This window comes from Anabas testudineus, chromosome 11 (genome assembly GCF_900324465.2).
Source record: "Anabas testudineus chromosome 11, fAnaTes1.2, whole genome shotgun sequence".
Classification (NCBI taxonomy): domain Eukaryota; kingdom Metazoa; phylum Chordata; class Actinopteri; order Anabantiformes; family Anabantidae; genus Anabas; species Anabas testudineus.
Window position 1 is genome coordinate 7932467 of NC_046620.1, and position 275280 is coordinate 8207746.

The 275280-nt window shown below is 41.1% G+C and overlaps 1 protein-coding gene across 4 annotated transcripts; it reads right to left on the reverse strand.

The window, feature by feature from the left end:
• Positions 1-3803: 3803 nt before the first annotated feature.
• rbms3 (RNA binding motif, single stranded interacting protein) lies at positions 3804-230596 on the reverse strand. 4 transcript variants are annotated; one of them, XM_026347586.1, is made up of 16 exons: positions 230336-230596; positions 228979-229167; positions 179199-179420; positions 128681-128835; positions 115056-115114; positions 101101-101192; positions 58334-58491; positions 54540-54619; positions 33697-33803; positions 28340-28383; positions 26462-26558; positions 23050-23100; positions 11909-12019; positions 5722-5811; positions 4375-4499; positions 3804-3912 (listed from the first exon to the last, which is right to left on the reverse strand). In XM_026347586.1, exons 2-16 carry the CDS (start codon positions 229150-229152, stop codon positions 3909-3911), a joined length of 1569 nt encoding a protein of 522 aa, XP_026203371.1. In that variant the 5' UTR covers positions 229153-229167; positions 230336-230596; the 3' UTR covers positions 3804-3908. The 4 variants fall into 4 exon arrangements, with proteins under 4 accessions (XP_026203371.1, XP_026203370.1, XP_026203373.1 ...); XM_026347585.1 differs by having other exon boundaries at positions 128681-128838; XM_026347588.1 differs by lacking the exons at positions 179199-179420; positions 228979-229167; positions 230336-230596 and adding an exon at positions 160061-161450.
• Positions 230597-275280: the final 44684 nt, after the last annotated feature.

The window sequence follows — 275280 nt, forward strand, 5'->3', positions numbered from 1 at the left end:
TTACGGTGTGACAGAAATGGCCTTAAACGTGTCGTCAGCCTCAGGAACCCGTGCGCCTGCATCTTTTGTGTAGCGTCAAGTGGGCAGGTGGCCTGTTAGGAGCGAGTTCATGGGCAAATGATCCACAGCGGTGAGCTCATCATGGAGATCAGTCAACACAATGAAAGCACAAGGCCGAGACAGCTTCTTCTTTAGCACCATAGATCAGCTTTGATATCGTGAAGCATTCCTTCATCACAGCTTCTTAAAAACTGTCCCGCGTGCTTTGCTTTTTTTTTTTTTAACTATCACTTTGATAATTTGGAATCATTTGGGAGCTTTGTTTAAAGGCACTCGATGTACAATCTGAATGTTACGAACATTGCCACGCATGATGACACAGCTTGATTGTAATGTGCGCAACATGCCATCGTTTCCCAAAATGCACTGCTGGACTTAGATTTGAATGAGTCACATGAACTGCAATTGTCACCAAACAAAAAGCTCCCTCTCTGTCTGGAAGAAAGGGGTCTTTTGAGGGACACTGGAGTGGATCCTATTGCCCCAGAGGGAGACAAATTGGGCCCGTCAAGCCTCATTGCGAGAGTGACTGAAATTGGTTTGTGGTTCTGCTTCTGCACCATCCAATAAAGACAAGAAACCTCAGAGAGAGACAGAGAGAGAGAGAGAGGGGGAACAGGGAGAGAACGACAGTGAGGGAAAATGAGAGCAAAGGAGCCTGGCTTGGCCATGGCACATTAATGGTGCCAGTGAAGCAGGGAGAAAACGGGGTCTTTTTAGTGCAGCAGCACCACAGTTGGGGCAGAGCGGGCAGGCATGAGCGAACAGAGCAGACACACAGTGCTCCTGACACACACAGGCTGCTGTAATAGGGGTAGAAATGGCTGTTGTCCCACAGGCAATTTCTTTGGGGACAATCCTCTGAGATGAAGTCATTGAAAACCTCACACACAGCTCTGGGATGGAAAGACGGGATGAGATGAGATGGGGTTGTTTGTGCAACAAATTGGGACAACCAGGGGTGTAACTGACACTCAGTGGAGGGGTCAAGGAAGAAGCTGCCATCATCTTGTTACGACTGGCGAGTAGCCTAGTTAGTTCCTACAGGTGTGCTCACCCCTTGGTCCTTTTCTAAACTTGAAACAGTTCTTGCACGTCTTGTTAGTGTCACAGAGCGATGGCAGTCTTACAATGCAGACAGGACCTTACCAAGCTAAATTCCCTGGTTTACAGACGGCACCTCAATGAGTAAGAGTCATTTTTGTCTGTATAATAACTTTGTGGAGTCTCTGCTCGCCTCCCAAAGACGGCAAGGAAGTAACCAGCACACGGCCCCTTGTAAAAGCACAAAGAGTCATTTTTACACTATTTTTGTATGATCTAAATCTAAATCATATACAAACACACATCAAACAAACGAGTGAACCTGGGATGTACTGGAAGCAATTTTTTCACCTACAGTAGTTTTTGTTTCCCCATTTTCATTTGTTGTGCTAAGTCCAGTTAACCAGCTGCTGCGTGTAAATTCATATTTACAGCAATATCCCTTCATCACGTTGATATTGATCTTCTCCTGTAACTCTGAGGAAGAAAGTGAGTGTATTTCCAAAAATGTTCAAGTGTTTTTAAATAGCTGTTTAAAGATGCTTCGCTGCCAGATACATTAGACCAGTTCAATTAAGTTCCATAAAGTTTATGCAATCTTTGCTTTCAAGACTTCAAAGTCAGTTTTTTGTGACTAAAAGCTTACCTCATGTACAATATGCAGCAAACACCACTCACCTGCTAATCTGTACAGATAAACACACACAGTGACCTAGGTTTGTCTAGATGACAGGTTAAAATGAAACCAAACAGCAGCAGGGAGACCGCGCTGAAGCGCAGCCTGCCGAGAAATAGTTGAGTTAGTTATGGTTGAATCAAAGAGATAAAGAGACTGTGGACAGAAATAACTAAGGAGCTGGAAGCAGTGCAGTAATGACCACAGAGCATAACAACAACATTCCCCAGTCTGTTTCCTAAAGCTTTCCCTGCAGGATCCGAGAGGGAGAATAAGACTGAGAGAGAGGTGGAACAATGAAACACAGAAAGAAGAAAAGACAAGAAGAAGAGGTGAGGTGAGGAGAAAAGGGCTTTTGTTAGGGCTGCCACCGGTTGCATCACACATTTAAATACTGTTTGATGTTTGGTGTTTGATGTGTGTGTTGGTGAGTTTGCAAATGTGTGCACATTTAGATATGCGTACATACACACACATACATATATATCTATATCTATATATATATATATATATATTTACGTATATATATGTATGGGTGTGTGTGTTTGTGTGTGTGACAGCTTGAGCAACTGTGGAAAATTAGCTTAAACCCGGTGAAAAGAAGATATTGAGAAGGATAGTAAGGACTGGTCCGGCCATCAAGGTCAAATAAAAAAAAAAAACAAAAAAAAAACCAAAACAACGACAACAGCAACAACAACAACATCAACATTAACATCAAGAACAACATCAACATCAAGAACAACTAAATCAAACTGAAAAATGAAAAGGAAAAAACAAAACAAAACTCTTGTTCAGAGTGTCTCTTCATCTTTGGTATAAAAATGGCCATCCATGGGCTGCATTTGATCCACAACTAGGAAAGACTACAGAAATTGTCAACAATTTCTTCTATTGCTTTTGCACTGATTGGTTTAAACCGTAAGCTCCTACTGAATCTACTGTTTTTATTTCACTGCCAGAATTTTTTTCTGTAGTTTTTATTTTTTTTTGTAAGTTTTTATAATTTTTTTTTTCGTCTTCTTTTTCTTCTTTTTGCAGTGTGACAAGCAAAGCGGGCTAAAAACATCTTAAAGCTCATAAAAAAGGTAAAATGTGGCAGATTAAAAAGCACTAATGTCATCGACAGCAATTTTGCCATGTAAAATAATAATTATGATAATAAAAAACAAGTTCAGCATTTGCAACAGACTGCATCCACAATGCAGCATGTTTTCTTATGTTTTCTTTTTTCCTCAATGTGAAAAAATCTCTTCAAAGCTTCTTCCCCCCTCAAGTCTTTTTCCCCAACAGACATTTTGTTTTCTTCTGACACTTAGTTACCTCTGACATAATAATTATCAAAGTTTTCTTCTAATGAAGAAAAGAAAAAAAGCTCTTCTCTATTAAATCTGTACAGCTTATGTGATAGATTCTTTTTTCTCCTTTAGAACAACTCCTCCAGTGTCTTGCACCCTCCACGTGGTCCAAGAGACTGATATCGTTTGCTCGCCCTCCCCCATATAACCAGACGACAGACTTTAACTCTGTAAAAAGTTTCTGGCGCCCTTCAAATTAAGGCCATGAAGATTCAAAAAAGAAAAAACAAAACAAAACAAAAAACACTTTGTTTCTGAATATATCTAGAAAACTAAAATTTAACACTAGAACATAAAAAAAGAGTGAAAAGAAATTGTAGCTTAATATCTGAGGAAGACAATCTCTGTGTGTATCTCAAACTTGACTTCTCTCTTCTAATTACAAAATAAACTTACCTACCTGCACATTCAACCTTTTTTTTGTGTTTTTTAATCAGTTTTTTTCCATTTTTTTTTTTTAAGTGGTTGAGAATTTTCTTTGAGAAACTTTTCAAGCTTCAGCCCAGCCCTTCAGGCAGGTTTCCAGACTAAACAATTTCACTTCTTTGCACTGTGCCCAGCAATTTCCCCATCCCCTTCCTCAGCACTCTTTGCCGTCTTCTTGTGTTTTTTTTTCTCATAGGCCAGGTAGGAAATGAAAAAAGTGTCTTTTTTTGGTGCCTGGGCAATCTGGAAGCAATCTCTTTCTTTTCTGTTTTCCTCACATTCACAGTGCAGCCACCTTCTGTCTCAAGGCAACGCTGTCACAGGAACATTCGCTCAGGCCATTGCTATCTGATGAAAGAGGGGAAAACAGAGAGAGAAAGAGAAGTGGGTGTGGGAGCGGGTGCAGTTGTAATCAAAGCACAATATTACAAAAACAGAAGAGCAATAGAGCTGACAGCTGACAGCCTAGTCGGGAGACTGAAACAAAATGAAGCACGTTAAAGAGTTCTGATCGGGTCAGAGAAGCAAAAAAAAAAAAGATGAGCGAATGACAACAGCTGTCAGGAGTAATCGGAGTGATTTTATAACGGCACTGCTTTCATTTTATTTTAACATCACCAGTAAGTACTATACTGCTTAACAAAGCACACTGGGTAAAGAGCAGTATTTTTTTCATAAATTATATCCTTTACATAAAGTAACCAGACAGGAGTGTCTCTTTGTGGCTACTTCATCACATTAATGCAAAAATAATAATAAAACTGATTCATGAGGCTGAAGGAGAATTAAAAGGTTAACACTGTGACTTACTTGGACTGGTATGAGTAAGCAGAAACATGGTCAGCAGCACTGTCCACCTGGATCTGTTGCTGCTGGCCGGCCACCTCCTGTGACGAGGGAGCCACTGTCTGGGGGGAGGCGTCCGTCACCACTCCCTGAGGACACACGCACGGGAGGAAACGTGTCAGCTCCAAACTTTAACAAGCAAGTGCAGTGTTGGCACTTCCTGCTGAATGTGCTGTATGTGACTGTGTAATTCTGCTTTTGTTTTTTGCATCTTTTTATGTCGGACACTCTTTCTATTTTTCTTTAGATTTAATTAGCACAAAATGTTGAGAGTAAAAGGGACTGTAACTGCAGAAGAGGTATGACGGTACGGCTGTGTATTGAATTTACCACAACAACCTTTTAGCCCTTTTGTGTGTCCACTATTAGTCATAGTCCCCTCGCTGAGTCATCTCAATCACCTTTAACAAGCTCTCAAGGATACTGCGTCCTGCCCATTCATCATCCGTCCAGACACTAGCAGATACGCATCCCGCTGCTGACGGCGGCGTTGACAGGACGACAGTGAGGATGAAACCGGTAAAAGGCGCCGTGGGCTACACTACAACTACATCTCTTTCCTCCACCCCACTCCTTCATGAGTAAGCTGGCAACTTTGTGAGGTGGGGGAGCATGGGAGGAGGCGAGGAAGCGACTAATGAGTCTGTCAGGGGAAACTGTCACTGTCTGTGGCTGCTGGGCTAACCAGAGCTCCGTGGCTGACGGATGCATGTGTTCCAGGTACCTAGCATCCTAAACTGGCTGCGGGGAGAAAGAGAGAGGGAGAGACAGCACCGCTGGCACTGTGTCTCACTTCAGTTCCTGTCATCTGATACACGACTGATAGTCCATCTGAATACGACCACACTGTCAGCTGCCAGACAGCCGGCCTGCTCTCCTCGCAGACTGGCCTGCCCGCCCGCTCTCCATGCTCATCATTTCTCAGGCTGGAATGCTCAAACCTGCCAGGAGCCCCGACAGCCACTGAAGAAGTGACAAAGTCTGCGCTGCACTTCAAATGTCTTTCCCAAATACTGTAAAACTTCTGACTCATCTTGCTTTGCTTGCAGTTTTCACCCTTGTTATTTGCTGGTGGTACAAGGCCATTAGTTTAGAGAGAATAGGAGCAATTTACAGCGTGCTTCAAACGTAATCTGTCTATTTAATGACTGTTTTGGCCCGTTGATGTGGTGAGCAGGTTTCGAAATGGTGGAGCGATTGCTTGTAGGTGTAAGTGAGTGGGCTGTCGGGAGCACTGATGTTCTCCTTTGGGTTAACATCAACAGATTTCTGATGACTGCTAAGTAGCGTGTACATGCATGTGGGTCTTACTTCGACAGGGACGGCTGTTGGAGGCACAGGAGTGTACTGGGGAATGTAGGTCCCTTGCATAGGTGCTGCGGCAGCTGCAGCAGTCATGTACTGGAATGCAAGCAAAACACACACATATCAAAAACCTTGCACATGAAAATTCCTGCTACGCACATTATTTTTTATAACCCCACTCCCAAAAGAAATTATTTTAAGATATCACATTTTCCTGGAAGTCTCATTTAGTACGATATATACGCTTGCTGTCCTCGCAGGATCCTTCGGAGGGCGCTAAAAGAATATGTGTGCGCGCTCGACAGAGCAGAGCAGAAGTGAGCAGATAAGAAGAATATGTGAGGTTGACAGAGGAGGAGGAGGAGGAGGAAGAGATGTCCTGCTGTTCCACCAAGACTTCACAGGCAAGCAAATGCACCAGGCCACAGCTGAGAAGAAGATGAAAAATAAAAAAAATAAGCTAAAGGGAATGAAAAAGAGTGAAGAAGAGAGAGGAAAGAGCAAGCGGGAGGTTGCCTGTGGCCTATATTTCTTTAGTCATGCCTGCCCCGGCTTTTAACAGGGTGCTAGCTCACTCCATGATGGCCATTTTACAGATCTGACACAGGTTCTGTTACATGACAGCCACAGGGCTTTCACATGCAATATGAATGAGGACACGGCACTTTGTGCAAGTCTCTGGGACTTGCTGCGAATGCATGGTGTGTACGTGTGTAGCGGTGAACATGTGTGCCAGTGGAGGCCTGATTTACCAGTGTGTGTATGTGTGTGTGCTTCTTTTTAATTAGCACATGCCTGTGCAGAAAGGATGACTTTATTTGTCTGTCCAACTGTGCATGTGTTTCTATGTGGTCTCCTGTGTGCAGCTGTACAACATAGAAGCATGTCTGTGTCTGTGTGAGACAAAGACTAAGAGACCGGGGATGATAATACGGCAGTACAGCACCAACAGATGTGATCTCAGATAAAAGCCACCAGACTGCCCCTCCTTGTCTTCCTGCTGCTTTTCCGGACCAAGGAAAAAAACGGAAGTACAATCCCCCTTTCTTTCTGTCTTTTTTCTTTGCCTCTCAGTTCCCCTGCTAGTGCTAAAAAGCGTGGCAGCAGTATGCAGTAGGAGGCAGTAATGGAGGAGCTGTGCTGGGCTGTGGAGCCTTTTCTTGGCTGTGGGCCCGGCGGTGCTGGTGAAGTGTCATTACCGGCAGCGTTGCTAATGGATCGGGTACGGCTCCACCGCTCACCGCTAATGAGAGCAGCTAAAGGCCATGGACATGGGTGATTAACTCCCCCACCATCACTACACATGGCCAGGAGGATGCCCCGGGATGGATGTTGGTGTGCGTCCGTATACGAGTGTGACTATGTGGGTCTGTGCATGTGAGTTTAAGGTTATCACACCTTCAGAGCTGTCACACTCCGGATGGGGTGAGGCAGTATATCCAGACTCTGTGACACATTACCACATTACCTCTCCGTGTCATCCCTTCTTCCCTCTCACCTTCCTGTCACTTCCCCCACTTCTCCCCAACCCCCAACCAGCTATTGTCTAAAAGGGCCTATCAGATTGTTGAAGTGACCTTCTCCCTGGTGAATTGAAACCGTGCATACCAATGTTTCTCAGGACTTTTTGTCTTCAGAACTACTTCCCATTAACTTATTCAGCCAACTCACCTGTGAGGGCTGCATGAAAGCAAATGAAGGGAAGCAGGAGATAATTAGCAATATCAAAATCTCTCTGTCAAAGGGAGAATGTCCATTTGAAATGCTATATTTCTCTGCAGGACTGCACAAGGAATTTAAATTAGATTTAACAAGAGAATTTAATAAGATAAGATTTTTTCTTCTACCATAACCATTAGTTAACCTATTTAATGTGGCAGGTTGAGCCGGGCATATTTCTGCAGTTGCTGCTGTGGCAAGTCAGAGGGATGTCAAGTCTAGCTACAGTGAATAGGGTTGCTATGGTGATAAAGATGATTTTTGTCCAATTTCAACTCTTAATACTTCCCTGTCCATAGTCAGGGGACAGGTTTGGGTAATATAAAGCATCCCTAATTGGCAATAAATGGTGTTTTACTCTTGCAGTCACACACACAGCCACACATATACATCTGTGCACACATACACACACACACACCGAGGCCCGAAGCAGATGGCGTGTGCGTATGTTTGATGAACGGGAGGCCTGAATAGCTCCTTAATGAGGGTGGTGTGAGTAGACTGCTTAAGTCTCTTCTCTACCATCACTCTCCATGACATACACCTATAGTAACTACAGTATAAAGTCAGACCGCAATGCAGCAATGCCCTGACGAAAGTCCAAAGCATAGACAGAACCACTCTGTTACCAGAGTGATTTGGGCCTGTGGGTATAAAAGTGATGGTGCAGTATACTTCATGCAATCAGTTTTTCAACTCAACATGAATTTCTCACAGTAGTTCTTGCAGTGGTGGAATGTAGCACAGACCATTAGCATATTTAATGCTCAAATAAATCATCCACCGCTGTGTCTGTCACTCAGTCATGCCCTCCTTGGTGACACGCTGTTCTGTTGCACCGTATGCGAGGTAGAGGATAACAGTTGGTCAAGGCAAGAACATCCAGCTACTCAGTGCAAGTTATTAATGGCAGCGCAGCATCGAGATGGGCTCTGATGACTATTGATCTCTGGTGTGGGGCTCCAACACAATGGGAACTATTGGCGCCTCACACCAGCCACTATGAATCACAGTGCTGTACCACTTTACCATGAAAAGTCCTCCATATCTCAGCCCCTCAGTTTTGTTAACACAGTACCTGAGGAGACTTATGTGGGCAAGAGCAGTATAATCCGGTAAATCACTTCTTTAAACACATCCTTATCGGCAGGGTTACTATATCTAATTTTAATATTTTAATATTTACTATTTCAGTATTAAAGGTTCCCTGTGGCATTTTAGACTATTAGTAAAACTAAGGAGCAGTTCTTTTTAAGTGTGAATCCCCCTAAAACAACTTTGCATATGCATATGCATAAAGATGTACACGGCTTACACAATACCCAGTTCCACTGATGGTTTCACATTATTTACTGAAACACAGGTGGTGACAAACCACAAAAAGTGATGATATCTAGTAATTCTCTGTAAGTCTATTACTCAGTATTCCTTTTGTATTATGTTCTGGCCTTTTAGGGGCAAAGGAACAAGCTGCACGCACAACACCGACATGTGATCACCTTATAAAGTTAGAAAATGTGTTAGCAAACAGTTGTCCAATTACGTTCACAAGAATTGCATTTATTTCTAATTACCCACTTGACTACTGTAAGTTTAACATCCACCCTGGTTTTAGTTCTGTCTGTGGTCTCCTTATCCATGTATGGATCTATCTGGAATGAAGCATGAATTATATTACAATATTCCTGTTCTTTATTTTGAAAATCCACAGTTTCAGGCTTGTGCATACAGACTGGGAAATATACAGTCTGAATTCAGAATTACGTACTTTACAGGACAATTTTTACATTTAAAGCCCAAATTTCAGTGTCAGAGGAGTGAAACAAAAGAGTGGCCATTATTGCACCACTTAAAATGCTATAAATGATTGTCCCTCCCTTACTAACTGCTCAGTGGTACTGGAAATCACCCTCGTGTCAACATGTGTTACTGTTTGAAGGTGAAGCTCAGTAAACTTCCACGGGTGAGTAAAGGTTAAATATAGACTGCACGGTAATGGAAATGCAGAATAACACGCTCTACTTAGACTTCCCCAAAGAAAACGAAGGGAAAAAGCTCAGATAATAGAGGAAAGCGTTTCACACAAATCTGTCTTGCAGGGACACTGAAGCTGCCAATCATCACTGTCACCATGACAACAGAGACCTGGCTTCTACATGCCATGACAGCAATAGGATGGGGAACACAGAGGGAAGGTCACCTTTTGTCATGTCAAACACTATGTCACTCACACACAAAGTGCAGACACTGACATGCCTGCAAACACACACAAGTACTAAAATGACAAATGACATCGACACATGCACAGTAACTAACAGGCGCGAGCAAACGCAAGGCGTGACAGATAGACTCCTGTTAAGCTGTGAGAGCTGTAAGATGGTAAATAAATCAGTAACACCGCAATATGCACCAAACACGGTAAAATAAATCAGTGCAGAGCATGGATGGCATGTTTATGTGTGCCATCCATAAACAGTGAGCTTGAGGTTCTTCAGCATTCTGTAATAAAGTTCTTCAACGTAGACAGACAGACACCAAACGGAGCTGCCTGACTACAGACGTTGTTCATAAGTGAACATTTCTGGTGAAGCAGCCAAATTCCAAAGCAATGAGAGTCACATAGCACTGATGCATGTTTCCTCATTATGAGGTGAGGCTTTTCTTGACACTCGTTTTTAAGTGGCCCAACCTTCCGTGCCGATCCACACTCTCCGTAGTGCAAAATAATACAGTTTTCTCGGAAAGCTACGGTCACCGCACCAGAGTCGCAGCTTGGGCGGACCGGGAACATTTGGTTCCCCTTTTGGACAGAAGAAGAAAGCCACAGCCATACACAAACAGCCGCAGAGAGTCTTGGAACAGCCAAGAGTATTCTGAGGTGTGGCTTCTCCTTCAGCAGCCAGAGCCAGACGTAATAAGTTGTTGACTTTGGAGACGCTACTCGTGGCAGGTGCTCTTCTGTGGTGTGACCGGTGGGGGCAAACAAAACAACTTCACCACATGTGCGTACACACGAGGAATGTGCACTCAGAATATGTCGTGTCAACTCCAGTTTACTACACATACAGTTACAAATCCTGGTTCCTAACTCTTCCTTCAACAGGCTGGTTCAACCGTATGAAAGGGCTTTCACATGTGGCTTAAGATTCTGCTTTATAGGAAACATGTCTCAATTCCCATAGATGATCAAGTGTGGCGTGTCATGTGCAGCTCAGCCATGGAGAGGTCATGCTACACGGAACATCGCCTCAGGAAAGCTAAGCAGGCAGAAAGGGGAGACGCAGTGAGAGTAAACCCGAATTGAAAAAAGGCGAGTGCCTTAACCCACTTTCTCCTATAATACAACCCATCAAGCATCAGAGGCCATCATCATAGATTAGCCTTCCTCTAATCCTGGCTGTTAGCACAGCTGGGGCAGATTAGGGAGAGGGCATTTCTGACAGAACCAACATGGCGACACAGTCGCTGACAGCTCACCTGGAAACACATGGGTATCTGTACAATACAGGACTGTTACAGTCATATGAACACACACACACACACACACACACACACACACACACACACACACACACACACACACACACACACACACACACACACACACACACACACACACGCAGATCAAACACGGTGTTGGAGCAAAGCTGACTGCTGGCCTGCCCCGGGCAGCGGGGTTAGGGCAGGAAGTCGGGCTTCAGAACTGTGTGACACCTCTAAGTCGACTTGATCCTGAAAACAGGGGGGAGTTCCTGGTTTAGGGGATGGTGACTGTGAGCGTGTGTGAAGAATAGGGAAAACTGATAGAGTGATAGATGTGAAGTCTGATTTATAGAGTGAGGGAGACAGAAAGTGTGAGACAGAAAGAAAAAATAGAGGGTGAAAAAGAAAAGGAAGGTGGAGAACAGAGAGTCTTGTCACACTGTAAAGCTTTGCAGGAAATCTGTTTAATGTGGAAGATCAGGGAGGAAAAAAGCTCCCTCAATGTCTGGCAGTGAATGCATGCAGTGTAAAACAAATGATACGGCAGATCTGTGGCAGAGCACATGTGGTGACAGCCTAAGAAAGTTAGGCTCTTACACAATTTCTACTCTGTTTTTGAACTAAATGAACATCGTTCGCCAAAGATAAAAGACTTCCACCACACGGCCTGTACCTATGGTGCAGAAGACACTCTTTTTCTAACATTTACTTTTCTTTTTCAACACACAAGAGCTGCTGCAGACTTTTGTGTGTTATGCATTGTTAAACAGGTATGAAGAACAGAAATAGCAGCATGCAGTTAGTCTCATACACGGAAGATGAAAGGATTTGAGAAGAGTCATTTAATCTTCTGACTTCAACACTGGAAGTCAATTTAAATAATGTAAAAGACATAAACAAATGAACTTGAATGTTTTCTCATCTGGATTATGGAAACTACACAAACTTATGCGGAGATGTTTGTGTAACGTACAGAGCGTAGGGTACTCACACTTCCTGTAGTGCCCAGGGACAGATGGTTCATCTGCTGGGTGAGAGGGCCCATCATGCTGGCAGGCTGCATGGACATAGTGTGGTCCATGGCTGGCGTGATCACTGCACCCTGGTGGAACGAGAGAAGAGAAAAGGAGATGGTGAGGTGTAATGAGGAACAAAAGCCGGTCCTCCTGGTGAGAATGCAAAATATTAAATAATAATAATAACAATAATAAAAAATAAAAAAGCAAAGCAAACATAAATATAATCAAATAAGAGAATATTGACAGGAGGACAGGGTATGAGAGAGGCTTATGAAAGGAGAGACAGGAAGTTTGGGTTAGAAAGGACAACAAAAAAAGAGAAAGTGAGCAGGAGGCCAGGAATAAGAAAAGTTAGGGAAGAGACTGAATCATCAAAAACCAAAAAGTAATATAAAGAGAGAGACATGGGGAAGGATGGTCAGGTAAAGGTGACACAAGAATGACCCAGCAAGAGAAGAAGAAGACATCTGTGACAAAACAGAGGGACGTTTTCATGATCAATATAAGACTTTGGTCCATCAAACTGGTCAACATCTGATGCTGATGCATCACTAATATGGGTTTGTGCAGCTTATCGATTGCTGCCTGCATCTCACTCGCTCACTCACTCACTCACTCACTCACTCACTCGCTCTTTCTCTAACCTCCCCTCTCGGTATAATGCGCGGCATGTTTTCCCTAACGGGAGGAGAAGAACGCTAGAAGCTTCTTTTTCACAGTGCGGTGGAACATGAGGGAAAGCGATGAAACCATTGTTTCTCTTTCATCCCTTGTCATGATAGCTCCATTTCCCCAGCACTGAAGCCTCGGGAGGAACGCGCTCAGAACCAGGCAGTTTTCCTCAGCTCGGTTTGCTTCTCTTCTCACTTACTGTGTGTATGTGTGTGTGTGTGTTTGTGGTTAAGCCTGCATCACACTGTGTGTAAGAGGTGTGTATGTGTGGGTATATGAGCGTGAGCCTCTGTTAGTGTGTGTTTACAAGTGTGTGCATGCATGTGCGCACCCCACTGGTGCCTCTGTGTGGGCCTATTGGAGAACAAACTGTGCAGACACAGCCTGTCAGAATCGCTCTGCTTGTCTACTCCCTGCATTCACAACACAGTCAGCTAACTCGCTCTCTCTCTCTCTCTCTCTCTCCTCCCTGCTCCCCTCCCCGCTCCTCCCTCTCCCACTCGGTATGCAAACTTCATGTGATCTTTCCAAAGTTGCACCTCAATGCAAAAAGAAAGACACTGGGTGGAAGGCTGAGATTAGTGGAATAGGTATTCCAGTCGCACCAGGTCATTGAATACTTTGTTCAAACATAGCACCCAAGTATTTACTAAGTGGATATTTCTGCATGATTAAAACACAGATTAAGCGTTACTAAATATTTACACTCAGTAAAGGCGATGCGTAACTATTGTGTATTTACCTGTATCACATTGACAAAACTAACGTCAGCTTGCTAATACAAAGTATCATCTGTTTACAGTGACGACCAGAAGAGATCAACATATCTGACCAAAATCCAGTTTAATAATCATATAAACTTCAAATTGTTGAGCTAAGTATGTAAATAAAAACCTTGTTAACAGGTCAGAATACCGAGACTCACCTCTAATTTCTAACATTACATATAACAGAACTATAAACTACAACTAACTGATGACACATTACTGTAATTAAATGTTTTAATGGTGAAACCTATTTTAACCACTAGCTACTTACAGTCAGATATAATATAGCAAGTTACAGTATACTTACTTGAAGTACTGTTAAATACTGTATGAGCTCTATATTACATGTACTTCTCATACTACAACCACAGGACACAAAGTTGAAAATCATACTAGTGTAAAAACAAAAAGGACCACAGTCAGCAAAATGTACAGTACTCCAAGTAAATATACTGCAAATGCTTCATTTGCAGGCGGAGTGACTCTTGTTATTACTACATCTTTATTAGTTATTGAATTTTTATTACTGATGGGTTAATGTGCAAGAAGTACTTTGTAGTTTTAGCTACTAGTGGGGAAAACTGTAACTACTTTATATGCGGTTGGGTAGTTATTTATATATCTTCTAAACAGGCTTCGCCTGTAAATGCTGAAATGGCTAAGTAACTATTAAATATAGCTGTCAAATAAATGTAGTGGAGGAAAAAGTCCCTGTGAAATGTAGTGAAGCAGATTTATAAACCAACGCAAAATGGAAATACTCCCGTTCTGCTACTGGCTGTGACAGAGGAAAAACAGAAAAGGTGAGACCAGAAGAGTCCGTGAGGACAGGAGAGAAATGATTATGGAGAGAGCTGATGGAGGTCATGAGGAAGACGGGAGCAAAGAGAGATGGACCGGGGGAGGGTGGAGAGAGAGAGTGGCTGAGGCACATAGAGAGGAAGAGGAAGAAGACAAAGAACGATGGGGAAAAAAGGGAAAGACAGAGGAAGAGGGAAGGAAAGAGAAAGAGAGGAGTGAGAGTGAAGCAGCAGGAGCTGTGGGCTACCTGTTACAGATTCAGCCTCTGACAATGCCTTTATAATGGGAAAGGGAGAGCAACGGAAAGGCTTAATTCACAGACGTGTCAGGGAGAGTTAAGCCGATTTGTGATTTCGATTTTCTGTGTTTGTGAGACTGAGTGTCTGTGAGAGAGAGGTTTTACAGTGTGTGTGTGTCTGGTTGTGTGTCTGTCCATCTTCAGTCTACGGAAAGAAAATGAGAAAGTGACTGCAACAAGTAGACAATATATGTTTTTGATTTGTCCTCTACGGGTAAAAGAAAGCATAATAATGGATGCTGGAGATGTATCTGTTACAAATGTATGCACATTTTTTGCTGTGTGTGCGCATTTACGTGTGCATTTCTGTGAAAAACCCATTTTGCTTAAGATGCTATTGATCTCGCCCCAGACAGGAGACAGATGATATCAGGCCACTGGTTGTTAAATATGTTGATATACACTCAATGACCTGAGACAATTTACAGTAAATAAGAAATCTTGTAAACCTCTCGCAGCCAGCAGTGGTTTTTAATGACTACTCATTACAAGTAAATAGTGATCCTCCAACTGATGGAGTGCTGATTGCTATCAGCTGATATTCATTACTCGGGCATGCACATTTGCCCATCAGAAATAACAAATAGCTGAGACAAATCCTCGTGTCGTGTAGATAGCGAGTGTTTTTAACACCTGATCCATTCAAGAAGCGGCAGGGTGGAGCCCTACATGGACTAAAGATGCAGTGATGGAGTTAAGTTTCTTCACTTAACAAGCTAAAATCTGTTTAAAAAGTATTAAAAAAGATTCAATCTTTAACTAGATATGTGCTAGTAGAAGACTTATTATCACCAAATATCAAAATTAAAGTAGTTAGTGCACGACAATGGTTCTTTGTATATATTATTATCAGCTCATATTCAAATTTCCCTCCCATATACAGTGATGCGTCAACTTGGTGCTGACCTACACTTCCTTCAGGTGGTCTCACTCTGAGTATCACAGTCCACACAGTTCACATGCTGATCCTCACCTCACAGGACGGTTTCATCAGTGCACATGTGTCTGCATTTGCACTCATAATCATTAATAGTCCGAAGTGAATTAACAGAAAAGCGAGAATGATGAAATGTTTTCACGTTACGAGTGTACTTTCTGAAAGCTGCGGGAACACAGCACATTAAAAACCTCAAGAACGTCAAACAATGACCACGGCTGTAGTCCTGAGTCTTCCATGCAAACAAAGCACTGCTTGTGTTGCCCACATGAAAGAAGACCAGCTCTTGACTCAACACATTCCTCTCTGTGTTTGACAGTTGGTTTCTCCCTGTGAACTCGTGTGGATTTGGATAGCGATGCTGGCGTGTGTACGGTTTGTGTGGAGTTAATACGCTTTGCAGGATACTTGCAGAGGTGTTCCAGCTCCACGCCACAGGGTTTGAAAAATTCTGCGAAAGCCTTAGTACTGCAAAGACGTTTCTCCATCTCCAGTGACACACACACAAAGACTAAGCTTGTTCAGTCAGTTGTTATTGGTCTGGAAAGCCTGGTGTTATAGAACATCTGCAGATGATTGACTGGTAACTATATACAGCACACAATGCCAGGGTCCCTTAATACTAGAGGCTTGTCCACCTCAAGGGTATGTACTCTATTAAACTACATCCATAGAAACCACAAAACAAGTTTCTGGTTATGCTAGTGAGTGTAGACAGTATGTGTATACGTCTTTGTCTTCATTTATATTATTCTTGGGTTATGTGTGTTTGTGTGCTCTTATTTATCTTGTTCTGTTGTGCTCTATCAAGATTTACAACAGCCACCCATAACTCTATTGTCACCTACTCTGACACTTTCCAGATGCTGTTAACTCAGAAAACAGAGCAAGGAGTCTGGGTATTTCACTGTAATCTGAATCAATCCTTCCTTGGGGCAAGCACTACCAAGGCTGCCCTACTCTTACGAACACAGTCTGTCTACATGACACAGCGTCCCATACACTGAGACACAAAACTGCTCATTTTACCCAAAGCAGCAGCAGAGAATGGTCGTTCCCACCGAAGATTAGCAATCAATCAAGCCCCACAAGTTGACAGTGATGCATTCAGCAGCTCATCTTGGCCTAAAACCTCGTTTTATTTTACTGTTTTGAAAAGCCTAATGACAAACACGAGACAGACCTATAGGGAAAAGAGAATAATTAATGTGAAAATGAAGCAGCTAAGGGGCCACAACGATGAATGTTAACAGATTAACACAAGGGGGCTAAAACTGATGCAGGATTTCTCACCTCAGATGTTTATCTACTGTGTATCTATTTGTCTTCCACAATGAAATGAAAATGAGAGGGATGATGGATCAGCCTCCTTCCACCTATTGATTCATTTGAAACGTCTCGGAGGATGTGGATTGAATTGCAATAAAATGTTTTGCCACTGAAATTAGCATTTTTAAAATTACACCAGCCGGAACGTGAAGTGCTGAAGGCAACAATTACAAGTAAAAATGGGGACGTGTGTTAGTAATTGGCCATGATTGAGATTACTTATGGCAATGCTATTACGTATTAGCGTGTCCTTAAGTAAGAGCAATCCAGACTATTAATTCCAACACTATCAAGACTGACTATAAAATGCCTAGGTTCAAATGAAAAATAAGGACACGATAGTTGGATGGATTTGTCGAGTGTGTTGTTGTTGTGTGTGTGTGTGTGTATACACTGTCTGAGAGGATAAAGGTGCTCGATGAAGCATGTAACAGTATTTGTCATGTCTTCATGGGAGGTCCATTCCTCTGAACACTCGAACTGTGCTCGTTTATCAGCTGTTCTCTGACTGCCTTTTGTAGAATAATGGATCATTTCTCACACAAGCATCTCTCCAGAATATTTACTCTATTTACAAAAGCACAAAAAAAAAAAAGAGATTAGGAATCCAATTAAAAGAAACACAGTGAGCTAATAAAGTCTGTCCTCCAAAGCCTTTCAACATTTGTCTCAAGATGTATTTTTGCAACTACTGCAAATTTTTTTTCAGGTACTATCTAAAAGCTTAGTAAAAAAGCAGCTGCTCAATCTCTCTGTCAGTCACCCTGCTACAATATCTCTCTTATACGAATGAAACTTTAACCCCGAAAAGATGATTTTTCGCTGGCACCGGCACAGTAGCTGCAGTTGTTTTCTAAAAAAAAAAAGGTAGTGGAAAAGAGAGAGAAAGAGAAGGAGGAGAGATGGAGTGAGAAGAAACAGAGAGGTATAAAGAAGTAAAAAGGTGACGGAGAGAGAGGGATGAAAAGGTAGAGAAAAAGAGCAGAGAGAGCAACTCAAGGACGACTGTAGCCCTGTCTCAAATTCTGCCTCGCCAGTCAAATCCATGAGACCAACATAATGTTCCCCCTCTGAATCCACGGAACGTTTTTAATGTCAGGCAGGGAGATGGGTATCACACAGTGCACCAATTCACCCCCATTCGATGAGGGCAGATAGTTATGGTTCAATTCTAAGGGGCCCGGTGAGCATCTATTCAAAGTCGGAGCCAGGGAAAACTGAAGGGGGTGCAATGGAGAGGAATTCGATAATTCACCTCCAGTATGTTAGGGCCAATGCACTCCAACAAATACACGCTGGAAGTGCGTACAGTTCAGACTGAGGGAAATAGGAAAGACTTCGCTTCTCTGGTACTGCAGCTACTGTTTGTAAATGAGATTTACCATTAAAATGTGTTTTTGCACTCAGACAATATGTGTGTTTAGGCTGTTGTGCGCCCGTGTGTGAGCTATGTGTGTGTTTGTCTTATGGGGCCTTTAGTACTTTAGTTTTCTCTTCTTCTGCAGGGTCTGCCTGCCTTGTGCAGCACTGACCAAGGAACACATCACAAAAGGAAAGCCATCACGCTGTTCTGACATCCCACGCCTGAGTGCCAAACAAAGCACAGCATTAGAAGATCTGAGAGACAGTGTGAGAAAGAGGGAAGACAAACGATAAACAGAGAGGAAAAAAGAAAGAAGGAGAATGCCCCGAAGAACAAACTGCAACCTCATTTAGCTGTCCACTTTAAAAAAACACTTTCTATCAAGCTCCATGCTGAGAGCATCTCACCCATTAATTGGGGATAAACAAATTTTGAAAACCTTCCTCTCCTCACTCTGTCTCTCTTACGGCTAACAAAGTGCCGGCTCCTCTGTGAGATGAAGTCCAGATTTGTATGGATGAACTTGTCAAACCTCATCTAGTCAGATAAAAACAAAACACCTTTTCCAAAGCGCCACAAGCTGCACTGTTCTTGGATCCTAAACAACAAGCAAACTCTTCTCAGCATCAACACAGATTCATTTACTGACATTCATCATTTATTATTTCTACCAAATTAGTGTTTGAATGTATTTTTAATGGACTTGAATGTTACAAAGGCAACTGAAGGACTGAAAAACAACAAAATAAATGAACAATCAATGCAGTAACACGGCCTCAGCTGTAGCCATTTAAGGTTTTTGACATTATACAGCTCTACTGACTCTTAATATTTTTTACACAGTGGTGGAACATAACCAACTACTCAAGTACTGTGCTATTATACTATTATTTTAAGATACTGGTATTTTACTGGAGTATTTTCCATTTTATGTTGTATATCCAGTTTTAGTTACTTCGCAATCTGCTCATATATGGATGGTCTGTGTTATCTGACAGAGTAGGATGCAAATAAGAAATTAATAAATGCATCCAAAAAGCCTGTTAATTTAAAAATACAAACTTATTGTCCCCCAAATGAGTTTCTGTGCCCTCTCAACCACTGGCCAAATATTTGGTGCTGAACCTTTATTAATTACAGCACATCATCACACTGTAATGAATTCTTTGCTCAGACAAACATACTTTCAGGCCACAGACGTGTAATTCTCCACAAAAGTCCTATTTCGATCGGCTAGTTGTTGGGAAGGACTTAATCCAAAAACCAACACAGAGTTGAGTTTAAGGACACGGTATCACCTGCATCCCTTGTAAAAGTCACGTTTAACTCACTCGATGCAGTGTGTGTTTACACCTGTGTTATACCCTCAATATTATTTGCTGACTCTGGTTTCTGTGTACCCAGGACACCGAATGTATGCGACTTCTGTGTGGTTGCTGGTTTCCCAAGAGCTACAGGAGTGATCTTTCTATAAAGCCTTTCTTCCTGTAATACTGATATTTCATTGCTTTACTCAGTCACAGTGATTTTCAGCCTCTCCCACTAACAGCTTTAATTCCTCTGGTTTCAATTTTGCTGATTTTCTAAACTCTACAAACTGACAAACACCAGTGAAACACGCAAAATCCTCTTTTAAATTTGGTCTCCAACTTTATCTAAGATTAGACTAAATTATGTGCACAATTATGTGCCAAGTACATTTACTACTGTGTAGTATTTCTTCCAGAGACTTAATAATCATCTTTTGATGGTAATACTTTATTTCCTCTTGGATTAAGGAATAATTTCACAGCTCTATTCTATTCAGTCTGACTCTTAGTAGCGACCTCTTCCCCTTCCATGCTCGGCCACCTCCATATTGCCAGGACACCAGGAGAACCATTGCACAACGCTCCACTGATTTAACACGCAACATGTGGCAGGAGCTGCCAAATTGCGGCACAATCAATTGGTTTTTAATGCTTTGAGTAGCCCCCAAGCTCTTGAAGCTAGCACGCTTGGCTAATTTGATGTGATTCACTGAGTTGGTGGCAGACTGTGTGTGTGTAAGGGGTGGTCTGCTGTGTATGTAGCTGGTACCAGATACGAACGTGGGTCATAAAGCAAGACAGATTTGTTAGCTATGATCCACTGACGGCTGTGACAGCTGGGGTTAGTACTTAGCAGCCATTTGGTGATAGACAGAGCTACCAGAACACAATGAGGACTGGGCTATGGGGACAAATATGGCTACACGGCTGCGGCTGGCACGAAGGCGTGATGAAATGTACACTACTGTACAATGTGGCTACTGACTAGTGGCTACTGCCAATGGCTCCAAGAGGCCTCATGACATATGGCTGGAAGATGGATGACCATCAGGCAGTCGTACAAGCTGGTTGGGAATAATGAATATGGACGGCACATATGGCAATACACAAAACATGAAGTACACACAAACATGTATCAGACACAAAGGAACAGTTACACCAACTGTGTATGTTCTCCCTGTGTGCTGACAGACCAACCATAACAACACATGACTAGAGATCCTGAGAAGATGCCAGAAGTTGTGGAAAATGGTATGCATAGTTAAATGAAGTCATGCATTGGTGTAGTTTAGATGCACACACATACACACTTGCTCACAGCCAGACAGTACAGCAGATGCTGAGCAGTTACACGATTACAGATCTCCGTCATTCTTGTCATTAACCTCGTAATGCTGTCTGTCATCCATGACATCTTCACTTTACTAAGTGAAGATGTCACGGCATCTGACTACAGATGAATATAACAGGAAAAAGGAAGCTGGGTGAAATAAGATGCTTTAAAAAAAACAGGAGGCCACGTGGCTGAAAGGCAAACTGAGCGTCTTAAAGGGCAGCTGCAGCTGGGTGTGGTGTATGCGTGTGTCTGCCGGGCTGGTGGCCTGCTGCGACCAGATTACATGTTCACTGTCCCACAGCGGGAGTGGAAGTGAGATGGGTAGGACTGAGTGGTAAACGGCCGCAGCAGGGAACCACGCGGCTGGTTGAGCACTCCTCCAGTGAGTGAGAGTTGGACCATCAGCTGTAGAGTCCAGTGTTTCCCAATTTGTTTACTTGCAGCGACTCACTAGCAGCTGTCTCCTTGACTCAAGATAATATCAGTACTGTCACTTTCAAGAATAGCTAGAGACAAACATAACTTTTCAATAACAGCTTATAGATTTCCAGGAAGCCCATTAACATCTGCACCAGATAAAACTTTGGCTTCTTGTTTTCTTTCACTGATAATCAATTAAAAAATAAAAAAAGAAACAAACTACTTAAGGAAACACAACTCATCATTTTGCTGGGTGACATTTGCTAGTTATTCAGTGTATAACACTTGTGGTTTTGTAGTTTCAATAGTTTTTTATTGCACCATATTTGTTAATTGCACAACACTGCCTTCCAAAAAAAACTCCTAAATGTGTCCGTCATAAATCCTGATCTTAAGCCACTACATATTCACCTGCATGTATATTCATTACCCTGAACATGCAACTTTCATAGTAAGATTTAAAATAAGCTGCAGTGTGATCAATTACAGATAGCGTTATTTCACTGTTACCCTCAGGGTGGTATTTTTTCAGTGAAAACAAACTTACAGAATCAGTAATGTACTGTAACACACTGCACAGCTCAGTTAAATACAGTATATACTCAAGTGCACTCTTTTTGCTATACTCTATCAGGCTTTAAATAGGAGCTTTATTGTGCAAATTCCTGTCTGTGATACAGTGAAACTGGTTCATGATTAAAAAAACCAAATATGCCCTTGACTGGTTCCCAGTCTCACTGACTGAATAAACTGGGAGTAAAAGAGAACAAATACACTGCATGTGCTTGAGGGGCCAGAAAAAGCCTCAAGCAAAAAGCCTCTGGCAGAAAGATTTAACACGTCTCGGCTACAAAATGGGAACACTTATGGTGCTAAGATCAATTAAAGCTCAACCTTAAAACAATTTACTTAACTAATGCTCTCTGTTGCTTTAACATTACAGAGGCAATTCTGGGATATATTCCAGACATTGCTGTAGGTACATTATGGAAAATATGGATCTAAAACTTAATATAAAAGCTATTTCAGACTCTAAAAACATAATAGTCTTCAATGATTGCAATCATTGAATGTTAAACATCAATCAAATCACATCTAAAGTAAATTTACTTTTCACTAATAGATGGAAAATTAGATTTAGCCTCTAATTAAAAAATTAAGTAACTAATTTACAGACAGAATGACCTAGAAAAACAAGACTTCGGCCTCAGAAAACTAATGTTCTGTACTGTTCCACTACTACTAAATACTGCTGGATGCAATTGACTACTGTTGTGTTATTGGTGAGCGAAATCTAATTAATATTTATTTTTCTCGGTCCGCTGTCTGGCTCGGTAACCCAGAGCAACAGTCTACAGCCTGTCTGTGCTGTGGTCTGGTAAATGACGCCAAATTGTTTCCTGGCAAAACGAACACGTATAAACTCCCAACCGAAAAAATAAAACTAAATATGTTTGTATGCTTAAGTAAGATGGAAACACAGTTATCAGGATGGTAAAATATATTTTTATGGAGCTCAATATAGAAGCTACAAGGCAAAAGTGGTGTAATCATTTGGCTATTAGACGTTTTCAAGTGATACTGTAATGTCATGTGCATGGATGCAATTTAGCTGGTTTAACATTTGACCTGCAATAGAAAAAGAATATTTCTTAAACGGTTATCCAGACAGGGAATATTTCTCTGATCAGTTATATTACTCTAAATATATAAGAAAGCGTCCATGTTGTAGCACCAAAGTAAAATAAGCCTCTTTTATCAACTCCCCTCCTAAAACCGAAAACAGAAACTAGAGACAAACTGCAGATTTTCAACTAAAGGGGGGTCCTACTGGGAGTCAAGGGAGGGCAACTTCTGCAGGTGAATGGGAAAATACTTACTGTAGGTTGCATAACATATTGTTGATGAGGCATCCATGACGTACTCTGGACCTGAGGGGAAACACATGAAATGTAAAACGATGGTCACAATATAAATGTCCCTCAATCTTATTCAAACTCAAGTAGTATCCCACATAAAGCAATAAATGCTGTTCAAACATTCACAATATGTTCAAATACTCTCGAGTCTGGAGGTTTTAAAATGATTGCATTGGTTTTAATGCACCAAAATGGCCGAACTTTACACAGATTAAAATGTGCCAAAGAATTACAAAATGAATTCGAAAGTCTGGAAGCAGCAAATCCTCCTCCTGCCTTCTCATTATTGCCAACAGTATGACTTGTGCATAGAGCCCATAAATTAGGTTCCTTCCCTATTATTGTAATAATATTAATGCCATACCAAGTGCTGTTGCAAAAAGAGGTGATAGGTTTTGAAAATTCTAGGGACAGACCACTGGAGAGGACCCACAAAACCCCAGTAGGATTATTTTATGTCTAAAAATAAAAGGAATCTGAGTTTGGTGCTCAGAGTTTCCCTTTTTGTATAGGCCAGAATTCAGAGGCATGCCAAGCTATCGCCAGAGGAAAATACATACAGACATGTATATTTACAAATGTGGATGAGAACGTTGAAGAGACGGTGAAACAGTGACAGAGACAATGATCAAGAGACTGGAGGACTGGAGGAACAAACATAGCTTTTAGATGTTCTGGAGAGAGGAATTAGACAGCTTGCAGCAGACAAACACGCAGGCTGGCCACTGATCCTCGTAAAATGATTAGATTAAACAAAGACAAACATGGAATAATCTGCTGTAAGAGCAATCATTCCTCCGAGCCAACCCAAATGCGTGATTTGGATCCGCACCTAAACAAGCTTCACGTTCTATAACATGAAGCCAAGTCTGTTTGTATAAACATGGTAATATTTTTTTTCCCCAGCTGAGGAGAACAGCAGATAGACACAGAAAAAGCTTATCTTTAATCACTTATCTTGAGCATTTTCTAACTAAGGGACTGCATGACCACCGTCTGATTTATTTTACAGAGTAGGGCTGCAGTCAGTCAGTCTTCAGGCTTAAGCTACGTTCACATTAATGCTCGATTTTTTTTTGTCAGATGTTATTTTTTAATGTTAATTGTTTGTAAGTGACATGTGTCCAACACTGTTGCAGTCCTAGACAGACATGCATACGTAAATCTGACCTGAAATATGAGCCACCAACAACAAAAACATCATCTATGCAACAGTGTCTTTGGCTTGAACTCCATACATTTCCAACAAATCAGCAACTTCTGCTTGTCTCTATTCACTAGTGTCTCTGTTGTTGTTCCACTTTCTGTTGATTTTTACCAGACTGTGAGATATCGACTCTGGTTCTCTGATGATGACAGATAGAAGTCAGACATCCTTCCAAAAAAAAAACAATAACAAAAAAACAACAAACAAACTGTTCCGACAGCTGCATTATAGGAGCTCTGCAGTCCATTGGAGCTAGGTCCATAAAAACTTGACTTACCTGACCTGACTTTTAGATCCAGAGTCTGATCTGAGTCAGTTGGCGACAAAGGAGATCAGATTTGGACCACTTCACTGTGTAATGTGAACATGGTAATATGATATATTTACCTCAGGTACAGGTATTCTACAGCTAGGTTCGTTGTGAGTGAGGAGCATAATGACCTACAGTTCCCTACCTCTGGCTGAACTTCACAGCTTCTGTTACTATTGAAAACAGGCCGTCAGACAAAGAAGCCAAAAAAACAGTGACTCAGTCGTTCAGGCACACGGTCAGCCAGTTGGCCCCGCATCCAACCAGTCACACGCAAAGCCAAACAGCCAGCCAGTCGGCTAGTTAGTAAGTCAGCCAGCCACGCCGCCAACCAGCCAGACACATATTTACTCAGTCAGTCGGTGAGCCAGCCTGTAGAGCCAGTGATGTAAACCAGGCTACGGATGGCTGGCGGCACTAGCTGAGATCTTGGTAGTGATCTGGCCGGGACTGGCTCCTGTCATATGGATCATCAAAGCAGTTTTTCCAGGAAACAAAGCCAATTATTGTTCAAGCTCACCAGAGCCAGGCATAAAAGAACACCAGAGCACCGCTATTGGTAAGGGTCATTTGCTGATTTGATAAATCATTGCCCTCAAAATAGTAGCTCAAAGAAAAATCCACTTAACATAAATATAAAAGGAGAAATGACATATACAGTTATTTCTGTGCACCTTGAGATTTTCATTACAAAGGCAATAGTTTCCATCATAAAAGGAGGTGATTTCTTTTTGTCAGGCATATATGGCTGCTGTGCTTGTCTTCTCTTTTCCTTTTTCTGTCTCTTTGTACTTGAACAGAAGATGAAGGACTCACCTTCCTGCCGTGACTGGCTGAAGGGCAATATTACAGGAAGCGGCGGCAGAGCTGCCCGATATTGAAACTGTGAGGATTAATATTCCTCAAAAGCACGGCCATTGTTTTTGATAAATCAATTTGGGAAGCCTTCCGAGAGCGGATTAGAGACACGCCCTGGCCCAGTTTTCTCCCTCCTCCTCTTTCTCTTACCCCTCCACTGCAGGTACTGGACCAGAGTTTTAATCAAGTGCACCTCAAAGACGGGCACAGCAACCTTCAGCACCACCACCCGAGCCATCGCTATCATCGCTCGTACTATGCTTCCTTCTCTCCCTAGTTGTCTCTCTCTCCATCTGTCCCTTTTATTTTCTCATCTATCCCTCATCTCCTTTCTCTTACTCACTGTCCTCGTCTGTCTGTGTCTGCATACCAAAGAGAGCTGATGTTAAACGATAGTGTCTGAGCGAGAGGGCACAGTGACAGAGCCTCTTGATGTTTAGATTCGGCAAGGGCTGCCGCGTGAAATGTGCAGCGACGGAAAACGGTTAACGCTCCTGACATCTCACACAGCCAATTTTCACGTTCCTGTTCTGTTGTGTTTCATTACTCCACAGATCACAGCCGTGAGGAATGTGGAAATTCACTTTGGAAAAGGAAGCGATTGTATCGAAGTTAGTAAAAAATAAAATGAAGAAAAAACTTTATTGCTTTAGCAGATGAAGGAGCACAAAAGAGGTCAGAAAACTAGGAGGGAAGAAAGTGGTTGTCTTTCCTAGACACTTTCATTCTTGATGGGCGATTTTCTTTTTTCTACCCTGTCAGCCTGTTTTAATCCTTTTTTTGTTGCTTGTTTTCTGATGCCTGTTGTGTTTGCCGCCTACGAAACAGATGCCATCGAGCACAGCTGGAGCAGCAAAGAAATGATGAGAGAAGAAGAGAGAACCTCACGCTGTGTTGCAGCCTGCCCCATCTCTTCCGACCCCCACACAAAGCAAACCCACCTATTACACATACACACATACAGCAATTTCCCCATATTGCAGGGCATTACGGCCTACCTGATATGTGGAAACTGGGGAAGCAGCGATGAAGGGCGTGATGGAGGTCTGTGCGATCATGCGGTTGGTGGCGATGCTGTAAGGCGAGGAGTAGAACCTAAGAAAGGAAAGAGAAAGGGGGACGGGAGGAAGAGAAAAGAGATGGTTTAAAGATGTAAATACAAGTAAAAAGAGAAGGAATAATTCACATGAGGTATAAAGTACATAATATAAGTAAGATATTATTCTACCTTAATACAAAAATGGGCTCATGACTGATTTATCTATGTCTATATGAAGGTTTCTACATCAATATAATAAAGAAAGCCACTTTCGAACTAGGACACACACAAACACACACATACACGCTGTGAATTTTACCCCGTGGATTCTTCTATATTATATTGTGAGCGCTACATAAAAGTGTCAATTGGAAAAATCTGGTATTTGTCATCGTATAAGGTAGGGGAATGACAGATTCTGCGCTGTGCTGACTGGGTGGCTTAGGTAGTACGCTGAGCTCGGAGAGAACTCGGTGCATTTTAAGAAGTTAAGGTTTGGAAAGTGGGCTGGTCGGCTACTTCATGTGATTTCTGGATGTTTTTAGAGATCCCCTGGGAGGCTAATTGGAACATCCCCTACTCTCTGGTACTTGAGCTGAAGATCATATTCCTGGCTGATGATACTAGATAAATGATCCACCATGCCTGACAACGCCAGCATCAGCTGTTTATGTTGTGTACTACATTACATTTATACACCTGAGTTTTAATACGGTCAGAAAAATGATGCATTAAGAAACAAGGTTGAGTTTGTTGTTATACTTTTTTCCACATAAAAAACAGAGGTGTCTCTAAAATCTATATAAATGAAACACCTCTTCTATGATATTTTAAAGATGCAGGAAACCCTAGACTGTAATTTGTAGGTTGAATAGTGTCCCTTTGTTGTATCCTATGAAGGTAGCCAATTAAATTCAGATTCAAATATAATATTGCAAACTGGACAGTATAGGTTATGCTGTAGATGCATTATATAAGAGTAATTTACATTATAATTACATTTCAAATTCACTAATCCAATCTGCACTTGAATTTTGATATAATTTTCTACTTGAAGACGATAACTTGAATTAAATTGGCTACACACTCGACCATATCTATTTTCTTAGCTGGCTGATTCATTATATTTTTAATGCATGAATAAAGTTGACTACTTTTACATTCTTAACTGCTTACTTTACCCTAGTTACCGTTTTTTCTGGGAAATGATCGGGCTACATTTCAAGTGGAATATATTAAGAGTGAATCTAATTCCTTTCCTAGCAGGTCTGTTGCTTAACACAAATATAAGTGGGATTATTATTTGGAAGATTTGCAGCAAAGCAGGCATTTCTGTGGCAGGCTGCGTGTAACGAGCAAAGCTATTCATCCAGTTATTTGGTTGGGCTTGACTCAGAGTCACTGGGGGATAAGTGGTTTAGGAAGTGGGGAGTGAGGAGCTTCCTGTGAATGACTGAGGCCAGAGGGAGATAGAGAGAAGCCTCTGCACTATCCTTCCTGTCTCAGTGCTGCAGGGAAAAATAAAACATGTTCCCGAGTCATTTATTTCCACAGCACCATTAGGTCATGACATACAGATGCAGAAAAACAAGAGCACACACATATAAAGACCCAACAGATGTACAGTAAACACTCACTCAGCCACCCTTTGCCATTCCTCTTCCAGCCACAACAATGAAAAATGATATTTGAAGTCTATAGAGATTTACTTAATCAAACAGTAACAAAGTGCAGACACTGCATTAATCTTTATGTATGACAGTGGTATTGACTACACTTCTATGAGCCAAGAGGTGAGTTTACTCGATGGTGCCAAGTCCTGGAGTAAAGCGCTTACCCATTTTGCATTGCAGCAGGATCATATGTTAACGCCATGCCAGTCTGAAAGACAAAAAACACATCAACATGTATGATTAATGGCTAATTAACAGAGTTGTATAAACATTTTCAATAACAAACTGGGCAGGATAGTATTAGTGGTAACATTGCTACCTTCCATGCTGGAGACTGGGGTTCAAATCCCAGCTGTGGCCTACCTCCAGTAGAGGTCCTTACCTCCTTATGCTTAACCTGCCTGCCTTTATACCTTGGAAGTCGCTTTGGATAAAAGCATCTGTCAAATGAATAACTATAAATGTAGTTAAAAACTATTCCTGTATGTTTTAATGCAAAAGGAGCAAACTGATAAATAAATTATAGTATTTGTCACTTTATTCAGTCAAAACATTTCATTAGCTACACTTGTCTAATAAGTGAAATGACATACAGTAGATAAACTGTACATACAGGTCTGGATTCTGTATCTGTCGACTGTCACTGTGTGTTGCTACATGTTCTCAATGTGTCTGGGAAATCTGTCAATATGTTTCTGTAACAACGTTACCAAGATAATTCGCTGTACCTTTATTGTACTTGGGGAATAACATGATTTAGACCCTGATTCTTTTTGTTCAAAATAAATTAAATCAAATCAAAATCAACTCATTTCAAATTGGAAAAACTGACAATTGACAAAGCCAATGTGGGAGAAAGCTTAGTCAATAGGACAAAGTGCATTACTATTGAGGATGCCTCTTTTTCCATTTCAATCACGTACAATCATGTTTTTATGAATGAGAGGAAATGAAGAAATGCCCTTTGGAGAGAAAAGGAGCCAGCTGAAAACGAAGTTCTTTGTCTGGTGATGGTGTGTGTGTGGTTGTAAGTGTGTCTGAGTGTGTGTGTGTGTGTGTGTGTGTGTGTGTGAAGCCCTCTCAGAGTCCAGGAGAGAAACCTGTGCGCCGCAATCCGTCATCTGCATTCCTGAAGGTTCTCTCCCGGAGGAGAGCTAATCCGATTTCTTTTAACGGGAGGCTGCTGAGGACGGCAGATTTCATCAGCATACATACACACACACGCACGCACACACACACACACACACACACACACACACACACCCTTTTCTTGCCCTTCTTCTCTCTCACTTCTCTCTTTTCTTTCCTCATCAGCTTGTGCTCTTATCCTTTCTCCCCTTACCTTTCTCCTTTCATCCCTCACCTTCCTCATCTCTTAATCTACCCCCCACCCATCTTTTTGTACCTCTCTTTTGCCCTTGTTCCTCCAGAGGGCTACCTACCCTGAGCAATACTTTAAGGGAATAGTGGCTTAGAGGAGCAGGGGGGGATCAGTGAGCCTGGTCCAAACCTCCGAGTGAGCAAAAACAGAGAATCTCTGCAGAGTGAATAAGTCCTCGCTGGCACTGGGGATATGTGCATGTGTGTGTGCAGGGTTAGTAGAACCCTTTCGTTCAATTTGCGTGGAAGGGCATTTGCAGAACTGGTTTAAGAGAAATTTAAAGCTGTGAAAGCTAAATGAAAGGTATCGTCTTCATTTTCGTTCCATATTCAGTCTCTCTAAATGTCCCTTTCTGTGAGACCAATGTGAGATCAAGAGCGTCTGTCCTCCTGTTTGTGTGTACTAATAGCAGTGGCAGACATGGACAGCTGTCTGGTGAGGCTGATAACTCCCCCTGAGTGTTGCCCTTGGTTCTTCCATGTGCTGATGAATTACACAGCAGAGAAGCTCCTGACCGCGAACCCTGCATGGCCAGTGACTTATTACTGATGAAGTCAGCTTTTGGCTCTGCTGCATGGCAGAGGAAGGAAAAAACAAAGAAAGTTTGTGTATGCTTTTGTCTGAACTTGATCCGAGGCTGAAAAAACTTGTACTATGTGCTGTGCAGGTGCCTGTGACCACAGCTTGGTCCTAAGAGAAGCAGCCACGGACAGATCTGGCTTTCGAAGAGGGAGTAGCTACATATGGTAATTTTGCAAGATAAGACAGACTTGAACTTTCCTACACCATGTAGGAAAAATTATGATTTAACAGAAAATACCACTATGAATTTAAGAATTTTGCATATTTATACCCAAATATTGCCAGCCTCTGGTATAACGGCTGTTGGACAGCAGAGAATGACACAGCTGCTGCATCTTACAGTAAATCAATAATTAAAGTTCAGCTAGTGGTGAAAAATGATTTTGCATTATTGTCTTTGCATCCATGCTCCTTTATTGTAAAGTGCATTTTTTGATATACTGTCAATGCAAATTGAAATGTATAAAGCAGCTTTTTGTATAGTGTACAGTATATTTAACTCTACATCCATACTATATATTTAACACTCACATCTGTAAGGACACCTGTGCTTTACTGCTCAGAGCCATTGTCTTACACATTCACTCTTCTTGCCTAGTGGCCACACACACACACACACACACACACACACACACACACACACACACACACACACACACACGCACGGACATCTGTCAGGTTTTCACACAGAGTGGAAAGCCGGATGTTTTTTTTTTTTCATCTACACTCATTCCCCTAGAGTAGGTGCTTGAGAAGTGTGACTTTGAAAGTTTTTTTGTGTGTAGGAGTGTGCGTTGGTGCAAGACAGCGAGGAAGTGGAGAGAGAGGGTTGTGGTGGTGGTGGTGGTGGTGGTGGGGGATAAAGGGAGAGAGAGAAGAATGAGCACCCATGGCGCTTGTGTCTGTGTGTGCATGAGTGTGTGTTGCAGAAAAAAAATGTAGTGACTAATATGTTTGTCAGCATGAGACGATGAGAGACAGCACTTTCTAGACTCCCACTTTGGGTAGTTTACAAGAAAATCTGTCATATATTTCTCAATCCTCACCACCAGCCACCCTGCAGCACTCAACCCCTTGTAACTCCTGACTGATCATGCAATGTGTTCCCTGTCTTTCGCTCGCGCTCTCTCTCTCTCCATATGTTGCTGCGGGAAGACTTCAAACACAGGGAAGAAGAGACAGCGATACAAAGTGGGAGAGAAGGAGATGGCAAGAAGGAGGGAGCGCAGAGAAAAACAGAGAGAGCAGAGGAGATTGAGAGAAAGCGATACAGGCTGGGTGAGATATACTGTAGAGATACACAGAGGGAAAAGTGGAGAGAAAGGCAGAAAGAGAGCGAGAGAGTAAAAAGAGAGTAATAGATTATGTGGGCTGTTGCTCCCCTTCCACAGGGCGCAAGGTGAGGAATGGCCTTAGGTCTGATAAACAGAGTAACATGCATATATCCAGTCCCTGTGATTTTACGGCTGATTGATGACCGCATATCTGCATATTTAACATTATAGAGCTTCGCAGACTTACTGTAGGTCAAATCCGTGCATAAAATGTAATACCTAATCTTACATTAGACTTTTATCCAGTCTATACTGACACGTTTGCTGTTTTAATACCAGCACACAGATGAAATACAGCTCACACAGGAAAAGAATGAACCAATACAGAGAAAGGTGTGAGAGGAACCCCGTCTGTTAAGACGTGTTTACTTACAGATGATCCTAAATAATGTTTTGAATATTAGAAAAAGCTTTCTTATTAAATTTACTGAAAACACTGCTGTATGAAACTGTTCATTAACATCAATGTAATATGTTCAATTTTAGGTTTGTTGTTGTTTATTGTTAATTAGAGATTGTGTATGTACTTTGTAATATCCAAATTAATTTACAGTAAATAGATTTTACAAGGAGCACATTGACTGTTAAGTATTTTTTAGCCCGAGTCAAAGAATTTGTGTGTTAATAATAACTAAATCAGTCAGTGTAAATACAGCAAAAGGACAAAAAGGGGCCGTTTGCTCCATTTGTGGCAGTAAATGATTTTCTCCTTTCCCCTGTTAATGTATGTAACACTCACACACAGCATATAGTCATCTTACTTGCTCTCAACACAACTGAGCTGACCCTGTCACTGTGTGGGCCTGAGAAGAAGGTAGTGATGTGATTTAGGGTTCAACACGCTCCACTGGCTTATAGGTGTTAGGGCTGCTGAACATGTGATGGACAGACACAAACACACAAACACACACAGCTATCGTAGTACTCCATCAACCCTTTCTCATCACTAGCGCACACACACACAAACAGCACCTCCGCCACCCACGTGGACACACAGACAGCATGTGTATTCTGAAGGACAAACATTTCATCTCTTCTGCTCTCCCCGTTAACTTGCCGTTTCAGCACAACTGTCAGCCACAGTGAATGTGTGTGTGTGTATTTACTCTCCTCTATATAGTCCAGACTGAGGCCCTAGTCTACCCACATCCTCTGTGTGTCCTTCCCAGTATAGCTGTTTGGTAGCATATGAAGAGACTTTAACCTTGTTTCCACGTGTTGCTGATGAATAGGTTACCATAGTACTGGATCCAATTTCAGGTTTCCCAGCATTCTGATGTATGGCGGGAATATACGTGTTCAGTGAGGCGCTTGGCTTGAGATGTAATTTACATGACAGCACCTATACATCCGAGGGCAGTTTGATCGATATCAGCGGTATTTTTCTTTTCTTTTTTTTTTTAAACGGCGTCATACATGAGAGTAAATACAAATGACAGGCAGTACTAGTTTACATGAAGCCAGATGTTGTAGCCAGGTCCTCTAGGGTACCTTGTGAACAGCGTGAGCCCTGTTCTTTAAAAAAAAAAACCCACTTACATCAGAGGAAAATGTCTCACTGGTGTTTTGGTCATATGAGTCCCAGTGTTATCAATTCTTACATTTAATCATCACTTCTATCCAGCCCCATGAGAGGAAATAACAGTTCTGGACAAAATCCATGTACAGGATATTTTTTGGGAAGTTTTAAGTCGCTTGCTGAACGCGAAAGTTGAGGTAATGTAGCTTGGTCACTATGCCTGTCTGCTAGTACATACTCTACCTGTAGTAGTTGTCTTTATATGGTTTTAACAGTAATCTAACTTTATTTAATATTTTAAAGGTATTTTTATATATAATATGTATATTATTACATTAGTTTGTGGTACTCATTATCTGTGGCATTATATTTTAAATGGGTTCATGTCAATGTCAATCATGTATTTTTTTCTGACCAAAGTACTAGATTAGCCAGGTCCAGGTTAGCACTGTTGGAAGTGTATTTATGAGGGACTGGGAAGATGATTCAGGGGCATAAAAAGTGTGTAGCACAGCCATCTAATAAAGGACAATTATAGGTAACATAATTCCTCCTTGTCTTTTTTCATTAACAGGAAAAATTAATTTTTTGGATTAAACTTTTGGACTTTACTAAACTCTCTATTTGTTTTACTAAATACTATAAAGATTTAGTTACAGTTAAAACTTTTGGCTTGTCTTCTTCATGAGGTTGCCACCATCTTACCTCGCCTTCTCTGTGCCACGGCCTCCCGTTCTGAGGGTACTTGCTCTGGCTCTGGCGTTTCTTCTGCCCTCCATCGGCAAATTTACACAGCAAAGGCTCCGTGGGAGCTGTAGAGAGAGGGTGAGAAGAAGACAATGTCTTGTTAGGAGGACTGCATCATGTAACCCCACAGAAGGACAGAAGCCCTTTTGAACTCTGTCGCATTTCTCATCCACCATCTCATTTCAGTCTTTCCCTCCTCTGTTGTTTCCACCCTCCTATGGAGCTGCTAGACAAATTCCCAGACTGACGATGTTGGCAGGCCCTCCCTACCCCAGCCCAGGCTGGCAGCCTATAAAAGAGCATTGCAGGGTATTGTTGAAATAATAATCACAGTAATCGCTCTTGTAAATACCTCTGAGATGGTAATGTAGGACCACTCTGTCAGCCAAAGCTTATTTCTAGAAGGCGTTCCTGTTCCTGACGCATAATACCTCTGTGTTTTACTTTAACAGCCATCTTGTCTTTTATTTGAAATTTTATGCCTTTTTCCACTCTGCAACCATCAGTACAAGCGTCTCACTGAGCTGTGTTTGAATAAAGGCTGTCTTACATTTCATACGGCTGTTCTAAGAGTGAACACTGGGGGCGGTCTAACTATTTCATGTGTAAGAACAAAAGTAAGAGACGATTGACATGTGTCCTCACTTCAGAGCTGTGTCAACCATCAAACAGAACTTGACACGAAATGGATATTAATGAAATAAAACAAACAAATAAAAGTACAACAATAAAAAACAGCTGTGCTGCAACCTCATCTTGCTTCCTGTAAGTGGGCCCAGTATCAACAGCGCCTTGTATGCATAATTGCCAATAAAAGGCTGATGAAGTGTTGTGATGACCTATGTCACTATAAAGATAAGTTCTCAAAGGGCACTTTCTCACACTTGAGCTGCAGGTGAGCTCTAACACAGACAAATGAACTCAGGTAGAGGACTTTCCTGATGAGAAACTGAGACAGAGAGTACAAATGTGTAGAGAGAGAGGCTCAAAGAAGGGAGATAGTGAAGGGAAAAAGTTCTTTTCTCGTGAGAAATGGGTGGCTCTCTTGGCCGGGAATCTGAGGGTCTTAACAGTGTCTGCCCCACATTTCAGTGTGCGTCAGCGAGATTGGAATCTCTTTGGAAGCAGACTGTGGAGAAAGGGGAAGGGAGACGATTGGATGAACTGAGAAACACAGGAGCACAGAGAGAGAAAAAAAACCGAGACACAAAAAATGAGAGTGAAAGAGACGAGGTCTGAGTGACCAAAGGAGAAACAACGGGAAAACAGAGGGATAGTGAGAATCTACACCGGGATCAAACGCTCGTTCTCTGGGCTTGATCTACAATTCAGCAACAGTCCAAAAGACACTGAGCCAGGGAGTTTGTCCAAACACTAAACCGCTGCTGCCCTGCACCTGGTGGCTTAGAAGGGACCTGACGGCTCTCCTGTCATCGCATTCGCATTACAGGCCTGGCAGCTCGTGACACGGCCGCTCTGTGACGACGCAGGTCAATGACGGGGGCTGTCAGCAGGAGGTGAGCAATGGGACCTTTCATCACTGCGTGCCAGAGACGACACTCACCAAGAGAATTGTTGATGCTTTAATCTCCACTCCCAGATGTTAGAGGTGCTCGGGCCTTGATAATAATCCAGCATCACAAGACAGGAGAGAAAAAAAATGCTACGACAGCAAAAAGTAATCTGAAGTCATATGAACTTGTGACAAGAGAGGTCTACTAGCCTTGTTGAATGGCTTGTTGTATCGCTTTCCAACATGTCATTATTGTAAATGCCACCAGATGCAAAAGATGGCTGAGTGTTTTTTTTGTAGAGTGCTCCTACAGGGTTAAACACATGCAAACTCCTGTTAAATAACATTATATATGAATGTGTTTATGTGGCTTTAGGGGCTACTATGGGACCAAACTTTTCAGAGTCAGCCCAGGAGTTTGAAGCTGAGAAAGGGAGAGTGAGAGAAACGCAGGAAAAGAAAAACAACAAAAGTGCTTCCAAACCTCTCCTCTGGCACTCTGGGAGATAATTAGCTATCTGAGAAATTTGGAGAATCTGACACAGAGCATGCTGATGTTGCCCCCAGTGGCTAAATCCCCAGTTCCCACAGCGAACTAGCCAATTTGTATAAGACTTGAGCCCAAGATCAACAGCCTCACACCACCCCACCCACCCTGTGAACACACTAACCCCCCTGTAGCCTTGATACACACACCCTCTTTCTGCCCTTAAAGTCTCTCTGCTATAACCCTCAAAACAAACAGCACTACCCACAGACGCATATACGCACACAATACAGCCTAAAAACCCTTGTTAGACCTTTTACCACACACCGTGATCTGTGACGCAACCCAGAATAAACTCGGCCATGCTGAAACGTCATCTTCAGGTCACGGGCTTGAGGTACAACACATTAAACACTGTTCCAGTACGAGTATGTGTTACTGCTTACAGCTTTAAAAAAATGTAATGAACTAATTTGATCCTCTTTAATAATCCTAAATCATGGGAAAAGGACATAAAGTGTTTTTGGTCAGAGGTCAACAACTGCCGTTAACAAGGTGCTTCATGGGAACTCCTAATAGTTTTTATGTGGGTTGCCGTAGGAACCAGTAAACACGATAATGAGAGCGACCGCAGACATACTGTATGTGCACACATTTGTGCGCTGGAGTGTGCACACCGAGCCCAACCATACTCATGTGCAAACATAAAGACAGGGTCAAGAAGAGCAGTGCTAGACACAGTTTAATGAGAGTAAGATGTCTGTGCTACTAGCCTCATTTGATCACAGCCTCTGCTCAATCATATTCCACACTGTGCATTTGGCTGTGAAGAGATAGTCATGGCTTTCTGCTCATCAATAGACACATTACCACCCAGTAAAATGAACCAGTAAGTGCATGCAGATGTACTTCTGTACGAGACAGTACAATTACAATAGTCATTTAAACTGAAGCTTGTTGCAAGTTTCACTTATTAGCGCTGCATGCATAAGTAATTATTGCTATTACTGTTGTTTCCTATGGGCAGGCATCTGGGGAAAATCAACCCTTTGTCTGCAAAATAACAGGCAGCACAGTGAGAACATCAGATCTCACCATTGCTTTTCTTTCCAGTATAAGTAGACAAAGAGGACTTCCGTGCTCTGGATGGTCTTGTAAGACCAGCTGAATAACATCTTTATCCATGAATGCAAATCAGCAGATAATACATCAATACGTCAGAAACAAATCATAAAAAACTGGGCCATACATCTGTTTGGCCTGGATGCAGGGTTGCCCCCAAGCTGTGCAAAGGCTGGGTAAAAGATTTTTCTCAGTGAAGCAGACACCTTTTCATCATCAAGACAGTTACAAAAGAGGCCTCTCACAAGGGCTTGGAGTCAAACTAGGCTGGCCTTGCTTTGCTCTATGAGTGTGCAAAGCCCTGAAGTGGGTGAACAGTGGAAACTCGTTCAGCAAATATGTCATTCTGAAAGGCTTCAATGAAAGGAAGCTTCCCACCTCTCAATAACAAGTTTGGTTAAAGGTACATACGGGTTCTCGACTTGAAGTTCCATGAGTTAAACATCTCTGAAAAGTCGCTTGAAGGGCTCACTGCGTTTTACTGCAAGGACATGTTTGGAAAGAGTAAGGAAAGGCGGAGGACAGTGTTTATTGGAATTCTGCTATACTATGCTGCTGCTTCAGGGGATCTCTAATTGGATCAACAACTGTCTGATTCCCATCAGCCAGCTTGACCTGTCTGGCCAGACTGAGGGGGCTGTGTCTTATGTGAAAGGAAAAGAAAAAGAGCGGAAGGGAGAGCGAATGAAAGACATCAAAAGCCAGGCGGACAGAGAAAAAGAAACAGCAGGGAGAAGGGATCATGTTCTAGAAAGATATAAAGAAGGATAAAAACAGCTGAAAACATAAGACAGGTGAACATGACAAACGAGAAAGGACTTGGATCAAACTAAAGCTGGAGCATATATGTCGCCATTTTCACAGAGAGACGGGCAATCTCAGAATGGCCGCCAACCAAGAAGGCATGCAGCAGCTTCCCTACAGGGAGGACTTTGACAGATCCCAGTCGATAGCTCTCACAACTGCCACACTGGCCTCGCATCCTTCAGCATGGAAATGAAGACAGTCTGCCAGACGTTTTGCTGACAGGGACGACACACATGGCTCAATGACACACAGAACGCAGAGGGTGCGGGAGATAGATGCTAAGACAGATATGGTGCCAAAGAGAGTCGAAAAGACACAAAGAGACTGTAAGAGAGAGAGATAGAGAGCAGAGAGGTTCAGTGAGGGTGGAAGTGACCGACACAGTCCACTTTTCCCCGTTCCAAACCAAACCGCAGAGATGAGTGAGTGAGATGAGTGTAGGGAGAAGGATGTCAACAACACCTTGCTTCTCACTCTGCATCCGCTACACATGCTCTTTGGCTATTGATCAGCCCCTGCTCAGACTTCAGCTCAGAGGGCTCCCGCAGAATAGAAAGCGGTTCAGGCCTGAGATGATATTATGGATTACGGGAATGGAAGTGGAGGGAAGGGCCCGGGATGCAGCAGCAGAAGCCCAATCGATGAGCTATTGCACACTTAACAAGAGTAACGTTATGTATGTGAGTCTCTCTCTGTCGTGGTTATCTCCTATCTATAGCCTCTTATTATAGCCTGCCTATCTATCTATCTATCTATCTATCTATCTATCTATCTATCTATCTATCTATCTATCTATCAATCATGCTGTCTCTTTCTTCATGCACCACAGAGCCGACACAAATCCCAGACCACATTCAGGCAAATACACAAAACTGATGGATGAGATGAGCTCTACTCAGTCTATAACACAGCAGACTACAACTATTGACTACGACCATCTTATGGGAATGGGAATACTTAGAAAAGCACCATGCGCATATTTCTGGGTCTAACAGGTAGTCTGGGAATATGCAGGTATAAATGTGAAATGATCTAAAGAAATGGTGAAGAATATTCAGAATACATAAAGACTTGTAATTATTTTAGCAGAGGGAAATATGGGTGAATGTGATTATGCCTTTGAGCACTGGCTCTGAATTAATCCGCTCTTACAGTAAATGTGAGCACAGCAAGTGCAGCGCCAAGCAGGCGGTGGGGTTTCCAGCTGCTAGCCAACTCCTATGAGACCCGCGCTGTGGTACCAGTTAAACGAGAACTTCATTTCAGCTTAATCAGCTAATTCCACTTGTGAATCTTGGTGCTATGGTTGCCATGGTGAGTAAATATAACTTAAAGCAACAGAGTAGACAGAGGTGTGTGAGTGAGTAGAAGTAACTGTCTGTGTGTTTGCCAACTGTAATGAAGGACTCATAGTTCTACATCCATATATTAAAATAACATTTAGAGAAGCACACAGTTCTCCATACAATTATTCTAAATGGCATGGTTGAGTGTCACTGGTTCCTGTAGTCAGCTGCAATTTTAAAGTGGCGACGGCAGATGTTTCTAATGCTGAAGCCACACAAGCTGCCCCACGTTGCCAACATCTTTACTGCTGCAGCAGGTCTCAGTATTACTGGCTGCATTGCACAGCTGGCCAGGGCGGCAATTACAGTACAAGTGGCTGCATTGTGGTCGATGCAAAATTGTAAGAGTATAGTATGAGATTGAAAACACTATTTGTAGAATGGATTTGAAATGAGATCCCAGCTAAGAAAACACCACAACGTGCCACAGGCAAGCCAATTCATCACAGATGGATGTACGAGTAGCGAGCCAAACAGACTTGTTGTTTGGTCTTGAAGATGTTATAACACTCAACCAAAATCCTGCATCGCGTCTGTACCACAGAACGGTTTAACATGCATTTTTAAGAAGGAAAAAGTTACTTACTACTTCACAATTGACTTCCCAATCACTACTATCCCCTTGGCCTTAACACCATTTAGAGATGAGCTGGTAATTTTGGGGGCATCAACCTTAACATTACGTCTTATTTCTTGTGTTGCATTGTCAGACAATCATGTTAATATTCTACATAAAAGCATGTTTGGCCTTATGGTGTAAAAATGGTACTGGCCTGTGGTGCTCTCTATTCAAGGCAAACAGTTTGGGCTGTGGCAGCGAGACTTAACAGCAGCTATACTTTGCTTGTGGGGGTTGACTTGTGCTGCCACTGTGTGTGTCACTGCCTGTGTGGGCAGACAGTGAAGATAGCTCTGTCCCTGTTAGCAGAGTATTATAACACTGCCAACGCCTCCAGTGACCCATGAAACCTCCCATCTATAGAGATGAATCATAAAGATGGGCGCTTTGTAATTCAACAGAAACCTACAGCAAATATTTCTCAACATAAGTGTAACTGTGTAAGAATGAGAAGACATTAATTTTTGAACTTGCGATGCTATCAAAGCGATTTTTTGCTGAGCAGGCACAGTATTTATCAGCAACACCTTTGCTTGACATTAAGAATTACACAAAACCACAGTCAAGGCGCATTATAAACAGTCCCCTTTCCTTGGGGAGCATGAAACTTAAAATAAAAAAGGGATGTTATGTGTCTTGCTAAATGGTACTGTACTTTCCCAGATGGCCCGAGGATTCAAATGGTTGATTTTCTTGTTATGAGCAGGGTTATCAAACCTTTAGGCTACCACTGCCTGAAAATTAATAATGACATTTGAACAGAAGTGGAAAATATGCTTCAAGCTGCAAATACAAGAAAGCCACATCAGTTAGAGTAGCATGGCAAGGCATACAACAGGCTGTGTCTGTTAACTAGGTTTCCACCGTAGGGGCTTCCAGTAACAACGATATGGACAGGAAAGAAAATGAAATTACAGCACAATAAATGAATTATCAATAAAGAGGCTTCAATACTGTATCTGAGGGGGATCAATATGCCACGGCCGGGTTGCTATGTGGACTGAAGGCTGAGGGCAGGCGTATGTAGCTGAGGGACCAGCCAGATCAATAATGTCACTGGGGCTGATTGACGATCAATGCTGCCAGTGACGTTGATTTATGATCAATGAAAGCAGGACACCCGACTAATAAGGGGGGAAGGGGAGGAGGGGGTGTGCAGTGGGGGTTCCATAGTGTCCCCTTTACTGTAACTGATTGGGGATCGATGAAGAGTGGCACTGTGGGTGATTAGGGATCAGGCGACCCTTTGGCAGAGGAAGGCAGCTATGTGTGAGAGGATTTGGTTGGCTGCGTGGAGACTAGCCTGTCTGAGCCAAGCAGAGCTGCAGAGACTGTAATTAAAGCTGTGCTGAAAGGAGCTTTCCACTGGTTGATAGAAGCTGCAGGTGCAGCTCTCTTTGCTCTTTCACTTTCAAAAGAGCAGCCACACACAGACACACTTACAGATGTATACACACAACCAAAGACAGCACAGGAAGGACTGCACTGTTTTTCCTGACATCCTCCTCTCTCATTGGCATCATCCTTCTCTTTAACCTCGTTTTCTTATTTTCTTCAACTATAAGGAAAGAAATGAGACCAAAATACCACACGAGCCACTCCACTTGAAAATGCTGTTATCATTAATGGTTCACTACTTTGGTGGTGTACGAAATTACATACAGTGGCAAGAAAAAGTATGTGAATAGGAATTTCAGGGTTATTTGCATTAATTTGTCATAAGATTTGATCAGATCTTCATCTAAATCAAGAGTATTAATGAATATAATGTGCCTAAAAAATTCTGATCTTTGATGTTGTTATTGAGAACAACCATAAAATTGTTTTTTATTTATTAATTTTTTTAGAGCTAGCCTTCAAAAGGTTCACATAATTTTTCTTGCCACATAATCTCTTCAATCTTGTGTTTTTCTCCTAATTACTGATGGATGGAGGATGCACAACTGTTTGGTAAGCACAGATTACCATGGTGATGTACAATCCTAGCTTCATAAGAAAAAAAGCCAGAGTTAGGGCCAGATTTAGACGGCTAACCTCTTCTGCGCTTTATCAGAGAGACCCCTCTACTTCTGAACTTCAAACAATGCATCAGACAATCCCAAGGCTCATAATTCATTCATTTCTTAGATATTCTCTTTGTTCTTGAGAAGCGTTGACACTAATTTTCCTTTGTCTTTCTAAAAATGCTGCTGACAACAAAGTGGCATCTTCTTTGTGCTCACTGAATATATCAGCTGCGTTCAGGGTAATAGCAAGATTTTCTGCCTTAATTTCGCAAATCTTACTGTATCACGCAACAATGTTGAAATATATAAAATAGTTTTTAATTGTGATTTTAGGCATAATGCAGAGATAAAGCCATCTTCTATTCCATCTTATTATTTACACACTATTACAAGGTGTCTTCAAAGTTTCTTCTAGTATGTATAAATAATAAACTTTTAAACGGACCAATAGGGTGAATATTGGTTATATAGGAATGCTATAAACGTAATAATTTCAATGGAAATTACAGGTTCAAATCAAAGTCAAAGCACCAACATTTGACCCCACCCCACCACCCCATTTCCTGTGGCAGAGACTCGCTCTTCCTCTCTCAACCTTAACCCGGTTCAAAGAAAAAGAAACAAAAACTAACAGAAAAAGAGTAAGGATAGTTTGATGACACATTCTTCTCTAGGGAAAAATCATTATTTATGTCCCTTCATCCCCTTAAGAAAGCAATATCAGAGAGATAACGAGAGCGAAAGGTTGACCTGTGGAGAACAACTTTGAGTAAGTCCTTGACTAAACATCTCAGATGTGATGAAAGCCTTTGTTTTTCTCAGTCTGTGTTAATGGGCCCCAATCGATGTGGGAGAGCTGTGTTTTTTCTCCACACGTCCTGACCCTTGGGGAAACACAGGGAGGTAATGTGGGAGGGGAGAGATATTGATGCACAACATCGATATCACAAGGATTCACAAGCAGCAGTGTAGCGAAGGGAACGCCTTCTTTCTTGGAGCTCAGGCCGCCTATCAGGGGGACTCATCAATACAGCATCGAGGACAGAAGAAGTACAGTGTAAGTGGGTCTGAGTGAGTGGCAGTGCTGACCATGAACTAGCAGGTACCGGATATAGAAAAACAAACACGGTCCTTACACTGATGATATTCAGCAGCACTTGCAACTCTCCTCAAAAAGGACCTAAATGAGATCCCCTCCACACACACACACACACACACACACACACACACACACACACACACACACACACACACACACACACACACACACACACACACACACACACACACTGTCACAGAGGCCAGCTCATGGCCACGCAGACTCTCATCTGTCACCAACGGCAACCAGCCCGCCAGCCGCCATGATGTGCAGCTTAATTGGGGGAGCTGATGAGGTCTGATGAGGCTGGTACTTATTGAATTCCCCGGCCTGTTATTTAGATAATGCTGGAGAGGAGCAGCCTCCCTCATCTTTCCCATTCTCATCCATTCACTATCCCAGCAGGGGGCCGCTGGTTAATCCACTCTTGTTTGTAATGGCTGTGCGAACTGAGGGGATTTGGACACGCTCTCTCCTCGCTAGCACACATCTAACTCTCTCCAATGTTGATTTTACCCCATAATGGGCTATTTGACGAGTTAACTAGATCCTAATGTTCATCTCAACCCCCTTTCGCTGTCTTTCTTTCTCTTATTTTGGGTGGGTATTGTTGAATAATTAGACTCTGAAGCAATGTTCTTCCTCCTTTCTCAGCTCTTCCAAAAGCAATTACTGTATTTTAAATATGTGGCTGTACAGTGTTCACTGTGTGTGTGTGTGTGTGTGTGTGTGTGTGTATGTGTGAGTTAACAAGAGACAGAGGGGGTGTGAAAGAAAGTGTTATGGAGAGAAAGAAAACAGCAGAGAGAAGCGGAAGTTACAGAACAGATGGCTAAATGGCAGGACAACAAACTTTAATTCTGTGCCTGAGACTGGAGAAGGAAATGGAAACCGTGAAGTCACAGAGGGGTGCCAAGAGTGTTGCTCAGTATGGTATGGCACATCAAAATGCATTAGAACTGATGAAAACAATTGTGATTAATGCCTTTGCTGCACAGAACTGTAAAGATCTGAATTTCAGATGTAAAGTTTGTGTGGAAAAACAATCAACATCTGGGTGGTCAGACAGTCATTAGTACCAGTTGTAGTGTGGAGGAGCTCCAACAAAGCAAATGTGTTGAGATGAGAACTGACAAAATAGCAACAAAAGAGTAAACATCTGTCTTTATGAGCTGATTAACACAATAAGAAACAAGTCTCCGAAAGACTGTAATTAAAAGTGTGTACAGTACTTTTCCTTTTTCAAAGCATAAAAAGAAGCTCATTCTTGTCTTTTAGCAACAACACCAGCTACGCATGCAGTCTAATTCCATAACGACAGATTATACCTTATTCTGAATGAAAAAAAATCCAGTTTTAGAGACAAATACAAAAGGCCATATTTATAAGAGTCAGTTGTTATGGCCTTATAGATCGGAGGAGATACTGACAAGAGGGGTCATTAAAGCAGCAACATTTAAAAGCGTACATGGACAAGGTACAACCTGGAGTTCACCAAGAGCACAGCGAATCAATATCAGCTCAGCTTAGAAATCTGCTGTATAATCCTTGATCTCCAAGGCCATTTACTTTGCAGCCTGAAATTGGATACACCCGGAATGCATCCCCCTCCCTGCTCCTGCTCCAACGAGCCCGCTCTTTGCTCCACAAATAAGACATCCTGAAAAATTGATCTGGATGCATCTGTGGCAAGATTATGGGGCTAAAAAAAATCTATGATTAGCGTAAGTTAAGGGCTACAGGTAAGGGCTATTATAGGTTAAATGTAGAAAAAATATTATTATAAACTTGATACTGTATGTTTGATAAACAAGGACATGATGAAAGCAAATCCTCGTGGTTGGTTTCGACTGTAAGCAACAGCACTTTGTAGTATTACTGAAACAGCATGTCTTTGATGAATGGATGAGTGGAGCATCCAGTAAAGGAATAAAACAGATAAGGGAAAACACATCTGCATTGTTCAACCACATCTGGAAACGAAGCTTTTGCATGTTTTTTCTCCTTTTGCTGTTTTCATTCTGTATTCAACATTTTAATGTTTGGTTATAATGAGGAAACATCCACATTTCATTAATGTATTTGATAATTGTCATGTTTAGTTAGTGTCAGTGTTTCAAGAATTTTTTTTCCATTTATTCTTTTATGCAGTCAGTCATTTTATACAGGGTGGTTCTCTCTGTTTTAATGGCCCCTCTGTGCACAGTCCAACATTTAGTTAACATTTTAATATATTAAACTGCAAAAAAAGGCAATGGAATAAAAAACAAACTGCACCAAATTAGGATTAAACAAAATGCTTTGTAGCAGCTTGTGAGCCCAATGCTTTTCCTGAGCTGATAGACAAATAGCTAATCTTGTCAGTCCCTGGTGACCTGTATTTGACCTTTTTGGATTTAACCTTACCTCAGGATACTCAGGAACAATTCAAGAACAATTTGACAACTGACAGCTTTAATTTCAGGTCAGGATGTCTTATTCTCCACAGCTTTAGAAGCTACGAGATGAGATAATTTGTGTTACAGAAACTACTTCCTTCGCTAATCTATTTTTGGAGCAGTACTGCCAATAACAGCATTACTAATGTATAGAAAACAAGTGAGATTTCTACAGCGGCTACATGTTTAGGTGATTTTCTATTGCTACTCTGGGCTGCCTGATTTTTTTTTATACCCACAGTGATGTGTATTGTTAGAGTGGCAGTTGTTGGACTCTGAGGCCTTTAAGCGCTCTTGTTTTCTCCCTATTACTTGTGCCCGGTGGGGGGACAGACAGTAGTAGCGAGATATGGTGCAGCGCAGCAGGGGTGGTCCCCAGATACCACAGATTCATACTTTCCACCTGACGTGCCGAGTAGAGAGAACAGAGAGCTGGCAATTACCAGACTTCTCTCTATATATACTGCAATCCTGGCCAGCTCTGCTCTGCTGTACTCCACTCTGAAGGCTGTCTCAGGGCCAAGCTGGAGGTAATGAAAGCAACACACTCCTAATGGACTATTGATGTGTGTGTATTTGTGGGTATGTGTGGATGTATGAGGGGAAGACAGAGAAAGAGAGTGGGAGAGGTTCAAAGAACTGAGGAAGGGAGGAGAAACTGTATGAAATCATTGTGTTTTTGTGATGGCAGAAAGTGTGCATCCCCGTCTATAAAGCTACTGTAAATATATATATAAGCTGAGTAAAAGCAGCACAAACAAACAAGTGTGATCCAACAGCCATGCTGTGCCAAGCTGCCAGCCAAGGAAAGACAGATAGAGAGACAGTGTGTCTGAGACATGAGGTCAACCCATAACCAGGTGTGTTTCCATCGTCCTTCAGCTCAAACACCAGCAGGCAGCTCTCTTATAAATACACTCAGACAGAAAGGACACAAATAGCTCCAGGTGACAAAAACCATTGGCAACTTGAACACCATAGCACTAAGTTTCACCAAATGGAACACATCCCACTCCTACTGTTTGCCCATTGGCAGAGCACGTAGGTGTGTATGCATTTTTCTGTGTCTCCGTGTGTATATTTCATCCCGCTGGCAGGCAGTCTGTGGCGAATGACTTGGCGTCCACTCCTGGGGGTCCGATGGCATTACAGAAATAACTCTGCTGACCACAGTGACCCCTGCTTGTTCCCACACAGCCTGCGTCCTGTTCTAATGGAGGTCCGTGCTCTATTTTGGGGGCAGCAGTTAGATTTATCTCACTGCCCTCTGTGTCCTGGGACAGTGACAGTGACGTGGTCGGGTGTAACTGATGCCGGCTTCTTTTTTTTTTTTTTTTACCCTGCTTCCCTGACGCAAGCACACACAGGATACAGTCTGGAGTTCAGTTCTGGTCAGTCAGACAACCTGGCTGTTTCCTGCTTTTTCATTTCATTTTCAAATGTATGTCTTAAAAAGTGCTAGACTGGAAAAATAGGAAGCCGTAGTTTACAGTAAGCCACAAAGACTTGGAACACAGCAAACTTAATTTTCACTTTGGGTGATGGTTGTCCTGGCTGAAAATGGCCGAAATAGTGAGAGGTTGAATATTATTCTTTAAAAAACAAACAAACAAACAAAAAAACCCTTGCCCTAAGGTGCTGTATTAGATTCATTTGACTGATGCCTGAATATAGGGATCTGTGAAGATAATGTGATCATTGCAAGTGACTAGTTAGATCTAGTAAGAAGTATTACAATCAAAACCTGTTGTGACAGTGTGATTCTGCATCTTGCCAGAATAAAAGTGAAAAACTTTAAGTAAAGTAAATAAGAAACCCCTCTAAATTCTTTACTACTTTACCTGTTAACTGTAAAACATCCACCCAACAGTTTGTAACTGGATAGAGTGATAGTTTTTAAGGTAAGATATAAATCTAATCAGCAAAGTTCAACCCCATGGTGGCACTAGAGGAAAAGACAGACAGGGACATTGTTGCTTATTCACTTCGATGGAGAATAAATTCAAGAAGAATTAATAAAAACTGAAATTACAAATGTGTGGACAGCTGTCTTAAATGTCAGCTGTGCACACTGTGAATCCGCAGCATAAAAGAAAAGCAAACACATGTCAAACAAAGGGGAGAAGAATAATGTTCTTCATAAATAAAAGCTGCCTCAGGTGCCTATTTTGCTCACACTAATATTGTGTGCACTCAGCTATATGCGGTAACATAGATGAGAATTACGGAGGGATGAGCAGAAATGTGCATGATGCGTAGAATAGTGAGCAGAGAGGAGGCGAAGACGTGCAGTGAAAGCGGCATCAAAGATAAGAGAGGGAGGGGTGGATGAGCGAGAGTATTGAAGCAAGGACGGCAAAAAGTGCAAGGATGTGAGATGGGATGTGAGATGGGGTGACTGTGAGAAAGACGGAGGGGGATCAACATGGTGGACAGCTGGGCCTGGGTCACCGGGGTCAAGCTCAGGAAGCGGTCGCACGGTCAATGTCATCCTTTTATCTCATCTGCTGCAGATCCAGCATCCTGAACTTTACTCAAATTTAACCTTCCAAAAGCACGGGTTGATCCAACTTTCACTTCTCTCTCTTCTTCTTCCCTACGCCACCCATGACTGCCTTCCCCTCACTGCCCTTTCCCATCTGTTTTATTTTATCTCCCTCTCTTATTCCTGTCACATTTCCTCAGCTCCTAATCTATTTCTTTCCATCTCACTCCTGCTATATTTCTCTCTATTACTCTGCCTCGTTATGTATCTTTTTCTCATGGTAACTCTACTTCATTCTATTTCTCTCTACATTAGTTGTGGTTGAGTGGAGAGCAAAGTCAATCGTTCCTGCCTAAACCCCTCCAGGAGCCAGAGCTCCTCTCCTCTGCCTAAACAAACTTTGAAGCCAATCAAAGAGCTTATATTATTTTCTGTGGAAGGGCACTGCAGCAGGTGAATACTTTATATTTCAGTGACAGATCCACTCAGAGCGTCTCTTCTCTCTCTCTCTCCACTCTCTTCCTCTCTCTGCTAACTGTTGGTTCGGCTCATGATTGATACAGTTCAGTGGCAAAACAAACAAAGCGTGACAAATCCAGATTATTGTCTGTGGGCGAGATAAGGTTATAATGAGAAAGTGCATCAGGGGAAATTGATCCTTTTTCAGGAAGCTGTCTGATATACTGGGGGATGCCAATAATAACTTCCTGTGTGTCCTCCTGCTAATGGGAGGCGGGCAAAGTCAGGGGTGGAGGGTGGAAGGTTCAGGCTAAGAGGACAGATTTCATTACAATGCAATATCCTGAGAAATGTATTTGAAAAGGAGGTTTCGGTGGCTAATTATTATCCGTGGCGGTGTATATTGAAAAGCTGTCTGATTGTCACTGAGGATGACAAACAGAAATTTGGCTAGTTTACACCAGGTGACAGCACAAGTAAATGAATTATCAATACATAATGGATTTGAACTTTTGTTTATGTCAAAAAGAAGAAGGAAAACATTCAACATAAACAATTTATAGATCACCACACACTCGTGACACACAGATGCATCGTGGGAAAAAATGTGTGCTTGGAGAAGCACCCGTGTCTGAGACATGCTGACAGCCAAGCAACCAGGCTACTTGGCTGCACGTTAAAGAAACGACACGACATAGGGAAGAGAAATGGGCCTGCCGACAGGCCAGTTATTAGCCAGGGGAATGTGGGAGGGATTTCAGAAATTAATATTGATTACTCAAGTATGACTGACAGTTTCAGAAGGGCTTTTTGTGACTTACCATTTGGGACTTGCCTTAATTCAGCGAGGGACGTTTTAATACCATAGGCTGTCTCTGCTATCTTGGCACCGTTGCCTTGGTGAGGATGCCAACAGGGAGGGAATCTTTTTCTGCAACAGCACCCTCAGCAACAGCACCCCACCCTCCCTCCCTCCCCACCCCAGCGGTGCAGGTCTTGTGTTCTCCAAATAATGACGGAATATGCTGGAGGGGGAGCACTTAGGATTCGGCGCTGTCTTTTGGTCTTTGCTATGTTATGTTTGAAAGGCGCACCTTGCCAACGAATGGCCCCTGTGAACTATGTCTGGCATAAGCTTGACAGCTGCAGTGGTTCTCTGGATCTTTGACAGAGCATCAGAAGACTGGGAATTTGATTGGGATTTTCAGATACAATTACATTCATATAAGGGGTGGAGCGGTTCACATGAGAAAAGCACTGGTGCTTTCCACAAGTCTCCCTGAAGAACATGGCTTTTAGTGCAGGGCAGGACTAAATGAACATTTTGTGTATACACTAGGACATAATACTCTTCTAGTGTACACATACTAGAGAGACAGAGTGTGAGTGAAGACAGACAGAGACAGTCATTTCAGTTTGAAAAGAAATTGTGAAAACAGATAGGGTTAGAGAGACAAATGCCAGAGTGCTATAAAAAGAGAAGCAGGAAAGCTTGTACATATTGCATGTTTCCGTTTGGTTCCATCTCCCAGGGCCACTGTGGCTGCTTCCTGATGTGGTTTTCATTATTTATCCAGCATCTATTGGACAATATTGGAGCCGACTCTCAGCTCTGCTGCCATATTGGCAGCAGGACAATGAAGCAAGCAACAACAACGGAAGTGAAAAGGAAGAAGCTGCAGTGTTACTGCACATTCAGTCTGGATTGAATCTCTGTGGAGTTAAGCGTTCATGAGCATGCTGGATTCATCAAAGTGCTATCATTTGGCAATGCTTAACACTACCTGTATCTTGCTCTTCTAAAAAAATACACCTTGTTTATTCAGATTTTTTTTGATTGTTGACAATAAAATTAAGTTCAAATGCACAATGAGCAGCGACTCCTGAGCAGCACAGCAAATACAATATGAAATGTTATCAACATCCTTTCTGCCACTGCCAACACACACTATGGGACGAACATGAGATTACTCACCTGCCAAAACCAAACAATGGCTAATGTATCTCCGGTTCGATTACATTTACCATAGGGTGTCATCTCTAAGCTGTTAATACATTGTGGGACGAAGGGCTTTAATCAGCGAGCGCAGTGGAGCCAGCGGATTAAATCACTTTTTATCTGTGCTTTCTTTGACTTTCTCTGTGCTCAGGGTTGCACTGTAAATCATAATGCATCCCTGTTGGGTTCCCTTCAGTATGGTTTATTGCTGTAGTCACATTTCATAAATTCTGTTTATTTTGTGTATTGAGTAAATCCATAGCCAGTGAAAATCAAGGATACCTCTTAACCTTCAACTACAAAATTGATAAGTTCTCAGAAAGGAAACGTCTACATACGAGAGTGCAAATTCTCTGTGACATTACATTTGCACTGTTGCATACAAATATGCAATTCATGTTGATATACAACACACACAGATATATATATATATATATATAGACCTATCCACATGCCTGTATGGACTATGTGCATGAGCTTGCATGTGTTTGAAGATGTATGCATGCTCAGCGACAAGGAGAGCCGCTGCCGCATTGCACAGAATAGCTAAACAGCTGTAGTGCTCCATCAGGGCTATCGATCATGTCCCTCTCTCTGAATCACAATCAGACGTGGGCAGAGCAGAGCGGCAGAGCGGCTGGAGCAGGCCTCTGCAACTGGCTTTCTGGACGACTGCTACGCGCCTCTCATATCAACCAGAGCTCACCAAACAAACCTGACCTGGATAGCTGATTAGATGCATATGTGTGTTGTGTGCTTGTTTCTGTAAAACTTGCTAGAATACACGGACAAGTATTCAATTAAAGTTCCTGGCAAGCATCCCTGTTTTTTTACTGGTTGTGTTTTATTGCTTGTAAAGAAAACTGTGTGTCCATCATATTTAATGCATTTATTATTTGAGTTACAGTTATAAAGGATGTCTGATCGCTACAACTACTCATATAATACCTTGCATACAGTACATACTTATTCTGAGTGACAGTAGCACAAATCAAAAGTGAATTTAACCATATACTAAATCTAAATAACACACATAACCACTATAAAATGATTTAATTACAAACTTAACAGTGAGAACAGGGGAGCTGTTTAAGTATCATTAGTTGCCATCTGCTATCATCTCCCCACACTGTATATCAGCTAAATATCTCGTGTAATCACAAGGAAGTTAGATCTTATTACATCAAAATGTAAACAGGAAGTGTTTGGAAGCTGCCGATGGCGCCATTAGCTGCCATCTGTTAGCATCTCCACAATCCTCTAGTCTGCTCTGTATGTTACTCCTCTTTGTGTCCTTGGCATTATCTGCAACTTAACATTTACTTCCTGGCAACATAGCGACTTCCCTTCCTTTTATTTTCCCATGGTCGGTTGAATTTAACAGATGACCTGGAACCCGACATCCACATATTTACTTCCTGGCATGGGACTGTTAGGTTACAACTCAATAACCTTTTGTATTGCCACTGGACACACCTGAGTCAAGGAGGGCATCTATAACAACACCAACCCCTGCCACACACACGCACACTCATGCACACACACCCACACCTCTTGACACTGTGATTGAGTGGCTAAGCTGTAAATGCAGAGGCTTGTCAGACATGGGCTTGAGAAGATTGGTGAGGGATACAGAGGGTGTACATGTGCACATTATGTGCATGCATGTTAAAAATGTTGTCATATATGTGTGTGTTATATTTTAAATGCTAACTGGTGCAAAAAAGGCTCTCATTAGTATTATATGGATGTTGACATTCCATCCAGGTCAAAGTTGGTGGTGCATGACTATATCTGTGCTCATGTGGTTTGTGTGTGTCAAAGCTCACATAGTGTAGTAGTCATGGCTGTCATAAATATACCCTTGCAAACACACACACACACACGCGCACACACTACCCAGGGGGTGCCGCTTAGCTGTCAAAGCAGGATGGATGAAGAAGCTGCCCTGCATACCAAGGGGACTCTGGGGAAATACCACCACCATGACACACACACACACAGAGATGCTGACTCTGCCAACATACAAATACTGTATTTATGTTTATGCTCACATTAAATGCATATGTTTTAATACGCATGTGTGAATTAGAAACATATAAAATGCATGGAAGGCGGCGGTGTTACCCCTACAGCATGCAGCTGCACAAATACACACACAAACACACATATTTCAAGGGCCCTTTGCTGCTTCTCTGAGTAACCGTACAGGGTCCTCTGCAGACGCCCATCTGAGTTTGATAACAGAGAACTGTCCTGAGATCTCCATTTAGCAGACAGAAAATCAACATGGACAGTGTCAGAGAGGGAAAAAAGCACTCTTTCCCTGCTCTTCTCTTAATTGAAAGCTGTGTGAAAAGTATCAAAGGAACGACAGACTGAGCTTTTGTCTATCAGTATTCAAACATAGGAGTAACATCGAAATCTTTATTTGATGTTACCTTGCAAGTTTTGGAAACCAAGCTAATCTGAAAACAAGGCAACATTGCTAAAAGAAAAGTCAGACAACCAAAGAAACATAAGGAATAAGACTACTGACACTAATTCTCAACAGTTCCCACTAACTCGTCTACAGTTTTCATGTGCTAGAGGGCATTTCATTGACATTTTTGACTTCAACTAAAATGGTTGGGATCTTTATCTAGATAGGCTGTTGGCTTGTTTCCAACTTGAAAAATCTTCTGCTTGTATTTTTTGCTCATACTTCAGCATTTCATCCATCCATTTTCTTAACCACTTATCCACTAAAGGGTCACGGGAGTGCTGGAGCCTATCCCAGCTGTCATTGGGCGAGAGGCAGGGTACACCCCGTACAGGCCGCCAGTCCATCGCAGGGCAGACAACCTTTCACTTTATAATTACCAATTAACCTAAATTACCCTTGAGAAAACCCATGCAAACATGTAAACTCCATACAGAAAGGCACCCTGTCGGCCTGTGGATTCAAACCAGGGTCCTTCATGCTGTGAGGCGAAGTGCTAACCACTACACCACTACACCGCCCACAGCCTTTCTCAAATCTTAGCAATGACTAGAAATTATGGCAGAACAAACGTTGTAATAAACTATTGTTACGCTTTGACAAAACGTATATGTTGTACAACAATGATCTCTTTTGTAAGGTGTCTGTGTATATTCAGGCATTCAGCAAAGGAAAGGAGGGACTTAATGGACCTTCAGGAGGAATGATATGCCCAGACCAGGGCAGATCTTGTAAACCTAACCATTCCTAATTCCACAGAAGGATTTCCTCGATCAGGGCAGTAAATCTCCATGCTTGGCATAAGCTTGAACAATCCATTAACAATAATAAAGCCTGAGCGGCCAGGAGATAGAGCCCTTAAAGGGGAAGGTCAGCCTGATATTACAGCTTTAAAGGTTTCCTATTACGGCTCAACTTCAATATAACCACTCACCTTGCCTTTAATGGCTGCTGGCTATGCGGTGGCTGAGCATATATGGAGATTCTAAATCCAGTCTTTCTGAGATATTACTGGATAGTGGAGAGCAATTTATGGGTTCTGTTTCTGTGCCACTGGTTGGAGGTGTGACTATTGTTAATAAAATTGCCACAGGGGTGAAGGAGATCTCCTCGGTATTGCCCTGTCTGGCCTGAATGTACTGCTGGGAAGCACTGGAGGCTTTGAGCGATGCAGTACCTGGCCCCAAAAGTGCTTAGGCAGCATATTTTTCTTCATGCATGCTCTCCCTTTGACTCTTTCTTTCATATCTTTACTATCTTTACACCTCCCTTTTTTTGCACTCACCTTGTCACCACTGCTCCCTTAGACAGTTGCACTGTTTCCAACATTTCCAATGCTTTGTCTCCTTTTGTTTAAAGCTTTTGGGACAGTGATGCCAATTTGGATGCCAAAAAATAAAAAAGACACAATTCCGTGCTAACACACAATGAGGTTCAATCTTGTTTCTACATCTGACTCCATTTTGCGATTATATTTCTCTCATCCCTAGCTTTTCCTGGCTGTCCTTGGCTGTAGTCCACTGTCTAGGGCGACTGCATAAAAAAGTGACGTGAAGGAGAGAGGACACAGCAAAAGAGAGCAGGAGCCTTAGAGGAAAAAGGGGAGAGTGCAAGTTCTTAAGTAGATTGCAAAGAACAGCACAGAGGCATGAGTGTAAATATTAAGAGGGTTTTCTACTGCCTGAGAAATTCCAGCCTGCAGCAGCAAAACCACCAGAGAAGAGAGCGGGAGAGGAAGGGACCTATACAACCATCAGCTATTCAGCCATAGCTACAACAGCAAGCTTCAGTTGTCAGCAACAGCGGTGTACACAATCTATCAAGCTGTCTGGCAGATCTGAGATGAAAAATTACTATAATTGAATTAGAAAGGAGGTTTCTCATTGGGAAAGAAAGGCGTAAGGCGGCTGTATTGTAAAGCAAAGAAGGGGAGATTCACCTGGAATGCCTGGTGGGGTTTTCAGGTATTTTCCATTGAAATGCTGTATCACGACTTCACACTTCTCTGTGGACTCCATCCTGCAACAAAAATGAATACATATGGTTTAATTTAAGTTTCAAGTCTGTACACTATACGAATGGAGGGTGTTTGTGGTAAATACTGCACTGAACTGCTTTATGGCACAAAAAAGAAAAAATGATAGCAACAGTCAACTGGTAACAGCACCTCTGGTGTGAGCTACAGCTCACAACTCATCTCGATCATGGATAAAATATCTGAGGGTGAGGTAGTTATTTAAACAACTGCACATTGTGTAGTCTGAGGCACTATGGTATAAATATTGCTTTGATGATTGCCATAAGTAGTCTCTTGTTAGATTGTGTTATCACTGAATGTTCTGAGCTTTACTCAAATTCCTGTTCTTTAAATCTATAAAAGTCACAGACAGGTATAGGAAAGCCAAATGGACCCTCATACACACCTGCCGTTTTCTTCTTTGCCTAGTGTATGTGGATTAATGTGCTGGACGTGGTACAAGACACCATCAATTTACTGCCAGACCCACGCCCAATGAAATTAGAACTTAAACTTCTGTCCTTTCAAATCTTATCCTTCCATTAAATGGCTGTTATCAGATGTTATTACAGCCAAAATTATGCTAACTAAGTCTAACAGCAGGCCAGAAGGTGCATATCACTGAACCATGTTATAATTAGGCATTCTCTATGGCTGTGGTAATTATGACAGGAGCAAAAGTAACTATAATTATGACGTATTTCTTCTTTGCTTAAGGAAATGTCTTCATATCAAACAGATGTGGTGCTTCACATGAACATAAAAACGTATTATGTACACATTGGGTACATGTGTTACCAGTCTCTTTAATATAAACACACAAAGACCTTATATGAGCGATTGCTATGCCTTCATGGTAATGTGCTCTAGGAATGTGCACAATTCATTGCTTTCCAGATTTTTATGCTTCTTTTGCTCTCACCTCCTACAATACTCATATCATCCTGTCAACCTCTCACTTCTACGTCCTCTGTCTCCCATTCTTCTCCTATCTCGGTCTTCTTCCTTCCTTTTTTTTTTTTTTTTTTTACCATTGCTTCTTTATCGCTCTCTCCATCCCATCCATCTTACTCCCGGCCCGTCTGCACCTCTACTTTTTGACGTCTCTCTCATTTCTCCCCGTCTTTCAACCTTGGTTATTTCCTCCATCTTTCACTGTTACCCTCACATTCTTCTGCCCCATCTCTCTCACTTTCTGTGCCCTCCTTTCCTTCCCTTTCTCTTTATCCTTTTGTTTCTCCATTACACTCTTTTTAGAATATGTAATCTTTCAAACTTCCGGGTGTCATTCCTCTCAGTATCCACCCTTTGTCCTACCGTCTTTCTCTTTCCTGATTGATAATAATGCGCGTGTTAGCCGATGCCATCGTAGCGACTCAGAAATACATAGAAACACAAACAGGGTGTATATAGTAAGGACTGGACATGGTTTGAGATATTTTACATTAGGGAAAATAAACCATATTCTGAACCATATGTTACATTTCTAACATAAACAGCTGTACATTATCTTATAATAAAGCATATGTTTTTAAATCTTAACTAGTGTTGTAATATACAGTATATAATATCTTGCATGTACCTAGTCTTTTTTTTGCAGATGCTTTGGCAACACATACAGTATAATGTCATACCCATGCATGTTATGCCAATAAAGCCTCATTTAAAACAAATTAATGTAAAGTGTAGTGTATTTATGTTTATATTTAATCTGTATGCATGCCTTCATAATAACAGTCTAATCAAATTCACATACACAACTGCACTTCATCACAGTTACACATTGGAGGCAGGTCAGTGACATGAAACGTAGGTATCCTCTCTATGGTTTTGCTCTCTTTTACTAAATCCTGTACACTGTGCACACTCCTCTAAGTGCCTATAGAAAAAAGGACTTATGTGGTTTTGTATTGAATTATCAAAACAAAAGCTTTTCTGAGAATATTTTATAGGATGTCTTCGCAGTCCATCTTCAAAGGGGCTGAAAATCAGCCTGAATGCCATCAGCCTTTTCCAGACTTTCTCTGACTAGAAACACTTTATTTCTTTTGCTATTCCTACAGTGCTCTTTATCCACCCTCCTCACACCCCCTCTGGCTATTCATTGTTTGCCTCCTCCTCAAAGCCATCTCTCTTTCAGTCTTTTCAGCGGTACGGCAGGTAGGTAGACAGAAAACAGGTGGGCAGACAGGGTTTAAATAGGCAGACAGGCTATTAGGCAGTCACAGCGAAACAAACCGGTCAGCCAGACTGTCTGTCGGTGAGTCAGGCTTTTGGGGTAACCAGTCAGTCACTGAACCAGCCAGGTAGGCAGCGAGGCAGCCTGGCTTTCTCTGTGTTCCCTGTGTGCTGCTGGTTAATGGCATCAGGTGCTGCTGTCTGCAATGATTAGTGCTGGGGCTGGAGTAATGGGCTCTGATAACAGTAATGGATCAGCCCACAAACACTTAGCTCAGTTTACTCTCTCTAATGCCCCTCATGGCCCAACCCTCAGCAGCTGTCTGTCTGTCTGTCGACAAAACGAACAGGAGCTCTACAATTTATAAAACACACAGATTCTTCTATTTTCTGTCTGTCTGGCCTCGTTTTCTAACCTGTACTTAGAAATTACCAACAATTCTGCTTCATTTCTTTATCCATACATAAACAATCAAACCTGCTGTACCATTCAATTTCTTTCTGTTTTCACCTTATCTAACCAAAACACCACTCATTCACTTCTCATAATTTCTCCCACACTCACTCGCTTCACTTTCCATTCCTCAGTCTTTCTCTGTCTCATACTCCCTCGTCCTTCCCATCACCTTCTCTTTCTCTTTATAATAACCTCTATGATTAGTTCTTTTTACCTGCCAATTGTTTCACACTCCTATCCCCCCTCTTTCCTGCCGTCTCACTCTCCCTTTCCATCATTTCTCTCCCTCCTCCTGCTGACGGCTGCTCGAACAGGTGGCCTGTGGCAGGTTGTTGCTGTGCTCTGCTTGTTGGTCTGCAGGAGGCTGCCTACCTGTCTGCGTGCGTACGTGTGAAAGTCTGCTTTCACTGTGTGTCTTGGTATTTGTGCACATGTGTAGTGTATGCTTATGTTTGTGCATAAGCTGGTTTGTGTGTGTGTGTGTCCTATTGTAACCCTTGGTAATAGAGCAGGGAATACGAGAGGAGTTCAGCAAGAGCAGGTGATTAAGAAAAATCCCTGCAAGATGGCAGTTCTGTGGCCGTCAGTGGCCTCCTCTGGGTAAATAAGGGAGGAATGTGTGGAGAGGAATGAGAGCCTGGTCGCTGATGCTGAGGACAAGGACAGAGCGGTTTATGACTTTGGGGGATTAACAAGCTGGAGTGGAAACTTTTCTAAGTAGAAAAAGAAATAAACAGTTCAGTGATAGGCTTGGTGGTGGAAATACAGCAGCCCTGGATATACTGTAAGGGCAACAGGATAATTGCTGATATCCATGGATGTGTGTGCACAAGCACAGGCATCCAATAATAGGCATGTATGCACATACACACAGCCATTTGCAGGCATGAACAGAGACAAACACATCCACTGATATATGCACTGTCAAACTAAGGAACAAATCACCTTTTAAACTTTCAACCTCCTGAAGGCAGGATTTATCGAACAAGTGCTTTTTTAGAGTGAACGTGTGTTTCCCAGTTAACAAAGAAGAATGTGTACTAAGACGAGAGACAGTCACATAAGGATCATCATAGCGTACCTGGCAAAGCCGACTCCTCTGCTGACACCATTGGCATCCCTCAGTATCCTTGTGGAGATGACGTGACCTAGAGGCTTCAGCATGTTCTCCAGCTCCTGCTCGTCCATAGATACTGGCAGGTTGGAGATGTACAGGTTGGTGGGATCTTGCTCTTGTTGCTGATAAGCCAGGAAGTTTGAGAGCAGAGGGGAGAAAAAGGGGAGAGGAAAAGAGAATCAGTATGACAAACAATATATTTCTATCAGCTTTGTGTCATGAGCCATTACATAGCACACAGCAATAATGCCAACAGTGCGACTATGATGACATATTCTATTCATTTTTAGCATGTTTTATATAATAATATAATGATTAATATTTAGAATAGCTTGTATGGCGTCTTCTGTTTTTATTTTAAAGACCAAGAGAAACAGAGATAGAAACGGATAAAGTGGACGTGTGCTGTGCATTGTGTGACAGTGTTTTCTCTGCAGTGCCCAGGGGCTGCTAGGTGAAGCTGCACAGCTGGTGGTGGGTTGAGCCTGAGGTAGCGGATGGCCCAGTGAGATACAGTAGAACAGCTGGAAACAGCAGCCCAGCCCCACCAGTCAATCAGCCACTGAGTCAGTCACTACATATGTCACCCACACATCTAACCATCAAGCCTTCAAGTCAGTCAGTGTCTGCTTCAAGCATGAAAGTACATCTTTATCTCTAATTATGGCTCTTTGTGATGCTCTGTGGATGTGATTTCATGTGTTTTTCTAACACATGAAATTACATTCAATTCAGACTCCCATACAGGTAGTAAGTAAACTATCCATCAGGCTGCCAGCCAGATTCAGATCTGCTACCAACTCTTATTCATCACTTCTCCTTTCTGTAGCGAGCTTCCAGATCTCTAATCCTGCAGCCAGGACCATCCTGCTATACTGAGTTAAATCTATCCGGAGTAAAATCAAGATTACAGAAAGTAATCTGCTGTGTGGTGAGTTCAGCTCATAGATGACAGATGGAAGAAACTATTGTGGGCGTTAACATGCTGAAACAACATTTTTGCTTATATGCAAACAATATATACACACTGTTGCGGCGACAGTAGATTTACTACATAGTAGTATAATATAAGTAAATTCTCTTCTCATTCTTAACAGTATCTCTTACCAACAGTCTTCACAATTTAATCCACTTTAGATTAACAATAAGAGCAGTAGTAGCAGCATTAGAAGGGCCTTCAAAAGGATCATCACCATAAACACTGGCAATGACCTGTGGGATGGTTCAGAATAATAAGCAAGACTCACAGCAATTTAACTAGGCATATATCAATAAAAAAACATGGAATGATAGTAATGTTAAAGAAAATTTGTTCCATTAGTTCAAGAGTGTCTACAGCTAGGCCAAGTGGAGTCTCATAAATTTATGAACTGGCACCAAGACAAGAAAAGCAGAGAAGCAAGGACAAGTAAGAGCCAACAGACTTTCTCTCAACGTGCACATAAATAAACTATAGAATAAAATGTTGAAATCAGTTGATTTTTCAAATGTATTAAATAAATGCTTCAAAAAGAGAAATGTGAATTTTCAGTGATCTGTTCTGTGCATACACGCAGCACAGTAAACAACATCTTCAATGCAGAGGCCTGTCTTCTTCTCAGTTGGAGGTTGTGGAGCTGCTTCAGTTGAAGCTTGCATGTAAACGCTGCCTTTGAGAATCTTTACAAACTCTCTGTGCTTTGCCACAGGCAGCGCGCTCTCTCTCTCTCTGTCTTGTTTTGCTTTCTGTTGACGGCAGAGGAAGAGGTTACGAAGGAGGAGAGGAAGTGCCTCCACCAGCGTCCTGCCTCCATCTCTCCATCTGTCAGAAGAGAACGCTGGTCCCTCCCCTGATTAATTAACCGTCTTATCTGACAGGACATGTTTGATCTGATTAAAGCCTCTGGGAGTAAGCTGGTGCCCAATGTGAAAAAAGAAAAACTGCAGTTTTTTCTCCTTTAACCAGAAACTCAATTACCGAACTTTGGGACAAGCTAAACCCCTGCTTCTCCTGCAGGTTTGTCACATTTATGTACTTCAGAGCAAAGAAAGAGCTCACACGAGTTTATGTAGCATAGTATTTGGCAGTGAATGAAGCTTAATTAAATCTGCCTGTAAAAATCTACTTTACATGTGTCATTCTCCTCTCTTCTGTGGTATATGCAGCCATACAGCTGTGCTTTGCTTTGAGTTTCACTGGTGATGTGAGGCAATATTTTTCTGAATTATGTCAAATAGACTTTATATTCCAATACATACAGAAGGCCTGGATCAAAGAGTTAACTGACTGACTCACTTGCTGGTCTAAGCCAATGACGTGAGATTTACCGTACACGCACGCCTTTGAATGAAAGCACTTTCTCCTATAAGCATGTGACAGCACATGCGGTGAAAGAGAGCGACAGAACGTGAAGCAGTAATTTATGTGCGTGGGCTAATAGCAGAGGCCTCCGTTTGCTGGAGGGATTATCACGGGGAGGCCTTGTCTATGCACGGCCGCCTCTCTAAGTTTTCTCTTTGATGACGTTCCGCGCCACAAAGCCCTAAATACCCAGATGAGAAGGTTACGGGGAGGAGTGGAAATAGGAGCATTTTGACAGGAGGTGATATGGGCTGGCTCATTCCACAAGGAGATTTAATTTCCTTTAATGTCAGCCTTCGCACACGCTGCGCTGTCAAGCTATGAATGAAACTGTAATTGAGGTGTGTGTGGTTGTGCGTACCTGTGTATATCCTGTCCCAGAGTAATTATACGCTTGTGTTAGATATCTATATCATAATGGCGTGCCTATGTATACATCTTCTTTGTTTTATGTGTATGTTTTCACGAGGCATGAAAGCATTGCTGCTTCTTGTGTGTCTGACGGCAGTTATGTCTGTCCCCTCGCCATTGACCAGTGTTGTAGAAGGTTAATGGAAAGGCTCCAGGCTGCGCTGGGCCTTTGATGAGCATAATTCCTTCACCTTGCCACCAGGAGGACAGGAGGAATCCAACTGTGTGTGTGACAGGCGGGGGTGGGTGACATGTCATTTCCCGCTGACGGATGGCCCCCTTGCTAGAACTGACAGCCCCGCAGCAGTTATTTCATTTCGACACCCGGCTCTGTTTACCTCACTGTAATTTCTGGGAACATTACCATGCTGTAGGGGAGGGGGAGTATTAGTAGAGAAAAAAAAAACATGGCAAGAATCTGGGTTAAGAAAAAAAAAAAGAAAGTAGGAGGAGAAAATAGGATCAAGGTGCAAAAGGTGAAAGAGAGAAAAGGTAAGAAAGCTGAAGAGAAATGAAGGCAGCTGACATGACAAGCAGATATAACACATTAAAGGAAGCTCTTGTTGCCTTTTGACAACGCTTGAGGGAAAAGAGACGTCAGCCGTTAGAAGTGTCATGTTCTGCCTATGGGGCTCTCAGGGCTGTATCCATTTAACTGATAAAAGTTAGACAGATAGATATGTGTCTTGACTGGGGGCACTGCATCTAATGCTTTATTGAGGATGGTAGATGCCTTCGCTTTCCTGCCAACACTCACTTTTTTTTCTCTAACTATATTTCCAAGTTTCCTTTACCCCATTCTGTCTTTTCCATCCCTCTTCATACCACTGACCTCTTCATAGCCTCTTTCTCCAACTCTTAATTTCTTCCTCACTTCAGCAGCCTATGGCCTTCTCCTATTCTTTTGTCCTACTGCAGCCCTTCCACTTTACATCTATCCATTCCTGCTTGTCCTTCCTTCCCTCCACTTACAGCAGCTTCCATATCCTCTACTCTTTCTCCTCACTTCGTTCTCCTCTCCTCTCCCTCTCCATTCATTCAACTTGCTCAAGAGATTAGGGTTGTGTCTGTAATTGGCTCTACAGGGCTTCGTGGCTGCTTCTCTAAACACAGATACAGACTCAACAAGGTTGTGTGTGCTTCTGTACGAATGTGTATGTGGATGCCAATCCTTGATGTAACATCACACTATTCATTTCCCTCAGGTATGTCACTCTGGCCTGTTGTGTGACTGTGTAACCAGCAGCCTGGAGGAGTACAATTAAAGGCAAAGACAAAGGAGCCTCGTGTTGTCTAGCTGGAGAAAACTGCAAGAAAGCAGTAGTTGCTGTGCTGTGCTGCTTCTGCGGTGGAGATGTGTTGCTTGACAAGTTTGCAGATGCCAGAGGGAGCGTTCCTGTGCTCTTGTATATAGGCTAAGAAACTGCACTTAGATCTCGTTGTGGGAATCTGAGTCTGCAGAATGCAGTCAAGAGTCAAGCAGGCCAACCAAATGGAAGGAAGGAAAAGAGAGCTGCAGGATTGGGGAGTTGGAAAGCGGAGAGGCACATGTGCACATCAACTCACTTCAAAAGCTTGAGTTTAATTTGCGAGGAGCTTGAGAACTTGGAGAGAAAAAAGGTAACACTACAAAGGAGCTATCATTCTGTCAGCTGGTTAGTCAGCTGGTCAGACAACAGCAGGCGAAGTCAGCTGGGCAGCTTACCGCCCTTTGATGAGCGCTTCCCAACATTTTCTGCTGCCACTGATGAGCGGATGGCAGGATCACTCTGCTTTTCACTTTGTAGAGGCTGTTGTCAAACGCTTCCTCAACACTCCCCCATTCTGTCTGTTATCAAGCTCCTCGGTGACATGCAACTTCAAACCTCGTACACATCCAAGACTTTACATTACAGTGTGTCCCAATCAGAGCCTTTCTCTGCCCAGTGAAGCTATTTACAGCAGATACAAACCACATAGATGTTCACAGAGCCGAGCTGCGGAGGACTTAGAATTAAAGTGTACACAATGTTACATGGTACAGGCCAGAGTTTGGTGGAAATATCCTATTTTGTAAGTTGCTACCCATTAAACCAATAGTAGATCATTTATTGGTCGCACATGAGTTCATTTTACATGCATTCATCAACGTCGGGTTCTCTGTACACTTGTCTCTCTTGGTCTAATACGCATCCTTACGAACACACTGTGATATACACATCACAATCCAACATATCCACAAATGTCTACGACCTGCTGAAGATACGCTCCATCACAAAACAGCATGTTACAGAACAAAGAAAAGACGACGCAGAAGGTCCTTCTGCTGCTCACTGGGGGGCTGACGAAACCCACATTCCCGATTCAAACCTTCTGTTGGAAACAAAAGGGCTGTGAGGCGAAGGATCTGTGCCATCACCGAGGGCAGCCATTTTCACTTCAATTACCATATTACGTCTGAACAAACAGCCTAAATACCTGCCAGTTAAACATGGTTTTAATAGAACTGTGATAAACGGGAATTGGCAAGGGTTTAAGATAAAGACAGCAAAACCATGTAGGCATACTGTACGTTTATCAGTGCTTAAGGAATTGAATTAAACCTACACTATTTTTTGTGTTATACTGTAGATACAATCTTTTCTCTAATTTATAATTTTAATCATGCACTTAATTACTAAGTACTATAATTACTTTACTACATATACCTGTAGGTTTGAGATTGAAGCCTGAACACAAATGTGACATCATTTGATGTAAACATACATGTGATGTAGCCACGTACTCCTTTGTACTACACATGCAGCACTCATCAAAATTATTTATCTTTATGTGTTAGAATTTGATTACCTCCCCTGTTGCATGTATTGACGTAATATTGACACAGTCAGTAGTCAGTCTGCTTTCCCGATCTGCCATCATTCACATTATAAACTACCAAACCCGTCAATCATTATATTTATTCACACTGGATGCACACACGACTTGTCAGTCTTAGTATCTGTGATAAGACTATTCACTTGCCAACAGATGGCAGCTTAGAAAATGTCCATTAATTAACCTCTCAGGATCATTTTCACAGCAGAAAATAATTCAAGGTTTGTCATCAGGCACAAGGTTTTATGAAATGTCTTTCCATAAGATAGGAAAGATAAAAAGAGCAGAGTCGGAGGCTGAGGAGCTAAAGATTACAGGTTCACCTTGCTCACGCAGTGTTCCATTTGGCTGGAATACAATGTTACCTGATTAAATAAAAATCCTACAAATTACCATACGTTGCTGCAGACTACAGCTTAATACATCACATTATTCAGCTGCAGAATTCTTCCCATGAGTACAATCCAAGCCAATGACAACAAAGTGTGTCCTAGCAGCCCAGAGGCACTGAGGTGTTTAGTTTGGTTTTAAGATCTACACTCATTCACTCACATAATTACACATAGCGCTCTCACACAGCTCTGCATTTTATACATGCACACACACACACACACACACACACACACGCACACACACACACACACACACACACACACACACAGGCAAGCACATGTTGTCAATCTTTGTCCTATTACTGCTCATGGAAGATGGCTTTCTTGCTACTCTGTATTATACTGAGATGATAGATGCTGTGTAGGGAACAAAAGTGGGTGATATATTATGGAGCCTTTGAGTATGCTAACACAGTGGTGGGGATTTGTTTTACTTACACTCTCAGCTGAGCCTGCTCAGTGTTGGTGTAGCTGGTAATATATTCTTCAATCTAAGGTACAGGGGGCGCTACGGCACAAAACTGTATTGGGTATTTTACAGCACCAGATTGGTTGATACGGGACTGACTGGAGAATTACCTGCAGTGTCAATTTTTATCCTATAATGAGGTAAAATGTCACCAAATGCACTTTCTAATTATATGTGTTTCTGGAGGTGTTAATCAGAGATATTAGGTTTCTACACAGTCTACACAAACAGTACTTGTAAATAGCAGAACTTCACTGTTGATCGGGGTATCTTCAGGGGAGCCTTGACAACGGTACATTTTCGAGTATCCAGAAAATGTCATCTGTCATTTTCATGCTTTTGCAAATGTCTGATGCAGGGATCACACTTTTAGGTTGCCAAACTGACATAACACCACTAAATTATGCCTGCCATCAATGTCACGGCTCATACATTTTGATGCCGGGTTAATGTGAATTTAAATGGGTCCATATGCGCTTCACCTGCTTAATCACGAACCCCTGATTTGATTGTGTATCTTCCTCGGTGAGCTAATATTCCAGAGATTAAAATTTCATGTGGAGCTCATATCAAAAATTCATTATTAACATGGAAGACGAGCAAGTCTGCCTTAACTCTGTGCCCCAGCAAAAAGAGACAAAACTCATGCATGCATTGTATAAGTGGAAAAACACACATGCATGCAAAGATATTCTCTGCTATGGTCTCTAAGGACTTGAGGTCACAGTCATTGTCCCTTTGTAGAAAATATTGAGGAATTTCCTTATAAGTGGTGGTTATGTCCTCGGTCGTACTCCCTCAGCTCAGGAGTAGACAACATCCACAAATGTCTCCCCCAGTTTCATAATACATTTTCATCACTGTAACCTTCGTATTTTTCCATTACAGGGATTGCAACAACAGCTCATTGTGTTGTCGCCAGGGTAAATGCATTTTTCCATCTTATGCATCATTCATGATATCATTTCTGAGATTGAATTCTTCCTGGCTGACATCATGTGGAGGCGGAGAGTGCTGGTGATGGTTTTGGTTTGGAGAAGATGGAGAGGAAGGGGTGTTAAAAGGAAAGGGTGGTGAGCTGTTTGATTTCCACTACTGACCAACACAAGGACCTCTGTGGTCTGATGCAGGAAACCTACTTTATCTGTAAATTATAGATGACTTTTCATTTAGTAAAAGAGCTTCACTGCTTTTCTCTCTGGCCTCTTTTGTCAGTTTGTCTGTTCACACCAAATCTGAATCGTTGTCTTTTTCAGATCACTACTACAGTAATTATCTTCCTTACACCAGCCAGTCTTGAAATAAAATTTAATTCAACTAAAAACTGGACTTCTAACATTGCAGTACCATTCTGCATGTATTGTTTTATGGTGGTTTGTGGAAATACAAAGTGCTGCATGGTTGGGCTTCCTGGTAGTATCAGGGAGAGATGTGCACAAACTTTCACGCAGCTTTTGCCTTCCTTCTAGTGAGTGCACATGTTGAATTTCTATGATGATTGTCCACTTCACACCTGACAATGCCATTAATGATAGGTTAGGCTTTCTCCAGTCAATTGTGGAGGAGTGGTAATTTTGAATCATGAACTACATTGTGAGTACCTGATTCGACTACTCAAAGATAGAGTTAGTAACTGAATGAGGGAAGCCATGTTTTAATTATTTGTTTCTTAATTGTGAAATTCAAGATAGGCAAACAAAACATCTCATAAATTGAGGAATTATATATGATCAAGGTCACCTATAGGCCTCAAGATAAAGATCACAGCTCCACAGTTACCACCACATTAAGAACTATAAACAAAAAGCCCATGTGTCTCTTCACTCTCACTCTCCACTTCAGACTGTCTCATTGGGTGCATGCTGTTCTCCGAGCTTCACCACATATATGATCCTCAGAACTGCGTGCGACAGGGTTCACTGCATCATAAAATCGTCAAGTTTTCTCCATGATGCATGGGTCATATGAATCATGGCAGTTGATGTAGATGAAGTAACTTCAATAGGCTGAATTTACATGCCCCCTACCCCCTGTCTGTCTCCCCAACATATGTCTGTGCGAGGAATGTGTTCCCCAGACATGACGGGTCGGAGGATTGAATTCAACAAAAAGCAGAGTATCATGTATGCGCTTTAGCATGCAAATAATATTTTTCAAATTCTACCCACAAGCACCTGCAGAGAACAGCGCATATTCACAGCTCTTTTTCAATCTAGTTAAAAAAGTGGACATATACAGTATGTTGACAAGTCAGACTCTGTGTTAAGAGGCAGGATGTGAGAGTCTTTCAATAGACTGGTACAGCATCGTCAGAAACCAGCAGAGTGACAATCTCTTTGTTTCCATCCACACTCCATCACCTGCTCTCCAAATGGAGGCACAATGCAATTTTCACTTATGAATCTACTGCAAAGCAAATAGCATATGCTGTTTGCCTGCTCCACAAACACACCCTGAATAACTACCCTGGGTCATGGACTCATTTGTTATCCCTTGTGCCATGTGCCACTACTCACCGGGGAACACTAAGGCTGACACGTGAAACTACACTGCGATGTGAGCATCATATGTCTAACTGCAGCAAAAATACCTCGCCTTAGTTTTGTCACATCTGTTCAGAGAAACTACAACACGGCGGGGGCGAGAACTGCAGAAATATTGAAATATATATTAAAGAATTATTTCTCAATGGAAAACAGCAACAACGAAAGTAATAAAAAAGCAATAATGGAAGTGCTGTGTAGAGAAAGCCACTCAGAACAAATCAACATTTATGTGACACCAGTCAGGTTCAGTGGTGGAACTGATGCAATGATTTTCAATTACAAAACTGTGATGTGGGGTATTAGTTCCTTTTTCTGCACCAGATGCAGGTCCTTTAGAGCTGGTGGAAATCAGCTTTTGATTTCACGTAAATAGACAGTGAGAAAAACAATTCATAGATGAATGTATGCATAATTTATGCATAGCGCTTTCACTCTGATGTTATTATGTTATTATTTTCAGAATTAATACAACATGTAGATACACATGTTGCATAAATAATGTTTGAGCAGAACAAATGTAGACTACATCCATCTCCCTTTCTGCCCATTAAGTGCATGTACCATATTATTATTAATGTACAGTTTTCAATAAAATGTAAAATATATTTTCTTGAGATCATTAAATCACATTTGCAATAAGTCAAAAATGTCCACAAAATCAACCAAACTCAAACCATATTTTTGTAGAAGCATCATCAGCAGTTTTACCATGTGTTTATGATTATGGTATATATGACAAACCACCACATAATTTTGCATGATCAATGTGCTCTAAACAGAAGTTATTTGTTATTCCTCTGTTGACAGCTGCCTCTGGCATCTACTTAATATGCAAACATTGACATCTGAGCATTTTTTGCAGATGCAGTGGCCATGATACAACGGTCGAGACAAAGTTATTATCAAAATTTTATACCTAAATTAGCTATAATTACCAGTGTGTCAATATGTTTGGCCTTGATGTATTACAGGTAAAAAGTGTAAGAGTGCTCGGGGTTAGAGCTGTCAGTGTGGTCTCTATAGTTTCCAAGTTTTTATTGCTTTTTAATAAAAATCAGGTGGTGCTGAAGCTTTTAGTTATTAGAAAATAACTAGATTTCAAATAAAAACAGAAAGGACAGGATTAATTATGCCAAACCTGCAATCATAAGACAACAAAAAAAGAATTGTGTAGTAACCACCCATTGCTAGGTGATTTCTCCCAAACTGAATAGTTTAAGTTTCCGAATGCAAAACCAGACCTCCTCTGTGTGTATTTCAGTGAAAGCATCATTAGAGGTGGATGACCTATATAAAAGGGACGGCTGCTTGTTACAGTCTAATTATCACCCTAAATGGCCTGGAAGAGGAGTGGTGCAGCAGGAGATAATGTGTTTGTTATGGGCTCTAATAATACAGTAGAAGCAAACTAACGAACCACACTGGGTGTCCCACTGAGTTCAATGGCTTCATCACTCTCATCCTAAGAAAACTTAAGATAACTCTCCTTAACGGCCTCTTCTTTCTGGAGAGGGAGGAAAAACAGGATAAACAGAGGGAGAGAGAAATAGATAAGTGACTGAGACTAGGAGTTGGTGAAGCCAAAAAAAAGAGGGAGGGGAGACAATAGCTATGGCGGCAGTAATAAAAAATTTAGTAATAACAATAACAAGTACCCAAGTGCTTTTATTGATGCACAGGTGGAGGTAAAAAGCCTATTAACCGCAAAATGCTGTGGTGACAAAATGCTGTGAAGCTGTATCAACCAAAAACTCTTATGACTACTGTACCATACAGTACAATTTGGTATATAGCAAATGTGTTGGCTCCTTCAAGCTTTTCAGAAAGTAGAGTCACATTAAAACTGCCTGCACACCCTTACACTCATGAAATATTCAATTTATTACTGTAATACTATATTATTATTATTATTTATATCTGTACCTGATAAGTCTCTTCAATTTATTTGTCAGTTTGAAAGCAGTTTTTCTGATATGAAACTAGATAATGAATTATAATGCAGTACTCAGTACTAGACATAGCTTGGAAACTTGCTTGCATTAACAGTGTTGAGCAGAAACTAATCTACTGTTTTTTCTGCCATCCCTAAACATTACCAATACAATAACTTACCATTTTTACGTTTTATACAATCTGCTGTTCTCAAGAAGGTTATGCTGGTGTAGGCAACTCTTGATATGCTGCCCAGCGGTTATCAGTACTTTTAAATCACCCAGGTGCAGCTACTTGTGTAGTCATATTGTGGTAAAAAGCAAATATATCAAAAGCATATAACTCTGAGCTGCCTCATATGTGCTATTTAACCAGCAGCAGCCACCGCAAAAAAGAAATGTACAGTAAAGAAATGAACAAACTGAGAAACGCTCAATCTGCCTTTACAGAGGTGATTCCAAGCTCCATGAGAATGATTATACAAAGGGAATGACTGCTGGGTAATCAGGAGGGGGAGTCCCTGGTTTATAAGCCAACAGTACAGAAGAGTCTAGACAGATGTCACAGGTCTTGGCAGCAGAGAAAGGGACATCAGCGTCTTATGACAGTGTGACAGAACGGTTGAACTCTAGACTCCGGAAAAACACAGAAAGGAAAACGGGGACTCTTCAAGATGGAAGAGGGTCACCTTACACAGAGGTCACCATAGATTTAACGAGAGAGGAGAGGGGGAAAATTACATTTAGGTTGACTTTGAATAAACATCCGTCATCTGAAGCCAGCACCTTCCTTATGCCTCCAGATAATTAACTGTCACATCATTTATCACTGTCATTCAAGAAGACATTACCGCGGCCACTGTCATTGTCATTTTACGGTCAAGATGTTGTTGCTTGAATGAAGTGTCAAGTTTGGTGTAAAGCCTTTCCACAATCAGTGACTTGATAATAAAACACAACAACAAGCTTTCAGGAATCAATGTTAAGGCCCATTGCACAAGACTGCACAATAAAAACAACAACATAAAACAGGAAACACTAGCCTACTTTATAAATTCTTCAACAAACCGTCTGGGCTCATCAGTGTACTATCTGAACAGAATCTAATGAGCTCTTAATTTGAGTGTCTGCATCATTAACATGGTGCCGTTTGATGCTGCAGACTTTCATCTTAACATGAGGACAGGAAATGTGTGGAATTTGTAAAGAGCCGTTTGTGTATGCATATGTTAAATGAATATTTTCACATTATGTTTGTTATTGCAACAAAGTTGGTGTGAGAAATGCAATCTTAAAAAACAGGGCAGTGCAGGGCCCTGGCATTTCCTCCTGGGCAGTCGGCTGTGAAAACAATCATGATGACCCACAGCACTGGCAGCTTGCTGGTGTATAAATGGCGTCATTCTGTGTAATGACATCAGAGATTGCAATCGGGGGCTGCAGCTGTCAAACATTACTTCAAATCAATGGAGTCAGTGTTCATCACATCATAGTGTGACTAACAACACCCATGTCTTTCAGTAAACCTGGCCTTGTTAAGTGTGTGTGGTGTGATTACAGGGTCTAGGACTATTATGTGCTTTGCCCATTACCGAGTTGGGTGTTGACTAAAATCTTCACAGCTTCACTTACTGTGATGTTGTAAGCTGTTTTTTTTGTTGTTGGTTACTGCTGTTGTTATTGCCATTGGCGTGCCCTTAAGGCAGCCCAGCTACACTCACATTCCTCCACTTTTGCAAGACTTGCCATGTTCTACTCCCTTACTGCTTCTCCGCCTGTTTCTCCCCTCTCTCACTCACATCCCTGGCTGCTATAATTAGAGTAATTGGAATCAGATGATGCTGGCTTAATTGGACAGGAATGCAGACGGGGCTATGGGGCTTTTCCGCACGGGAAAATCAGCTGGAAGAGAGAACACAAGACAGTAGGGAGGAATGGAAGAGTATGAGGTCCACAGTCACGCATTCAGCTGCTCTGGCTTTAATAAAATTGGCAGGATTCTGTCGTAAACACACAAACAAATTACGAGGCCTGATGGAGTCTGAATGCTGTCGTATGCTGGCAGTACTAGAAGTATGATGTCAGGAAAGGCAATACACGTGAACTGAGTTTGGAAAAACATTTAAATTACAGGAGCATGATTAATAAACAGTAATGCGTTAACGTTGAAATTCAATCTTCTCATCCGACTGTAGCTTGGACCTTGGGTAGAGCAACAGAGAAACATTTCATAGTGAGGGTTAGGGGGCCACAGGGTGATAACGATACACATGGCATGATGAAAGTTGGATATACACTTGCCAACAAAGGGCCAGAATATTAAAGGTTAGAATTCATTGGTAAGAGGGCAAGTTTCATTTAAACTGTGCCAGAAGCAAATTCTCCGACCAAGTTGAAAGAGACTATGAGAGAGAGAATGAGAGAGAGAGTAAAAGTGAGTGAGATCAAGGGAGAGACACAGTGAGAGAGAGAAGGAGACGAGGCTGGTTTCATTCTGCTGAAAGTCACAGTTGAAAGTCAGCCTGATTGTTTGCTGTTTGTGCACTGTGGCCACTGATGCGTGGGAAGAGTGTTAGATTCCCTGCAGGCACTGGCAGCTTAATGAAGGGAAGAGACACACACCCACTTCAAGAGCTGGGACTTCCTCATTTATGCTGAACCCTAGGGGATCATGTGCTGCAGATGGCCTCCTTAACAAAGGGGGGCACTATTGCCTATAATGTGCATGCTTTTTTTTCTGAGATACAGCACTTCCTTTGTTATTTTAGTTAAAGAGCTGGAACAACAGAGGTTGATCTAATTACCCCGACAATCTCACCGTCTCTGCTAAACTCATTTTCTATCACTGGAGTTTGTCTCACGTGTCTGGTGAGTCTAACGCAGCAGCTCGTTCGCTAGGATCAACCCTCTATGTCCAGCTCCTCTTATGATGGGGGTGTGAACCAGGGAAGGCTTGGAAAAACCGTCAGCGTGCCTCCATTTCTCTGTCTCTCACACTTTGTCCATGTGGGCTTGAAATGTGTGTATGCAGCTCTTTTGTTTTGCCTGCCGCTTGCTGCCGGACTGCTCAGAGCCTTTGTCTTCCTGTGATGCTCCCAAGATCTCAGATCGTTACAGAGCGTAATTAGCGTGGCGCGAGCGGGCTCCCCAGTCGACACACAAAACTCATTAAATTCCACTAGCCTGCTTTTTGCTGGCACGCTCTCTTCGCCCCATATTAATCTTCCTTCCAACACAAACTTTAATTCTCAGAGAAAATGTTTATGGGAGGAATAACTGCTTCCGCCCTCACATGCAATAACTGTGTGCCTGTTTATTGTGTTTTTTCTCTTAAATTCGATGCTGTTTTATAATCTTGTGATTCAAGGTCAGGTCTAATGAGTGTCTGGCTAATCAGATGCAAGGTGCCAAAGTACCTCCCTGATGAGTGCTGCAAGTTGAAGATGAAACCAGTGCACTTTCTCTCTGTCCCCCTCTTTTTGCCTCTGTCTCTGTGCGCCTGCCTACATCTCCAAACAATGACCAGACTCATTTCCAGGCTGCCTCCTCCAGTCTCCCTCACTACTAACAGGGCCACACAAACAAGGTCATTCAGACTGCTGTAAGAGGAAGATGTATCATTTACTGGGAGATGGATGACATGATGTCTCTGCAAAAAGCTTTTATTTTGACCAGACATATTACTGCAACCCTCAAGCTCTCTTTCCCCCTCCCCTCTAATTGAACAAGGAGGCAAAAGACAACTGCCACTTGAGCTGCAAAGGAAATTGCCTTTTCAGTACGGTGGAAAATACACAAAGCATTGTTGAAAATTGGGTGTAGCCATTCAACAGCCTGGCCTAAGAGGGCTGAAGATAGATTGAGCAAATTGGAGATGGACATTCTTGATAACCTCTCTGACCAGTAAAGCAAAGGGCAGTAAACCTCTCCCCATTATTTTCGTATTTGGCACCATTACACATCAGATTTCTTTTAAAAGGCAGCAGTAAAGATCATTTTACCAGCAGGGTGAACTACTGGTTCTCCTTTTGCATCAGATGATGCATGCTTGTGTAGTGCGTCTGACAGCACAGTGTTATTCAATGTAGTGCCGTATCTTTTATTGTTAATTCATTATTTTCCTATAATTTTAGTCATATAGCTTTGTTTCTCAAGGGATTACAATGTTTGGTTGGTTAGCTTTTTAAAATTTTTGTTTTTACTTTGGTCATATACATATGTGTCCCTGTGTAAAATACATTTAATCAATTAAGCACACACACATCCCACACCTCACCCTGCCCCATCCAGTTTCCAGCAGGTAAGGGGTTCTTGAAAATACCTGCTTATAGCTTGCTTGACATTACAACTTACTGTAAGCTTAAGCTGTATTTTGCATTTACTGCTGATTGACCAATGCTGGACTGCAGCAAAGTAGTGCCCGTAAAATAATTCTAAACGTAAATCATACATCCAAGATCCGGTGTAGTAGTCCAGTATAGTACAGCGCTGTGTGTGGTATGACTTTGAGGTCGACATCAGTGCTGTGGAGGCAGAAAGAGAGGTGATATAGCTGAGTAGACTGACAGCTCCTGCAGGGCTCTCAGGCCAGACGAGTGCAGCCAGAGATCCCGTGGGTTGAACACCTGCCAGATGTGGGATGCGAGAGGGTGACAGTGGGGTATTAAAACCCTTATACCTTCCACAGCCATCCCAGAAAGAGAAAACTCACCAAGGCTGGTGGATAGACAGCTACCACTGGGACTTCCAGACTGCTTCCTAGCATTTAATTTAGCCTACTTGATGGGTGACTGGCTGAATTAACTTGACATTTGCTTCTGCACATCACCTCTGCACATCAGTCGACAGAGGATACCAGCAAATTAGCAGCTCCATCACAGTGTCACAGAGTTTTGAAAGGAGTTTTCATAGTCTGTATATATATATTTTTTATTATTAAATTATCTTTTCATCACCAAGATGATGAGTTTTTAATTAGCCATAGAATGATCTGCATCATGAGTGGTGACCTTGACAAGGCACAAGCTGATAACAGAGTTGAAAGAGTATAATGGAGTACAAAAGTACAGAGAAGCAGAAAGTAAACACTGCTTAATAATGTACTCAGGGTATAGCCTATTCATAAATCTACGTCAACTGAGACATCAAAGCAAATATCTAAGAAAAAAGTCCACACACCAGGAAATGAACGTCCACAGCTCCCATGGCACTTGTTCCCAAGTCAAGTTGATTCAGTCCCATTAGCAATCTGCAGGTTTTGCTAATGTCTAAAGCTATCCAGGCAGGTAGTAGTCCGCAGTTATGGTAATGGTTTCACCCAACTCTTTGAAACCATACTGGCTATAATGGGGTCTGAAGAGAGCAATTGCGGGATACAACCCTCCAGGGACTCATTAGTGAGGACTGGAGTTATTTGAAGAAGGCTGTGTATGGGAGAGTGCAGGAAGAAACTGTTTTTTTTCCTGGACATGTTTCTTCTCACCACCAGTTCCCTCTTCAGAAACACAGGCGTGTGGAGCTGTATAAGGGCAGCCTTGGAAAAAACTGGTTGACTGTGCTCGTTGTGGGCAGCAAAAGTTGGCAAGGATGCCAGAGAGCTGAAGTAGCACCATAAGCCACAGGAGGAAAGCCTGGATATAAAGAATGTGAGTGTGTTGGCAGGGTGCAAAGGAGACCTAGAGTGAAGAGAGCATGAAAGAAAGAGCAGGAGTGTGGGATAACCATAGGATGCCATCTTTTAGCTCTAACAGAAGCTCACAGCAGGAGTCGTAGCAGGGTGTCATCACAGATGCCGTGGGACTGCACATGCTGACAAGTACATTAGACTTTGGCTCGTGTTACGTCAATCTGATCCGTGATGACACCGTAAGCGAGACAGGAGGTTGGTGCCTGACTGAAAAGGGACCTTGAAATATCATGCAGAGAAAGCCATTGAAAAAAGTGGTGAAGGGTCAGTTTTGCTTAAATAGTACTGGGAAATGTATGAAGTACTCCTGTCTCGTACTAGGAAATTCACCATTGATCACATGATGCCATAACCAGGGTGGCATCCTCCAATACCATGCTTCCTATACTAAAGTTCTTTTTCCTTGGCTGATGCCACTCATTCTCAAATATGTCACACAAAAGGGTTTGGTGCTGCGACGGACCAAGTTAGAAAATAGTTCAGCCTGTGTCAAACATCTCACAATAACATTTTTATGCTGTTTTTTTGTCTCACCTCTGTCACAATATTTCATCAACTTCAATTGACCCAAATCCGTACAAATGACAAAAAGAATTTGTGAATGCATTTTTCATCCCCATTTTTTGTCACATGCATAAAAAAAAGAAGAATTCAGCAGTGCAGAAAGTGCCTGAGCGTGAGGTGTTCGTTAACTGGAAGATCTCTTCCTTTAAAAAGACCCCCAGCATTTACATTCCCCTAAACCCTTGCCTTTCATGGCAAGCCTGCTTTCAATATCAAAGCTCCTTTTGAGAGCCTCTGGTGGAATGATAACAGAGAGAAGGGGACTTTTAGTGAAAATGTAAGATCTTGAAAAGAGGGAGAGATGAGGAGAAGAGAGGAAGAGGAACAGAGGGGAGGGTGGGAGCCGGGAAGACAGCATATCAATCGGACCTTTAACTGACACAACCATTCTGAAGTAAGGTGTTTTTTTTTTTTAAATCTTTTTTTAAACATGCAGGGAAATGTGCACACAATGCTGAGAGCGTGATAAAACATCATTAGGCAAGAGGCTCAGAGTTTTTGTGACAATAGGATCCTTCTGTCAGATATGGTGAGGATTACACACAGCGGCAGGGTGAAATTACTTCTAATGGAGAAGAAAGCTTCTTTTTTTGTCACTTGGATGACATGTGTATGCTTGTATGTGGGCATGAGTGTCTGTGTTTGCATTGCAATGCGTAGGAGCGTGTGTTCTTAAAGGAATACGTGCCAGCTGAGCACACCTGGAAGCTGTTTTAGATAAACCGGAGCTATTAGGGATTACTTGAGACAGTACAACTTGCATGCCAATCTGTGTACACATGTATGCATTTGTGTGTGGGCATGTGTGGTCTGTCCAACATCTAAATGTGCATATGTTTAGGTATTAAAGTCAAAACATATACTCAACTGTGTAATATAAAAACAAAGCACATAACTGTGGCCAGAAAACAAGCTAATTGCAGGTTGTAAATAAGGCAAAACGCTGACATCATTTTAGTAAAGACTTTTTATTTTAGATAAGACCCGAGTAGTTTAACATGGGGCAAAAAATAAGAATCCACGTTTACCACCTAGACTGATGAAAGGCAAAGGTTCATATAATAAATACTAATATATATATATATACTAATATGACTTAATTTGTCAGGTCATGCAGATGTTAGAAAAAAAACTACGCAACCATGTGGCTGTGTTTTGTTTTTAGTTCTGTTTTGATCTAATCCACATCATTATACTTGGTCCTGTCCAATCTCATTTTGTTTTTCTTCAGTGCAGCCTGTTCCTCTGCTCACACTCTCTTATTAGTCTGGTTCAAGTGAAATTAGTTTTATATTTATAGCTCCAGTTGCAGAGGACTGTATAACATGTGTATGACGGCCTCGATCTTTACACCCTCGGGTCGTATATGGAAGAAAAAAAATTAAAAAATAAAAAGGGAGAAACATCAGGGAGAGAAACGACACATAGCTCTCCCAGCGCAGACAGGTATGGCAGAAGCAGGAATAGGATTACAACATTAAATAACAGAATTACAATATTAAGCCTGCCATAAGAGATCTTTTGGCAACATGTGGGAGGGTGAGAAAAGTTGTAATTGCAACTGTGACATAAAACATCATCACACCATTTCAAAACCTTTTGAATCATGTAGGCAACTTTTAAGCAAACAGTTACCTACTTAAACATGCAGTTGGATTCCTGTTTTTGGTCAAATGATGAATGCAAGCACAGCAGTCAGTCTTCTGTAAATTGTTCCTGTCTGGCAAATGCTGCACTATGTTAGATGCTACTGTTGTCTATCTGCCTTGAAACATGCTGATACCCTCCACAGAGCTATTACAATCATTTTCTGCAGGCTTGTCATTAAGAACAACCTCTTTTACATATATGTGGCTACAGCAGTTTTTATGCAATAAAATGTGATGTTTGCTATAACTAAGTCGATTCTCCTCTTCCTTATTTACTAAAGTCTAAACACATTTGCATGTGTTGTGTGTGTGTGTGTGTGTGTGTGTGTGTGTGTGTTTGCTTATAACCTCTCTTTTGTACTCTAGGAATCTAGGAGGCACAAAGGAAGAAGTGTTCTTCCTCCCTGTCTCTCTCCCCTCTTCCTGTCATCATTCACTCCCATGCTGTAAACATCAACCTCCAGGTTGTGACACTGATGAGGAGAGCCCCCTACCAACCTGAGGAGGCACACCACAACAGGGGACTGGGGTGTGTGATGGTGTGTGTGATGTATACATAATATATCTACCATACAGTATTTTATATTACTACTTATTTAAATGTTAGGTCGTGCATCCAATAGTTCAATATTTTAAATTCACAGTTTTATCTGCACAAAGGCAGATGAAAGAAATTATGAAAAATAATACAGAAATTAAATTAAATACCCTGTATCTACAGCTTGTTTTAGTTTCCTAAACCAAACATTCAATCCTAGCAATGCTCACTTCCGACCATGCACTCCCCTTGGAGACTTCTAGATAGGACGTCCACACAGATAATGACTTCTCCTGTCTCTTCTTCTGCTCTCTGTGCCAGCAGAGGTAGTTTGACCCAAGCATGGTCTCTAGCCTTTTTGGATATTTTCCTGGAGGATCCTGGATAACCGGGCAGGTCTGAAGGGCTCCAACACCAGTGGGGGACACAGCCCACCATGAACGACTTGGCCTTTCAGATGCTATCTGCTGTTATTTCAGAATCAAATTTGAGAAAAATTCCTCAGCACTTCAAAAGGATTTTTCATCTCTTTCTGTAACTTAACTAGCTTTTTGTAATTCTCTTTCTTCCTGTCTTGCTGTTTTGTTCTCTTATTCTTACCTTTCTCTGTTATTTGAACCATGTGAATGCTTAACCTAATGCTCAGGGACTCAACATCTGATTTTAAGCTCAGACTCAGAGCTTGTGTTTTTCTCCCGTCTGCATCTAATGCCTCTGTGGCACACACACACACACACACACACACACACACACACACACACACACACACACACACACACACACACACACACACACACACACACACACAGTCAGCAGGCAAGAAGTGAAAACTACTACAAGTCTGTCAATTTTCTGCAACCCCCCCACAAACAAACAGTGTATCCGAATCAGAAAACAGTACCTCCTGAAGCTACGCAATGGCAATTTTCTTCTTTTGTGTTTCTGACAAGCTGTATACCCGGGAGGAAAAAAACATGGAGGTTTCCCTTTGGGAGGGAGTTAACGACATGCTGAAGGCTTTTCAAATGGAGGGGAGGCTTGGCATGTGCCACTGTAAACAAGCTGAAATGCTGGGAAGTTCAGTGAGCGAGCAGAGCCTCAAGTAAAGCTGCTCCAACATGACACACTGCTTTTGATGTGCTGGCCAACCACTACGACACTTACCCAGTTGTACACAAACTCACTCACCCAGACAAGCAGACACACAGCCACACAGATGCATGCCATGTAGTCACACTTGTGCAACAGGTGTGGGTTCACTCATATAACACATAGTATAAACATAAACGCACATGGCTCCACCCTGCATAATGACTGCATGGGTACTACTTTGCCTTCAGACCCATCAATCAACATTATTCTCAACCTCAACTGTGTTGCCATCCTTGGCCTGGGAGGCAATGCCGCTGGCAACAAAGTCTTTTTCCATGGTGCCACCAATCCGTGCTGCACATTTTCCATTTAAGAATGAATGGTGGAGTGTTTTAGCAGTGACATATTTCATATAACAGCGCTTGGTGGCAAAACACAAAACGTTGAGGCGTCTAAAATCCTATGAAAGTAATCATAAACCTAACGAATAAATCAGCTGGATGATTCTCATAATGGAGGAATACAGCAAGTATTTCAAAGTGGCTGGCAGGTATCAACCACTCTGGGATTTGTCCAAACTAAACAAGGGGCTAAGAAAACTGCTGGGGGTTGCATTTAATATGTTTTCTCCACCATCTGCACCATCTCCTTCCATCCACATCCAATTCGCCTGCCCTCTGGCAGTGGGTGTATAGAAAACTACCCTCGACCAAAACATGATGAGCCTACAAATCTCCTGCGGCTGACAGAGGGAGATGTCTGGCGTCCTGTGTAGGAGGAGACCAAGATTTGATTACACTCTGTCACAGAGCTCTTGGATGAAAAACACAAACCTCTGCCAGAGCCAAAATGGCGTCTAGGCTGAGAGAACAGGCCTCACACTGTGACTTGGAGCGCAATCTGTAGTAATAGAGACACTTAGGAACATGGCCCTTTCAAAGACCTCAAAAAAATAAAAACTCAAAAGTGCTGTAAATGTATTTTTGCCTCTAGCTGGGAGATCGGTTAACTTATGTTTATGTATTTCTTATTCACAGCAGATGCAGCTATCAATGTACATTTATAAACTAAAAGAGAAACTGTGGGTTTGCATACTTTACATGCCTTAATGCTCACTAAAGCGTGGTTTAGCCACTTTACATCCATAGATAATCATTCTGTCCTGCAATATTTAAGTCTTGCCAGTGTGACCAGGGCTGTTTATGTATGTGCGTGCCTGCACCACAGGTTCTTATAATGTTTACTCTTTAAATAACAAGGTGCATTTGTTGCATGGAAAAGCAATATCTAATAAGAATAATAGTTATAATGAGGAACTATAATAACTGACCTGCAGCAAACATGATGTAAGAAAATCGTAATTAGAATAAACATAAAATTAAAAAACTGCAAAAATGAGCTCTTTGAGAGTTGATGTTCACCAAAAACACCAAAATTGTGGTAAAGGAAAGACAAAAACACCCTAATTCATTTTTGATTCAATTCTGAAAAGTAATAATCCATATACTCTAGGCTCTGGGAAAAATAACTACTAAGCATCGTAAGACACATATTCCAAACCCATGGTTTACAGTACATAGCATCTCAAATTAAAAAAATAAGACAGATAGACATATACAGTATGTTAATCATTTCTGCCTGCTTGTACAGATCATTTTCTAGCTGCCACTGGCAGAGCTGAGAGCAGTGACCATCTGGTTTCCCTGTGTTTACTTCTCTCTGAGTTCAGTTTAAGTAGTGCAGCCAGATTTCACTAGGAGACACCACAGACAGGCTGGCTTTAAATCTCCACATCCGAGCATGTTATGGACACATTTGTGCATTTGTGTGTGTGTATGTTTGTGTCCATCTGTATGTATTAAGATCACAGGATCCAGTGAAAACCCAATTTACATCCTCCTTTCAGGTTCTGCTCTTCATGACTCAAACCCACATCCTATGAGTGAGAATTCTCCTGTATTTTTATTCTGATAGAAGGATTGTGAAATATTTGCTAGAGAAAGTACACACAGTTTGGCAATTGTACAACATGCACATGCACACCCACACACATACACACAAGCACAGAAACACACAAGCTGTAAACCATCACTGCCTTTGGATTGAGTTAGTGGGATTAAAATACATCATTTTGGTAATTAAAATAGCAGATGTTTCGTGGTCAGCCACGATAGGTGGATTAGCTTGGCTGCATTGTGAATCCCAGGAAGTGCAGCACAAGGTCAGTCTGCCAACCTGCCATGCGATGTGATGCCTCTGTGTGACAGTGCATGATGCACACACTTGTGGGTGAGGCTGGGTGAGGTACACAGCAGGGAAGTGGAGAGGGGTGGAAGAGGGGAAGAAAGGGAGGAAAAGAGCGAAGGGGCAGTTAGTAAGAGGCCAGATGAAGATTGGGAAAAGATTATTTAAGGAGTGGAAAAATGATGTAGGCAAGGAGGGATGGAGGAAGAGAGGGCTTTCACTGCAAGTCTGGTAGAGGTAGATTTAAAGGGATTAAAAAAGAAAATGTAAGCGTGAGGCCAAGGTTAAAATATAGTGTTACTGCTGCAGAGGGGTGTGGTGCAGTGACCCTGATAGTAAGAACCTTGATGTGATGATAAAGTGTAAAGAAAATCTAATAAATGAATGCATAAAAATTAACAAACCTATTGAAGCAATGCCTATACAACTTTAAGAAGCATAATGCTCCACAATAATGTTAATGCAAAGAAATGTAAGGGCTTATTCATGAAACAAATATCAATGCAATTCACTACTACCAAAGAAAAGGTACTTCTAGTAAGTGGCGCCCAAAGCATATGTTCACTCACATTATGTTGTGTTTTATGTTTTATGTATGCTACTTGAAGGGCTTCATGTGAAAGCACAGAGTATATATTCCGTCACTTGTATGTGATTTATACCCGTCTACTGATTTCTACTGAAAATTATTTAACAGTAAAGGCAACAATGACCTATATCTCCCTGGCATGTTGTCCATATTTGCTATAGTCATTAATCATGAGTGCTTGGCAAAGAAAAATATTGCTCCCTTCATTCAGGACTTTAATGAGAAGTTGAAGCTTTTCCAACTTTTGGGGAGCACTTCGAAGGAAGCTTTGCGATGAAGGCAAAAAGCCTTGTGATGAAAGCAGTAAGCGGCATTGACACTTTTTGTCAATCAGAAATAATGAATGACACAGAAAACAGAGCCACTAGAGCCGTACCAGAGTGCCTGGTAAGATGGCAATGGGTACTAAGGCCTAATAATTGCTTGGGCATGACGGAAAGTCAAGACCCTGCCAGCCGGCCAGTGATGAGGTCATGGGATTGGGGAGCTAGTGGCTAGCCAGTTAGTCATGATCTTGGCCCATCCATCAAAGTTGTTATGAGAATAAATCTATACTGACAGCCATCATAGCTGAGGTTGAGCAGCATGGGGACAGCCAGTACAGTTCAGGCAATAAGGTGGGCAGTGTGTTTAAAGATTTTCAGGCTGGGAGAGAGAACGAGTCTGGCTATGGATGGTAGTATTTTACACAGAGCAGTAATTCCAGCTATCGGCAACCATTAAGATTCTGTTTATTTACTGAGAAAAATTAGATAAGATTAAGAGGCTGCAGTTCCCTCTTTTTATAGGTCTTTACCATCTGTCTCCTTCTACACTGGTGTGTATGTCACTGTTATTTTTCGTTTTCTTCTAATCTCTCGTTCTCTTGTTGCTTTTTGCTCTAAGTATTAGCCCGTGTGCTGCTACTTTCATATGACCAAAGTAATATAGATGAAGACAGAAATGAACTAATATATAATTGCTATAAAACCAAACTGTGCAAGGTCCTTTGTGAGAGTTCATCAGCTTCTGAGCATTCAAGTGGAGAATGTATCGTTTATAGATGGTGCTTAGGAGGCGTTAAACTCTCCCAAGGTTGTTAAAGTCTAAACAAAGAAGATGAGGTACGGGTGTCCCAAAGGACATATGGCAGTGGGCCCATTTACACCATCATGTCATCCGTACCCAAGTGTTGTCTAAAAAGGTTGAATGCTCTATCAGCACAAAGTGAGCTCAGGGAATTGAACTCTCAACCCCTCTGGTAATTTTGTGAAGTATGCAGCACAATGACTGTATCACGATGCTGACCAAAAATGTCACCTTGCCCTTTCCTCTTGTCAGAAAGAGCCTGTCAGAGTCCTGGGGGCACTAACTAATTACTGTTCCCTTTGCTGGATAGGGGACGTCGAAGGGGTGTGTATGCCCCTGTGTGGGTGTGATGTCTCTTGAATTCTTTGTGCAAGAGAGAGTATGTGTGTGTGTGTGTGTACTTCTAAATGACAAAGCGCTGCTGCTGTAAGGTCAGACTCAACTTGTGTATCGGCGACTTAGATGATAAGCAGATGTGTAACAAACAAGTCGAGCAACAAGCCCTCACGAGCTATGACAACTCGACGAAAGTGTAGTATGTAGCTTATTTTTCCTCAATGACAGAAACTGAAATACAACCATACAAACACACACAATTAATTGCCACCCAGGGAATTAATAAACATAAACTTCACAGAAGAAATGTGCAGTGAATTCTTCATATTTAAAAAAATGTATGCTTTAGGACCATATATACATATATAGACTGTGATGCACTCTTAGAGTAGGTCAGCCAGTAACCATAGGAATACCTGTTTGTGCCCAAGTTCCTCTTCTTCACGTAATGGTGTATCCCTGTGGACAGTACTGCACCTCAAAGTGCACCTAGTGTGTTTAGGTGAGGGAAACATTAAATCCCCTTACTGTTAGTTTCTTTTCAATCATGGCCTGTTTAAAATTATTCTTACCAGAGTTAGATTCTGTATTTCTCAGCAGTTGAGATGGTGAGTAAATCATCACCTTGGTAATAGTTAAATTGGGCAAAGGTATGAGATCAAACCAAAACTGACAACAGATTTAACCTTTGCAAAACTGGATTGAATTACATTTTATTGATTAGTAAAAGAGCAAATTATTGACACTGGGAAAAATAAGATAACCACCGTAGTTTTCATACGAATTACAAGGGAATGTGGCTTGTATTTCTCCTTTCCAATTTTCAAGGTTAAAAAAAAAAAAAAACAGACCAAACATCCTCAGTTAATAATCCACAGCTACCATAGGATACACATACTTCACTGTTCAAACTGTGCTTCAGCTCTCTGGCAGAAGTATGGGATCATCAGCAGGTTATCAGCCTATGTGGACAGAAAGCTTCATTAGCACAAACAGTGCACGCCAGCTAACGAAGCATAATTCTACACCCCCGCTCAGCCCTGTGTGTGCTCCTGTTACTGTGTGAGTCATGGTGCATCCTTTAGTGTGTCTCTAAATGTGTGTGGATAAACTGGGATGACATGGATGAATCTGCTCTCACCCACCTTTACATACAATATGTGACAGAGACAGTTTGAATACTTATTCTTTAAGCCTGAAATAGTTCTTCACAATATTAATTCTAAATACCTTTAAATCTAATCTTTAAAGAATATAATTCTTTATAAGTATTCCTAATTCTTAGATCAATATCTTGTTCTGACATGATAAGTTAAAGGCAGTCATATAATAATTTATGGCATAAGTAACATATTCGGATATGACTCATTTTGTGTCGGTAAGTTTGCATTTGGCCACAGTGTATGTGGTAGTTGAGTTGGCAGGCTAATGTGATTTAAGAGTGTTTGTTTGTGTTTGTGTGTGTGTGTGTGTGTGTGTGTGTGTGTGTGTGTGTGTGTGTGTGTGTGTGTGTGTGTGCGTTACAGGGGTAGAAGCATGCTAGTCAGCAGAACAGGGCTGTGGCTCAGTGTTTGTCCCTGCAATGTGTTTAATGGGCCCTCCACACATAGTGACTCCCTGGTGAGAGTGATGCTAATTACTGTACAGCACCTTGCACACACACACACACACTCACACGGATGTACACATGCACATACACACATTTACATAGAAAGTGATGCGCACCAAAGAAGCCAACAAAGATCCCCAAGAGTAAGCAGGCAGGCTGCAAAAGCAACCACGCGCAAATAAGCTCACACCCAACTATGTATTCGTAAACATGAACAGTTTCAGGTTTCAGGCACATGCACACAACAAAACACACTCCCCCCAAAAAACAAGGACCCGGTACTCAGCACATTCTTACCCTTAGCTAACTCTTTCATTGCTCTCCCATATTATTTCTTGCAGCTTCTTTTTCTTTCTGTCTCTACAGACACAATTCTTGTTCTTCCCAGACATACAATAATTTCCTTATCTCTCAACATCTAACTTTCGATATAACTCCTACAACTTTCTCACTTTTTGCCTCCTGGAGCTAACTTTTTGACCCATCACACAATCGTGCCTCATTACCATAACCCTTGACATGGCTTCTAGGGTAATCTAAGTTCACAGGTCATGGCCGCACATTGATCCAGAAGAAGTGAATCAAGAACTTCAGTCATGTGAACTCAGCTTCTTAGCAATAACTTGTCCTTGAAGTCGAACCAAGCAACCATTAAAAACTTCTTATTCAAATGGATGCAGTGAGGCAGCCCACTATATGTGGGACTGTGTGGATAAAATGTATATGTGTGTGTAAACGGCATAAGCAACTATGTGTGAGTGTACATGCATATCATATGGCTATTTGAGTATTTGAAAGTGTGTGGATCAGAGAGGGACTTGCACATACACACACACACACACACACACACACACACAAACTAATAAGATGCAGAGAAGCAGTATGGGGCTTTAAGAGAGGGTATGGGTGAGTGTGTGCTGTCCACGACTGCAATCAATTACAAAGCGTTGGGGATGCATGTTCTAATCAGAGGCATAAATGTCAGCTCCTTTCCCCCGCACACGCCTCCATTTGCATCCATTAATGCAGAGTGAAAAAGAAAGAGCGTGAGAGCCAGTGAAAGAGAGAGAGCAAAGCTGCCTTGTGTTTTGTATGAAGGAGGTGAGAGCAGACTGGAGTGAACGGGGCAGAAAAAAGGACAGTTAAGCAGCACAACCAGCGATAACGTCCCATGAACCAGATAATTTGGATGTACGATACCAATATGACCAAAGTTGTCATGCTCCATTGGATGCTCATTTCTGTAATCGGAAGGTTTTTTGCTTATGTGATTTGAGAGTCTAAAGACAGATTGTAAAAACCTCTCAAGTCAAATTTGTGATGTTGGGCTGAAATTTATAAATAACATTTGACTTGACCTTTTGTACGTCACTGTAGACAACATGTGAGAGGGAAACGCACAGAGGAATGAATCATTGGTAAGCAAAGGGCAACACAGAATACAGTAAGAAAGAAAAAAGGAATAATGGGCCTGGTGGCAGAGGTCCCTTCTCTGAAGAGGATGAGGAGAGAGATGGAGTACCCACTGCAAAACCCAGTAGCTGCAGCTGTGATAGCAATTAGACTCATATGTATTAAACATACCTTTGTAGAGCGCAGGGATGAGAGAGAAGAGGAAGACAGGCAAATGAAGAGAAAGAACTGGGTGAATAGTAGCCAGCGGAGCATCTGAATCATATCTCTTCCTCTCTTCCTTCCTCTCTCCCTCCTCCCCTGCCTCCCTAAACAGCAAAACAGTGAAAGCTATTCCCCACGCTGCTGTGCAGCGTCTCGAAAGGTTCCGAAGTGATTAAAAGTCTGACAGCGGACACTTGTATACATCCACACTGCATGTAAACAGCTAACTCTCCCTTGTGCTGGCTACTGCTTTAGCTCCCTCTCTATTCCTGCCTCTTCCTGCGCCTACAGCTGGAGAACAGGACCGGGTTCACATGACTCACAGTGCAGCTCCTCTCCATCCTTTTGAAGACTAATCGACCCTTCACTTGAGCCTAATTGATGTTGCATCGGTGAACACTGGCTCTTAGATTATTCAGTCAAACATGTTTAACTGGTTCTCAGGCTACAGGCTGGAAAACATCTTGACTTTATTATACTGCACAGTCAATATGTAGCAGACAATGTTGCTGCATATACTGAAAAAACATCATGTTTTAGCCACTTTATATACAATTGTTCCCCATGTGTAACACACAAACCATGTTGTGTACAATTAATAATAACAATTGAAAAAAGATGGTGAATAAAAACAAATACTGTGAAATATCTTATTGTTCAGACGAAACAAATGTTGATATTCAGGAATATACAAATGCTTTGCCACTATTAGCTCCTTTTTGATTGACACGCTAATTCACATGTGCGGGTTTGTTTGCAGCATGCTTGATGGAAGGGCCATATGTTTTATCAGATGAGGTTATTCATAGGTTGTTGTGCTAACCATGAATGCTGTTGAACCTGTCACTTCCTCTCGAGCAGACAAGCTTTATTAGAGAATGAGAGGATGCTCCTGTTTATTCATGCACGGTCTACAGCACGTGGCATGTGTCAAACTAGATCCACCGTGCATATAAGCTTGTTACATTTGTTCAACTAGTGCCATATTGGTACAATGGCTTTAGTCAGTCAGTTGTGATGGCATCAGATTTGTTCCCAAGAATAAGTGTGTGGGAGAACAGGGACACATGCCACAATATTGTGAGAAGGCAGATTGCCAGCACTCTAAAAAAGGGGTGATTGCTCACTTATGGATACTTGCTGTGGTATCACAACAATAAGCCTTTTTTTTTTTTTTTACGGATGCCTGACTATCACCCACAAATAAGCATATGGCTGAAATGAGAAAATATTTCAGCACTCCCAGAGCACAGTTCCACATAGACACAGACACAGGCGCACACACTTCAAAACCTCATTCTGTTTGGCTGCTGTTTTTGTCAGTTTACGACCTAAACCCCCCATTGTTGAATTAACTGTGGAGAGAGGGGTGGGTGGCTGGAGTCACAGTGCCAGGGCTACGCTGGCCCAGAAAAAAGCCACAACACAAACTAAGTCTTGGCAGGGGATGGAGAGGCAGTATTTTTCCAAAAACTGATTACCTTCCCTCTCCCTAGTGCTCCCTCTCTCTCCCGCTCCCTCTCTCTCTCTGAGACAAGCTGTTCCCTTGGCAGCTGTTTCGACAATGCAGATCCCCAAGCGCAGGGGGGAGGTTGGACTGTATACGTGTGTGTGTGTATGTGTCCACACAATGAGGGGGGGTGGGGTCACTAATTTAGGAACCCTCCACATGCAAATCAGCACAGAAATATGCCAGCCTTTTTCTCTCTGAGGCCATAGGATGCTGAAACAAGGGAGCTCAACTAGCACTCAACACCAGTGTCAGATGATGGAAACGCTGCACTTTCTAAGGGCCTGGCCTTTTGTTGGGGCCCCTTCCGTTCAACAGCGGGCCCCACCATAATGTTTTTCCAGGTGTAAGCTCTCCTGGTGAGGTGCTTTCAGCCACTGGATATACCAGATTTCGCTAGACTCATTGATATTACAGTGAAGAGTAATCGGAAAACCATGCAGACGATCCTGCATAATCCAGGTTTAATGATGTGCAGATTTGGCATTAAACTAATGTGCAATGATGTTTTATATTCATATCATGTATGTTGGAAAAGGCAACGAATGGCAAAAATAAGTACATGCCTCAAACTATGATATCCTGGCAGGACTCATTAGTAGATAGATGATACTTTTCTCCCTAAAACATGAGTCACATGTGGCCAAGGAGCCCATGGGCAAGAAACAAACACATCATAATGGTCCTCTGTAATTGGGCAAATGAGAGATGTTGCCATTGGACAATGGCAGTGAAACAGATGGTAACGAAGAGGTGATGTAAATCTCCCACTAACCCTATCCTGGTTTTCTCTTGTTTACAGTATTGCTCCAAAAGGCAGAGAGGCAGGCATCATTTTGACAAACCCAACAGATTGTCTGGGTCTTTCTGTCTTCTAAACACACACACACACACACACACACACACACACGGACGCACACTTCCACCAAAAGTGAATCTCTCGTTTCCCATCAAAGCACCTTTTCCTCCAAGACCCCCCAGTGAGCGTGCTCACTAAGAGCCCTGCTTTGAGGCCCTAATGCACGGCCAATCAGATTAGGACTGTCGATGTAAGCCTTGAATTACTCACATTATGACTTGATTGGCCAATAATTTGATTGGAGTCACATCTCTACTTCCCCTGGTTCTTCATATCCCATCTTCCCTGTCCCTCCTTCTCATCCCCTCTTCCTCCCCAGTCTCCTTCTCACTTGAAGCACCAAGAACAACAACTATGGCTGTCAGCTTTTGAGGCAGGGTGTGACTGTTTCCATGGGGATTACAAAACTGACTTAACAAGGGAAAATAAGTCTTACTGTAAGTCAGATGCATCTTTTTAAACCACAAAACAAAAACGTGTAATTCTCCTTAGACAACATAGGTCATTTGCTGCTTTTTAACTTTGCCTTTGGTGGCCCGGTTTAACTCCAGGTGTCAACCCAACAGAGATGCCGTGGGATGACCTCAAGAGAGTTGTTTACACCAGACGTCCTAAGAATAAGGCTGAGCTGAAGCAGTTCTGTGAGAAAGGATGGTCTAAAACTCCTCCTGAACGTTGTGCAGGTTTAATTGAGCTTGTCTGAGGTTATTGGTCTCAAACGTGGTTCAACCTGTTATTAAAACACTATTGCCAATAATTCCTCCACCATCTCTCAGTTTGTTTAATAGGTGTGTTAAATAAAGACATATAAGATTTGTTTGTCTTTTATCTGCTTGGAAATACTATGTGTGTTGGTATTTGTGACTTTGGTGAAGATCAAGTCACATTTTATGACCAATTAAAGCAGAAAACCACAGAATTGTGCCATTACTTTCTTTCTTGTGACTGCATACACAGCCAAAGAGGACACCAGAGTACTAACATAAAGTTAAATAATTTTTCATGGTAAATACAAAAGAAAGTCAATTGGAGGAATTTTACTGGCTTCCCTGGGAAAACAATACAATAGCCATGTAATTATACATACAAAAGACACAAAGGAAATGACAAAAGACTCACTGGCTCAATAATTATGTGTGATTGTATGGCATATAGTAAGACCACATGGGGATTAACACAATTGCAGATGGAAGCAGGTAATTTACATTTTCATTCAGTTCACTCAGACCATCTAACAGCTAACAGCGGGTGATGCACAGGCAGAAACAGAGGTATCAATACAGTGGAAATGTGTGGAAATGTATGCAGAGTTGTAAATTTAGTATAGCATACAACATTAAACAAAGCAGACAGCTGATGAAGCTTAGTGAAAGTTGTGAACATGCTATACTATACTGTCCAAAGCCAGCAACAAGGGAGAGAATATGCTCCATGGTGTGGTAACCCTATATATATTACTGTTTAACTGCAAAAAAAATATTGTCTGAAGGTGAAGTTACAGGACCAATCGTTTCTTGTTCTGTGAAAAACTAAACTATACTTCCTTTTGAGTTTGAGCTGTTTCCACAAACAGTCCAAATCATGGGTCAGTCAGTGCAGATTGAGAGTGATGTGATGCATTGAACAAAAGCATCCCTATACGTTAACTTAATCTCACAGAGGGCCCTCAAAGAGAATGATCATTATTCAACATGGCAGTGGCTCCCCACCAGCTAGCTTGTCAAGGCTGCCTCTTCCTTTTTCTGACAGTTATGAGGTGTACATACTCTGCTAATAAGGGAATACTGACTCTGTGATGTGGCTCAGCGGTGGCTACATTGCTATAAAACATATGGTATACAAATCTCAGTTGTTTTTCCTCATGCGAACAAGACCAAGGAGGCTATAGGGTCTTCTATTTAGATATCCGGTGAAGGAACTTAATAAAACACCACAGGAAGACCTAAACTCCACGGTCAAAAAATACCACACATCAGGAGCAAAAGGGAAGGAAAAGAGGCATTAGCAGATCAACTGATGTGCAAACAGCCCCGAGCACATATTTAAGGAGTCTCCGGTCTTATTTCACTACACGGAGAGAAAAGAGCTGATTCTGTTTGACTGCTAACTTCAAAATGAATCTGTGAAGAGTGTATACTGCTCAGCAAATTAGCCTGCGAGACATTTTGTATCTATGTCACAAACCATGCATAGAGGATAGGGATGGATGCTTCCTCTACTGAGCTGATGGTTTGATGGTAATCACATCCCTGGGTTTTCCTCCTGTTTCTATCTTGTCTACCATTTTCAGTTTTAACTTTCCTCAGCTGTCATATTCCTCTGGAAAGCAGCAGCCATCTGCTCTGAATCATATGATGCTCTGAATCAAATGTAACAACACAGACTCGCAGCCATGTAAACACACACATACGCAAACGATGGCAGCAGACAAATCACAGTCGCTGGCAGAAACAAAGACATTCCAGTGAGCTAAACATGTTTGACGCATATGAAAATGTAACCATCCAGGAGAAAGTCGCAGGGAATATACGCAGGCTAAAAGACATGGAAGTAAAACAAACGGAGAAAATCTAATATTTTGACATTAGCCAATCAAAAATAAAACAAAATAAAAATAAATAAATAAATAAAAAGCTAAAATACAACGGCTTTAAAATCACCTTAATCACTGACGGTGGTCAGAAAAACCCTAAAGAATCAGCTAAGACATCCTGGGTGCATTTTAAGAAGCTGACAGAGAGAAAGGTCACCACCTTGATTGTGGCTTATGATAACACAGGGACAGCAGAGCTCAGTTAACCTAAGAGATAATGCAAAGATAAAACCAGAGATAGCAGCGCGATAACCCTCTCACAACGCAGCTGCAACACGGAGGTGGCATGAAAAATCCAGAGATACACACCTCAAAACAATGCCGTGATATCACAAGCAAAGTAAAACAATCCAGCGCTCGGGCCGCACATCAAACATACAGTAATTGAAGCAGACAGAACAACAGCTTTGAAGGGTGGAGTGGAGGAATGAGAAACAGCAAAAGAGCTAACAAAGATAAATGGAGAGAGACAACACAGCAAGCCAGCATGAAGTTGCACAAGAGACATCACAATGCATCCAGACAAAATATTGACACTGTGCAGAGACAAAAAGGCCAGTAGACAATTTAGCAACTTCTAGATAAGAGTTTATAGAAATATGTGTGGAAAAAGCAACATTTTTGTATGACAGACTCTTTTTAAAGGCAACATTACCAAATGCTTGTTTATTTAAACGCACCAGCTGAAACTCTGACGTCCAGAGAAACAGTGACAGTGAGGTAACAATTTAAAAAAATAAATAAAGGCTAGAGACATTGCAAAGTCATCAGTGTGAGATTCTTGGCCTGCTGGAAACACAGGAGTGTGCTGAGAGGAGTTCATGCTAAAAACAAAACAAAAGAGAGAGGCACTGATCTGAAATCACCGCACACATCTACAGTATCCATCACCTCTCACGTTCTCCCTCTGAAATGCTGACCGTGTTTTGTTCCACCCTCTTCAGGATGGAGCTCTCTAAGCTGGACTCTTCTCAAAGTCACAAAGTTACAGGGAAGAGATCCCTCGTCTGACCTACAGTAAAAGATGTGTGTCCCATACATCATTCAGAAAAGGACACGTCCCACAATCAAATGTGATGCTTTTATGCAAATCCTAATTGTCCTTATTTTCTTCTTTAACTGTCTTCAGCCATCTCCTCCGCAGCCGTGTTCATTCACTCACACACAAAGATTCATGGGAGCAGTGTCAGTGAGATGAAAAGGGACCCGTTACTCTGGCTTTCCTCTTCCTCATTAGGCAGAATGAGGGACCGTGTTGGTGTCAGAAAACTGGTTCATCAACCCTCAGCAGGACAGAGCCACAGCCCTGATCTACCCATCTCTGCTCTGCCTGGACTCGCTGCTCCTTCTTTTTACAGATCTCTCACATATGATTGAAGCCACTGGAAATGGAAAGAGTCAGTGTAATTTAACATGGCATGCCCGTAGAATTCCTTAAAGAGGGAGTGGGAGAAAGGAGGGTAGGCAGAAAGGGAAAGTGAGATGAGGTATGATAAGAGGAAGCTGTGAGGACAGCTGGCTAAACAAAAATGAACTGTATGGTGGAATGAATTAATGAGTAATTGCTTTTTCTTTTGCAAATATACTGCATAGGATAGATAATAATAGTCTATCTATAATAGCTAAGCTCCTGTATGTCTGGCAAGACTAGTTTAAAAGTGTTAGAACTGATAGAAGCTCTGAATTGGCTGTGCTGCAGCATCCAAAACTACCATTAAATATGATCTGTGCAGAGTGACTCTCAGTGCAATGAGCATGTGTCTATGTTTTAATATCATATTATCACAAAGTTGGCAAATGTGGAGTTTTTTCCTAAAAGATATAGTTTTCAAACATTAATGACACTTGATTTATATATATTTTTTCCATGTAGATGGTTCACATTCATATCTAAAAGTGACATGTGTGAACACTGATGTCATCCTAAACTGCTACTGTATGCACGTGCTTACAACAAATCGCACATTTTCCACAAATTTCCTTAAAAATGCTGTGTTATGCAATGTTCCTTCAAATTTGGATTGAACACAAGCTTCCACAGGTAAAGGTTTCTAAAATCTGATTTAAGAAAACAACAGCTCCTAATTCAATCCTATTAATTATATAAGTTCTATATACAGTACGTATGTGTAATTTATCATTTGGGGATCCCTTACTTTAAAATTATTCTACCCCTAGTAAACCTGATTCTGTCCAGTTATTCACAAAAGTAACAGGTTTGATGAAGAAAGCTGTTTTTTATACTAGGTCAGAGAAAACGGCCTTATGAGTTCCACTCAAGGCAAAACTACATTTCTCTGGACTAAAGGACAGCAGTAAGTAGCCTTGTAGTAATATTTCTGACACACACAATGACAGAAAAATGCTCAGTGTTCTCCTTTTGTGTAAATCAAGAGCTGTTGATGCTGAAGATCACAACTGTGCAGCGAAACACTGCACAGCAGCAGAAAGCAGGGGTGGACAGAGGCATAGATGGAGAGATGGTGGGATACAGGGAGGGCTGAGGTGGACGGCACTGACGAATCTAATCCCAGAGTTAATTGGTATGACTGATGAAGACAAATTGAAACGGGTCAGCTAAATCAGGAAGAGACGAACGGTGGGAGAGAGGACTTATTGTGTACGATACACACGTAGTCTAGTACAAAAAAGGCCTTGATATGCATTCAGAATTTACAGACACACAGTACATATGTAGAGTGAAATACACTTAATTTGTGGTGAGATATTTGCTGCTGCTGCTGCTTAGTTAGATTAAAATTAAACTCGTACCAGTGGGAAATAAACTCGCACTACATAAAGTCTTGGTGAAAGCTTTCCTTATAATGCTGAAGCACCACTGATTTTCCAATATTCACATGTATTCACAGATTCTCTTTTCAGGGTCATCTGAGTAAATGAATGCAAAGCGTTTCACCTTGTCTATGTGTGTCACTGTGGAGTGTGGCAGCCCAGTCCTTTGAACGTCGTCTCTGCCGGCCCGCTAATTGAGCCAGATCAATTCACAGAGACAGCGAGCAGGTTGGCACAGTTGCCACATCAAAGAGATTCTAATAACTGCACAGTGTGGCCATTACTGAACCTGAAAAAAAAAAAAAACACATTTATGTTTGCTTCAAAGCAAGCGTGGCAGCATTGTATATACCCCGAATACAGGCCTTCACTATTCTTTTTATAAGCCCACAATTTAGACACAAGGCCATTCTGAAGTAATTTGGGAACAGAATAGATGCTATTCACACATACAGTACCTAAACACAACCACTCCAAATTATATTTAGATCCCATTTTCGCTGCCAGAGTAGAAACCAATAAAATGCGTGCATAAAGAACATATTCATAAAAACAGAAATACCCAAATGATTCCTCTGTATCTGTTTCACACCAGCAGAATCAGGGATGCTGATGCTGGTTATTGCATCTCCCTTTTTTAATTAAATGTATTTATGTTTATTTATGCATTTACACATAAGTTATAATTATGAACAAGGTTTCTAACTAATAGACAATTCCCTGTTCATACTAGGTAGGTTTGTCAGTCAGACACTAAGTATATGAAGGTTACACGTTTAATAAGGAGGAGTCATCAAAACTGTCCAATCCGTGAAACATGATGTGGGTTCCAGCTACTTCAGCTTATAAAACCCACCTAAACATCAGTTTGCTATTATCAAGAAGTATCTCCTGTGAGTCATACATCACAAAAATCTCTGTTCAAGTGTCCAGAAACACAATGCACAATGTTCACAAAGGTAAAAAGAAGCCCACAGTAACGACTGGAAGCTCAACATCTGCAGCACAAAATGCTCGCCAAAGACCACCTTCAGGATATTACAGCAGGGTGGACGTTTGGCGATGCAGCAGGTTGGGAACCTTCAACAAATCCTTAATTAAATCCAAGGTTTTGTTACGTTTTCCACATATGGTTTAATGGGTATATTCAATAAAGACCCAAAGTAACATAATTATGTTTTGATAGAGAAATAACACTGTGTTTCTCTATATTTGCTAAAAGTCCAAGGGGTCCACATCCTTTTTCTTATCATGATATCTTTCTCACCCTCCTCTTTCTGCCTGATAAGTGATAAGTTGGTAACTTTGTTCATTAGTGCTGGCCTGTCTCCTGCTGCACAGGCTGTCTGAGACGACATTACGGCTGACAGGCCTCTCACTCCCGCCTTTCAGTGCTCTTTCTATCTGCAGTGATTCTCACTTTATGCCTCCCTCTCAACTCTCAACTTTTTCTCACACTCTTTCCTGCCCCCTCCCCTATTCCCCCTTTTTTTTTTTTGCTTCATCTCTTTTCACTCCATCTCTCACTGATTTCTACTTAGTCTCCATGTCTCTGTTTCTTGGTCTCTCTCACGCCCACAGCTCGGCATGTCTCCGCACTGCTTGGTGAAATAATTTACCGCACGCAGCGCTCCCGCAGATGATTGAAGCGTAATTAGACGGCAAAGACAGTGGAAGCCAACAGAGGTGCTTGGGAGCCTGTGCTCGTCAGATGGTCCATCTCACTCTCACTGGCTTTGCCCTTCAAAACTATCACTCCTGCATGAGGAGCAGGGAGGAGAAGGTGTTCTGAGTCACGCTGCAGCTAACTACACTGCAAAAAAAAAAAAATGTTGGCAAGTGATTATCTCTTTTTTATGAGTTATATTATCTCATTGCACTGCAGATGTGAAGGTAGTATCTGAAGGGTATTAAAACAACTTAGAAACTTGTTTAAACTGGCAAATCTATCTGCTGATTAATTGAAAATATATCATAAACAAAACTTGGAACTTTTAAATTTAAGATAAACCAAGCGTCTAGAGAAGCACCTCGACGTTAGACACATCAGTATACATTCAGTATATGTGAGAAGTGTAAAGAAAGCATGACTAGCTCTGTGCTCTGTGCAGTCTGAAAGCCATACTGTCACTTTGGCAGAGCGTATTAAAACTCAGCTTGGTAAGGGATGAAACTATAAGTGACAACAAAGAAGTGAAGCGTATGCACAACATGCTTATGTGCTGACTAACTTTATTCAGATGCGTACACGCTATATTAAGATGTAATGCCAAAACATATGGAAGGAAATGAGCTGCTGTGAGTGACTATAATCATAAGGATCAAGATGTCCCTGTCAATTGCAGGTTTAGGGGGAAAGTGCTGATCACCACACACTGTGTTTTGACACCGTATGCTTTGCGAACAAACAGTACTGTGGATGTCGAAGTGGAAATGGTATTGCTCTCAGGCTGGGGTACATCGAATAGAGATGTGAGTGATGCTGCTGAGTGAGCACCTGTATCCCTAAAGTATCTCCAATTATCCTGCTGTACGGTATTCACAATATAATGTATTCCCCCTGCATCCCCCCCAGATTTAACCCGTGCTTCAGGGAAGGTAGGCTTTGCTATGCTAGCTTTTGTCAGCAACCAACTATAACAGCAAAGTCAGCCACCCCTTTGATTATCGCCCAGAGGTCACCCTGTGTTGAGCCAAATAGTGGGTTCCTGGGTGTCAGTGGTGCTAATACGTCAGAGGAGTCACCTTTAAAGGATAATAAGAAGGCTGCTGACTGACTACAGACCACCCAGAGGGGGACCTGTGGTTTTCACATGAATATAAATGTGATATTGACAGGAAATATTCCCCAGGAGAGTGCAAGGAAAAGACAGCAGGAGAGACTGAGCAAATGAAAGGGTGGGAGAATAAATGAGAGAAAGAGGGAGCAAGAGGACTTCACACTCCGCTTCGTTTCACACCGTTAAACTATCTGAAGCATCCACTGGTGACTACTGGTTGATGGGCCGGTGCGAGCACTGTGTTATCATAAACATTTGGGATTCACTTCATGGAGGCACTTTAATGATGCTTTTAGCATAATTTCCCCACTGTAATGTGAAGGGAAGGGCAAGCAGCGCCTTTCTGTCTGCCTGTAGCTTATGTGAACCTTATAAATATTGGCTATTGGAATGAGGGTAATGATAGAAGCACACTGCACCACAGGCTTCATCCCCACCGTTTAAACCAGGACATCTGCAAAAACTCTCCAAAATCCATACAGTACCATTACTTAGTTTGACAGGTTTGACACCTTAGTAACAGTAACTATAACTCACTGTATAATATTTTACTGTAAAAAAAACAAAACAAAAATCCCAGACACACATTCATCTTTATGAGTATCACAGGGTTTGTGGTCTGATTCAGGAAAAGCAAGTTCTAGCTCTAAGTTTATATTGGCTTTGAGAATGTATTACTTCAATACACTGTGTAAATTGTCAGACTCTATAGGAAGTTGGAGCGCCTTTGCTAATTACAGGCTGTCCACATTGAGACAAAACAGAAAAGGGTTTAAAAAAAAAAGAAAGTAGAAAAGGACAGCTTTGTTTTCATCTGAGCTGTTATCAGCAAAAGCCGACTGCAGCGAGAATAGGGAGGGATGATTTCCATAAAGACTGGCTGTTGTCTGAAAGCAAGCAGCTGTCAGGCGGAATTACCTCTCCGACACAGACACCACAGTCGAGGGCGCCCTTCCCATAATTCAGTCTGATTGGCTCAAGGGGAAAATGGCAGCCTGTGGAGAGTGAGGCGAGCGGCTGGTTGACAGGTTTGCATTTGCGAAGCTAGACGCTGCGTTTACCTGTTATCATTCTGTCTGCTCAACGTGTCAGTATTCTGAGTTCGAAAAGCTACCTGAATGAAGTGACATAGAGAAGGGAGTCCATGGAGAGCCAAATAGGTGCCTATACGACCTGTCTCTCTCTTACACACACACACACACGCACACACATAAAAAAGGGACAAGTCGTTGATATCCCAATAATAGTTATAGAATAGTAATATTTGGATTGAGTATTTTTATTTATTATAATTTACACTCTGTGAGGGTTGTCGTCTTCTACCCTGTAAGAGTACTGTAAAATAAAAAATTATGACAGCCACTGAGATACGGCACCCAATTGCTATAAAATAACACTAAGACAAATTAATATGCTCTAATACAAACACTTTGTACACATTAGTATATGAAATACAAACAAAATGTGTTCACTAAACTAATAAAATGTGTACACAATCATGTACATGACAACATACAGTGTGCACAAGCACAGGCACACAGATGCACGCTGTCAAACTCACGCACAAACTTCAGCCCACATATAACACACACACACACACACACACACACACACACACACACACACACACACACACACACACACACACACACACACACACACACACACACACACACACACACTCCTCACCTATGCTAAGTGCTCTTATCTGTGACTTGTGTAGAGGTGAGTGACAGGGAGGGAGGCGCAGGGGGGAAGTGTCCTTTAGGTGTCTTAATTATGGTTCCTCTCCTCCCTCTCGCTGTCACCATCCCCAGGGGAGGGCAAGACAAAAGGAAGGCAATGTTTCATCTCTGCTGCCTTGGTATTTCAAATTCCAAGGGGAGTAAGAGGAGAGAGACAGCAGGCTGTTACATTTGAGGGAGAAAAGGAAATCAAGTGACGCTTCCCCTTTTCTCTCTGTTTTCTCTTCTTGCCTCCTTTGCAGCTGTGTTTAAAATAAGGCACCTTAATAAAAGAGTTTTAATGGCGTCAAGGCAGGAAAAAAAGGCGCAACTTGATTACTGTGACGGTTTTATTTAATGAGCTCAAAGCCTCTGGCTCCGACTTCCTATTCGTTTATTACTTTGTTGTGGAGAGATATATGTGACAAAATGGAGCAGAGGGAGCGACAGAATGAGCCTGAATGCTCTTATTGTGGAAATTTGTCTGGCGTTAGCAATCGTCTGAGTGATTTACACCTTCCTCAATGCTCACCTGGGTTTTTCATCTGGTTCCACGGGGGGAATGCTCTTCCACCATGACAGAGCGGAAGGTGTCAGAGACACCTTGGCAGGTAGGCAGACACAAAGACAGCCTGCTGTTAATTATTGATGGGAATAAATTGCACTCATTGGATGTGTGGCAGGGCAGCACATGGTGGATGTGAATACAAATGTGTTTATGAATGTGTGAGTGTGTGCGTGCTGAGAGGAATAAAATATAGCAAGAGAAAACAGCATTAAGTAAAAGTGAAGGGGTAAGAGAGAATGAAGAAGTGGCAGGGAGGAGGAGCCGATGGAAATGATGGTAGTGATACTTGGTAAAGCAACATTAGAGAGATGCAGAGGGAGTCTATAAAAGAAAACTACTCCTTAATGACTCTCACAAGTGTGATAAAAGCACAGAACTTCAACTCAGGTACCAGGCTATTTGTCTGAATGGAACAAATAAATAATTATACACAAAATGCTAATAGAAAATGATTGAAATGAATGGCAGAGGCAAACAAAGATTCTTAAAAAGGTCAGCTCTTGTTCGGGACACAGGATCTCTCTCATGAAAATATTGACTGAGAGAAAGGGAGCAATGCAAAGTGTGGTCTTAAATTGAGATGGGCAAAGAGCTTCTTATCTGTATTCCGACAGCCTGTCCTCTTATAAATATTGGAAGAAGGACACTAGTGGGGAGAGGAAACGGCCAAACGGTGCATTTGAGAAATGGCACACCTGAGCACCGCACGGAATATCATCTCCTCCTGTCAGATCTCATCCCATTTGATCAAAATAATTGCCACCTTCATCGTTATCATCAATTCTGCCATCTTCACTGGCGCCATCACCATTCTCTATCTCATCAGGGCTTCTCTGGCTTCAAGGGGGGGATTTCTGGATTAGATCAAATGCAGACCATCACATCTGAGAAAATCACTCATAGTGTACAGTACCCGCATAGCCATCACCCTATTCATTGCTTTAATGTTGCTGACATTTTCTTCACCTATTTAGATATTCTGACTCCAGCAAATCTCTGGCTGGCACAAAAATAGCCTGATTTATTCACGTGGGCTTGTCTATCATGGGTGTTTGGGGGAGAATCCGGCTGTGGTTTCATGGTCATTCTCTGTACAATCAATCGGGAAAAAATACAAATAAAAAAGGAAAGTATGATCAGTACTAGACTTTAAAAAGGGTCCACATCAATACCAGTGGCATCCTTTTTCTGTTATCTGCTATGCTTGGATGGATCTAATGAGCCAGTTAGTTACCTGAAAATCAACTAAAACTGTAAATTCTAAGGTCAAAGGGAGAATCACTGTTTTGTCTTGTAGGCCACACCTCTCTCTGTGTCTGCCAACCTAGCTCCATCGTGCAATTTATTGTGGCTGCCTATGTAATAACGATACAGCTTATTTCATCTGTTTCCACTTCAGTTCTCTAATAATGCTGCACAACGTCGGACAAGCATCTGGTGAAACCTCAGTTAAATCAGGGCCACCTCACACACTGGCAACTGAGTTGGTTTGCCATGATTTCATGAAACACACACATCGTCTCACACATAACCAAATCCATATAACCACTTGAAACAAGCCACCCACAAATGTACAAGCAGAGTCTTGATACTGGCTCTCGAGACTACAGCTCTGCCCTGTCACAGAGGGTGTCAGTAAGATAAAACAGATCTGCATGCACCACAGTCGCCTCCCAACTTTTCACACAATGACACACAAAGCAGTTAACAGCCCACAACCTAGAGTCTTCTTGTATTAGAGTAAGCAAGTCTGTCATTAAACAGCAAAGCACTGTGGAAAATTACTTTCTATAAAAATGTGTTTATGCACAAAACGTTTGTATGCGAGAGCTTTCAGATCAATCAACATCTATTTAGTGCGATAAAGTGTGCAATGTTAAATCCCTGGAGGGAACTCAATGTGCAACAAAGTGCTAAAGACAATGCAAAAAGGAAGCAGCAACGCTTCCCTGTTTTTTAAACTTACCTTGGCCATTTGGGCCTGCACCCCAGTGGCTTTGAGAGATGACACGGCCTTCTGTGCTGCAGCTGGGCTGTCAAAATCCACAAAGCCATAGCCTGGAGAGAGGAAAGAAAAGAGAGACAGAAACGAAAAAAAAAAAGAAAAAGAGACAGGCATTAGTATATAAAAAAACGCAGGCAGATGACTAACAAGGAGAATGACAGGCACTTGGTAATTGTAGCAGTAATAGGTTGGTAACATGACTACAGAGGCTGCCAGTTCTCATATCTGGTGAGCACTACATTGTTTGATAATTAGCGACACTGACGTTCATAGGGGGATGCTATGCATCTTAATTAGTAGCATGGATGAGCGATTTAGTAATAACAAACCCAGGCACCCTGCCCACCTCTATCTCTGCACACGCACGCACACACACACATACATATAATGACACACATGCATGCAAACACACATACACATACACACAAGCACAGAGTTGGGTGCAAATCAAGAATAAAGGTCACTATTGTTGCAATTCTGTTAAAGAGAAAACCAGATTTATAGTATGTAGTTCAACAAGCAGAATAATTCTCTCTAGTATATAATGAAAAGTCAAAGATTAAAAATCCACGATTGAAGAAATATTAACACATATATACACACAGACAGACGTGTCAATTGATACTTCAGAACATCAATGACTCATTTTCAGTTTTCACTAGTTCGGCCTTTTGATTTCGGGGAAGTGTGAAGCTGGCCGGCCAACGTCTTGTTCCTCAACTCCCGGCATATTAACACAACCCCATTTCACAGCCTCCATAATCCTCTCCCCGGTAACAAATCTCTCAAAGGTTGACAGCGTACCAGAACTGCTGCCATTTCCCTCCCTTTCTTCAACTCTATCTCTCTTACATACACATAAACACACACTTATTTCTCCCAAACATAGCTTTTATCTTCTTACTGTCGTCCTCTCGGTCTCTAACACGCTCTCTCTGTCTCGCTCTCATATTTTCCCTGACATTAACAGGAACCAGCCCCCATCTGGAAATTCATCAGCGGAGGAAAGTGGAGGGAATGAATTCTGTGGGTGTGATTTATGAGTTATTGTGATCCCGACGTTCTCTGGGATGTATCGGAGACGGGGGTCACGTCCGTGTTAATTAAAATTTGGTGGCGGATTAAAAGCAGTCAATGGTGCCCTCTGATCCACTGTTTCAGAAGGAAAGTGTAATTAGAAAAGGATAATGGGTGTGAGATGGGTGGGGGGAGACTTGCTGGTGTGGTTACCCCATCATGGGTCTGGCAATCATATACTCACATACTCACACTCTGCTTTCTCACCTTGTCTGTGTGCAGTTCACTTGACACAATCAACAAGCGTCTCACTTTCTCACATATTTCAGATGTGTGTTTTTGTGGTGGTGTTGTTGGTGAGAGGGTGGATGATGGGGTCACTTTCCTGTGGGATGGCGGTGAAAGAGTGTAGAGTAATGTGAAAACCATAACCTGAAAACCACAACCTGAAGACAAATGGAGCGTGAGGACAGCTTAACGGCCAGCTATTATAGCAGGGCTGGAAGGGGCTGTCTTTAATTGTGGAAATATAAAGAGCCACAGGGAAATGTTCAGATTCACATACAGACAAGAGTCAGAGAAATGGGACCCGTTTCTTTATAAAGCAAATTATATCAAGGATTATTTTCTAATGTGGTTGAAACTACACAGTCAGCACATTTCCATGCACTCAGTTAAGCAGGTTACTTACAAACCAGAGCCCTGATTTACTGAAGGTTTGCGTGTATTAGAGACAAATGGAAGTTATCTGGGAGACATCGACTTTCTCTTTACATGTCAATTAGGACATCAGCTTTCTTTAAAAAAAAAAGAAAAAAAAAAAGCAGACTGTAACTTGAGTACATGGAAACACACTGAGTTTAACAAATCATTTAGGAACCTCAAAACATGATCAGCTAGGAAAGATTTGTTATATCAAAGCAACTTACTAGAATAAAACAAAAACACTCTCTTGTGCTTCCTAGCGAATAGATTGAGATTTGAAAATGTCTGACTCTGTAACGCTTTACTCCAGCTCTAACACAATAATGACAGAAACTGTCGTTGTGGTGAGCATTTATGAAATTCATATAACAATATGTCTCTGTAAAACATTTTGTGTGGGCTAACAAATTAGTGTCCATAAAAGATGAACAACCACAACAAGCATCAATGTGCTTTGGCAAAGAGTACAAGTCTGTGCAACTGTACTTTTTCCATGTTTGGTGTTTTGGCGATGGTGGTGGTGGTGAATACTGTGGTAATGGGCAATTCTGACGGAAAGCATGTTTTCACACTCTTTTCTCTGGTGTCACAGTTTGGAGCTATGTTGTGGTGAGCAGCTCTGCTGAGCAGACTGTGCAGTCCGCTGTGGATGTGTGTTGTGGTTATGTCCCTCTCTTCTTACTATCGCTTGAACACTGAGGTAGCCAGCAGCTTAAAACATGTGAGGGTGTGGCTGAAAAGCTCATACGAAAGATGTTAGAATCCAGAAAGAAATCCAAATACTTCAAATAGTTTATCTAGAAGAGGCAAAGCAACAGAACTGATTCCAGAGCACAGCATTCAGACAGTCACAGGAAGCTGGTCTGACTTTACTTACTGTAGATAATATTAGTTTCTTTGATTAAAATAAATGTGTATATAATTCACTCAAACTTAAACACATTAGGTAATGAATCGTACGAAGGAAGAAAAGTCACTAAACTTAACAATTGTATTTACTGCTGTATTTTTAAATTAGAATTCTAATCTTACACAGTTGGACAATTAGTGGTTTGAGATCATGGAAAATGAGAAATTAAAATCTAATATAATATGTTACTATATAAAATGAAGAACAGTCTTATATGTTGACTTAGTTATACAGTCATTTTGTAACTGCTTTGGTGGAGTTGTGGACTGTACTGTCCTGTGTTTTATTCCACGTTTTAATGTAGGAATCATTGTAGTTAATTAAAAAGCTTTTTAATACAGCATTAATACATGGCCCATATAATCAATTTTATATTCACATCCCACCCGTGTGCATCTCTGGTAGAAATAACTATCAAATGTTCACAGTAACAGTGGTGCTGTTTTTGGGAACACATGCTGCTATTGAATTTTTCAATTTTTTTGTGATGGGTAAACTTTTTACTGCTACTACAAAATCTCAGACAAGCATCTCTCCAATCACGAGCAAGTACAACCAAAACTGTCTAGACATGACCAGAGGTGTTTTTTTGTAATTTCAGTGGATCGGCTCTGTTTACCCTCGGTTTAGATCTAAGAACATGCTAATACCACATTACAAAAAAAAAACAAGCACACAAACTGTTACTCAGCTCCTTTGGGCAATGGCTGATTCTCTTTAATAATGAGAATATTCCAGTGGTGGATACTTGCATAGTGTGGTGAATATTACAAATTTAATATTCACCACACTACCACCTGGAGTGCACTTATCAAACTTTCAGCAGGATGAGGATTTTAGAGAATGCTGACCTATATTCAAACAGCTCTGAATGGAGGAAGAAGTGGAGGAAGGGCCACAAGAAAGGGAGCGAGAGAAAGGGTGTGTAGAAAAGCAGTGATGGTAAAGGTTATGTGGGGTCAGCCGAATGCACTGGAGAAGACTGACGCCAGGAACAGATCCATTATTTTAGCTGATATATGCATAGTGAGGGCTGAAGATGTATCTTCAGCTTGATTTGTTAGAAGTTAAAAATGCAAAGAAATCAATTAATTAGATAGATTGAAATTTACAACTCAAATAGAACATTTGAGTTGGTAATTTGATGATATTTAATCTAGCTAGCTCCTGTACTTTTTTATTTTATCAGTGCCTACACTTCCTGTATAGTTTTAAATGAAAATAAAATGGTCAGCATGGCTAAATGAGATGAGAAAATGTTTCTAATAAATACACACGTGGCCATTTAAGACGAAGTTCTTACTCACTGAGCGGAGGAAAAAAGCAGCAGGGTCAAGAAAAAATGTTACACTCAATTTAAAAGACGACAGTTCACTCACCTAAACAACAAATACACACCTACACACAGATGCTGCTTGAAGAATGTGTTTCTGAAGCCAAGTACATGCTGTACTGTGGCTGTATTCAATGCGGGTACTCTACAGTTACTATCTCAAGTGGGATACAAAGGGCAAGGTGTTGCTTTGAAGCTTCTGCAACAACACAAACATCCAATCAATAGCTGTCACTTAAAAGCAGTTCCAAGTGACTGACTACATGCATGCGTGGCTGCTCATAATACTGTGCAGCTGCACACTAATGTGCCCACACACACACAGACTTGCAGCAGCACACATACTGTATATCCTCACAAGCCCACTGGGAAGACGACATGCACACACTGAATGTACAGACACAGACTGTCTCTCTGAGCGAAATAAAGAGAACATGAGCTGCCATATCATATTTCCTGGTCTGGCTCTAACAGGGAGCCTGTCAAGATTAAAGGACCGTCTTCAATCAGTTACTACAGGATGGTGCTACATTATGCTACCACTACTTCTACTCTACAGTAGCCACATTGACTGGGCCTGTGTGAATGGCTGTGTATGGGTACTCCCTTACATAGTCCCTCTGTGAAGGTCTAAAACTACAGTAGATGCCACCTCGGGCTTCACCCCACACAAAAGTCTTCAGTGGAGAGTGGAGATAAAGGACTCATTACAGTGCATGTATCAACATATCAATCATCCATACATCATTCATGCATTCACCATCAAATTATGCTAATCCTAATTACTTCTGGGGAAATTACCATCCTTTATCTGCTAATAGTCAGGATTGTTTGGGTTTCCTACCCACTATATCCACCATGATTTCCCCAATATTTCCATTTTTCACATTCTCATATTCAGTGCTAATGATCCCATTTTGCACTGCATACAATGGAATAATAATGCCCTAAGTATGAATTATGAATCAACGACAAGTCACTGAGCATTACAATGGTGTACAGGGCAAACAGTGTAATTGTTTACGTCCTTGTGAGTCATCAAGAAGAGTTCTGAAGCTGCTGTTGCACATGGGTAATTAATCACTGTAGTTACACGTATGTTAATAACTCGTACTTTGCATGTATAAAAGTAATTATGGTTAATGGAGGAGATAGATAGGCTACTCCATGGGAAAATATGCATAACAATGCCTGTAATGTGATTCTTATGATTCATGGTACAGCTGTAGTACTGCATTACGTTCCATCCTACCGCATGTGTGCTGTTTTGACCTTGCTCAGCTTTGGAGCTCCAGCTATAGTGGCTTAAGCTGCGATGTAGAGCCCTTCACTTTTGCCAGATTGAAATTCAAATGGATACAATTGCTATTTCATTTTTTTGCCCCAGAAATCTAGATTCAATAACCCCAAACGTGTAAATATATATTTAGAAATGTTTGCAAATATAAAAATTAAAAAACATACCACGGCCACTTGGTCACTGAACTATTGTCTCAGTCTCAGGTCAAGTGGGCCATCGAGCAGGTTTACTTCAAGAACTTCTCTGTATTTGGCTACATTATGACTATTATCTCTTGCTCCAAATGGCTTCAAACAACCGTAAAAGCCTCATAGATGGAGTGGTGCCCTGACCATGGCTCCTACTGCCCTGTTAGTCACTTAGCTGAGCAGCAAACACTTTGCTCCTTAGTCTGAACAAATAGAAGTTCTACTTTTTTGGTTCTGAAAAAACTTAATTACTATTTTTCTATCTTAATTTTCAGAAATGTATTAAATGTATTTTACTTCCCGATTCACGTTGACATGAAAAGACATATGATTTGATAACAAAAGTAACTTCTAACAACACAGTTACTGAGAAATTAGTTTTGTTTGTGCGACTTCTTTAAAGAAAAAAAATGTACATAAAAGCTTGTACATTTATAGACGTCTTTACTCAGTCTGGGGGTTTTGAGCAGTCCTCGTGTTGCAGGGAGGGTAGGTAGTGGTTTTGGGAGGTTGTGGAGAGAAGAGCAAACACTGAGGGAGAGAATGGGGGTTTTAAATAGTGACATGGCATCCATGACTAAATGTGGCCAAGCCAAGACCGCCGTGGTCACACTCCAAACCCAGAGGACAATATCCTCAGTGGGACTGCATTCCTCTATCCTCCTCTATTTATCCTGCCCCACTAGCAGCTGACTGATGGTAAATTTTGTGGCTACCCTCCACTAAACCATGTGGTAGTGTGTGTGCGTGAATGCGTGTCTCTGTGCTTGTGTGTTTGTTGAATACGTGCGTACAAATGCTTGTGTGTGCCCTCTAACTTCCTTGTTTGTGTCTATAATGTGTGGGTTTGTGAGTAAACGGGACGGCCCTTAAATCTATCTTTCAATCTTATCCCACACAGAAACATCTGCAGTGTGTGTTTTTTAAACATCATGTGTTAAAATAGCTTCGGGTTAGGTACCCCTGACCACATCAATAATGCCAGAGCATTAGCACCATAGATGAATGATAAGTCATGGTGCAACACCTCATAATTATAATAACGTTCTTCTGCACATATGAACCTAAAGCCATAACATAGCATAAACACACGCAATACGTTTTTTGAAATAATTTAAATTTTTTATTCAAACACAGAAAAGTGTTGGAACTTCTTCTCTCCTTTTGTGTCCAGTGTCAACATCGCACCTGCCTTATACTTAGAGACATTACCCATTTGTTGTAAAGTAACTTTCACAGAAGGCTCTTTCATATTGGACACAGGCGAGACGATAACAGTACAGGCAATTAACTTATCAACCTTGTAACATGGATTTATAGCTAAGGCATTCGTCTTGGGCTGAAGCCTATTGGCTGTATTGTATTCCTTGTCTTCTGCTCTCACAGGTGTATGAGTGTCCTTGTCAGGGAGCTGCAGTCGGGATCTTCTGAGGGCACCGTGCCAGGGTGCAGGGCCAACAGGGCCACTGGCAGCTTATTGTGCTGAAGACAAACTGAACAGAAGGTGGAAAAAAGGAATTCCTTATCCAATATCTGTGCAGACATTACAGATGGTTTTTATAGCCACAATGCACCTAAAGAATGATGCATCTCCTTGTGTTCTGTAATTCTGTAGAAACGCATTTTATAATTTAGTCAAATTACACTGTAGAAATGGTTAAAGAGCAGTTATTTTATATGAAATGGGAAATACAGTACTATGCTAGATTAGCATTTTTACATTTCAAATATTAAAGTATTTAACATATGGGGTCACAGTAATCTTTCCTCTCTATCTCAGCATTTCTTTCGCCTCCATTCTTCCCTTCATTTTTCTTCTTTTTCTACTCTTTTTCCTTTGTTCCTTAATTAATTCATATCTATTCACACTCATTAACCACTGCATAGCACCATATGGCTTCTACTACATTGGCAGCTCTAAATTCAGCATGACAGTTTAGACACTATTTAAAATATACATCTTTAGTGGAGGAGAGCCCTATAGTGATGTTAGATTAGATTCTTCTAAGACAAATAGAGTTTTGGGTTGATAATTTAATCTAAATGTAAAGAATTATCTACTCATTGCTCCATTTCACTCATTTAAAGTGGCAAAACATTTATTTGAATCTGTAAATCCAGTAGCTCGTAGCTTCATCAGCTTGCTAACTTGATACTAAAACCTGATGTGGTTGGTGCAACATGTAAAGAGCACTAGAGAAAGGTTCGAGACCTGAAAGGTGTTAATCACTTGTCAAGAGGTTGTTAAATTTAGACCCCTGGAAAAAAACTGAATGGCTTTACAGAACACCCAAAGGAATATTAAAAAAAAAAAAAACACATACAGACACATGTATGCGAAACAGCATGCATGGTATATTCATACACATGCACTTACACAGCTATGCGCTAGCACTTAAAAAGTGTACAAGCTTGTAAATGTCAGCAGACACACATGTGGCAGTATTAACAACCACATGGTATCATGATGTATTTCATAGCGATAAATGTGACACACACACAGGTTAGAATGTCAAACAACCTTGAATAGCTGCTCATTATGGTACCTGTTGATGTGAAAGTGCCAAGAGCACAAGCACATTTTTACACAAAGAGCAGGTGCAGTCCTTCTTTTACACTTTTCTTTCAGTTAGCCTATAGAATAAAAAGAAATCCAATCCAATCCTCGCTTTTCACTTCAGCTAAACCTGAAGAACATTCATTTTAGTATTCATGCTGGGTGCCATCTTGTGCACCACCACAATATCCCCATTTGAGCAGTACTTTGTAATAAGCAATGTAATCATGTCAGGTACAAGGCCTGAAAGCACCACCAGTGAGACGAGAAGACAGGCAAAATATTTGTACAAAGCTGGATCAATGAAAATCAACTGCCCTCAGAACATGGAGAAAACCCCAAAGTACAGAAAACATTAAAATCCAGACAAAGATAAAGTGTCCCGTTCTTTCAAACAACCATGCAGCCCATTTCTTTTGTCTCACATCTGTTAGTTAGTCATGATGAACGGCCTGGCCACCCCCAGCTAGCCTTCTTCTTCACTGCAGTTATGATTTATGCCTTCCTTAACTAATCAAGGGTATGATCATTAGTCAAAAGATATTCAAGGGACCAGGGCCTTGGTGGGTCAGTGGAAGGCTACAGTGCATCTCTCAGTGCAGTTCTCCTGCTATCCACAGGTTAGATTTTGGCCAGAGAGATGGCTGGAGGTACACTCCTTTACTGTCGAATAGCGCTCTCTGAGGTATTTGTCAACAGGCAACACAACGAAGGGAGACCCGGGCCCAGTCTAAACACAGAGATGACAAAAATCTGCACTAGAGGTTGTCAGAAACCTTTTTGTTAAAATTGATTACAGATTTTTCTGACTTTGTTTAGATGCAGAAGATAGGCAGTACACAAAAACAAACAAAAACAAACAATAACAGACAAAATCCCCCAAATTTGCAATAAATTTCTATGAATAAACACTCTTGGAAAACCTTTGTCTATTTTGATATGTAATTCTGTGGCTACTGGACCTCACCTCACCACGACCTCCACAGCACAAACACAAGCATTATAAATACACCCACATACATGGAGACGACCACACTGCATGCAAAAACAGAACAGGAAGTGAAGGGGATACAAAAGGTCAGAGCTCAAGGAATGCAGTGCTGATGGCCCGCCTGCTTCTATTTACGTCAGACTTGGCCAATCAAACGCCTGATTGGTAAACAGCCAACTTGGAACTTACTGAAATGGATATTGAGAGGGACATCGGATGAGTGTCGGGGGAATAAAGGAGAGAAAAGGGTTTTTTGTGTGTGTTTCTGCGTGCATGTGATTGGGGAGTGCTAACAAAGGCTGCAAGTGTTATCCAATGAGGTTCTGCATGCTGGATCTGTCCAAATCAATGTGATTATCCCTCAGCTATTGCTAATTAGAGTCATTAATACGCAATGCAAGCAGGAAGCAGCACATACTTTCTCTCTCTCTCTCTCTCCTTCTCTCCGCCAATCTTGCCTCTTTCTGGAATAGCTTTGAGGTAACAGAGGCATTTGGAAAAGGTCCGTTGTTGGCCACACTTCAGTCGAGATTCTCATCTGCACATAATTCACTTTCAAAGGGCAGAGGGGGCGGCAAAGAGAATCCTTAATTGCGCCGGCACTGTGTACAACATAGACAAATGTTTATATCTCGGCCCTCTAATGAGAAACCAATAACGAATGCAAAAAGCACTCTCTGCCATTCCTTTCCCCCCTCCTCCCCAACCCTACGCCGAATACACAGATACACATTCACATGACAATGAAAAACAGGCCTTTTTGTAGAGCGTCACCTCATTCATCAATAGCCCTTATGCTTGAAGTCATGCAATACTCCACTCAGGCACTGATGCAGTAATAAATCTGTTTTTATAGAATGTAACATTGCCTATATTTCCCCATTAGGCTGATCCTGTGGTAAGGGCAAGGGATGCTTCAGATGGTAATGGTCAAGCTCCTGACAGGCTTTTAAATTGCACCATACAGAGCCTGAATGTGCAAGCCTGCAAGGCAAAATTGATTCTGTAATCTGGGTTCAGTGTATCCAGGTTTTAGAAGCTCTATTTAAAGCTGTTCTGCTGCGTTAGGTCAAAAAAGGAAGTTTGCATGTTTTACATCAAGTCACCCACATAATAGAGTAAAGGCAACTGTAATTCTTTCAAGATGCAAGTTTATGTAATGCCCTTGTGAGTTTTTACCATCCTCATACAAAATGGATGGCAAGTTACAGGGCAGGAAAATGAACAACGAACTGCCGAACACACAACCACAGGAGACTATCTCATCTCATCTATCTCCCACAATTCAGTGCGGTGGGCCGTCGCGGCAAAGAGCCAGTCAGGCTGGTGAATCTCGGCACAGCCTTATCTCCCAGCGGCGGAGGAGGAAACGGAGGTCCTTTAAAGGGCTGAGGTCATTTCCTCTGCCTCCGGGCTCTGGCAGGAAAAATAAAATGTCTCCATTCGGTCAGCCCTGCTTTATTTCAAATGCTGCTGCTGCCTTTTAAGAGGCCCTTGTGGGCATGGATGGCAAATTTGCGGTTTTGGGTTCTCGCAATCTATTCCTTTTCTCTCTCCCTCTGCCATTCTCAATCCCCTACTCTGTCTGTGATGCAAACCCCAAATCTCTGCTGTATTTCTACAGTAAATGTGAAAGTGCAGAGACAGATGTACAGATAGAATATGAAAGCAAGAAAAAAAAAAGTGAGAGAGATGTAGAGCTGAATGCCTCCTCTTACCCACAGAGCTTGACAGCCCTAAAGCCCTTTCACAACTTCCTGTTCCCATTTCTCTCTGAACTGGGCTACATCCAAAGCACGCGTGAGTGTATTTATTGGCATGCACAGTTTATATGCATCTGTTGTGAACCCTTGCAAAAGTAGGAATGTGTGTGCCTTGAAGTTTGTTATGTGTGTGTGTGTGTCATAGAGTAAGGTAGGGAGCAAGGGAGTGAATCAGCACTGGGAAGATAGAGAGGCTCCCAGAAAGGCCTGCGTGGTGCGGTGATGGAGGAGAGCAGCAAGAATAGGCAGACAGGCAGGCACACATGCTGTGATGTTAGGAAGAGGATTGATAGATCTGTTGCATGACCACTGCTGCTGCAAGAGCCTAGCACACCTCAGGCAGATGGATGGGGAGTGCATGCGGGGGGATGATTAGACTTTGTGTGTGTGTGAGAGTGTGCCCTTTGTGTTTGAATGTGTGGGTGAGGTGTATTACATGGTCTTAGTGTGTAGTTTTCGTGATGCGGTACTTCAAACTGAGCTTTACAACACTACAGCACACATTTGTCTACCGAGGGCAATCGGTGCACGTTGAAATATAGTCATCAAACAACACTTTCAACAACCTTTCAGCAAAATGTTATCTGAGCTCTACTGGGTGGAAAAAACAAAATCTACATGCCTGTGCCACAATTTTCATTTTACACACATTATTCTCTGCAGTTCTTCGCTGCAATTTAATACGCTGACTTTTTTATACAACAACATAACAAATCATGAGCTTTGAATTTCGCTGTAATGTGCTAGACATAAATAAAATCAGGATTAACCCTATGCCTATGTCTAACCCAAGTGATGCACTACCCATGGACCTGTTACAGACCTGTACAGACTCTGAAGGGACACCATAATGCAAATACTTGGTGTATCCAGGTGGAACCGTCTCAGACATGTTGTAGATTTATTAGATGCACCTGCAGTAGTCTCTCATTTTATTCTGCCACTCTGCACCAGAATCAGCAGCATCATTACTGCTGTATAACACAAACTGATAATGGATGCCAAGAAACATGGAGTGGGCCTAACATGCACTAGAAAGCCGACTGAAATTTCATAAAACAGCAGACACACAATATACTGTGTTTTGACTGAAATGTAACAAATGTCTGTGGTGTAATCTTAATGAATTTGAAATGTGTCTGAGAGAAAGCTGAAGTGCAGCTGTGGGCATACCAGGACTACTAGTTATTGAAAGATAGCTTAATAAATATATTCAAACACTGGTTTTACAAAATTACTCGAACTGATTTGATTATAAAAAGTCAAACAAAACCAATAGATTAAAATTAAGGAAAAAAAACAGAGTAAAACGTTACACTTAATTAATCAGTAAGTGTGTCATATCTTAGCCTCTTTTATTTTCTGCTTTTTCGATCTATTTCGCTCGCCAGCACTCACTCAGAGATGACTGGCTCTGACCTCTTCTCAATCCCATTTTTCTCACGTTGTTTTGGCAGTGAGCTCACTGAGCTGAACTAAACACAAATAACACAAGGGGGAGGAGAGGAGGTGGTGAAGGAGGAGAGACAGAGGAAAGGGATGCTTGCTGTGTGATGGTGGCACAGCAGTGATAAGCTGGCGCTGTGACATTTAAACAAGTGTCAGGGTCAGGGGTTCAGATGACTGGAAACAATGCGTGACTAGATCAGTGCGATGTGCCGATTTGGCTTTGTTACCAGGAGTGAGGACACATGCCAGCCCATCCGGCTTCAATGCACCTGCTTGGCTTGTTTATGTTTTGATACATGCTCACCTTCAAGAAGATAGTGAGACCCATATGGGGAGAGATGTGGTGCTGTTGAGAATAAAATATGTCTTTGTGCAGTTTCTCTTCTCCCCAGATTTCAAACACTGAAGAACTGTAATTTTCTTCTCAAGGTTACTCAGGCCTTGTCCTTCTCTCTGTCCACCTCTTTCTCTCTGAAAGGGTGCAGAGCGGGACCATCCTTTCCACTCATAAAATAAGTCTGCTAATATTTGCTACTTGGCGTCTCGGCAGCACTGCATTCCAGGAGGGTGACTTATGGGAAACAAAGTCTCGCACACAACACCGTGCTAAGCTGAGCTGAATTTTTGTGCTGTGCATAACTCAGGTCAGCTGGACACTGAAAGGGATAACCTGTGATTGAGCACAGTCTATTTTTTTCCGAAACAGAAAATGAAAGAGGTTTGCCACTTTTTCCAATTTCAATCTGCCTAACCTCCCTCGACTCCTTCTCCTCTTTAATCCTCCCTGTGCTGTTTCCTGTGACCTACAGATACATTCTTTCTACTAACATGCATCCAGTGTTGTTTTTAATAGCCTGCAGGACTCACAAGAAATGACCGGTCAAGATTACCACCCTTTTTTCAAACCTCTGAAAGGCTGAAGTTCTTTTCCACAACATTTTGACCCAGTGAATGCCTGGCAGGATAAACTCGGGTGTGAAGCAGGGTTAAGAAGGCGGCTTCACCTTGAAAGGTCACACTTCAGAGCCCGGGAAACCACGAAAAGCAATTAAAAGTATTGATGGAAGTTCAATATCTCTTAAACAGTGCTGCCACACACCTTGACACAAGTAGCACACTATTCTCTTCCTTGCGCTCTCTCTTCACTCACGGCCAAGCTGGATTTGATCACTAGCAGTAATAAATAAAAAAGATAAAAGTATGAAATATATTTACAGCAAATCTATGCAGATGGCTGGTGAAGTTAGCAGGCTCTGAAACGAAAGCTAAGGGAGTGTACCAGTGATAGTAATTAAAGTTCATCTAATCCCAATGAGTTTGTTAGCTGTCTAATTGGTCCAGTGTGCGTGTAAGTTTAATTGTGTAAATGTGTGAACTATTTTAAATAAGCTGAAAATGTCATTGCTGTATGTGCGCAGCCTTCAGTCTTCAGAAAAATTCTTCAGAAATTGAAGAGGTGATGGGGTGGGGCTGAGGCTGAGGCTGTGATTCTGAAACAGGGCGCATTTAAGGTGGGAGCTGTTTTCCTGAAGCATTCCTGCAGTTCTAAGCCAGCCACTCGCTACACCACTGATTTACGGCACAGGGTTTCCTCGGCTGATGTCTAAATTTACAAGGGCACTTGGATTGGTCTTCCTGTGACAGGACACAATCTAAGGAGTGATGGCTGGTGCACTGCTTTTACAAAAAAACGGATGGCTTACCTTTGCACTGGTTGGTGTTCTTATCCAGAATGGCCTTGGTTGACACTATTTTTCCATACCTGTGAAGACAGAAAGAAATTACATTTAGCATTTTTGACTTAGGATGACCTACAGTAGATGGCCTTTGACTGATGGGGCAGTTCAGTCAGACTGCCATTCCGTGGTTAAAGGAGATGTTGTATTTTCCATACTCTCTGCCATTTAGTTGCAACTAGCAATTTGAAAAGTAGCACAAATGTCAAAAGCCACTGGAAAGAGAAATCACTTGAGGTTAATAACATTACGTTTATGGCTGACTTCAAATAAATGTGCAGCCTTCTGACATTTGAGAGAGTCACTGAACATTTTCAAAAGGTCTAAAAGCATACATGCACAGTGGACAATCTTAAAACGGAGGTTGTTATATTAGTATACAGCACTGCTTATTAAATTCAGATTAACTCTTCACCTATAAAAACTACACAATGAACACAACACAGTCTTAGCACTAGTGAGTCAAAATATACGACATGTTGAAAAGTAAGCTCTAGAGGTGAATTTTGTAACCACTAGACAGAACCAGGCTAATGTGGTTATTCCCCCCAATTCCATTTTCCAAGCTAAACTAAACTAAGAGCTTGCTGGCTTTTCGAAAAAAAGAAAACAACTGTATTTCCTTCCTTCCTGCTTTCCTATTCCTTTAACCCAATAACAATACTCACATTTGTTATAAATTTTGTTCATAAGAAGCATACAATGTGTAAGGTGCAGTGTTTGGCCTTGTGAAACCAAATACAAAATTGCCAAGGAAGAAAAATATAAAAGCACAATACCCACATAACCAACATGTTGTCGCCTGCAAAACTGAAATGTATTACCCTCCTTGTTTCCACAGTACTGTATGCACAGTGGGTTGCTATGAATATTTTGAAACTGCAAAACTGACCTTACTGACAGACAGTGAGTTATTCTATTTGCTTGTCTCAGCTAAAACTGCAACATGCTGCATTGTGTGAAGCACTGTATAAACTGTAAGTAAATCTTGGGTGTTAGTGCCAATCTGCATGTGTAGATAGTGAATATGTGTATATTTTGTATATGTCTGAGTGTGTGTGCAGGTGTGCTTTTGCTTGTGCAGCTAAACCTGTGCATGTGATATGTATACATGCCTGTGTATAAATGCTTAAGTGAGTGTCTGTTGAATGCACATCACAATGAGTGAGCAGAGGAAAGACAGCTACAGGCTCACACACACCCACACACACAATAAACACAAATTCTGTAGGGAAGAAGCAGTGGTGCATCCCGGCCCATATTTCACCAGCAGGAGATAATTGTGCCATTTCTCAACGAGTGGCGGAGACTCTATTTACTGCATGCTGCGGTGGGGTGGGTGGTGGATATGAACTGATGAGCTCTGAGAGGAAAACTACCAGCTCGCACACACAAATACAGCTACTGCACGAGTACACACACACACACACATACACACACAAATATGAACACACATAGACAACACTCACCAATCAGCGGATTGTCTCTCTTCAGCAGATAAACAGGCCATTTTAGCTATAGGGATCCATAATCTACTGCAACAGAACAGGACTAACGCGCAATGTTTGATCACACTGAGACACTCTCAAGCATAAGTACACAAGATGAACATGGAACAGTCAGTGATCATTTGATTAAAGAACATGCAGAGCTGGGTTAGCAACAATAGTATTTCAACATTTGTTTAGATATGAACTGCAGAGAAGTTTCTCTGCAGTGAGTAAGATAAAAATATTCAATTGTGGTAAAAAAAGACGTGTGCACTAGGTGATAGTGACTCACTCAAATATGGTGAATATAAACATACACTTAAAAACAAAAAAAAGGAATAAATTATAATGTAGTATTAAACACAAGAAAATATTTAAGATTTAGGTCAGTGACATGGTGAATGAATGGGAGATTATATGGAATCTTATTTCACAGTATTGTTATGATGAATTGCTATGCACCCTCCTGAGAATCGCTATCTTAATATGGTGGACACACATCATGCCAAGATGATGGTGCATCCCATCATCCTGGGATCTATGTTGTCAGAGGCAATAGCCCCCTGGAAAAAGTTAAGTGGTCCCAGTGGAGGAACTAGAGAATTCAAAGAACCCCAGTGGAATGGCTCCTTTAATGCATCATGTCGCCCAAAGTAGGAAAATCATGGCACTCCAGTGGAGCAAGACCTGGGAGCAGAGCTTGGCAGTTAACGTTTGGTGGCTAGCCGTGACCCATGGGCCCAATTGAACACAGCCTGAACCATCTGCAAAGATAGGAATCAGGGTCAGGTGCTTTGCATGCCAGACAACAAGCAAAGCTAGGGACCTGGGCCCACTCATCTGTGGCTTTTTAGGCTGGTTCTAAAGATGACAGAGAAAAGTCACCTGTGGCAGGAGAGTGGGTATGTATGGGAGGTGGAGTATTACCAGGTAGATATAGTCGGATAGTTGGACCTTCACACCTTCAACCAAACTTTCAAAGAGGAGCAGGACTCTATTCTTTTCTGGAGCTGCCCATGTGAGAGGCAAGTGTGGGGATACTAACAAGACCTCGGCTGAGCACTGCTGTGTTGAGGTTCTGCCTGGACAATCAGAGGTTGCATCTATGATGTTGATGAAGTCGCTGGGAGAAGGTTTGTGACTGCAGTTTGTGCTTATGTGCCGAAAGTCGGTTCAGTGTATCCAGCCCACTTCCATTTGCTGAAAAGGGTCCTGGAAAGGGCACTACTTGCAGGTTCCACAATTCTCTTGAGGGGCGTCTAAGCTCATGTGAACGTCTGGTTTGACAACGTCGGAATCACTTCTCTGGTTTTTGCAGATGATGTGGTTATATTGGCTCCATTAGACCATAACCTTAAGTAAGCACTGGGGCGGTTTGCAGCTGAATGTGAAGCAGCTGGGATGAGAGTCAGCACCTCTAAGTCTGAGGCCACAGTTCTCTGTGTATCTCAGGGTATTTTACATGAGTGAGGGCAAAAGTGTGGAGTGGAGTAGCATCAGCAGTAATACAGATGTCGTATCAGACAATTGTGGTGAAGAGGGAACTGAGCTGCAAGGAAAATCTTTCAATTTACCAGTCAGTCTACGTTCCAATCATCACCTATGGCCATGAGCTTTGGGTAGTGATTGAAAGAAAGAGGTCATGAATAGAAGCAGCCGAAAACAGTTTCCTCCAAGGGTCTGGACCACCTTGCTGAACCTGCTGCCACGTGACCCGAGTTTAGAGAAGCAAAAGATGGATGGATAGATAGATGGCTCTATATACAAGCTACTGAGCTAGCTAGTGTTTGTCCCTGTATGTTTGTACACAGGTGTCTGCCCTGCTTTAATACTTAAGTAAAAAAAAAGTAGTCTGGGAAGTCTGGGAAGCAGTTAAAAAGCTCAGTGCTTTGGCACATATTGGGGGAAAGTTCTCATTAAAACTTTGTTTAGACTCTAGGGAAGCAGGAGACAGTAGCTTTCCAATGCCAACTCATCACTGCTGGCCTCATTAAATGTTAAAGATGGCTCATCAATGCATCCTATTCATGGTCCAAATTCACACAACAAAGACACTGCAGCAAGATGAAAAAGGTAAGGTGGAAGGAGCCAGCTCACTGCCCATAATGGAGACATATTGGAGACGAGTGGTGGATGTGATCAGTATGTTCATGTATGTGGGCTGTGTTTGCATGTGTGCGTGTGTGTGTGCATGTGTGTGTTTGCATGTGTGCATGTGTGTGTGTGTGTGTGTGTGTGGAAGTGTGTGTTTGTGTGTGTGTATGTGTCTGTGTATGACCCTGCCGCCGGCTCCTTCGCCTCTCTGCCAGGCAGGCCTGGGGAAGCTTTGATGTGACAGAAGCAGTACCTGTGAAGCGCAGGTTTAACACTGTGATGCTGTGGCTTGGATGCAGAGCCTGTCTCCACTAATCCTATTTCAATCACTCTCACAGCCTCTTATCTCTGACTCCACTGGCCCTCGGCCCTCCCCCCTCCTCACGAATCTCCTCCGTTCTCTTGCTCTCTTTCTTCCCCTTTCCCTGTTAATGTCCCTCTACCATCCTCTCCATCTCTCTTTCCTACACTGTATCCTTCATTTCTTTCCTTTTGTCTCTCTCTTCCTCCTCTCTCCTAATAGAAATCCCATGGCAGTCATTCTGATGCAATATTGGATCAACCCTAAGAAAAGAAGACGCCAGAAATGAAATCGTCTATGAAAAAAAGGCTTTATGAGCTATTTTAGGCTGATGAAAATGTACAAATTGTGGTAGATGTAAAACATGTCATTCATTTGACAGCTGTCTGGGCACTGAAATGTGATAAAATTGAAGCTGAGCCAAAAGCTCAGCTATGTTTTTAAGAGGGCAGCTGCATGCGCACGAGTAACATCCCTGAGCAACATTTGTTTCTTTTCTTGCTCCCTTGCTGGATGAAATGATCGAGGCGTATTCCATTCCTGTCATCAGAGCTGGGAAAGTGAAGTGTCTCTATGCTATACGTGGGCAGAGAGAGCGCTGGCCAGAACCACTTCACGTCACTGTGGTGTTGCTGGTACACAGCACAGGAAGCATAGATGGACCACCCAAGTGTTGTGCTAAGACCTTGCCCGTAGCCTTTGGATGCATTCTCCAAAGCTCTGTGAGTGTGTGTGTGTTTGCCACACTAAATCCCAAAAATACAGTCAAGAATAAAGAGATGAAACATGATGAATTTACCACCACTTTGTCTTATCACCACTACCTAATATTTACAGTGTGCTTGATAAAGTGTATCTGCAGACAAATACTTGAATAAAGTCTATAATATATACCACTAGAGCAAACTGGTTCCCACTCTTTGATGTAAAGAATAAAGATTAGAGAAAAGAAGCATAAAGAACAAAACATATACAGACAGTCTTAGGCCTGACCGTGTTTAGCTGTGAAACTGATTAGCATAAAAACAGAAATGCCTGCTTCAAGCCTGTTCAGCACCTTTGGTGCACCTGTGCAGGAGGATAGAGCAGCTGCAAAAGGCACACTATCGAGAGCAATGACTTGAATTTACTACACCTTGTAGACCTTTAATAAAATAATTAGCAGAATGTAGATACTGTAGCTGAAAGAGAAAATATGCAGCAGTGAGAGTTACTACTACTACTCTCACTCTAAATTTGCTATTTGCTCTTTTTGGAAAACATTACCTAAAGATGCTTTTTCACTTCAAACTGTGCTAGAATTACATTGTTCCTCTTGTAAACAGCACAGAGAAGCATTCAAAGAAATCCACCTTTAGACCAATATTCTTAGCTGCCGATTTTAGTCTGAAGAAAAGCTGCAAGCTGTTCAGTATCTTCATTGAATTACAGATTATATCCTGTGTTTTCTTGCTTTGAATAATGACTTTTTTGGTTTAGGCCCATAAACATTTTCATTTGACTGGGCACAAAATCTTTTTTATATCCCAATCAGTAAAAACTATTTGCACATATATTGAGATAACCTACAACTTTATATGATGTGTTTCAGGATTAGCAAAAGCAATGTGTGGCAACTGCCCTTGACTGTCGTCCCCTGTCTTGTGCGTCTAACTTGTCCCAAAGCTACTGCAGAATATCTCTATGGCTCAGGCACAGGTCAGGTCTCCTGTACACTTGGCACCTTTTTGGATAGAAATATTAAGCAGATGCTTTTGTGAAACGTTGCTGCTGCAGTTGCTATGCGACTACTGAAAATCAGTTTGTGTGTAGCTAATCTTAAAATTAAAATACATCTATACAGTATACTTGTTTTTATTTGTAAGGTTTTCCAGAGAATGGTGAATATAAACTGAACTGACTGCAGTGACAGGGACACAACAGAAAAACTGTATTTTACTTGAAATCTCAAGTTCAGTCCCTTGTGTAACTTGTATTCAAGAACTTTACTGATCTGATCTGGAAATGTCTTCTCGCTGCTTTAGGGTAGTAGGAATAGTAGCCAACCAAATGATGCATTCACTACTTTTAATATAAAAAATGTGGGGCCTATAAGAGAGATACAGAAATGAGCATTTTGACAGTAGGAAGTGGAAAAAGCTAAGGACCACAGGCAGACACAGGGAACAAGGCTTTCATAAATAAAACAAGAAGGATGGGAGCTAAAATAAGAAGCCTGATGAAAATAAAAGATGTAAAAAGAAAGAAGAATGGGACAGAGAAGATAGGTTACAACAGACAGACTACGAAAGATGAATATATAGCATGTGAGAGAAACAAACAGGGACAAAACTGTCCTTGTGGACACACACACACAGAGCAGCTGTTCAGTTCACCACCACTGAGTAGATATCAGTGACTTCTTCTCATGAGCTCTGAGCCTCTGAGCTGACAGTTCGGTGGTAATGGCCTTTATCTATATCCTGGCATGGAACTCAGTGGGGACGGATTTTAGCAAAGTGAGTCCAAAGTCAAACCTAAACTTATTTGTTTTAAGCAGAAACATTTATTCAAAATAAAATAAAATAAGTCTGGATTTGTTGACTATGAACTTTTTAAAATATTACTTTTTTAACAGTCAACATCTTTGTAATAGTGTTCCAATGGTTGTATGATGAGGGTCTAAATTCTTGTATCGCAGTGTAAATATCAAAAAACTGTACTGGCAAGGATAAGCAGTAATAAACCAAAAACCTTCAAACTTCAACAAATTGGATAATTCCATTTTTGGCTTTAGTGTCTTTTTCTTGGCAGCTTGCATTGTGTTTGTTTAGGTGCTGGCATTGCCCCATGTTTTGTTGGCACATTTATAGCAAAATGTTACCTTCAGACTTGAACATCTCTAAACGTGGCAGACATCTTTGAACCAGCCTTTAGAAGTTGTTCTTTCTATTCCTTTCTTTTATCTACTTCAACAATTTGGGCATCATAACATATCACATATAATCTCAAGCAAATAAACATCAAAAAACTATTAACATTAAGCCTGAAATCCATTCATTTCCTACAAAATTAATGTCACTGCACACTCTGTGGTCATTAGCTATCATCAACTATTCTGATTTAAAGTTTACCTTGTTTTAGTATTGATGTAATTTATTTTCAAGAAAAGTAATTTTACCTGGCAAGTGTGAAATGGATGACAAGTTGATTAGAATCATTCAAACCTCCCCACCTTTCTACATAATAGGAATGGATTATAGCTGCAAGCATAGAGCCACCAGACTCTAGTCAGGCAATTTATTAAGGAAAAATATGTGATTTAAAAGTTTTAACGTTAGAGTTCATTTTTAAACAGTTCATCCTCACATTATGGGATTTTCAATAATAGAAAGTTAAAAAATGGAGACATCTATAGATCCTACGTTAGGGAAATAGTTCCCACAATTTAGTCTTTGTCACTCTGGATGTGACTGAATCAGTTTGATGAGTCTGCTTCATTTGTATTCTATGTAGTCCCTTTATGTCTTCCTGCGTAGCGTTCACATGGAAAGTCAATTACCCATTCTTTTTTATTATAACACCAATTTAAGTCAATACAAAAATATTGCCAAAATTACACGTTTCAAGATGAATGGAATCAATTTTACTTCCTCTACCTGATCACACATAGAATACTGAATATTGGCTTTAATGTGAAAGCGATTTTTAGAAGAATTACCTCTCCAACGTTGTGTGGATCAGCATGTAATGTAACATGAGTACAAGCCAATGTTGCCATTAAGCTATCAAGTTTATTTGTTTTGCTATTTTACCGAGCAGCAGACAGAGAGGACAATCTATGTCACAGTTCCACATATGATCATTAACAACTTAATTATTTTCATTATTATTATTTAAATGTTTTCCATTGCGTTTTAAATAGGCTGAACACACAAACAAACATACAGTATTACCTAATTATCTGTGAGCTTTAGAAATGTGGCTAGGTGGATTATCTATACCTTAGGCCAAAGCCAGGCATTAGAAGCTACAGGTAGAGAGAGCTGAGAGGATAAAATGGTTGAAAGGTGGGTGCAGGAAAGATGTTCAGCACACACACGATGCTGAAAGTGTGTTTCAGAGTGAGCCTAGCTAAGTGAACTACAGCCTGGCTGTGTGCATCAAGAAAAGACAAGAAGCAATGGTAAGTGAAAGCAAGAAGCAGTAGCCTGTTGTTCTGAGTATAGATAGTTATAATCTCTTTTTCTCACCAACACTCACTGGTCTTATTCAGAGAAAGCCTTGCTGAATAGCCCCTGTTTGTTTGGAAGTGTCCAACCTGTCAAACTCACAGGGTATGCACTGCTGTCTGACACGCACAAATGAACACATCTCATCTGCGCTTGTGCTGCTTCTGCTTTCTAGATACTGCTTTGAATGAAAGGGAAAGTCAGTAGAGGAAAATGGAGAGAGAGCAGAGAAGAGAGGAAGGGGGGAAGGAGAGACAGTTAAAGCCAAAGAGCCCAGAAATCTCAGGTTTTGTTCCTTCTGTCCATCAATCTTTATACCAGAGACTTTGCTGCTGATTCTGTTGGAGTTTCAGAACTGTCCTCTGTTGTAATCTTTGAGTCAGATAAAATGCAAAGCTCGGCTGGAGGGTGGGAGGTAGGGGGTCACAAAAGACTGTTGCACAGACCAGCATGTAGGAGCAACGATGGATTGGTTGCTATGGTTATTGGTACTCTATTAGTGAGGTGAAATGCAGCAAGCACCCAGAAAACTTGACTGCTTTAGTAAGAAGTGGGTAAGTTGTGGGTAATTTAAGCTCAAATTTAAATAAATAATAGTGTTAGGAACCAAAAATGTTACTGTCATAGTGTTAACTGAGTCAACTTCAATGGGAAAAGTGGAAGAGAAGCTTTTCCAGCCTCAACACAGGTAAACTGTCTACGTGTTATATCACGTCATGTATACAGTAATGGGGGGATAAATAATTTAAAAAAACAGCCTCAGGCCAAATCTGTTTCTCTGCTCACCTTTACCCCAAAATTGATATTTGTGGAAGAAAAGGCGTTGCATTTTAGTCAGTTTGGCTGATTCAATAAAAGTAAGTTGAGTAGAGAGATTAACATGATGAAAGTTGAGGTAGAGGATGGGAGAGAAAAAGAGAGAGAAAGAGAGCAAGGAGAGAAGAAAGTGTAACAGAGGGTAACAGTGCGAAAGAGAGACAGAAGTGAAGGGAGAGGCAAGTGAAAGCGGGGTAGTGAGAAAGAGAGAGAGGCGTTAACGTAGGAAAGCAAGCACGAAGGGTTCTGGTTCCAGGAAAAGCAGATGCTTCTACTCAGCATGAAGCTGTAGCTGTAAGAGTAGTTTAGTTTGGGCATTCCAGCGGCTGTCTTGCTGATTTCCAGAGGGCAGTATCTTTTATGACCTGAGTGATGCACAACTTCACTTCACTAATAGAGTTGGCTGTATTAGGAGTGGTATGTAGGAGAAGGTATGTTTCAGAAGAACGTGTGGAGAGCTAGGTAAAACAAAATAGAGAATTCAGAGAATAAAACTCAATCCTCTGGTATTTTGGATGCACATATATGCTTTTTGTTGTCTGCATACATATTTACAAAGATCCTAATGCATTTGCAAAATAATGTGTACCAATCTGTCTGGCTGGCAGTTGTATTAGGGGTGGAGTGATGGTAATTTTGGTATGCTGACGCTGGAGTAAATCACCTCTGCTTACACGTCCGCTCCACTCTGACACTTTTTGATACATAGCCACAGGACAGCCTGGCTGTGAAAGCTAGGAAGCTAATGTCAACACTAGCCCTCGGAGAGTCATTAGGGATAATGCGGCACTGCTGAGCGCCTGGGCCTTTGCTCCATAAAAACAGGTGGTCCCAGGGTCACCCCTCCTTTCTCTCTCCCTTACCTCCTCTACTTAGCATACTTCATGGCACTCTCCCTCCTCTCCAGCTCCCGCGCCACCCTTCCCTGAGCACACTTGGGAAAGGTTATTTGGACAATTGGTGGTGATTAGCTCTTGATTTGGCTCATTCTGTTTGTTTGATCAGACTGTGGCGTGGAGTATAAAGCCAGTGCGAGTGAGGGCGCAGCTGGGGCTAAGCCATGGCTGAAATTGGGTGAGGAGAACCAGAAGGAGAAGGAGGGGAAGAGAGAAAGCAAATGAGAAGGAGGAAGGCTTAAAGAGGAAGAAGAGGGGGAGCGAAGTGCTGGGGGTTTAGGGACCTCCAGGGTCCTTTGCTTTCCTGGCAGCTTGAGTTATGGATTTGGGCTGCTGGCAGAGGAAATGTGAACTGTTTGTCCCTGTTATTCCAGGTGTGGGCCCTCATAAAGAAAGAAGAAAGAAATCAGTCGGTTTCTTCCTTTCAATCTTTCATCCAACAACCTGTTTCCACTCTCTCTATGCCTCTCCTGTGGGTGGTGGATTGCAAACAAGAAAAATGTGGGTGCTGCCTAATAGCTGCCTGGTGATTCGGGTTAGAAACTCTGCTTTGCCCTGAAGCGTTTGGGGGCTGAATTGGCTTCGTTGACTCGGGTGGATGTTCTGGCTGCACTGATCTTAGGGTTGGCTTGGGTTGGTGTTGGGTTTAGGGATGGCCCAATGCCTCAACCTGGCTGGTTAGGCCAAATAATTTCTCTCACAGTAACGGCTGTTCTATCCACCCCTCCATCCATCCATCTCTTCATCCACTCATACAGCCAGCCAGGCAAGTAGGAAGGCCTCTCGCTATCTGGGTGTTCAGCCAACAAATCCCCACTCCACTCCTTTGGCCCCTTCTCTACATCTATATATCAGGCTGATGGTTGTTGAGAACCGAACATCCATCCAGCCAGCTGAATAAAAAAGAGATTAAGCACCCACCCAAATCCATTTAATTATTCGTTCAACTGCTTGAGTAATTCTATATAGCTCCATCCACTGTGAGAACTTCAGTGTTCCTCAGCTTTTACTTTTGCTCCTACTGAACACAGTGATGTTGAACAACAGGAACAATGTGTCTGGTCACAAAGATCTAGCCTTGGTAACTCACATAGTAGCACTCAGTGTATGAAGCTGACGAAAACCAGCTAGACGAGTCTGTATAAAACACCTGCTGAGCTAAGTCCCTTTAACAGACTTGTGTTAGCACATGGTCCTTTGCTTTATTCCATGATATATACAGTACATATTAATAAATTCACAATACTGTTAAACACACTGAAATGAAAATTAAATGCAGCAAAGATATTTGATGTTTGTTGTTAAAACCTAACATAAAAGTGAACTTTGAAGGTTGGGAGATCTTGAGGAGGGTTACTCAAAGTTTGACAAGATCTTGGCATTAAAATATTTGAGTTCACAAAATAAAGAGTTAAAACCACAGTAGAAAGTATATATTATTTTGGCATAACTTAGGTGGTGTGCAACAGCCCCCAATCAGCAGCTACAATATGGCCTGCTGTCAAGAATGCATCAGTTTGGCGGCAGAGATTCTGGTGAACCAGGGCGGAAAGATCAGCATTTTACTGTGTGTGACACAACATACCCAGGCCCAAGAATGAGTTTTGACTCATCTCACTGCCACCTTCTGTAAGTGTGTTTGTGTGTGTTCACACACACACATGCTTACATGCAGTAAGCCTTGAGAGAACAGCCAGTCCTATGATAATGACGAGAAAAAATCGCTTCACCATTTATGTGTGTCTGAAACTCCCCTAGTTTTTTAGTTTCCTAAAAAGCATTTGCTCGGTAGCTGAGTTGGTTGGTGTGTTATGTCTAACACAGTGTCTCCCAGGGCCAGAAGATGAGGCTCCGGGTGCTGGAGGGAGACTGGGCACTTTGGAAAAACCTGAGGGGGACCCAGGGTGCTGCAGACTGCAGAACAGTCGTATGACCTTTTCTAGAATGCTGCCACCCGCCTGCCACTGAAACACTGTCTGGCTAATTAAAGTTTCAGTGGCATTGGATTTTCACTGGCACAGCACACCTCAGGCAACCTTGGGGGCTCTAAGTCAGGCGATACACACAGAGGGATGGATGGGAGAAAAAAGCGAGTGAGGGGCTGTAGCAAAGAAATAACATACGAAATCAGAAGCTTTCAATAACACACAGAAAGAAAAGCTATATAGTAGAATGCCAATCCACAATCCCAAACATGCACACTCCCTGGGTATTTTACATAAGCACTGACATGGTTTGCCCTTCCCAATAGTTATGCTCAAAATATTCAAGATCATACAGAATTAGAAATGAAATTGAAACTGTCCAACTCTGTACAATCGTGTGAATGCAAGAGCTAAGCGAGAGATATGGATGTCAAAATGCTGAGTGCTTTTGCAAATCTTATCGGACTGCCTCTCAGGCTAATGGAATTTTGATGGGTCAGTATCAAGAATAAATGCATGACTTATGACATGGCTACCGGGAGCATTACCAAATATACTGGACAGCATGTTCCCGTCTCCAAAGGATCATTGAATAATTGGCCACATTTGACCAGGACATTTCTGGAAATATGGCCAAGAAAAGGTTATGCAACAAGACAGACTTGCTTGTGGCCTGTATTTCACAATCTGCTGATCTTGTCTCCGTTAATGATCTTGACCCCCTTTTCACCATTTTAGAAGTGAAAGGGCCTAATGGAGCCAAACAAAGCTGCTTGTGTGTGTAAATATATGTGTGACTGTGTGTGTGTGTGTCTCTGTGTGTGAGAGAGATAGAGACACAGGGAGAAAGAAAGCCCTTGTGACTGTGTGTTACAGCTTGATGAGGTCTTGGTCTGTGATTCCTGAGGGAGCTGGTCCAATCTAAGCTTTATTAGGCCTTATTGAGCAGGTGTGTGTGTGTGTGTGTGAGTGTGTGTGTGCATTTTCTCTATCAAGAACATTTGGCAGAGCTTTATGAGTACCTTAGTGAGTGTACCTAAAATACACAGCAGTTTAATGGGGTGTGCAAGGTATTGTACATGGACCCCTTTTCTTGCTTTTGTGAGGTGAGCATTTTAGTTTGATCATTTTGGCATTTAAGAGTTTTAATTTACTTTGTGCATCTCCAAAAGCTTGGAGATTCAATTGCTCAAGACGGAATTTAAAACCAAATTTAACCAGGGTCTATGACTATTGTCCAGGTGAATTGGCTTGGACCGGCATGTGATTTGGCTGATGGCTCAGTACCAAAGGGCTACAGCTGCTGCAACATTTATTTCTAAGTACAACATCGTTTACACCAAATGTCTCTCCTGTCTCTGGTCTGTCAGTATCTATTCAGTTAGTTACTGAAATATGATCTTGTCAGAGAAATCTCCCCATTCCACTTTGCAGAACAAGCACATTATAGTTTTTTTTCTCCTACGTGAAACATCTTTATAATTTTCAGCTTGATATATTGTTCCCATTAAATGATTTTAAAGTTGACAGCTTAAATCAGTATATATTCAGAATGGGTTTGAATTCACCCATAATGATGATCTACAACATCAACGTTCCAGTAGAAATAAATGGCTGGACTGGCTTCTAAAAACATTTACATTCACATGGGATATATGGAATGATTACTATGGAAAACTAATGTTTCCACATTCATTAACTTTGTGTAGGTTACATTTATGTGAGCAATTTTAACATGAGCGAGGATTGAGGATTAATTACGCCACACATCAATGCAAAGTTTACATTTCACAATTGGCCTTGACAAGACAGTGAGAGTGCAAATTCTGAATTAAACTGTAATGGTCCCCAATACTTACGGTTGGCAGAGTTTGATGAGATCCTGGTCAGTGGTCCCAGGTGGCAGGCCTCGGATATACAGGTTGGTCTTGCTCAGCTGCTCCGCCCCTCCCTGGCTGCAGCTGTTGGTGCTAGGGCTGGGAGGAGCCATGGGATGAGGGGGTGGAGCATAGGGCTGCTGGGAAAAGAAGGGAGATGATATGTTTATCGTAAACAATAGAAAAATATATTTAAGTTACAATATGTAAAACAGATACGAACAATGAGAAGTGAAGGTGTGAGACAGCAGAAGACAATGTGCGAGAAGGAGAAAGAAAAACATATTTTTATCACCACCAGTTCAATGTCACTGTAATTAAGAGAGTAGACACTTTAAGGCAGCTGTGAAAATGAGGGGAGATGAGATCGGGGTCACTAAGAGATGAAAACACAGCAACAGATATTAGTGAGTAAAATTTGGAAAAAACAAACACATAACCCCGATGTCAAATAACAAGAAGACACTGCAGGGAAAACATTTTAACGTAGAGAGCTCTTCAGATGGGCCCACAGAGGGCACACTGTGTATATCATTGTGTATACTCACTTTAACTTCACTTTATGTCACCCTTACGCAGTAAATAAAAATAAATTGCATCCGGAGTCTGTTGTTAGTGTGTGGGTCTTTTTTTAAACATGGATCTGGAGTCAAGAATCAAACTTTTCTGGATGTTTTTTAATCTTAAGTAAACACTTCACCAGGGAGATTCTCTGGAATTAGGGTTCATGAGGCATCCAGCAGCTTATAAACAGTTTTAAATGATGCCAACTTCCTGCTTACTATTCATACCCTCAAAACCAATTTCATTACACTGTAACAAACAATTTACACCTCCAAGGGTGTGATATCTTGATTCAGTAATTCTCTCCAGTCTATTTCATAAACATCTCAATATCAATGTCTTTTTTTTTGTATCATCGCTATCCTCCAAAATGTATTCAAAATGCATTAGATATGTGATGTCTTCCCTTTATTTTCTCCCTCTCCTTCTCTCTTCATGTGCCTGTTGTGCTGTTAGTGTAGATTTATGGTATAAGAGTCAGGGCCCCCTGCTCACAGCCCATTTATATCTCTATTGCAGGGACACTGCACATGGTGACAGAGCGAGAGAATGAAGGCCCTGTGGGCATGAGCAGAAAGAGGGAGAGATAGAGAGAGGGAGAGAACTGGTAGAAGAAAGTGAGCGAAAAAGAGGAGACAGAGGAAGAGAGAAAGAGATGATGTGCACTGCAATAAAGTAAGTGAGTGATGGATGAAACAGAAAAAGAAAAAAAATGGTCAGGGAAAGGGGACATGACTAAATACCACCAGCAGCTCCAGTTAACCGCGTTAACCCGTTATCCTCCCAGAGAGAATCTCAAGACCTCATGCCATGCAGCAAAGCCACACACACACACACATAGGTAAACACGCGCACACACACACACACACATGCATACCATTAGCCCTCAGTCTGCCCCACACGTTAGCAGCGGCTGCCGGAGCATGGCTGATTTGATGCGCTATTTTAAGCGTGTGTGCCATGCCAGCGTGTCGCCTCCCACTCCTCAGACAAAGAGCCGAGGTCCCTGGAGCGTGAAGAGGGAGCCACGTCCATCAATGGACGGCCAATTACCATGCTGAGCTAAGTGGAACTGATGGGCAGCTACTCACTGTGCTAGACACATGCACACTGTACAAACATCTACAGTAAGTGTGCACACATAAAATGCTACATGGTGACACGGAAACATCATTTTCATACAAAAAACTAAAACAGTCGGGTCCAGCCAGAGCTGCTTTAGTTTCTTTAGGGCAATCTTAGCTGAAGTAATTTCAGATGAGTTTCACTTTAAGTCCTGGATAGTGGAAGTGCCCCTTAACAGTCCTTTCAATGAATAGGCCTAACAACTAATACATGGTTATAGTGGGCCTGCTGTTTACCAGTTCAAAACTTGAAATATATAAATATTTCATGTACATATCAGGAGATGACTCCTGATATGAACAACCCACGTCAAATTCCAGTCAACCCTTATTTTCCTGTCCTCCGATACTCATTCTTGTGACTGAACCATGACTCTATAAATCGCTGAACACAGATAAGAGGATGGACCCACTCACACTAACACCACTGTACATCCTCCTACCGAAGACTGGCCCACATGCTGATTTGGTAGCCTTCATCTCACAGTCAGTCACAAAGAGCAAACCTAGTCTCTAGTCATTCATGTTTCAGTGCTGGAGCAGCAGTATAGAGGAATCTTAATCTCTTTAGTGCTCCATGGGAGTTATTTTGTCCCACTCAAAGTCACTGGAACGTGCACAGCTGAAGTTCAAGCCTTGACTTTGAGGCTCTCACCTTATGTCTCCCTGCGCACCCCTCGCTTTATTTTTCCCTAGTCCACTGTAGCTTAAATTAGACACACAAAGCTGAACATACTGTGTGACACGTACAAATTCACTAGCACAAACATGAGACACTACTGCTGTAAGGACTGAAGGTTAATTGAAATCGTCTCTCTCTTTTTTACAGGCTTTCTTTCTTTGTTTTAGCCCTTCAGTAACACACACAAGCCCCCTTCTCGTCCCTCTTCTCCTCCCTGAGTTCCAGGCTTGGCTTGCATCCTGATCTTTGGAATTCATGTGTCCCGCCCTATTGATTTGCTTTCATTTCTTTAAGGTCAGAAGCTGAAATCTTACACAATGAGGCATGGAGGGTCAAAACCAGCCCATTACTTACAGTGTTAGGTGAGAAGGCAGAGAACAAGGTTATCCAAGGGGAAAGAAAAAGGCTGGAAGAGTCCCCTGGGATAAAAAATGGAATGGGTGCAGAAGGTCTCAGAGGAATGGCGTGTGTGGGTGGATGGTGGGATGGGTTTATGTGTGTGTTGAGTGGTAATGTTGAACTCCTGAGGTTTTTGTTTTTATCCTATTTGACACAAAATAAATACATAATTAAGACAGATGTTGTAAAAACAGATTTTGCATATGTGGTGTATGTATGTACATATATGTATGTGCTTTTAATGAACACCCAATGGGCTGCTGTGGCTTCAGCACACACACATCACCAACAAAAATGTGTTTTTCCCTCTGGTTGCCCCATTTGAGGTTAACAACTAAAAATGTTTCTCTTTCCGGAGAGTTTCGTGACTGCCGTTTACCCCCAGTCCATCAGCCTCTAAGATACAGCTTTTCAACTATATAATAAATACAGGCTTCACGTGTCAGCATGATGAGAATTAAATATGACACAAAGGGTATTCCAGAAAGAAAATAAAATATGAAATTGAAAAAAAAGGAGAAAGAACAAGATAAAATAAAGAATTAAAGCGGGAGTGGAGTGCGAGAGAATAGCTGGTTATGACACTTCAAAAACCTCCAGGTGGTAAATGAGAAAAACCTTCATTCTCTCTGCTCCCTACCCAGCTGTGACATGCCACTGTAGAGGCTTACTGGGGATTTCAATTTGCTGCACTGTATTTTAGACAGGCAAAATGGTTTACACAGGCCCAATTTACCCAGCCAGCCATGCAGGGGGGTTCACAGTCTCCGTGACATGCCAGAGAATGTTTACGAGTGTATTAAGTGAGGATGATAAATCTAGTGTACATTACGTACTTTGTGATGGCACATGGCGCAGCACTGTATATTAACACACCCACACACGGACAACACACTCTTTGCCTTTTACACTCCATAGCTAACCCTCTCTGTCACTTAGAAGGCTCTCTCTGTGAATTTAAAATCTGCGAAATGTTTATGCAGTATGGGAATGAATACGACCATCATTTCTGTCATACAAAAATTAGGACTTTTTTTTAACCCAAAAAATTAAACAGCTGCCTTCAGATTTGTGATAATGCAGTTTTTACATACTTAAAAATGGCTTTAGAATTAGGATCATTTGCTTGAGTCATAAAATAACATTTAACCATTAAAAAAAAAGACTGGACTGGTACATGGTTGTCACTGGCTAGTGATGATGTCATGTTTATATGACAGGGTGAAACTAAGAGCAGCACATTTTAATTAAAATGAGGACAGAAAAGAACATTCTTTAGGAAAATAGGCAATAACTATAATTACACATTGCAGAAAACACCTGGACGTTAGACTTTCCCATTTTTAAAGGTAGTCTATCTATATAAAGTGGGTTCTCTAGTTGTTTTAATATGTGGAAGCATATTGCGTGAGTGCTCAGTATTTGCCACCAGAGAGGACGGCAGCTATAGCAGCTACAGGAATGAGAGCAGGGCTGTAGCTTCCCCGCTTCTCTCTCTTCCTCACTGCACACCGCAGGGCAGGGCTGTGACTGGAGGAGAGGAGGCTGTGCACCAGCGTGGTAATTGGCCCTGATTTATAGGAGGCCAGAGCAGCCAGCAAGAGCTAGCTCAACACTGGCATGAGGCCAGACAAGGCCATGCTGTCAATACCAGGAAACCAACCAACCCACCCCAGCACAGAGACCTCTTGGCCAGGACACCACTACTCTACATCAGCCATCACTATGCAGGAGGTTACACATGTGAGTGTGTGCATGTTCCTGCATGCGTGTGCATTTCTTGTTCTGTGCGGTCCTGCATTTGTGTGGTTCCTCAGATCAGTCACACACGCATGTGCACGCACGCGCGCAGACACACACAAAATAAAACCTGCCACAAAAAATGACAAGTAGTCTACTTAAATCGAAGAAAAAAAGCCTCTCGGCTCATCCTCCATTAATTCATGCTGGCAAAGTCTCTGCAAAGACTCTTAAAGACAAGCATAGTCCCAGAGGCATCCCTTCCAAACTGCCAGAACTAACAGCTAGCTCGGCGGTCGGCTGCATTCACAGCAGCCTCTAAGCACGGGAGGAACACAAATCCCTCATCCATCCTGGATAGCTTCTCCCAAACCTTTAGCCCTTAAACATGTGTTTTGAGAACAGCAGCCGCATCTCAATGGCAAAAGAAGAGGGACGGACACTGGAAGACAGGAGGAGTAGAGCTAGACGCCTGTCTCCTTTTTGCCTCTTGTTTTCTCACCTCACTCTTTGCATGTTGAGGTAAATCCATAACCAGAGGAACGAATAGCAAATCATGCCTAACTCACCTGGGAATGCAATGCTGCTGATTCTACAGCCAAATGTACCCTAATAAGGAAGACTGAGAGCACCATGTATGCAGAGAGAGAGTATAGGAGGAAAGTGGAGGGATAACAGAAAGAAGATGTGGAAGAAAGACGCACTTATTGGCATGACAGAGTTGAAGCCAAGGCCTGGGAGAACAGTCACTCCAGAAAGTGAGAAAAAGGTAAATATAAGAGAAAGGAGCAAATGAGAAAAAGACATATTAAAGTAAAGGAGTCACACTGACTCCTTCTACCTCAGGAAAAACAAAAGGCACCATAATCTAGGACGCCGGTAAGCTTACACTGCTGTGGACAATGATGCAGAGGCCTAATTTTAAATGTGCTGATTGGTCTTTCTACAGTTTACTTCAAAGTTCTCTGTCTGTTTCCATTACTCTTCACCCTTTTCATTACTGCTCACTGTTTCATGTTCCAAGTTCCGATATTACTTCTACATGGTCTCTCTATCGCTTTATTCAAGTACCTCTTTTTCCCTTTTTCTATGGGGAAGATAAGAGCGGGGTCCTGTGTTTCATGCCAGGGCCCATGTCTGGACATGCAGCCCCGGAGTTAAAATAGAGACCATATCTTTCCCAGGGGAGAGAGATAGGATGCATGTTATCTGACAGAAAGGACAAGAGCAATGGAGGTAAACAAGAGATGCTTTATGTAGCACTTCTATGGTGTACTTGTGATACACTGGAAAATAAATGTTGGTTCGGGATCAGAAATCAATTGGAAATGGTGCATTTAGGTTAGAAAAAGACATAACTTAAGCTTGACTGGAGAAAAAACGTGGCAGACCAAAATAGCATAAGGTTTTTTAGCTGGGTCACTTACGTAAACTTCTTTGTTAAAAGATACTCACATCCATTCAAGTAAAACTGGATCAATAATTAGTCACAAATTGCTAATGACTAAAAATAAATGCGCAAGGGACAACACATCAAGAAGAATTTTGTTGGGAAGGTTTGTAGATGACAAAGATGAAAGTTATCTTATCATAATTCTGTCTTTGCTTTATGACGTTATTCCAAACAGACCTAGCTCCTCGGCTACAAAGTATACAGAACACTGACAAGTTGTGGGACAGGTGAAATGTTTCATTGCTATTTAGTTCTCGCGACCAACACTATTAACCCTGGACAGCACCTACCTGAAATTCTGTCTTTTTTGTTGATGTAATCCAGACTTATTATAATGTTTTGTTTTTAGACCTGCCACCTTCAAATGGTTGAAATGATTAATCTTATCTTCCCTACGCATGTCATACCAGACTTGCTTCTAATGCTTCTAACAACATACAAAATGGACATGTACCATCATGACAGTTTGATCTGTTTAAACCTTATTTTTCATCCCATGCTCCCCGCTCTCAGAACACAGAGCTCCTGTCTATCCCCACAGTTAAAAAGAGGTCTGCAGGCTGCAGGGCCTTTTCATATCTTATCTATCTTACCAACGCCTTCCTCTGGAATAACCTTCCTGCTGACATCAGACAGCCTGACTCTGCAGACGCCTTTAAATCCTGACTTAAAACACATCTTTAAACCTTAACTTCCAGTTAGTGGCTTATTCTTTGATTACTTTAGTCTGTACACCTTTAACCCTTCTCCCTTTGTTGGGTTGGTCCCAGTTTCAATTAATCTGCTAAACAGTATAGTTCAAGCTGTCTGGTCAACACAATTCCCCTTTGATGATGATAAAACGCACATCACATTTACAGAACAGGTCGGTCACTAAACCCACACAAAAATCTACATAAGCACACCGTAAACGTCTGTTTATACCGCTCCTCCAACAACCATAAACCTGACTCTCTGAGGACATTAACAGTCAACCGGTGTTTAGGTGACATAACCAGGGCTGAAATGTGTTTGCTGAGGGTGATTACGACAGTTTGGCTGAGACTGCGGTGACCGCTGCAGAGGGATCCATACAAAAAGACTAGAGAGCGAGCAATGGGCAGAGCCAAAGTGAAACACGATGGACATAAATATTTGGGCTGATTTGTCATCATTATGGCCAGCTGGGTCTGTTTGCAAGCTAGTCAGTGTGGGAGTGGAAACTGCAGGATGGATGGAATGAGGGAGTAGGAGGATAGGGACACTCATTTAAAGACAGACTATCAAAGAGAAGGACAGAGGAAGATAGAGAGTAAAGAAACAAGACAAAGAGAATGTCTTAGACTTTGGTCAACTGAATACTGATCCTCCACTAATGTGAATGTGATCCATTGACAAAAGCGGTTGCAGATTGGTCCCTGGTTCACTAATTTAACCAAATCCTATAAATGTGAGCTGACAAGTGTAGCAAGTGTATAGTTTTTAAAATTTCATTCATGAGATTTCATGAATAAATTTCGTGAGATTCATTTCATGAAGCTGTGCAGCAAGCTCTCGCTCCCCAGAGCTCTGCAGTGAGGGGCCTTCCTGCATTCCTGTATGAAATAACACAGAAATGCAGAAAAAGACCAGCAGCCACACAAAATGGAGACCCATTATGTTCCACCTCTAACTGGACACATTCTTCAGGAGTCAGTTATGTTTTTCACAGTTTCACAGGTGTACAATAAGCACAAACAGAGAGCTGGGGAAGATGTTAAAAAGGGAGGAGAGGGCAGGGTTAGCTCTTTTTCAGTGTGACCTGCCTAACGGTGTACTCAGACACAATGTCCACCAATTCAGTCACGCACAAAGGCTGGCATCCTGCTCTGAAGTGTTCTCACTGGCTGCATGACAGGCCGAAACAAAGAGAAAGTGAATAAATCCAAACACAACTGTGAATCTCGTCTCCCTTGTACTAGAAAAGTATATCATACTTACTGACTAGCTGCTGTTTTAAAATGACTGACTAGATAGCTGAGAGTTGAAAGGAGTTATTGCTGAAGTATGGAAAATGCCTGAGAGACAGGGGAGAGATGCAGACGGGGACAGATTGATAGAAAGGAAGCTCGAGCTTTCCCACAATGCCATTTGTTACGCTGCAATCCAGACAAACAAATTTACGTCTCCTCTTCCAGAAGGTCAACTGTGCTCAAATCCATAAATAAGGACGTAATTGGTACAGGAGCAACGAAGAGGCTCAAAGGTTCCAAACAGTGTAGTGCATGAGTTACAGCCTGACACTGACCTCAGTGTGTGTGTTTGACTGTGTGCCCATAGCCATATGTAAAAAGTACTACATAATGTTTGCACAAGTGAACGATGTTAACAGTGTTTAAACAAATAGCAGACTCAAAGTATTCATACACAGTAAGACTAGAGTCCATTTCGATTTGTATTCTATGGATTTTAACACATTGTCACAAAGGTCCAAGGAACATTTCACTGATAATAGCCAGGAATTTGTTCAACACCATTACTTTGCTTCTTGTATAAACTTGTTTTAAAGTCATGTGGAAAAATACAGTTCCTATATTCTTCTTCTTCTGACACTGTAAAAAGTTGGTACATACAGAGAAATGCATGCACACACAGTCTCACGCACGCACAGGTAGAGTAACACACACACACACACATAAGACAAGAGCAAACAGATCATCTAAAGCAAACTGACAGACACAAACAATGCGGAAGTGTTGCTGTCACTAATAGCGTATACCGTATGAACGCAACCATACAAAGATGAAAACGATAAAATCCACACAAATGCAGATCGGTATAAAAATATGCACAGGAGACAACACGCCATCCTCTTCCCTTTGAATATTCAGTTTCTTTCACATGCAAAACAGTTGCACTGGGTCTGGAATGTCACTTTTGGCCCCCAAAGGAATATACTCACTGGAGCGTCACTGACAATTGCCAGACTAAATACTGGCATTAAACACCAGCCGCTGTTGTGGCAGGAAGGCTTGAGACAGCCATAACAAATCAGCTAGGGAACAGAGAACGGTTGGTCTGTTGTAGTTTATAGGGCTTTTTTATGATGTACATCTGAAAAACATATCCAGGGATACTGCACAGGGACCATAACCAACCATACTATGTTCCGTCTTTACCCAAGCCAGAAAAATCAGGTGTACAAACAGTAGCAGGTGATGCTGACAAACTCTTAACGATAAACAGAGTAGATTGGTAAAACACAACAATTCAGCACTAATATGGTGTACATTATTTTGATTATTCCTCAAATGACATAATCTAAATGAGGAACAAAGTAACTCAGGTATCCATTTTTTATTTTATTTTATTTTTTGTATATGACAGCTGAGAAAGACACTGTTACGTGAAAAACAAAATGGCTTTGAACTAATACATCTTTCATCTTCAAGGAGTTGTTGTACTTTTGAAAACAACATTTTTTGCACTGCAAATGTCACAGTCTTATATAAAGCTACTCAACACCATCTATTTTAATATCACCTCAAGTGATTTGTTGTATTTGTGAGGTATTAACATTCGAGTAATACAGTAAATTTCATGACTACAACATACTGCACTAAGAAAAGAAGAAACTGCAAGTTGAGAGCCAGGCATACATTTATCTAGGTAATATTTTTTATGATACTTTATTTTTTAAAGTGGGCTGATATTGTGCTGGAGTTCAGTCTATAAATCACCATCAGCCCAACCTAACATTTTTCCTTTTGTCATGAAAATCTTAAGAACTGTGTTTGGATGAGGGACAAAAGATTCTTCACAGCATAAGTAGCCTGTTTTGTTCATATATTAAATGGTCTTTGCTGCTAAACTACTGTACTGCTGTCCCCCCTTCGTTTTTCTCTTTCTAAACCTCCATGACTGAATCCATCCTCTGCTAGTCCTCCATCCATCCTAGCCCTCACCTTCTCCAATCCCTTCAGTCAGCTCTCATCTACCTCTAAATCCATCCCAATCCTCATCTGGATGCTTGTCCTCCATTTCTCCTTCCTGCTCCCCCTTTCTGTTCTGAGTGTCTCTCCTTCGCTCCACCCCCTTTCTCCTCCCTGCCTAACAGCCATTGGGGAGTTTTTACATTGTGTTGAGCAGAGTTTAGTAGGCCAAAGAAGATGCTGTGCCAGATTCTGCACAGTGTGTTAAGCAACTATCCCCCTTGAAGGAACAGCAGCATTACTCAACACAAAACCCCCTGTATCCGCCCGCCTCCTCAGGCCTAAGCTCACATACTGCAAAGCTGCCGTCATTGGTAGACAGAGAGGCAATGCAAGGGATTGTTTTACTCAGGGTCTATCTGAGAACAATACTGCATTGTAACATCTCCGTGCACCTGGATATTTCATATCAAGAAAGAAGTGTTAAGAAAAGTAAGGTTTCACATCAATAACAAAGCTCAAATTTAAGTCCCTTCTCAATTTTCCTATCATATTTTGAAAGTAGGTTCTTTCAGTACTTGTGCTAGTTTGGCATATTGGCGTGACCACTGAGTTAGGGACCCTTCAGAAGTGTGTCTCCCGGTGATTTAAAGGAAGGGAGTCAGCCACTTCTGGGCAGACCAACCCAAGCTGTCAATCCCATGACTTATTGGAAACCAAAGGGGAATGATCTGTGCTTCCCAGCTCCCACAAGCGGAGTTCAATCAGAGCGGGTGTGGAGCTTTATCCAAAAGTGTCACAATCCTGTGATAAATAAAGCGAGCACTGTTGGACAGCCAGCTAGAGTGAGAAGAAATAAGGTACTACAGAGGGGCAGCGAGAGATAGAAAGCAGAGAGAACTGTGCAAAAAAGGCAATGGGGAGGGAAAGATAGATAGGGATGCAGACGGCTGCCAAAGGAGAAGAGGTGCAGTGTCTGAGTTGTCCAGACCTCGGTAGTGTGATTTATTCATGAGATAAGTAACCATGGCTGTGGAACAGGTGAGTGTAATGGTATAATGTTTCCCCTTTGCCTGACTGTTTGCCTCAGTGACTCTGGCCCGCTGTGCTCTTGCTGGGCTGCTGGAAGGGTTTAATGCATGCCATACTTAGACATGGTAAGAGACTGTATAGATAAACATAGGCCATCTGAGTTCAAACAGGTTAGAACAAACTCACTGATGCTATCAGAGCTTCTACATCTTCAAAGCTAACTGACTCTATAAATTCTGTCCACACACTATGGTAGCTTGACAGCAAACAAAGTCATGATTTACAATTCATTCATACCTTTCTATGTTTGGTTTCAATGGAGATGTATAAATAAAGAAAGAGCTTTTGTCATAACTGTGTTTTTCCACCATCCAGCTTTTCCCTATGCACTGTATCTATTCATAAAGCTTCTCAGGAGTCTAATTTAGCATCACAGTGAAGGCTGAATGACCATGAATTTTGGGAAAAGATGTGCAATTGTCCCATCACAGCAATCCTGTTGCAAGCCACTTTATGAATCAAAGGCTGGGATTACGATCCTTACCTCTTCAATTGCTCAAGCTCTTTTATGCCGGGATGCTCTCAATCAAAACACATTCTGAAAACACAGAGCAGTGAATATACTGTGAAGTTGTTTTTCTTCTGCTTTTGCAAATTCAAGAGGCTATTTGAACTTTCTATTTCTATTTCTATTTCTTTTCTTTTTATGATGTCACCCTCAAGTCTAGTGCACATGAAATTGCAGTAGAAAAAAATAGTTGCTGGAACATAGAGCTTATACTCTTGAGTCCTCTCGAGAGTATTGAGAAATTTAAATCAAATTTAAATGTTGCATGACCATTTATGTTCATTACCCAAAAAAGCTCTTACAGCTGCCCTTCAAAGTAAAATACAATCAAGTTTCTACATTCTTTTCAACACTGTTTTTTCAGCCTGACATTATATTTTCATAAACCAGGACAAATTCTGAGGAGACGTCAAAGACGAAACTCAGCGGTGGTCTGGCCTACTGTACTTGCTAAAAGGTTTCTAAACTATTTATTTACCCACCAGTGGAGACTTTTCATGGGATGATAGCAGTGGACTGTTGTTGTTGTGGTGTGTGGTCTTCCATTCTCTGGTTGAATGTGTGGGGCTGGACTCTTAGAAAAAAAGCGTTCACTCCATTGTACTGCCTCAAAGATTACCACATGAACAAGAAGCTCCTCGGGCTCAGTCCTCTACTTCTTTAGCAGCAGACCACCTCTTAAATACCCAAGACGGCAGAGTCATTGTGGAGATGAATATGAAGGGGTTTGTTCACAACCATGGGGCGACCATTAACATCACAATAGGTCTCATGCTGTTTTTATTTTTCTTAAATATAATTTCAGATACCCAGTGAGGCTTGCCACACACAGACCAATGTGGCATTTCTTTGTTTATGGTTAAGAAAGAATGGGATGGAAATCTATAATTAATTACGCACTTGCAGGTTGCTTCATCTCTCAGGCGTTCCAACTTATTCCATCACACTTCCATCGTACCAATCATATTTTAAAACTCAAGGCTCAACAATCAGGACTCTGCTCTGCATCATAAAGTTGTCTCAGTGATGTCTCACCAACGTCAAAGATAATAGTTGCAAATTTGTTTTCTGAAGGGGCAGCAGACAAAACAACAGGCAGTTTGATGTTTAGTGTGCAGTGAAGGCTACAGCTGGATGGCAGGTGTAGACCAGGGACTAAAGATAATGAGGCTGAGTCACGATTTAGAAAAGTAAATAACTTGTGTTTCACTGACAAGGAAACAGCGCTCCACAGCGCCAGTGGGACACTTGTTTCTGGTCAACTTTTCTGGATTCATCTCTGATGATGGTTTAGGGTCAGAACAGAAAAACAAAACGCTGCACTTATGCAGTAGCAAAGAAAAGAAGGAGTTTATAAAAACTCTGCAGAAGATATTTGTGACACTGAGCAGTGTAAATCTTCAGCACTTCAGAGAGAGTCTATTTCTGCTTCACACAACTAAATTTAGAAAAATAGTTTTAGCCAAAACTTTGATTCCTGATTCAGCTTTAGTTGCTGGCAGATACTAATGTGTCATTTACCTTCCTATGTTCTCCTATTTTTATTAGTACAACTCCTCATATATAAAAATAATATACAGCAAAATGTAAAATTTTTGCAATACTAATGACATTCAAAAGAATGTATTCATACTCGATATCATCTAGTTTTGTTCTGAAGGGATAAATAACTCCTCAGTTACCACTTGGCAAAACGATTCTGAGAAATTAACACCGGAGGTCTGTTGTTTATACGATATTTTGACTATTGCCTTATTGTTGTCCTGCTGCTACGAGGAAGCTTACAACAGAGTCCAAAACAGAATATTACATGCACACAGCTTGATGCATATTTGCTAAAACGGTGGAAATTGCTGGTTTGTAAAACCCAGAGGGAGAAATACAATGTTCAAGGAGGACAAGAGAGGAGACAAGAGAAAAATAAAAAAAACAAAGCAAACAAAGTCAAGGATATAATTTTTGCACGGTTCTGGCACGAGAGCCAGATTTCAGTATTAGATATCATTGTATATTTATTTTTCGGAAAGGGAGGTGCACAGATAAATGAGCTTTTGTATGAGCATTACACTATTTTGGCCAAGCAATTTTCCAGACACAAGGGAGCAACAGAGAAGAAAACACTGAATCTAATGCCAGCTAAAGGGCACTTAAGCTATTTCAGTGACAAACAGCACCATGGCTAATGTATATTACCAAAGATTGAACCAGCCATTTCTGAGAACAAGCAAACAGGCAAGTAGGCAGTCAGGATCTCTATTTAAAGACATCTGAGAGACCAGCATTCTCCTCTCGCCTCGTTCCCTGCAGCAAAACAATAAATAACTAAATCACAACACACTTAAAAGTCCCGCCGTGTTACAATGCCCACATATATCCTTTTCTCCCCAGTCCCATTCCTGTCTTAACTGCTCTAAATTATTTTAATTTTGTGAGAGAGAAAAAGTCATTCACGTAAGGTAATCAGTCTTGGCTCATGCTTTATCCCTGCAACAGACTTATTTGACAACTCTGCTACATCCAATTATTCATGCATATTGATAGCTCTGTTATCCAGTAAGGCAGCAGCTCCCACACAAAGCAGTCTTCCGCTCTGTCTAATACATCTGAAATAACGACAATCTGCAGGACTCACGTTTGACGGGTGCCTAATTTCACACCATTTCCATCTTTTTCCTCAAGAGTTACGGCCCATTGACACCGTCTCTTACAGAGACTTACAGTATTTATGATCAGGTGATGGTCTTGGGAACATTAACTCGGTATAGCCCAAAAAAAGCAGGCGCACTAGAAAGCCTTGGCCTGGGCTATCATGGGGTCGTGTTTCAGACACTGGAGCTGGATGGCGAGATGAATAGAGCGTTAACAAGCCGAATCTCCCACAGTATATGGCTGTGAAGACCTTCTATATAGACCTAAGCTCAAGGTTCACAGCACGTCATTGCCTTAGCTACTACCAGGCAATAAATTCTACAGCAGGGATGAATTGGTTGACCTTGAGGGTAGCCGGTGTTGCAAGTTGCAATCTAATACCATACATTATCCTATCTGTTCTCCTCTTTTTTCCCCCACATATGCATCCTGCACAATAAACGCTGCTTTTATCCAATCTGTAAATCAAAGATAATAAATATCGCCTCAAAAATCTAACTCAGTATTGTTGAGGTTATTTGCAGTTTAATTATAACAGCCTTTGTGCAGCACTCAAGGTACTCGTGTGCAGCTGTGGTGCTCAGGTGGCTTGGCCCTCTCTCTTGCCCTCCATCACTACCTCAAGTCGATGGGCTGCTCTTAATAATTCATGAGCTGTAAGAATCGGCATGCACTAATTGGTGGGCAGGCTTAATACTCTCAGCACTGCTGGGACCAAAAACGAAAGCACCTAGCAGTTTTGTTTTGCTTTTTTTCCTCTCCCAGGCAATTTGAGAAAAAATTGACTTGCCTCTCTTCGGCTTCAAGTTAAAAGGCCCCTCCTGAAATCCAAGAAGCACCTGGAAGCACGTCAGTTCATGCATGCAGGAACAAACGGCGTGAGCACAAAAATCAGGCTTTGAGAGCAAAGTGTTGCAGGATAGATTCACCCTTCAAACCAGATCAGTCTCCTCCTGCTCCATCTTAGTGTCGCTGAATGTCGAGGTATAAAGGACAAGTTAAAAGTGTGTTCATGGTGATGATGCTACTGCATAATGCATTGACGTCTGTTCGCCAGTCACCAATCACTGACTGAGGCTTTGGGGAATACGTTTTGCATTGTATGTATTATGTAAATGTGCAATGCATTTATTTATTAGTACAAGATGGAACAGTTATCATCAGATCCTACATAAAACAAACTCCTGTAGAGTTAGGACTGACATCTGCTGAGAAGACATTAGTGAACTCATCAAGGTCAAAGTTTAAGAGGAAAGACAAAACTAATACAAAACAAAAGGTCACATTAGGACAAACATTGACACTGACACCAGTGAGTGTCAGTGTGATGCCACTTTTATGACCTCAGGTAGCTACTTTTAAAATATCTGGTTTTGTCAAATCAGTTTCACTTACTTTCCCATATACATGCATGTGTATTTATATTATTATATTAAATTCTAGTGAAAAGGTATTTAATCTATCTCACTTGTCTCTATTTTGAGGAAGGTGCTAGAGATAGAGACACACGCGCTACATCTTTTACGCGGCTTCTATCTGCAGCACTTTTCCTTGTGTTTTACTCATCAAAACATTTGCTATTTTGCCATCTACCATTTTTTGTTACATCATGTCTGTTTTTGAATTTAATTATTAGAATTAACTATCTGCTCTCAGTAGAATTAGACTGAAGAGGCTCAGCAGGTTGCTGATGTTTGATTGTAATCGGCCAAGTCTCTCCTGCCCGAGATCCAAACACTCGCTTTCAATTTCATTGTACTGGTGCTAAAAATGTTCTCTCTGTTTGCTTAGTCTTCTCCAGCCTTGCAGCAATATCCCTTTTCCAATCCTTCTATCAGTTGCTATAGTAATAGTCCATCTTTTATTTTGTAAACTCTGTTGTCGTTTCTCTCATGGACCAAACTACTCTCCATGACCTCTCCTGTTCCTTTTGGATGTTTTCTTTCCTCCTCGCAATTCCTCCGCCTGCTGAACTGTTGACGTGAGGAGATAATATGCATAAAGTGTATGTGAAGGTGAAAAAGACAGAGGAAAGTAATAAAATAAGTAAAAAAAAAAAAAGAGAGGCACCTTGAAAGGCTGCTGACGCTACAACCTCAAGCCATTTAGTGAATGTGCAGCCCTACACCCCCCTAAATGTACTTCTATCAAATTACAGGGGTACAGTTTCACCCTGTTCCATGTTTAAATCAGTGCTAATGCTTCTCAACATGACAAAATCCAAAATGGAAAGAAAACAAATAGGTGTAGCAAAGCACTCCTTTGGTTGGCTCATTAGACAACTAGGTTATCCATCCCGTGTCATTTCAGTTTTCCTCAAAATGCCTTCACAATGTAACTTGTCTGTATCCATTGATTTTTCCCTCCGTGGCTTGTAATTGGAAGACCATTACGTGTAAACTGAAACCACAAATTTTAGACGATAAAATCATCCCTGTTCAAGGGTGATGAATCTAAAATGAGAATTTATGAATAATGTAGTCCTGTTGACTTCATTATCATTTAGTTAATTCAGTGTAGCACACATTCCTATTGATTAACCGTGGCTTTACATTTGTCCCTTCAATTACCTCATTAACCCTTAAAAAATAATCTAACGACAAAGAGCCTCATTCATCAACAGTTATGCAGTTTTTCCACAAAGATTCTGAGATTCACCAATGTTATTTGGCATTTTAGTTATTATTAGGGATAGTGCTGACATGTTTGTTCTAAATAACTGGTAGTATCTTCTTTGTTTCTAAAGTATTATAAAGAATTTAAATTACAGTAACAAAGTTGTGAAATGAGGTGTGCCACCCTCAGCCAGCAAAAAGAGGATGTGCATCGTTATCTGCTCTTGGGACCGGACAACAGACTTCATATGCAAGGTCAACAGCTTGTTCATAAAGCTGTTGTTTATAAATTTAAATAATTACATATCAGAGTTCAGGTTTAAGATCAGTATTTACTAAACAAGTAATAAATAAACACACACATTTTTATGTGTTTTATTTTATATCCACTGCTGACACTACTGAAGATGATGATGCTCATTTGCTGTCCTGCAGCAGAGCCTTCACTGTCTTTATACTTACATTTGGACGTTCTTTACGTTCTGTGTGAGGTTGCTGAGGACTATTGACAGTGTGAGGACTGCCCATACATGTAATTAAATTTTTTTCTCTAAAATATAACAAAAATGTTTTCAATTTAATTGACTACACCCAATCATAGAGCAGGAAACAGGAAGGGTCTAATGTGATTAAACAAATATGCCACTGCCGCGTGAGATGTAAAAATCCCTCAGCGCCCAGGTCATCACAGGTGAAAACAAACTGGGTTTTATTAGAGGAATGATAGACATTTGAAGGAGGCAGGGGCGCAAAGTTATCAAATGGGACTGTTAAAACATGCACAACATCCCTGCAAGGAGATTGGATTCCTACTGCAGTCTCGTGGCAGCACCACTGGGGTCACTCCACAATCTGCACGGGTCAGAGCCAAGGCAGTGCTACAAGCTGGTTTGACGTTCTCCATTAACTCACCCCCTCTAACCCTCAACACAAACCTGAGCTGCTAAACAGAAAGAGAAAGAGACAAAGGGAAAGAGGAATAAAAAGGGGAAATACACTAAATTAGACAGAAGGTTTCCGTTCTGGGATTGTAAAACCTGCAAAGAGCACATTTCTATACTGAAACACCCACGACTTGAATGAAGGTAAACACAAATGCATCTAGTATACATACATGTAATCTTGTTAAATGACTGTCCCCAATAAAAATCACAGGTTTTGAGAAGAGGTTAAAAATTCCACATATTTGACATCTGGATCTTCTGTACTGTTAAAATTGTTTCTAGTAAAAATAAATATGTGCTATCGATTAAAAGCCACATTTCTTGTGTACTGCCTATATTAAATGCTGCTGTTTTCTCGCACATTCTGTGATTTCACCTTCCTTCCTAGCTTGCTAAAATATCTTTATGTAGGAACTGGACCTGATGTTAAGTCTCCAGACTGCATACTGTTTGGAAACATGATCACAAAAGAGCTTGTTTGGCACAGGCAGTGCCCGTCTAGCATATACAAGGCATATAGAGTCAGCTAGCTGCCACAAGCCACAGATTTATTTTAAACTTCACCCAACCTCAAATGACTTGTGGAAGTCAGTTCCTGAAAGAAGGTTATTCGGGGTAGTTGAGAACCCGAAACATCTGAAACAGCATTACAGCCTGCAAAAATGTCATGCTTACAAGCAGGAAAATAAAGGCAGACACATGCAAGCAGGTCTGGTATCGACTCTGCTTTGTGACTAGTGGGAAACAGAAAAAGTGAATGTTAAACACTGGCTGTACTGTAAATGTTCCGCCACAGTGATACTGGCAGCTGCAATATCATTACAGTGTTTTAGTTCAGGTCGTAGAATGACAGTATTTGTTTTCTGGCATTAGTACAGGTGTAGCTGTCTCGTATGCTCAGGCTTTTCTGTTACAGTAAATGTCATGTCAGCATCCTTTTTAGCCCTAAAGCTCACTTTAAACAATATAATAAAAACATATGACCCTGTAAATTTATAATTACACAAATGATCTCCTTCCCCTCTATCGTTATAGTGGGACCTTACAGAAACAGCTTATTGGTGAGTGCTGTGATGCAGATTTCTGCCTGCAACAGTGATCACCTCTGTCAGAGACATCAGGGTTGACAACTGCCAACAAAAACACCCAAATACGCCAATGCAATTATGCGTGTCCATTTTATTAAAATTCTATGGGTAGAACATGAGAGGCATGGGAGGGAGAGCGGTGTCGCGTGGGGGTGGAAGATTTGTGTGTGTGTGTGTGTGTGTGTGTGTGCTAAAGAAAGAATGTGTGCGTCTACATATATGGTATTTATATGTGGGACTGATTGAATGCGGGTGTCCATGTTGAGTGGCTGTGTGACCAGAGAACAGGAGCCTGGATCTAAAGAACACATGTTTAGGTCTTTGGAGACCAGTGCTTTGAGTTGACAGTATTGTTTGGGTTTGGGTGGGTATTTCAAAGGGCTGCTTGGGATAAAAGACAAGTCTCTAGAGCTTACAGTTGCTACACATTTTCCATTTCAAGACTTCTTTTATAGGCAACAAGTTTGAAAGATTGCAGAGTCGCAGTTTGTTTTTTCTCACTACAAAACAGATTAACTGTATTAGAAATACTGTACAACATTATCTGACTCACAGGGAGAGAGTAGTTTATAATGAGGTAGAGTTCTAATTAATAGCTTTATTTAACTTTATTTTTTATTGTACTACAATAAAACTGTAATTATCTTTCTTTAGTGACAGTAAATTGTGAAAACATTAATTGCTAAATCAATTTAAAGCTACAGTTTGTAGCTTTTTCAACACTTTTATTCAAGATTTCCTCTAAAACCTATGTGGACAGGTGCCAATCAGAGAAAGGGCTCATCAGATACAGATTTAAATTTTTACTAGTGTTACATTGGGGTGCTTTCTAGCTGGTTTCCTTGTGTGCTCACCTTGTCTGAAAATGCCTCATTTTTGATTTGGCCCAAAAATGTATGTTTGTAGTGTGCGTTTCATTGACACAGCCCTGTCCACCTCCGTGAGGCTCTTCTGTGAGTGACACCTGTGGTGCAGGAGCTCCCCAGAAATAGCTTCAGAAACTAGTACTGTACTCTACTGCAGCACTACTACAATAACTAAAGCTACCGGAGGAACTGTGCTGTGCTGAAGAACACAAGTCGCTACTAGACTCAAGTGGCCGTGGTTGAACTTTATTTTTGTAGCAAGAGTTCCAGAAAATCTGTGTGTGCAAATCGTTTTCCCACCAACAGCTTCACTAAGCTCAATGATCAATGTTCCTGTATGATTGATGGTGCATTTCTTCAATTCAACATTAACTTACTGAGTACAATTACTGAACGCTGAAAACTAAGGAAACAAGACCCGACTAGTAATAAGACACAATGTTATTTCACAATATGAAGTGTGCTTGGTCATTTATAACAGCTTTATGATCCTTAAGGGCACATAAAAGGCTTCTTTTAGTTTCTGAGATGCTTGAGCAGCAAGGAAATCTCCTAAGTCTTACAGTTGATTTGTGAGGGATACAAAGTTTTAATCTGACGGCACAGGAGGGATGGAGACTGGCTGGCAGGATCAGTTGGTCGGGGTGACCTCATGTGTTTGGCACAGGGAAAGCCTATCAGGTTTCCCTCTGTGCAGATTCCAGCTTGCTCACTCCACACCCGCTCCAGGACCCAACCCCTCGAGGCATGTCTGTGAGTGTGTGTTTGTGTGGGGATGAAGATAATTACGTGTGTGTGTGTGTGTGTGTGTGTGTGTATGAGAGAGAGTGAGTGAATGAGATAGAGAGGTGGAGATAAATTATATGAGATGAATTATTCAGATCAACTATGGCTGAGAGGGTGGGAGGGAGAAAGTAAAAGAGACGGCAGGAGGGTGAGCTGTGTGTCAGTCCCTTTCCAGTGAACTCAGTGAACTAAACAGGGCTCCCACCCTTCCTCATATGAAGCCCCACTGCCACCACAACCCCCGCCTCCTTCCTCAATAATGATAAACGTCCTGCTCTCTCATGTTTCCTCTCAGCCTGTTATGTATGCACATGATAAATGTGGGTCACTGTGTATGTTGAAGTTTTAAGAGTGTGTGAACCTTCCCTCACATGCCCCGAGTGTGTGTGAGGAGTATCATACTTACGTACATGAATCTGTATGGAATAAGAAACTTTTACAGTACTTGATTTTATCTATTAGCTGAATAGACTTTAAATGATTACACATGGTTTTTTTTACACTAGACTGCTATGTTAAAAATTTGAAGATTAGTGTTTAGGTTATGGAGGGTTTGCTGTGGTTACTTGGCTTACTTCCCAACATAACAAAGCGAACACCTTGTTCTGATGAACACTATATGATACAGGAGAGTTTGTAAGCAGACCTTTATCTGTGAGTGTTTTCTCATAGCTTGATATTTTAGAGCTAAATACCAAATGAGTGACATTCAAAAGATATTATTTGCTCTTTGTGTGAATGACAACTGTAATCTCTTACACACGCTATGCTATAATAACAAAATGACAAAAACAGAGATGAAACAAATTGTTTAGTTAGAGATGAGAAAGCTCAACAAATCCTGGTATTTTACCGACTTGGAATAAAATCCAACCCTGCCAACAGGAACCCCACCTTAGGGTTCCGGTGGATGCCCTATTGTAACCTCATGTGACTTGCTGTCAAACAATGGGCAAAGGTAAGCACACTACTGGCAACTATTGCTATGGTAACAATACAGCACACGCTGCCAGCAATCCTCTTAATAAAGCCTCAACAGGCTCAGTGGCTTCCCATTTCACAAATCACTGCGGCAACTGCCATGCACACACACCAGCAGAGAACTGTACAGTGACACACACACACACACACACACACACACACACAGGTGAAACAGATGCAACATGCCAGTTAATGTTGTCACACATCATCCATGAGACCCAAGCATCCTCCATTACCCTTGAGTGGGGAATGATAGAGACGGGGCCTGATGCTGTACCTCCAGCTGGCTGTTAAACTGCTATCTATAACTAAACAGATCAGCAGATCATCCCGTGTGCTACAGTACGTCTATACCTGGAGCACAGGGTTTCTAAACATTTCTGACAGAAAGCAAGTGTCAACGGTCGTTGACGATCACACCGGGTCTGTGACAGAGAGCGTTAGCTAACCATTGCTATAGTGTTTATCCAATGTTCGCAGGAAGGCGGGGTAATGTCAGTGTAGTGATTAATTGCAAGCCTAAAGTGCTGAGGACACAGATTCTGCTCTGAATGGCGCCAACTGCAGCTCCTACAAGGGTTTATTGCTTTATCGGCTGAATCCTAATGTGACCCTTTTCCCTCCCCTCTGTCTGATAGTTACAGTTGTGGTGGAGCATCTGAAAATACTCTGCAAGGTGCCGCTGTGTTTAATAGCTTGATGTAGTTTAAGTTGGGCAAAGTCCAAACTATATTTTCCATTGACGCTGTGAAAGAATACGAATATAGGAAATACAATGTTGAAGTGCAGTATGCTTGTCTGGGGTTTGATACAGATCTCTATGGGTTGATATAAAGTTTCCTACACAGCATGATTCCTCCCAATATGTTGGGAGAAGCATAACATATGGTGGTTACACAAGCATGCAGCTGTTGTTTTTTGGGGCTAGAGATAAATAATGGATACAAGTCTTCCACAGGGTACTCAAGACAGCTAATGAGAGAGAGAAAGCATATAGGGAATTAGTAACTGTTTTTCAAAGCCGCTGTTTTCTAACATTTTCATAAGAGCCCAAGGACAAAAAAAATAAAAGAAAATGAAAACATCAGGATTCATCATCGGTAAAAGTACTCAAATGCTAACATTTGCATTTATTCAAAACTTGTACCAGTAATATTGCGCATATTTTAATACAGACACAAAGTAAGATTTGTCTCTCTTAAATGCACATAAAAGCGTTGACTCCTGCTGCATTTCTTCTCTAACACACACACACTCTGTCTTAGCCGTTCGTTCTGAAATGTGGGTGACCTTAATAATTTAGAGCAAATGGGGAGAAAGTGGAGATAGCATTTGCCTTAGTGCAAATTGTACTGGGGGAAAATAGTGTTCTGCATTCAATAGCTTTGCCATTTTCAGGTATTCAATGCCTATAAACCGATCCCTTACCCTCTCAATGTGTGCACAGGGAGTGTCTGTGAGGCAACATGATTAACTATCGAAAAGTAAGAGAACCAGCACCTTGTATGGAGGCCACATATCATAGCGACATACTTTAATTCTCCTGCCAATGGCTGTTAACGTGCCACTAATTACTGTTGAAGAATAATAATGTCTTCTGCCACACACAGAGCTGCCTCCTCTTCTTTCTTGGCTTTGTTTGGTTTGCTTCTCGCAATAGTGTTTTTGCAATCTAATTTGCGTCTACCTGTCCCACTCAGTGTTTCCATATACTGACTAACATATACATATTGTGGCCTCAGAAGCGACTGAAGCAGTGGAAGGGTCTGCAAAAGAAACCATTCAGGCAAAATCTAAGAGGGTGGCTTGAGTCATTAAACTCGAATAAAGCTGGGAGAAAGGCCTGTTTACTCTTGGTAATCCCCCACTTGCTCGACAAGGCTTCACAAGGTTCATCTGCTGAGCTAAATTGGTGCACGTATCCTTATTTGTATAGGAGCTCATTGTGGCTGGGTGAGAGGGGGAATCTGACAAGACTGGCAGCTATTCAAGCTCTCATGCCTATTTGCTTATCCTCATTCATGGCAGAATTGGCTTTTTATGGAGCCATTTTTCAAGCTATGCGTGACACAGTATTTTCACTGAGCCTGCCACTACTAATGCAGCTGTGTAGAGTCAGTGTTGCAAGCAGCCTGTATATGTCTTTAGAAGATGGGCAACCTGGGCCTCCGACGGTAATCACAGTGGTAAGGCTACACTACCATTTGCATGACTGTGGCTGGTGTCTCCTCCGGTTTCCATGTCTGAATATCTAGGTAATGACATCAGGTCATTGGTTTGTACAGTCACAATGGAAATGAAATGCAAAGTGAGATGTATACTGCCAAAGGATTTTCTTTGTCGCACTATGGCATCAATTGATAAATGAATGACCACTGTGAAAAATGATAGTGTAGATCTTGCTGTCAGACTTGCAGGCAATATAGAGCACTGCACGTAGGAATTAATATTCAAAACATAAAGAATGATATTAAAACACAGAGAAATCACACCATCTCCTACACACTGGTCTGTTTTAATTATGATCTCATTGCTATCAAGCATTTAAACCCAATAATAAGCTGAAACCTGATGAGAATGACAAAACTGTCAATGCAGTCTCTCATTTCTCTGGAGAGCGCCCTCAGGATCAGCATGAGAACATTTTCTTAATGGCACTTCACATGTACAAGAGCTTCATGTGATTAGCATATTCAATTAATACTACTCATGACAATAAAGAGACATTCTCGTATGATTAGATTAGACATAGAAACATAAAGCAGGCTTCTGCCTCTCTTAGTTGCCCTCCATCGAAGGAAGGTGAAAAGGTAATTCTGCTGCAGTAGGGGCCATGCGGGGATCCTCTGGTGCGCTGCTCCTCAAAGTGTGCGCAGCAGCTACTCGTTAAAAATGCAGGAGCAATTACCCCGGCTCAGTCTGAGTCAGTGAACGCTACCAAGCCGAGCTGCCACCTCCTTCGCCTCCTCCCGAACCTGAGTATTCTTCATGTGAACTGGCTTGCGAAAGGTAGGGCAGCAGACACAGCAGACACCAAGAGTTTCAGTTACATTAGAACAACAAAAGCCCTTCTCTGCCTGACTGCCTGTCTGTCTCTCACTCGGCAACACGTGACTTGCAGCCTGACATGCTTTACCCCCAGCCCAGCCTTCAGTTCCCAAACCCACTCATCTTCTGGCATTTTTGCTTTGCACTATTTTAAATGGGGTCAAAAAGATATTATCTGCTATCCTCTGAATTTCATTCGAGTTTATCGATCACTGTGCAGACATTTTGCATCCCATTTGGGGATGGACAGTGGCTCACGGTCAAGTCAAACATCATGGAAAACTAGAAAACTATGCGGTGCAATAAACAAATGACATTGTAAATGGAAAAAAAGAGTTGACCTGTTGCTATGAAAGTGGCCCAGTGTAAAACAGTACAGTTTTAAAAAAATAAAATAGAAATATTCAGAAACTGATAGGATTTAGTATGATTGAGATATAATATTGAAGAATAAATTGAAACCAACTAAAGTTTCAACAAAGTTTGTAATAACTTTATGTCTTTATTGACAGACTTTATAATCTCTGACTAATCAGATTAATTCAAATGTATTAGTTGTAAAACAGTGGCTAAAATAATGCCAAATAACAATGATTATATATATATTGTATATAAATATATGTATATTTAAATTGTATTTTCATATATTTTATAATTATATTTCATTGAAATACCAAAAGCTTAAGAGCTGTTTGACTTTTATTACATCTCATACATTCTTATATATGTTAATATAAGCTGTGTCATTTAAAGGGGTCCACACAGGACATGTCTTTCCAGCAACTAATGTCATCCTGCACAGATGGCAGGACACTATGCCCAGCAGACAGCAGGGGCTCCCGGAAATAGAGGAAGTGACATGCAACAGTGATAGAGTATATGAAAGAATATAATCACAAAGAGAGGCAATGGGAAAGCCAATTTAAATTCGAAGGGAGGTTTGGCAAAAATAAAAGAACAAACTAATCTGCGCAAAAGTGAGTGGGGTATTTAAAGAGTCAAAGATGAAAAGAGATGAAATTCTGATAGCCACCGTCCACAGAGGTAAAAGGGGAGACAGAAAATAGAGCGTGAAAATGGCAAGCTAGACCCTCGCCAGACAGACAGAAAGAAAGAGTGAAACAGTGAGCCGGAGTAGGCAGCTCCAGGCACATACTATGTTACAGAAAGAAATGCTAGTAAAAACAAGAAAGACAAAAAAAAAAAGTGTGTATTTGTAGAGTCCTGCCGCACTGGTGAATTTGAAGGGACATCATGTGTCTCATTTCATCTGCCTCTAAATCTAAAGCAACATCTTTCCTGCCTCTCCTTTGCCTTTGCATGCCACTTCCTTTCTGTGGGAATAAAAGAAAATATATGTGTTTCATTTAATTTTCTCATGATGAAGAGCAAAACATCCTGGAACAAAAGTTTTCAGGTATGTTCGCACGCACGGTGAAGGCCACCTGTACTTTAAAGTTTACATCCACAATTTATTTGATACACAAATGATATTAGAGGGGGTTCTTAAGGATACATACAGTATGTGTACATCTCTCTGGAGGGGATTCAGTGTCTCAATTCAGGCTTTCCAGATGAAGAAAACTCACCCTACCCACTCCAACACCTAACTCCTCATATGCCCCATTTCACCACGCAGGTAGGAGTCCCTCACTCTTACAGTACAAGCTACAGTTGCCTGTTATCTCCAGATGGTCGGGGAAGGAGAGTTCAGAGACGCAATTCCCTGGGGCAAGAACTCCACCAGCAAGCATGTCCTTTTATATTTTAGGCATTCATCTTGCTCTTCCTCACAGCGACCTCCAGTGAGTGAGCAGGTACTTTGTTCAGTGTCTTGCTCAAGGACACTTTAATACAACATGGGCTTATTTGAAGAAACTAAATACATAATAAATAATGACCTGTTTTTCAGACCTTCACTCTTGGCACTAGACTGCTTAGCAAGTACAGATCACGACTCATGAACTTACTGATAGACTTCTCTTGAACTCATTTGCACGTACATACTCACACACCATATATGCTTGTAAACCGTGCCATGCAATATAGCCACATACATTTCACCGCTGCTACATTTATGACCACCTGTTTACTCCTAAGCCAATACAGAACAGGTTCCTCTTCCCATCTATACAACAAATAGAAAGTAAATCGAGCTCACTATGTCATTCTCTCTCCACTTTGTACATCCCTTCTTTGCTCTTGCAACAAAATGGATACCAGAGAGCACTGGTAAAGTAAACATAATGAGATGTGGACAGCAGCATGCAAAAGGCCTGGTTTCGAAACCCTGCTCTGTGGCTTATGATAGGCCATGGGAAGCAGTAACACGTACACAACTTTAATGTATGGGTGCACAAAAAGGCTGGGGAGAGAAGTACCCTCTACTGAAGTGCATGTATGTGTGTGCTTGTTCGTGCATGTACACATAGGCCATACCATATAAATGGAGTTGTCTCCCCATTGACTGACAGTTACACATTGAGGGATCATATTGCTGGTTAAAGACACAGCAAAGGCAGATAAAAACAAGAGGTATTACAATAGTTGATTAATGATGAAAAGTCATCGGGACGATGTGAGGTAAGAGATTGGGAAAACATAGGAAAAAATGGAGAGCAAGATAAAGCTCTTGCTAAAAAGCCTGATTTACAGGCAGGCAAGGACAGTATTTTGTCTTGGGCAGTCAGTTGTGAGGTATGTATCAAGCATTACAAGCAGGGAAATGAGTAATGCTACTCCTGTCTTAGTGCTAATAAGAACATATCGTCCTAGGCTCAAAATAGGGCTGGGCCTTAGTAAATGTAATATAAGAAGTGTATTTTTTCAGCCCTAAAAGCCCTTGATAAACTCTTCAAAGCAAATCAACATCAGCAGAGACAGAGGACTAAGCTGCTAGCTGAGTTTTATGCCACTGATTACTGATGCAATGAAAGAGTTTGGAAATGGCTCTTTTTTTCTGCCTTCAGTTTTGTTTGCCCTCCATGTGTATAAATATATATATATCTGTTGTTGTTCTCTCTTTTTCCTCTATCAAGACACAAAGGAGGATTTAGACGGTCGTGTTTTTTTTTTTTTTTTTCTGAAGCACAATGGATCACCCCACATAATGTAACCAAACCCTTTCCTTGCTTTTAACTGGCCCCTCCCTCCTAATAACATACATCCATTCCCTCCATCACTTCCTCCATTTATAAAGAATTAGACAGAGTATAAATGGTGCCTATGGCAGGGGCAGACACAGGCACAGAACCTCTCAAAGGCCTCCATTGACTGGTGTTTACTTAAGGCCGGGGACATTAGCCGCTGCTAAATCAGTCTGCCCTTCTCAGCTTCTCAGGCTCTGTATGTATTAGCCTAACTATAACACAGATGCGTGCCCCCTGCCAAATCCTGGTGACAACACAATCGTGTGTGCACGTGCTTGTGCATATACAAACACTGGCCGCCTTATTTATGTAAACAGAGTGGCCCAAACATTAGCCCATCTAATATAATGCACTCTAGTACAACTCCACCATCAACTATGACTTCAATAATTAACATATAGTAGATTTATCACCTCTCTGACAGTTTTAACAAAAACTGGGAAATTATAACTTTGCATTTCCTGTATGTATGATCACTGACATTAGGCATAAAGTGACCAAACCTATGAGTAATGTAACAGAACAAAGATACAGCAGTGTCCTCTATTCGTAAAGTAACAGCAACTGTAAAACCATTTAAATAACACGACACAGGCAGTTATTCAAAGTAAATTATCAGTAATTTGAGAGTTTTGTATGTAATAATTAAACAGAGAATGTCTGTGATTGAGGGTAAATGAGACACAATACAGGCTAAGACGGCTAAGACTAACGGACACTTAGTGCATACATCTACTGTAGGAGAAATGCACATTGTTTTCTAAACACTATTTTAACATAACAATGGATGAGAGGAGGGGCCAGGCTGGGGCCACTGTGAGGCGTTTTACTGTAATCGTTGCATTTATGATGCACATCTATTACCTAACATTAAAGTTGAATACACAGAAAGCTGTGAACAGCACTAAACATCAAATTCACACAGACACAGGATGAATAAAGGCCAAATTTCAGCAAATGACTCCATGGACTGATCAGCTGGGGAATAGACAGAAATAGGGCCTTTAAAAGATCCTCTCATCAAAGCAGCATCCTGCCAGCTCCCCCCAGCCATAGCCTCATATAAAAGCCACACACACAGACACTCGAAGGTGCACACACAGACACACACACACAAATCCTCTTTCAGGAATCAATAATTCAGCTAAAGAGAAGCACATGCTACGCCCCACTGCACTAATCAATAGAAAGCCAAATGTTATTGTTTCATTTCATTCTCTGACTTTCACATTTTAATCTGGGCTGACTAGCACATGCTGGACAGTATAAGAATTTATCATTAAATTAAAATATAATATGCACATAGAGAGGGGATAGCGGCACCCCAAATTCAGAAGGTGTCACAGTTTATCCTGCCGTGCCATTATGACAATGTTTAGCTCCTATTTTTACAAGGAAGCCCTTCAAATGTAACGAGGCACAGATGCTCTATAAATTTTCTATGCACAGAATTTCAAATATGTGTCATAAAATGGAGGCGGGAGTAAGAGAATGGCAACATTTTGGTATGAGTTACACCCCTTACTCCTCCCTATCCCTCTAAGATATTTATGCCCCCCACCCACATCCCTTGGGAGAATGAGGCTATACCATAAGAATGCAATGCATATGTATAGAAATACCTGTGTGATTTGAGACAGATTGCCAGATTTGAGTGAACGTATGTGCGCCAAAAAGGAAATCTGTGTGCATGTAAGACCTACATGCCTGCTACAGTATGTGATTTTTACATGGCAGCTCCACTTCAACTGTGCAAAGTGAAGCTGCCAGCTAAAGCTCTTTTTCTCCTATCTGTAATCAAGCTATCAATGAATGAGACCATGAGAGAGCTCTCCTCAGCCATCTTGGCCACCTTGCCAAACACTTTGGCTTTTCTCCCCGCTTCCCTTTCTCCAACTGACCATGTGCACGGCTCATCACATCAACCTATGAGGACACCAGCTACACGAAATCGAATGCGAATGTTGGCTCTTGATTTATAAATGGGAAAAGTATGCTGTTCACAACCCTGTGCCCTCACCACGAGTCTCGTTTGCATGACACAGAACCCTAGTAGCTCACTCAAGGGTGCATCAATCGCTGACGGTGGCAAGATCGGATCTGCGCTGACCTTGGGAGTGAACTGCAGCATAGGCGAAAGAGGCAGGGAGTCCTGTTGCAACAGAGCAGGGAGGCAGGATGTGAGGGGAGGGAGGAAGGAGAGAATGGAGGAACATACGCTGATTGAGAGGCCCCTGCGATGAGCAACTCTGAGATATGAGCAGAGGGAGGGTGGGAGAGGGGGATGATGGAAGGAGTAAAAGAGGGGGGTGGGAGGGAGAGGAAAGCCATATGGCAGCAGCACAAATGTATTAAACTATAAATCAGGGGGAGAGCTAGTGGACTGCCAGGTGGGGCTGTAGGCAGGTCCTCTCTGCTGGATAGCTTAATAGTTCACAATTCAGCTTCACATGGAAAAATACAAAAAGAATCACTGATATTGTGTTTTATTGTGCTCTGGTCAGATCTACTGAAACCCCGAGTGCCTAAACAAACTGTCCCTGCCTTAATGTCTTTTAATAAATTGGGGAAATCCACCACATTTTCACTTTTAGTTCAAGTGTGGTTAAAGTATTTAGGTCAGTAATGAAAAAGTATTTATCTGATTCCTACCTCTACTTATTTCTCAATCTGGGATCTTTTACGGTCATAATAGAGAGCCGAATAAAGATCTGAATTAAAGACATTTTAATAAAAGAGAATCTATGTTTTCTATGTTTAAATTAACAAAATCATATAGTTAGTGCCTCTTTAGTGTCCAGCTGAAACCGGACTGTTGCACAGCTGCACAACTTCAGCAGCCTATTCAATTATTTCTGCACATCACACCACCACAATAATGGGCAGAAATTAGTCTTGCCCATTTGGTAGAAAAACAAATAGAGTAATCCCCAAAAGGCTTCCATTTTAATCCCTTGATGATGTCTGGGTAGTGTGCCCAGCTAGTGTCCTGGCAGCTATCAGGGCCCAGGTCTGGGCTTCCATCCCAGAGGCACTGATGCATACTCTAGCTAGAGCAAACACGGTCAACCTTTCTCATGCCTGGTCTGCTTCAGATCCATGCACACATCACCACAGAAAAAAAGGGTTAATAACCTGTTTGCCCCCTCATTATAACACACTACAATAAAACATCTGCAACTACATAATTATGGGCTTTTTTTACTGTTTTACTGAAAATCGCACTGAAGCGTTTAACAATGACCTACATTCAACTTGCGAATACTTCATTAGAAAATTACGCTGGATCACAGTTGTTCCATTTGTTTAAAGAATGACAGCACAAGAAGAGCTGGCACTCATTTTATTTAACAAAAGTTTAAATATACTATACATGTCACATTTTATAACACTGGAGTGTGTTAATCAAGAGCTTTCATATTGAAGGTGAGGAATGAACGGAGGTAACTGGACAGCTTCCAGTAACGGTCGACTAGGTTAGACTAACAGCAGCCCATAGCGTCCAACCTTGATCTCTGATCCCTAAACCATTACTCTGAGATACATATGATACACAAACAAACACACACACGGCAACAACACAGACATCTAAACTCCAATGAGGTACTTGCCATCTGAAACCATGACAGCCAAGGCCGGCTATCCATCAAATCCCATCTCCACTCAGGGATGAGAGGAGGATGAAGGGAGGGGGAGGGAGGGGTGGTTAGGGTTAGAGAGGGAAGTAGTGTAGGAGAAGATGAGTAGGCTTGAGTAATGCAAGAAGAGTTAAGGAGCTGCATACCTTGGTCTGGAGATAGTGGGGGTAGTAGTAGGTGTACTGAGGGTACATTGGCTGCTGCTCCAATCGCTTGCCCATGTAGCTGGAATCCTTAGCACTGAGGCAGGGAATGGTGACACGGGGGCGGGAGCTGCCAAGTAGCTAGCAATGGGATAGAGGCAGCGGGTGGACTGTGCGGTTCCTGTCTTTGCTGTCCACACCACTGTCTTTAGTCAGTGCTCCGGGGAGAAGGCAGGCTTTGCGTGCTGGACAGCGGCTGGGAGAAGGTCTGCCTCTGATGGGGAGCGCCTGATGAGCGGTGCCTCACTTGTCCACAGCCTCACTATGAGGCAGATTCTCACTCAGTCTCTCACTGTTGGATCAAGGGAAATATTTCCACAAGTGCTAGAACCAAAAGCAGCGCGTGCCCCCTCAGCAGCTGGTATCGGATAGTAACGCTTGATAAGGGTGAGGTAGAGGAAGAAGAAGAAGAAAGAGAAGACGCAAGGTGCAGGTGGCAGTAGCTCTGGCAGTCCTGTGAATGTTGGAAAATAGGAGAAGAAGAGGAGGAAGAAAAGAGGAGGAAAGGGATGGCAAGGAAAATGGGAGAGGACGTATCGTTTCACTTCTCTATTAAAGCTGTTTCACTCCAGTCTTTCGCCTGGGCTTTAATCTGCGTGTCTCACACTGGGAATCTGACTCTCTCTCACTACCCGCTCTCTCTCTTTCCCTCTCTTACATACACACACACTCTCTCTCCTCTGTAGTCTGATTCGATGGTGGCTGCGTGCTGTCCTGTTTGACAGAGGGGCGATATCCTCAGCACCGGTTGCCGACAGATGCACTTTGTGGACGGAGCAGGATCACAACATGAGCTGAGCAGAGACACAGGAAGGAATTTCAGTCTGTAGCAGGTACAGCCAGCAAGAGGGCAGATAACACAGAGAAATTATTTCTAAATGGGGTGGCACACACGTGCATTAAAAAAATCCACCGGTTGGTTAGTCAATCCACTGGGTTCCAGATAGAAGACGAGTGGAAAAATAAACAGTTGCTGTGTCCCAAGTGCCCCGTAAAGAAAGAGTCCCTCGTCTGTGATCCTCCTTCTTCCTGCTCCTGTAAAATGTGTTCCTTATTTCTTCCTTGGTTCTCTCACTCCTCTAAGCAGCCTGCCTTGTTCTCTTTCCGTCTGTCACACAGTTCGCTCCCTCTCCCTCTCTCTCTCGCGTGTGCTTTCTCTCTCACCGAGTCTCTCAGCCTTGCACTCTCTCTCTCTCTCTCTCTCTCTCGCTCTCTTTCTCTCTCTCCTTTTGCTCCACACTGACAGGGCGGTGGTAAAGGGGGCTCGTCCGGGCTGCGAGCAGAGCAGACTGCCTCCTCCTTCCCCAGCCCAGCGTCTCTGTGCGAGAGAGGGACCCAGACACAGACCAGCAGGCTACAGCGTTTCTACAACCTGGGAGAATGCGGGGAAGAGGAGGAGAGGAGTAGACTCGAGAGGAGGATGGCAGCAGCGCGAGCAGTCGATTCCCCCTACTGGCTGCATGAGGAGCTACTGCCTGGAACACATTGTTCTCAAACAAACACTTTCTAAGCTTAAATTTAGTTAAATTGGGTGAAGCACATGAATATTAAGTGTTTTAGGGGAAATTTCAACTATATTTCTTTTTGGCCAATATCAACTTTTGCCTTGGAACCATATAGTTACTGATGATTATACTTTTAGATCCACATGTTTTATCTTCCGTCTGAATTCATAAATGAGTTATGCATAAGCTGTGGTTGAACAGGCACCAGGTTTAATGTGAAAAATGGGAAAACCCGTCTCTTACTTAAGGATCATAATCTCACACTCCACTATTAACTAGGAGACCGAAGGGAAACCCAGATCCTGTTAGATCCTGAAGATAGAGAAACACATTTCTTTTGACTGACCATAACCACGACCAAAAACATTATAAAAATGTCTTGCTGGAAAGTCCCACTCCTTTTGTATTGCACACTCAAACGCGCTTAGACACTCGCACACCAACACTAGTGGATAGGATCTGACCTAAAGTCCTAAGTGACGCTGAGGCCACAAGTTCAGGAGCCTCATTTTTCACTCAATTAGCAAATCAACTTGATTTTCGTTTAAATTACGTGCCATGAGTCCCGCAGGAAACTGCAGCCAACAACTACAACATGGAATTACAGGACTGAAAACAATTACATTTTGGCAATTTCCACATCTGAAAATAGACCCGACTTTGGATTTGTATTTTATCTGTTACACTTACAGAGCATTACACAAAAACCCATGAGACTGATGTCTCCCTCTCAAACAATTATAACCTAATTATGTATTTCTAGAGCAACACTCAAGTTAGGTAGATTCGACTGTAAAAAGGTATAATTTTTTACAATGTGTAATTATAGTGACTTTTGTTATTATAGAAATTTTTACATTAATTGTTCAGTTAATTGATTGACCAAGGACATTAAGTAATAACATTACAGTACATGTTATTTTCAAACTGTTTGTTTTCGGGATGTAAACGCACAAGGAGGTGCAAATGTCATATGCTTGTGATGAGAGTTATGGATCTAAAAAGGGCCGGTGCACGAGAACAGGCCAAATCAATACCAGAAGAAGAATCCCCGAGACCAAAACAAAGAACGGAGGAAAAGGGCAGAGTTTTGCAGACATAGTGAGGAAAACACGTAATTATCAGATAGACCACTTTTATCTGTAGGACAGGGATGAGGCTGATATCGATTGTGGATTACCAGATTAACAGCCTCTGGATCAACTAGACACATAAACTCCAGCATCTGGGGAAAGGCAGAAAGTAGAGAACAAAGACAGTTAGACAAACAAAGTCCATCATGGAGGGAGTAACAGAGGAGATGATACAGAGAGAAAATAAGATAAGACACATTGGGAGATAGAGGCACAGAAGCAGAAAGGATTCATATGTCTTTATACCACTGTGTGTCCAGTGAGCGGCCACATAAAGGCATCTCTGTATTACAAAGATAAGGCTCATCACATTCAGATTTTCACTGAAAATCTAGCATACACACGCTCCCTCATGTTCAATCAAATAAACGAATAGACACAAATAACTGCGAGATTAATTTATAGTAAAAATAATTGGTAGTTACAACCCAAACCCATATTTTTAGTTAACAAATTTAAAATATTCTGCCCTAATTTGCTCCTTTTTATGACTGCAAACTGACTCTATTTTTTCTAAAATGTATTCAAATTAGCCACACAGAAACACAAGGGAGTTTCGTTACAAAGACACTGGTCAGCTAAACCATTAATATTAATTGGTCTAGCCATTAAGAATTGAGAGTAGGGAATTGAGACTTGACTCCTGAAACTAAAGAACTTGACCCGTGGCCCTACACACATCTCTAGAAACCACTTCGAGAACAGGCTGACGCGAACTTTCAGCCATGACTTGACAAACACTGGTTTATAAAAGCGATTTCACAAGAGGTGACCAGAGAGCAGTAACACATGTTGTATGTAAATAAGTGCTGGCGCTGTGTCTCATTCTGGTGAAGAACCACCTTAAAGGCGGCGGATGTGTATGTTTTGCTCTGATGTTAATGGAGGCACTCTGGTCTGAATCAGTGGGACTGACGTCACACAGATGTGATCGTGGTTCAGCCAACTATTTCATGGAAAGAGAGAAAGACTAAGTGAGTCTGTCTTTGATCTTGCGTTATTAATAGTACATCATGTCCAGGCTGTACTGATTGGGGAATAGGACATGCCAAACATTCAGATTGGGCCAATCATATTTGTTCATTTGTTATCATCTTTAATCATAACATCATTTTTTCTAAGAAATCCCCAGAAGCACCCAGTTGTTGATAATCTGCTTGCTAGCCCGAACAGCTCAATAAGTTCTCGACGGTTTCAGTTTTCTGAACAGTGAGTGGGAACTGATCCGATTTACAACCTGATTTGTCACAAAGGAGCTACAACTGTGACTCCCTGTTATTTTGATTCTTCTAAAACACACACAAAAAATATACTTACGAAAATATATAGAGCCAGGTCTCTCAAGCACTGTCACAAAACAAAGCCATCTGCTGCTCTTCTGTTCTGAGGTTATACTCTGATGCTTGTTTATTCACTTCCTAAATTAAGAGCATGCATGAGTCATTTACAGGACTTTAAAACACAGTGCGAGGTAGACAGCTTAGGGTGTAACACGCCCCTGAATGTGTTAAGTAATAATGATTCGACTGAACAATCAGGCAGGTCTGGTAAGAGAAAACCTCAGCATGATCACGGTGTGGCCTCTGGTCAGAACTAGAGTGGTTTGAGAGGGTATTTTTTCTATCTCTATCAGTCGATGTTTTACTTAGCAAGTTTGCACAGCAGTAAAAGAAAGGTTTCTTTAAAAGATATTTAACCTCCATGGAGATATTAGTGTCCTGAAGAGTGCACTGAAAGAGCTGCCCTTTCATTCATTGACTCCTCTGACCGCACCATTTACTTTAATCATGTCCTGAATATCTTTCTGATATATATCTGAAGACAGTAAATGAAAGGCAGTTTAAAAGGAAAAACAACATTAAAAACTGAATGAGAACTACAAGTGCTAAAAAAAAACAAAAACATTAACGGGCTACACAGTGTTCCCATCAAAAAAGAATTCCTAGAAAGTTTACAACCATTTAGCCCTTCTGCCCAACCCCTCGCCTTGTGTTTCTTCAAGCAACTGCAAAAACCAAGAGACATTGTTTCCTGTGGTTTGCTGGATAGTCCTGTTGTGGGTGTTTCCCAGAAATTACCAGATATGCGTAATTTGAAGGAAGGCTGGTGCAGTGCAAAGGAAGGATAACCCCTGATGTGGCTGTATGGAGCAGAATGGTTGGTTCATACTGTCTTTTGCAGTTTATTACCATACTGCCATATTAACTAATTCAATTTCTGATGAACAAAATGTGAAATCAAAAAACTAATTTAATCAAAGCTTGTTTTCACATATTTTCTATGGCAAAAAAATGTCTTAATTTAAAATGAATAAAGTTAAATCCGTGTGTCAGTCTACAATCAGAAACATATGCTTGTATTTATATTTGATATTTTGCATATTTTCTTGTTTGTACATGGTCGAGCTTATCCCAATAGTCCAATAATGTAGCTGGCATTCATTCAACTTGCTTCCTCCAACACTGTAATCTGACATGCTAGAAATAGAGGAAATATACACACTGAACGATGTACTTGCTAAAATATACACCTCCCCCCATTTCGAAACTCTGTGAAGAGATATGTTAACATTATGTGTGTAAGTTCACTAAACCTCTGACACATGCAGTTTCTTACACTCTTATCAGTGCACTAACGGATGACAGCCTGAGGTAACTCAACACATTCCCCCGACGGTATAATTTTACACAGCACAAAGAGCTGAGTGATATAGTCAAGATACCATTGCTGGGTAGTTCTCAGTATTTGTATTTCTTGATGATGATAGTCTCATCACGTGGCTGTTTATCTAATACATTTATAATAATGTGGAAAGGGCAGTCTGACTCTGGACCACCAGCCCTGCACTGAGACATTTGATAAACACCAGGCAGATTTCCAGTGAGTCATTAGCTTCTATCACAACACAGAAGAGAGCAATGCAGGCCTAATGGGGAGGAAATATGAGACCAGACGTGCATGAGTAAAAATGACTCACAGCACCCCTTACTACACCCAACAAGGGACAGGCAATAGACCTAGAAGAGTTAATTGCATACACTTACTAGATCTCTCTTCCAAATGTGAAATGTATACACAAGTAATGTCGACAGACTCATTTCCTGATTAATGTGATTCTCAGAAAAGAGCTGTTACAAATGATTCTGTACTTGGAAAAGAGGCCCACAGCCAAGGTTGATTTTACGTGTGTGTGTGTGTGTGTGTGTGTCTATATTTGCGCCTGTTTTTGCATTCTTCTGCATATGTGAGAAAATGTGCCTCTGCATCAGTGTATTTTTGTTGGGAAATTACATTTGAGGTCAGGTGGTCTGCAGCTGTCACAGCTCATGTGTGTGCTGGCATGAGTTGAGTGCAGTGTATGTGCCTGTTTACCTCAAAACATCTCTGAGGAAACTCGGAGATCACAGAAGGTTCAAGGTTATGCTGACACCGAAGGTGAAAACACTTGAGTGGAGCTCAGAGATCAGACTTCCTGTGAGGCTTCATGATAACCTTAATATAACATGTTAACCGCAAAAGAGAGCCAGCCACATCCTTCTGTGAACCAGCTCGACTCCCGCTGCCAGGGACTGAACAGCTACACCCAGGCAGATGAGGAAGAAATGATGCCAAGAAAATCTCTGCATAATAAGGAATTAAGTGCTATACAGGCAGAGCGAGTGTGAGTTTAAACAATAGATATGTGGACGTGCTGAGCCAAAATATTTAAAATCCTCGTTGTTTGGAAAATGAAGACAGCAGCAGACCCCATATAAAAAAAGGAAAAGATATGACTCACAACTCATATCGCACAGATATAGAAAGAGGACTATCAAAGAGTCATCTCAGCAGTTAGAGTGTATCATATGCATTTCATTGTATTCATTGTGTTAATGTCCTAAATTGGTTCAAGGCTCATTCATTCCTTATGCTACTTTTTCTGTGGTGGTGTATAAAAAAATCTAAAACGATCAGATGCACAAACAATATAACAAGATGCTGCTCCTTTAGTGCGTGTGTGTGTTAGTTTATATACATATGTTTGGGATAACTGGTGTTCATGGGAAAGGATGTCAGAGGCACACAGGTAGAGTGAAATAGTGAAGCAATAGACAAAGGTGCTGAAGGTTCTGCCCACAGCAGATAGAGACTAGAGATTGGGAAATGAGTTATTGCTACCAGGAACAGATCCATATAGGCCTATGAAGCTCAGTGCTGCCTGCAATTGAGCAGGATGGGATGGGAGGACAGCAGCAATGTTTTAAAGCACTGCTAAGCCATACTAGAATGAAGTGAAATGACCACATGTCACAGTGAGATGAGAAGTGAGAGGGAGGGGACAGGCAGAGTGAGGAACAGTGCAGAGAGTAAGGAGAGAGAGAAAACAGAGTGTGTCGTTCTAAGAGGAATATTTCAGAGAGGTAAATGGAGCAGAACTCCATTCTAGCTCCTCTCTTAACCTCCCCCGGTGTCTCATCCTCTGCATGCAAAGCATGAAGCCCAAGAGACAAAGAAAACAGAGAGAAAGAGAGCTGAAGAGACAAGCTTCAGGACAAAATAACACTGAATTAATAGACAAGACATTTTGCTCATGCATTTGTTTTAACATAACAGAAAACACACAGGGGTGTAGAATAGCAAGTGTTGAGAATTTGTTCTGTTCGTCGTTGCTATTCTGACCAGTAGACGATAAAAAGGTGAAGGCCACTGACCCTGATCACACAGGCAAGCACCTGCTGTAATGCCCACTGGATGTGTTTCTGTTGCATTAAATTTACTAATTCAACCACTGCAACAGTTCTTTATAAATGATAAAACATGGTGCCAACCATTACCTTTATATCAACAACAGATCAACTATTTGTATGTAAAAACACTTGCTCCCAGTGCTGAACTGACTCTTCAGTTGCCTTTGGCTCTGTAGAGATGTATAGCACCTTTTTGCTTATGCTGTTGTGGTTTTTCAGCTAAAAACTTCACTGTGTTCATTCACCATTCTCATAGCGTAGTTTTGCTAGAATAAATCTACCATATGCTTCCTGGCAGGATACAACCAGCAGATGCACTTGGAGAGCAACTAGCTAACACTGTGGAACATCTAGCAGCTAAATATCCAGAAATGTTCCTCTTGCAACCGCTGCACCTGACTCTGCTGCTGTCGTAAATATCTGTCACTGAAACATGTTTATCTTTATGGCTTATGTTTTGTTGATTAAACAATGATTCTCCATATTGCATGAAATAAAATGAGATAATAGGAGCCTGACATCTTTTAACTTGGTCTAACAAATGCATTATTAAGGATTCTTGCACAATTAATAGACACAGGAGTGTATGTGCCCCCAGTGAGCCTGATATACCTCCATAAGCTAACGATAAGTGTAATGTAAACTCTTTAAGCATATTTGGCTTGCTTTATAGTGCTACTGAATCAAAAATCAGTAGCATATCTCTGACATACAGGACATTCTTTAGGACATTACTAGGGGATTTGTGTGGGGAAATGCTGCCAGATGGCACTAAGGTACTAGAAACTTTCTGCCAGATGATTAAGAACATTCACATTATGGTGAAACTCCACTGGGCAACATTTAGATATCAGTGAGTGTAAGACTTTGGGGGCAATGCACTCTGAGATTGCCTCCTTGTTGGCGCCTCTGTAATTAGTAGTACTGAAGTCATCAAAGTGCAACAAATAAATGAAGCAAAGTGGCTCCAACAAACCTTCTACCTTTCACACAACCGAGCAACTGAGGCTGACTGCTTGGGGAGGACAAATTGGAGATTGTTATACACAGGTTGTTTCACAGAACAAATGATTGTTGACTGTTAGAGGTAGGGAGGAGGCACAAATAGCGAAGGAGCAGCTGACATTTTTTCACACTTGTCAATACTGTGACCCAGATACTTTGTGGTCCTTGTCCTGTTAAACAGTATTGTTTGATCATACTAACAATGTGTGTGCAATAGCATGTGTGACTTTATGTGCCTGTCCCTGTGTGTGGCTTGACAAGCCAACAGAGACATGAACGATCAAGCTCTTTCCTCCAACAAGGCTTGTTCAAGCGCCGCGTTTCTGCTGCCAAAACAACACACAGTGGAACTATCAAAAACAACACTGCTGTTAAATAAATAAAAAATGCCCCAGCAGCTTAGCTCAGCAGCAAACCTGACACACTGACAAAATCATAGATTCAGCCATTCTTAAGTTTACGCCCAATGATGAAAAAAGTGGTGTCCTGTTTCAAAACCATGACGAAAGCCATATTAACACACTAGTGATGCTGCTAAGCTCATTACACAACAGAAAACAAAAATAATGTTGATGTATAAAACTTATTTTAAGCCAGTAGTGAGTGGTGTGTAAGGTCTGGATGGTGATAATGCTGCATTCACATCATGTGAATTTCTACTTTCCCACTTATTTGATTGCAAGGCAGTATGATATTCTCAAACTAAGATCTGTGCTTTCATATTTTGTTTTGCTGGTGTTTATTGTTTAATCCAGCTGTAATTTTTTTTGACAGCTGTCATCATCTTGAACTGTGTGGTGAATATTAAAAATCACAAACATGTTAATGTTTCCTGTTACTTTTGATCATGCCTGTACAGGTTTTCTACTGTTTGGTATTAGTATTGCTGGTAGTGTTTTAAGCAGAAGCTCTTTTGTATAACGTGTAAAATGTACAAATTACAAACTCATAGCATTTGCCCTACTTAGGCACGGGGCCAGTGCACATTTCCTTAACTTGATACATGTTTAAATGTATTTTCCTGTGTAAAAGTGACTAATTAAATAAACCTAATTTGGTCAGTTAGAGTTGTGGTACTGCATTTGCCTCATTTCAAATCAGGAAAAGCCTGCCTAAAGGGCAAACAGCTGTAATAACACAGATTAACTTTCAATGTTATGTTGTGTCACTCTGATACAGTAAAATTAAATGTCTTAAATGATTCATTTTGTAGGGACTGAAATTGAGAGGATAGTGTTTCACAGGAAAGCATACAGTAGCTTTTTTTCATAGCCACAACCATGTGGACTCAAATCTCCAGAGTGCACTGCAAGCTAAGTAGACTAATGTGGCTAACATCAGTTAAGTTTCAGTGACCAATCAGACAGTGTAAATAACATTGCATGACGTCATCCTTCACAGATGGCTAAAAGAAAAGCATTACTCACCAAACAGCATAAGATTAAACAAGCGTAATGAAACTTGGTCATGAACTCGATTGTGAAGAGAAGCCTGATAAATACTGGCAGTACAATCGGTCAAATAAAACCAAAATAAATTTGGATCAGATGGGTGTGGAGCTGGCCAGGACTGCCACAGTGACTGCATACGGATGACTTGAAGCACAGAGGTGGGAGATTATTTCATGAGTGCTGAAGGCGTAGGCAAGAAAGCATCTATTGTATATATATTATGGTATGTAGTTTAAATTAAATCCAACACCTGGAGTGTTCAAAAGTGGAAGGTAAAACAAAATAGCAAAGAGCAACTAATCAAATTTCAAATTAAAAATTAGGTTAATGAAATAATTACTATACTAATGATGTTCACTGAACAAAAAACAAAGGGGAACTTTGCAAGGCAGTGTAGTTTCAACATATTGTTGTGTCAACAATGGGTTAATTCATGTATGGTCTATAAAGAATATAATTTTATGAATGGGCCTCATGATCTGCTCCTCCCCTCCCCCATAGGGTTCATGTTCACCCATCACTCATGCCCATATTGCATGATTGCACTGAAGGACCAGTATAATCAGCCATAATACTTTACAGATGTTATGGGTGTTTTTAAAGCCAATACTAAAGCCCCAGGCAGCAGTATGTGAAAACTCATCTGTGCAAGAACTGTGTGTGAATGCATGTGTATTTCTATCTGTAGCTCAAAACCAAAGCAGGATCACACTGAAACAATTTGAATTAAGGTCATATCTACAGCTCAGAATGTGTGATTTATGTTCCCCTGCTCTGTGCTGTCATTGACTAATCAGCTGTACAGAAAGCAACAGGTGCAAACCAAGAAACAGCCCTAAGCCAGCAATGACATGTAAATATGACAGTCCACATGAGCTGAACAAGAGACGACACCCATTTAAAATCCCTGTAAGATCTGCCAGCACCCTTCCTAATCCACCCTCTAACATCTCCTATTGTGTCCAACATCTAATATCAACCACGAACTGCTGCTAAATGAAGACTGGTGGTGCACCACAGCCAGGAATTTGCATGGGCCGCCCGCTCTTGTGAAATAGGAAATGAAACATGCAGAGGCTTGGAAGCTTAGTCAGATTCTGGATATTCCTGTGGTCTGGCACTTGGGATTCTGTGGCCCAGGCCTTTAATTCCTAATGGTGGAGAACGCCAAGCTCTGGTCACGACAGGAAATGCCTGCTAGGTGAAATATCTGCTCGAAAACCATTCATTCAGAAGTGTGAGATACACAAGGTTTCCCCAGAAACAAAGTGCTTTGTCATCATGATCATGTTAATCTGGATAAAATCTAGTCAGCTGGAATAGTATTTAAACAGCAGATTCTGTATTATTAAAACTTGGACTTAGGTTTGTTGTTTCTGCCTCAGCTAGAGTCCTTACACCCAAGAAGGAAAATGAAGGTTCTGTGAAAACTTATTTGAAAAGATGCAAGAGATGTAAAATTCGTTAGTTACACAAGTGTGATCGACTGGGCTTACAGTATGCTGGTGGTTTCACAGTGAGAATGTGCAAAGGTGTGAAAACTGATCAACATATGTACAACGTTTATGACAATGACAAGTTCTGTTTCTAACAATACTTTCTAAATTAGCATATTAGAATATATTAGCAATATATGAACTGACAAACATTAAACTGTAGCAATTAATTATGTGCCTAAGAAAATACTGACTCAGAAAATACATTAGTCTTGGCAGTAGCTTTGATGATTTAACACATTTGCCTAAATAAACTGAAATCAGCTATTAAACAATAATTCCAAAAATAAAAACGGAAGCAGAGCTATTATGGCGTTGATACTGTCAAACTGTGAGCGTGAGTGTGTCTGTGTGTGTGTGTGTGTGTGGACGTTTCTGTGTGGGCAGCTGGAAAGGAGGTTGTGCAAAGGAGTGTCATAAGAAGTGGATGCACATTCGCAGACAAAGACACACGGCACTCAGTCACTCTTCCTCAGTGTGCACTGCTGAAGCAAATTAAGGAAGCCTTGGCAGCCTTTTAATGGTCTGTCACAGTCTAACAGGTTTAGAGCGCTTACAATGGACCCAGGCACTAAGCCCGACAGCTCGCGCTTAATTGTTCAGAACCTGTGTGTGTGTGTGTGTGTGTGTGTGTGTGTGTGTGTGTGTGTGTGTGTGTGTGTATTGTTAGAGTCATTCTTGCCTGTAACTAAAGTCATTGATTCTCATTATGAGAACAGATAAGACAGACACTTTGTGCTTGTCAGTCTATTGGTCTTACTGGTTCAATAAAATGAATACTAAAGCTAAAATGTTAGGATAAATATTGTGTCAATATCTGTTTGCAGCTACGCTCTGAATGTTATTTTGGAGAAACTGATCCTAAACCGAAGATATTCATTCACCATTTTGTTCTCATTCACTTGAGTATAGGATTTTTTCTTTAATTTAGTGGCTATTTCCCACACAAAGGAAATTTCTGTGCAATTTCAAATAAACCATCCCCAGACAGAGACAAAGACATGCATAAGTGGATTGAGGTATTGACTGAAACAGCCAATAATAAACAAAACATTCAGTGTCTCAATTTTCAAGAGGTGCCTGAAGAAATCAAGAAAGCAAATAAAACCATTTGTTTTTCACTCTGGAACCCACTCTCTATCAGCCAGCAAAGCGGCCCACGAAGGACGGTGTGACAGTGCCTAAAAATCTCTCCTAAATGGTTGGAGATGCTGAGCTGTGTGACCTAGAATATGTTTGACAATCTTCTTTTAATTAGGCCTTGAAGACACGACTCATTCCAACTGTTGTCCCGAGAGCTAAATTAATTACTGAGACAAAGCCCATTCTAGCTCATGGCAAAGATGAATCATTGCAGTATTTGGGGAATGAGCAATGCTCTTCATTCAAGGGCTGATGAAAGAGACTCAGACTAAAGTGGAAGCTTCATCACAAAGTCTCCACCAGGCTCCCCCAGCCGCACAACACATGTACAGTACACATCGGCATCTGCTGCCTCTGCTATCAGGAATTCATAACTAATCTTCTCTGGGATGGAATATTTATTTGAAGAATGCGTGGAGTAATATTATCTGGAACGGTTATGACAGTCACAGTACATCTTAATCTGCCTAGTACATAACATTTCTCCCCTTCCCTTCCCTTTTCTTTCCTTTGCACCTTACTTGTGTTTTCATTCTAAATGAGCTGATCATATCGCTTCCCTGGACAATTCACAGATGACTACCTTCATCTCGGTGGCTTTGAACAGGCCACCAGCCAGCGGACACGCCCTGACCCACTGCCAGCAGGCGACCATTCATTCAGCTAAACGACTGTGTCATCTGTCAGCCTGTATAAATGGGTGTTTGCGAGTTATAGCTAATTAAGTTAATCACAACACCATGAGTTGTGCCAGAGCTTTGGCCTCACAAAGAGAGACAGATGAAAAGTTGAGTTGGAGTTATGTCACACCTACACACGATGATTGTCCACAGAGGAAATGCACACAGATTTCATTGTGCTATTATAGTCACATATAAACAAACAAATGGTCCTATTGTTATAGTAAAATTCTAGATTTCAGGATCTGGTTGCTAATACTAGAAAGGGCCAACAGACCAGTAGATGGACACTTTGCATTCAAATATTTGATAACGACAAAGATGTTTGCTAATTTCTCTCTGTTTTTGTTCTCTTTTGTGTCCCTACCTCTCTCTGTCTCTGGTTATCACCTATTTTCTCACAGTCTAGCAATGTCCTTTCTGCCTCCTCTGTTTTTTAGACCTTGTGAATCTGGAGATGTGTTGGGAATCCCTACTAGCAGGTTTGTATTGACTGAATGATTGGCCGGTGTGTGCTTGGTGAATTTAATGAGGTAACAATCAGAGTTTGTTTGGGCGAAACCATCAGATTAAATTGAAGGGTTCACGGCGATGTCCATGTCCTTAGATAAAAAAGAGATAACTTACTCCAATGTTTTCATTAGGCGAAAAATTTGTCTTTTTATTAATGCCTGATAAAATCTGATCTCCCCATGCAGAAGTAAAGGATAACATACAGGACAGATTGTCGGCCACGTGCTCTTACATTAATTCCCCAGCCGTGCAGTATGCATTATCATACAGCAGGGAGAAGCAGGTTTTGTCCTCTGCAGCACATGTGTAGGTGTGTGTGTGTGTGTCTCTATCTATATGTTATGAAGAGAGATGAACTCTGCAGTGGTACATAGACGCAATGCGGGCTGGCCCTTGAGTTTTTCCACATCCGGGGTATCTATCAAATTAAGACAAAAGGATAAAATAACTTCAGCTCCTGCTTTCTCAGACACAAACATAGTCACATCTGCACGAGCTCTGATTAACTTGATCAATATACATGGAAGCAATTAGCTGAGGTAGACAATGCTGGTAATGCAATCTATCCCAATTGTCTCCAGTTAAATTATCCAATACAGCTATTAAACCACAAATGCAATATTGTGATTGCCAAGCAAGTCTACATGCAAAATAATGAAACACTGTCCTAAACATGAGTGATATCTGGACTTAGGAGGACAAGATGAAAACATCTGGATATAAAGCACTACTGAGATAATCTGCTGACAGAGGAAGCATACCATCAGAAATGAAACAGCTCTGGGGTCAGAGAGAAAAATGTGTTTATATAAGCAAGGAAAGTTGCCTAAGAACGCACCCTCTTTTTCAGCAATGCCTCACTGCCTTGTTCAGTCACACACAGAACAGCCAGGAGAATAAGGGTGTGAGTCAAGAACGTCAGTAGAGAGCATTACATTTTTCACTTTACCCCTTATCCCCTAATCCATGGGTCAATGTAGAAGTCACTATATAACTATATAACCATGATCGTCCATTCTAAACTATGTTATCTCCAGTAGAAAATGGTTAATGACTATAAAAGTACCAGTCACAATGAGGTTCAGGTGCTTAGCGGGCAACAAAGTGTGTAGTATAATGAAAAGAAAAAATTGGAAACAAAAACACGTACAAAATTAAAATACATTTCTCATAAAGACATCATTTTGGACAAACACTATAATTTGCATACCAATAATTAGCTTTAGAGGCTTGTTAACAACTTCGTGCTGATGACAAGATCACTGGAGCAGGAGAACGTGTTAGCTGAAATTAGTTTTTCAAGCATTTTTCTTCTTCGCTATGAAAAAAATGTAAAAACCCTTTTCAAAAGAATAATATGTTGTAACTGATCTTGATGCAAACGATTATTAATGTAAAATCCCAGATAAACACAAAACACAGAAGCAACTGAGAATTATAGTGAATATTTACTATGTAGTTTTGTGGTCGGCCATATGTACTGCAAAGTAGCTTGTTAAAAGTATAGAGAGCTGAAAGCTACATGTAGAATACCAAATTCAATGTATAATGTCAACAATTCACCTGATACTGTATGCATCACCAATAAATGGACTCTGTCACACCATTTAGGGCAAAGTACACAGAATATTTCCTTTTCTTTCTTTTCCTTTTCACTGTGTTTGTGATCAATTACAATCTACCAGAAAATCTATAATGTGAGCCTAAGTCACAGTCAAGGCTAGTCTTAAGTCTTTGCAGCCCATGTGGCTTTAAGTAAAGAATCCAATAACACCATGTGCAATCATTAGCTTGTCAGGTTTTATTACACTAGCACCTGTAGGGTGGTCCACTCACCCCAGCTGTTAACTAACCTGTTGGAGTGTTTTGTTATTAGTACAAAGAGAGCCATGGGGTTTGATGAGAGGTAAGACACTTCTTCCTCTTCCCCTTCTCAAGCTCTCTTGTACCATCTGTCTTCGCCTTCTTTGTAATTCTGTACTTTTCCCCATTTGTCTCTTGCCTGATGTTGCGGTCTACATCTCAAACTCCATGTTACAGTTGGAGTTTTGTCCAATAAAAAAATCTAATAAACTTAAAAAGAAAAAAAAAATAAGTCAATGAATGTCAAACTTTCAGTGTTGTTAAGATAAAATTACAGATCATTAATTAAAAAGTCATCACAGTGCAACACATTGTGTAAGATTGTATTTGGACGCAGCAGGATCTTGAGCTGGATTCTATGGCAATGCAATAGTTTTAGTGAATTTCAAGGACCATAAGTCAACACACACATACTGTCTCTAGACACATACGTCAACACAGACTTCAAGAATGATACAGAATGTGTTGACTTTCACGACGTACTTCTGACAGTGCTGGCATGTCATACTGTACTTACTGAACTGGAAAAAATGTTCCTAGTGAACAAAATCCAGCCTCAATTATGTTTTAACAAAAATGTATTTTACAAGGCAAATCTGCAGTATGTAGGAGTTGGTATTAGCATATTCACAGGGAATCGTCTGCTAACTTCTACACAACTTTCTCCAGTTATACCATCTTCCCCCTGAGGGATCTTCATCCCATATGTGGAAATGTATCAGCTTCCATTGTAATTACAAACCCACTGGAGGCAAAGCTTCTTGATCTCTTTTGGATCCTTGCTTGCTTTTCTTTTTTCTTTTATTTACTCACCTCTCTCAGCCGAGAGGACAGACACACGCTGAGCTATCAGTTCTGTTTTTCTTCCTTTTCTGTTGGGCATTCTTTGCATCTAATATGCCTGAAATTAGAATAACATTTAGGGAGGCAATAAAATGGTGAAGTAGAAAAGGAGGATGTTTGAGAGAAACACGCTGTAAAAGAGGGGAGTCTACTTTGTTAAGTTAAATGCAGAGATTTATGTTCCATACACAGTATGTGTTGCAAATAACAAAATGTAAAAATACACAATGTAAACTCAAGGCTTAAACCATACACTTGTTTACTGTTAATTTTGGGATTAGCCATCTCTAGGCACTGTGAATCCTGCTTGGGGCTTGTTGACTTGTAACAAGGCAGGACACAGACACGATGGTGAAGGAGAAATTGGTTTCTGCAGGGAAGAAATGAAAACCTCCCCACTGTCCCATGAAAACAGGCCAGTTAAAGTCAGCACAGTGTGCCGTGGTTTCAGCAAAGAGGTTCAAGATGAGGGTAAGTGTTTGATGACCCAGTAGTGATCTGCAACCAACTCCAGTAAGGCAAGTACTGTGACTGGTGTGGCCTACCAACATCCCACAAAAACAGAAAACACACACAGAACAGAGCATAACAACCTCACAGAGGTGTGTTGTGCACTGTTTCCAGAGTGTGTTGTCTGTTTCAAATCAATTCAGGGAATTTTTTACACTATCAAACTCTGGCTGTTGGTTTTGTGAGGGACCAAATTGTATTTCCTGGAATGTCTCAGACTAGAAGGGGTATTATAAATAGTGACAGAGACAGATCTACTGCAAATGGATTGACACTCTTTCTTTTCGTTAGACTGCATAGTTACATCACAGGCTACCCAGATGGGAAAAGTAATTAAATCAAGGATTTTATTTGAGTTACTTAAAAAAAAACACCTCCATAATACCATCCACTATAATCAAGTACAGCACTGAAAATGTTGGAACAATACTTGGACCATCATCACACTTACTGATAACTTGCTCTGAGGGATTTCCTTTTTTGTTTGTTTTTACAAAACCCCTCTTTCCTGTAAGTTTGCCAACTCATGTAGAATGGGATATTACTGTATGTCATGATGGAATATGGCTAAGACCTGATCTTTGGCATCTAGGCTCTAACTTCACACGAGGAAGCGCTTTACTCACAGCAGAGAGTGAAAAAGAATAGTAACTTCTGCCCTATGCAACATTAAAATGCTGCTTGGTGGAGATGAAAACCTTTAAACTTTTAAACTGTTCTGCATCTGTTCTGTCTGGTGTCCAGACACAAGCGGCCATTAAGGAATGTACCCCGAAAAAATTTATTCTACTTTTAAAATTACCATTTAAAAAAACGCTATACACTATGTTAATTAAACCTTTGGAATGATTTGTCCAGTTTAGATCAGCTGCTGAAAGTACTGAAACAATGCAGGATACTGTGTGTGGACGTTGATGGCAATGACTGTTCTCCCCTGGGGAGTGGCAGTGAGAACAGAAAGGACCACAATGTTCCCAAAAACTTTCTGAGAAATACACATGTGAAAGAGTCCCACCACAACCAGACCAAGAGCCACAGCTTTCACATCTGTCTTGCGGAAATGTTTTTGCTTCTTGTTTGTGCACAATACAGTTTAAAACACCCAAGCTCCACTAAGACTACAAGGTGGTTGTAGTGGAAGTGATGATAGCGGTAAAAGTGGTGTTGGACACAATGGCAACAACTATGTAAAACGAGTGGAACCAGTGATTATAACTTGAATGCTTTATGAAAATGACACAACAACGAGAAATAATGTCCTTCCTCCGCGCTAAACAGCACCTCTGTCTGAATAACGTGCATCACAGCAATAACATAAAAAGAAGCTAATGCAGGTGATGAGTATGATATCTAAATCCAATCCAATTCTTCACTCGTTGCAAGCAAGCACTTCAGGGTAGTCTCAACATGTTGGCATGTAGGTTGCTGGAAATTCAAATGGTGCATATGTGAGATGAGAGAATTTCAGTGTTGTAATGGAAAATAAGAAAGAATGGGACAAATATTTGGTGTGAAGCCTTGTAAATACATTTATTAGAGGAAGCCATACCAAGAAATAACAACCTGCCAAATCTTTGTTTCCAGCTCTGTGACTGTGACAGCAACATGACGATAATAAAATCCTCAATTTGGCTCATGCCTGAGTTCCAGTCACACCCTGAATGTTACATTAGAAAACCAGATCTCACCAATAAAGTCAAATCAAACGGATTGCAGAACAGCAATTAATTCCAAGGATAATGACAAGGGAAGCCATCCAAAAGTGTCTCTACCTCAATTAGTCTCTCATTGCACTGTCGATGCAGAGGATGGATGAAAGAAAAACAAATTAAGTTGCAGAGAAGAGAGAGGGAGACCAAGGGTGAAAGCAAGAGATAAAGTGGGGAAAGGTGGGAGGAAGAAATACTAAGAGGAAGTGATATATACTCCATGAGGGCCTGAGAGGAAAGAGTGTGGGGAAAAAGGTAAAGATTAAAGGAGAAAACATAGAGAAAGGAGGGTTGGGAGCGGAGGAAGATGAATAAAGAAAATTTGCTGTGTGCATAACAGCTTCCGTGATAGTAAGAGCCACTAATGGACACCAGGGAGAGAGTGAATGGAAGTAAGAAGTGTGGCAGAGAGAGTGGGGAGGTATTCTGAAGGATGACAACAGACAAGTTAGAAGGGAAAGGATGACTCTGAGAATGAGAAAGAAGAAATCTGCAGTACTCACAGGTGTATGGGCTGAGCAGTAGGAATAGCTTGTGTGTGTAGTCTGATGGTGGTGATGTGGGTGTTGCTGGTGGGCCAGGTAATGCTGCACACTTCCACGGGTGAAGGTAGTGCCGCTCCAAGCCCCTTGGCCATCACTGCTAACAGTAACCCAGTTGGAGCTGAGGCTTGGACTCATGGCTGCTGGCTTACTGGTGTGGTAACCTCTCACTGCTGCACTGGGCTGTGGAAAGGAAGGATGGGGACAAAGGGGGTAAAGGGAGTGGAAGGAGGGAACAGGATATAGGGAGAGTGAGGAAGGGAAAGAAGTTGACATGGGTGAGAAAGATAGAAATTGTGAGGGAATGCAGTGACAAATGTTATCGTCAAGAACATCACTAGAATAACTGCAAGCAGCCTTACCGCTGCAGCAGACAAGCGCTGACAACTGAATGCCCGCTCACTGACCTGTATCAAAAGAGAAAGCAGGATGTGGTGTTGCTCTAAAATCTGAATACCACAGCATCAAGATTGTTCTCACACGTTCTTTTCACTCTTTCTCCCTCCCTTTCTCTCTATGAGCACCACATCTTGTGAACTCTGCTTCTGTCACGGTCGAGATGTGTTCTTGCTGGAAAAGTGCTGATTGGTTTGATAAGATGCTTGGATTACAAGCTAGAAATGTGCTTCCCAGTGTGGCATAATGCAGCGGCTATAACAAGGTCCAGGAAACACAGGCCTAAATCTGTTGAAAGACAGGCTTATACCACTCTAAGATGGGTTACCTCGGCTGTCATGGCCAGTGAAGCACAGAAAAAAAAACAGGACACAGGTTGACAATGCCGATCTGTGGCATTTTAACGAGACCTAGGGTACATACTATAATATTTGCCAAATCTAGCAGGGCTAATTAGAAATAGCTTTAACCTGAATTATATCGCCAATCATGATAGGGGTACATTCAGATAAGTGTGCGCAAGGTGGATGAGAGGAATACGTGCATGTTTACTCCTCCAGATTAAAGCAAAAATGTGCCAACCATGAATTACCTTTTAGCTTATGAAAGAACTATGTTTTGATTTTGACAGGATAAACACTATAAAAAGTCATCTCACTGAGTGAAAAATTAAATCATTTAAATAAAAATGTGTGTAAATGTAAACCACAAGTCTTTCAAATCTACTGTTTGCTGAACCAGTGATTTAAAGCCTGTTGCTCAGTTGGTAGAATAACAGTGTCCATTTTTTTAAGTCCCTGTCTGAGCATCAATATTTTTCAGGGGTGGCTGTGACCTAGTCATCCTTGAACCACAGGGTTAGTGGCTTGAGTCTTGATCCCTCTTGCTTACATTGCAAAGTGTCCTTGGACAAGATACTGAAACCCCAGGCAGTTTAGATTTCTGTGTTTTACATCATTATAAATGTGGTTTTGGACAAACTAACCTTTGCACTACTTCTTAACATATTACACCGTAGATAATACAACAATAGGTTATACAATAGAGAAAGCAGTCATTAGTTTCAGCCATGATGTTTTAATACAATGGACTAGCATTGGTGTATTACACAAAAAGATAATTACTAATTACCTAATAAAGACATTTTTGTAGAACACTTAAGGTGCTCTGATATTGTTTCTTCTCACTCCTATGTCAATTTTTTTTATAAAGCAGTCTAAAGACGACTTTGCCAATATTTAATTTCCATGCATGAACAGAAAAAGGACAAACCACCTCGAATGAAGCACAGCTGCACAACACCAGTGAGCATTAACAGTCCTCTTCAGGCCCTGTAGGATTTTCACTGAGGTCAGAGGCCACCCCACACAGGGGAAACTGTGGGAGAGTGATGGCAGCAATATAGACTCACAGCTGTGCTTAGAGGGCTTGCCAGGCCCATATTCTTTATTAGAAAAAAACGAAGGGGAATACGTAAGCTAAAGTTCAGAATAAGACGTACAATATATGACAACAGGTTTAGAATTCATGTTAATATAAAACAGAAGGTGGCTGTTTGCCTCACAAGGATAAATGCATGTATGCAGTACAGTAAAGAGTCATAGAAGAGAATAGAGGCCTGCTGGTATTATACAACTAGTCTCAGTAAAATAATAAACAAACATGGGAAGCACTGATCACCAAGGTTAAAACCGTGTCAAAAATAGAACTTCAACTGAAGGAAAATCTTGCAAGTTTATATTTATTCCTGCTTTTATTAAACCCTTAACTTTAACACTCTTTATGCTGTACCAACAACACATCAGGATTTAGAGCCATGACTCACTGATGCAAGTTACTATAGAGACATTCTCACACTATTATACAGGCACTGCAAAAGCCAGAAGGAAACGGGAAGCCCAAAGAACGGTACATTAAGCTGCATGACCTCAGCTGCTACTTTAATGCAAGTATTCACCAGTTCATAGAGTTTAAGTGCCGCCCTAAGCCATGCAACAACCTCCACTGGTCTTATAAATGAGCATTATTCAGCCTAAGAGGAAGCTAATGCATCTATGCGGAGGTGTTTCGTTAAAGACCCTCTCAGGGGAGAGATAAATTTTAAAATATGTTTCATGCATCTAACGTCTATGGGATAACAGAGTCATGATGAAAACATTTTAAGGTTGGGTTGCTATGCTGCATGAGTGACAAAATATTCTCCTTTTACATCACAGGACCAGGGCCATGTTTTAACATGAGACTGAGCTCAGGGGGTCTTGACATTCCTCTACTGGAATGCATGATTGGTCCCCAGACTCAGATTCATGTCACAAATTTTCACCGACTCGTCAGAGAGCTACCCTCTTATTTCTATTACTCATATTTCTACGTATTATATAAAGGCCACTCAGATCTGGTTTCTCAAGGTTTTCTTCTTCTGAAGGGGTTTTATATGCAGGCAAACAGATGTGTGTATGTGCTGGCATGTACTGTATTTACATGTGTATGTGAGGGCACCCGTGTGTTTATGTATCTGTGTGTGGTTGATTAGCTCAAAATTTATCAAAGGGGATGCTAAAGCAGAAAAACATTGTTTTAAATGTTGTATGTTTACATTTGTGAGGAGTGTTTAGAGAGAGTATCTTCAGAAAGTGAGGATATCGTGGCTTTTATTTGTCTTTGCATGCAGAGATTGCACGCTTTCGTTTTACGGTTAATGTATTTATTTTATATATAGTTGTAAATGTCAAGATTAAGGCCACATCATGACAAAAATTAGAGTAGTAGCAAGTGACCATAGTAGCAGGAAACTAGGGCTCAGTACTCAGCTCCAGCACTTTTCTGATACCAAGCAAAATATGTCTGTAGCATAGAGAGAAACAAGTGAGAAGTCCAGAAGGTGGTAGTTTGTAGCTGTGACTTCCCAGCCTCCAAATGAGACAAAGAAATCAAATGAGCTAAAGAAATCAAAATGCAAGAGCATAGACCTGGTTGCTTGTTCCTCTCACAAGATCTACTAGCAATAGAATATCTGCTGAAACTTTTAAAAACCCCTAGAAACCCCTGTCGATTCACATATTATTATCTCTTCCAGCATGTTAACCTCTGGTTACAATATAGTATATACCGCAAAAATAAGGATGTGCATTATTTCCTTGATACAAGATATTAATTTAGCTTACTAGAGAAGAAAAATGTAACTTCTTTTGCATGCCAGGATGTTATCAGCACCATTTATTACTAAACATGCAAGTTGAAGCAGAATAATGCTTCACCCTCTGCTATGAAAAACTGAGTGGAGGTTGTGTCTCCATTAATACACTGAGGTGAACCAGAGCATAGCACCTCTCGAGTCAATTTTTCACTGGTTAAGTGATTTTTTTCCTTCTCCTCTCACTCCCTGGTGTCACCACGTGGTTAAGGATGTCAGGGGCTGGACCTTTTTGAATTACAAAACCCTCATCTGTCCTAATTCTCATGGAAATGCTTTCTTTATATAATATGCTGAAAGGTATGGGTCAACCTAAGCTAAAGTAGGTGATGTATATGTGTATTTTAGTGCTATTTTAGAATGCAGTACATTTCATCAAATTTGGTTTTGGTTGTAATTGCAGTGTCAAGTCCTTGGAGATGGAAGTGAACAAAGTTAAATGGCCAATTTTATCATTTCCGATCCGCAAAGAAGACACTGTTTCCTCATTCGGTGGAGTCATTTCTCTGTGAACACTGTGTGACCCCATAACTGTGATGAAATCTCCCCATGAGGTTCCCTCTAAGGAATAATCTGGTCTTTCTGCACAGTTCTTTGCTTTCCAGGAAATATTTTCACACTGACATGTATGACACAGTAGAACAAAAACAAGCTGCAGTAAGGTGTTGAGGAAGCAAACGGTGGCCTATTGCCGAGAGATCAGACTGCTCTTGTATTACAGAAAGTTTAACAGAAATATGCTTATTTATGTGGGAAATGCTACAGTTTTATGGTTTGTGCTTGGTATATTGACTTTCTTACAGGATGAATCAAACGGCCTAAGGCAACACATTGTCTTCTGTTATTCATTTGTTATTTTTGCCAGACAAGTTATCTAATTTTTTCTTAAGGTGCAACCTTTATCTCAAGGTGTAATACTAAACATTATGACAAATAGTCTTGTGTCAGTTTGCCCTCGTTTCTCATATGCATTTAATAACACCCACCTGGTGTGATTATCAGATCGTCCTTAAGGCATCATGTCCCATTGCTCTCAGATACAAAGGCACTGCAATGCAGAAATGGTGATTTGCCACAGCACAGATAACGATTCAAACGTTGTTTCCTATTGGCCTAACTCTACCATTTTGTTCTGAAAGCTCTGGTTTCTTCTAAAAGGACTCTTTCCCTCTCAATGTAAACTCCATATTCTTATTTCAGTCTTATTCAAAAACCAATCAACCAAGATGAATCAAACATTAATACTTAAAAACTGCAACCACGTAAGTAAAACAACCAAATGCCAATGCGTTTTTGAAATGAAGCTTAAAATGAATGGTTTAAGGAGGAGAGGCTTCACAACACAGACCAGAAAAGTCATCCCAGATGGCATTAGTTAGGGGATATTGTCTTCTAGAGGGCCCTCCACGCCTGGTTGCTCCGTTTGGCCAGCTATGAAAGAGATGCAGCTTGCCTTTGGCATCTCTGATGACTGACTTCCTGGAAGCTGTGTTGCGTGAAATGGCCTGCTCTGTACCAGACTCTCTTCTTTGCCAATCCTCATCCCCTCACACCAGTCGCCTTCCCACCGCAAAACACCCAGGCTTTGACTGTCACTCCTGGCAAAATGTAGTGGATGCAGTTTTGACAGGCTTTGTGGGTCACCAGCAGATCCAAATACAATCCTAAACAGCACCCTTGTCCACCCTCATCCTTTCTCCAACGCTCTGAGCCCAAGTTCATGTGTAACCAAGGCAAAGCAGTGGCAGGGCATGTGTGGAGTGTGGGAAGCCTGACAAGTTTTAGGCTGCTTTCAGTTAAAAACGAAAGGAATGAGCGATTGAGAAGTTAGCCTTGGGCCCTCCACACTCACTAGCACAGTGGCAAATAGGGTTGGCAGGGCCAACACCAAACACACTCTCCATCTCTGCTTTTGTCTCCTTCTCCCTCTTTTCCTCTCCGCTCTTCTAGTAATACTAAGAAAACACTTTAGTGATCTGAGATGAGAGTCTTAAGGGACACAGAGTAGGTGGTAACCACAGCAACTGGGTCAGAGGGTGACATATACCAGGGATGGCTGACAGCCACTCATACAAGCCGTACAGTAGTGTACTTAGGGTCAGCTGTGCTAACTTTAGAGTGTTGTGTGTAAGATTTCTGCACTGACCTCAGTTTGACTGTGAAATCTCTACTGACTGGAGTCCCCATTCAAAATGTTATGCCCTTGTTTAGAGGTTCTGCTCTAATCTCAAGAGATCAACAGGATACACAATGTACCCATCCTAAAGTCCCACATTGATTTTTCAAGGTATTAGGGGGCACAATACACTGTTTATGTATTTGAGCTGACAGAAGGAAGGGTGTTTACATCTTTGAGAAACCTGTTTTCATACCAAACAATGCCTTGAGGTGTTGAAGAAAGGGAATGGGATGGGAAGTGGCGGTGCAGCGAGGGCAAAAAAAGATGACAGAAGGAAAGATATTTACACAGTGAGTCTTTGACCTCTGAGAAATAATATGACCCTTCCACACTTGGAGTTCTAAGTAAACCTTGCAAGTTTCTGTGTTGGTTATCCTTCTCTCCAAATATTTTCTTTGGCCTGACACATGTTTATGCTCTGATGAACCATGAGTCCAGGGGCTGCTGCTGTGAAACGGATGTAGAGCCCCAAATTTGCATGTTAACATCCTATGGGAAGCAAACGGAAAGTCAAGGGGGGGTGATCAGACAGAAACCCCTACTTTATTGAAGTCTCCTCATTCCAATAACACCCAGATACCCAAAGCATCGCCCTAACCCTTACCCCCTTCACATGATCTCCCACCATGCTGGGAATAACAAGATGAAGTAGCATTCACCCGCTCATGAAAAGAGGACATAAACATTTACACATGGGTGTTTGAAGGAAGCAAACTAAAAGGACTAAAGTCTAATTCACATTTTAAAAAAACATTTTAGAGAAAAAAATACACGTTCACATTATCAAATGCATCAAACAGCACTCCACCAACTTCAATACATGCACGTCTCCCCTGCATCTTTTTACTTTTCTGTTTTTTTTTTTTTATCTGGCAGAATTACTGATGCATAATTTTCATTTTCAGAGAAGACTGATCAGGCTCCCAATTTCAGTGTTTATGTTTGAACTGTTCTTGTCCAGCTGCTGTCAAACAGCCTGGTGAAGCCGGCCGCTGCCCTTTTCTCCTGCTGACAGAGAGACCGACAGATCACTGTTCTGATGATGGAAAAGCTGAACAGAGGCCAGGGTTGGTGTGAATTGGACATATCAAATGCTTCAGTAGCACTCGTGCATAGCGTCACTCACATCTCACTTTTAATGTGGATTGAGGAGCTGGAGGAAAGGTGGATATATTAGCCAATTCAGCAATTAGTCATTCAACAATTGTGATAATCAATTAAGTCAGTTTCTCACTTAATTGCTTCCCAGACTGAGTGATGCTTTTCTCTGTTTTATACCATTGAAAACATTGAGTTTGGGATGGTGGGCGTATAAAACAAGCAATTTGTAGTAGAAGTCTTTATTGTTCCCCGTGGGTTCTAGTAATCAAGCTCCAACAGCAGGGTTCAAACAACAATTTCAGTCTAATTTGGACAGAGGTTATCTGGCTACAAGTCTTTGGTTATTTGTCAATATGACAAGTACATGGTTCATTGTCATAGGAGAGTGAGAATGTAAATTGCTAAAAATAAAAAGAGAGAGATTGTTCTCAGAGTATAAATACGACAGCTTCAGTAATTTTAGCGAGTGTTCAATTATGGGGTCTTTACAGATGAAGGACAGGTGCAAAGGAGAAAGTCAAATGTTGTTATTATGCACAACCCATGATCCCAGCATAGATCTAACCAAATCATACTTATTGCTTCATCTAACCAAAACTCAATAACATACTGCTAAACATCACACTTATGCCTGTGCCAGCATGCTCATTCTATTTCTAGTTGGCTATTGGTCAATTCTAAATATACTTGGGTCATACTTCAAAATCACACAGACACTTTCCAGATAGGGAAAATTAATATTTTCCAGGTTTAGTTAAGTTTTCTACAGGTCTACAATTTTTGAAGACAACTGAAGCGAGAACGGCAATTTTAAGTATTAATTTTAGGGATTAATCAGAAAAATAAATGAATAGATAAAATAACTATTGTGTGAAGCTCTAGATAAGACAAATTAAAGTTTAATATTGGATAATGGATAAACATCCTCATTGTAACTTACATCAGCCATTACTTGTATTTACAAAAAACTGAAAACTGTAAAATCCTGTTACTCACTCTGGAACATTGAGAAAACCACACATACATTATGTTTTAAATTAAAGGAATCCAGGATGTAATGCACAGTACCTCAACCAGTTAACAGCAGTATAGAGACAGGCTGTTAATGTCTGCTGCTGAACTATGATTACAGCTGTTTACCCACTGGGGCAGTCGAGCTGTGTCTGAGTGGCTCACACCTCCAGACAAATGCTTTCACACTGACATTTTAGTCCTCTTCTTATTTATGCTTTTTATACACCCACTTCTCTGGCTCTGTCACTCTATCTGTTTGCCTCACTCTATCACGGTCTCCCTTTGTCTCTCACTTTCTTTGTCTATGTATGTCTTTCCACCTCTATCTCTCTCTCTCTCTCCCTTTCTCTCCTTCCATCACTCCATAAACTACAGGGGATGATGGATGCCTCTGATTACCTGAGGCCTGTGAGTCCAGCACACTAAATCCCTAGTGCTGTTTAGAGCTCTGTGCCATTAAAACAACACCTACACGATACAGAAATAGGCACACATGAGCACTAAGTAAGCAGAGGTGTGTATGGTCAGAGTAACTAAAAAAAACGTTCAGAACATATGTGAAGTTTGTCGTAACAGCTAATCTTTGGCTTATTGAAAATAGATGAACTACTCTTTGTTGACACCTGTATATTTACAGAAACTTATTCTGAGCTCTAATATGTTTAAAAAATAATTGTTGCATTTTTTTGTGTTTTGGGACCAGTTACAACCATTTGATTGAATAAAACCAGCACAATATAATGAGAACAATGAGTGTGTTGTTTCCAAACTCTTTCTTGTCAGTGTATATTACTGTTAGATGATAGTAAAGTGAGTGATGGCACCATACAAATCAAATCAAATATCATAACAGTTTAACCAGTGGGATCAGGCAGCAGTTAAGTTTGGATGCGTTTATGTCATTGTTCCAGTAACCCGAAGTGAAGACAGGAAATGGAGAGGGGGAGTGAGATGAGAGGACATGAGCATGGCTTTGAGGTGACGTAGAGTATTCCATGGCAAACTCTTGTCTGTCTGTCAGTGGTTATTTAAGTCCGAGTCTCTCTGTGTCAGTCAGTAAAAAAGCAAGCAAGAAAGGAAGAAAGAAAAAAGGAGAGCATTTTTCTGCAGTGTCCTTGGCTCTGTATTTCCTCCAGATGGGCTATGGTTGCTGCAGCACCTCTCAGGATGACGTGGACCCCAGTTGCTATTTCTAGGCCTGCACCCCCATTCCACCACAAACAAACCTGGTGCCACTTTCAAATGTACACACCCGTCCAGGCATCGTGTAGCATAGTGCACATCAGAAGTGCAGGTACAGAGAAAAAGAAGTTTATTTATCTGAATGAAAAATGAAAAAGGAGCAAAAACAGCTGAGTGTAAAGTGTCAGGTCCTTGTTTAGTTATTGTAATAGGGAAACTATTACAGCCTATTTAAATAGACCACATACACCAACAGAAAAACAAAGACATGCAGACACACATACACAGAACTCATATGAATGACAGACAGAAAACGCCATTCTCCTCTTATGGACTTACTCTTTTCTCCTCTCAAGCTTGAAATCTCTTTTCTGTTTCTCCCTCTGGAGGCTGGAAATGAAGAATTAAGACAAGAGCGCAAGAAAACAAACCAAGTTGCAACCAAGTCGGAAAACACTGCAGTCCTCCAATAACAACACTTCTTGATAAAAGTCTATTTTCCCTTCACACTGTCTCCACACAATGTTATCATTTTTCTTTAAATTCAATAAAGTCGCCGCACTCCTCGCAGATGAAAACTGTATAGTTTTGAGATGAGCATGCAGTTTTGTGCAAGTTTCCAACATGAGGCCGCCTTCTGCAATATGACTTGCTGAAATGCTGAGGATGTACTGCTGTGAGAAGCCTTTATAAACACAGATCATTATTAAACCTTGGGATTTGTTTAGAGTTCCAATAAAGCAAAACAAATAATTATCTGCTGAGTTAAGGAAACCCAATGTTTCCTCTAGTTATAAGTTGGATCAAGGTTTCATAATCACTGTTTCTAGTTGCACAGGCTTGCCCTTAGCCACCACAAAATAAGACAATCTCTAGAGGACACATGCATGGACACACATTCTTTGTCCCCAACTGTATTTGCAGCCTTGGGTGAGAAGTGGAAAAGTAACCGTGAGGGACATGCAGAGAAAACAAATGTCAGCTTTACTTTTGAGTGCACTGTTTTTTCACAAAAAACACAAAATCTGGAAATAAATGTCTGTTGTGTGAATTTTCATTTTCCCAAATATCACCAGCAAGTCACTTGATGTGTTTGCTCATTTTTTAGAGGAAGTCTTTGTCAAATGAAAAGTGAACAATTGTCCACTTTACATATCATGGCAATGAGCACCTATGGAGTGCAGATTCCACAAGGCGTCATGCTCGATCTCCTGCTCCACTATCTCTCTATCTCACTCCGTCAACTTTTGAAAGACGGGGCGTAAGGGACAGCAGTAAAAAAAACAGTGATCCTGCCACTCTACACCCCAGTGAAGCATAACAGGGTATGCATGTAGAATCATGACCACATTCCAGCTTCTCTCTAGACCGCTGACACAGGGACATGTCAGAACAGTGGCTCTTGGCCCCCTGAGAAAGCTAGACAGCTATACTGTCACTGTTTAGAGAGGACTGTACAGCGATACCAATGCACCTGATAATCTGGCCCTTTTTTTTTTTTTGGAAGGGGGAAGCTGCCTTTTCCCCGTCACCATCCACAGAGAATAATGATATAAACCTTAAAGTACTGTCAGAGATTTTATAGTTTACTGGATGACTTTCCATTATAAACACAATGGTTTATGGAGAACAGAAACTTCAGAACAGTCTTTAAAGCTACCAAGGAAGATATGGAACATGCAGCTTAATGTCATAGAATCATGTGATCAACTAGCTAAAGTACTTGAATTTAATTAATTAAGTTAATTAAGTGCATGCACTCATGTGTCTGTCCTACGGTGATGGACTGCAAAGAGAATATTTGCTGCTGTTATAGATGCAGCTCTGTACTGAGAGTGCAGCTTCCAGCATCCTGCTACATGCACAACAAGATTCTCCCTACAACAGCAATTGACAGGATGCTGAGCACATCACAACAGTCACAAGCACAAATCACAAGAAAAAAAAGAGATAAATAGATAAATGCATTATTGCCAAATCAGCCAAAGATAATGTGTAGACAGCATTTTATTAACAACACCACACATGAGTAGCAAGCGTGGACAAAATCCAGAACAAGCTTTATCAAGATATATTTGTAAACAACGATCAACACTGTAAAATTAGCATAAGTTTCAGTGTTGAAATATATAAAACCACTTTGTTTTTGTCGAATGAGTTAAAGTCAGATATTGATTCAGTTGCCAAAGGTTGTAGCATTGTCACTCAGGACTGAACAAACACTACCTGGACAGCCAGGACAGGGACAGTACTGCATAGTATAGTTTACATGTTAATATATGGTCATTTATGGTGCATTGCAATTTATTGTATAAGCCAGTTGGCAGATCATTTAAAGCGAACATCATAACACAGAGTGGAAAAGAATGATGTGTCAATTAATGAACATTCTTTTCTGCTCCTGTCATTTCTTAGAGGGCAAATGATTTGGTGCAAGTGTTCACCAACATTCAGCAAAAAGGCAAACTGACAATAAATCAGAAAGCAGTGGGGAGGCTTGGCACAAGAACACTGAGTCAGCTCGAGAAATTTCATGATTTATGTTTGTCTGAGCCATCAAGCTCTGTAATTCCATCAGGAAAATAGTAATAGCCTCTGAATCCACACCACAAGTCTTCCTTAAGTTCATAGGGTCTAATGAAACTATCATTTGAGGTTTTGGTTTATGTTTGGTGGCCAGAGTTTTCAGTGGTAAAATGCATTTCAGTGCACTGCACAACACAAATCCTCCTACTGCAGCACGTGTCCTCTGGGGCTGAGAAGGGCCATGCAGGCAACTGCAGATGTAGGATCACAATTTCAACTTGTTCCACATCCTGTTTTATATAGCCTCTCAAACTGTGTGAGAGGGGTGTAGTTTAGCCAGACTGAATTTAATTACTCATAGTGCACATATATAGGAGGGATAATGTTAGTGTATGAATGTCTGAATTTGTGTAGGACATGCAGAACGTAACAAATATTAATATATATAATATATCTCACTTTATCATCTAAATCAGACTACAATACACACTCAGACTTTGTGCATATCCTGTCTCTCAGGCAGATAAATGAGTGTGATTTCTTTTGACAGCCTGGGTACGGAATGGCACCACGGGCTAGGAGAGCTGACATGATACAGACAACAAAGTCGAGTAAAAAGTCGGAAAGAAACAAGGAGAGCCTAAAGTATGATCCAAAAACAGGACTTGTCAATCTGTCAAATGCCCCAAAAACATAAATAAATAAATAATGTGACACAAAGATGAGGCATTAATAAGAAAGAAAGAAAAAAAAAAACAACAGGCAAAAACAGATAAATGTAAAAAGTACATGGATACATGTAAAATATGCACACCAGACAAAATTCTGTATTTTACTACTTGATAGTTAAGAAGGTCTAATATTTAGGTTTTTACCAGCATTTAGCAAACACAATTTCCCTTTATCCTTATGTCTTTGTGGGCTCAACAAAGGTTCAGACCGTCTGTGTAATAACATCAAGACAGAGATGACTAAACAATATAGATATTTTTAGACAGCAGAGATTAAAGCAAGGCTGTTAAAAAATGACTAGAAGAAAGAGTTGGTGAGTTTTATGGATAAGGGCAAAATCACATTACAGGGACATAAGCACCCACTCAGCTATACTACTTTATTTCATAAGAGCTGAAGTTTTTCAAATGCTAAAACTAAATTGTTGATTAACTTTTTTTAAATTACAGTGATTTTTTCTCAATAGCTTGTGCTGTATTGGTTGGCAATTTGTCTAAAAACACACTTTTGTTCTGCAAAGTGTGACGTGATGACTTTGACGCTCACTCTTTGTCAGAGACACAGAACTTCAAGCACTTTGAGTATTAGTTAGGTACAAAAGAGCTATATAAGTGCAGACCATTTACCATTTAGCATAACTTCATAAGTCGTCACCATGAGCTGGCTTTTCAACACAAGTATGATGGCACTGGATACGTGGGCACTCAGAACATGAGGAAACACAAGACATGCATCTAATTTTCCCTAAGTAAGTGTAGGAATCCAGGATCTGTGCTACACTACACAGGAAAGTGCTAGAGCAACAAAGAGAGCAGCATAAACATCATGAATCATTAAAGACCATAACAGAGAAAGGACTGGGTGAGGGTAGAGGACAAAGAAAAGGGCAGTAGTTTATTTTTATCACAGTGATTGTAGAAAGATCAATAATCAAGGGCATTTAAATAAAACTGCTAATTGATGATGATCATTCCCAACAGTCTCTCTGTTTTTCAGGCTTTATGAATAAAACAAAGTTGGGATTTCAGTAACCAGGGCACATTACGCCTTGACAGGACCAGTAGATATCCAGTAGAGTTGAGGAGTAGGACAGCTGTACTGGATAAGGGCACGAACTTTTAGCCTCCCATAGAGCTATTAAACTTCCTACTGGTTGCGGTGGATGACTAAGGACGACAGGGATGCCTAATGTGACTTTCATTAACGATATGCTACAAGCCGCAGGCTGAGGCAGGCCAAGTCCAAATTGAAAAGTGCTGAAGCATAACTGTGTCGGAAGCCCAGTTTCCTAGCCCCCATAGTCCAACTGATTGAATTCCTGCCTCACCCAGTGAAAGAATTCCTAAGCTTCGCTTATTCCCGTATCAAGTGGGTAAGTTTGGCTGGTTGAGTTTCTAACTAACCTGCCACAATCTGCCACAGTTGAGTCAATGTTATGGAGACAATAGCTCATAAGAAAAAGAAGTTGTTATACTGTAAATATCAAGAGATGACACATTACAGTAAAACACCTCTAATTATCAGGAAGTTAAATTATATCAATTTCAACATTAACATCACAGGGAGTCACAGGGAAGTAAAAGTTGGGTTCATTTTACATACATTTTTGACAAACTATACAATTACCAATCCTGCTTTTAGATTTTTTATCATTATTTATATATAATTTGGATAGATGGAATATATACCTGACACTGTAATGTTTTTTGAGGTGGTTCTTACAGTGAAACCACTGTGACCCTAGTTTACATACACACTATGACCATATGATATGAAGCTTTATATGAAGGAGTGTAGCTGCTTATTAGAGGTAAAGTCTAATACAAACGACTCTTTTCCAGCATGAAAAGCCTTGTTAGCTGACAGTTGAACCTTAGTGCTCTGACTAAGGGGATGGCTGGCTGCTGCAGAGCTGTCTTCCTTCACTGACATCGATAGGGGCTCCACAGGAGGGTAAAGAAACAATGGTGTTGACAAGCAGTATCAGGCCTACCAGCATGAAGACAGGGCCAAACGATTCCATTTCCCAGCCAATTCCATTATCAGGGCACACAGACTTTACTAATGCCTGAAAACAAACAATACACAAGCATCCTTCTAATTAAGCCCTTGAGTAGTGCTGCTTAGTGCACCGACATATCTGTGTTGCATGCCTGCGAACAGGCTGATTGGATTCATCAGCACTTTTAATGTGCTCCTGTTTTCTCCCATAGGCCACTAGAAGACTCCTGGCTGAATTCAATGACCTACCCAATACATTGCATGTTTAAAGCCTTGAGAGGTAGACTGTGGTATTCATGTTTGCAAATACAAAAGCTGACAACACCCAAGTAAACAAGCGGAAATAAGAGTATCAACAATTATCTCTATGTATTGTGATGCTAAACACTGTTATCATGATTTTTGCATAATCAGTCTACAAATACGCAGCGCTTTATTATATTTTTTGCATTATTAACATGGAATTTAAGATACATTTTATCGTTCATGAGCTCAAATAATCTGAACGCTAATTGTTTTCACTCTTTTGGTATTTTCTTTACTGGAGGTTACCTTTTGTGTTTTCATATTCAGCACAATGCTGTGCAAGATGAGATGCTGGTGTTGACTCACTGATATTGACGTTCAATGACCAGGTCGCATTGAGAAATATTACACAACAAGGCACAAAATAATACACAATAAATATAGTGCATCAGTAATAGTGGGAGATACAATTACCTATGAAAATACATATAGATTAATGGTTGGTTTGTAGTTTGGTTAAGTTGATTTGAATGAAATATTGTTGCCCTTGACTTCTGATCAGGCTCTTGTTCATGCTGGCATCTCGCAAATAGGAGAATTAACGCCTTAATTGAACAATGCTACAGTATCTCGACCAGGGAAAATCAAATACCAAGTCATGCAGCACTTATCTGAACGAGTTTCACAGAAAGCTTGTAAAGAAGTGATAGAGATGTTGCAACTCCACGTCATTTTAATGAGTAATGACGACAGGTAAAGTCTTGGTTGATATTTACTTAAATTTTAATTAGAAACAGCCAAAACACAAAGCACCAGAGTTTGTCTCAAAGATGCTTCTTTTCTGGCAGTTTCACTTCTGTTTTTTTAGCAAAGTTTGAATGGCAGCTTTTATACTGGTAGAAATGAACCAAACTGTTGATTTGAATATAACTAAAATGTTAGGCATGAATAAATATTTCATTCATGCCCATTTATTAATCTCTTCTGTCTCCCTTGCTCACTTTCACTATATCCATCGGCAAAGAAAAAATGACAGATGACATATAAATGCACGAAAACTCAGCAATAATGTTGTAAACAACCGTGGCAGTGTAGCTTAAAAGTTATAAAGTCCACTGCAAAATACAATATTTGCAATAGGGTGCTCACAACAAAGAAGGAACAACTAGCACTTTGTTTAAATATTTATCTACCACCATCCAACACGTTAAAATATGAACTTGCATTTTTCATAACTGGAGAAGAACAAGTGCTTGGCCTCAGCCCACCACTGGTGTTGCACCATATCCTGTAAAATGTCAGATTATGTGACTTGCAGGAGCTCCACACCAAGATTGCCATCAAGTAACATTAAGTGCATAGTGCACAGAAAACATCAGCAATTTATCTAATTGATATCCACTGAATGATTAAGCTCAATGCCACTTAAAGATCTAAAATAAACATCACTAACAGTAGGTAGGGCATTCACACAAGCAATGGAGTAAGAATAAGAAACCTGTTGATTCAGCTTAGTCTCACTTTTATTGCATTCTCAAGAGGTTGAAAAATGAGAGCAACAAGTTCTCATTCTAGACAGACTCTCTGCGTGTTATCACAAAGATAAAGACGAAGACCAAGAGAGTAAGGGGCAAGAAAAGAAAGATAAACACAGTGAACAAAACAGCCTAAAAATGGCCATTTAGCAAAGCATTTGAAAGAGCAGTGGACTCACAATACCCTGAGGGGATCGAAATTAATTAAATGTTGGATAGCAACACACATTTACACTGTCTGTTCTTTTGGAGAATGAACCAAATTAATGAGGTGATAACCTAAGATCTCTCCTTGCTGTTATTTTGAAGATGACTGTTTCCTTTAATGCTTCATTTGATGAAACTGAGAATGATGCACAGCATCGCTGGTCTCCACGAATTTCTTTTTGACTTAATGATTAGTGCTCCAAGGAGTAAGTTTGCTTGAGTGTTTGAATTGACAGAAGGATGTTTTACTCTTTTTGAATGATGTTGTTGTATATGTGTAAAGATAAATTCACAATTAATCATCTAAAACTAACTAATATTGTGATATCTGAAGAGGTCAATGTACCAAAATACTTTTTTGTCTTAAGATCTGATTATGATACAGTTCATGTTATCACTAGTCGATTCTGAAACTAATCAGTGTAGAGGTGAGTGTAGAGCCAAGGATGCCAATGACATTGCTGAACAGTCTATGATTAGTTTTTATAATGACAAGAATCTCGAGCATGTCTATACTCAACAGAAGAAATAGATAAACACCTCATCAGCTTCATCATCAATTTAAAGCTGAGTTACATTAAGTATTGTAAGAGTCTATTGCTCAGAAGAAGTATACACAACTATGAACCTACAAAATGCATCCAGCAAGCTGACTCACCAGTGCTGTTTTACCAAAAATGGTTTATAATTGCCCACAGCATTCCCTTGTGGTACAGCAAAGGTTTGGATTGAATTTATCCACACACAGGGATCTATACTAAAAAACAAAACTCACTGCTGGCAGAGCAAGGCCCCATGAAACAATGTAAATTGGTGTTATAATAAGAAAACCTTTCCACTCAATCCTTTGTTTGTCTACATTTTTGTTTCTGTTTATCTTGTTGATAAATGTTATACCATAGAAACTCTAAATGTACCAGTAACACTTGGTATAATACAATGACACATAGGGGCTGAAGGGGTGAGTTTTATTTTTCTCTGAACCAACTGCATGAGAAACCGTAACTTCTTCAGCTTGGGAGGTGCCTGCTGCAATTCCAAATACAGGGTTGAATTGAAGTACTAAGGATACAAACCCCACTTTAGTGCATCTCAGTAATACTCAAATTAAATCCAATCACCCTAATAAGTACAATTACATCTACTAACTTCAACAAAATGCCTCTGGACTGCAGATGGAGGATATGGATACCCTCGTGCTTTGTCTGATACTGTGTAGGTTGGAGTGATTACGTTAAAGGTCAGGGTCTTTTTGCACCTTGGTGAAGGAGGAATGTGATAACAATACCAATCCCATACAAGTCCATACTGGCCATACCAATGTTGTGCATTCCTCCTACAAACAATGAAAAAAGAAGAGAAAGTTGAGAGGAAGAACAAAGATTCCTTTCTGTACTCATGGTAGAGCTTTTACAGCTGAGAAAAAAAGGTGTGAAAGAGAGCAGCTCAAATCGAATAGATCTCTTCACAAGGTATACAATCTTTAATGACAACAGTATGCTGGACTGAAGGTCTCCTCCTCCACATAAACACTGCACTCTTTCTGTGCACATCTCTCTGTCTGAGTAGCTAGAAGGGATCAGGCTCATCCTCCCTCACTCCCTGCTCTCTCTCACTTCACTAGGAGAGAGATAGTACAGATAAAAGAGGCCGTTTAAGCTCTGCCACTTGTGGAGAGGTCTCATCTCCAGCCTCAGGTGGTGTTCCAGCACAGAGCTAAGATTGAAGGCGAATCACAGACACTGCTCGAGGCCAAGCTGCTTTCTACAACAGTACTGGTGTTATACACTTCTGTGTGCACAGGCACACAGGGAGAGGGAGAGAGAGAGAAAAGAGAAACGGAGAGGGCGGGCAATAAACAGAGAAAGGATGGGGAGTAGGAGTTTAAGGAGGAGGAGGAGTAGGAGGGAGTGGAGGACAATATCTTTATCCATCATAACAAAGACAAAAATGCTGAGGCTTCACGGGATGCCTTCTAAGAGGGTGAGATGTGACATACCGCCTGCAAGCAGCAGAGAGCAAAACGTCAAAAAGAAACAAGGCTGATACAAAACACACAGGCAAAAGGCTAACTCCCTCACATTCATCAAGAGGTTCAGATTTGATTTCAAGCCAAACACAAGTCTCTATTCCTTCCTTCCTTGCTCGTTTCCTTCCAGACAGACAGACGCACAGACAGATACAGTCTATCTTTCCATTCCTGGACTCACATCCTGCTGGGCTCTGTGCTCCATACAAATCTCAGACAGAAAAAAAGTGCCAGCAGTAATTCTATTGCTCATTATTCTTCATTACAGAAGAGAAAAGCACCCTGGGCTAGATCATATTTGCTGTTAACTAAAGTTTCGGAGACAATTAGCTCAGGTTGTTAAAATTAATCATTGTTACAGCCATAATCTCTGAGGCCAGTAGAAGCCCCGGCATTTATGGTTTGTTTATTTGAGTTCCTCCCATGGATATCGACCCGGCCCTATTGTAAACAGTGGGATAAGGCTTTCTGTGATCGTTGGGTGGATTTACTTTCTGTAGAGATATGAGCCACCCAATCGTGACCTAGATTAGATGCACAGAGAGGGAAAACACGGTCTCTCTCCATTTAACAATTACCTTAGCTTTATCTGAACAAACTTTCTATTATTTCTGTATTAGAATCATGAACATCAGAACATTTTTTCCTCTGCATTATAAAGATACTTGCTATGGCTATATCGAAAGCTCCTTCTTACATGTGGGGATAGGCCTCAGAAATTCACTCATTTCTTTGTCTTGAAACCCCTTAGAGCAGCACTCCTGTGTTCTTGCTACTTGTTGTCATTCCATCAATGATTAACTGTGAAAATCAGAGGCTCAGAGCATCTGATATGAAGCTCCATTATGCTAATCTAAGCAGTCTCTTTTTCACAGTCTTGCTGAAACAAGCTGAATAAAACATATTTCAATCCCCCCTAAAATGAAGACATGCTTTCTATGCATTTCCTTTTCATTTTATTCCTTCAATGCATTTTTTGTGCAAATGGATTCTCTATCCGGATTAAATTAATTTGACAACTTCCGTTTTAATAGGTCTTTGTGGACTGCCTCTCAGTGACCAGAAACTAATCGGCCCCGTCATGCCGTATGAAAACCATAAACATTCCTGACCCGTTTCACAGGGATACACACTTGCATTCCTTCACTTTGTTTTTATTTCCCTCAACTTTCTCAAGTCATGAGACGGACACTCTCTCTATTCAAAGGTGTGCTACTGCAGTTGGGATCACGATACATATTTATGCTGTTACGCTTGGCTGTTCATGGTTGGTAATTTGCATTAAACCTTTGCCTGGTTTGTGTTGAAAGACAGGCCACCTGAGAGACATATGGCGGGAAGCACAGCAGATATAAGCATGAATATCCCAAACCTAAAGAGGCACACTTCTCATGAACGTGCACGCAAATACACATTCGCCATTTATGGGACCTGGGTTAGGCCTCTGAGGACTTCAGTAATACCTTGTATAATACCGAGAGCATCTGCAGCAGGCAGACTCATTTAGAATGGATGTGCTTCAGGCAGCTATAAGGAATTCTAATATTGCTCTCAAAAAACCAAGTATCTATATGGAAATTTTTCTCTGGCTAATATATGAGTCTGCTGAATAGTTACATGATAATCCCAGTGTAATTAATGACTCCTCTGCAAAGAGCTAATAAATGCAGAAGAAGAGTGTGAACACATATGGATTTTACTACCAACGACTGAAATGTTTAATGGACATATAGAAATATAATATGCCTGTTCTCCCACGGACATTAAAGACAAACAAAGGATTTAATTTCTAAATGTTCTGTTGTCCAAGAGTCTCCTGTGCAGATATGATTGGATAATTTAAAACCAAATAATGAATAATGATTCCATGTTATTTGCTGTTCTGCATATTTTTTCCATCTTGATTATAAAAAAGGAACACAGAAGATGAGGTAATAATTATGTTATGCGAATGACTAAAGACCAAATATTCACAGAAGACAAATTACATTAAAAACACTGTGGTTTGCTGCCTATTAAAATTATATCCTTACACATGTTCAACTGCACATAAAGAAAGTTGCTATGAGTCCTATTTAAATGGTTTGGCTGATAGTCCATACTTAATGTACAGGAGCCATTCCAGTACTTATGGTAGACCCGCAATAAGCAGGTGTTTACCCTCTGCTTCAGACCCCTTGGAAACACTTTATCCATATAGCAGCCTGGTGAAAGAGAAGAAATGTTGCTACAGAGTGTGTGTGCATATTTATGAACAAACAATTCTGTGTATCTTACTTTCTTGCAGGAAATAACACTGCCTTAGCAAATTTTTTTACCCTCCCCAGTCCATTCTCTCCGCTTTGCCCTCTCTGTCCCCCCCCACACCCCCATCACTCCTTTTTCTCCGTCTGTTATTAGCAGTTCTTTAATAATGAACCCAACAGGCGTCCTCTTCATTAGGCAGGCAGGAGGAGAGAGGCCAGCGAGCCACGCTGACCCTGCTACACTCTCCTCATTGGGGATCTGGCACAGGAATTTTAATAGGAGAGCAACGCAGGCAGGCGGGTCAGTCCAGGAGACACACTGTGCATGCCAATCTGAGCTGACCAAACGGCGTGAACACAGCAAGTGTGCAGCGCTGCTAGCCTGACAGTCTGTAACGAGCGTGGTGGAAGGGAAGGAAGACAGGGAAGGGATGAAGGCAAGTGGGAAAGAAGTGGTGAAGGGATCAAGAGGGACAACACTAAGGTATTGAGCAGCTATTCAGTTGAGGGGAGAGGAGGAGGAGAGAAGGCCAGGGTGACAAGGGTCTGGTAGCAAACTGAGACAATGCCTGCTGTGCTTCTCATACTAATAAAGCAGGTAGGGCTCTTGTTAACTGCCTTTTATTTATGCTTAATGCAACACATCTGTGAAATGAAAATATGAAAATGCAACATGTTATGAAGCCAGCTAATCTCAATTTGAAATCGAAATCCTCAACCAGCCATGTAAGTATGAGCTATAAAAAGGTGTGAGCTTGCAGTGGGTGTTTAAAGCCACTTTGCTTGGCTCGGTAATAAACCATTCACTTTCTTTCTCCGTGCTTAAAGAGTCTGCCTTTGAGGTACACTTTATATCACCCATTTTAAATATTCCCTGCCCTGAACAGCATAGGTGATTTGTTATATATTCACCACTGGGCTGGTGGATTTTCTTTTTTAGCTTCTCCCCGCTGTGGTAATTGCCATGTTGACCTTGATACAGATAGGATAAATGAAACATATCCTCTGTCAAGACTCAGCCATTAGTACCACGACAGAATTACCTCATTTCCTCTGTGATCTTTGTAAACATTTCTGATTCCAGGCATGCCCGTCCATTCTGCAATACCTTCCACGACTATCTGAGAGACAGTTCACGTTGGTGCCACATTCCAGGAGATAGTGTATACATACCACACATAGAGTATCTCAGTCCATTTTTACTATAAATTGTGCAAACACAGCATTCAGCCAAGAGCAAAACAGCTCCTCGGGGAAATTCTAAGACCATTTGATAAAACCAAAATACAAGATTTGAGATCAGGCTCTGGGAAACAGAAATGACTGTGGAAGAACATCAAGACTTTCCAACCCAAAATGAAGTGTTACATCAATTTAAAAGGACTGGGGAGTTAGCACTATACACTTTATCATGTGCAAAATTACAATTTCTTTTGATACCAGAGATGAAACAAAATGTTTTCCCTGTAACAAATACCAAATACAGATTTTAGTTATTCAATCTTTTGTGTCTTACGCCTGTTGATATCTTTGGCTGAGTTTTCCAATTAACTTAAGTATTTAACATAAAGTATGTATGTTGTAACTTATTTTAAATATTTTTCAGTAGAACTATTTACGAAGATGTATCTTCAAAAGGAGAGATGCTGTCGATGCTGTGATCCATACTCATTAAGTAGCATAGCAGACATATTCCCTTCTATAAGCTGCAGAAATAAAAGCAGATTAAAAGAAAGACGTGGTATAAAACACTGAGCAGTGCTAAAGAGGAGATGTGGCCTCTTTGGCTTTTGATTGTGAAGAGTGTAGCAGAGCAGACGTAGGAGAAGCAGAGTGGATTGATTTTAAATCTTATGCTTTAGCTAGCCTAGGCTGAAAATTAGAGCTTTAAATATGGATCTGCTGGCTTTCTGGGTAAATGTAATGCTAAACAGAATAACAAGGTCATCCTTAAGTGTCCCTGGACTAGACACTGAACCCTAAACCCTTGGCACCACTGTGGGACTAAGGTTTCTAACAAAAAGAACTGTAATACTGTGATTACTGTTTTTATACAACCTATTATTCCACTTACATGTACAGGGATGCTCACTGGCATTTGAAACAACTGTCAATACTGTATGTGTTTAACTAATGAGCTGGACATGATAATGATACGACAAAACTTTGGAACATATGAATTGTTTTATATCCCAGATCTGTCATGACCAGCTGCTGTTGCTAAGCTATGATTTGCCTGAATATTGCTGTTTTGGGTTAGAGTTTAGTTTAAATCCGTTTCCATGACAAAAATATGTTTTCCAGCTTGACAATTTTTCTTTTTCCAATTCTCTTTTTATATTTTTCAAAACAGGATACATTAACAATCCACAAAGAAACCACACAGTGCATTTTCAAACATTACAGTCATACATCAGCTTTAGCACCACTGGGACCAACATTTTCTTTTTACAAATATTCAGATTACATGAATAAATCTGTAGCAGGAAAAGTAACAATGCACAAAGAAAAAGCAAATAAAACTAAATCACTGCTCTATAAATAAATTCTCTTTGACTCGGTCCCATTACTGAGCACTGACTGTGGCTTCCATATTCGAATGTGGACCAAGTCGAGGTCTGGTAATGGAGTTCTATATGGTGAATTTTTAGCCCTCACAGAAGCTATATTTCAGATTGGCTCCCAACGAAAATCCATAAATACATCACTTGTAATTGTCAACAGCCTGTCACAGTCACAATCACAATTTGCTCTGTCAAGTGTAGAGGACAGAGACGTTAATGAAGAGCACAGTACTGGGCCTTCATATTGTTCTCATTTCTTGCCCTGTCAACTTTCCAAATTAAGAATGATATTCCTATTTGTCTTGCACTTTATTTGTTGCAAAATGCTTGATTTAGCTCAAACTAACACATGGTGCGCAGATCCTCCCATTACTCCCAAGGCAGTAAATACTGTTGTGAGAGCTGTTTCTGAAAGCGAGGAACGGGAAGTGGGTGTAAAGAAATGAAAACATTTGAACGTTTTCATTCTTTGTAAGATATGTGACTTTTGATAAAAAATGACATCTACCCTTTCTGGGTGATAGAAAGCAGAAAAACAAATTCTAGTACTTTTAAATAATAGCAACTATACAAACAAATGTTACAACCCCTGCATCTTAAATGTAATAGGTGGCACATTATCCTGCACGCTTGTGATGGCTCTGGCAGAGATGCACAGGTGAAATCTCCACAACTTATGAATCACCCATCTACAGTATCGTCGTGAAATCAATAACATTACCCCGATGACAGATTGTGGTGGCGGCTCAGAGGCTCTGAAATTGTATTCAACAAACAACCTTTGATAATCCTGGCCAGATGATGTGACTTGAAATGATCCAAACTGATGGTGACGTCACGTGCATCTCCATCAGCATACTTTTGCCTTTGAATCCTAGAGGGAGTGTGTAAAGTGGAGGAGTGGAAAAAAACATTCCTGTGACATCTAAACTCATCATTCACTCATTGGTTTTAATCAACAGAAACCAGTTTTACTTCATGTATGTAGCCCTGATGTAGCACTTGTTCACTTTAACAAACATGGATGTCTTTAATCCCAGTAGACTTTAAAAGTTAGAATTATAACTTTTTAATCAGGCATTATAAAGTAGCTCTTGAGTTATATGGATATCCTGGGTATATTTAGGCACATTTCAGATGCTTTCCTTTCAACTAAGTCATTAATTTTTCTGAAATGCCACAGCGCACAGTTTTAGCATACTGTACTGCCTATAAATAATTCATATCTATTAGCAACCTGCATTAAGTAGCCTTTATTCAATGATATTCTTTCACTCAAAGTGACAGAAGAAGTGAAGGTCATTGTGCGTGCACAAGAGGCTCTGCATTTATCTGAATGTATGTGTGGGAGCATGAAAAAGAGTGCATGGCTGTGTGCAAGTGTACACATTGTCCATGTGTCTCATCCAAGTCTCATATCGGTTCTGATGCATCAGATTACCCCATCAGAGCTTGCTCGTCCAGTGAGGCCATCAGCGCGACACTAATCCTTCTTTGATGAGACTAGCTTCAGAGGAAAAGCACTGACATTTCGCACTAAGGCCTTCTCCCTTTCCTCCTGCCACGCACGGACGGACCTTGACTCCAGTGAGATGCTCTTTCATCCCAACCTTGGTGAGATGAGGGCCTGGATTCAGATGACTGGTGGATTAGATGGCAGCTCACAAGAGACAGAGAGACTAATGTCTGAGAGAAAGACTCAGGAGACACAGTCTCGAGCGCAAATGCAGCCATGATCCTATCAGTCAGCTTAGAAACGCTTCTGGCAGACGGCTCATTTTAACATGCATCCAGAATGTTTTACATTCAGTTCAGGCATGTGTTATGTTATTAAGCCTAAACATTCACTACTACAGTATAGATGCTGTATATTCAATATTAATTATCAGTGATCTATGTGGTCTCAACGCTCATTATTGCTATAAAAAAGTAAGTTAACCTAAATTAAATTAAAAGTGACATAAAAAAATATATATATAAATTAGTATTTTATATCTATCAAGTAAGTTTGTGGTTGTGCTTTGTAAAGAGCATTAGAATAGGACCCTTCACATCAACAAAAAATAAACAAATGAATAGAAATGTGGCCTTTACAGAAGGAGCAACAATTTCAGCCTTTAAGTGATACATAGACATCTCCTGCTGTATTCACAGCAAGTATAACCAGGTAGTCATGCTGGGCTAACCACATTACACGATAGCACCACTGCTGAGGGTACTGTAATACAAGGTGAAAACCCTTTTGCTTTAAGAGCACAGGATCAATATCTTCATATACAGGTTTCAGAGACATGTTAGTTTTATGAACTAAAAGCTCTACTGTTGCTTCTGCCTCCACTTTGGTAGCATTGCACTGCAGACTTGACTGATTTAAGAAATAATAAAAACCTAACAGCTGGCCCACCGGACGGCTATCGATTTCCCCAGCAGAAGCAGATCAAGAAGTACATTTATGATCAGACAGGGTGCAAGAAATTATACCATATAGCACAAACCTCCTATTGATTGTACGGAACAGTGTGAACTGTTAAAAAGTTAACCGCTGTGTGCACAGTTTTGCAATGTTGGTGGCATCAGAGGAGAGGAAAGGAAGGGAGAATAGAGGAGAGGACTAAAGGGAGAAAAATAACACAGAACTGACTGTATTATATCTAGAGAAGAAAAACACAGAACTCAATCAGTGCATTATTGTGAGTGAGAGCCCATCCATCAGTTAGATTTATGGCAGACACTTTCATCATCATGACTTAATCATTTAGCTTGATGTTTTCATTTCTGCAATTATTTGCTTAGAAATTAGCACTGGAGCTACAGTATGGAGCATGCTGGTATGTACTGAACTCAGTTAATATGCTGGATTTAACTATGTACTAATGTATGTACATAAGTGTGGCTGATTAAATCTGTGCATGTTAACATCCTGTGAATACACGGGGAAGTCCTGTTAGAGGACTGCCGCACTGCATCTGCATGCAGTTGTAAACATGCCACTGAAATCACGGCGTGATACAGGGACGGGCAGAAGGACACACGGGGGAGATGAGTTAAAGAGGTAAAACTCACAGCAGGAATAATAAAAAGAGAAAATCCTACATTGTCTCTTCAAATATATTCAAATACATTTTGTCTTCTCTCATGACGTTTACATTATGTTGTGTTCACAGTCCCTGTAACTGAAAACGAAAAGTGGCAATTAGTTACAAAATAGAAAATAAAAACAATATGGGAAAGTCAACAACATAGGGAAGTTAACATCTTTCCCCCTCTTCTCTTCCTCTCGTTGAGCCTACAATTCTTCAGCTTCTTCGCATTTTCAAGGTCAAGGTGGATTACTTTTTTGATTATATTTAATAATGTTTTATTGATGAAAATCTAATAGTTCTGGTTACTGTATATCATTTTTCTCTCAAGGCAGACGGAAACAGATATTTTAATATTTATAAACTGCAACCATTTATTTTGTTGCAGCAGCACTCTAATAGCTGATCAGATTAGCTCTCAGACTAGGTTTTCATGAATTAATTTAGAGATCAGGCTTCAGGGGGGAAAAAAAACAGTCTCTTCATCATTATTTTTATAATGATGTCTGTAGTTGTCACGCAAAGACTGCTCATTATAAATTACAAGTGAATGATAAGAAATACTGTATATCTTCTTACTGAATAGTTCCATTATTAAAAAGAAAAAACACCTGCATGTACTATGCATGATGACAAACATCATCACTGATTTGTTAGATGGATTAGAGATTTATCCAAGTGTCATATCCATCAAATTCAATTTTCATTCTCTTCCTACAAGAATTTCAAGTAATGTCTACGACTATGAGTCAAGTGTCTTTTTTCATCAGCAACTTAAACTCTGATGCAAAAAACACAAAGTCATATTTTGCATAAAATAACTTGTTTGTTGACTTGATTTCATTAACTAAGAGAACAGGTGAATAGGTGACCAATTGAACGTACAAATGACACCTTCAGTGTCTCCTGTCACAGTAAGGTGTGTCACTGCCTCCCTCTGGTACTGCAAGGAAGCACACACCTCAACAAGAAGTAGCTCACTAAGAAGAGCCTCCAGCACTGGCTCTTTATCTTACTCTATCACTGCTAAATAGGTCTCAATAGTCACTTCAATTACAATAAAACATGATGAGGAATCTTCCTTTTGAATATCCACTGCTTCTAATTCATTGGTTGAGGTCAAAGCATGAAATAGATGCCCCCCTATGCAGGTAAACTGGGCTGAGACTTCATGGCGACCGGACAGATACAGCCTCATCAGACCACTTAAATTTTAAGGAGCACTCATCTAGAACTGTAGCAGAGCCTCGTAATCAGGTAACTTGAGTCATCTGCTGCATAGTAAGCTGAGAGGAGAAACTGATTGTATATCAGCACTGCCTGCCTTCTCTGAGGCATCTGATTAGCGATAATGTGATGAAAGGACCCATTTATCCAAAACACATATTACGGAACCAAGGCATGATGACGTGAGTCACATATCAGATGCACAAGGGAGCCAACAAAGGCCATGTTAAAACAGTAAACACAAAAAAAGCTAATCACATTTACTGAAAGTGTAAATGTGGTATTGACGACATAGGTATGAAGTCACTCAGTAGATTAGATCGAACACAAAAGATAAAATAGATTCAAAAGGGAATATGTTTGGAGAAATGATCTGAAACAAGTACAGAGTTAAACAGCTAAAACAATGGAGCTATTCTGCATTCTGTGTGTGTGTGTGATAAGTTTATACGACGGCCCGGAGATCCTAACAAAATCAAGAACCTTTTCTTTTCTTTTCTGTATCACTCTGCTTAATCGACACCGCCCCTACTAAACCCTCTGTGTTCCCATGTCTGTTCTTCTCCTTCAACGCCCCTGTCTGTCCCCCTGCTTTCTCTGCCTCCAGACTCTATAATGACATTTGGTCACTGTAAAGAGCCATGATGGTGCTGTTAACTGCGAAGAGGGAGGTGGTTGTCACGGTTACCTGATGCAGCGTGGTGCTGGACCATCTGCCATGCAAAAAGACAGCTCCCTGTTCACTGCTGTAATTACAGAAAACCCCAAGCCTCCAGCGAGCCCTGGCACTCATGAGGACAAGAGGTGTTTGTGACTGACAGAAAAAGAGAGGAATAACTGTGGGTCATTCGTGTGCGTGTGTGTGTGTGTGAAGCAAACAGTGGCTAATATTGAATGAACTCAGCTATTAGCTACTATCAAGTGAAGTTTAAAGAAAACTGTAAGATTTATGTCCAACAACAAACTATCACAATCCAATCAGGGCAGATCAAGGCATTTTTAATAGACCCGTTACAGCTACTGTATATTAAGTCTGTTCCATTGCTGTTCCTTTGTTTGTTGTAACCCATTGTGCTCCACATATACCAGCTGTCAAATCTCCCCATTGTGCTCCATTAAAACACTGAAACTGTGTTCTAACACACAGCGTATTGAGCAAGGCAACCATAAACTGCACAAACAAATGAGCAGCAGCCAGTTCAGATTAATCACATCCATATTGTGTATAATTATTTTGTTAGATGTACAGTTTTGATAATGTCCAACATGAAAATGTAAAAAAAAATGAGGGAGAATAAATCCAATGATTTTGGCCTGCAGGCTGGATTTGGCCCACAATGCACTATGTATTAAGCCCTAGTCAATAGGGATACTATAGGAATAATATAATGATTTCTGCAGAGAGCCAGTGGACGGATGACAATAACACAAACACTGCTATACAGTTAGAGATATGAACATTATATTTCTCCATAGGCCCAGTACATGACTGAAGATGACTCACCAATTGTGTCCATACGACCCTGCAGTATGTACTGTGCAGCTTTTTCTTCCCACAACACTTAGTCTGACAAGAACAGACTAAACCATTTTCTCCAACTTATAAAAACAGAGGGGTTTTATACCCAAACATTTTCACTGTGTAACGATTAGTCAATCATTGCCCCTAAACTGAAGCAGACATCTTGTCTCACACTCAATGCAGACATAACTTGCAGATTTCTTTGTTCCACTGTTTTAATCTTTGAACAAATACAATTTAATCCACTCAAGTTTAATATTGTCCCTGGACACTTAAGAATTACCATTTCAATACCTTTATCGTGTGTGCTTCCTTTTTTGACTTTGATTCTTCTAAAATCAGTTTGTGACATATCCAACTCTAAGAAATTTACATCACACCAATCATAAATCTGTGTACAATATAAACAGCAGAGGAGACAAAACACAGCTGTCTGTGTTTAAACAGCTCTGCTCTGAAATGTAGGACTCAGTACTCTTTATTTCCTGCTCCTCATGTGTAGATCACACACACACACCAAATAAATCACCAACCATAACTCAGCTTTAATTCTCTCTCCCTCCCATGGCCAACAAAAAGAAGCCATGGTCACTTTGTTTTGTTTTTATAACCTTTATAGATAAAGAGTTCATCTCTGGACGAATATTCCTGATAATGAAGATGGGTAGGATAAGAGGATTGCTAATTATCAGTATCATATACAATATTTTTATTGATCAAATTTGATATGATACTCATCCTTTGCAACTAGTGGATGTTACTTCAACTTTAGCTAATGTCAGCTGAGCATGTGAAATATCCCTCAAGACAAGTGGCTCTCACAGTCAACATTCCTGTGCAGCAAGCTTAATGAAACAAGTAGCAGGAGAATGTGGCATGGCTCCTTGCCTTCTTGTCTTTAATCCCCTGGCATCAGCACATAGTGAGGGTGAGTGGACTGGACACTTTAGAGCAAGGATCACAAACTGTCCCTGTGGGGATGGTTACCAAGGGCAACAGCATAGGTCAAACACGAGTATCACAGTGCTGGCAAAGAATTTGGTGAATAGCAAACTACTGCTGCTGCTGTACTTTTTATAATAAAGTGCAAAAAAAGCAATTAAGAACCAAATGCAGTTTAAATTGCTTGGTGATCCAATTAAAACTGAAGCCCTGCAGATAGCAGTCTGCTTCTAATGAGGTAAAATTAACAGCATTAGCATCGCCTCCTTCTGACTGCTTCCTATATACTGTAAGAAATGCTTTCTTTCCTTCAATTCCTTCTCATATTTTTCTTCCTGTTGGCATGTCCTGTTTCGAATGTCTGTAGAAAATAAATATGTGTATTTGGAGTTATTATCGCTCTCTAATTTACCATAATGAAAGTGCTAGCCTGTGCTGGCGGATGAGCCATTTTAATTTAAGCATCGAATGCAGGCCTGCATATTAATGACTTTATTTGCATAAATCATGTCACTCCACTCGGGATTCCAATTAAACCCTTGATTAATTGCTCGGCTGACCCGTTAAATAGAATCCTTTAAGTGGTTCAACAGGCCACCAAAGCCTGTTGACATACACACACATACACACACACACACCACTGTAAACTCACACATGATTTACTCTGAATAAAATTAATCACAAGAACGGGATCTACTAATTGTGAAATTTGAACATCCTCTGGGAAGTGTGAATCCTGGTTGATGAAATGCAAAGTGAACAGACCAACTCACCAAGTCAAAATTCAGTTAAGGAGCTTTGCTTCACTTGTTCAACAGAATAATGATATCAGTGTCACTGAGACGAAAACCACCAAAACGAAAACACTTGGGACAGCCCTGCTCCAACTATGCTTGAGTCGCAAAATTTAGAAACCGCACTAGAGGGAGGTGTGTGCGCAACACTTTTCTCCTAATACCACTCGCTCCTAATACTACTACAGGTGTTTGGCTTGCATTGTAGAATGAAAAAAAAAAATATATATATATATATACACACTGCCTGTCACACACGCTAATATTTAATTGGACCACCTTTAGCTTTGATTATGGCACACGTTTGCCGTGGCATCGTTTCCATTAGCTTCTGCAATGTCACAACATTTATTTCTGCCAGAGTTGCATTAATCTTTTGCCAAGATCTTGTATTGATGATGGGAGAGTCGGACTGCTGCTCCACTGCCCCCACAGGCTTGTACGGTAGACACTTCACCGGCCTCTCTTCTTACCCTGGTGCACCCCTCACTCTTGAACAGGGTAAATCTGGACTCATCAGAGCACATGACTTCCTTCCATTGAATGGTTCTTAGCCCAGTTTAAGTAGTTTTAGATGTTTTCTTTGCTGGATTCTTGCCGATACTTTGACTCTTCTGAAAACAGATTTTCCACGACCACAGGATGTGTCTTCCGACATGGTTGTTTAAGAAGTGAGAAGCTACTCACTGCATCAGTTAGAGTTAAATAATGTGTATCCAGCTGAAACTTAATCATTTATGCAGTAATTATCCAGTGGGAGGCTCTTACCTATTTGCTTAGTTAAATCCAGGTGATGACTATTTTTGGGACGGGCAGTGTATTATTAAAGAGCAAGCACAGGAAAGCTGGTTTAGACAAATTGGACTGTAATTCAAGAAATAAAGATGGTGTGCAAGACTACAAAAAAAACAATGAATTATAGTGCACACCATGTCTTCTTTGCAGATTATGTTCAGAGGCTTCTCAACTATACACACCTTTGTGGCCAGCCCAGTTTATAAATGCTTCTGAGCTGCAGCTGAATTATGTTCAAGGCCTGAAAATAACAGAAAAATGAATCCTTATTATGAGGGCTGGTGTTCAAGCACAATCCTTAAGTACTAACTTAAGTTCAAAGAAGTTATAAAAATAATTGAGACCAGGCTCTCTATCAGTTTCTGATGGAGAAATGTGAAACTGACAGGCCAATCAAACACACGGCTGGGTAACAACTGTTTCCATATCAATAAATTACACCATAATAAGATATTGTTAGAGGGTACCATCAGCTCCCTGCAGTGAGCATGTTCCTGTTTACATTTGTTGCCATGGAAATAACAAGTACATGGCACTGTTGTATAGCAGCCCTCTGTTGGATGTTGTCAGTCACTGTGAATTTATCTTATAACCAATTAAAACTACTCATCTTGTTTTCAGCATGTGTGTGTGTGTGTGTGTTCCTGTGAAATCTAAATAATAAGTTGTCATAACTCAATTTCTACCTATTAACATTATTGACAAACCTGAATAAATGTGTTATACTACAGTATCATTATACACGTTTCAGTTTTCCGCACTGTTATTAGTCTAAGTATGGGTTTAGGTGGTGAATGACACAGATCCTCTGTAGCAGAGCTTCACAGCCACCTCGGTCCTGTCAGCTCTGCATGACTGCCGTTTGTCAATGACAGGTCACAGAGCTGAGTGTGTGGTGCGTGTGTGTGCAACCAATGCATTGGTTAGTTGTATACTAAATAAAACTACTACTAGTCACAACTATAACAGTAAATATATGTCAGTCTCTTAACTGGCATAGTTAATGCTTTAGAGGCTGTGCTTTTACATACTGTACAGTTGAGTTATAATGATTTAATTATATTTAAAATACCAATACAATTACATTTAATGTATTGTTTACATTTATAGTTTATATTAGCACTGAGATAATTGATGACTTCATTATTAGAAGTGATTCTAAGTAAGTTATTACAAAATAATTTGCTGCTTCCAGCTAAATATATGAAAATGTTTTCCTCACAAATATTCAGTGGACATAATATTAAGTTCAGCTCTGGGATAATGTGCTTAGATCTTCAGACTTTTTAGCGACTAGAGATTCTATGAAAATGACAGATGAATAAATGCTGGAGGTGACACTAAACCTATCTTAGCACTGTCACAGCATTTGTATATGATTTTATTGGAAAATATTGCTTTCCATTTTAACACATATCATTATCAGTATTTGCATATAGTATCAGTGTGTGTGTGTTAGTGAGTGTCAAAAAATGTAAATGTGAGAAAAACAGAAAGAAAGAGACACATAGACATATATAACAATATAATATAGAAGTTCCTGACTCCATGCTGTACCTGCTGAACTTGGCAAGGACAGTCACTGTCATCTAACCCTCTTCTCTGTTTCACTGGCTTAAGGCCAACATGCCTGGGTGATCCAGGCACATCGGATTAATATCTGATGGCCTGTTACGTGGCTCCGTCCTTACATCACTGTCCTCTGCTGCTTTTGAAACGGCAGCCACAGACAAGATGCATGTCAAGTAACTCAAAAACCCATTAGTGTGCACAGTGAGGCGGCAGGTAAGCACCAGTGACAAAGGAAAATGCCCAGAGTCTCTGCAATTACATGTATTAATTCGTTACATCACTCTAATGTTTCACTCAATATAGACTTTCATCAGTACATAAATTATCCATGAATTTCTCCCATTTTCAAGACACTAAGCTCCATTCTGATACACTTGCATGACATCTACTGCATCTACTGTGGAACTGTTTCCTTATTCCTGACAGGGGATGAAAAAAGCAGCAATTCAGTTCTGATTTCTTGACGTCTGTCGAAGTATTTAGATAAGTTAAAATCTTCTGTGTATCTTCTGTACATTATCTGAGTAGCTGCATTATTGAAGTTAGGATGTATTTGTAGTAAGAAATAATATGAAAATGCTCATCTCTGGCTTTACAGTACATTACAGTTTTAACAGGCAGACCAGAAAATAAAACTAATATTAGCATGAATAAATAATACTAATTGATTTAAATACAGGAGCAAACAATTGTATTATTACAAGTGTATTATAGTACTCTATAAGGCTGTTGTGTTTCTGTATTTGCACTTTGCATCTATTAAAAATTGTTACACGTCTGCTCAATAAAAAGAAACCTACAGACGGTTTCCCCAAAGCGAGAACAATTCCTTATTTTGGAATTGTCTCTCAGTTTGCTTTAGTTGTCCCAGATGTGTCTTCAATAAAGAAATCTCTACACAAAAACTGTCCACTTTGAATTATCAGTCTACATACAGGAGCCTATAGCTGCCAGTTTGAACTCTGGGAATTTTATCATGACAATAGTTAAGCCGCCTCTGGGCCATTTTAAGCTTCCCTCAATTCATTTCCATCTCTATTGCTCTCCGAGTTCAGTTACATTTGGCTGTGCATCACCATGGCAGCGGACACTGGCCCTCATGTCTGACTCAGACATGATCTAGAGCATTTCAGCTGTGAGTGAGTCATAATGAGTCCCACTCTCCACTGATACAGTGCTGAAAATAGGCTCACTTTCCTCCTTAAGATTTCTCTGGGGAGAATGTCTGTGATCATCTCTCATAACACTCCTTTCATTCTGCAACAAACATGTCCCAAAATAAAAAGGAGTTGGGAATGTTGGGATCCAGCTAAGAGGATATTTGAATAAGATATGCACACAAGAACAGAGAAACAGCATGAACACACACACACGCACAAAAAATGAGACACTGCGTGATGCAGTGAGAGAAAGAAATCAAACTCGCCATGCTCTTTACATTATTATATCAAGCAACTGTTGTTTAATCCTTTAATTCCCACATATTCTGCTCAAAATAAATTGTTTTGTATCGTTACAGGAATCTAACAGATGCTGCCAGTTTGAACAGTTTTTGGTCTTAAAAAAAAAAAAGAATCAAGTAACATATATAGAAATTAAGACATTAGAATCCACTTCAAAACAGAGGCCCGCGCAGCAGCACTGAGATTGCTGGTTTGTATGCAGGCTGTGTGAGCATGTCACATGGGTTTCTGTGACACAGCCTCCGGGCCAACAGTTCTGCTAAATGAGAAGCTTCCTTTTATTGTGATGAGAGGGGACGACAGAGGAGACACAGGGAGGGAGGGATACGTCCCCGCCTGAAATTTGTAAATGAGATTTACTAACCCTGGGCACGACATTCATTCTGGGTCCCACGTCTAGGGAAAACAGTCATTTCTGTCTCTCTCTTTGCTCTATCTCAGAAATCTATACACTCCAGCTAAGACAGATAATGTGGAGCAGCCTCTATGCTGGCCTGTCATTCATCGAGACCTGTGGGTCATTAACCCTTTCCATACCTGCTGAACATTGAAAATCTTGGCAAGGACGCAAACAACCTCGTCTTTTTCTACTGCATATTTGAAAATCCGAAGGCAAAAATTTATTACATTAATAATAATAAAATTTCAATTCTGATCTTATCTGATTACTTGTTTCAAATATTTTCCAGTCACACCGCTTACAGGCATATTTTGTGTTATACCATGCAGCAAACTCTGGTTATCTTGTAATGCATTTAAAGAGTTTGAAGTGTTGATTCTAGTGTTGTTATTTTTTCCGTGCAGACAATAATTCTACCGGGGAGTTTTGTAACCAAAACAAAAATAAACACTTTTAATTTTTTACAACTGTTTACAAATTCTGACAGTCAGTGTTATTAAGAGAAAGAAAAGTGTAGGCGGATTAAAGAGACACAGAATCATGATGAAACCGAAAATGAATCAATGGCAATTTTATGAAGCCATTTATCATTTAAGCAATTTATCAAAAACTGAGAACACTTGGTAAAGATTAATATTATATTTCTCCTGCACCAAATTACTTTACACTATTGCAAAATACTGTTATTTGATATTATATACATTATATAAACACTTCTAATGAATTTTACATTATTATTTAGCCGGTGAATGTGCCAGTTTCAGTGAGATCCTGAATGATAGATGTCATTTTACTTTGCACTCAGTACTTTGCATATTATTCTTCTGGCTTCACATGACTACCCTTTCAACAGTGGCCTACAAGCTATCTATAAAACAATCCTTCATGATACAACAATGCTATATGACCTACATGAGGACATACAGGCTCAAAGAGGCTCCATATAGAATGAATGTGAGTAGCCACGGAGCACAGGGACGTGCAACAAAGAGTTCTCCATCTCTCCAATAAAACCACATCGTGTTCTAAAAATAGGCCCATTCAGAACAGCATAGAAAGAGGATCTGCTCCAGCTCTCCTGGCACAACAGTCTGTGCTCTCAATCCAGCCTACCACCCTTCCGATGGGATTTGCTAACCCTGTGCAAATGTTCCAGTGACCCAGTCTTCTAGCTTTCTCCTGCAAGGCTTGTTAAGGTTTCCTAAGACAGTGATTAACACTATTACAAGTGTTACAGTACTTAAATCTGCTGGTGGAAGGACATGTGAGAGAGGACAGATACAAAGATGGAGGAATAAAAAACAATAGAGCAAATACTGTACTGCAAATGTGCCATTTGTAGTGGCTACTATACTGCAGCCGTACAGCTCAATCAGCTCAATGCATGCAAATACATCAAGGAGACATATTACATGAAAACCGCAGAGGAATAATGGAGTCAATGGCAGGAAGAGGAGAGTGTGATCGGGATTAGAAGGCAATCTGGATTAGTCAGATGATCTGGGGCTCACGCTGCTGCTACTGCAGGCATCGGATGACACATGGACAAAAATGCCAAGTCAGGCTGAGAGCCTGAGACAAGAAATGTGTGTGCATAGCCATGTGCCTGCATTGTGTCACTTCCTTTTTTCATTCTTGATTTTTCATTTTATCAGACAGAAAAGCCTTGAGCGGAGGACTATGAGACGTATATCGCCATACGCTCTAATCATGCACTGTGTAATAGCTCCTTGATTTAATATCTATAAAGTTAACAAAGCACTGGCACAAAGTCAAATATGTATTTCATTCTTTTCAATACAATTGGCTCATATAACAAGCAGACTAATAATACTTGAGAAATAACTTAATTACCACTCACTCTCTGCAGCGCTCTAATTATAGCCTTTACAAAAGAGCAGCAGTAATGCACTTTTAAGTGTAATGGGAGTTTACCTAATTAGGCCTATCTCTCTCTCTCTCTCTCTAACACACACACACAGTGGTGAGAAAACTGTCATTCAGTAATAAGTAGTGGTGATGAAACCCTCTATTACCGCTTCATTTAGACACCATCACGGGGCACAGTCGGCTGACCCTTGTGCTTGAATAAAGCCAAGATTTGTTAACAGCTTTTAAATGAGTAATATCGTTATGACACGAGAGTGTTACAGAACAACGTGATACATTAGCTGGTTTGCCTTTTTATGTCAGTCTTTTAAAAAACAGTACAGTATTTTAGTATTATCTACTCCAGTAATAACTGTCTTATATCTTCATCAGTGGTGTTAATGAGTGGGCAGGCGCGGTCTAACTGCAGCAACTAATAGGGCTGGTAACACAGTCTAACAAGGTGTGAATATATATATTACAGCCCCCAGGAAATATAATGGAAGTGTTTGCTCTTATTATCACCGAGCTGGTGGGGTGCCCTGATGATCCCCTTATCAGCCAACGAGTCAATCATCCACCCACCCAGCCTTTACGGTGTTCAGGTCTCGTCTTTAAACTACAGCAGATGTACTATACCTTACATGGACGGGACTCCAGTTGCGCACTCAAACTTGTGTGAGAGCAGAATCTGCACTCACTGCTGTGACGGCAGGTTTTATAACATATGGATTCCCTTTGTTTCACATTAACGATGGTTCCGCGTGTGGTGTATCAGGGAAATAGAGGCCCAAGGTTTCAATAAGATGATTTTAATACACTCTTAAGATTTTTGCCAAGCTGTAGGTTCTTAGCTTTCTCATTTTCACCCAATTGAATTGAATGCACTGGTGCTGCCAGATATACAAACATAAGGTACATAAATTACCTTATAAAACAATCTCACATGTGGGAAAAAGTCCGGTGGGCCATTGTTAAACTGTTGCAAATTTTCTTCAAAACTCTTTTACTCTATTCTATAAATAAATCTTCCTTCTACAATCAAGGCCAAGCTTCACTATCTATCACTATCTGGGGTGCCCAGAGGAAAAAGACTGACTATCTCTAAATCACCTTTAGTGTTGTTTGTGACTTGGCTGAACATGTTTATGAATGGGAGGACAGTGAGGAATGTTCTTTTCTTAATGCCTACTAGTGGAAAGTATTAAACTCTGTGTGCATGCCGTTGTGTGTGAGCACATATGGCTTTCCTCAAACTTCTCAAGACATAAAATTGTAATGCTGGAAAAAAATATGCAAGACAATGCATTAAGTTGTTACGTGAAGCAGCTGAAACAGCTCGGTTTACTTCTGTCTTCTACATGAATGGCTTTCTACTGCATCTTACTGCAGTGTTCATTTTATCAACGAAATCTAAATAAAGAATATTTCTACATAGAAAAACAAGGGTCAACGTGCTTGCATCTGTGAAAGCATAACTTAACTACTCCTTAGCAGTAAATTACTTTCCTCCACCAATAAATGTGCAGTATCTCTTGTTCTATTGCTCTTATAGCCACTCGGCTAGTTGCACTACTGTTAAAAAGAATAAGAAGAAATGTGTTTCTAGACAAGGGGGCACAAAAATCATCAACAACAAACTATGAAAACACAGGCGCACTGTTGCAATAATAGATAAAATTGTCTGACATTAAGTGCTGTAATCGTTTAGACACACATCTTCTGTGCCACAATCAAAATAAAGTTCGCCATCATTATAATTTGCAGTGAACCATCTTCATCTAAAACACAATTACGTTTTTAAACCTGAATAGGTGCCAAAAGATCTATGAAATGTTATTGTATTTACTTTATTATTTCTGGTGTATAAAAAATGGACTAGTCTTGTTTCTTTCTATTTCTTGTTCTTTTGTGTTCATCAATAAAATCATAACCAGACAACACACAATAAAATTAACATTTGAAGTGCAGCTGTTCTTTGTCATGTGTTTTATTTTCTACATGCTGCATTGATCTGAAATATCGAATGCTGAATTTATCACTAAATAGACCAATTAAATTTAACAGGAAACATTGTCACTGCTGTTATTCTTATGTGGGTTTTAAATGCACATTAGTTTGGGCTCTGGTTCTTGTCAGAGGAAAAACGTGGTTTAAGTAAAACCACTTCTCTCACCAACATCTCACCAACTCCCACCACCAACACTTGTTTGTTTCCTATCATTACAGGGTGTAACAGAGTAGACATACAATTTTCCAGTACACAACAGATATTTTTCAACGGATTTAATAAATTACGAGTTTTATATCTTACAGTTTCTATTTTAGTTTTTCATTTGTTTGGGATTATATGAAGCAGTCTTAATAAAACGGTAAAGCTGTAAAAAATAAAGTTAAAATTAAATAAAATCTCATACTGCTCTTTTGCTTTCTCAACATGTTGACAAGACGATGAGTGTAAGCCAAGTTTCCTCCAAACACTGGAAAATATTGATGCTAACTGCTTGATTATAATTAATCAAATGACATTTCCAAGTGGAAACAGATTGTCCAAATGAAAATATCTGAGTGCATGTGTCATAAATAGTGTAGCATCTGTCACAGCAGAAATAGACTGAGCCAACCCCCTGTCTACGCTCTTATCTTGTAATGTCAGGTCATGCTTATAGTGACATTATTAAGATAAATCACTATGATTGAAGTTAATATATTCTTGCCTGAGGAGTTTACTATTCTACGCAGAATTATACTCTGATTAAGTGTGATATGACAAGTATACAAAGCATTCCCATGTGCAAGAAAAATAAAAAAAAATAACATGGACAGCTCTAAATCTCAATTGTTGTCCCCTATAAAAACATCCACGACACTTATAGGTTTAAAGTGTAATTACTGGTCTTATTATTTTATTGAACACAGCAACAACAACATATGCAAAACTTTTAAAAAATAATACAAAAATACCTGCAAAACTATGAATGCAGAAACAATTAAGAACAGCAATGCCTGATAAAACCACGTTTAAGATTTAGTTTATACACCTGATCAGAAGGTCACAGACCTTCTTGATGACAGTAAAAATGATGGTAAACACAGGTGATGACTGTGGGTCACAAAATAAGTCTAACAATGTTACGAGTTAATACAACATAATCTACTAATATTTCTTCTCACACAGTTATTGTTGGGCTGCATATAATTTTTCTATAATTCTACCACAAACAATTGGCTTTTAAACACGTTCATCACAGTCTTATGATTTTGAGAACCACAAGAGAACATTAAACATATTTTCTGGCAAGACACACAACTCTTGAGAATTCTTCACTGTGAAAAGCAAGACTGACTCCTGCTAATCTAGCACATTTGGCAATTCTGCACAAGTCTTCCTTGACCTTTTACTATGCTGCCAAGTCATCACAAACTGAGACAGTGAACGGTTCTCAGCCTTGACACTGAGTCAGTCACAAGCCCCTAACAACACACATGCCTCTACACTCCAGCGTGGCAGACACACGACAAACATCCACAGGGTGCACAATTCATTAAAAACTGAAAATGCAAGGGGGATGCTTTTTCTTTTAATCACAGTGAATGATTTTCCAGATGGCATCCTAAACAGGGTGTTCTCATGCTTATGTTCCCATGCCAAATAGCTGGCCTACAAATCAAGATGCATATCCAACAAATATTTCATTATGAACCAACTAAATGCATAACAACAAAGGCAGTGTTTTGTCATGCTGTCTATGGTTTTAAAGCTGCTCTGGAACATACAATATGGAAAATATGGCTGTGAAGTATCTGACAATAGCTTGTACTGTTTTTAAAAACACTGTATAGCCCTCTACTACTATCAACTTATGGCTCTAGCTTGGTGAGTATGTATAAAAATGGCAAAAAACTCCTAGGTGCAAAATTAAAAACTGTGTTTCCTTATTCTATATAGAGCTGCCTCCAAGGATGGTAACAAGGTATGTCCAAAGTAAGAAAGTATTACAACTCCTTCACCATGTGCTCAGTGAGGAATGGTGTGATGTCTACCAATGGGAGACAGAACCGAAATTGCCTCACTGCAATAACTTTACAATGCTTCTTTCTTAGTTTCTCACTTGGGAGGTAGGAACACAACATAAAACCTCTAAGGAAAGAAACTCAGATACTAAAATCTAAATATCAACATATTTGGAAGTAAATTACGCTTCTGGTTCATGCAATCACCTATTAGGATAAAATATAGAGTACGTCAACAGAGGATGAAGGAGGAAACAGCCACCACAGCTGTTTGACAGCTGCAACCAGGAGAAAAGGCCTGCAGCCACAGGGGGGCTCACTTTGTAGCAGCCGGTGATGTCTGGTGGGACGTCTGTGAGGCAGATGCACACTGATGGACACAGAATTGAAATTGCCACACTGCAATGAACTTCACTGTGGCTCATTTTCCATTTTATTCTTATATTTTGTGATGAAATCCATGATTTCACAGATGATAAAGTAACAATACAGAAAGTTTTGGGAGAAAAGTAATAAAAACAAGCCAGTGCTAGTATTTAGGAACATTTCCCACAGTAACAATAATAACCTGATTATTATTAATATTATTTTTGATCTGGGTCAACTTTGTTGCACAATCATCCTATTAGATCACAGCAACAGCTTACTCACATTGGACCAAAAAAAGGGAAACACACACACTGTTGCTGAAAAAGTAAAAATCTGCTAACAGCATGTAACATACAGTATATTACATGTAGTATTATCATATAAATAAAATCAGTGGACTCTGACTCTGAATATTTTGATATATCATAATAATAGTCTGGGCCTTATTGCTCAGCATTATCAGCAACTCTTTATAAATTTGCTTTTTCTGCAAAAGAACTCACAACAGTCGACAATGAATGCATAAAAATGTTGTAAATGACTAAAAGCCTTTGCAAAGAGGTATAATATTGCTCAATGCCAACTCATCTGCTAAAACAGTTGCAAGCTTGATAAACAAATTCCCTGGCTGTCTTCTGTAAACATAAACAGCAGAAGTTCTGTGGAAAGTTCACATAAAAAGAGTGGTCCGGTAAGCACTCAGCGAAATGCATTCTGCTTGTTGTGGGATTTTCTGCCTAACAATGATAAAAAAATGCATAACTTACAGGACAAAAAAAAATGCTTTCTCTAGCTATACGGCACCGCTTTCAAAGTAACTGTATGTGCTATAAGGTTTACCTACTTTTAAGAAAGAGTCTCTTTCCAGCTGTGAAAAAAAACACATACAGTACAGTGTGCAAAATAACTTCTACCTCAGATTTTGAAGGAGACTTTGTTGCAGAGACATTGACCATGAACACCTGTCAGCCAAAGAGCTGAATGCTTTCCAGAGGTCAACTGAATAGGATGTTACATGTAAACTCGGGCAGGACAGGAGTCATGACTGGCGATTCTGCTGCTGAGTCCAGTGAGCCCCTTACGTTACCCGTGTCAAGGAGGGATTAGGAGTGGCCGGTGATCCCATCAAAGCAATGTGTCACCAGCGCCGTGTCTTACCACTGACCCACACACTCCTGCAAGCACTGATCCCCTTAACCGACTCTCAGTGGGCCAAGCAACTAAAGTGAGCTGACAGCAGGGATATTTTGTGGGCAGAAATCACCTCACCTTGGACAGGGGCAGAGACAGAGATGGCCAGGGTCTGTGCTAATGCTCTCCATTACAGAGAATGCAAAACACACCAAAGAGGCCACTTTACCTCTTTGCAGCAGATACAACCTTTTTCCTCAAGACAGCTTTCAGAAACAGATGAGTGATAAAAGTTTTGTGACAGCAGCCAATAAGGCCCCTGTGATCTGCTGGTATTGTGTCATTGTGGGCGTGTCTGTAAGCACACGTGAGTGCCCATGTGTCGTCTATGTTTATAATAAGACAATGCTTTGAACATGGGAGTAAAATGCACTGATAAATCGAGCTGCTGAAAGAGCTTGTGCCTTAATACGGGACTACATGGCATACATTTGACACGCTTGATCATCCTTCCTACTTTCTGACAGATTAAAGAGCCAATGGACTAAAATAGAAAGCAGGAACACAAAGAAGACTCCACAAATAGCTAGAGTTAGTCATAAAACACTAAATAGCGTACAAGTTACACTGATTAGCAAGTTTTGTAAAAGAAGCTATCAAAACAAAATGAGTTACTATTATTATCTATGTGTATTCAAATGCATATTCAGATTCACACACATGCCTAATAAGCTAAAGTTACATACAGAAAGCATCCATGTAATGAGTGCAAACAGAGCAGAGGTTCAGAAATCAAATTGTAATGCTCTTTTACATTCTCACTAATCATTATCCGTCCCTAATACATGAGATCATGGACTAAGGCTTGACCTTGGTCACCAAACCCGGAGCTAACCCAATTACTTCCTGCTCTGGACACTCCATATACAATGCACTTATCTCTCCTTATTTGGTAGGAATAGATACAGGCTTTTCAATGTGAGAGAGGCACCTGCTCTAAAATTAAAAAAAAGCATTTACTGTGAAATGACGTCACAGGATATTTTTTGAAATAGTTCATGCACACATTGCTTGATTTGCCTTATTTAGAACTTGTTAGTCATGTGTTATACAGTAGGTGGTAACTTTCTGAACTCATGCTGGCCAGTAACAGTGAATTGTTTCCATGTTGCTGATGTAAATGCTGCATCACCTCAACTCGTGGCTGGATATTTTAGTAGTTTTTCTAGAGCGTTTGCACAATTAAAACTCAGCAGAGGTTTCGCACTAACAGGTCCCTTAGTCATGAAACTGAACAACCACTTCACACTGACAAAAGCAAAGCCAAACCTCAGCATTAGTATCACTTCAGTGCTATTACTGCTTTTAGCAAAGCAGCACACTTGAATTGGAGCCTGCATAATTCACATTTTACAAAGCAAAGAAAGAAAAGGAGCCTTCACACAGGTTCCATTTTAAGTTGTCATTGTAGGAAAAAACATTTGTGCCAGTAAGGTATGATAAAGAGCCAGCAGGCACAATACTAGTGTCCTGGGAAAAGCAAAATGAAATGCAGCTACTACTATGCTATTAGTTACACCTGTTTGGCAAGTCCATCTGTCTGGCCCAACGAAGGTATGCTGGTCGAAAACTCGGTTTGACGTTCAGTTTTTTGTTCATAGAGGGAACAAACAAACAACACTGTCCAAATACTTAAAAAACCTTCCTGCCATACTCATTGAAATGCATCTCTCCATAAATATTTTGCAAACTAAACAAATCACAGTTCAAAACATCACTTTTCATTAATCACACATTTACAGCTATTAAAGCCATAACATGCAATTTTAGTTCACCCTGCTCCATCCAATCCTCTCTCTCCCTGTTCTGCTATGATCTTTGACCATCTGCTGTGCTCCACCACACAGTCCTTCAGGTATTATCAGATTATAATAAATAAATAGCTGCACCACGTATTAATCAAACACAAATAATTGAAATCCCCTAATTTGGTAAATGTGCAAGCCTCACTCAAAAACAAGAAGTGAATATGTCTGCATTGCTCTGCAATGATGGCAGTTTTGTTTACTGTGAGACTGACTTCACTGGTGGATTCCCCACTGTAACTCGGTAATAGAGAGACAGCATATTTTAATTAAATATTTTTTTTTAATTACTAACTGTAGTTTTAAGTTTAAGTTTCAATTATGCCTAAATTGTATACTGTTATATATGTAGAACAGTAATAATAGTAACAACTTAATTGATCCACTTGGGGAAAATGTTTCTCAGACATATATATAGCGTTTGTCCAAGGAAGCCTTCCCATGTGGCCAGGAGGAACCAGGAGTTGAATCCCTGACATTGTGGCTCATTACGACTGCTCTACTAACTGAGCTACCGTACATTGTGACCCATGCACTTAAAATCATCAAAATTGCCATATTGAGCCAGATTTGTCTTAACATGTACTTGTAGTACAGCAGACGAACATTTGTGCTGTCAAATGGCTGAGACTTTAAAGCATATCTAAAACTATTAGTGCTACAATTTATTCTACTCTACCCACACAGTTGAGTAGAAAGGCCATTCATTTTCTAAACAAAATGGAGTAGTAAGGAATCAGAGGTTTTATCCACCATGCTAGATGCTCGACACACACACACACACACACGAAATAATTTGGGTATAAGACGTTCAATATGTTGCAGTAATAAATTAGATATTTTATGTATAAATGTGCAGGATTTGATGCATTGTTAATTTTGTCCTCTTGCAAACGGCACATTGTAATTTGCCATTTAACATGCACTTGCGCATTATGTTGTTTGCATCAAGAGGCATACCAGCATACTGATTAACCTGTGCTTTAGAAAACCTGCAGAGGCTTGGGACAGATTCCTGGGCTGCTCGCTCCACAACCCATCAGCCCACGTCCGCTACCCATTCATATCCGGAGGAGGGGTGTGGGATCGATGGCATGCCGGGATGCTATTAGAGCTGAGGCAGCTAGGCAGCCAGGCTGCCGCAACTTCAAAAGCAAAGTGTGGGAGGAGAAATAACACAAGGTAATTATCTGGGCCCCGCTAGCTACCACCAAGGTAATCTTTAGAGTGGAGAACGCGGGGAGCTGTGGAGGGGGGGTTCAGGTTGTCTGTCCATATTTACCTCAACTTACTGCACTCTGTTCATTCCAGTAATGCTGATGGAGAAGACAAAACATTCCCTGGTAGACAATTCTGTACATCTTACATTATACCTCACATCTTTATTCAGATTCTGCACAACTTATACAGAAGAGTTGGTGTCAGATATTAATCTAAGAAACTGTTTAAAATTCTATATTAGTTTAACTGCAACTCCTTCTTGGAGTTTAGAAGAAGCATAGGTGCAATAATACTTGTTCAGCAGAATGAGTAGAGTGAAAAACATCCCAACCTGTCACACTGCTGCTGAAGCCAAATTGTCAAACAAGATGAGAAGCCATCTGCTTTCACATTAACTTAAAAGTCATGATGAGTGAGAAGCCATTAGGCAAATGCTCCAGGAGCATCTGGACAACAAGTCATCACAAAGTCAAGAAAGTTCCACTTATCTGACTGCAGCTTACACTAGCTGATTTTATTGGTTAACTAAGATGAAATTCATTATAATCCTGACTAACATCTGCACAGATTTTAATTTTCTGATTGTTCATTTGGAAGTGCACACAAAAGCTTCAGTCAGAGCAATTTAATATAATTTGCTTCCTCTGTTCCTGAATGTTTCTCATTTATGTAATCAAATATAACAGCAATAATCACTGGTACAACTATTCCACTCCACGCCTAAAAGCTTGCTCCCAAATGACTCATTTCTAATGGAACAGAAATTACCCGAGCGAGGAATAGATCTGTCTGTTTAACATACATATGAGAGATGAAATGAAATCTGTCTGTGGAAGTTGTACTGTGCACAAACACAGACATCCAGTACACACACTCGCATAGACAAACTCTTAAAATAGAGAACAATTATAAAAACTGCAGGATCAGCAGGCTAACTCCACTGTGCAGCCTTAGGCTTTGAGCTTTCCCACTTATTTCTGCTTCCAGTGCAGTTAATGAGTTAAAGGTCAGTAGGCTGTTATGACACCAATTAGTGCAATATTTCAAATCAGCACTGCAGCTCATCAGCAGGAGTGTTCGGCTGATACTTTGAGATTTCAACAAAGTTAATTGCAGAATAATGAGCATAAACTAATGCAATCACGATGAGGGATGTGAGAGAAATAATCCCTCAAGGTGATTTAGAGGTCATGTACTGCACTTCAGTTAGTGTCTCGAGTGAATATGGGGTCAGGGTCCAGTAGCAAGGGTCATGTTAAGGTTAAAGTGCAGGAACAGCTTTAAGGTATTTGGCTCAACCCTTGAAAATTAAACTTTATTCTATAAAGCACGTGGTTCCTAAAGGGGTCAATGCTTTGACATTATTATTCAAAAAGCACCGAAAACAATAAAAACACTTCTAATGCAAAACTGAAATTTATTAGTTTTTGCTAAGAAATCAACAAACTTTTGTTCAAAAGTCAGCCGTGCAATTGCAAAAGAGTTCTATATAATAATTAATCATTAGTTAGCCTTCTACATTCATAACCTTTCATTAGCAAACACAACATGCCATTGTAACAAAGAACTAATGATGGACCTTTGTCCATTATGTAGATATTCCTTCAAGAAACCAGCTGCCACACTACAATATTTATTTACAACTATATTTATTATTATTTAACATGATCAATGTGATGTTATGAAATCTACTTTTCTTACAAAAAGAGGGAAATTTCTATGTGATCCCTAACTTTGAACAGTAATGTATGTCCATAGTTTGTTATGTAGTTCATCATCTTATGGTTTAACGTGAAGTTTTATCCTCACTTTATTTTTATTCTGGATGTTACTGTTACACAACCACCACCAATCCACAAGTACTGATACAAGATCAACTGCAGTCAGTGAGACATGTGGTGTTATATAATAAATACAAGATGCTCAATTGTGACCAATTATACACAATTGAGCATAATTGGTCAATTATCAACACTGTTGACTATGATAAACTGTCTCCAAAGCATCAACAGGAATAAGCCAAGCACCTTGTGACTAGAGTAAGCACTGATTCTGGCACTGAGAAAGTGAAAAAGTCATACCAAAGATTCACTGAACAATTTCTGTGCTACTTTTTAACCACTGGCCTGCTTCACATGACATAAAACCTCACAGCACAACCACTGGCTTCTACAGACAACATCAAAAGCATTTGTGGATTAAGTGCTCACTGAAGGGTACTTCATCAGTACATTGCTGAGAGTAAAATGAATTTTAAACCTTGACATTTTTGCCCCTGGGTATTCAGAATATAGAGATGGTCTGAGGATTTAAGCAGGCAAATTTAATTTCAACAGCTGACTTCTTTAACCTTTAAGCAAAAGCTGCCTGCACTGTGGCTGACCTCATCTGCCACTGCACCTCTGAGCCTGTGCCCCCAGTCAGACTTTGCCACCTTATTGTCCATGATGTATCACTAATAAACAACAGAGCAGGTCACAAGAAACCACCCTTTAACAAGGACAAAAACACTGGGCCACTTCCACCGATGACACCTTGATGAATAAACTGTCCAGACTAATCGATGGCACCACAGCGGCAGCAGCCAGCCTGAACCGCTTGGTCAGCCAGTGTCAGAGGCAAACACACTCCCAGGGCCACCTTTTAGTAAATTGCAGCAGGTGTTGACTCAATCGCTAATTAATGAACAAAATCTACACACACATATGCTAACACACACATAGGCTAAGTGACATGGGCAGTGGCCTTTCTGCCCATTGTAGGATGGTAGCTGCCACTTGGTGACACCCACACCTAAATAAAAAAAAAAGGGTTGGCAGTGCTTTTGTGAGCTTCTAGCAAAACCTGCACATTGCCTACACAATTAAAGATTAGACTATACAGGCTACATACATGTTGGAAAATGGAAGTCATTACTTTGTAGAAGGAGGCTAACCTCGGGTAAAGCTGTAGTTTTTGCAGGTCTCCCTAGGTTGTGGCCAATCGTTGGCCAAGGTCAGACATAAATCTCAAACATGGTTAATAAAATCTAGGTTCTTCAGGTTAAAGATTTTAATCTTTAAATCTTACTATTCTGACTGAGCCAGACTAGGAGCACCTAGGTCCAAACAGTCCAACCAAAATTGACCAAACAACCAAATCACATTCATAAGCAGCTGTGCAGTTGTTAAGGGAGTATATTTAATGTGCATACTATGAGATTTTGTAGATAGACAGAATAAGAAAACACATACAGTCAATCAGCGCTTTCTAAACTATAACTTGGTGCCTTGAAGCCAAATGTTGGAACCAACTACAGCAATTTTTACTTGTTACATTGAGCCAATTACCAAAATGTGAAAATAATATTAAAAATACTGACATGGAATATTTATAAGAACCATGAGAAACAAACCATGATTTACTGGTGACAGTAAATCATGAAAAAGCTTACTCCACAGCTAAAACTGCTCATTTCCATTCGCAAAGCATTTATTTTTTACTTGTGAAGCATTCTAAGACCATAAAGTTATCGACGTCAAGGGTTATGTCGACTACTTTTTGCTTAAAGTCTGGTCAAAAGATTCAAAATTTATACAGCAAGCCATGACAAGCATCCCATTCAGATCTGTCCAGTCCAGTCATCTAGTGAATGTTTTTGTATATCTGTTGTGTTTATTCTGCCTCCATCTCTTCTCTCTGCTCTGAGGCCTATAGAGCCTCTGAGGCTGATTGATGGAAAGAGGTTCTGGCTCCTGCCAGAGAAGCATGATTGACGTCTTTGAGATGGAAGAGCGCCAGCGAGGATTTTACTGTCACACTTGGACGTGCAGAAGGCTCCAAGATGGCAGAGGGCTGATATGCTTGAGAATCAGCATTCACACAGAGAGGCTGCACAAGCCACTTAGGTCTGTATGTAATAATAAACAATCCTGAACATGCATACTGTATCATCAGCTGTGGTTTGTAGTATGTGCTGAACAGTTCTCATGGCAACATAACAACACACCTACTTCCTTTGAAACCACTGAAGCCAAACACTTAAAGTACCTACAGTTTCACTTTTTCATGCGACACTAACACTAACAAGCAAACAGGACATTCTTTGTTGTGCCATCGACTAAAATGAGCAAAATGCATGACACCACTTAACACCACAAAACTTTAAACTCCAAACTAGCCTGGCTCTTCAGGACACTGTGAGATAACACAGTGAAAGCACAGGGCCCAGAAAAGCTTGGCAGACATGCAGGATCTCATGACTCTTTGCACATGTACAGGCACACCCTCATATACACACAAAGCACAGCAGCTGCAAACATGCAGCAGTGGGATAATGCAACTTACTTTTTTGTCGTCTTTCTTGCCCGATGGCTGCGTCTCCTTACTGTGGGTGTCAGCGAAAGGCCTGCCGCTGGCATCCGTCTGCCCGTCATCCAGTTCATTCTGCTGACTGGCCCCTGAACGAGAAGAGGCCAGAGGGTGTGGCTCCAGCTGCTGAGCGCCACTCTGGACCTCCATCTTCCTCTGCAGAGCCTAGGAGAAGGCAGAAATAGAGGAGTGTACTGTGGGAAATGGAGATAAACACACAGAGCCCCACACACAAGGAGTGATTAACACAGATATGCATGTATTCCCTTCACTGCTGCTTTCGACTGAGGTGTTAATGAGCACTGGAGAAGACAATGATAAGACAATGTTTGCTGAATAAATCTAGGCTTTAAAATGCTGAATGCTGCCATTACACAGTTGTTTTTATCATAAAATTTACTAGAAAGATAAAGAAATCTGTTAATAAATGCCTGTATAATTATGAATTTATCACTAGAACAAGACACTGTGGGACAGTAATATTCATTTCTTTTAATAAATTACATTTATGACAAGAACTTTTTGGCAAAACAGGAAAAGTTAAATTAAATTAAATAGAATTAAATTAATAGCTGAATTATATTGAGGTGAACAGGTTGCAGGGTGCACGCTGGCTCTCTGTCCTGGCTCATTGGAGAACTTGAGGCAGCACATTTGTCTCCCATGTGCTTGTCCTACTAGGTTAGGACAAAATAACGTGAGTTTAGGTCTGTGGTTGTCTCAGGGACAGGAGAAATCTGCAGTAATAATAATACTTGTACACGGTGTGATGGTATCAAGGTGCACAAGTCCCTAAAGAAAGAAAGAAACGCTGCTTCATTTAAAGGCCAGATAAATAAAAAAAACAATCCAGCTGGGGGATGAGAAACACCACGTTGATATCTGAGCTCACCTGGTAGCCAGCGTTAATTATGACGTAGTGCATGACGTATTTGCCACATGTATTATCATCTCATTGATGCTGCAAATGAACCCCTAATAGTGACAAACAGTGAGTCGTCACTGCATAAACCTGTTTGTATCTGCACTAAGACTGAACACCCGGCAGTCAAAGCACTATATTATATTTGTTTAAAAATAAAACAGCACTAAATAAATAAATAAATGAATCATTCAAAGTTTTTTTCTTGTTTGTTTGTTTTTTTTTTTTTTGTGCATCCGCCTGCTTCGCCTTCACTTCTCGCTTCGCACTCGGTCATTTCGCTGCAGCCGGATAAAGCAGCTCCAGCAGCGGCTCGACACATCCTAACGAGCCGCTGTGTCCGTGTTTTTTTTTTTTTTTTTTTTTTACTGCAGCTTCACACAAACAAGTCGCAAAACAGTGTCGAAATACCTCCGTCACTTCTCGGCTCGTCCTTATGTCAGACGCATATCAAGAGGAAGATGCGGTAGTGCAACTTGCTTTACATCTCTGTTGTTGCTCTGAAGCGGAAAGCCACACTAGTCTGCAGCAGAACAACAAGGCAGCCGCTTCATTTAGTTAGTCTGAGAAGTTATTCCGTCCGGAAACAAGCTGCAAGAGGAGCCGGGAGACGCTGGAGTCGCCTCAGAGGAGGCAGCGCACGGTGTCAGAGCCGCTGCTGGCGCTGGTGTCGCGGCGGGCGTGTCGGCACCTCCCGGTGCCACCGAGCCCCTGTCAAAAGTGCTGCCTTCAGGTGCTGCTCGAAATATCCGGTGTCCCCCACAGACAACAGGTTTCTACGGCCCCCGTCAGGCGCACGGTTTCAAATCTGCTTGTGCAACATAAAAACCTTCCCCAGTCACCACAGTTATCCCAGTTATTATTCTTATTTCCCAGTTAGCTCAGTTTCAGTCATAAATCACTGAACTACAACCAGAACGTAATCCTTAATTTGCCTTATAATAAGTGCCCTATGACTATGGTCAGGGGTCAGCACCAGCTGAACAGGCAGCACAAGGTCACATTAATGTATCAGCATAAAGAAACTTAATTAAATATCTTTTTAAAACTATATATAATATATAATTTATACTACAACCATTGCCTAATACCATGATAACCATCATAATGTAGTGACAGTAGCAGGACCACCAGGCAGTTGTACAATATCCTTTTGTTGTCTTACTTGAAAATATTCTTATTTTTGCATAGTGAATATATTTATGACTACTTTAAATAAATTACTCCAGTTAGTCTGAGCTGAAGATAATTTGACTTCAGTTACTCTATTTAAACACATTTTAAACAACAGGATTTCCCTAATTTATTAATTTATTCTTGCTTGCCGGTAGAAACTTATTATGATAAAATAAACATAATATGTGCAAGTGAATTTTCTTTATTTGCCCAGTAACCCCCTTTAAGTTTCTCTCAAGACCTCTTCGACTGTTCCAACTACCAGGCCGTAGATCAGGAGTCTCAGTCTCAACGATGGCCACAAGGTGGCGATATAAACTCAATAAACTATGAGTGAAGGAGGCATGTTTGAAGTACATCAAACTCTGAGGAACATTTACACTACTCACACTTCTTCAAGTGATAAAATGTAATGTATCTGCCTTGGTATCCTCTCTAGACAGTACTTGGCATGAGGGTGTGATAAGACTCCACTATGCAAAGGATTTATTCTGCAGGTTTCACTTATGTAATGTCTATCCGTGCTCTTGATCACCGTAAAGCTCTGCGTGCAGTGTTTACCCTAAAGATGAGGCCTTCCCATCTGCTGAGCTGAGCTATAATACGAGGGAGCCATCAAATGGCTGTTGGCCCCTTGTGCCATCTTTATTGCCTTCCTGTCTGCCTCAACTTAAGAGCCATGCTGGTGCACCGTCTCATCCAAGCAGAAGGGAATACACCCAAACGAACAACTGCTCTGACAGGCGGGCCCTCGTCTGTTCTGACATAGCTGCCGCTGCCAAAGAAGGCAGACAAGCAGTCAGGGAGGCAGGTGGGACTGGAAGGCGAACAGGGGGAGGGTAAGGCGCTACGACAAGCAAGAGGCTGGGCCCCCGTACTCTCGGCCTCCTCAGCATTTCCAGGAAGGCATGTGTCCTCTGTGGAAGCCAGCAGAGACGCACAGTCAGGCATGTCAGTGGCTCCAGCCGGCACAAGCAGATGTTTTCTGGGTATTGTTGTTCCACCTCTTTTGTAATTGTTTCCCTTCAAGGCCAGCCAGTGGGACAAGGTGCCAGGTTGTGTTCTGGGAAGGAGTTACGGAGATGGAGGGACTGAGCGTATTCTCAAGCAGCTTTGGAGGCTACTGCACACAGGCTGTGTGGTCTTTCCCTGTTGCATGGGGTTTGAATTAAGCAATACAAATGAAAAGAAGAAAGCATCAATTAATTCTGCTTTTCAGCTATGATTTCAGTGGTGTTCATGTCCCATTAGTACTTCAGTAGGGTGCTACTATGAATGAAGGATCAACAATATCAGATTGCTATTTTAATATCATGCATTTGCTCGCTTTATTGTGAGTTTTATTGTGAGTTTACTGTGGTGTTTCTATCTTAGCGCTGCTGTGGATGTCAGCGTTTGAAGTGTTTGCAGCATCTTGTTATTGTCATGTTTACCCTCACAGACACTTAACAGTTTGTTATGGCACAGAAAACAGCAAATCCACTCAATCAGCCGTGTTAGACACTGAGTGTTATCCTGTGATCTCATGTTAAAACTGCCCTCTTAATTAGCACAGTGAACTACCGAGACCTTTTTAAAGGGTCAAATGTTTTCCGTACCTTGTAAACGGCAGAGACAGAAACGACCCACTAGGGGGCACTTTGAGACTTTGGATCTTTCATGATCAGGCCACTCTTTTTTAAAAACTGGTTTACAGTTTGGGATTTATTCACTGCATTTTACCTTCAGTGTACTTCAAATAAAATCTCATGTTTTTATTGCACATCTTTTTACATACATTTGATGCATTGTAAATAATTTTAAGTGTTAACTTCATTCCCAAGCTTAGTTCTATGGTTTGATAGATTTTTATTTGTATTTATTTATTTTCTGAGACGTTTCACCTACTGTATGACTGAATTTATGATTTAAACATTGGATCGTTTCAGTGCTAGCTGATATTTATCCTCCAGAAGGAAGACCAAACTCACAGGAGGGATGTTGAGGTATGGCGAAACCGTTCTCATCTGTTGTCATGGCATGTCATACTCCTGGGAAGCTAAAAAGCTAGTGTCAAGATGTTAAGCTTTTTACAGACTGATGCAAGATGTAAGTAATTTGCTCCGATCATGTTTTCATTTTTTTAAATATATATAAATATAAATATATAATTGCAGGTGTTAAGAGTATGTGGAAGTAGACAGAAAAAGCTTTAGCCATGGAATTTGCTGTTTAGAGACATTAGATGAAGACTGTATTTTGTAATCTGCCTTCACTGGCAGTAGAATAGAGCATTTGTGTAATCCCATTGTGAACATCTTCCACGTCAGGAATTGCTGTGTGTGCATGTGCGATGTTTTTGCAGTATGTTGATATTGTAAAATCACGGGGGCCTTTCCACCACGCAGTTCCATCCACCACACAGTGGAGAAGTCGAACAAACGGAGAGCTGTCTGAGGGCCGCTTGGCTTAGGTGCCAGAACATGCGGCTACTGGGTCACAAGACAGCTTTGTGAAGCTGTAGCAGCACAACCCGCTGGCACGGCAGTCCAGCCTGATTCCAGAGTAGCACCTTAAGACCCCCATAATTCTCACACCCAGGATGAAGGAGTGACAACATTCGTGGGATAAGCCTGCGTTGGATGAGATGGATTTACACGAGAGAGTGGGTAGTACCCCAGAGAAGACAGGAAAGTTTATGCAGTGAGAAAAACTTCAGGGTCAGGGTCGTCAGAAATATATGAGGATATATGATCAATAATATCTGCTGTACAAGCATGAATATATCCAGAGGAAATAGAAACTAGGAATTGCAGGAATTAATTAATTAAGCTGCTTTTCCCCTCTTCATTTACAAATGTTTAATTTCATTAGTTGGGTTTAGAGTTTAATAACTGCATTTGTGTATTTGTGCACGCCTGCTCCTCACCACTGAATCATACCTGTCAAAATCATATCACCCATGACTCAAACCCCACCCACTGTTGCCATGATTGACAGGCTCAGGCAAAGTTCACCAATACCACGCTCCAGATCATCACCAAAATACAGCTGCTGCTGTGTGAGAGAATAAACACCTCTGAGTCACAGAACAGGACCTTGAAAAATCTTAGTCACATATTGATTTTTGTCATCATTGTTTACTGGTCAGTGGGAAACCTCAAGGAGCTGTGTATGTCCCTGACACTCATAAGGGACATACAAAGCTTATTAAATAAATATGATACATTTAGTGTTGAAATAGAGAAAGAAAAACACGAAGCGAGAAGTCGTCATGTTAAACATTTCATGCTCCTCTCTCTTTTTCTACTCGATCCAGACAAAAGCACAAAGTGTTCCAAGAGTGGTGGAATTGCTAGAACTAGTAAGAGGACAAAAGAACTGCGCCTGCTGATTTACCATGTGTCATCTGCTCTGTTAGTGTACAGCGCGTGCGTGTGCATGCATGCATTGGCTGGGTTTCTATGTACAAGTGCACGTGCATGCGTACATGTGCATGGGTGCTCATGAGCAAGCACATGTGTACGTTTGTGTCAGCCACAGTGTTAATAGAGGTGGCACTTTTTCTGTTCATGGGTGTGAACTGTAAAAGAATTACAGTCCAGTTAGTTAAAGGTCACCATGATTCAAATAGAAATAATGTTTAACACTAAACAGGTTTCAATTATAAACTTTCCAAACACCAACATGCCACATTTTTAACCGTAAAATTATTTTAGTGTTAAATATTTAAACAATGCTCGGCTCAATTTGTGCTCGTAAAAAAAAAGGTTGTTTTCTATAACTTAGCTCTGAATTATTATTCATTTGGATTTTTGGTCTTGCCTCGTCGCTCGTCAGTAAGTAATCATCGCAAATGAACATCAGTGAATCCAGTTAACCACATCGGCTGCATGTGTGCAGACTATGATACTTCATGTGAAACTGCATGCCCAAGTGTTACTTTGTGTGTGTTGATGTTTCCAAGCTGGGTTGAATCATTAGGAAGTGATTCTCTCTAACAAGGGCTAAGGAGCTGTCAGGAGACATTCACAGGCAGGTTTCGCCATGGAGAGTGTGAGGAGTCTTATCAGGGTCTTAGCTGTTTTGCTGCGCCTGTTTATAAAGAGCCTGCTTTATTTGGAGTGAATGCATTCTAGCAAGGTCTCTACTGTTGCTGTGCGTTGATTAAAAGTGTTTTCACGATTACCCGTAGTGAGTCTATTCCAGCCTAACAGGGTTACTAGCAGTTTTAATGAAGGGGAATAATCATTACATGTGAAAGGGGTTTGTTGGGGTCTTGCGCTGTCTTTCTCTGTCTGCTTGTTGTGACTGTGACAGAGAACTTTGCCTCCATGGGGTTTGGTTCGAGTTTTCGCTCGTTTGCCGTTTTGTTTGCTTTGCTGACGGTTTTTATTTGGTCAAAAATAAAATAAAACACCAAAATTAAAAAGGAGAAATATGTCAAACTCTTCTCCTCAGTTAACGTTATGTCATTATTATCAGCATTCATAATAACACTTCTCCTCTGCAAACGTCTCCTCTATTAAATCTGTACGAAATTTTGTAAACTGTGATGAGAGTCATATATCTTTATTTTTGTCTCTTGTGTGTTTGGATGTTCTGCTTCTCCCTTCGTCTTCTTCAGTTACAGTTGCCCGCTCGCTAATGTGGCTTTTTTGCTCTGCTCCTTTTGTTGGCTGTGGTCAGCTTTTGCATTTGCTGGTGTGAGTGAATTTCTCACAGCTTCTCGTGAATGTGTTTCTTGAAAGTCCTATTCAACATTTGGTGCAACTATAATCGGCACTAAGCCACTACGCTCATGCAGACGTGTCTGTGGATTCACACATTCAGGCTTTCAGAAGTGTTGTGCCATTGCTTTAAATTTTTTTTTTTTTTTTTTTTTTTTGTTCAGTCCAAGTAGCTACTCGAGAAATGTTTTAAGTTGATTAAAGGAATTCTGAGTGGAGACACGGTGGCCGGGTTTGACTCACTGATCATACAACATTTAATTAGGAAAGCAACAAGATGGCTTCCCTCACATTTTGTTCTTTCTGAAATATGCAGAGGTAGATGTAGACAATAACTCACAAGTGCTTAGTAAAGCAATACAGACAGTAAATATTGTTCAGACTTTCAAAAAAATATAAATGATTTACCAGAAACAGCTTCTTAAATGTTCTAAACAAAAATCACACAAAGAGATTGCAGTAAACAGGAAACAGCGACTAACCCAAACAAATGTCTACACTTAATTTTACTACATATTTTACTATTTATTAATGTATTGTTAAAATAAATAAAGAAACTCTACTTTTATTGCGTGCACGTTTGGTAATAATTGTAGAAGTGTGTTTTAGCACCCCTGAGGTTCTACATATCAGCAACATCATACTCTCACTTCTCTTTTTCAAAATAAAAAAAAACAGCCTGTTGTCATAAATTTAAACTTAGGCCAAAGCTTCAACGTTTTGTGTGAGTATGTGAAAACACACGCTCTCCAATCCCTGGGCATGTTAAGTCCTTCTTTTATCAAATCAAACAATTACATCTCCTGTCCTGTAGACAATTACATTGTAGAAAATTACATTTTGACACAGTGGTTTATCTTTGATTAATATCCTATAACATCTGACTCTGTGCTCTATCGTTCTCTGATGGGGCCAATAGATAATAAATGGATGACTTGTGAAGCTATAATGAAGTGACTGTCTTGTTATTGACAGGGGAGTCTCCGGTGCTTTAGTGCAAAGTAGAGCTTCCAACAGAGGCCCTCTGGTGCACAGATTATTACACTGGCCGTTAAAATGAGCTAATGTTCTGCTGCCAGTGCTCCTCACCAAAGGGACGAACGCTGAATTCCCCTCTCACAGCTGCAAAACAGAGGTGTAAATTAAAGCCAAAACAAAGTAAACAAAGTAAAATTAAAAAATCTCAAATCCAAGACCGGGTTACAGTATTTCTATGATTAAAACATGGGATTTCCTGTATTTTTGGTGGAGAGCGATGTGGGTGTAAGGCTTTTCTTATTGTGTTATGTATGAAAGATGATGCTTCAGTGGGTATCATCGTGAATTATGTATCTGTGGACGTGTGTAGTATTTCAGCCAACGTTTTTATTTTGATGTTTCTTTTGTGAATGCTTTTTTTTTTTAATTATGGAAAATGACAAATTTAGTGTCTGCATGTGTTAGGTATGATTTTTTTTTTAACATAACTGGCAGATATACGTACAGGTGATCAGTTTTGATGAGCAAAAGGAGATTTCAGAGTCGCTGTTTATGTTCCAGTCCTGTGGTACCAACACTTCCCCCAGGTACTTATTAGCAATGACAGGGGATGTCTGATTTGACAGGAGTGTGACAGGTGTAAATTTCGCGCACACAATTCAACTCCACACATTAATCCAATTAAATTTGAACATGTTCTCCTCCCTCACTCTAAGCCAGCATAAATGCATCAAGGGTGCTTTAAGATGTTATTTAGTATTTTATAAACCGGCATTTTTTTAACCATTACCGTTTAAATTTTCCAATTTAATTTAAACAAAGGTGAAAGTTATAATATTTCAGTGTGTTCTCATTATCTTGTTTCGACTAATATGGATTCCAAATAGAAAAACATGACCGCATCGTATTGGAAAACGAATGTAACCAAAGCAAAAGAGACAATATGATTGTTGAAGGGTAACAAAAGCATTTCCCAAACATCAAGGCATATTTGGGGGTGGGGAGTTGTGGGTTAGGGGGATAACAGTGAAAAAATATTCCACTTTGAGAATGTGCAAGATCTCATGCAGTTGCCTCTCTCTCACTCTCTATCCCTCCTCTCTGTTGGCGCTAAATCACACATTAGTACAGCCAGTGGATGTGTTGACAGTTTTACAAACAGAAATGTAAAACGCCATACTCTAGGGGGTCTAAGAGAGATAAGGGGGGAGATGAACAGGGCAGGAAACAGAACAAACATGGCCCAGAGAAGCAGAGAACGCCATGTTAAAACACCTTGCTTAGGTTATTTTAATTACAGAGGGTATGCCACACCATTAGCTATAGTTACGAGTGGTGTCGGCATATTGAGAGGAAGCACTGCTGCTGGATAGCACTGGGATTTCCTATGGCTCATTGCCTGCGCAAAGTAAAGTGCAAGAAGTGCAAGAATTGGGTGGGAGCATGATTAACATTTTAGTACTTGATGTATTTGACTTTTACAGTGAGGTTATCCATTGAACTCTTTGTCAAAACATGTTTTTCAAACTACACAACACCTCAAATGTCAACTGACATGTTTCCACTCACTGGAAAATAAAACTTCCTATAGTGATTTTCCGCTGTCTTGAGCGTCTCAATAACTATGATCAGCAGAAATGATCCCAAAGGTTTGTGGATGTTTGGATAATTAAGGGAGAAACAAGAGATCCACAGCTTAGGGTAAAACCTGCAACACCCAGTGGATAACAGATACAAAGAATATCGTTTTTTTATGTACAGCATATGATGTCTGAACGGTACATAACAAGAACATCACATTTCACACCCATGTAGATGTGCAAGTGTCCCTTTAAGGCATCACAAATTACCACTCACTGGATTTTTAATTGGAGTTTCTCCTTCACTTCCTGTGCTCTAGCGTGTATTCCTTTCCCTTGGTTCACGTCCAGCCAGAAGCCATGCTGTATGCCCAGAATTGTTATCACAGTCAGATGTTGTTTCCTTTTTGTCGTCAGTGATGTGGTTTAACAAGCCAAACAAAGCGCTTGTGATCACTTCAATAGCAATCACGAGTGCAGATGTAAAAATACTATGATTTTCTAATGGAGGGGAAGCAGGTGAAGTAGGGGAGACGATGGGAAGAGTTTTGTTTTGCAGAAGACAAGCAAAGAACATCGGTGACAGAATTGGGACCTGGCATTTTTGAGTGTCGCACAGTGGATGGATTTTGCGTGTGTGTTTATATAATGCGTGTATCTACATGTGAGAGAGTTTGCTTGCTGCTAAATGAAAGGTTTTTTTTTTTTATCATATGGAGTGAGGTTGGCATGAAGACAACAATTGGCCCCAACTGGTCCTGGTGCTGGTAGGACACATGCCTCGCCTCTTTGAAAAGCATCATTAGAAAGTGACAAAACTGCCAGGGGCAAAACTGGCCCCGCACAATGATCAATTCGGCAGACAGGATTGAATTGTAGGGGGAAGACAGGCTTTAAAAAGGGGGGATTGGAGGGAGTTGGTATAGTACAAGGTCCCCTACTGCTTTAATTACTGATGTGTGCGTCTCCCTATTAACAGTGCACCTATGGTCCACTGGCCACTGTGGGCCTGCACAAAGCTGGAGAGGAGAAAGAACATTCTGCAGCGGCGCAGGCAGAGGGAAACGCACAAGACACACAAGCTGGGGTGCTCATTAGTGAATGGTAATCAGTGGTCGAGAGGTTGGGTACTCATCTCACAAAACGCCACATGTCAATTTGTCCCCTTCCATTCATGGGCCCACTCTCTTTTTACCCTGCTCCCTCATGTTCCCTTGTTGTGGTGAATTGGATGGAGCACCATGGGGGAAACACTCAAAGGGAAATGTAAACACAGGCCTGGAGTAGAGACTCCTGCTTCATCAACAAGGGTGGACCACACTCCTCAACCATGGCCCTTTGGCTTCTTGTTATCAGTCTCTGTCCCCACAAACTAATAAGACTCATTAGATCAGTTGCAGTCCCATTGAGTTTGGTTCTATCACCTACATATATATATTTTTTTTCACCTTTGCATGCCATACATGCCTTTACATAAATATGGATCAGCAACAACATTAACAACATGCTGTAGTTTAAACGTCGCGGGCAGTCAGAACAGTCTTCTGCTATGCTGCCACACATGCAACAAGCTGTGATTCACTGTGTTCTGTCACCTGTCTATCATTGCCTGCACCAAATTGTTCCCATCTTGACCAGTGTCCACCACAACATTGAGTTGTGACTGACTGATGTGTGGTCATGATGTCAATAGTGATTACCAACAGCAGTAGTTATTTTATATATGTACCTGTAAATAGTCTCTCAGTCTAAAGAATCCCCACTCACCCCTGTGGGCGCTCTTTCTTTCACATTTAGTCCTCTACTAGAGGCCCTGCTGCTTCAGGATCCTGTGCAGTTGTTTGAGCTCCTGGCTCATCTCCTGCCGACAAAGATGTAATGTCATGAGGGACAACTCAAACCAGGCCAGGCTTTGCTGTGGCATCGTGTGTGGACATGCCCTCCAGCTATGCAGGTAACACCAACTCTATATTACTTAAAGCTCACAATATGACAAAACACTACACCCGGCATGGTCCACTGGGCTGTGAGAGAATATCTAATGCACCAAAGCCAATTTCATCTGAACTGGAATTGGGGAGCGCACATTCAAAACTTAGATCGGTCGAGTGGAATCAGTGCAAGCCTCTATTTTACTTTGAAATGAGACCTAGTCATCCTCGTGGATTATAAGCAGCTCATCATGGGACGACAGCGTTCCTTCTGATCTCCATCTACCCACCAGCCTATCAGTCAATCCCTCTGTCCCTCCTTCTTCTGTCCTCTCTTCCTGTTGATGTCTAGTACAATGATATCATGTAACACATCTTTTAATCGGAGGCATCATTTCAAATACAACCTCAATGTTCTCTCAAACAAATGTGCACACGTTGTAATCAAGGAAGTCTGTTAAATGAACAAGTGAAAATAATTTTTTTTATTATTACACTTATTTTTACCACATTGCTTCAGTCCAGTATAGAGTCCAGTGTTCAAAACAGTCAACACATGTTGGATAAACATTTGCAAAAACTGATATTTCCTTTTAAATATGCTGAAAAAGACTTCACATAAATAAAAGCAGACTATGGCTTTGATATGTTTAGCTATTCCACATGTTTTACACCTCAATTTTCTCATTATGGCAGTTTTAACAAGGTTTAATTGGTATGGAAATAGAAGTGGTGAGACATGACTAGAACTACTCAAGCCCAGCAATTTAAACCCTTTATTACTGTATACTGTCCTTCAACCAATTATCGCCAATCTACTGCTCTGCAGCCCCCTACCAACCTCCTCCCTCATGATTTAACCAAGCTTCATGCAGCTGCAGAGAGGCAGCTATGGGTCGATAAATGCAACCTGTAATCCAGTGTGGTGCAAATTGAGTTTCCATTGCAGAATAATCGTTTGAAGAGCAGATTTGACATTTCAGGCCCCCTGCCTACACTGCTCCAGCTACTACACAAAATCAAACCTGTTAAAGTAAAGCAGCAACGCTGCCCTTCGCTCATATCTTTGTGATGCTTTTATTGACACTTTGTAAAATAATTTCTGCCTTGAAAACTCCGTATTTAAGTGGAAATTCTGTCATCTCTTGTGTACAGATCCACCTCGGTCTTTGTCTGTGACAGAATTTCTGTGTGTGCTTTATTTGCACATAACCAGGAAATGTCACCTTGCAAAAAAAAATTTGCAGCTCAAGCTGTGTGTGTTTGCCACATAACGGAAAATGACTGGACCTCCAAAGAAGCAAATAAAAAGATGAGAAGTTACATCTGCATGAACAGAGTACCCTTTCACCTGATATACAAATACATTTTCAAACACTTGAGGCATGTTTTACAGAAATATTTATTTAAGGTGAAAATAGGGTAAGGTTCTAGCTACATCTTGAATACCTTAGTGCAGCACTGTTACACTTCCTGCAAGAATCCATGCCTGGCAGACTCATTTGGCATGGCCTTCCAATGGACCAGCTTGTTGTCTGGGCCATTGTTAGCCCAGGAGGTTGGCCTGAGCCCTGAGGGCTTGGTCAGCGTTTAGGGTGTTTTGCAGGGTGGGGTGGAGAGGGAGGGATGGGTGAGGAGGAAGGCTATAGAGATGGGTGCAGGCCAAAGCTGGGCAGGGCTTAATGCCAGGGTCTCAGTGGGACACACTCCTTTCTGGGAGCCTGCTCAGCCCCCTCCTGGGGCCCCAGCAGGGTGCAGGGATACATGGTCAGTGCAAGACAGGTCCATCTGCCACACTACCTCTGTCCTGCTCATGCCAGCACCCTCCTATCACCTGCTCCATCGGCACCTTATGGAAATGACCTACTGCTGCCTGACCTAGCTGACATGCATGGCTCACCTTCAGCATATGTCACCATGGCTTCTGTGTCTTCTGTGCTATGGTTTATGATTGGTGGAGGCAAGCTTAAGTCTTCCAGCCTTTAATTTCTCTTGTACAGCACAGTTAAGCTTTTCTCTATTTTATACAAATTAAATGATTGAAATGAGAGAAAAAAACTCACATTAACCTTGAATACCCTATGAACATCATCGTCACTTGCCGCCCCTAGCTGCAACACAGCAAGACACGGGAAATTCTCACAATAGCAGTGTTTTTTTCTTTTGTAGTTACTGAGATGTTATCAGTAAAGCAAGCAGTAAGTGAGTTACTGGCGCATATATATGTAGGGCGAAGTGTGTCATTGATGTGGTCGGATGTCAGAGTGGAAGAAGCTTCCTTGTGCATCCTTAATTGCTAAAGTAGTGTGAGTAGTAGTGTGCAAAGATCGTGAGGTTGTTTGTTAGCCTTGAGGGTTAGAGCAGAGTTCTGCATGTGACTATTGCGCTTTTTCACTGTGGATTCACTGAAATGTGCAGCACAAAAACACCAATCTCATGAGCAAGAGAAAACGTGGAGTTGAATTCTAAAAATAAGCCGTCCTGTATTTGAAAAACTAACACCTTCAAAAAAGCACTGGTGTGAAAAAGAGCACAGTACATTCGAAGACTAAAAAAGTTCTGAGTTGTAAGAGATTAGCAGCAGCGTTTTTGAGGATGGAAATACAGCATTAAACTCTTTTAAATAAAATACGGCAGAAACAGATTTTTCTAAAGAAGTATAAAATTCTAAAAGAGGTAAAAAAGTTCAATTAATCATCGACCGTAATGGTTTTACAGCTGTTGAGTAAAGAAAACATTTAGGAGGATGAAATGCTGGAGTGCCACATCTTTAAAAATCACTTGCATTTCAAACCACATATGTTATATATTTATTTCAGCTAACATTCACTAGTATTTAGTTTTTGAGGAAGTGTGGTAAACTGACAAGGTTTTGCAACCTAATAGGAAATAATCATTTGTGTCTTTCTAGTTGGAGGTGCCAAAGAAAGCTAGGCTTAAAAGGAGAACTTGAGCGTTTTTTATTTTTCACACACTAAAGAGATTTGGGCAGCATTTAACGTTTACATGCTCTCAAGCTGCTAAACATCATTTGCTTTACTGAGGGTCACTAATAGTAAGTTTTTTATTTTATTTACTTTTAGTATTTTTTACTGGTGTCATGTAAAATTGTAAAACCAATATCTCCTCATGATATGGAGACATAACTCATTCACAACACAAACAAACTGAGGTGTTTAACTGTGCTGCAGTGGGCTGCCACCGTGCTGAATGCAGTGAATGGGGAGCAGTCGTGCCCTCTGTGTAGCCCCAGCTGTCTTTGGCTGATAGGATGGAGGATGGGGAACGGTGAGGTGTAGGGAAGTTCAGGAGGCCTGTAGATTTACAACAGAACTGAACAGACTGTTGTGTTAGTCATCCTAACTAACCAACCAACCAACCAGCCGAGCAGTGGGCTGCTGTGTTAACACCCAGCAACCTAATTAATGCAGCCAAATGAGATCAGCAGTAGAGGCCCAGGCCAGGGCCATATTGCTAAATAGCTTTCTTCAGTATGGCATAATTACCACCAGGCCGCTCCACAATGCCTCCTTTATGTCCCACTGAAAGTGATTTCATGTCCCCCATTCTCCTATAAGCAGCATGTTTTTCAGATGTGATGAGAGAAACCTGTCAATGGTTATTGTGTGTGTGTGTGTGTGTGTGTGTTCGTTTTTGGACCGAGTGCCAGTTTGCTCTGTATATAATGGACAGCTTGGTGAATAGAGACAAGTGGGCACATGTTCATTCAGTGCTGCGCAGTAGAGCTCGGGCCGCAGTCCACCAACAAATAATGACGTTAAATGAGTTAAACGCATATCAGTGATAACACTAACTTCTCACTTTGCTTTCAGGGTGAGGAACAAAATGGCAGCATGTTATAGAGACTTATAAGTACTGTAAATAAAAGAATGGAGGTAGGCCTGTGCAGTAGCACATGTACTTTAACATATCAATGTAAATCCATTAAAAGATTTGCTGCGACACGTACAACAGTGCTTATTGTCACTTAACTTAATACATCAGACCTTTGGATCGATTTTGTTTGACAATCTAATACAATTGTAGGACAAGGGGTATGCTGGACACACTTCATGCATTGCTGGGGGGGAGTTTTATCGCACACAAGTCATCATGAAAGCAAGATAACTCTCCAAACTCTAAGTGTGATAACGCTGGTGCTAAAACAGCTTAGTGGATAAACATAAGACAGAGACATGTCTAGTGTCTAGTCTGGGTTTAACATCAGTCGAATGTCGTTTGAACTACTGTCTAGAAACTATCAGGCAGCTGTTCAGTTTAAAACGACTTTTTTCTTTCATGTCTGCCTCTATGTAAAATTTCAGATAGAACATTTTCACACTAATGACAAAATTATACTAATCAGTTTAAAAGGACGTGCACTGACTCTTAAGTAAATGAATTGGACAGCATGTTGTCCTTTTTTTTTACATCCATTCACTTTGACTTTTTACCGTCTTAATGCCTCAAGACAAAAGCAATGCAACAGAAGCACACTGTCACACTGTCACACTGTCAAAGGTGCCGTGTTTACTGCTACTACTACTCAATCACTGCCCGGTTCACAGGGGCCAACACACCAGCGTGGCCCACCTATGCTTCACTAATCCTCCAGTCCTCTATTCCCCTTCCAGCATCTCCCTTCATTCCCGTCACCTGTGCACAGAGCTCATGCCCCAGCACTGAGGAAAAGAAGACAGACTGTTTTTACTGGGTACCAGAGCAGCATCTCTCTGATTAGGACAGATAGTCTCACCAGTTCCCCCCAGACGGGGCACGTGTGCTGTGCAGCACTGCAGGGAGTGCTCACATATGCTTGAACTCCATCTACACAAAACATCAAATCGTCTTTTCATCCAATGAACATGAAGACAGTTGATGAGTGTTAACGAGGAAACAAATTATACTGTACGTCAGATGATAAATTAGTTGACTGATGTGACTTTTCCTTTGCTCCCACTCCTTTTCTATTTTACGTCTTCCATTGCCACATGTAAACACTGTAGTTTAAAGTGTTATATAGCTGTAGCAATAATGTGCTTCATGTGTGGGGTGAATATTAAAAATAACAGTAAGGTGAATATTTAAATTTAAATTGTGGCTTGGGAAGGAGAAAGGTGATGAGTAAGAGGTACAGAATGATATTAAAGAAATAATATTACAGGGAGAGGATATTGTAGACTATAGTATGAAAAGATAGTAGAGATGAGAGAAGAGTGTGGGAGCATAGCAGGGCCATATAGATCAGATCCAGTATTCACAGGTCCAGCTGGATAGGAGGTGAGAATCAAGGGTCAGGCTCTGACACGACTCCCTGACTCCTAATTTGGAGATTCTCATTTTCAGTTTCTGAACCGAGGGCAAGAAATCGTACCTGTGAGAAGCCTTCAGGCAGAACAGGCTGAGGTGTGGAAGAATCTGTTTCTGTCAAGGGGGAGGCTGCTCAAATACTTGTTCTTTGTTCCATCTGTATGTCTACACAACCACAGTTGAGAATTGTAACTATATACATTCGGAAAACTTGTAGTTGAAGTACTTCATTTTTATTTCTTATGTAAAACCACTTCTTTCTACCCTATTTCAGAAAAGATCACTGATATCAGATGATTCATTGACAATGTTTTGCTTTATTTGCATAGATGAAACACATATACAATATGAATAAATAGGTATAACTGTATATGTATGTGTGCTGCAGCAACTGAACAAAGGCACTGCCTACAATGACTCAGCATACAAACAGCTAACACAGGTGCCTGTCTGTCAGCTGATCAGATGCTGTCTGTCCAACTGCCTACCAGGAAACACCAAAATAAAACAGGATGTATGTGACACCTTCCCCCATAAAGATGACACCTAAAAAAGTACTAAAGAGCCCCTAACAGAGTAAGGGACTCTCTCTCAGTAATGCAGTAATTCTTTTTGACTCCAGCTCCAGCTGCTGCACCACTATCATCCACCTCAAGATTAACTGGAGCACCAAAAGCTAAAGCTGCAAGAACTCCCAAGTTGCATCGGACAGCTTTCACAGGTTGGATAGTCCTGTTAGTCAGGAGTACTATTTCAGTGAATGATCCCTGCAATAGTCCCTGAAAAGGACTATTTGCTTTTTACATTTATAACCCGTTTTTAAAGACTCACAGGGCCAGTGGGTGTGGGCCGTAGCGAAACAGTCACGATAGGGAAGTTCTGAGGTCTTGAACAACATTTTAGTTTTTTTGTTTTTAAAGACATTTTTCATTTTAGGTTTTTTCCGCCACAGTCTTTCCCCAGATGTCCCGATAAATATAGAAGACTTGTGTTCCCCTCGTCTAAAGCATGAACGTAAAGCGTTTTTGTTGTGGAAAACAACAAGCTCTGTTGTAGCTGACCGCACGTGTATTTAGTCACATTCACAATTGAGTTTAACACAAATTTCTCTCTCATGATTAGGCTCAATGCAACCTCACTCACACCCTCCCTTTTTGACAAATTCACTCACACCCGCTCACACAGCCTGGGCCTCTGACTTTCTCATGGCTTCAGTGATGAGGTCAACTTGTCGAAGAAACGAGTGTGACCTTTCTTGTCTTGTTCTAAAATGATCCAAAACCCCATTTTCGTTTCTGCATTATAGCAGAACTTCATAGAAACACGTGCAGGCACATTCACACTCACATTAATACACACTCACACGATTTTGCTGTAGATAGTACTGTACTGTATATTAACGGTATTATTTCCTCTGCGTTCCCCCTATTAAAATATTTCTCTGCAGCTTGTTGAAGAACTCCTCTAGGTGACATTATTGGGATCAGTTTTTCATTTTGGATTATGTCGCCTGGTTGCCCATATTACAGATGTTGTAGTCTTTGGGGACCTGCTCCTCCAGATGACAGCTTTTAAACTGAAAGTCCTCCATGAGAAATCTTTACCAAGATTTGCTTGATGCTGTCTTATTTATTTTGTTTCGTACCTGGATTTTGTTCATTTGAGTTCATTTACATTTAATGTTAGTTCATCTGTAAAGCAGAGTGTGATCCACGCCCAGTGAGCATAATCTCACTGGGCGAGTTTATTTATTTAATCTAAATTAATACATATCCTTTTTCCTGTTTTGTTCTTGCCATGCCACATGATAAAGCTGGGACCTTTTGTCTCAGCAGGCGTCAGGGGATTTGATTTGTCTTGTGCTTTGAGAAGACCATCTCTCCTGTTAGCCCTTTGCTCTGAAGGGCTTCAGGGTTCACTGAAGCAAGAAGATGACATCTTCCCTTTACCACAGAAAGCACACAACGTCTGTCCCCAGAACCTCGTAGTGGAGACACAGTGCACACACACTCACACACACACACACAGGTCCCTAGTCACACACTCTCCGACCCCTCCACACTGAGTCCTGCCCCTTGTATTCCCCTCTCTCCCCACCTTCTCCACCTCATGCCCTCTGAGGACAGGAGCTGTATTGAGCTTGAAATCATGCTTGTATTGTCAAAGGAGTTGCCAGCACTTACCTCCACTTGAACATTTAGTGATGTCTTGCTGGGACTGTACAGAGAATAGCACTATAGGGTCACTGATGAATTGCTATTTCTGGACATGGGATAAACACACTGCTTTGTAGGGATTATCTCCCCAATCTGTGGTGACACAGCTGAGATTTTTATCTAATATTTGCAATGTTCTGGTTTATGTGTTTGAATTTGGGATGCCACATTATTACAGGTGGATTCTTTAGAGACAACGATATTCATACAGTATTTCATTCATGTCATTCATCATATTGTTTAATGAATTGACTGATGTAGACCAATGTAGACCACATAGTTTCTCTCTATATATAAATGTTCTGTAAATGTTAATCAATAACAAGCGATTTCTATTTAATCTATCAGGTGCATCATTATCATCAAAGCATTTATTTAATATGTAATAATCATAATAAAGTTTGACCTGCAAATTTTGTGGAAACATTTCAAACCCACAAAAACAGTTAAAGTTAAACACTATAATAATATAATAGAGTTATCGGTACCATTGGAAGTTTAATCTAAAAATGAAATCTGGGCTAAGAGCAGTAACCCGTAAGAGTTTGGGAGTGTGTGAGACACCCTAAACAGCTGTCACCGTGCATGCGTGTGCACATGTGGGTGTCTGTGCATTTTAATAATAAGGTGTTGACTCTGCCCTCTAAGGCTCACCTGTGAGGATCCCCAGTGGTGTGTGTTTTAATGTGTACATGTATGTGTATGTGTTTGTGCACATGTGTGTCTGTGTGTGTCACTTCGGAAGAACACATATCTGTGCACCACAGCGCAACACCTGCCAGAGGCTGTGGCTGTTTATGACAGAGGCTGTGCAAGCTGGAGAGGACATGGTGGAGCATCGCCAGTTGCATGCACACACACACACACACACACACACATACACATACACACACATGCACACACTCGAACAAGGCGCAAGAAATCTGCAATTTTTATTGCAATAATTCATATTGTACAAACACAAAATTCACACAAGCAAACACTTCTAAATGGCCAGACATCACACCTAGACTGTAAAAACTATAGAAAAAAAAACTCTACACACAAACACACACACACACCAACACGGGTGAATGTAATAACCACAGGGCCGGTGTGATCTGTGTCTCTCTCCTTAGGTCTTGCTGGCTGTGCAGGTCCCCAGCAGCTCCTATATTACAGCAGTAGGCAGGGGAGCCTGGCAGAGTCACCGGTCTACAAAGTTCAATATAAACGAACAGTGGGATCTCCCAGGGACCTGGCAGGAAAAAGCTTAGCAAAGTTAAAGCCTCACCAGCCCTTCTCGGCTGCCCATGCCAATGGAACAACACACATGTACTGTACATATGGGTAATCAAGCCTGCATACACTCACACAGTTGCACACACAATGACAGTCTACCGAGAGGATTTGCCATGAGAGCAGTGAAGCAGGCGATGGAAAAGTTAATACTATACAAAAAATATTAATATTAAGACAAGAACAATAATAAGTATTTTTGAGACATTGAAAGTGAAGCACACTAAAATAAAAAGCATAATACATTCATTTTGAATATAATAGGAAAATCAAATCTTGTTTATCTTGTGTGGCATGTAGCAGGAGAAATAGTAAATAAATTAGGTGCCAATGGTAAATGATAATAGATCTGCACTTCTATAGCATACTTTATACCTTATTCATACTTAAAGCACCTTTACAGTGTTTCTCATTCACCCATTCACACATACAAACACACGCTCACACAGTGTAAAAGATGTAAAAGTGTAACAGTGTAAAAGATAAAGATGTCACTATCATATCATGAATGAATATTATCCATTTTAAGCATGATTATTGTACATGAATGTTTATATTATAGCTATACTTGGTGCAGAAACTAGATTTTCATTGTTACAATATAAATTAAAATGACAATTGACATAGTAATCACAAATTAATTTTGATTTGTAGAGTTTATGAGGACTAATCAGCTCCTTTGCTCATTCACTCTCTGTAAAGCGACACAAAAAATCTCTTCCTGACTCTAATTTATTCTCCTCCTCTCCCCCTCTCCATGAACTGAGCCTTCTCTCTGTCTGCTTAGCAGGGTTGCTCCCCTCTTCATATGGCTGTGGACGCAATAATGACCCAACAGATGGGTTTATTAGAGGGCGGTTAAGGCTGCCAGCAGGTGGTTCGCTGAGGGCGAACCAAGAGCCGAAACGCCAGGAGCTCTGGGTGAAAAAGGAGACTGACAGGAAGCAAGTTCCCCTCTCTCTCAGGTTGTTGGTCGTCTCACAATGATCTCAGTCTCCAGGACTGTGCGACCTGGAGAATGGAGAGGAGCGTGTAGTTGTCTGTGTTTGTGTGTATTTTGTGTCACACCCACACACGTGTGCACTCTTGCTTATGTAACGCGTCCACGCTTTGCATTTGTACATTTCGGTACATATGCCTCCCTCTGAAGCATGTGCACGCCTTTTGACATGTAAATGAGATCGAGCTGGTTGAATTAGCTACCTGCGTGTTAATGCTTGTTCAAGATGTCATCTGTCTCTTTTTGCCTCTCCATTCAGTGGGACGGGTGGGATGCTTTGTGTCTCTAGCCCCAGGTGTCGAAGGAGGTTTTTCAAACCCTCGTTAGTGTCCTTGTGTGTGTGTGTGTGTGTGTGGCTGCATTTGTGTGAGTGTGAATGTGTGTGCTCTGCTGGAGCATGCCTCTGTACTAAGCACAATATGGGCCACATCAGATCATACAGAGACCTCATTATTCGTTTTGCACTTCTAGGCCTCTCCAACACTTGTTAGCTTGCTGAGGTCAATAGAGCTCAATTGAGTAGATTTAGCAAATAAAGGCGAAACATGGGACATTAACTGAGGCCCATGGACGGGATACAGCCATCAATGAAAAGGAAATTAGTAAATTAGTCTCTAATTACCAAATTAAAGGAAGATCAGAGATTGATGGTATTAAAATAGCTGTTAAAAATTAGTTTTAATTACAAAGGCTCGTGTTCCTCTTTAGGAGAAAAAAAGAAAGTTTAAAAAAGAAAGTGTGAAAAACTGAGGAGACTAAATTCACTGTAACCCAGCCGTGTAATAGTCTATTTCTTCCTTCCTGGACTGACCATTGTAGCTCTGTCACTTATTTTACCAGACTTGGTGGCAAAGCATGTACAGAACTCAGGTTATACAGAAAGCTGCAGTCAGTCGGACAGTAGCTCCAGTAATATGAATCAGTCAGTCCATGGACTAAATGAGGATTTACTGTCTGTGACCTGTAACTGTTTAATGTCTTTTTTGGTTTATTAAAACGTGCGATCGTGATCACACCATCACCAGTTGAAGGGATTTCTGCCATTGCTCCTTTATGCTCAGACAACACACACAGGACCTGCCTCTGAGGAGTTTTATGCTGCTTAGAGACCACTCATCTGAGGAGTGTAAGGCACAAAACACCTGAAGGGAGAAATCAAATGCTTGTTAGGGCCTGGTGGAGGGCCCTTCACAGTCTCTCACCTCTGAAACCTCAGCCCAGTTCCCCAGCCCCATCCGGATGCTGGTGACCCCCCTCCCTCTTGTCTACTCCTTTTCAAAGGTCAACTAGTCCCAGCCACCACCCCATTCCATCCCCAAAACCACGAAGAGAGAGAGGATCAGAACGAAGGGGGACGAACGCTGAGCTTTTAGCCCCCTGTTTCTCTCGGGGGGTGTATCTGTCTCCTTTGTTGTCTCACTCGAGCAATGTATACCACACCTTCCCCCTCCATCTATCATTTATGAAGATCGTATAAAGTCAAATATGTAGCAGCTAAATGTATCTTCTCCTCGACCAGCAACGATTAAAACACTGCTAAGAGATACAGATGCAGATATTTTATATAATCAAACTCTTTTAAAGGAGCTATTCTGCAGAATGACTACGTCTAATTGTTTACTTCGAGTATATTTTCTTTTCTTGGGCAAATGTAGTAACTAGAAGCAGTTTCATGTTTTGTCAGTCCATTCATCCACCCCGACGTCCTGACGTCCTGCCTATAGTGCACAGATTTAACGCAGATTTCTATTAAAATAATTTCCTCCATTGCTCCCATCAAAGCTATGGTCTTATGAAATGACTAATGCTGTGACTATAGATCACTTAATGAAAAATGTTACTATGGATCATAATAAACTACTGGCACAAATGTTCTGTAGGGTAGCATCTTATGGATGACAGTCTGAGTGCAGGATACAATGAAAGGGAAAACTGTGCTTTCAGTCACAAATAAAAAAATCAACATGTGGTCTATTTTTCAAGACTGACAAACATATCCTACGAGCTACTAATTAATTTTAAATACACTAAGTAAAGTAAATAAAAAAGTGTTATGATGTTTTAGTTAAGTGAAAGTAATAAAAACAAAATATATTATACTGCGATAAACAACGTTTTACTTAAAGAAACCATCAGAGATCACATATTCATGCATTCAAAACAAAACACCTTATGGGCACCCCTGCACAGACACAATTTACCCGTGCCTGTAATCCTCCTAATCTGTCACCGTGACCCAGGGTAATGCCATGTCACCACAAGTGTTTGGCTTTGCTTTCAACTCAGCCATGTTGACACCCCACGTCTCCACAGAATCTCTCCCCGACCCTGGCTGCAGCCCTCTGGCCTCCCTCCGGTGACATTGCGGCTCCTTCTGCCTTGTCTCAAGCAGCTACCATCGTCTCAGGCACAGCTTGGCCTGGAGCCGAAACCACAGTACACAACAACCCTGACTCAGGTGGCGTAAATATAGCCTGGCCTGACACTGACTGGACTCAACATGCACCTGAGATGTAAACAAACTTAAGCATCAAGAAAACAAGGCCCCCAGCCTACAGCATCGCTCACAAAAGCTTACAATATCCACCCTTGACAAAACATGATGCCAGAATCTCTTGCACCTGACTTTTGCCTCTGCTCTTTCTTTGCATGACATGGGCGTTTACACCGAACACCAATTGGCATGACAGTCTGACCCCCAACCTTTTTTCCGCTTGTCCCCACGTCCCGTCCCCTCCCATCTCTGTTCTCCTTCCCTTTCCTTGTCCCCTCATCATCCATGTCACCCCCCTTTCACTCTCACACACAGCCCTGCTCTTCCTTCAATGATAATATCCTGGTAATGGTGGCCTTTGTTTTTCTTGGCCCGGGCGCCTGGATTTGTCAGGACGCATTTCCTGCCCGCAGACTGAGGGGGCTGCTGCTGCGTGGCAATCTGGGCTCACTTCTCAGGCAGCTAAACCCTTTGACACTGTGCTTTTTAATTAAAATTACATTATGATTAATCAGGCAGAAGGAGGGGCCCTCCCTCTCACTTGCACCCCCCCACCACCACCACCCCTCCCCTCACCTCCTCCTCCTCACTCCTCTTTCCTCCTGCTCAGTTTCCAGGCAGGTTTGATTACAACCTGTGACGGACGTTCCTCACTGCCAAGCTGCTAAAGATGTGCTGGCAGATGCGGCAGCCTGGCCAGCTTGTCAAGCCCCGGGGTTGCAGGCAGCCAGGGAGAGAGGGAAAGAGAGACGGAAGAAAGGAGTGAGTGGAAAAACCAACAGAAGGAGCTGAAATAGAAAGAATATGGCAAGGAGAACGTGTACAGAGAACATCCAGGAATGTGACAAGAGAGGGAAAATTAGAGCGGAGGAAAGAAAAAGTCAAGAGCGACAACTAGAGCCTTCAAATCCTCACAGACACGCAAGAGACTGTGACAAGCCATCAGGCAGGCTGACAAGCAGGCAGGCAGAGCTCCTGGATGGCTTTATTGATCTGCTGTGTTGTGGCACATACACTCACTCCCCGAACAGAGGAGGAGACAGGGGACATGAAGCAGGAAATCATTTCTCCCTACAGCTGTACAAGGTGCCTGGAAACAAGAGCCCATACTTAAACTCCGGCATCTAGGCTGGTACTGCGGGTCCTTCATATCACAGGTGAAGTGGCCAAATGTAATCCAGAGCTGCATGTACATGTGTGTATGTGTGTGTGTGCTCACATGATTGCTTACTGAGGCCGAAACAGTCATGTTAGAAGTATGTACGGACACAAAAACAAAAGGTAGAGCCGGCAAACAGCATGTCAATGAGAGACCACAACAGCCGCTTAGTGTTGCAAGAGCACTGCTGCAGTATTTTATAAATCGAGTAGTTTAACAGTGGGAACACCTTAAAAACACGTTTTAACAATTTAACAATTTTATTTTAAGAGAACGTTCCCTTCTGTTCTCTCCTTGGGCACTTATGTAGCAATTAAGAGGGACTTTCCACTCAATGTAAATCAGGTCAAGTGGCTGTTAACACATCGTATATACAGCCATGCCCCTGCAGGATGTACAGTATGGCTGCGAAATGACAATTTGCAGCCATATCGTAGCTGTGTGCGTGTGTGTACGTAAGTGTATTCACATACTTGTGCATGCATCTGTGTGTGATAAAAAGGGGAGGGGGGTGCTGGTGACGAGGGGGTTGAGCTGGCGAGCTCAGCAAGTTATTAAACACGTTTCTATCGTTCGTAGTAGTGTAACCGAGTGTGGTGTTCCCTGACTTTAAACTACTGCTGTAGTCGGTTGTTGAGACATATTTTACATCTATAGAATATATATATATATATTCTATATAAAGACAGAAATACTCTCAGTCTCTTAGTTTTTAATGTTGTGCTGAACCAATCTACTGGCCACAGTCAAATCTGCAATGAGTCATTTGGCTTAGTTAAACATGTCTTAGTAATCTTTTTGATAGATGTTTGGATTGAAAGTTGGCATGTCGCTTTACAGATCATTTTCTGACACATTTAAGTTTATAAATGATTTTTTTATTTTAAGTGAAAGAATTAATATTTCAGAATCTGTGTTTTTGTGTTTAACATTAAAATTAATTTTTATTATCCTTTTTTTTGTGTGCCTGCCATTCTGCACAGCTCCCCTCCCTCCCCACAGCCCAAACAGGCCTTTACTGAGTGTCCTGTGGCCACATTGACAGGCTGTATTAAAAGCCAGTAGGTGGTCTTTCACTGTCACTGGGCAGAAGCCCCTCGTCAAAGCACATTAATTACATACTCTCACCAGCTCAAACAAACCTCGCCTGCTCATGCACGGAGATGGATGAAGAACAGTGAGAGAGTGTGCTGTTAAAAATTCAGAATTTACTCCTGCTCTTGTTCCTGTGTGGCAGACGCTAACATTTTGTTGGGACCTGTAGTGATACTGATTACAAAGGGAAGTGAACAGTCACTATTTTAAAATGTGACAATGAGTTTCATTAACTTCAGAAGACCTTGTTCTTGATGAGTGGGTTGGAACGAGTCTAGAATTTGGCTGCATTTTTAACGCCATAAATACCAACGTTGTGGCTTCTACGAGTCCAGTGTCACAGTTCTTCTGTCAGTCTGTCCATGATGTTGCTCCTTACTTCATGTGCGCACACATGTATGCACCAATCCCGCTGCACATAGGTACAAGATGTGTGCACCTTTGTGTATATACTGAGCACAGGTGAATGCATGCAGATGTGCACATGCATACACAAATGCATGGACTGTCGCAGTATCCAGGACTGTCGAGCATCCTCCATCTGACCTGACCCAGCCATGAACTCTGTTGCCCTTGCGATCCATACGTATCATTTACCCAACGCTCTTTCTGCCGTCTCGACTAATGCACAGAGGCGTGAAACACCTCGTAATGCTCAATCACAGCGGGGCACGGCATGCTAGGAGCCATCCAGATTGACAGCACACAGCCGGAGAGGCCGGCTGAGGGAGGAAATGCCACATAGCCCTCAGGGAAAGGATGAGAGGGAGGTGGAGGAGGTGGCAGGAGAGTGACGGGCTAGAGGGGTTTCGAGGCTGGGGAAGAGGGGGAAGGGAGTAGGGGCACATGGGGTCTTAGGTGGTCTGAGTCCAGATTAACAGAATAAAGCTACATTTGAAAATGCTGTTGTTTCTGTTAAACTATTTCAGGTAAAGGTTTGCTGTCCACATGCCAAAAACACCTTTAGTGCATCACTGTTGCAGCATCAACCCTCAAGAGCTGGAGTTGAGTGGCTGGACCTTTTTGGCTCTTTTCTGTCACATTGCGTTTTTCTATCTATTGTCTGACATCTGCTCAACCTTAAAATATGCTACATGCCAAAAAAGATAATTCCTGAAACGCTGCTACGGGGCCCTGACAGTGTAAACATAAGAAATACAGGTCATCGCACACACCTGTGAAGCCTGATCAGCCACTGATATACTGAAGAAGAGCCGGTCTGACATCAGCAGTTTAAAAACCTCTGTCCGTACAATGCTAGGACATGAGATGACGGAGCTTATGATAACTAGAAGAGAAAATGATTCTTCATTGATTCCTACGTTGACACAGCCCCGGTGGTGCAGAGGTCTTGAGTGGGCATCATGCATAGTGAATCCTGGAATTTGCAAATAAAAAAACATTAAAGCAAAGAGAAGATGAGGAGGAGTAGGGAGGGAGTAAAAAGATGGAGAGAGAGAGAGAGAGATGCAACAGACGGAAGTCACACTTGTGAAGTTGGAGGTGTGAAGGAAAAAGACTTTATCATGTTTAAAGGCAGCTTTTTGGACTGCTGTTTTAAAACCCGTCAATGTGCTGCTTAACTCTTTCTTCTCTGAAACAGTCGGATTTGTTTTCAACACTTTGCCAACAAAATTTTGGTGCAAATTAAAAAAAAAACAAAAAACACAGCCCACCATAAATGTGGGTGAAGCGACTTACATTTTAGTGTAGAGGTGCGTTAGTAATGTAACATGAGAAAACAAAAACATTCAGTTTCGTGGCCCAATTTTTCGATTTTAGCAAATTTCATTATGTGTAAGCACGAAACGTAAGACACCTCGACCATCATTCAAGACACATTTTTCTGACTCACTGGCACCTTCTCTACTTGTAAAAACCTGACTATCTAGCATCTGAAGAATTTTACACATACATACATAAGCTTCAGAAAGTGTGAGACACTGATGTTGGCAGAGGGATCCATCTGATGCAATTGAGAATAAAACTGTTTTTCGCTCAAAGTCAGCACAAAATTTTCCTGAAATGTAAACAAGAAGAGAAATCTGGCTTCCACCCTGGCAAAGCCTCCCTTGTCCTTGCTCGTGCCCTGTGGACTCATGCCCAGGCCCCGGACCTCTCCCAGGCCAAGCTGCCCAATGGTCCAGTTAATCATATGCAGCTCCGCGAGGAAGCATACACTTGCCTATGCCAGTTTATGGCTCCAAACCGGCGGGGTGTCGAGACCAGAACCTCGGCGTGAGGGGGGCCTGACAGACTGGCTTGGCATCGGTTGGCTTGGCTCTGATTTGAAGACGAACGTGCCCCTCGGAACCTGAGCTGGTACCCTCTCTGCCCCCTGCCTGTGTTTCTCCAAGTGTCCAGGTCCTGCTGTGGGGCTGCTGACCCCGCTGACTGTGTGGACAGAGACCCTGCTGACCAACACAAACACTGACATTACTGCCTCTCAGCAGGAAAACAAAAACTCTGAAGGGCAGTGTGTGGCTTTATGTGAATCACGTCATTTCAAAAAGAACATGTCTACCACTTATGACATCACCTATTTTGACTGTTCATCAATGAACATTTTTTTCATAAATAGCAATTGTTGTAGTTTTAAATTTACTCTGGTGCATTTATACATAAGAGACTCATTAGAAACAACACAAGGCAGAAATGCTAGTGATTAGCAGATATTGTGTTTAGCATATCTCAGTACAGTGTGTTATCATGTCCACATTTACTAATTAGCACTAAATGCAAAGTGCAAGTGAACTAAAATAGTGGACCAAAGCACAGACATCCTCCATTGTCACCCCTAGACGCCTGCTGCCAGACATCACAAACTCACAGTTTACATTAATCTATGCAAGGAACAGTCATTAAAGGGGACCTTGATATCTTCAATGATCAATTTTTGGGAGTGTGCCAAATCAACTAACCACCCTTGCCCACTCACACTCTTGTACACATGCTTTTAATCCATCGGCAATGATCTGTTTTCTAAACAGCTGAGTGACCTTGTGTGTTTGACTGTTTTCACAAAGCTAAGACCCAAAATGAGCCACTTGCCTTTTAACAAACACAGAGATGTAGTTATGATGAACTTGTTATGTACATAAATGTTTGTGCATGATATATGTTAAGTCACATGAATGGACACATAATGTAGAATTAGTCGAACCTTTGGTGTAAATAGGTGGGTGAAAACAAAAACAAGTCCATTTTATCTGTGCTTTTGTGCGGTTTGCATCAATGAACGCAGCCACAAAAGAGCAGCGTGGATTGACAGGATAGTGGGGCTGGCCTCTGGCTGACAATGACCTTTGACAAGTCTCTGTCGCTTCTCACCTCTGCAAGACGAGCTCTGTCATACCAACGCACACAACATCACATGCCTCTTCGCCCCATCCTACCGTCTCTTCAATTAAAAGCTTAATGGATGTTTTAACACTCTGCCACTTTGATGACAGCATCCTAATCTGCCACTGTTGGATCTCTGAGAAGCTAAAGGATGGCATGAGGAGGAGGAGGAGGGGATATTTTACACGTTAGGAGGGAGCACTGACAATGTAATCATGGTGAGACACTGCAGCGTGAGGATTTTTTTTTTTTCTGTTTTCACACGCAGCAGACCCAAAGGGGTGGTCCTGGTCAGGGCATCTAGCCGGAGAACCTAGTCTCACCTCACTGACATGGAAGCCACCCTGGCTGTCACGTTGCATCTCTGATGCCTAGAGAGGGAGACCATGACCAGCCTGACAGGGGCAGCGGAAGGTGAAGACCCAAAATGCTTGAGACACACTTGGCTCAGAGCCAAAGCCTGCTCCTCCTTCACTACCCCCTTTCCACCCTCCCTTTCTTCTCTTCTTTCTTCCTTCCGTCCTCCTCCTGACACCTCAAAGTGTCTATGTAAACTTTTATACTTTATGATCTTTCTAACCTTTACATCTTGGCAATACAATCTGAAAGGATCAGAAATACCTAATCAGCTAATCAGGCTTTCCTGACAAGAAGTGAGAGGAAGGAATTCCTGCCATCAGAGATAAACATGTTAAAAAAAAAAATGTAACACAGACTTTTATTTATATAAACCCAAAAACCCAGTGCACACTATAAACTCTGGTTAAAATGAAACTGGCTTACAGTATCACGCTGGTGCTAAACCCACAACAACAATCTGCAACACCCGGTACTCTGCAACTTATCAGAAATCACATGAAGAAGCGCAAGCACAAGGTAGATCACACTTCAGTGGGAAACAAACACACAAAGAAAACACTTATGACTTTGGAGCGACCCCTCAGGACTGACAGATGTGACACTGATGACTAATGTTTTCATACCATGTGGGCGTTGCAAAGCGAACGAGGGATTCTACATCTTCTGCAAAACAATCTGAACGCTAGGTGCATCAGAAAACACTTTCAGTGGTCGTTCTGATTGTGATTTTACTTTTACTTTTTTTTTTTACTAATCACTGAACCATGTCACGTTTTCAATTGTTCAGCTAAAATAGAAAATGATCCAAATGTTGTTCTCTGTGTTATTGACATTAAAAAAATAAAAATAAGAGAATTATCCTGCCAAAAATCGTGAATTAGAAACTTACAGATGGAAGAAAGCTACAAAAAACAAACTAATGAAATGGGCTGAAAACAGTAAATGCAGTGTAAAAGGTGTGTTAAGTGTGTTTCTCCTAAAGAATCAACTGGTGTGTTTCTTATTCTTCTGAGGATCCGTAAAGTTTATTTAAGTTAAACTGAAAAACTCAAAGTTGCAACTCATCAACAAGACTTTTTCTCTGTCATGACTGACTTGTTTGCTGCTTGCTTCAAGAGAAGAAAATTAATGGCATGAGAAAAAGTGTGACTCTTGGGTATTAAAACTGTGAATATCACTTGGTGCCGGTCAGTGTATGTGCATACACATGAGGCCGTATGTAGTGTGCGCTAGTTTAGTTTAGTTGCATAAAATTACAAAGAAAAAATGATCTTAGATAAAAGAGTTCAATGAATTCACACATGAAGCAACAATAGCACACAATCACCAGAATATCCAACAAGCCAAAAGGCTTTTTTGTGTGGCTCCGTTAAAAAGTATTAAAATTCACAGCCACAAAATAGACAAACAAAACAGCTATGATCAACATTTCTGACAGAGATAAAAATCTCCGCTCGTATTTGCATGATTTTCTCCCTCATTCATTCTCTTTCCATTTCCCAGAACAGTTTTTGTTAACTCCCAGACAAACACCTCAAACTTGTTCATTTCAGTTGTGGTTTTATGAGTGAAGGCAGATCTGTTAACGGTTGATTAATACTGGCAACGTAGTAAGAACAAGAGAAACTAAGTGCGCGTTGTAGCCCTCAGCATCGCTTCAGTCTACAGTATTGGGACGAAGCTGACGATAAAATAGTTTTATTTATTACTTCTTTATGGAATAATCCTGATCCCTTTATTTCACTTTTCTAGTATAGCTAATGGATAAATGTTTTTAATTTAATCAGTAACTGTATCAGGTTTCTCTAGTTCAGCGAGTGTGTCCTACACTTCTCCGGATATGAGAGTCTTTATTACTTGCACACTACTAATGTCAGAATAAATAGAATGAATTTAAAGTGTATTTTAAGTGTTAAAAGGCAGAAATGAAACAATTAAAAAGACTGAGGTGTTTATGTTTTGCTTGCAGAGTAACGCGTCCAATAGAGCACTGTAGCTGAATCTAGTGTGATGTTGTTAGTCTCCACATATTTTCCTGAATCGAAACCTACAGTAACGTCACAACTACTTCTTTTTTAAACACAAAAACTTCATCGTATGATCTGATTGTAATCTGTGATGTTCCACCAAAAAGTCCTGCTGAACTCATTTCATTTTTCTTTTAAGTACTAGAATCTGTAGCTGTGTATTTGCAGGTTACACATACCCACTGATTTTTCCAAAATGACTCACATGTTTACGGTTGTGTCACCTCTACGGTTATGTTCCAGCTAAGCTCCATAAGTGGCACACAGTAATCACGGTTAAGAAATGATTTCATTACAGTTTGTGTAACAGTTCGCTTGTGGGATCTTCATTGTCAAGGTGACAATTGTCTCTTCCTGTCCACCCATGTCTCTGTCCATCCACACATTCATTCATATAGTACATCTGCACTTGCATCTCCTTCCATGATCCCTTGATTCTGTGCTGCACAGTTGAACTTGTGCCCCCCTGCCTTCTTGTTGACCTCCTCGGTGGAGTGCTGTGAACCCACCATTGCCCCCTCCTTCAATCCACTCCTCCTCTTCCCCCTTGTTCAAGCTCTTTCAGTGCGTCAGACTGCTGATCCCGCCTGGCTGCCCCTTGCCGTCTCACAGAAGTGCGAAAATAAGATGGCATTGGATCTATTAACACATTGGGCTGAGTGTTAGTGAGGGGGCCCCAGCCGAGACCACTCTCCCAAGGTCCACCGACTGCCATTCTGGCCTGCTCTGGCCGGGGGCAAGGAGGCAGGCTGTGGAGGGGGGTGGTGGAGGGGCTGTGTGTAGTCTATAGGCAATTAGAAATAGCTGTGAACCATAGAAGGGGGTAACAAAAAGGTAGCAGTGGGGCTTTAGCGTTCTGTACGAGGCATGCTGACACATGTCCGCTTGAAATTTCACCTGCTCATCAGCAGCGTGTCAATTAATGGACTGATTGGAGCATTGATCAATAGCTACATGTCAGGACTTGTGTGCTCTGACAAAAGAGAAGTCGCCAACGAGCCTGAAAAAGTGAATCTGATGTGTTAATATTTTGAAATGTGAATCAATTTCAAGGGAATCCAGAGTTGTTTTTTTTTTGTTTGAAGTGTGGCAGGGTGTATTCACATGCACATGTTGCGTTGTGTGTTTGTGTACGTGTGTGTGCGCATTCGCACATGTGCAAAATCATCCCAATCAGTCAGCATATTTTCTATTCATGAAGGTAAAACATAAACTGCCACATAAACTGCCATTTCTCAGATAACCTTGTTCCAATGTTATGATGACTTTACATGTGCTCGCATCCACAGGATTTCACTCCTGAACTTGTTGGCACGTCGAGATGTAATGTGTGTGTCTTTGAGTGTCTCTCCGAGTGTCTCTACCTCAGTGCGATTACACGCCCACAGATCTACCAGCTCCATCACAACAGCAACAAAAAAATAAATAAACCTCACAACTTTTTGTCACACTTCAATCACATAACATTAACCAACCGCATGTTAGGAATTAATAGAAGGTGTTTGCTGCTATTTATTTAACATTTCTTTTTTAGCAAAGGATGAATGAACACACAGAGAGACGCACAATTTCAAAACAAAAGAAAGAGCATCGCAGTTTTCTTATACACTCGTCCAGATTTCTTTTCTATAATTTGCAGGATTACTATGTAACATTATTGCCTATGCAGTTTCTCACCCTGGCAATGGAAGCAAATTCCACCATCGCCCCTCTGCTGTACAGCATGTGGCCCTCCTTCAGAGGGGCTGGTTACCAAGCAGATTAGACAAGATATTTACAGGTGTGAAAAGATGCATTTTTCTAATACAGTGTGAAATTCTTCTGTTAAGTGCGCTCTTTCCAATAAGCCTGTTCACAATGGGATGAGAGCGAGGACGAGAGAGAGAATCCAAGAAGCGAGTTGTCTTGTTTTTTGGCTCTGTATTTTAAAAGGAGCTGAGGCGTAGCTGAGCGCAAGTCTTAAGAAAAAGTGATAAAATATACAGTGAGAAAAGCTCTCAAAGTGTCGAGAAATTAAAGCGGAGTGCAGCAGCAGGGCGGGCGATGTGGGTGGGGGTGGGGGGTGGGGTTGGTTGTCGGGGGGTGGTGGTAGAGCAGCAATCAAGATGACTGCAATCTGCTTAACTGACTCCAGAGAGGACTTGTCCTCAGCGGCCTTCTCCTCTGTGAGTGGCATCCTATCATGGACCATAACAAGTGCAAGTTAGTATTTGTTCAGGAGCTTACGAGGCTGTGTATGGTGTTTCTGACACAATCTGAAATGCTTCTATAGAAACGCTGTAGGTCTTCCCTTTCTGTTGCCTCACATGACCCTCCAAGCTCTTACCTCCTGGAATAAAGCAAGTAAAGAGGAGGAAAAAAGAGTGGGCACCTGGTGCAAAACACAGTGCAACAGAGGAGGGGAGGCTGAGGGGGCTGGGATTGGATGTAGGTGAAAGCATGGGAGTGAGGAGGAAGGGGTGGGGATGTGAGGCGTAGGAGTGTTGTGACCACACGCCCTCACCCGTAGAGCGTGGCTTGGAGCCCAGACAAGACTATGCTAGGTCTGCCCACCTCACTGTGGAGAAAAGGGGCCATTCTGTACAGAAGTCAAGAACAGCAGCTCAGGGATCGAAATGCTGCAGTGCCAGCTCGTCATCCTGCGAAAAACAAACAAATCATCCTAACTGGTGAATTCCTATGACAATCAATTAGAACTCTTATGATGGGGAAAGTAGTAGAAGTGTAAACTAGGGGAATTTATGTTATTTATACAAAGACTGGAAAAAAAGTGTGGGATAGGATCAACTCATGTAACTTATGTATCATACAGCTATTTTTAATTCCATAAATTAAGCACACAGAATGATATACAAGTATGAAACAGGGGCAGAAAAAAGTGTAGTTTTGAAGTGGGTGCCACTGAAAGGCATTTTCAGTACCTATTTAATACTAAAAAAATATCTCATCTCAAATCCTGCAAACAACTGTGCGATTTTACCACAGAGAGCACAGTGCAGTGAAGCTTGTACAACTGTGCCTTCTTTTGATGCCTGGCTAAATAAAACACTGGATCCCCTTTTATCCACTTCTACCAGTTGTATTTAGCAGCTTGCACGGCCGACGGCCTCTCTTTCTGCAGCCCTCTCTCACCATTTAAAGTGGTGACACACGGCTTGGCCAAGCAGCGCGATGGGGCAGAGAGACCCCCTAATTAATGGAGGCAATTTTGCAGCTTTCAACAAGCCTTACATTTCTTTTAATGAAAGGATTAACGCAGTGCATTAAGATGTATTTAACCTCCAGCACTAGCTCTGTTTCAATAAGTATTAAACAGACCATTAAATGGAGTGGGGGCCTCAATTAAAGCAGACAAAGGCCAATGTGCTGAATGTGGAGTGAGGGGTGGATCCGGGGAGTCGGGACAGGGTACGCTGTTTAAATTTAGCATCTGCCCAAACAGCTCATGGTGAGCTGGAAGAGAAAGGGGACTGACTTGGGGCAGTCTGCAGATGTACATGCACAGATTGCAGAAGGCCCATCCTAGTCATATAGGACTTTATCTGTAAATAAAATAAAACAATAATACATAAAAGCACAATAGTTGTTTAAACCACAACATTTTTCCTATTAGCGTGTTAAGGTGACATTGTTTTAAAAAGATATATGTAGTCTACCCACATTGGAAAATAGAGCCAGAAATCTCAGAAATCTATTTTCTAAGTTGTTGATTTTACAAAACAATCAACCGCCACCATGTAAGTCGTGCCAGAGCCCCTGCTGAACAATGATGGTATTGTTCACTTGGAAAAGAAAACTGGCGTGGGCTGCTGCATTTATCAATTTTCCCTTTCTCTTTTCGCCCACTCCTTGTTTGTCATGGCATGGCGAAGGCCCATTTTGGGCCCAGCAGGTTGTCCTGTGCGCATGGCATCACCTAAAATTAGTTCAAGTCAGCGGTGGCCTTTTTGCAGCTTTGCCACTGCGGATGTTTGCAGATCCAAAAAAACAGCTTTGTCTCACTCGCTTTTCATGTTTGTGAGGAGCCTTGTTTTCTCTGTTTTTTTCTTCCTAGTGGGAAAATGTTAAATTAAACGAGTGCAAATTACAAAATGAAATTGTGATTTGTCCTCGAGTTTGACAACTTATAGAATTAAAATGCATTGAAATACGAACAATGTCATGACAATATGCTGTGTATAAATGAGTCAAAGAAAATACAAATTAGAAAATCAAGTCTACAGAACTGAATTGTTAAACTCCTCAACATAACAGAAATGACAACCTTATCATGCATTAAAGTGTTAATTAGTTTTCTGATTCTCTGCTCCCTCCCCATCCGTCTTCTGTCATTAGTGTATTGAGAAAGATGTGGTTCAGTAGTTAAATACATTGCCTATTACATGTCATTAGACCCCTCCCATTGCAGCATGTTTTTTCTCTGATTGTTATCCATTGAGATGTTTACCTGAAACTACATTTCAGAAGTAGCATGATGCAGTGGCCTGGAGTATTGCTCTTGTGTGACAACATTACTTTCAATACTGAACATGAAACCATGGCGTGCACTATGGTGCACCGCCTGCTGCAAGAGAAAATGACACTGACGATTACGAGTGAGAGTGAATTACAAGGTTTATCACTGAGAAAACATTGATCGGGAACTCCAAGTCATTTGAAATGTCTTGTTAGACGACTTTTTAATTGTGGTGTGTTGTTGGAGCTCAGATCACACTTGATTGAACTTACCCTTAAGGATTATTTCTATACTTCAAAGTCAGTGGCAATAAATAAAAAGCAAAATGCTCTTTACAATCAAACTAAAAAGCTCAAGAGCACATGTTAAAAAAAAATTAATGGAACAGCACACTACACCTCCTCTAATCACCAGAAAGTCTCATCATCATTTGCACAAAAGCTGTGCTACCCTACGGTATACTTAAACACAACGTAATGACATCAAGGTCTATAAAAATAAAAACATTTCACAAAGCTCCCTGCAGCTTCTTCCATACAGATGGCAGTAAATAAATCAATGAATGGCTGAAACTATACTGACACAATGTAAATAGCTTTTAATGACATAAATAATACATAGATGTACATGTACATACATTAATAAATATATTTAGTGTGTAAAGAAACTATCTGTGAACCAAGATTTATAGACTGAAAAAGTCCATAAACTTACTTCATAAATGTTTGAGCCAACCTTATATGAACTATAACACCCTTTAGATCCTTGCTGTGTATAATTATTTCTATGACCAGAGGTGTTGTTTACCTATATGTGCTGCACTGATTGCTTTCACCTAATTTGTGAACTCAAGATTGCAGCTGCCTGGGGTGAGATTGTTGCCACGGAGAGAAGATACTCTTTATTGTAATGTAAGTATCTGTTACACCATTACAAGATCCATTCATTAGTGTTCCCAGAGCTCTTTTCATTCTGCACAAACATGCTGTTGTTTGTGGGATCGCAGCAGTAAATTTGTTTTCAGTTTTTAGTTTTTATATTTTTAAAGGTGATTTTCTTAAGGAGAATGTTTTGCAAACAGGTGTGTGTGGTAGACACTGAAATTGTCATGTAGATCCACACTGCAAATGTGATTAAATGGTTAATGATGACTAAAACTAAAGTATGGTGAACAAATCAAAATTGCAGCTTTAACAAAGTGTAGTTATTCTATTATTGTAAGTAAAGAAAATACTTTTATTTTTTATTCTATTCTAGTAACAAATGTACAGATATGTTTTTGCTCAACTACAGTTATTTAATATCAACCTGTTATTTTTCATAATCTGAAAATACAGTCAAAAGAATTTATTGATCTCAAGTGTGAAATATCTCAAGTTACCCACAGTAAGTAAAACAATTCAAATTATAATTCTTAGATTCAAAACCTAAGATCATCAATAAAACATATGAGGTGGTAAAATAAGCTCAATCGTTACGAGCTTCAAAATTCAAGTCATACAAATGATTATGCATTAATAAATATGACCACTGATGTGAAGCAAACCATTCTGTATGAAGAATACTTTTTTATTTTGGCACTTGTTGTGCTAAAAACATTTTTACTTCTTCTTTTACTTGTGACAGAGTATTTCTACTCTGCACTATTGTTACTTTTACAACCTGCAGGCAGCACCAACAGACACCTCTCCACCACTTTATCCTTTATGTCTGACCAGTGCTTAACTCTGTCATGCCCTAAAGATCACTGAGCAAAACCTCTCTCCCAACCAGACTTAGGACAGAGTAACCGTACAGTATCGACCTGTTGTGGTTTAACTTGCACCACACTCCATCCTTACGTCAAACCTGACATGTTGCTTGACTCGCAGTGATTGAGAACTCCTAGACCTACAGCATGTGACAACACTCTTGTTTCAGAGTTTCAGAAGTTTAAATTGAAGAGGTTTTCAGAAGCACTTCAGACTGACTATATTCAGTCTTTAATGGAACTGGCTGGGGAAGTGCCAAGACCAGCAAATACCACTCCTGCTGTGTTCTTTGCACCCTGGTCACAGCTCTCAGAGGTATTCCCAGCCTGTTGAGCCTGTGAGGGAAAGAGAGAGGATCGGATGAGAGGAGAGGGAGGAGAGAGAGAACATATGAGATGGGAGAGAGAATCAGTAAGAGAGAGAGGGGAGTTATGGAAGTGTAAAACAAAGAGATGTGAGGTGGTGGTGAGGTGAGACACACCTTGTGTAATGTTGCCTGCCGTAGAATCACGGCTCCAGTCCTGAGGTCTGATTTTTTAGCTCCCTCCTCCCTCTCTGCTCTTTCTCGCCTTCACTGAGAACTGTCATTAAGTCATATGATCGTGTAAAGTGTAAAAACTAAGTGACCCACTCAGCAGAATCCCAACTGTATGTGTAAGCAGCCTCTTCTTCTTGTCACACATGCACAAATGCATATAAAATGTGTTTTTCTGCTTGTATAAGGGCATGGGCAGTTTTTGTTGTTATGGATGAGCACTTTTGAGGTGGATGTGAATTAGGCCAGCTGTGCACCTGACATATTCAGAAAGCATTTATATTTGATCTTTATCCATATTAGACAATAGGACAGGACCCATCAGTGATTTTAGTTATTGACCTTAGATATTTGAGAAAATAAGTTCTTCCTGCTAAGATTTATCACTGAGGTAACAGCAAACTCCACACGTGACATCAGGTATGAGGACGGTACATAGCAGATTCTTCTGTGTCTTCTCAGCTATGTGTGTCCCATTAAAACTTTCATGGAAGAGAATCAAGTAACTCTGAATAAAAGAGGACAAGAGGAACTTAAATCCGCCTCCATAAAGTTCTGTGAACTCTGTCAAAGCTGCCTGACTTCCCATTGTGTCACTGTGTTGAACTGTAACAAAGTTGCAACGGCCTGAGCCAAGACTGGAGGCCTCAGCTGTGGCTGAGTGGAGCCAACGCATGGTGAAGGCCTTTACTGGGGTGACGAGAGCAGGGAGCAGGGAGCCAGTGCATGTTAGCTAGCTAGAGCGTTTGGTAAAAGTGCAGACAGCTTGGGAGGTGCTAATGAATGCCGGGCATTGCTAACCGTACTGTACCCAGGCTCCGGGCGCAGCCTGGCAGCCTCCTGTCCCTCCTGCCCGTGCGAAATGTGAAAGATCAACCGGTTGGAGGGAGCAGACGGGAGCAAACACACACACACACTCGAGTGCACACACACTTGTTCAATTGCACGCACACACACACACACGCGAGTGTGCTCGTGTACATGAGTACACACCTCACTATGCATACACACATATAGACATGCACAGACCCACACAGACAAAAAGCCATGAACACAGACTCACAGAAACACAGCCACGCAGACAAATGCACCCACACTCCGGCACAAACACAAGCTCTGGCTCACTACGGTATCACATCATGAGGGCTCCAGCCAGGCCAAGCCATGAGGCCTCAGCTGAGATGATTCAAGACTCCCCGCTGGGTCCTCACTCAATCAGCCAGGTGGAGCTCCACACCAGAATGACAGCAGAACTCCAACACTCCACGCTACAGCCTCTAAATGTGGAAATGAATTTATGCTAATCAGACGAAGTAGTGATATGGGCAATGTACGTTTTTAAATTCTAAATACTAGATGAATATTTAGACACAAATTATATGGCATTAAAAGCAATGTTGGAGAAAGTTGATTTTAGTTGTTTTACCGTAAATAATAACAGAATTAAAAAAATTTCACTAAACTGATTATTCAATTGAATGAAACACAGTAGAATGCTTTCAATTCATAAGAGCCAAATAAAAAATTATTAACAGGAAAAAAATACACATTTGGGTGTCTAAAAGTGCTAACTTCAAGCATCGGCATTTTATATTACAACAACCTAGATTTGCTAGAATCTCCGGATATTGTTCAGAAACTCTTTAGTTATACAAACATTCTGCTTTTTGCAAAATAAATCTTAAAGCCCACACTGTATGTGTAGAATATCTGTCATGTTTCTAATATTGACACACTAAGGTTTGTGTCAATATTATTTTTTGTTCCTTAATAAAAAACCTATCTGGGATGAAAAACAGTTGATAGATTCAGAGTATAATAAATAACTTGAAAGAGTGACCTGCAGAGTTATTGCAGTAGCACTGATATTCCACATTAGACAAATCTGACAAACGGCAGATGCTTAAAGGGGGGTTTATTCATGAAACTGCTTTATACTAGCATTTACTTATATTTACTTTAACAACCTGAAGTCTACATGTGTTTCTGTGGTGGGAATAATTTTCACCTTTAGAAAATAAATAGACTATAAACAGTAGTCACAGCAGAAACTTATATAAATTAAGAAGCTAGATAAGTGATAATATGTTATATCAAAAAGAAAAAGAAAATCTATTTTAAATATTAATTTCATCACATCTACATGTGCATGGTGCTGTTGTAATTGCTGATTCCTCTTATTCTGTTGTGGTAACTGTCAAAGGAGAGCAGTCTTTACACTTGAGTAATATTTAAAAGCAATGTAGCATTTTAGAAAAGGTGAGGAAACAGTGCTGTACCCATTACCATATGACCCAATCTGATCTTAGCAGAGAGGCTGAAAATAGATAGCCTGGAGAGCTGTGGTTTAAGTTGTAGACCTACCTCCTGTGGTGACCCAACTCTAAAGGGGATCATTGTGAAAGCTGTGAACTCTCATCAGGAACACGTTCTGATAATAGGGAGATCAGCAGCTCAAATATGTACATACACAGCGAGCTGTTATTTTCCTGTTTTGACAACCTGGCAGGAAGGATCTGCCCTATTCTACACATTACATCTGTGAATAATACCCAGCTGTATAAGATGAATCATATTTACCATTTTTACTAATACATATTCATAATTTTATGTTTTGCATATAGCTTATCTGAATAGAACTGGAGGATGTCAGTATTATAATACACGTTGTACCATCTGTAGTGTCCTTTCGCATTATTACAAATGGATGGACACTTTTTTTAAAACTTTTAATTCAGTGTGAAAGAAAAACATTATCAGTGCACAGGCAGCATTGAATATGTTATAAATCCCCTTTACAGCAGCTCATTGGACCCATTATATTGCAGATATTACTGCATTATCAAGTTTTAATATCTAATCTCCCACCTGACTTTTAGGCACATAATGTAATGCCTCTGATTTTCTTCCTCAACTTTATTCTTCACAGTAACAGGCAATCTTGAGTAAGTTGAGTCTCATTAAATGCGCTTTGCAAGTTGTCTGGAGATGTATCTATTCATTAGCTTCAAAAGGGTGTCATGTGTATGAATTATGCTAACAGGATCTAATTAGCAGATGCAAATGAGGTTAGTCAAAATTGTACTGAAAAGGCAGAAGAAAAGCTCCATGGGATAGTTGGAGCTCGACAGCTCACCAACCGCCCCCACGCTGGGCACCAAATGTGATGGTTCGCCCCTGCTGCTGCTCTATACAGGAGGCAGGACTGAACCATAAACACAGACGTGGGGTGGACAGCTGTTCAGAGGTGTACTCACCAAAATTAGTTTTGTGTTTTATTGAAAATGCTTAGTGGAGTAACTATCAAACTCAAACGTCGAATGATTTGAAATGAATTTAATAACAAATATCCACTGCTGATTAAGGTCCGCTTTGTTCAGAGCCAAAAGTTAGCCCCCAACTCCTTATGCCTCCCCCCCGTTGTAAACACACACACACACACACACACACAACACATACATGCATCCCCCTCCCTGTCCCAAAAGAAAGAAGTTACACAACCAGCTGATGGAACTCCAGGATCCGGCGAGAAGAGGACTCACTAATAGCAGCCGCCTACAAGCTCCTGCCATTCTGACATCAGTGGCCCCAAACTGTGGAGAAGCTGGCAGGACTTGGGGAGCATGCCTTCTGGCCTTGATAAGGATAAAGGCCAACAGGCTGCAGCATTACACACATACAGTACACACACACACACACACACACACACACACACACACATTACAATCATGTAGTCGGAGTCATGGTTGAGCTACAGTAGCTCAAATGCACAGAAGGGGGAGGCAGCAAATAGTGACTCTGTTTATAGCAGGAGTCAGAAAGCTCCAAAGAGCAGAAAGAAGAATGTTAACAGTCAGTTGTCAGCTGAGTTAGCTGATGCCTGCCTAACCCAAGGGTCTAATCACAGATTTTAAACTACATAGGCACCCATCAGGAGCTGCAGTGTCTCCAGTTCCCATGTGGCCAAGGACCTTTGTCACATCTCTTTTTCCCCTCAATTACTCTCATCCTTTTATTGTCCACATGATGATAGAGGCTGATATGGTATTCCAAGCAGGTTAAATAGCTAAACTAATAACAAAGTGGTGTTCTGTGTAATGCTCCTTTGCCTCTCTAATGAGTTCTGGTATTGTGCATGCTGGGTGACTACTATGCAGTCACAGCTTATAGGATATTTGAATTAAATAGAGTCATCATTAAATCATCATTAAAGGGGTCGTATTGTGCATTTTGTGATTTGATGTGACATATATACTATTGTGAAGCTGGGGGCTTTATAATAGTATAGTCAGAGGCCTAAAGCTTGAGGTGAAAGTGTTTTTTCATGCTGGCTGATAATGAAGTCCCCAGATTTCAGGGTAGCCTGTACATTTTGTTTTCAAGCTTTCTTCATAATGTTAAACACTTCAGACTATGAGCGATGTTTTTAATCTGTTCACGGCACTTCACACAGGGCTGGTTTCACAACCTGCCCTGGTAGCCTACGACTTCTTTCAATAATAATCACATGCTTTATTGAGCCAATTGGGGAAACTGTGGTTGGAGAAACTGCCAGACAGTACATATCGGCACTACTACGGGGTTTCAGTGTCTTGTCCAAGGACACCTCGACAAGTAGCCAGAAGGAACCGAGCATCGAATCACAAATTCTGGGGTTTGAAGACAACTGTTCTGCCACCTGAGCTACTGCCACCGCAAAAAAACTTTAAAAATGATATAATCTTGCATCAATGAAGCCCCAGAATGAAATAGCAACATTAAGCATAGTGTGGCCACTTTAATGTGGTTTGGTATAATCTGGAATGAATGGCTGCAGTAATGATTAAATGTTAAATTACATTATTGTGGGCAGTATTACAGTACATGATAATCTCTGTCACATTAAACTGTAACACTGTATAAAAACACTTGTGCTGTGCCTCGTCATTATGGCCACGGCCTTACTCATATCATATAACATATACACTTTTTAGCATATCTGATGTATGTAATGTAATGAAACACACCTCCTGCAGGAGTCTATTACTAGGAAGCCTAACTCACGCGCTGAGTGATTTTGAATTAGATTCAGTGAAATCCTGTGTATAAAGTGAAAGAGAAATAGCTTTACGGTGGTGCAAGACCACCCACTCACATCCTCTGCAGCTCTGAGTCACTGCTAACCACCGTTAACCACACAGGTGACATAGACCATAGTCTTGTCCTCAACACCTACATGAATCGTTTAAGAAGCGAAATTAAAAATGTCAAAGTTCTCATGGATTCTACACTACCTGTACCACTTTCCTTTTGTTCTCTGTGGTGCAAAATGATTATTGTACTGTGCCCAGGCTTACTGATGTATTGCTAAGGTTGTCTCAGTGCATGTAACTGTGGTTGTTCTTGCCACAGTAGGGCCCTTATTATTTCTGACATCTACCAATTAACTTTCTAAGCATATAGCAAAACCAAAAAAGCCTAACAATCAACATAATTAATTGCAAGACATGAAAACAAAGCTGAAGCAGTTTTCTTCTTTCTGCAGCAGATCCTCTCTTCACACCTCCCACGTTGGTTTATTGGTTTAACGTGTTGCATTGTCCCCCACACAGCTATTCACATACACACACACACACACACACACACACACACACACACACACACACACACACACACACACACAAAGCAAAAACACATAGAGACCCACACTCACACGTATATATGAAGACCACATCAGCCTGGGGCTCCCCTTTTTTCTGCCTCTGCATGAGAGGTGTGATCGCTCTTGGTACTGTTGAGGAGGTGGGGAACATTCTTTAACCAGGGGTGGAAGATATTAGACTGGTGTGTCCTCCACTGCCAGATCGTGTTTTGAATTGAAGGTTGGTATCACTGGGGATCCCCTCGATGCACCCATCAGAACTGTGAAGGACAGTTATTGTCGGGGTGCCACCAAGCCACTACAATAATTTTTGCAAATTTGACTACTTCATCTTTCATTCTTAATTATTTATTAAGAATTCATTATAATTTTCTAACTTAAAGAAACGTTTCAACATTGGGAAGTTTTATGATTAGCTGTCATCTCAAGAGGTAAAACCAATTTATTCTTCTGCCAGCCGGACAGATTCGTACTAGTGCACACGCTTCTATCCCTACTTCAGCTGGGTAGACATCACGTGCGCTACAATCATGATGGCAACTCTGCACAGTAGCAACAGGGCCAAAACGAGCTACTCTGTGTGTTGCATTTGACTAAACAACCTAAAAAAACTGAAGAAAATAAAACTGTATGTGTAACTTAAGACTTAAGAACAACCAAGGATGCTGTATTAAACAATGCTTACCTTTGATGGTTCATACACAATTCCAGCACTGACCTTCAAATGGGTGTCTGTGTTGACAAACATGGAAAATATGAATCATCTTTTAGTTGAGAAGACTGAAACCGGGGGCTGGGTCTACAAGGTGGGCAGCTGACCACTTGCTTTGTGGTTTGACCTCTAGCTGCCCTCCTACTCCCAACCATCCAACCTGCTTAATTTGCTCAATCAGAATAAATATTAACCAACAACCCTCAAACCTTTCCTTTGGTATTCTCATATATTATGCCCCCCCTGCAAAAACTGTTTGCTACATCTCTGTTATCATCCACGTGCATGTAGGATAAATATGTCACCGGATCCAGCAGCTAATTAGCTTAACTAAGCAAACATCAAGTCTAAAAACAACAATTTGATGCATAAGTCGTGTTAAGATAAGCCGCTGCAGCCCAAAACGTACAATATTTACATTTAAGATGTCACAGTGGTATTTATTGTCTCATTGAACTGTCAGCATCACCCTCAACATGTAGATGAACCCACAGGACGATAACACTGTGAGACGTGGAATTAGTATTATTATTGAAGTCTATGAATCATCAAGGAAAATTTGGTTTATGACTCGTTCTCTGACTCGGTCATGAGTTGAATCATCAAACTTTTAGTTGTTTCACTTTGATTACAGGTGAATTAACACACGTTACAACTATTCATTTCACATTGTGCTCGTTGTCACGTGGGCCAACGAAGAGCTAATTTCCTAGTGGCTTGAATCGCTCAACATACACCAGATTTTTTAAATGTCTGGACCGTTCACACTGGGTTTGTGTCCAGCCTGTCTCGCCTGGTCTGTTGTATCAAGGTCTCCAACCATCAGATTAACCTCAACACAAGTGCTCCTCCATCAGACAGAATGTTTGGTCCATGTGTCTAGACCTCCACCATATCTGACCCGCCAGCACAGAAGGACACACAAACACTCGACAGACGATCATAAGGAACAAATACAGGCAGACTCCTTCCACCACGTGACTTGGATATGCATGCTCACTGCTGTTCATAATTTCTTATCACTGACACCCACCCTTCCACATCCACATATACACTTGTTAAATATGACACCTCTACCCACAAGGATTAGACCAGGTTCTTTGCACTCTTCAACGAAACCTGACTAAACTGTCCCCCTTAGTTTATTTGCAAGCCACACATGACTGGGCCTTCCCTTAAAAGGCGTCAGCATTACTCTAAGTCATTAGACACGAAGGACTTTTGCTCAGTCCTTTACAACTCTCCCCTGCTCTGCTCTCCAGTCAGAGAAGGAGACCAAACCATGGACCACTTCCATGCTATGTGGGAGTCCCTGCTGTTTCAGTGGCTGCCAGGCAAGCAGCCTCTTCCCTCTTCCTTCGAAGCGTTTGGCTTCATAACCACGGGAGCCCATCTGATGTGGTCCCCCCATCTGACTAGCAGCTCTCTTTTCCCTAGTCCCAGACGGCTGGAGGGACAGAGCAGACGAACGGGGCCGCAGATTGTTGTAGACCATTTACATGTAAATACAGAGACCAGGCCTGGGTCTGGGTTCAATATTGAAGGTGTCCGCTGCACTGAGGTCCCTCTGTGTGTGCATATATGAGCACGTGTGCATCCACGCCTA

Excerpts from the sequence above, each read along its gene's own strand:
- rbms3 (XM_026347585.1), bottom strand. The coding sequence starts at position 229,152 with ATGGAGGTCCAGAGTGGCGCTCAGCAGCTGGAGCCACACCCTCTGGCC. Across the intron at positions 101,193-115,055 it reads GAACACCAACCAGTGCAAAG|GCTATGGCTTTGTGGATTTT; the intron begins GTAAGCCATCCG and ends TCCTCTCTCCAG. Across the intron at positions 5,812-11,908 it reads CCCTGGGCACTACAGGAAGT|TACATGACTGCTGCAGCTGC; the intron begins GTGAGTACCCTA and ends CTTGCATTCCAG.